The 288,358-nt window shown below is 35.9% G+C and overlaps 7 protein-coding genes across 16 annotated transcripts; 4 read left to right on the top strand and 3 right to left on the bottom strand.

The window, feature by feature from the left end:
* The first annotated feature begins 81,518 nt into the window (after positions 1-81,518).
* Positions 81,519-116,652, top strand: si:ch211-247n2.1 (calcium-activated potassium channel subunit beta-2). 9 transcript variants are annotated; one of them, XM_051122094.1, is made up of 6 exons: positions 81,519-81,585; positions 108,168-108,284; positions 110,042-110,212; positions 113,718-113,913; positions 115,435-115,715; positions 115,801-116,652. In XM_051122094.1, exons 1-6 carry the CDS (start codon positions 81,560-81,562, stop codon positions 115,883-115,885), a joined length of 876 nt encoding a protein of 291 aa, XP_050978051.1. In that variant the 5' UTR covers positions 81,519-81,559; the 3' UTR covers positions 115,886-116,652. The 9 variants fall into 9 exon arrangements, with proteins under 9 accessions (XP_050978051.1, XP_050978049.1, XP_050978053.1 ...); XM_051122092.1 differs by having other exon boundaries at positions 110,039-110,212; XM_051122099.1 differs by having other exon boundaries at positions 81,568-81,590; positions 110,039-110,212.
* Positions 116,653-129,920: 13,268 nt separating this feature from the next.
* Positions 129,921-133,549, bottom strand: arpc4l (actin related protein 2/3 complex, subunit 4, like). The gene is made up of 6 exons (XM_051123141.1): positions 133,453-133,549; positions 132,835-132,953; positions 132,638-132,749; positions 132,467-132,562; positions 130,588-130,758; positions 129,921-130,503 (listed from the first exon to the last, which is right to left on the bottom strand). The coding sequence occupies exons 1-6, from the start codon at positions 133,453-133,455 to the stop codon at positions 130,498-130,500; spliced, it is 507 nt and encodes a 168-aa protein (XP_050979098.1). The 5' UTR covers positions 133,456-133,549; the 3' UTR covers positions 129,921-130,497.
* Positions 133,550-134,155: 606 nt separating this feature from the next.
* tada3l (transcriptional adaptor 3 (NGG1 homolog, yeast)-like) lies at positions 134,156-139,920 on the top strand. Of its 2 annotated transcripts, none has more exons than XM_051123137.1 (9): positions 134,156-134,193; positions 134,665-134,898; positions 134,978-135,228; positions 136,686-136,791; positions 136,932-137,064; positions 137,143-137,246; positions 138,411-138,511; positions 138,727-138,918; positions 139,148-139,920. In XM_051123137.1, exons 2-9 carry the CDS (start codon positions 134,689-134,691, stop codon positions 139,338-139,340), a joined length of 1,290 nt encoding a protein of 429 aa, XP_050979094.1. In that variant the 5' UTR covers positions 134,156-134,193; positions 134,665-134,688; the 3' UTR covers positions 139,341-139,920. The 2 variants fall into 2 exon arrangements, with proteins under 2 accessions (XP_050979094.1, XP_050979092.1); XM_051123135.1 differs by lacking the exon at positions 134,156-134,193 and adding an exon at positions 134,210-134,424.
* A 1,819-nt stretch (positions 139,921-141,739) lies between these two features.
* hmces (5-hydroxymethylcytosine binding, ES cell specific) lies at positions 141,740-146,205 on the top strand. The gene is made up of 7 exons (XM_051123138.1): positions 141,740-141,838; positions 142,922-143,127; positions 143,197-143,340; positions 143,535-143,714; positions 143,801-143,955; positions 144,043-144,235; positions 145,114-146,205. Exons 2-7 carry the CDS (start codon positions 142,939-142,941, stop codon positions 145,312-145,314), a joined length of 1,062 nt encoding a protein of 353 aa, XP_050979095.1. The 5' UTR covers positions 141,740-141,838; positions 142,922-142,938; the 3' UTR covers positions 145,315-146,205.
* A 787-nt stretch (positions 146,206-146,992) lies between these two features.
* On the bottom strand, positions 146,993-161,866 carry rab7a (RAB7a, member RAS oncogene family). The gene is made up of 6 exons (XM_051123140.1): positions 161,551-161,866; positions 155,691-155,753; positions 152,187-152,313; positions 151,625-151,843; positions 148,838-148,966; positions 146,993-148,219 (listed from the first exon to the last, which is right to left on the bottom strand). Exons 2-6 carry the CDS (start codon positions 155,741-155,743, stop codon positions 148,124-148,126), a joined length of 624 nt encoding a protein of 207 aa, XP_050979097.1. The 5' UTR covers positions 155,744-155,753; positions 161,551-161,866; the 3' UTR covers positions 146,993-148,123.
* Positions 161,867-163,543: 1,677 nt separating this feature from the next.
* Positions 163,544-233,583, top strand: slc25a26 (solute carrier family 25 member 26). Its single transcript, XM_051123139.1, has 10 exons — positions 163,544-163,688; positions 165,074-165,230; positions 165,475-165,584; positions 176,260-176,364; positions 176,549-176,596; positions 208,563-208,607; positions 218,524-218,593; positions 222,256-222,320; positions 224,955-225,028; positions 233,097-233,583. The coding sequence occupies exons 1-10, from the start codon at positions 163,656-163,658 to the stop codon at positions 233,191-233,193; spliced, it is 804 nt and encodes a 267-aa protein (XP_050979096.1). The 5' UTR covers positions 163,544-163,655; the 3' UTR covers positions 233,194-233,583.
* A 3,686-nt stretch (positions 233,584-237,269) lies between these two features.
* Positions 237,270-288,005, bottom strand: lrig1 (leucine-rich repeats and immunoglobulin-like domains 1). The gene is made up of 18 exons (XM_051123133.1): positions 286,886-288,005; positions 272,609-272,680; positions 270,528-270,602; positions 262,091-262,228; positions 261,831-261,974; positions 259,643-259,786; positions 258,944-259,087; positions 257,296-257,439; positions 253,474-253,554; positions 249,170-249,241; positions 248,706-248,777; positions 246,582-246,745; positions 246,165-246,485; positions 244,686-244,967; positions 242,119-242,550; positions 241,883-242,014; positions 239,636-239,905; positions 237,270-239,553 (listed from the first exon to the last, which is right to left on the bottom strand). The coding sequence occupies exons 1-18, from the start codon at positions 287,074-287,076 to the stop codon at positions 239,366-239,368; spliced, it is 3,066 nt and encodes a 1,021-aa protein (XP_050979090.1). The 5' UTR covers positions 287,077-288,005; the 3' UTR covers positions 237,270-239,365.
* Positions 288,006-288,358: the final 353 nt, after the last annotated feature.

Raw genomic sequence — 288,358 nt, 5'->3', positions numbered from 1 at the left:
GGGAATGACCTCCCTGAACTGCCTCCGCTCAAAGCAGAATTCACAAGGAGAAGGAGGTCATGTTTTCCTAAAACAAAAACACAGAGTGAGTTTGTGACATTTAAAGATAAGAGAGAATTTCCATTCATCCGTAGTGTGTTACCACAAACACTGTATGGTAAATGATTTAAAGTGTACAAACTACAGATTTTACTCAAATGGTTTATAGAAACTGATTGCATAGACTTGTTTGACATTCTTAAGTTAAATGTGAAGTATGTAATTTACTACTTAACCCCATTTTAAAATAAATATTTTTATATGTAGTACTTATTTATATACAGTGCACTGCCGTTTTTTATAAACATGTTTTTTTCTTATGCTCACCAAGCCTGCACTTATTTAATTAAAAAGATAAGTAGAAAAAAAAAACAACAACATTATTACAATTTAAAATAAATGTTTTGTATATTAATATATTTTAAATTGTAATGGCTGTGATGGTTAAGCTGAATTTTCAGCAGTCATTACTCCAGTCTGCAGCTGATTTATCATTTCTTATCATCAATGTTGAAAACAGTTGTGTCGATCAGTTGTTAATATTTTGTTATACACTTGCTCAATATTTTTGTGTAAACTGATTGTTTCATGATGCTTTGATGATAATGTTGAAGAGCATTTATTTGAAATATTTATTTCAAAAGTTTGGGTTCAGTACGATTTTTAATGTTTTTTTTTTTCTTATGGTAAGTTTCTTATGCTCACCGTCTGCATTTATTTGTTCAAAAATCCAGAAAAACACATACATTGTGAAATATTATTTCAATGTAAAAACACTGTTTTCTGTGTGAATATATTTTAAAATGCAATTTATTCCTTTGATGCAAAGCTGAATTTTCAGCAGAAAAGATTTCTATTTTTAATAAATGCTGTTCTTTTTAACATTTTATTCATCTGAAAAAAGAATCACGTTCCAAAGAATATTAGGCAGCACAACTGTTTCCAGCATTGATAATAAAAGTAATAACAAATAATAATAATAATAAATCAGCATATTAAAATGATTATTGACGCTGAAGACTGGAGAAATGATGCTGCAAATTCAGCTTTGCATCACAGGAATAAATTCTATTTTAAAATATATTATTTTACAATATTACTGTTTTTTTCTGTATTTTTGATCAAGTAAATGCTATATGATATATAAAGAAATTACCTTTTAAATATACCTGATGTCTCGCCATTAGCATTAGCACATTTAGCTCCCTTTCTGCTACAAAGATGTCTGTAAACATTCAATATTGGAATTACTTTGAACTGCTTATTATTATTATTTGTATTATTATATATATTATATTGTTGTTGCTTTTTCATTTGGTTTATGTGACATAGAAATTACACACTTAAGTTATTAAAAACTAGTTCATATTGTGCCGTAAAGGATGATTCCACCAAGTAAACCATAAAAGACAGAAGCAAGACATTGATATCAGTCATCTAATCAGTGTACAGCAGTAGCTGATAAGCTCGGCAAATTTAGTTTAATAAGCAAATTAAAATCCCCCCATGTTCTAGCCGGATTCTTAATCCACCCTGATGTTTTTGTGCCAATAAAGCAGCTGGTTCGCACAACATCCATATCGCAGACTCCAAGGGCTTGACTCCATTTAGTTATCGTTTTTGTACCGTCTCATTTAGCCGTATATTACCGAGATGATCAGTGAATACACAGAGCTAAGCTTCAAAGCGCAGGGTTTTTTCCCGTCTCCCTTCCCCCATGCTAGCTCTAGTCTTGGCAGCCTCCGGGAGCTCGCAGCGGTAATACATCATCTATATTTTAAAGCTGCCGGTGGAGAGAAGGCGGGGGAACCTCCATCTTAAGGTACAGCAGGCTTCTCGCTGACCCAAATTCCTCTCATAGCTCCCAAAAGCTGTAAAGAAGGAAGATGAAACAGTGTGTCTGCTAGGAACCAACCCGGCAAAACACAGGTTTTTGATATGGTTGGCGTTTATGTTACCCTCCTTAGTGGGTTTTAGCCCCATCCGTCTCTGCAGAGAGAACAGGCTTCATCTTGGAAATAAATCAGTGTGAGTGACTGATCGCTAGCTCAGGCAATTTAATCTATTAGCGCCGAAACTTTGAGTTAGTAAACACTTACTGGAAATGGTACTTAGCCAAGTTCTTTGTGCTGGAAATACAAATAAAACAGTGTTTCCCTAGAGAAACCTATTAGGAAGCAGACACTTTTAGCTTTCATATACAAAATAAAATGTAAAAAGAAAGTGCCAGTTCCACTGGTTTGATTCAGTTGTGTGAACATTTTAATTCTGCACTACACCATATGTGACCAGTCTTAAGTAGCGCTGGTATATTTGTAGCAATAGCCAACAATACATGGTATGGGTCAACACTATTTTCTATTATGCCAAAAGTCATTAGGATATTAAGTAAAGATCATGTTGCATGAAGAACTTCATTTTTGATTAATATTATGCATTGCTAAGAACTTCATTTTGACAACTTTAAAGGCGATTTTCTCAATATTTTTATTCTTATTTATTTATTTATTTATTTATTTTGCACCCTCAGATTCCAGATTTTCAAATAATTGCAACTCAGCCAAATATTGTCCTATCCTAACAAACAATATGCCAATTGAAAGCTAATTTAGCTTTCAGATGATAAATATATTCAACAAATTTCTCAATTTTAAAAAACTGACTAGGGTCACATATATGAAAAAATGATTTGTATTTCATGTTCTGCCTTTACTAAAACTAAATTAATTTAAACAAAAAACGTGAATATACTGTCAGTGTACTTATATGCTCATCAGAATATATACTTAAAACTACACTTAAGTATACTTATAGTGCCAAGTATACAGAAAAGTCTTATATTTGGCTTATTTTTGTACGTAAAAATGCACGAGTAAGCATTCTTGATAATTAAAGTGCAAAAATAATAGTAAACTATAAGTCTGATGTTAAGTTCATTTGACATATGTGACTCTGGACCACAAAACCAGTCTTAAGTAGCACTTGTATATTTGTAGCAATAGCTAAAAACAAACTGTATGGGTCAAAAATAATAATTTTGCTTTCACGCCAAAAATCATTCGGATATTACGTAAAGATCATGTCCCATGAAGATATTTTGTAAATTTCCTACTGTAAATATATCAAAACTTAACTTAATTTTGATTAGTAATATGCATTGCTAAGAACTTCATCTGGACAACTTTAAAGGTGATTTTCTTAATATTCAGATTTTTTTGCAACCTCAGATTCCAGATTTTCAAATAGTTGTATCTCAGCCAAATATTGTCCTATTCTAACAATCCATACATCAACTGAGAATCTCAAGTTGGACCCTTATGACTGGTTTTGTGGTCCAGGGTCACATTTGTCAAGTGTACTTGCAGTATAAAAACAAGTAGTTGACAAAGTATTGGCCTACTTCATAATATTCTTATTCTTAATTTGCTGTTGCACATAAAGTACACTTAAAGGGATAGTTTAACGAAAAATGAAAATTACCCCATGATTTACTCACCATACGTGTGTATGACTTTCTTCTTTCAGACAAATACACTCAGAGTTATAATAAAAATGTCCTGGCTCTTCCAAGCTTTATAATGCCAGTGCATCCATCCATCATAAAAAGTACTCCACATGGCTCTGGGGGGTAAATAAAGGGCCTCTGACGTGAATTGATACGTTTGTGTATGAAAAATATCCATATTTAAAACTTTATAAACCATAATCTCGTGTGTGCACGAGAGTGGCGTTCTAGCAGATGATGTAGGTTGAGTAAATCATCAGGCAATTTTCATTTTGGGGTGAACTATCCCTTTAAATGTATACTTTTATAAACTTAAACATACCAATTTTGTCCCAAAAAGTATTGAAATAGTAAAAAAGTATAGTAATACTAAATACATACTTCTATATTAGCATGTACTATACTAATACAGTGCAGGAGTAGTATACCAGCATAATAAAATTAACTTTATTCGCCTTCTGTTTTGTTTTAGCACCTGATTTACAAAAGGACCACCATGATCCAGATTTGAATCGACTCCTAACCAACATCTATCCTGCCGAAAATTGGTACACCACACCTCACATCCAGACATACAGCCAACTATGATGTTTTTCCCCATCGTTTGATCATCATTACTGCTGCTATGATTGATAGAAAACATACATGTCTTGGATTGCAGGTGGTTTCCGAATAAGGCGCGGGTTTTTGCGCTCCCTAATGTTTTTACATCCACCGCACAAACCACCTCCACCTCTTCCCCAGCCATTTCCTTCAGCAATATTACGCTCTGTTTTCTGAGTAACCATGTACGATATGGATCTTCACTGGCAGGCTTCAATGGGAGTATTGTCTTGAAGGGGGGAAGAAAATAGACTTATCAGCACATTTTCCTGCAACAGAGCATAAAGTCTATCAAGTCAGTAACAGCAGCCCACATTCCCCAGTTACGCTGCTGGAAAAACAAGTCCACAATATCTTTCCGGACCGCTGGAAGGTGGGAACACAGAACCGTGGTTAATCAGATGAGGGCAGGCGCTCAAAATCAAAATATTTTGGGGGTGAAATCTAATGAAGATCAGTGAGCGCTGCTTATTTTTGGTCTCACAATGAGGCGTCTTGTGGAAATAGAGGACAAAATGTCTGGGTGTGAAGTGAGAGTGAAAGTGTAAATGAGATTCGAAGCAAAGGGAAGAGAAAATGTGATGGGAATGTTAAATTGGTAAAAAAAAAAAAATTTGTCAGATTTGTGGTGCTATGCTGAGACAGGCAGAATTGCCTCAGCGCACATCCTCTTGTGTTTTTCGGTGCACTTAGACACAAGCGTTTGGCCAGGCTCATCACACTAAGTGCTTTGGCAAAGCGACACACGTCGCTGTCACCCTGCTGGAAGCGCGTGTGTGTGTGTGTGTGTGTAATGGAGGCTGACTCACCAGTTGGGGGAGGAAACACACGCCTCTCATCCTTGACCTTGAGATTGTGAACAAGCCTGAGACTCACATACACACACTTTTAAAGGCAGCAGAAATCCGTAGGGAAGTCACCTTCTTTTAGCTCATGCTAAGGGTTGCCGGGCGGCCCGCTGACAGCCTCCGTCTGACGGCCCGGTGTGAGGAATTGATTCCTAGTGGGCCTTATCACTTTTGGTGAATTAGATTTGGAGATAAAACCATCAATAGATGCTGTGTTCTCTCTTTTCACTCTTCAGTCTTTACTTCGGAAAGTTTTCCTTTCGTTTAAATATCCGTCAGTGGCACGATAACCTAAAACATAACCATATTCATGTTGCTTAATATTGTTTATGATCTAGAGGGTACATTACATATTCAAATGTATCAGCTTCACCCATAAATATTAATTACAGGATAAAGGGCCACTGTGCATAGTAGGGTTACAGCTTTGTTCGTTTAGTCATTAATGCAAAATAAACTTTGACAGTTTACAACAATGATTTGCTGGCTTAACATTATCTCGCTTATTAAATGCTTATTTATCAGTTGGTTAAATAAATAAATGGACAAATTAAATAGAAGCCTATTTCTATGGAAGCCCATTTCTGCCACGATATAAAAAAATTAAAAAAGGTAATTGTGCCTTTTTTATCTCACAGTTCTGACTTTTTTCCTCAGAATGGCTTATAAGTCACAATTCTGACTATATTACAGGCAATTGCGAGTTTATATCTCACAATTCACAATTGTGAGTTTGTGTCTTGCAATTCTGACTTTATAACTCATACTTGCGAGACACAAACTCACAATTCCGAGAAATAACGTCAGAATTGTAAGATATACAGTAAACTTGCAACTGTAACTTTATTTCTCAGAATTGCTGATATCTCACGATTCTGACTTTATAAAACAATTGCGAGTTTATATCTCACAATTTTGAGAAAAAGAAAATCGGAAATTGCACGATATAAACACATTTGCAAAAAAGCAGTCAGAATTGAGTTTCAGAAGAGTTTTTATCTTGCAATTCTGAGTTTATAACTCGCAATCGTGAGCGTATATCATGCAATTCTGAGAAAAAAGTCAGATAACCTTTTTTTTTTTTTTTATTCATTGTACCATTCCCGGTTTAGTTTACAACTTTACATTATCTTACTTATCAAATGCTTATTTATTAGTGGGTAAAATAAATAAATGGACATATTAAATAGAAGCCCATTTCTATAGAAGCCCATTTCCGCAACAAAAAAAAAAAGATAATTGTGACTTTTTTCTCCCAATTGCGAGTTTACATCTCACAATTTTTTTTATTGCTTGTAAGTCGCAATTCTGACTATATTACATGCAACTGCGAATTTCTATCTCACAATTCGCAAATTGTGAGATATAAACTTGCAATTATGAGTCATAAAGTCAGAATTGTGAGACAAACTAATAATTCTGAGAAATAAAGTCAGAATTGTGAGATATAAACTTGCAATTGTGACATTTTTTATTTTCTCAGAACTGCTTATATCTCGCGATTCTAACTTTATAACACACAATTGCGAGTTTATATCTCACAATTCTGAGAAAAAGAAAATTGGAATTGCAAGATACAAACACATTTGCGAGAAATAAGTCAGAATTCAGTTTCAAAAGATTTTTTATCTTGGAATTCTGAGTTTATGTATCATGCAACTCTGAGAAAAAAGTCTGAATTGTGAGAAAAAGTCACAATAACCTTAATTTCTTTAATTCATTAGCAAAAATGGGCTATTTCAGAATATTTTGACTTTATTTTAATTTAGACTTAGACTTTTTACAGTGTGCTTTTATTTCTTACAATTGTGATTTTATTTATTATTTTAGTTAGTTACTTTCAGAATTGTATTTTTTACTCTGAGGCAGAAATGGCTTTCAGAAATGAAGTATTTCACTATACATCTGTATAATAAAACTTAATTATTGCTACTGACCTGGTATTCACCAATTTTTGAACATATTATTTGATTTTTGTTTATTTATTTTTTATTTATTCATACATAGCTGGGTGTCCATCTAAACTTGGTAAATTAACAAATTGGAATATTGCATAAAACATTTGCGAATAAGCCCCGTTTTGAGTCAAAGAGAACAAAATCGTCACTTCTTAATAAATGGCACTTAATATCACTAAAAAAAGTAGTAGAAGCCACTGAATATAATAAATTTTAATATATAATAAATTACTTGCGCCTCAGTGCGAGCAGACAAAACACAATAAATGGAGTCATTTCTTTTAGAGGTGGATGTATACTGTTTGAGAATGCAGTCGTGTAGGAGTTCTGGGAGGCAATTATACAGAAATGCTCTGACGACAGACTTTGCTCAAGCATTTAAGAATGACCGTAAGAACATTTCAGATGCTGTGCAACAAGATCAGCCCGCTGGTTAGTCATGTTATGTCGTCAAAAAACTCCTCAAGCGAGTGTTTCCATCACTCTGCATTTCTGATGCAGTACTTCAAAACACACAAAAAGGGTGATGGAAACATAGCTAGTATCTGTTCATAATCCAACATTCAACAACAGTCAATAACCCAACATTCTACAAAATATAATCTATTGTCTTCTGCGAAGAAAGAAATTCATACAGGTTTGGAACGATATGAGGGTGAGGTTTTTTTGGGGGGGTAAACACGCCTTCAGATGTGCAAATATTGAAATAATCCAAAGTACTGTATTCTATTTTATAACAAGACTGATGGCGTGGGCTACCATTCCACATTTGTATTCTTTCTCCCCCTCTCGTGACTCATGTTTCTTCTCAGGCATTACTGGAACATAAATATGCACGCAGACAGCCCACAGAAAGCGTGGGTGTGCTGCCAGACCTGGACGGAGAACAGGTTAGAACATCTCTGAAAAAACGCCTGAATCTCAGGCGAGACCTTGAGCAGAACATGAGGCAGCGCAGAGTGGGTGTACTGTTTCCTCTCCAACTTTACTCACTAACTCATATTCATTGAGACACAGCTGGACAAGGGGGGTTTCCTCGTTTAAAGCAACTCACGGGAATTAAAGAAATAGTCCAGCCAAAAATGACAATTCTGTCATCATTTACTGAACCTTTGTTTGTTCCAAACCTGCATGAGCTTCTACCTACGCTAAAAAAACAAGATGTTTTAAGAAAGCCACAGAAGAAACAAAGCCATACTGGTTGGTATTCCTGCATGTACAGACCCTACACAGGCTGTGTGAGGTGCTGTCCATATGTAGACGTTGACATGAGGCAATTTTTCAGTTCCTCTTAGCTCTTATGTCCATGAATCACAACGTTGCAGCCTTGAGCGAGGACTTGAGATCTTTCTGCAGAGCAAAAATAATATGTCAATGCTAGACTGCATGGATGCTCTGTTTGGACAGAGATATGAAAGCCTGGAGGTGTTGTGAGGTGAAGGCTGTCCTGAAATATCCCCTGATCTGTACCCTGAAAAGACCACAAATCCATATATTCTGTTCTTGGCTGTGCTGTAAATATAGATAAGGGATCATCTTTATCGAGAGGCGATTGTATACGCTGTATCAGTGGTTCTCAACTGGTGGGTCGTGACTTGTCTGTTATAGATAAATATATATCTCTATATTTTTCTTTCTCTAATAGAAAGTCATAGAAATGCTATTTTTCACCACTATATAAGTTTACCCAACTATGTTGACTTGTCCATCCGAGAAACCCAGAAAATGTGAAAATAGGGTCCATATAGGCCTTAAAGAAAAACCAGCTGAGAACCACTCTATTAAATTATTCTGACACACTCCACTCTCTCGCATCTGTGCCAAATATGATAAAAAGTTAGCAAACAACAGCAACAGCATCAAAACATTTTAATGAAAACATCAAAGGAGCTGGGCTCTCTGCACTCTGCTCATTGCGTGATGTTGTAAAGAGCAGCAATGATGAGAACTGTCTCACTGCCTAGATACAGCTCAGCCAATCAAAACCAGAGCCATGGTTTCCTTAGCAACAGTGTCAGAGCTCACTCTAAATGAAATGAGTCATTCTCATGAAAATCAGCCGCACAGCAAAGTTCTGCGAAAAGAGAAACCATTCATTGTTCATTTCCAAATGTCACTCAGATATGGAAAAACTAAAACCAAACACTCTAATTAGCTGCAGCCATACAACAATAACAATCAAAATGGGCAAGCGACTAAACAAAAGCGTTTTTTGTTACCTCATATCTGGTAGTGCGGACAAGACACCTATTAAATGAAAGGCTGTGAACTGGCCCAGTGTATTGAAGTAAATGACAAGCCAGGTATGTTTGGGCTTTCTCAAACTGATTCCTGTTGAAACATGCTGTCAGTGAAAAGCAATAATGAATGACTGAAGTGAAAGATGGAGCCAAACTGATTTTAGCTCTACTGAGCAAATGCTTCTGTAAAGTGTAAAGAAATGTGGGCCACTACATACATTTTGTCCTTGCAGCAGGAACTGCAAATGCTGTAAAGGTGAAATTTTGCAGGCAGGTCCGTTGTCTACTGTTAATAATGTAGCAATGTATCCACCTTATTCTTCAACGCAGTAGTAAGCGGTAAATAGGGAAATAACGAGAAGAATCACAAAGTGCGGTAAACAGTAAAACTGCATTACAAACCAGTGTGTTTATAATTAAGATGATACATTAAAATAATATGGCAAGACACATCAATTTGCAATATCAAGCAGAAAAATCATCTGTTTTGTACAGCTAAAAATAGCTGGACGCGGATGAGACCGGAAGCCAGACCCATACAATTTACAAATGGCCATGCTCACTTTTATGGAAAAAATAATGTGGATATAGGTCAGCCTGGTGAATTCATATGTCCAACTTGAAAATGAGTGCAATCTTTGTGGGGAGCTTTTCGCCTTTTTAAAGGTGACATGAGATGCAAAATTCACTTTTACATGGTGTTTGCATATAAATCTGTCTAAGCAGTGTGAGGACACAACCACCCTACAATGATAAAAACCCATTCAAACAGATTCCATTACCAAGCTGTTTTGGTTCAGGGTGAGCAGTAGCTTATTAACATTTAAAGAAACATGCACCGAAACGGGTCGCTGTGAACAGAACTGTTTCTGACCAGGTAAAAAGGGTGTGGTTTAACACGACCATTGAGGAATTTTATCCAAAGTATTTTGCACTTCATAAAGACCCTAAAGAATCATGCCAACTTACGGAAAACGGGCATCCGATGTCCCCTTTAAAAACGCAGACTCCCTCATCAGTGCCCTGACTACTAAATCAGGGAACTGACTGAGACACACCCTTCGAAAGCATCCATACGACTATGAACATTCAACTGCGCACGAGCCATAACGGCAAGCGTAAAAACAAAGCATACCTCAGAAACCTGGTGAAAGCTACCTAGGCTCATTAGAAATACATGCCTCTGTATACATTTCTGCAAAACTGAAAAAACATATGCACTGCAGTTTCTAGTTTAAATGAACACTAGAGGCAGTACATTTTTTTAAACAAAGTATGATTTACAGAGTTTTGATTAATAAAGCAGAATTTTCACACAGTTAGTTGCACAATATTATCTTATGACTTAAAAACAATTTTAACATCCTTTGTGATTTAAAAACTGAAACTTTTGAACATTGTCGTCACATATATATCTTCATATGGATTGTTTTTTATTCAGTGCACTGTAAGTTAATTTCATTAACTGATTAATGTAACAAACAACCCTTGTGTACAAAACTGATAAGAAAAAAAATGGGAAGAAACATAGTTATTTTTACCATCAAATTTGAAATTTAATGCAGGGAATTCAGGGAATGTCAATTTACAGTTTATCTTTTTCCACTTCCAAAAATGGTATATTACCGTAAAATTACATGTAATGTCCAACAGACCAATTATATGTTGGTAAACATTTGGGATGTGCGAGAATCATGGCTGCAGAAAACTCGGGAGAGATAGCCTTCAGAATAGTTAGATTTAAACAGATTATAGATTATATTGATTAGATGTTATTTTCAATATGTTCTCTGCATATTACAAGAGCTTGTCACCGAGCGATAAGCACTGTTATTCAATGAAATTGACGTAAAATAGCGGGATTGTCTTACTGATCCAAAACAGGGATGACATTTTTTTGTGGGCAGAGCCTATCTGGTGGCAGAAAATAACAGTTTTCATTCATAGTACGTCCGTTTAAACGTCTGTGTTTAGCTTCAAATGGCGTCTTTGATGACAATATTCTATAAAAATTATTTGCATTCTGATTTTGAAATCAAAAGGCATTTCTTTTTCTCTTATTCCATGGATTTTACCCAATTACCTCCACTTGTTAGCAATGTTTTTCTGCAACCACTATGCATGCGCAGCTGCAAGTGACATCTACTTCAAATTGGTCTATGCAGTTTTTTCACCATATGTAGTATGGAAATTTACCATTAACCATTTAACAGGTTTTTACTGTAGCATATTTACAGTCTTTTACAGTTAAATTCACAGTCATTTTTTACAGTGTAGGTTTGCTTGGTAGCTCACCCGATACGGCGTTGCACTTGAGGGGTGACGAACCCTGTGAATCTATAGTTCGACAGCTCAAGTTCACCTAAGGAAGTTAAAATAGCACAGCAGCATCAAGAAATGCGTTTTTATATCACTTTTGCATTTGTTTAACACTATCGGTTAGTTTAGGGTTGGGTTTGGTGTAGGGGATAATTCCAACATGATAGAGTATAAACCTTTAGCGACACTCCCTGGATATGTAAATTCTGAACAGCCGCAATACGTACCTCAAGCAGTGTAATAAAAACACAGCAATATGTGCCTGTAGCAACGTAATAAAAACGTGCTACGATCATGTATTAAACCTGTTTTAGCGTCACTCTCTGGACATAAAGTACATAATTACAGTACTGCAGAAATGTATTTAGAGGCACTTATTTCCAGTGAGCCTGGGTTGATGTTATGACGTTGTAAGGGAGGATTCAGCGTAAATTTTGATTCCTGCTGCTTTATCCGTCATGGAAATGTGTGAAAAAAGAAGTACAGCGCTTCAGGACATTGCAGACAGTCATAAATCATGAGGAGTGTTTGTTTTATGATCAACACAGATAAACATTCTTAAATTGTGGTGTCTCGATCTGTTACAGACAACACAAATGTTTGATCGATTGCATTGCTATCGAAGCCACAGGCAATCCAGGATTCGTTTTGTGGGTGAGTTTTAATCGGATGACGCAAAATCTCTGTCAGGGCTTGTTCCTTATATAAAAAGCAGTCTGACATTAACTGCGTGACATTTTTCTTCGCCGTTTCATGTGTGGGGATTCCTGGAAGAGTGATTTCCTTTGTTGGGAGCACATGCGGGCCGTGCGCCGGGACTCGCCTCGTGCAGACAAACCTGTCAAGTTGCCTTCAGTAAGAACTAAAATCGCCATGATCTTTCTTTCCCGCTTTTCCTTAGAATACCACGAGTTCCCCTCCCCCACTCCTCTTTCCGTCCTCTGCGGGGAGCTGCTTCGGGAAGCGAGAGAGAGAGAGAGGAAGCCCTTTCACCTACATTCAGCTAAGCCTGCTTAATGTGGCTGTGCAGGATGGGGCGGTGCAGGGCCGTGATCGCTGTGATGTTTGAGTGCTTTCTAAGACGCATACCGTTCGCCCATCTGTGCGGGCTGCTTATTCAAAACACGTACACATGCGTGCCTGTTCAATCGAACCGTGCCTCAAAATAACCGAAGTGCTTCGAAACACTGTAATTGCAATTGCTCTGCCCATAACAGTCTGATTGTTGTCTTATGTGTTAACTCTAGGATAAACCTATTTATACTTGGATGTTTGTTATGTCCTCAAATGTTTTAGTAGCATAGTAGCAGCACGTCCGAATGTTATGCATTAGCTTTATGGAGCAAAATAAATAGTTGCCATGGAAACCATAACCACTGTTCGTTATAAGAGAGATAAGTCGATGCAGTAGCAAGTTCTCTCCATTAACGTCTCACACATCACGATACAGCCGCTAACAGGATGGAATCAACACAAAACAAATTTACACCTTGTTTTGTTTGTTTGCTTCTGTGATTCTGTCATTTATTAAAGAACTGACAACTGGAAATGTTGTCTATTTGTACACAGTGTTGGGGATTTTAATTAACAAAATATGATTCAGTGATTTATTTCAGGCCTTGTGAAGAATGTAATTGTTTTCTGCAGCAAAATGCTATTTTAATAAATATTGAATTCCTTCTAAATTAGTTCTAAAAATATAAACACATAAATGTACATATAAATGTTGCTTTCTTGTTTTATTAGTTGTATTTAGCATAAATATATGATATATTTATATATTTTATATAATTTATATTTTCGAATGCCGTCACGTTATTCTCAATATATTTCTGTAAAATATAATAATACTAAAAATAACGAACTGTGTTATTTTAGTATCATTGAGATTCTATAATTTGTCTTAATATTTTGGTTTAGTTTTTATTTTGTATGTTTTTCATTTTTATTTTAAATGAAATGTTTTGGTATTTTTGGTATTTCTGTGTGTGTGTGTGTTTTTTTTTTTTTTTTTTATTTTTAAAAAAATATATATGTATACATTTGATTTAAATATACATTAAATATTAATGTTATTTTATTAATAAATATATCTGCTATTTTATAATTCTGTCACATATTATTCCCGGAATAATTGTAAATATAATAATAAAAATAAAAATAATAATAATAATAATAATAATAATAATAATAATAATAATGAACAGCATTATTTTAGTATCATTTAGATCCTATTATAATTTCTGATTAGTTTTTATTTAACATTTTTAATTTTAAATTCATTTAATGTTTTGGTAATTTTGTTGTGTATTTTGGTCATATTTGTTATTTTTAAATATATCTTTATACAGTTTTTATTTATTTTATTTCGGTTTTAGTTTTATCGTTTTAATACAAAGCGTTAAATAAACATGGATGTTTCCTTAATAACTTGATGAAATTTTTTTTTACAAAATAAAACAAATTAAATAAAAGGTTTCAGTTGAAGTTAATTTTGTTGTTGTTGTAGTTTACTATAATTACCATGATTAGAAAATTTAGTTTGATTGATTTCCATTTCTGCAACATCATGCTGGGTAAAGTGTAACAAAGTGTGATGATAATGATATTATCATATTTCAAAATATATGAGTATTGAATAAAACACTTAAAAATACAATGCTAATAGTTATTATTATTATATACACACACATACATACAGCATTACAGTTTGTTGATCTAAAACACTGATTTTATTAACAGCAAATGAGTGGTCTGAACTTATTTACACAGCGTATTTTTTTATTTTGGTCGCACTTATGTGCACCCCTGACTATAAACCTGTCAGCAATAACACCAACGGCCATTTACTTTCATCAACATCTATATCACATGCACCACCTTGACATCTAATGTCATTATTTTGAGATTGTGATGGCACATTGACATAAACAAGCAGCCAGTATTCTAAAAGGGGTTTCCCCAGTTAAAGCAATTGAAATACTGCAAGCATTAGGCAACCATTGACTGCAGATTTCATCATCAACCCTTAGTAGGTCCACAAGCACCATAATAACCTGTGAAAAATGGACTTCATGAGTGATTACGGCAAAGCATGTTATTTCTGGCCATCTGTGTGGAAGAACTGGCATGGAGAACGTGGCTCCACAGCCCTTACAGAGGCAGTAAAGCAGGTCATTATGGAATCACAGAGCGGGTGATGGATGGAGAGATTAGGGCACTGCCTGTGTCCCTTCACGCTAACAAGGATGGTGTGAGTCAGCATTTATTTCCCCTCGGGGGCCCATTCCATTGTCTAGACCCAAATAGCCGCAAAACAACCGGCAGCTAACCGGGTCCGCCGAGACCGCCGTGCATGCCATGGTGGTTCTGCTGCAGTGTGACTCAAAGTCATTTCCAACAAAACACATCTGAGACTCTCGCCTCTGTAATTTCCTGAGCTACATCAATATTAGGTCATTAAATGTCTTCATAATGAGGCATACTGTGATTCTAAACTCTTGATTTGTTTTCCTGGGAAGCTGTTGGTGAATTCTCACCTCTCTCTTTTGAATTCATATATATACAGTACTCGTTGCCAATTAACGCTGATGGTCAGCGACACATGGAAGTATAAACCATATCCAGAGCCTGTAAATGGTTTGTTTACTCCATTACTATTTGCAAACTGTTATTATGGCTGGAGAAGGCTATGACTTATCTAAAGGTATTATCTTGGGAGACAAACACATCTGGTGCAAATGAAAACATTCGGACAAATCACAGACTGTGCCTTTAAGACGGATTTTACTCCTTCTCCGTTGAGCTAGAACAGCTGCAGTGACAAAGTTGCGGCATGTGTCCAAACCACACTCCGCTTTTTCCTGGCAGACATTTTTTTTTCCGTACACCTGCAGAATCTCTCTCTCCCTCCACCGCTCCATTACGCTCCATGTGTCAGACTAAGATCAGATTTTCTTCACTTCGTATTGCTGATTTAAGAATTTTTCACACTGTTATTGTTTTGCTGTCGATTACCAATCTAGTTATGTGGGGGAAAAATGGTTATAATTAAAATAGTACCAAAAAATTACACATTGAAAGGCATTGATTGACAGAACTGAGATTTTATCAACAGGACTATTTTAAAAGGTCACATACTTGAAATAGTTGCAAATCTGATGATTAAATCATAAATTACACACATGAATCGTGATGAAAACAGTACGCATATAAAATACTACCTGAGAGAAAACTAGAGGAAAAAATAGATCAACGGAGAAAGCGTAGCTTGAAAAAAAGCCACGTCACAGAATACACTATACAGAAGAGGAGCAGAAACAAAACAAAGCGATCAGAATCAGTTACAGCCCTCTTCTATCTTTTCTTTAAATGTGACTCAGCAAAACCAGAGACGTTTAAACTGACCAATCAGATTGTTAGAATTAACCACTACCAGACCACATGTTGTAACAGCAGACTAACCTCCAATATATGAACATCTCAACAGACTTTGAAATTAACACCTTTATTTATTTATCTTACATTACATTTTATACAGCTGCATTGCACTCTCTAAAAAATCCTGTTTTTTTTTTTTTTTAACCCAAATGATGGATTGAGCCTTTTGGGTGTTTTTTTCTTTTTTTTTAGTGTTTGGGTAGTTTTTGTGTTACACAGATCTTGGGTCAGACATAACCCAGTGGTTGAGTTATGTATTGCGGGATTTTTGTGTCATCTTGTGTCATGGAATTGATGCGTTTCTTTAGCACAAGTTTGTACAGGTTTGTGTACATTTTATTTTATCTACAACATCATTACTTTGCTATGTATCATTCAGTTTTATACACAGCATCATACAGGGGAGCAGTGTGTGTCACCTACAGGGTTGCCAGGTTTTCACAACAAAACCCGCCGAATTCCTACCTACAAAGGGCTCTAAATGATCCCAGCCGAGGAATAAGGGTCTTACCTTGTGAAACGATCAGTCATTTTCTTTAAAAAAAAAAAAAAAAAAAAGTATATATTTTTTAACCTCATCTTGTCTAGCTCTGCGATGCATACTCTGTGCAGTCCTGTTCAAGACAATTAGGGTCGGTTAAAAAACTCCCATCTCATTTTCTCCTCCAACTTTAAAATCATCCTACATCACTGTTTTACCTTTTTGTGTAAAGGGCGTTTGCCCTTTTTTGCACGTTCATTTTAGCCCCGTTTCCACCGCAGGAACTTTCCCCAGGAACTAGGGACTTTGGGCCAGTACTTGGGGTGTTTCCACCGCAGGAGCCAGGATCTAAATAAAGTTCAGGGTAAAAATGTGCCTTTTTCAAAGGTCTGAAACTTTCGAGGGTGGGGCACTGAACATGCTGATTGGTTGAGTTCATTAGCACTGTATTTCAACCATATTTGCTTAATTTTTAAAAATATTACTGTTATTGTGTTGTGAAATGTAGTTTTAAAAGTATTTCAGGCGAGAATGTAGTTGTTTAAAACAGTTTTTTATAACGACAGCGCCTATTTGAAAAAATTGGAGACATGAGATCCATGCGATCATCGGGCACTCTGTGCTAGTCCTTCTGACATTTGCCGCTGGCTCTGATGTCTCTGTAGTGGTTAAATATAATTTGTTTTGGGTAAATCTAACAGGTAATCTTTGGTCTTTATTCTATTAATCTATTAATATGTTAAAATGAAAATGAAAAAAAGGCAATACGGTTTAATATAATATGTTGTTTTATTGTAATGTATGCATATTCCCTGAACTACATTTCTGCAGCTATTAATATGTTTAAATGAAAACGAAAAGAGGCAGTAGTGTTTGATATCATATTTTGTCTCACTGTAAATACAGTGAGGAAAATTGCAGTAGCCAAAGCGAGCTGACTGACGTTATCAAGTGCGTTGCTGTTTGCAAAATTACCGGACTTGTGTCGTCCCGCTTGCGGGAGTTCACACTCCCGAGTCGAACTTGCGAAATCCGAACTACCGAGGACTCAAGTCCGAAATTTGCTTAGGTATTGAGAAACGTGCACAGACCTACGTCACTAGACTATTTGACTAATCTTCTCGGTACTTTACATCGCAATGGAAACGCAGACACCGACACCGACAGGTCTGGGGGGAAAAAAATTTCTTTGGAAAAAAAATCCTTGAACAAATTGTTCCAGGTCATTTCGGTGGAAAAGTGGCTTTTGTAAACACTGGGTTGGTACTTTTGCAGTGATGTAGGATGATTTTAAAGTTGGAGGAAAAAATGAGATGGAAGTTTTTGACCTACCCGAAATGTATTGAACCAGAATGCACCGTGTACTGATCGTTTCACTGGATAAGACCCTTATTCTTTGGCTGGGGCCATTTAGAGCTCTTTGAAGCTGCATGTAAACTGCATTTTGGAAGTTCGAACTCGTGTGCACCATAGATGTCCACTATATGGAGAGAAATCCTGAAATGTTTTCCTCAATAAACAATTTCTTTACGACTGAAGGAAGAAAGACACAAACATCTTGGATGACAACAGGGGTGAATACAAATGAAGTACTTCTAAATGTTTAATTTTAACTTCTAATGTTAACTTCTATGAGTTTAAATGTAAATATAATAATAAAAATAGTTTTTTCATGCAAACCAGTGGTTTTGTGTATTTTTGAGTATTTTACAAAAGTTTTAGAAGATTTAAATTCAGCTGTAAACATTAACACATGTATTAAGTAAAAAATAAGCATTATGCTGGTTTTAATCAACACATTATGCCAGGATAAATAAACAACCAAACTTGCTGGGTAAAATTAACCCAGCACGTGTTCTGTCTTACATTTACCCAGTGCTTGGGTTAAAAATAACTCCAATCAGTTGCCACCAATAGCCTTGTGGGCAGGGCGTCAACATGCAGTGCTGTTGCGCTACGGGCGTCCCGAGTTCGAATCCCGGCTTGAGGATTTTTCTTGATCTTGCCCCCTTTCTTTCTCTCTCACTATGCTTCCTGTCCTGTATGATCTCTCCTATCACATTTAAAAAAAGGGCAAAAACAAATAAACAAAAATAACCCAAATTGGGTTGTTTCTAACTCAGTGTTTTTTAGAGTGTGATCACTACATATACATACAACATTATACAGTTTTCTGTATTCATTAGCTGTTGTCACCACTACAGAACAAAATGTCTGGCGAAAATAAAGTATATCTACACTAAACCTAACCCAGTGGTTCCCAAACTTTTTCTGCCGAGCCCCCCTTTTGCAGAATAACAAAAATTCAAGGCGAGTTATTTGAGCGGACTTCGTTTTTCCGTTGAGCATAAGTGGTACACGAGTGGAGCATTCATATGGGCCGTGAGCAACTCAATGGAATGCACATTTATAGAGCGGAATATTGAGCGGAGTGTCACACATTGAGCGGTGCGCTGTGAATACTGTCGGGCAGCGCGGCAGATATTTTCGGCCGTTTATCTGTTTCGAATCTCTATAAAAATCGTCTGACTGTACACTAGCCTTGCCGCGCCCCCCTTATCATAACTCCGCACCCCCCAGTTTGGGAACCACTGACCTAACCGATAGTGTTTTCATGCCATTTTTGCTTCTACACGTCTTTTACCGTGACTTGCAATTCACAGGAGTTGTACCGGAGTGTCTGCATCTGTATCAGGTGAGCTACTAAGCAAGTTTACTTTTTTATTTTCTCATAAAAGCTATTCTTATGGAGCTGGTTAAATAATGCAAACATAAATGTGTATTAGTTTACAAATCATGCACTATGATAAAAGTGTTTTGAGGTCATAACATAGTTTTGTGCAAGGAACAAATAAGAAAAAAAAGTCATTAATCATTGATAATCTAACATGTAAACAAAGTGTGAAAAGGAATAAAAGTTGTTGGTGTTTTACTGCCTCTAGTGGTGATTTCAACTGGAAACTGCAGTGAATTGTATGTATAGGCGTTTTTGGACAGAGATAGGCAGAGGCGTGTTTTCCAAGAACGTGACTAATGTAATTCCTCTGTGGACTGACTCGTCCTGTCATTTCAAATCAAATTCTAATTCAACTTCCCGTGAGGTGTGAAAAATGTAATTCTGATTCCAACTTATGAACTGAAAAGGAGCCAATTCGTACTTTCGACATTTTAGCACTGCTATATGGAGATTTACTGTAAGAAAACTCACTGTTGACATTTTGGCTTGATTCCTGTATTTTATGCAACACTAAAGTTTAAGCCCCTGGCGATGGATATTACTTGGCAGAGAAAGACCACTTAGAATGATTATGCCCAACACAGCAGGAAGAGACAGAGCTCACAAATACACAAGGTAGCAACTGTTACTAAGTGGGAGGAGGGATAAACAGCAAACAACAGAGTAAAGCAAGAGAAAGAGCACAACAGAAACAGAGAGAGAGTGAGCGAGGGGAGGGCAGAAAGAATGAGCTCTTTGTGCTCAGTGAGGGTGAATAATGAATTGTGACTATGTGGAGGTTATCTGAGGGCACTCTGTCTCTATAGGCTGGGACCTTGGCTTGCCAGTATTGTGCAAGCAGCATGACCGTCCACTGGATGCTTACATAAATAAGTCAGATAGTTCTGTAAGTCCTCTCTTGCTTTCTGAGTGCTGCTGATAGGCTTTTTGTGTGAAATGGCACAGGCAATGACTCAGTACGAAGCGCTTGTAATTCAGGTCACCGTGAGACGTGTGCTTTTTATACAAGATTCTTCTATGAGCCATTAAAGTGAGAGGCGGATTCAGGGAGGAAGAGGCTTTTTATTTGTTTTGGCTGCATGCTAGAGGAATGAACGAGAACTGTGGCATTTTCAATCCAAGGCTGTTTTTTTTCTTTTCAGGTTAAAAGGCAAGTTCCAGACTCAACACAAGCTCAGTCAGCAGCGACAATCATTCTAGAGCTGACGGTATATCATAAATTGCCCTCTCAGTATTAATATACTTGATTATTATTCATGCACTTTATTCATGTTGAGTCCTGTATTAAAATTTCCTGATAATTTACTCACCTGATGTCATCCAAGATGTTCATGTCTTTCTTTCCTCAGGCGGAAAGAAATTCAGGTTATTGAAGAAAACATTCCAGAATTTTTCTCCATATAGTGGACTTCGACAGGGATCAGCGAGTTGAAGGTCCAAATTGCAGTTTCAGTGCAGCTTCAAAGAGCTCTAAACAATCCCAGCCAAAGAATAAGGGTCTTATCTATTAAAACGATTGGTCATTTTCTAAATGACATTCATGTCATTTTCTGAAGTGAACTAATCCTTTAATTTTGCAACTACCTTGGAATTAAAACATAACACTGTAAACCCAAAAATGCCTGTAAAAATTTTTACTGAAACAGTCTTGCAGCTCAAATAAGGTGTTTCAAAAGAAGATGTTTTTACAAAATTATAAGCTTCAGATTTTTGCTTTTAAACCCTTCTGAAAATAGGCCCCATTGACTCCCACTGTAAGTGTCCCACTGCAACCTCTATTTTTTTTTTAAAGGGAATATAACATAAATGATGTCTTTTACTAAAATATGTAGTAGAAAACCCATGAAAGTTTTACGTTATTTAAAAAATCCACATTGTTATATACATATTTTGGAGGGCACCATTATTTTGATTACGTAGAACGGTTGTACTCAGCGAGCTGCTGACACTGAGAAACGCTATTTCTACCACAACTCGGAAAATAAAATACTGATACGATAACCACAGCTACTGAAAGAGCGTACTGGTGGCAATAGATAGAAGCCAAATACCGATTAAACCAAATACTATCGATTTTCCCCACAAAGTCTAAACGCACCCAGAAGTGAGATCTGCGCTGAGAAACGCCTTCATTGTTTGCGGCGTCATGACAGGAGTTGGCATGTTTACATCGTTTGTAAGCTCTTTCAGTTTAGTAGAGCTGTGCTCTACTAAAAGCCTCAAAGGCATCAGGGCTAACGTGGAGAGAACACAGATGTGGGTCTTTAGGAAGATTTATTCATCCACAGGCATCCTCCTATTCTTTTCCTCTTCTTATTGATAGGAAAGCAGTGAAGACTTAAAGGGGTGATATTATGCTTCTATGCTTTCTACAAAGTTACAAATCTCAAAGTCCACTCCAAAGGGAGATACTTCGTTTTTAAAAAAATCTCTTTGCAAGAACTACAACGAACAGCTCCTTTGGACTACAGCGTTTGTTTTCTGCATGCAATGATGTCACAACGCGGTCCATTAGAGTATCATTAATTTAAATCCCGCCTACGGAAATTAAAACTGTTGGGGGGTGGGTAGGGACAAGGTGGGGGATTAGCCAAACTTTAGCGATGCACGCGGAGAGCCGCTTCAATGAGCTGCAGTGTGCAGTACAGACATGTGCAGTACAGGGGGTCGAAACACATGCCGAAGTCACGATCTACTCCGGTTGCCGCGTCGGAGCCGTAACGCGCCGCAGACGTGTGCAGTGTGTGGTAAGAGATTTATTCATCATACAGTGTAGAACTTTTATTCACTTATAACGTGAGTGTTTTTTAAAATGCATGCACTTGCACTAGAATAGGCTAGGCTGATTAGTGATGATGGTTTTTGATAATGTTAGGCTGCTTTTAGCCTTATGCTGGAGCTGGTTTCGGGCAATGAAACTAAGCATGTAAAATAATTAAATAAATTAGCACAATAATATCATGTATCTGCGATCTTGCAGGCTGATGATGGGACTCAACACTCCTAGCGTATAGTTTACTCACCCTCCATGCATCCTAGGTGTATTTGACTTCCTTCTTTCAGACGAATGCAATCAGAGTCTAATAAAGTCTAATAAAGTGCATCCATCCATAATAAAATGTGCCTCACACAGCACCCTGGGGTCTCCTGTAGCGAATCAATGCATTTTTGTAAGAAAAATATCCATATTTAAAACATAAGATTCACTATTAATCTAGCTTGTGCTAACTGCTCTAAGCTAACTACTCTAAGCTGTTCGCCAGTCGCAATGCAGTGGGACAGCTAACCAATCATAACACATTTCATTTTTTCAGAAGGCTGGCCTTCATTAAACCCGGAACTAATTGAGATATTTGTGCCAGGCTGGGAGAAAGGTATTGTAATAATGTAAATTATGTGAAAAATAATGCGTTTTTCGAACCACCAAGCATGAGAGCACGTTCTAGTACACCCCCAAAACAAAATCAAGAATTTGAAAAAGAGCATAATAGGACCCCTTTAAATTGCTTCTCTTGTTGACGCTATCTGTTGCTAATTTTACTGCAAAACAAAGCGGAATACACAACTTGGAAAATAACATACAGATACGATTCCACGTTTTGCGGCATTTGGTTATAATTTTTAGTCAATAGGCAACAAGAGAAGCGATGTAAGTCTTCACTGCTTTCCTTTTAGTAGAGCACAGCTACTGAAAGAGCTTATAAATGATGTAAACATGTAGACTCCTGTCATGACACCGCAGTCGCTGAAGGAGTTTCTCAGCGCGGATTTCACTCGATATCCGGGTGTGTTTAGACTCTTTGTAAGAAAAATCAATGGTACAGCATTTGGTTTAAGCTTACACTTAAATCCATCGGCACCTGTAAGCTGTTTCAGTAGCTGTGTTCATTGCATCAGAATTTATATTCCGTGTTGTGTTGTGTTAGAAACAGCGCTGCTCAGTGCAAAGTCCCATTAAGGCAAGTCATTTCACTCTGCGGCCATCTTTGAAATGCCTCTCGGGCCTGCAAGTTCAGCTCCTATCTCTTTGAATAGAGAATCATCAAATTCTCTAAAACTGTTCACCAAGCTTACGATTACATTACATATTTGAAATCACCAATGAAATCTGACAAGAACTGCCTTATGAATATTGTTCCTTATGCTCCAGTAGCGTTACAAAAAGCTTATTTTTCAAGTTAGATCAGACAATGGCATGCGCAGTACTGAGCACCCGTCTCAGAACACTGATTGTTTCTAAAGTAACTGGGACTTCCAACGGCAGCTGCAGTGACGCGCTGACTGTACTAATCAACGATTGGCTCTTACATTAAGAAGGCGGGGCTTCACGGCCATAATGAGCGTTGCATTTTTCCCCATTCAAAACAATACGAGTGACCAGTTTTGGGTATTCTATAGTCTTTGGCTCAGTGTCAGCTAGCAGTACACTGAGTACAACCGTTCTATGTAACCAAAATAATGGCGCCCTCCATAGTCCAAAATATGTATATATCGATTTGGATTATTTTATATAACGTAAATCTTTAATGGGTTCTACATATTTCAGTAAGAGACATCATTTATGTTATATTAAGTCATATAAGGCTTAATACCCAGGGTTACCTTGAAAAATAATGAGGAACAAGTTGGAATTACTTTTTGTGCTAATCAACATTATTCCTCAAATGCTGTCAGATAAGTTTACTGTGTATTATATTTCTTTAATCTCCATTTTTTCTCTACCGTATTTGGCCTGTGTCAGCCTGCACCATGGTGGAGTGAAGAAAATGTGACTCCATTAAAAAGAAGATTGGATTGGGATTTTCTCCAAGCACTTGTTAAAATGAATACTGCAGCAAACACCATGTTGCCAGGGAGTTTGCCCTTCAGCTCAGCAGTGCTAGAGGACAGGGCCAAAACAGGGGGAAAACCCAAGATAGATTCAGTTTATTTGACCTCATTTGATACTTACTCACTTAGTACTCTAAGGACCTTTAATGACCACCGGGAGGAAGCAGTTAGATTAATGGCGCTAGTCATTGAAAAAACATTCTTCATTTAATCAATGGGTTAGTAAAGTCATTTAATCTGGTGATAAGACTACTGTATTTTTGGGTGAAAAAATAAGCATACAGTATATTTATTTTAAAAAAGTATTTTCCATTTATATTACTTACATAACATTTGCCTAGTGGTTAGTGATTTGATTAAAAAGCTCTACACGATCCCAGCCAAGTTAAGGGTCTTATCTAGTGAAACAATCAATAACTTGTTATAAAAAAAAATAAAAATGTATATAATATTTAAGCACAAATGCTCATCTTGTGTAGCTCAACTTCATGCATTACATACTCACGTTGGAAAGTCACACATGATATAGGCTAAAGTACTGATTTAGTGTTTAAAGGGGTCATCGGATGCAAAGTTCACTTTTACATGTTGTTTGAACATTAATGTGTTGGCAGTGTATGTACACATCTACCCTATAATGATAAAAAACCATGCAGTGGTTTTGAATTAATCTGTAAAAATAATATCCCCTTTTTCAAATTAAGCCATTCTCAGATCCCTGTCGGTGTGACGTCACACCAACAGAGGCCGCTCCCATGATAGCTGATTGACAGGAGTGAACTAATCCTTTAATGAGAAGATTATCAGGTTGCGGCGGCAAAAACATCATACACATGTAAGTATCTGTTGTCTATCCAGTTGCTGTGTGTGCTGAAATTCAGTTATTGAAACTACTGAGAGCTCTATTTTCATTTCATCAGTGCACTGAGGCGTTTTATTTGTTGTCTAAGGTATTGATTTAGGGTAGTATCAATATAGCTACCAGAGTCTGCAACTACATAAACAAAAATATTGTGATCAACGACACTGCCATTTGGAAAAGGCTTGTGCCTTGTCTAAACTCATTATGGGCATGGGCATTTGTACATTTTATGGGTGTGGCTTCTGGTCTCATCCACATCCAGCTATTTTTAGCTTTAAAAATCCTGAAATGTTTAACTCAAAAAACTATTTCTTTACGGCTGAAGAAAAAAAGACACGAACATCTTGGAGGGGGTGAGTACATTATCTGTAAATTTCTGTTCTGGAAGTGGACTTCTCCTTTAACTCCATAAAGCCTACTGTATTTTTTTACATGCAATTTTCTAAGGCCTTTAAGTTATCAACATGATCAAAACTTTGTTGAAAAATCTGCTACAGACTGATAGATTATACTTTTTTAGCAAGTAAAACGCCTTTTAGTATAATATAAAAACTGACCCTTTTAGATCATGATTCACATGTCTTTAAGCTGTGAAGTAATATTTCAAGATGAACACTTAGTAGACTGAAGCAATTTAGGTTTACCTAATTATCCATATCCATAATTTTCAGAAAAAAGGTTACAATACAGGTATCAAATATGATCATCAGGCTTTTAAGGAACTTTTATTTTTTCATCATTCAATCATTATTGAATTGCACTGCATTACAAATAACAGAGCTTTGATCATTAAACTAAGCATTTAAATATCATCTTACTAACACATATTATTGGGAGATATAGAGTGACAACTGATATTTATATGCATTTAATGCAATAGTCTGATTTACCATTACAAATGTCTCAGTGACTTTACTACAAGCTAACAGAATTTTATCATATCTTTTTAGCCATGTAAATATCAGAAACTGCATTGCATATCTTTGCTCACTTTGAGCCTTTGATTACTTTGGGCCTTTTTTTTACGGATATGTAAACTTTTATCCTATGGTTTAACAAACAGTTCCATTAAAAAAAACTGATAATTTACTCACCCCCATATCATCCAAGATATTCATGTCTTTCATTCTTCAGTCAAAGAGAACTTAAGGATTTTGAGGAAAACATTCCAGAATTTTTCTCCACTAGACTTCTGTGGTGGCTAACGGGTTGGAGCTCCAAATTGCAGTTGCAATACAGCTTCAAAGGGCTCCAAACGATCCGAGCTGAAGAATAAGGGTCTTATTTAATGAAACAATTCGGTCATTTTCTAAAGAGAAATGTACAGTTGATATTCTTAACCACAAATGCACATCTTGCACTAGCTCTGTGATGCGTGTCTACGACTTCATGCATTATGTAATCACGTTGGAAAAATCATGCATGGCTAGTTCTTGATCTGTGTACTTTGGTTTAAAAAAAGTAGGGGAAAATCTTATTTTCTACTCCAACTTCAAAATTGTCCGATATTGTTGTATTACCTTTTTTGCTTTTTTGGTTTGGCTTTCTTTACACGTTCGCTTTGTAAACACTTGGCCTGTACTTCCGCCTACGTCACGTGTGACCTTTCCAACGTGATTACATAATGCGTGAAAGTCAAGCTAATGCAAGATGAGCATTTGTGGTTAAAAAGTATATACACTGTAAAAAACAAAAAACAATTTGTTGAGTCAGCTTAATATAATTTGTTACCCTGCTGCCTTAAAATTTTAAGTTCAGTCAACTAAAATAAGTTTAGTCAACTTGAAATGTTAAGTTGTACTAAGTAACAACTTAGATATTTGTGTTTGCTAAACTTAACAGGTGGGTAAGTAACCCAGTTGATTCAACTCAAATATCTAAATTGTCACTTAGTACAATTTAACATTTCAAGTTGAGTAAACTTTTTTTTAAAGTTGACTGAACTTAAAATTTTAAGGCAGCTAGGTTACAAATTATTTTAAGTTGACTCAACAAATTGTTTTTTACAGTGTACGTTTTTATTCTTTTTAGAAAATGACCGATCATTTTGCTCAGCTGGGATTGTGTAGAGCCCTTTGAAGCTGCACTGCAATTGCAATTTGGACCTTCAATCCAATGATCCTCATTGAAGTCCACTATATAGAAAAATCCTGGAATGTTTTCCTTAAAAACCTTAATTTCTTTTCGACTGAAGAAACAAAAAGGAAATTATGCTAATAATATCAAGTCTGTGTATATCAACATATTTTATATCAAATCTTAGGTTAAGAATTTGAAGAAATGACTTCATTCTATGCTACGCTTCAGATCAACCCAAGAGTGAAACTCATGAATTTCGAGAGATTATTTTAATCACATTGATTTGTACCCGTGAGAGTGAGAGTCGCTGTGAAATAAGAGCAATTCAGACGTACAACACAGAGATGGATGAGAGAAGATATTGAACTGTCCACTGTCCACCGCAGGAGCGAAAGAGAACTGAATTAGAACAGTGCTGAGCATGAATACTTCATGAGCTCATCATGTGAAAAGAGAACAAAGGTTTGAGGAAGAGACACACACACACACACACACACACACACACACACACAGAGAGAGAGAGACAATGGCCGCACACACACACACAAACAAAACATTACTCACACACACTTTTAGCAGGGCAAAGGTTGATCATATTACCTGTAAGCTATTACCTGTAAGCAGATAATTGGCTTATGATGAAGAGTAAAGTGCTAGATGTTTGATTATGTGGTGGATGAGCGTTAGAGATGAGATGATTAACCTTTTGAAAGACAAATACAAAATTGTCCTTTCTTATTTTCAGGGGGCGAATAGTACAGAATCAAAACAGCTGCTTTGATTACAGTAGCCTTAATGTCTAAACCACTGTATAACAGCCCTGGTTTTATGCACCACCAAAATAAAACAACCCGTTTATAGATACTATTTATGGATTTGTTCATGGACTAAATTCAGGGCTCAAAATTACGACCAAAATGCTCCCGGAATTTAATCTGCACGACCTCAAAATATATTTGGGAGCATTTGTGCGAGTGCGAGTAATTGTTATGGTGCGACTTGTTTTTATTTCTTTAAAAAACTTTCGCTAAGTACTGCACAGTATATGACTGCTGTGAGCTGATACAGTGAGCCGTTTTATCCAACATTAGCTTACATAACCAATTAAACTTCATCTTTACATTCTTAGCTTAAATGCAGATTTTAGATATTACTCGTCAATCACTCACATTGCACTCTGTTGGAACTCAGAACCGGACGGTTTTTGCTCCAAACATTTTCTTTCAATCAGTCTCTGTTCCGGATTTGCACTGCATTGCAATTAGGGCTGTGCGATATGAACAGTTTTGATTGTTGACGATTAAAATATCCCTACAATCTGCTATTATTGAAGAAATAAAGTAGGCCTATCATGATACACACTGTAAAAAACAATTTGTTGAGTCAACTTAAAATAATTTGTAACCTGGCTGCCTTAAAATTTTAAGTTCGGTCAACTCAAAAAAAGTTTATTCAACTTGAAATGTTAAATTATACTAAGTGACAACTTAGATATTTGAGTTGAATCAACTTAAAATTTTAAGGCAGCTGGGTTACTTACCCATCTGTTAAGTTTAGCAAACACCAATACCTAAGTTGTTACTTACTACAACTTAACATTTCAAGTTGACTAAATTTATTTTAGCTGACTGAACTTAAAATTTTAAGGCAGCAGGGTAACAAATTATTTTAAGCTGACTCAACAAATTGTGTTTTTTATTTTTTATAGTGCAGCGCACATTCTATCAGTTGCAGTTCTGGCGCCTCCGTCTCACGCGACATACATTCACACCAAATGTTTACTCAGCAGCAGAATTCCACTCACTAAACACTGCACTTATTTGCAATCACACAAGTACATTATTTGCATGTGCTTTAAACTTTGCCATTTAAACATTTCATTTGCGTGCTGTTCTGACATGCACTTACATTTGAATAAATAAAAAGCCAGTCAAACAGCGTCTAATTACTTAAGTAAGTCATCTTTCATGTGTGGTTTGACCCAGGTGTTTTATGTAGCATAATTTCACAAAGCTAAAGTCTGTCAGACCATTCTGTTTTTGCTTCAGATATTGAAATTATAATCTAATTTTAATCAGAAACAGCTCATGCATGCAGCATCTTTGTGTGGATTAAGTTTAAAAATGCAGCCTCTAATTTAAATGGCTACAGAGAGTTTGACCTGTAATAGAGAAAATAAACATCTTGTTCATGTACTCATATTTTCATTCTTTCTTGTCCCTTAAGGCAATAATTAATAATTAAAATAGCCCATTTGTTTGTAAAGCATCAGCAATCAGAATCGGCCATGAAGAATCAAGATCAGTACATTACTAAAGTGTGCGTGGTAAAGAATTCAGGATCAGGTTCGACTGGTGAAGCTATTAATCATCAAGATGTTGCTGGCCGTTCCTCTCAATTGGCAATTGTGGTGCTCCTTAATATTCATTGAGTGCTCCTAAAATTTATTTGGTGCTCCTAACTTTTTGAACTTAGGAGCACTGGTGCTACCAAGTAAAAAATGTAATTTCGAGCCCTGACTAAATACACTACATAATGATCAGCATTGAAACCACAGATGAATTGAGCTGCTCTGAATTGAAAATGAAGCCCCGCTTCTCTGAAAAGCTACAAAAATGTGTCAGGTGTGGCCTTACATTTCAACACATCTTAAAGTAATTTGCTTGTTTCTATTTGCAGTGAGTAATGCAAAACAGGCAGACAAAGCAAGCAAAAAAATGTAAGCTCTTATTATCTATCATGCCAAAGCAGTCAAGCAGATTTTCATGTTTGGACTTGATTTAATAATAATAATAATAATAAAAAGGTCCTAAAGCAAAATATTAACAGATTTTCATGTTTGGAGTAGATTTATTAATAATAATAATAAAAAGGTCCTAAAGCAAAATATTAGCAGATTTTTTTTTTTTTTTTTTTTTTTTGGTGTTGTTTTTTTTGGAAAAATCCAATTATCAATCATTAATCAGTGGACCATTTTTTTTAAATCATAGACAAGCATTTGTATAGAGGTAAAATGGAATCAGTGATGGTGATAAACAATGTTTGAATGATAAAATGATGTTTGCAACCCATTTTTCTTCGCCAACGTGACATATTTCTGAGCGAATACACAGAAATGTTTCTGTATGTGCATTTAATATTTTACAGCTGTATGAAGACAAGTTATATGAAGACAGGAATAACATTATTTTGCAGACGCAAAGTATTTCCATTTTGGAGAAGACATGGTTGAAGACAAAGTGGATTTATCTTTGCCGGACCTATTCTTACCTTCCCCATTTACAGTCTTATACTAAAAGCTTTGCTCTGTACTTTGGGGCCGCGCTCCAAAAATATCCTAGAACATACATTTTGTGGTGATGTGGAAGTGGCTTGATATTTAGCCGTTGGAGGAGACCCTGCAATTTAGAAGCCAAAATGGCCTGTCATCGACCTAAAAAAGTGCACGTTGACAAATGTCTTCCTTTATAGACAAAATAATTGAGTCTCAAAATGGCTGGAATAAGCTGGCAGAGATTTTTCTTTCCGTGTCTTCTGTTTGTTAAAAGCTCAAATTAAAGATATACATTAAGGTCAATAAATCAATAGCATCAATCAACCTGACAAATGCCCTACTATTTTAATATCTTCAGTCAAAACAACAGTTAAATATATTGTAAAAAAAAAAAAAAAAAATATATATATATATATACATACACACACACACACGTATATATATATATACACACACACACACACACACGTATATATATATATATATATATATACACACACACACACACACACACACACACACGTATGTATGTATATATATGTATATATATATATATATGCATACATACATACACACACACACACATATATATATATATATAAAAACTACCAGCAGCTACATTATAATATAATATAATATAATATAATATAATATAATATAATATAATGTGTTTTTATTTTGTAAAAATGACAATAATTGTCCCATTATATATTATTTTATAATATTTTCTATTTAATAATAATTTTACATTTATATTTCACACTCTGAACATTTTTACAGTTTTGTGCTGAAGAATAAAGGTGCATATATTCCAAAATATTATGCATGTTGTCACAAACGATTATTTTGGTAATCAAGTAATCTGTCAGGTATACTGACAATTAATCAAGTAATTGGATAATTATAATTAGAGGTAATAAAATAGACCTATTATAGAAAATTACTTACCATACATATATAATAGCAATTAAACAATAATAATTAGTTCAAATAAAGTATCAAAAGCAAGTGCTCGCATGGTTTTATTAAACAAAACTGTTAAAATACATAACATATGATAAACAATAAAGCTATGTACATTATGCATTATAACAAATGCCTGCAGAGGGCACCAATGGCCTGACGATTGTTTTTACACTTTACTACACGATCTAATCCTTGTTTAATATTGACTAAACAACATTTAATTCAAATGTCCACTTAATCTTTAATATTATGGCCATTTCTTTAAGACAAAAATGCTACAGCACTGTAATTTCTTGAATTTGTGGACATCAAAATGTGTAAACTCAGAGTGAGGGTTTGAACTTTTACTTTGGTTTAATATATGCAGCCTTGGGTTGTCAAAACAGGTTGTTTTTCAAAAATAAGTAGTTTCATGGATTTTCGTGTGTGGGATGCGCCACTTCCAGTATTTTGCCAGTTTCCCGATGCAGGCAAAATGCAATCAAGGATTTAAAAAAAAAAAAAAAAAAAAAAAAAAAAAAAAAACTCAAATTGAATTGACTAATCATGACAGCCCTATGCACAACATTAAAATACCACAAGATAAAAATAGCAGTGTTCCTCTCTGCATGTATCTGAGGCAGCGATCAGAAGTGACCTTGCAATGGAGGTCACTGCAGCTTGAAGCTAACTGAACGCTGAGAGCAGAAAATCGATCGCAACGGCACGAGAGATCGATATTTGTAACACAACACTGAAATTCAGAGAGCAAAACCAGGAGAGAGGGAAACAGAGATGAGAAGAAGGGGGACACGCCATAAACGTCTGTAATACTTCTGTCATAGACCTTCAACATGCCACCATAAGCTGCTATAGGAGAGAGTGGAGAATCATATGACATATTGAGATTATAGACTTCAAAGAATAGATCAACCAAAAAATGGACCACAAATTTTGTAATGACTAAAAAACGTCAACCCCACTGAAATCAATTTGATTTGGGAGCTACAGCACATCCAAGACTGTCGATTTGGCTTGATGATGACAGAAATCATTTACATTCTGCTAAATTTCTCCCAGATGGCAAAATTGTGGCCAAAATCATCTAAGCACTATTTTCCTATCTGCGATGTCAGCTCCTCTTTTCCAGTATACTTTTAGTGAGTGAAAGAAGAGCTGTATAATGAAAGCATTCAAATGAGAGCTCTAGATTTACTCTAACTGTACACATTACTGGCAATGAATTTCAAATGGAGACAGATTGTGCTGATTTACCGCTCCGCAACTTGGAGTGGAGTCAGCATGAAATGTGGTCCTTCTCAGATGTCTGCTGAAATGACAACAGGAAGAGGCCCCTGTGAGCACAAACACACATCGTCTGGAGTCCACTAACGTCTCGAGTACATCAGAGGTCTGCACGAGCAACGCTTACTCAATAATAGGAATAAAGTTACACTTTTGCAATGCACATTCAAATTTGTGCATTTTTCAGATACTTTAATCCAAAGTGACCTCAAGTTCAAGATAATGCACTGCTTGGGAATGCACTACTCTACAGGAATGTGCATGTTTAGGCGTGTAGCACCTTTTGGAATTTACTGATTTCTAATTAATTCTAGATATTGTAATAATTTCATTTTATGGGAAATATGCCATCCCTGGCATCCCAATTATGAGCAGATTTTCAAGCGCTATGGGCAGCACACCAATAATGTTAGGGCACTAAATCCTGAACGCCTACTAGCAGCCAGCACTACAGCGACCTGGCAACCTCCAGCGATAAACTGAGCTTCACACTGATATAGTAGATGTATTAAAGTGCATGAATCTTTTATAAAGCCTTTGAGATTCAGTTTTGTACATATAAACCAGTAAATAAGTCTATAACAATGTAGGTTTGACCGTGAACCTTGCTGCCTTAAATACTTGATAAAGGTTGTCCATTGTGCCACAGTTGCCAAGGGATAGTTCACCCAAAAATTAAAATTACCCCATGATTTACTCACCCTCAAGCTATTCTAGGTGTATATGACTTTGTTCTTTCAAACTAACTCAGTCAGAGTTGTATTAGAAAATGTCCTGGCTCTTCTAAGCTTAATAATGGCAGTGAATGGGTGTTGAGACTTTTAAGTCCAATAAAGTGCATCCATCCATCATAAAAAGTACTCCACACTGCTCCAGAGGGTTAATAAAGGCCTCCTGAAGTGAATCGATGTGTTTGTGTAAGAAAATATCCATATTTAAAACTTTATAAAATAGTAAAAAGCTTCCGCTAACTTACGTACGCACTTTCACGAGAGAGTGACATTAAAGTAGGATGTAGGCAAACACGGTGATGAACACAAAAGAGCAGCAGAGAGAGCAAAACAAAAATTATAAATACAAAACGAGGATTTGTAAAGAAAAATGTTGGAGAATATCTATATAAGCCAAGAGGAGTTTTTTTTCTTTGCTGTAAACAAAAATTGGTTCTCACCAGAGCTTATGTTACACCTACGTCATCTGTTGGAATGCCACTCTCTCGTGAATGAGAGTACGACAGTTAGCAGAAGCTAGAGATTACAGTTTTAAAAAGTTTTAAATATGGATCTTTTTCTTACGCAAATGCGTTGATTCACTTCAGAAGGCCTTTATTAATCCTCTGGAGCTGTGTGGACTACTTGTTATGATGGATGGATGCACTTTATTGGACTTCAAAATCTCAACAGCCATTCACTGCTATTATAAAGCTTGTGAGACCCAGGACATTTTTAAATATATCTCCAACTGTATTTGTTTGAAAGAAGAAAGTCATGGCCAAAAATATCGGCACCCTTTCAATTCTGTCAGAAAAATGCAACACTTCTCTCAGAAAATTGTTAAATTGCAAATGTTTTGGTATTTACATGCTTATTGTTTTTGTTTGCACTGCAACAAGACAAAAAAACAGAGAAGAAAAGTCAAACTTGATCAAAATTCACTCAGAACTCAAAAATGGACTGGACAAAATTATTGGCATCTTGTCAAAATTGTAAGAAATAATTGCTTTTCAAGCATGTGATGCTCCTGTAATTTGTATTTAGACACACCTGTGGCAAGTAACAGAGAAAAGTTGACTCAACCTTTGTGTTGTGTTGTGTGAAAAGCAAGAAGTGTAAAGAGTTGTCTGTGGATTTGAGAGAAAAAAATTGTTGAACATGGACAATCTCATGGCTACAAGTCCATCTCCAGAGATCTTAATGTTCCTGTGTCCACTGTGCGCAAGAGGTTTACAGCCCATGGCACTGTAGCTAACCTCCCTGGATATAGACGGAAGAGAAAAATTAATGAAAAATTACAATGAAGGATTGTTTGAATGGTGGATAAAGAACCCCGATTAACTTCCAAATTCAAGCTGATCTGCAGACACAGGGTACAACAGAGTCAGCTCACACTATCCGTCGCCATCTGAATGAAAAGGGACGCTATGGTTGGAGACCCAGGAGGACACCACTGCATAAAAAAGCAAGTCTGGAGTTTGCCAAAACTTATGTGACAAAACCACAATCCTTCTGGGAGAATGTACTGTGGACAGATAAGACAAAAGTAGAGCTTTTTGGTAAAGGACAACATGGCACTGTTTACAGAAAAAGAAATGAGGCCTATAAAGAAAAGAACACAGTCCCTACAGTCAAACATGGTGGAGGTTCAAAGATGTTTTGGGGTTGCTTTGCTGCTTCTGGCACTGGATGCCTTGAACGGTATCATGAAATCTGATGATTACCAAAGAATTTTGGGGCACAACATAGTGGCCAGTGTCAGAAAACTGTGTCTCCACCAGAGCTCATGGATCCTTCAGCAGGACAATGACCCGAAACACACTTCAAAAAACACTCAGAAATGGTTACAAACAAAGGGCTGGAGAGTTCTGAAATGGCCAGCAATGAGCCCAGATATAAATCCCATAGAACACCTGTGGAGAGATCTCAAAACAGCAGTTGGGAGAAAACATCCTTCAAATCTATATGACCTGGAGCAGTTTGCAAAAGAAGAGTGGTCCAAAATTCCAGTAGAGAGGTGTAAGAAACTCATTCATGGTTACAGGAAGCGAATGATTTCAGTTATATGTTCCTCATTGGGAATAAGGTTGCGCTACCAAATATTAAGTTAAGGGTGCCAATAGTTTTGTCCAGTGCAATTTTTGTGTTCTGTGTGGAATTGTATCAGATTTGACTTTTCTGTTTTTTGTGTTGTTCCAATGCAAACAAAAAAATAAACATGTTTTTGAGAGAAGGGTTGCATATTCTGACAAAATTGCAAGGTTGCAATATATGTACCATTTAGCTATCAATATGCACCCTTTAGGGGTAAATAAGGTACAATGGTGACAGGAGACAACTTTTGATTTCTTAAAATCTTTTGTGAGGGTGAGGAAATGATGGCAGAATGTTCATACGCCTTTAAGAACATAATTTGCCAGTTAAAATCAATGCCTGTGAGAGCCTACAAAAAAAAAAAAAGTAAGCTAAAAAGCTTTTTTGTGGACCCAAAAAGGTTGAGAGCTTCTTCTGTATTTGGTTATGTCATGAGGGTGGGGGTTGGCCTGAAAGAGAAGGAAAAGAATGGAGGGAGAGAACGAGAGAGACCTCCAGCGTACTCACCGGCAGATCTGAAGTGTGTGCTCAGCAGGGCTATTTTTAGCAGAGGAAATGGGCAAAAGTCACGCAGGAACACTGCAGACAACAGAAAAAAAATTATACGCTCTAATCTACCATTACAATGTGGCTGATTGCCTTCTAAATGAAGATGACTCTATCTGTCCCTCCTTCTCTCTCTCCTTTCTGTCCGTGATGCATAGAAAGACAACTGCGTTTAATGCTACATTTGTTGCGCCAGTGTTCCTGGCTTAACGCTGCATTGCATACGCCTTGTGAGAGGCAATATATGAATATGAAAAACAGATGCTACAACATCTAGCAGCTGTGTGGACTGCAGCAATATGAGATCACCATTGCATAAGCATTTAATGAGAAAATGGATCCCAGAATTCTTTCTCTGAAATTGGATCGAGCCATGTGTTAAAATTCATATTCTTGCATAATAGCTATGGAATTTGTTTTATTGCTCTGCTCTTTCTAAAACCAAACACACCTCTGCCTGTGAAACTCAATCACATAAAAAAAGAGACCAGAAAAACGAAATGTCCAGTAAAAAATTATCCTTGTTCATCTAGCATAGATACAACACAAAACTTCAACTGCAACCATAAATCTATCTTCACTTAATCATGTGGTATTAAACGCTTGTGGAAGGCATTCAAAAGAATAAAACAGAAAGTGAGTAAGCATAAAAAGTCATTTTTTTCCCAATGCAATTTTTTAGACTCCATATTGTGAATCACACTCACTTTTTTTTTTTTTTTTTTTGTCCAGAAATGTTTCCAAATGATCGCGCTACAAGGGAAACCACACAGGAACCAGTATATTCATTATCTTTATTCCTTTTCCCTCAGTCTTTTCTTGTTAAAGGCAGAGGGAGCAAAGCCAGTTAATTTCCCACTGAATCTGAGTTCACTGACAACACAAGCGCTCATAATAGAACCAAACACTTAGCGGGTGTGAAAACCCTCTCTGCCTTCAATTTCTCGCCTTTTTTTCTCCCTCTTGACACCATAATGTCAGAAAGGTTTCCGAAGGTCCCACTAAAGAGCTGTTTCACATGCTGTCTGCTTTATTCTCAAACCCTTCCCGCAGCTGGGGAATACGGAGCGCGTGTTTGACTTGGCCAACAAAACTCCTCTATGGGGCCACTGAGTCAAAGGGGCTCTTCAATTCAGTTGCCACACAAGTGTATGTACTGTAATTCTAAGCACGCTGGGTCTCAAAACACCAGAAGTATAGTGCTTGGACCAAACATGGACATATTTCATCTTTATTTCATGCTGCAAAGAAGTTTAATTTTATTTTAAGAGGCCCAAGGAGGTCAATTGTTTAAATATCTCACAATATTACTGTTTTACTATATTTTCTGATCAAATAAATACGGCCTTGGTGAGCATAAAAGAATTCTTTACAAGGAGAAGTTCACTTCCAGAACAAAAATTTACAGATAATGTACTCACCTCGTTGACATCCAAGATGTTTATGCTTTTCTTTCTTCAGTCGTAAAGAACTTATGTTTTTTTGAGGAAAATATTTCAGGAATGTTCTCTATACCCTGGTGAAAAAAACAGCATATGCTGGTAGCTATGTTTTGATGCTGGGATGCTGGTTAGGTATGTTTTGATGCTGGTTTAAGCTGGTCCTTTGCTGGTCTATGCTGGTCCTTTGCTGGTTTATGCTGGTCATGTTGCTGGTCAAGGACCAGCATAAACCAGCAAAGGACCAGCATAAACCAGCTAAGGACCAGCATAGACCAGCTTAAACCAGCATCAAAACACACCTAACCAGCATCCCAGCATCAAAACATAGCTACCAGCATATGCTGGTTTTTTCACCAGGGTATAGTGGACTTCAATGGTGCCCACGAGTTTGAACGGCCAAAATGCAGCTTAAATGCAGCTTCAAAGGACTCTAAACGATCCCAGCCGAGAAAGAAAGATCTTGTCTAGCAAAACTATTGGTCATTTTTCTAAAAAATAAAAATACAGATTTTATATACTTGTTAACCTCAAACAGGCCCGTAGCCAGGTATGAGGTCCGGACCTCGGTAAATTTTTCATGTTCAAATATAAAATTTGTTCTCTGAATTACTAATATGCTGCGAAACTCCTCATATGGATGTCTGCATGACATGTATAATTCAGTGTAGACAGTTTGCAAGAATGTTTAGCGTATGTGATATTAAAACGATCGCTGCGAGACGCAGCCGGAGTGAACGAGATTTAAGAGCGAGTTGTGAGTTGAGGGCGCAGCCTCCGTGTTGCCAGATCCAGCTATTATAAGCATTTTTGGACTTGTCTTTTCCAACAAATTTGACACTTTAGAAAGTTAATAAAGCAGGAAGTTGCAGTTTAGAGTCAGAGATATCTTATTTGCAAAATATTTTAAATAATTTCGGTTCATATTTATTTAGTTTTTTGATTGTTTTAATAGCAATATCTGGCAACACTGCATCGCTGGCGCTTAAACTATCAGTAATCAAAAAACCCCACGAACAGGTTATTGCTGACAGGATACGACATTCGGTAAGAGAAATGCAAAAATACTATGATATCTGTCAGAAACGTTATCAACACTGTTAAAAACAGTAACATTTAACACCAGTACACAGATCTGTGAAATGAGTAATTACAGAATGAAATGAAATACGCAAACACTAGCCATGAAGAAGTCTATGCCCTTTTCCGCCACTGAATTAAAAAAAAAAAAAAAATTCTGTCACAACAGGGTGTGGCAAGGAGAAGGCAGGAAACAGAAATAAACAAAACAGTCTTTAATTAAAAAAAAAAAAAAACCCATGGGAATACACCATAGGAAAGCTACAAACACTTAGTAACATAGTAGACTATAGGAAACATAACTGAACAGGCAGGGATATAAATACAAAGGATGATTAACAGCACAGGTGTAGGGAATCTAATTAACTAAACAATAACAGGAACCAAACCAAATATGGAAAAATAGGAACTAAGGCTGTGGCAAAACTATGGAAAACAAAGTCCAAACCCTGACAGTTATCTCACAATTCTGACGTTTTTTCTCAGAACTGCGTGATGCAAACTCGCAATTCTGACTTTTTTCTCAGAATTATGAGATATAAACTCGCAATTCTGAGAAATGAAGTCAGAATTGTGTTATGTAAATTGGCAATTGCGAGTTATATCAGAATTCTGAGATAAAAACTCGCAATTCTGTGAACATGTCAGTCTTTTTTTTTCTCGTCAGAACTGGACTTTATAATTCGCAATTCTCTTAATTCTGAGAAAAAAAAGTCAAATTGCCAGAAGAAAAAACGTCAGAATTGTGAGTTTATATCTCACAATTCTGACTTTATTTCTCGCAATTGTGTTTATATCTCACAGTTCTGAGAAAAAAAGTCAGAATTGCGAGTTTATATGACTCAATTCTGAGAAAAAAGTCAGACTAGTGAGATGCAAACTCGAAAAAAAGTCAGAACTGTGAGATAAAAAGTAGCAATTACCTTTTTTATTTTTTATTCAGTGGCGGAAACAGGCTTCCATAGAAGTCTATGTCAGTATAGTCATTAAATTTTCACAAACCATGCTATAAACAATCATAAGAGCATTAGATAAAGTTATAAGCTATATAGCAATAGTTAATAATAAAAACTATAATATGTATTGTTGCATGAATAATAAACGAGTGATAAAATTATCCACCCCTAACTATAGTAAAGTATTAACAAATTTTGATGCAATAAATAGAGTATGATTTAAAAATAATTATCTCCCCCAAACACAAACATCTAGGCCTACATGTCTGTCTCTTTTAAAGTGTTTATAGTGTATATAATGTATTGTATACTGTATTTTTTAGGGGTTATTTTAGCACAAATCTTTAACAAAACCTCTTCCCACATCTTCCCCCCAAACGTTACCCCTGAAGGACTTCACTAATTTTTAAAACCTGGCTACACCCATGACCTCAAATGCTTGTCTTGTCTAGCTCTGTCAATGCAGGTATCTCGGAAAACTCTCATCTCATTTTCTTCTCCAACTTCAAAAATGAAATGGGAGTTTTCCGACTTACCTTCACTGTATTGACCCGGATTACACAGAATACGCATGCGCATCGCAGAGCTAGACAAGATGAACATTTGAGGTTAAAAAGTATATACATTTTTATTTTATTTTTTTAGAAAATGACTGATCGTTTCTCTAGATAAGATCCTGTAGAGCACTTTTAAGCTGCACTGAAACTTCATTTTGGACGTTCAAACTCATGGACACCATAGAAGTCCACTAAACGAAGATAATTCCTGAATTTTTTCATCAGAAAACATAATTTGGTTGTGTATAATGGATGCTTACTTGAAATCACTAATATTGCCAAGGAAAACGATCCAAAAAGTGTTCATGAACAGTACTCATATACCAACTGTGCGGTCATGCATTATTGTTAGCCTCATATAACCCTTCGAATGTGACAATGAATGACTCTGACAGATCCAAAGGTCAAAGTAAAAGTGTTATCCGAGAAGACGGTCACATCTGTGTTGATTGATGAGACTTTGTGGCAGTGAGATGACAGGCCACACATTGATTCTCACACCTCTGTTCTGAAATACATTTGTTCAGGAAGCTCAATAACATGTCATGTGCATGATAAACAGTGTGATTCAGTGGCTTTGTGAGGCGGGCATCTCAAGCAAGTATGAGGAAAAAGTAAAATTCAAATAAAATGATTATCACTTTGTTAAATGGGAAATTGGATGCCCATTTTCCAAGTTGGAATGATTCTTTAGGGTCTTCATGAAGTGTCTGCAACATACTTCCTCAATGTTCATGTAAAACAACACTCTTTTTACCTTGTCAAAAACAGCTCTGTTCACAGCGACCCGTTTCGATGCATGTCTTTTTAAATGATAATGAGCTACCCCGCCCCTCTCTTCCATTTTTTGTGTATTTGGTGGCACGTTACCATCAAAAACAAAGCTAATCCACTGTCAGGAGATGTTGGGTGAAAATGAAGACTCTTATGTTCACTTTTACATCCATCTACAGATGGGACAGTCTGTCAGCAGTTGTGGGCGGGGCCTGAGAAGTATGATGTCATACTGCTCAGAAAATCAAAACACTTTGATAACTGAGACTGTTTGGGATTTTTGGGGATTAAAAAAGTGAATGGATTTTTATCAGTGTTGGCTGGTTGTGTCCACATACCGCTAAGGCACATTTATATGCAAACATCATGTAAAAGTGAATTTGGCATATGATGTCTGATTTCAAGGGATAATTCACCCCCAAAATAATTTTTTTGTCATTATTTACTAACCCTTATGTTGTTCCAAACCTGCATGACTTTTAGTCCTCTGTGGAAGTCAAGGTAAGTCAATGGTGACCAAAATTATTTGGTTAACAACATTCTTCAAAATCTTGAATAGTGACCAAAACTATTTGGCTAACAACATTCTTTAAAAAACCTTGAATATCTTTCAAAATATTCTCTGCAGGAGCAAAAAGTGCTGTAAATGATGCTAGAATATGTTTATCACACTTAGCAATTCAGCTACAGGTTTTTATTATTATTAATGCTATTTTAAAAGCATATACTATAACAAAACTGTTGTTTTAATTGATAAAAAAAATAGTTATGCAAATTAGGTAGCTAAACAGTTGCTTGTAGCCACTAACTTTCATAGTAGGGGTCATGAGTCAATGGCTATTGAGAACAGTTTGGTTTTCAGCATTCTTCAAAATATCTTCTTTTGTGTTCAACAGATGAAAGAAACTCATACAGGTTTGGAACAACGTGAGGTTGAGTAAATGATGACACAAAGAACTGAACAACATGCAGACTTCTAAAGCCTATTCTGTGTCTATTCAGTGATTTATTAGTCTGCACCATAACGTAATGTCTTTCAGATATCTTAATTTGGGACTTTTTTCAACAACCATTAATATATTTTATTAACTTTAATTGATTGACAGCCCAAGGAGAAACGTGTTCAAACATTTAGGTGGACCAAAGGGAAATGCTCCTTACTGCCAAAGAATATGCAGACAGTGAACTAATTATTCTGACTTTGCATTCAATAGCTATCAGCTTTGAAACCCAAATAAGCAAGCTGGAAAATCTGAATAGACATGTTCTGGAAAGAGAGCCAAACCCTGTTCTTTCTGCTGACTGAAACACATGCACATTCTTGTATGTCACTTTGGTAAGGAAGCGTCTGGCAAAAGAATATGTGTAAACACAGAGCTCGTTGTTCAATCCAGATTTTTTTCCCTCTGGTTGGTTTATAGTGTTTGTGTTTATGGGGATTTAGTTAGTGATTGTGTGTCAGTAGGTGGGCGGGTACAGTGTTTATATAATGACAGTTTCAAAGACGGATCTCAAAACAAATAGAAGCATGAAAAACTCAGATAATGAATCTGCTCCAAATATGACATGGAAAAAAAGCAATGATGATGGGGGATTTATATTGTTTGTGAGGGAAAGCTTTGTAGCTGATGTGGCACCATTAATCTCGGAAAACAGACGGCTCAAACATGGCAAACACAGATTTATGTCTACAGTGCAAAAGTATTCACCCCCCTTTGAACTATGAACCACCAAATTTTTTAATTACAAAACTGTTGCTTTTTAGTCACGGTTTTAAAAAGTTTAATAAATTTTCAGTTGGTTGAGATATGAACTCTTTTGTGCTCATGCCAGAAAATTAACATTGTTCTTTCTAAAGTAACTTAAAGGGATAGTTCACCCAAAAATGAAAATTCTGTCATTACCCACCCACATGTCTTTGCAAACCCGTAAGACCTTCGTTCTACATCGGGAGACAAATTTAAGTTATTTTTGATGAAATCCAAGAGCTTTCTGACTGATGTCACATGGACTATTTCTATAGCTGCGTTGCTGTCTATGCAGATTCAGAAAGCTCTCGGATTTGATCAAAATATCTTAATTTGTGTTCCAAAGATGAAGGTCTTATTGGTTTGGAACGACATGAGGGCAAGTAATTAATGACGGAATTTTCATTTTTGAGTGAACCATCCCTTTAAGCTTTTGTTTGGGGTCATTGTCATGCTAGAAAACAAATCTTCTAAGCAACTGGTGTCTTGCAGATTTCATCAGGATTTCCCCCAGGATTTTGCTGAAATAATTTTGCCCTCTGCCCTCAAAAGCCTTCCGAGCCACTGCAGAGAAACCTCATGCTGTCGCCACCGTGCTTCACCATAGGGATGGCTTGTTTCTGATGATACACAGCCTTTGGTTTACACCAAACATGCTGTTTACTCTGATGGCAAAACGCTCAATTTTGGTCTCATCAGATCATAGAACTTTCTTCCAGCTGGCTTTAGAGTCTCCCGCATGCCTTCTAGCAGACTCTACTTTTCTTTCAGTAGCTGAGAGTGTTTTATTTTCTGACAGTGGCTATTCTTTGCCATTGTAGCATAAAGCTGTCACTGGTAAAGCAAACTGGGCAACAGATGTTGTACGCACAGTCTCTGCAGTCTCAGTCACTGAAGCTTGTATTGTAGCTCCCTCATAGTTGTCATTGCTTTTTGTGGACTCCCTAGCCAATCTTTTTGTGTATTTCAGTGCTAACTTTATGTTATATTACAATGAGCAATCATAGGCATTTGTGCACAAGTGTGGTTCTACCGCAGATACATTTTTGTGTGCTTGCGTAGAGAGATTATTAAAGTGCCGCTATTATGAATTATGAATGGTTCTTATTTTGGATTTGGGTGTCCACAACAACAGATTGACATGCATGCAAGGTCAAAAAACACTTTCATTGTATTATAGTATGCATTTATTTTTACCTTTTTTGCTTAACGACTCCCAAACGATTCGCTTAAAGGATTATTTGTCCAAACCACTCCTTGTGTGACGCTAATCTGCGGTGATTATTCAGATGAGCCAGTCTGTTGTGATTGGTCTGCTGCGTGCAGCGCATTTCAGAAACGGAACGCCCATTACCATTACTCTAGCCCACAGCTCGGTGGTAAACACCCAAACAGCCATATGCGTTAGCCCAATGCAGAAATGTATTGATAAAACACTGCAGTTTGTACACAAATGTATTGCTCTATTCTTAATCAGAACTCCAAGTAATAACAACGACAAACATTTACTATTCAACGACACATTTCTAGACAATTGCGAGCGAACAGATATTGCTGTTAGCTGGTTAGCCAGAGACCTACAAGCTGCACGGAGCGACCACAACACACACACACACACACACACACAACTAAATATGTATTTTGTGTGCTTAAGAGTACATGAGAGCAACAGCTTTTAAAGTATTATTCCACTTTCAGAATAAAAATCGCCAAGGATTTTTCAGTGTTGCTCAACAGATTAAAGGTTAAAAATGCAGCTTCAATGCAGCTTCAAAGGACTCTAAACGATCCCAGCTGAGGAATAAGGTTCTTATCTAGTGAAACAATTGGTCAAAAAAAGCGAAAAAAAAAAAAGATACACTTTTTAATCACAAATGCTCATCTTGTCTAGCTCTGCGGTGCGCATGCATACTCTGTGCACTCCAGTTCAAGACAGTTAGGGTATGTCGAAAAACTCCCATCTCATTTTCTCCTTCAACTTAAAAATCGTCCTATATCACTGTTTTACCTTTTTTAGTAAAGGGTGTTCGACCCTCCTTGCACGTTCCCCTTCTAAACACCGGATCAGTACTTCTGCAGCCATGTAGGATGATTTTGAAGTTTGAGAAGAAAATTGAGCCATTCTCAGATGCCTGTCGGTGTGGCGTCACACTGACAGAGGCTGCTCCCACAATAGTTGATTGACATGAACGTCTTACCTCAGATCGGCTGTAACAGTCCGACCTCCATTGTTTCGATGCCGGAGCAGGGATGTAAGTTAGACAAGAATATCTCTGATTGAGTGATTGAGGTGTTGTGTTGCTGGATGTAATAATGAACATAGTGGTCGTCGTGCAGTGGATTACATTTGTTTGTGAAGGGAATGCGCCTCCCGATCTACATAAATGTTCGCGCAAATCATTCGTGATCCAGCTTCACTTACAGCAGACGTGAGTATAAAGATTTTTTTATGAATCTCTGCAATCACCTATCCTAATAACATGCTTGTTAGCAAGTTTGGCGGGTAAATGCGGCTAAAGTAAACAATCTCTCAGAGCAGCAGAGAGAAGAAAGGGGCGGGGCGAGCAGAGCTCATTTGCATTTAAAGAAACAATCCCTCAGAATGGGATGAGTTTTTGCAGAGCTCATTTTGACAAGGTAAAAAGGATGTTGAATTTTTAACCAAAATATATATAGACTTTTCATTAAGACCCTAAAGAGTCATATCAACTTGTGGAAAATGGGAATCCGATGACCCCTTTAACATATTAATATGTACAGTAGGTAGTTTACAAATGTTTTTATCCTTATGCATTCATAGAATTGAAGGGATAGTTCACCCACAAATTAAAATTCTGACATTAATTACTCACTCATGTTGTTCCAAACCCGTAAGACCTTAAATTAAGAACACAAATTAAGTCATTTTTGATTAAATCCAAAAGCTTTCTGACCCTACATAGACAGCAATGCAACTGACACGTTCAAGGCCCAGAAAGGTAGTAAGGACATCATTAAAATAGTCCATGGTTCAATCTTTATGCTGTGAAGCTACAAGCATACTTTTTGTGTGCAAAGAAAGCAAAAATAATGACTTTATTCAACAATTTCTTCTTTAGTCTTTAGTTTAGTCCAGCTGAAAGAAAATCTTTGAGCATCAGCTTTTCCTAACTTACATTATCCCTTAGTCAAGAAATATTCTTTTTCACTGATGCAGTAATTTTGTTCTTAATATACGCAGTGCATTAAAATAAATCCAGGTAATTCCAGCCTGCACACGGCCTTTAGACATCAGCAGTCCCGATTAACGCTCTGAACAGGTCCTCTGTACCTGAGAGATGTCCAGTCGCTTTTATTCTGAGCCCCAGGCACCGACAATGATAAGCATCCACGGGAATCACTAAGAGCTTATGTGCTTTAAAATGGTAGGTGGCTAATGACTGTTTTAAGACATTGATGCACAGGGGGCTTTCAGCATCTGCAAGGTGAAGAAAGAGCATTACCATATTAAACATGTAAAATATGACTCCAGAGGAGTGGAGCCCAGATAACCGTCAGGGAAAATGAAAGGTGCAGTCAGTGGAATGAATAAGAAGTCTGCCCAAACCAGCCGTCGCTCCAATTATTTACTACCTCTTAAACTGTTCAGTGCAGTTGCCCTCCTTTTTATGGGCTAAATGTGTTTTCAGGAAAGAGATCTTACCGAAACATCTACGTATCATTACGCAAATCTACAGCAAAGCAGAGCAGAGATGCAGTATGTCATACACTCTTAAAAATAAGAACTATTATATAAACTAAAACGTTTAGCACTGAAACAGTTCATGAATTAAAAAAATATCATAAGAATAAGAGATATTTAAAATTCTGCACTATTTGAGATTATCCTATTATTTTACGATAAAAAAAAAAATGTTATACTAAATAATAACTGTAGTCTTGAAGTCACTAAAATACTTCTAGTCAGCGAGGACACATTAAATTGACCAAAAGTGACAGTAAAGACTTTAACAATGTTACAAATGTGTGTTTACTTAAAAAAGAATGCTTTCTATTGATTTATCTGATTGAATTTTATTCCATAACAATAATAAATTTTATTTTAAAATATATATAAAAAAGAACAGTTATTTTAAATTGTAAAAACATTCCACAATAATAATTTTAAATCAAATAAATGCAGCCTTGATAACCATTTAAAGGTAAAATAAAATAAAATAAAATAAATTATTTTGTATTAAATAATTATAATGATGACTGGGCAGACATTTGTATCTAATCCCATTTACATAAAATTACTTGAATTGATGGACCTGTAACTATGACAACAACTCCAAGATGTCCTTAGAAATTCTAAAATTATATAATGCAGTTATAACAGTTACATTTAGCTCACTCATTAGGTTGTATGCTGTATAATGACAAGAATATGTCTACATTGTAAAAAATAAAAAACACAATTTGTTGAGGCAGCTTAAAATAATTTGTTACCCTGCTGCCTTAAAATTTTAAGTTCAGTCAACTAAAATAAGTTTAGTTAACTTGAAATGTTAAGTTGTACTAAGTAACTACTTAGATATTTATGTTTGCTAAACTTAACAGATTGGGTAAGTAACCCAGCTGCCTTAAAATTTTAAGTTGATTCAACTCAAATATCTAGGTTGTCACTTAGTATAATTTAACATTTCAAGTTGAATAAACTTTTTTGGAGTCGACTGAACTTAAAATTTTAAGGCAGCCAGGTTACAAATTCTTTTAAGTTGACTCAACAAATTGTTTTTTTTTTTTTTTACAGTGTAGGGCACATAGAAAAGAGAAAGAATAAATAATTAAAAGTGTGGCATATAGATGACATAACTGGTGTTTACCAGATATATAAAGAGAATATTTGACCTAACATCTCATTTAAAATGGCCATTGATATGCATCATTCAATAAAGCCATCAAGGTTTCCCCAGTGTCAAGCTGAAGTATTCTGTCCCTGAAGAGCTTTCTGTGGACACCACGAGAATATTCAATATCCTCTCCCAATTAAAATCCAGCCCAAGGCTCTGCTAAAACAATCAAGCCAAGGATGAGGCCATTGCCAAACGTTGAGGAGAGCTACATTCCCACTGTTCTGCATTAATAGTGATTCAGTGAAAGCTGAATACCTCCTCCAGCCTGCATTACTGCAGCACATGCTTCATTGAAAACCACAATGGTTTGGCTGACTGTGGCCTTTTTCCATCCTTGTTAAATCTTTTATAAAAAACGGCCTGTTTGTTTTTGCCAAATATGAGGGATAATTCAGTGGAGCCAGAGTCTTAAAACTAAATCCTAAAACCCAGAACTGAGAAAGATCACTTCTTGGATGGTAATGTGTGCTGAGTGTCATTCCCATAAATATTAATGTTGTTAATACACTAATACAAAAAATGAGTTGTTGGATTTACTTAAAAAAAGACTGTCAAGTGGATCCATACAACTATATTGAGTAATTTGTACAAGTAACAATTTAGTTGTATAAACAAAAAAAATCAAGTAAAGCTGACAAAATTTCTTCAAGTAAATACAAATCATCTGAATTTGTCACCGTTACATATTGATTATATGTGCTGTTTACTTAATAATTTTATGTTCAATTTATAAAAGTTTATTACATACAGTGAAACTCATTTATTAATTTTATTTACCTTATTACTTTAACTATTTGCTCTGAGTGCAAGTGAAAAGCATATTTTTAAAAACAAAATACATTTATTTTCTTCTCAAGGTCTTACAATGAGCAGCTTCTTCAAGAAATTGTAATCATTCTTAGTTTAAGATAAGCAATAACATTCTTATCAACAGAAAAAGTTCTTCCCAAGGTCTTGCAATGTAGATTCATGCTGGATATGACACTCAAATGCAGAGCACAAGCCTGGGTGACATCTCCGTGCTTCTGCACTTTTAGTTGATTCCAAAATCTAATGGAGGGTCACAGACCAGGTTTGATGATGTAAATTCCAATGACTGTATTAGTCAGGTCTCTTTCAGCATTCACAAAATCCTAAAAGGCATGAAAACAGTAAAGCTGTTCAGTCATTTTCATTAATTCGTTTTACATCCATGTGTTGCCTAATCTGACACTGGATTTCAAGGTACAACAAAGCAATCAACATCACTAAAGCTACAACTGCTACTATGTCAACTATGTTTTTGACTTTGACTTTTAAAAGCCTTAAACAGAATATGATTATATTATTTCTGTGTGCGCCTCCAGGAAAGAGCTCATTGCCGATTATATAATATCACATTATAAATCCTCAGTGGTTGAAAATGTGAAGAGGGCCTAATGTGCTGTGTAATAACATATTTTGGCCCTTTCTGGTTGTTTTTGGAGCTTGAATAAGAGTTTGAATAAGAGTAACAGGCCCCAGCGGAGGCCCCTGTCCCTCACATTTCACACACACAAAAGGTGAGATTTTATTTTACAGAATCATTTTATGGAAGAACTGCATTATATAAACTCGCAATTGCGATTTACAAAGTCAGAATAGCAGGATATAAACTGCTATTGCTAAAGTCAGAAGTGTGAGATAAATTGCAATTGAGTTTATCTCACAATTCTGACTTTTTTTTCTCGCAGATGCGAGTTTATATCTTGCAATTCTGACTTTTTCTCACAATTGTGAGTTTATATCTCATAATTCTGAATTTTTTTCTCACAATTTTGAGAATTGTGAATTCTCAGGATTGTGAGTTTGAATCACGCAATTGCGAGATAGAAACGTGCAAATCTGACTTTTTTTTGCGAATGGGAGTTTATATCCGATATATATATATCGGATTTATATCTCGCAATTCTGACTTTTTTTCTCGCAATCGCAAGTTTATAGCTAGCAATTCAGACTTTTTTTCTTGCTTTTTTTTTTAAAAATTTTGTTCACATTTTCGTTTTTAATCAGGAACCTACACTGTAAAAAAATAAAAAACACAATTTGTTGATTCAGCTTAAAATAATTTGTTACTCTGCTGCCTTAAAATTTTAAGTTCAGTTAACCAAAATAAGTTTATTAAACTTGAAATGTTAAGTTGTACTAAGTAACAACTTAGATATTTGTGTTTGCTAAACTCAACAGATGGGTAAGTAACCCAGCTGCCTTAAAATTTTAAGTTGATTCAACTCAAATATCTAATTTGTCACTTAGTATGATTTAACATTTCAGTTTGAATAAACTTTTTTTTGAGTTGACTGAACTTAAAATTTTAAGGCAGCCAGGTTACAAATTATTTTAAGTTGACTCAACAAATTGTTTTTTACAGTGTACAGGACGACAGCGCAATGTTTAAAAACAACAAAATACGATAGGGCTGGGTAAAAAAAAAAAAAAATCTATTTTTCAATACTTATTTTAATGAACCTATATCGATTCTTAAATCACAATCAATCTTTTGGTCTATGCTGTTTTCAGTTGACGAATGGACAGTACATAGTGCGTCTTCCTTGCAATAAATAGCAATAGGCTAGACTTTGTGTTACTTTTGATATGAAACAAAGTTTCCGATTTTAAATTCTGTCAATTTCCTTAGGAAATTCAAGCAATAAATACAGGTTTTGGTGCTCTTTAATGTGGCATGATAGATCGTTGTAGCTTCTGGGTACTTCCCTGTGCGTAATCAAAGGCGTAGAAAAACATTCATGATAATTCCGTTTTTGTTCTGTATCCCCTGCTCTGCTGCCACACTGGAGTGCACTCGTCACCAACTGGACAGGGGTGGGAATTACAGTTACAATTTACAATAGATCACCCTTAGTGTAATCTGTCAAAATGACGGACGGCCTTCAGATTTTTCCATCACTGATAAAAAATTTCCGTTAAGAAAATTTTTCGGTTAAGGCGACCTCTGATATATATAAATAAATAAATAAATAAATAAATAAATAAATATATATATATATACACACACACACTTATAATTATGACACGAGTTGGATGAGTACAGAAAACATGGGTTCAGAGTATTTTTCTGTTAAATATGCTACTCTGGGTTTCAATCCATAAATGTTATGAACTGGATTGTGTGACCTGATCCTAGATATTGGAGAGGAAATGAATGCATGCTTTTGTGTCTGAGCATTTCAGATATGAACCACTGTTGGTCTTAGTGGGCAAAGCTGTTTGATAGCTTCAGGTTTTGTTGTACATTTTAAGTAAGAAGGATAAAAAATTCTAAGAAATTAATGTACAAATTTATAACATTTGTTTTCTCAGTAAAAAAAAAAAAAAAAAAAAAAAAACATTTTAATCATACTTTAACTTAAAGGCATGTAACCATGTAACGCATTGGACAAACTGTTATTTGTCCTGTTTGTTTAATTATGTGGTCACATATTGCTAGACAGAAATTTGAAATAGTCTGCAATGTTGAAATTCTTCAGTTTGACATTCAGAGCTGAAGTCCAGAACATCAAACTTCAATAAAAGCCTGCAAACTTTCTTGGCAGATTTTTTTCCTGTTTTTTTGTTTGTTTTGTTTTTGTTTTGTTTTGTTTTTGTTTTGTTTTGTTTTTGTTTTGTTTTTTTAATGCTTAAAACAGGTGAAAAAGGTGCAACAAAATAGCAATTGGATTACATTTTTATAAAAAAAAATATTTGTATAAAAAAAACATAAAAATAACTATACATAATCATTCCAAATTTTGGGGTCAATTATTATTATTTATTATTGTAAAATTAATGGTTCTATTTAGCAAGGTTGCATTTAAAAGACACAGTTAACACATTACATGTTACAAAACTGTTTATTTTAAATAAATCCTGTTGTTTTGATCTTTTTGTTCATTAAATAATCATGAAAAAAATGTTTTTAATGCTTAAAACTGGTGAAAAAGGTGCAACAAAATAGCAGTTGGATTACATTTTTATAAAAAAAATATTTGTATAAAAAAACACTATAAAAATAACTATACACAATCATTCCAAATTTTGGGGTCAATTATTATTATTTATTATTGTAAAAGTAATGGTTTTATTTAGCAAGGTTGCATTTAAAAGACACAGCTAACACATTACATGTTACAAAACTGTTTATTTTAAATAAATCCTGTTGTTTTGATCTTTCTGTTCATTAAATAATCATGAAAATGTTTTACGATTTCTACAGAAAAGCAGCCTCCATGAACACTCTTTCAAAAACACAGACCCAAAAATTTTGAACGATAATGTATAAATATAATTCAATAATGCATTTCTGTAAAACTAGCCTTATTGTGTTACTTTCAGCAGATTTTAAATTATTAATTCTCATTTAAAATGAAAATGTGCGTGTATGTCTGTTAGACAGTTTGGTAGTAAATAGCATGAAACAAACTAACAGTTCAAATACTGACTCTCCATATTCTCTTACCTCATTAAAAGTCAAATTCCTCAATAACCTTTGGCCAAAAAGGATGTTTCATTGAATTACATCAGCCACACCTTTTGATTTCCAGCCAAAAGGGTTATTGATAGTTCTGCAGGGGAGTGAGATGGATGCTTGAGAGGTGCAGAGAGCACAGGGTGAGTTCAGTTCAGTGTTTGAACGTCTCACACACACACACACACAATCTTAGAGATCATACTGCTGCACCTCTAGGGAACTACCTACAGAGAGCTGAGAGGAAATAACGTCTCCTGATAAAGGAGAGTACTGATACACTTTAATGCGCACACAGTCCACACACCTGTCTGCTGGTGGCCATTCGTTTCTCATTCCTCTTTCAAGTTCGACCCCTGACAGGTGGTAGGCGCTCACCTAACAATTAACCGATCCCAGGATGACTTTCCAACCTCAGACCTCGCCGTCCTGCTGTTGGAGTATTCACAAAACGCCAGCACAAGCTGAAGTCAAACACTCCCCCAGTAGGAGAGATAAATCACACAAGATCTCTCTAAATAGCTCAGATGTTTCTCATGGTGCTATTGAGATTTGCAGTGTAACACAGAAGGTGAAAATTTATTTTACAGAATCATTTTAGGATCATATTATGAAACCAAGTTTCTGCCACTGAATAAAAAATTTAAAAAGGTAATTGTGAGTTTGTATCTCAAAACTTTTTTTTCTCGCAATTTTTTGTCAGAATTGCATAATACAAAATCATAATTCAGATTTTTTTTCTAAGAATTGCAAGATGTAAACTGACTTTTTTCTCAGAATTACGTGATGTGAACTCACAGTTGCGTGATGTAAACTCCTGCAGTTCTGACTTCTTTTTTCTTGCAAATGCGAGTTTATATCTTGTAATTGTAACTTTCTTGTGAGATAAACTCGCAAATGCAAGTTACAAAGTCCAGTTCTGAGGAGAAAAAAGACTGATATGTTCTGACCTAATTAACTTGAAAAAAGTCACAATTATAAGATGAACTCGCAATTCTGAAAAAAAAAAAAAAAAATCAGAATTGTGAGTTTATATCTCGCAATTCTGACTTTTTTCGTCAGAACTGCAAGATATAAACTCGCAACTCTGACTTTTTTTTCTCCTAATTGCATAATAGGCCTATAAACTCAGAATTGCGAGTTATAAAGTCACAATTGTGAGTCATAAACTTGCAATTCTGGCTTTTTTTCTTAGAAGTGCATGATATAAACTGACATTTGAAAATTATTAAGTCAAAATAGCGGGATATCAACTCGCAGTTTTAACCTTTTTTCTTGCCAGTGCGACTTTATATCTTGCAATTGATTTTTTTCTCTGAATTTTGAGATATAAACTCACAATTGCAAATTATAAAGTCCGGTTTTGAGGGGGGGAAAAAAGACTGATATGTTCTCAGAATTGTGTATATCTCACAATTTTAACCTAATTACCTAACAAAAAAAAGTCACAATTGCAAGACATAAACTCGCAATTCTGGGGAAAAAAGTCAGAACAACACTAACAATTAATAAAAAGTAAATAATATTTTTAATAGTATATTTGGACTTTCTATTTTTCAAAGAATCCTGAAGAAAAGTATATAACGGTTAAAAAACAGTTATTTTAAATTGTAATATTATTTTACAACATTTTTTATGTTATCAAAATCTATCTCAAAATATAGATAGATAGATCTAGTTTTATATATATCTATATATAAATGTAGGAAGTATTTTAAGTATCCTTAGTGTATTTCAAACATTGCCTATTTTAACGTCTATTTTTATTTCCCCTAGCGTAATTTCATGAGAAACATCTGTGACAAAAGCAATGCTTAAATGAACCATCTGAAATCATTCTTAAGGATGAAGGATCAACCTTTGTGCAATGACATTTTCCTCTGGGTCCTGTCAGCTTTATTAAGACAGGAGTAACTTCATATTAGCTTTCAATTGACAGTGACATGTTTACTGATCTGAGCGCTGCATTTGCTACGATCACCAAATGAAAATGAATAAAGTATTTTTATCTCAGCTCTTCGCGGCATCAGGATATTACCTCAATGCCTGCCACCTCTCGTATTTCATTACATGTGAGAAAACGCCACAGCTTCAGATAAAATATGACACGTATAATGAGGCAAGAGAGAGATGAGGAAGATCTAAAATTAGCAGGAATCTGTTATCACTGAAGGGATAAGGAAACAAACGCAGAGCTCAATTCTTATAGCTCCTATTTTCGCAAGCTGTTAGAGGTGCAAACACGTCATTGAAGGGAAAGAGCATCCAAAAATTAAAAGTATCATATTTACTCATCCTCATGTTGTTCCAAACTTGCTACAGTCCTAAAAATAAAGCTGGTTTGATCCCAAAAGTAGGTTTTCGCAATAATGCCATTAGGACTGTCATGATTAATCGATTCACTTACAGTACTCCATTTTAAAAAAATCCTCGACTGCATTTTGCCGGCAAAATATCAGAAGTCCCTGGTGAAAAAAACAGCATATGCTGGTAGGTATGTTTTGATGCTAGGATGCTGGTTAGGTTTTTTTTTTTTCTGCTGGTTTAAGCTGGTCCTTTGCTGGTTTATGCTGGTCCTTTGCTGGTTGATGCTGGTCCTTGACCAGCAACATGACCAGCATAAACCAGCAAAGGACCAGCAAAAACCAGCAAAAAGACCAGCATAAACCAGCTAAGGACCAGCTTAAACCAGCGTCAAAACATACCTAACCAGCATCCCAGCATCAAAACATACCTACCAGCATATGCTGTTTTTTTCACAAGGGGTGGCGTATTCCACGGATGACAATCTATGAAACGTAGCCTAGTATTAGACCATTTTCCAAAGCTGCATGATATATTAATCCCATTTTAAAAATCATAAAGCGTAATGCTATTGTGAATTCACAAACACTACTATTCAATTATATAAATATATGCAATATAGGTTTAATATATGCTTTTTAATTATTTAGACTACATGTGTTACATCTCTGCATAGTATTATGTTCATCTGGGAATGCAACGTTCGCCATTTCATCAGATTTGTAAGAAAAATCGTTTATTTTTCTTATGTATATGGTATTTTCCTAACAAAATAAACAATTGTATAATATGTTGTTCCTTACAATTCAAATTTTCTTTTTCTGTATAAAACACTGCCTTTGAATTTACACATTTTGATGTCCACATATTCAAGAAATGACAGTGGCTGTAGTATTTTTATCGTAAAGAAATGGCCAAATGTTAAAGATTAAGTGGACTTTTCAATAAAATGTTGTTTAGTTAATATTAAACAAGAACTGGATCTCAGTAAAGTGTAAAAACTATCGTCAGGCCGTTGGCGCCCTCTGCAGGCATTTGTTATAATGCATACTTTAGCTCTATTGTATATACATTATGTATTTTAACAATTTTGTTCAATAAAACTCTATGATTACTTGCTTATGATACTGTATTTGAACCAATTATCATTGCCACATTGCTATTATATATGTATTTTAAGTCATAAAGACTATCGTTAGCTTAGGTCTATTTATCACCTCAAAAAAATTTATTATAATTATCTGATTACTCGAGTAATCATCAGAATAATCAACTGATTACTCGATTACTAAAATAATTGTTAGTGACAGCCCTAAATGCCATAGAAGAACCATCTTAGGTTCCCCAAAGAACCTTTCAGTGAACAGTTTTTAAAAGAACATTTAGTGAGAAGAACATTTTAATCATTTAAATTGCCTTTTGTGCAATGGAAAGATTCCATGGATGTTAAAGGTTCCTAATGGAACCATCAATATCAACAAAGAACCTTAATATACTGTATGACATTTTTCTTCCGTGAGGCAACTACAACAAGGACTGAAGATTTATTGCTTTTAAATAATGCAGAAACACTCACATAACAACAGGTTAAACAGATGACCTGAGGGTGAGTAAACAATGCCAGAATGGTAATTTTTTGGTGAACTATACCTATATACTATTAAGTGTGTTATTGCATTGTGTATGTTGAGATGTATTACCTGTAGACTGACATCCAAATGTGACGTGCACCTGTAGGATTATTAGATGTGAAAACAAGGCACATATTCAGATATTCATTGGTTGCTTTTATCCAGAAACAGCCCTTAGGGGTGGAGATGGGGGACAGGAGCATGTAGTCTCTGGGAGTCTGCATGCATGGTGGCAGATCTGATATAATTGCACATGGCAGATCCAGGGCATTTTCCTGCTATCATAAAAGAGCTCTGAGTGATATTGATCCTGCTGGGATCTTTTTATTCTGCTCTCTCTCTCTCTCTCTCTCTCTGTCTCTCTGTCAGTTACTGAGGCGTACCAAGCACTAGGCACCATGGGAACTGAAAAACAGAAACACATCTGACTGTCCTTTCTGGTATTTGGGCTGGCATTATCATTATTTCGGTCATAATGAGAGGCCATGACTCATGGAATATTTGTCCATTCTTTAAGTAAAGAGCAGTTATTTTGTTGCATAACCTTTGGCTAATAGCTCTCAGAGAACTAAACATCAGTTTGTGGTTAAAAACCCAAAATGATGTGTTCTTAAGATGAAGGATCTTGATTATTCGGGTAACTTTTCCATTGAAATGGTGCCAGAGCACACTGACTTGTGTGCCAAACTACAACATAAATTGTATGCTAATAAATAAACTGCTCACAAGCAAATGCGCAGTGTTAGGATTGTTTAGTCTTAAAAGGATAGTTTACCCAAAACAATTGAAAATTCAATGTCTCTTTAAGGGTGTTGAACATGGTACATGGTATCTGTGTTTTCCCGGATTATTACCATTAAGAGAATGCTTTATGTGAAAGTGAATTTAATGCAATGCAGGTATCTTTATCGAAAACGATTTACATTAAAGGGGTCATCGGATGCCCAAGTTAATATTTTAATGAAAAGTCTATAATATACTTTGGTTAAAAATTCTCAATGGTAGTGTAAAACAACACCCTTTTTACCTTGCCAAAATCAACTCTGAAAAAATCATCCCATTCGCCCCGCCCCTCTCTTCTCTCTGTGGAGTGACGAGCCTGTTTACTTTAGCTGCATTTAGCCACGTTTAGCCGCTAAACTTGCTAACTAGCACATTATTAGGAAAGACGATCGCAAAGATTCATAAAAAAACCCTTATACTCACTTCTGCTGTAGGTGAAGCTGGATCATGAATGATTTGCGCGAACATAGACGGATATATATAGATCGGGAGGCGCATTCCCTTCACAAACACTGCATCTTCAGCAGCTCAGATCCATTAGCACTACGACCATTATGTTCATTATTACATCCAGCAACACAACACCTCAATCGCTCAATCTGAGATATTCTTGTCTAACTTACATCCCTGCTTCGGCATCAAAACATGGAGGTTGGACTGTTGCAGCTGATCTGAGGTCAATCAACTATCATGGGAGCGGCCTCTGTGGGTGTGACGCCACAACGACAGGCATCTGAGAATGGCTCGATTTGAAAAAGGGAATATTATTTTTACAGATTAATTAAAAACCACTGGATTTTTATCATTATAGGGTAGATTTGTACATACACTGCCAAAACACATTAATGTTCAAACAACATGTAAAAGTGAACTTAGCATCCAATGACCCCTTTAAAGGCACACATTTTACTGGTTCATTCACTGAGAATCTAATTTATTTTGGCACTGCTAGTGCTATTCTCCACTGTTTTGAGCTACAGGAACACTTAATGTCATTGACCAATCAGAGGTGATTTTAATCACAAGCAATCAAACGGCATTTAGCTTTTATGTGGTAAGAACACATGGAGAATAATACCTGCTGTTGCCAGTCTTCTCTAGGAGAACTTTTTATGGAGAAATAAACATGTTATTTTGCTAATTTTGTTGACTAGCACTTATACGCAACACTGAATGCAATAATGTTTTGAGCTTAATCAGTAGTCGGCATTGCTACACTTGCATTTTTTTTAAATATATTTTACTGGAAATCAAACTAAATAAAATATTAAATAGTAAAAACAAAAAAAGCTGTACAACACACACAGAAAAGATATGACAGGCACACACACAGTTGGATTTGATCCTAAAATCTATTCCATTGTGTTCTACCGCAAAAGTAATATAGAGCCATATGGAGTACTTTTTATGATTGATGGATGAACTTTATTTGGACTTCAAAATCTCAACAGCCATTCACTGCCATTATAAAGCTTGAAAAAGCCAGGATATTTTTAATATAACTCTGATTGTATTTGTCTGAAAGAAGAAAGTCATATACACCTAGGATGGCTTGAGGGTGAGTCAAATAATTTTTGGCTGAACTATCTCTTTAATATCCGCATCTTTGACGTCAAAAAATATGTGCGTACAGTAACAGATCTGAACTCACATCACCTCGATCTTGTTTGCCAAACTGGTTTTTGCCAATATGCTATTATTAAAGCTTCAATTAAGCGTGCCCTTGCTTTCGTTTTAGCACTTCTTGGCACCCCAGTAGAACCGGGCCTGGAGGGAACATGCCCTATACTTAATGCATGCTCAAGTTCTCAATAGCTCCTGACAGCACCAACTAGTGTTTGAAGTAGTCAACTACTCAACTAAAACTCATACTCTGGCATTTCTCAGCCTCTAAAACCATCAAGTTTAAGTGGCTACATGTATTTTTTTCCCCCCAACCCAGAGGAGTCTTTTCTTTGGTGTAAACGCATGGAATGGTTTCAAAATATCTTTGCGTTGGTGGAAAAGGGGTATCTGTCTATTCTGAGGTCGGTGTGAGTCTTCTGTCACTGCCGCTTAAGTCTGTTTGCTAATTACTGTTACGCAATCAGCTCATTGCTGCTAGGACACAGAGCGTTATTAAAACTATAAATATCTCAGCAGAATTGTTCTTGGGCTTTAATATTCATAGCACTCAGGCTGCCGAGAATCTGCTGAGAGTTTGGTTTACATCAAAAATATTGATCCATCTGAGTCAGGACAGATCCTTGAAGACCTGTCAGGAATGTTTGAGACTTTACTACCCGTCCAACCCTCAGTATTTGTCCAATCGAACTGATGGCATCTGGGTGCAGTTCAGCATGAAGAGTTGTTCATCTCCGGGGACAGACAAAGGAGAGCTGTAGTAGGGGAAACCGAATGAGTTATTCTCTGCCTCTCTCTGTCTCACTCCCTCTCTCTCTAACTCTTCCCTCACTTCCTCCAGGGCTACTGTCAATTACTCAGACATTTAATCACCCCTCTGCTCCGTGGACGTGTCCTTACATTACACCCGGTGCTGGCTGGCAATGTCAGCTATAAATAACCCAGCACAGGGTGCTAAGGGCCATAACAGCACAGCTCACTGCCTCTGCGCTTTTAGAAAGGCCGAGCTACACTGGAAATTTAGAACACAAGGGTAACACACTATTGTTGTCATCACTTTTAATCCCGTCAGCCGGTTTAAATCACAGTAAAGTTGTTTTTGAGATATTTCAAATATGTTGATGTGGGCTTTGGGAGAAGTAAACAATGGCTGATCTTTTTACGTTGCAGTGACGTAAAGCCGTTTGAACTAAAGAGACAAAAACTATAACAGACCTGTTTGAACCATGGGTATGCTTTAGCTAACACTAAACACGCACACACACAAAAAAACACATTTGTCTTTGTAATTATTTTCAGTACATTTGCGCACCGGATTCGTATATTTCTATTACTAGGACACCAGCCAGTTGATTTGGTTCAACAGTCAGATTACAAATCAGATTTACATTCACTGAATAAAATGATTGACCATTTACCAGTTGATTCGGTTCACAAATTGTATTTAGCGATTCATTCATGAAACTGATTCGTTTAAGAATCAGAGTTCAATTCAATGACTGAATGATCTATTTGCAACAGACTAGGTGTGAATGGATAATTTATTCAGTGAGTTAAATTCACTGATTCGTATATTCTTTTTCTGAATCAGGTGCTAACATATTCAGTTTACATGTTAGACAAAAACAATCAGGTTCATTCATGAATCAGACTTTAACTCACTGAATAATGCGGTTGCAGCAGACTGGATCAACAGCTACAATCGTTGTCAGTAAGCTGAACTCCATTTCATGAATGTTTATAAAAATTTATTTCATGAGTGAATCTTTAAAGAAACAGATGTAATTTTCTCCACTAGAGGGTACATATTCAAAACAAACAAAGAAACGAAAGTTTCTTTGTTTGTTTTGAATATGTGTAAATTCATTTGAGTGTGTCCTTATAGAATGCTACTCTGTGCGTTCGTCACCTGATTAATAAAACGCATGATGGTTGTTCATAAGTCCCTTGTTTGTTCTGAACAGTTAAACTGAGCACTGCTCTTAAGAATAAATCCTCCAGGTCCTGCAGATTCTTCAGTTTTCCAGCATCTTTTGCATATTTTAACTTTCTCCAGTGGTGACTGTATGATTTTGAGATTCATCTTTTCTCACTGAGGACAACTGAGGGACTTAAACACAACTATTAGAAAAGGTTCAAACACTCAATGATGCTCCAGAAGGAAACATGATGCATTAAGAGCCGGGGGTGAAAACTTTTTGAATTTGAAGATCAAGGTAAATTGTACTTAATTTGTCTTCCGGGAAACATGCACATATATTCTGTTGCTTCCAAAGGGCAGTAACAAATGGGGGAGAAAAAGTATATTTCAACAAAATAGGAAAAATTTGGACATCTTCATCCTTTTCAAAAGTTTTCACCCCCTTGGCCCTTAATGCATAGTGTTTCCTTCGGGAGCATCAGTGAATGTTTGAACCTTTTTTAATAGTTGTGTTTGAGTCCCTCAATTTTCCTCAGTGTGAAAAGATTGGATCTCAAAATCATACAGTCACAAAGGGTTCAAATATGCAAAAGATGCTGGAAAACTGAAGAATCTGCAGGACCTGGAGGATTTATTCTGAAGAACAGTGCTCAGTTTAACTGGGGACTCATGAACAACCACCACAAAACAAAAAACAGTCATAAATGAGCCAGGTAACCACACACAGTGTTAAGAACCAAACTTTTGAAGGTGATTTCAATAATTTCTTAACATCTTTGGGTGTTTTCAGGTTTTCTACAAAATAAAACTGGAAATTGAGGGTGTATGACATCCCTGGCAGGCCATGCACTGACATGGTCTGTTACACTAGGTATATGCTTTATTTCTCTGGATTTAAACATTCTTGGAAACATCTGGGATAATGTAAGTACACCAAAATATAATCAACAAAATATATACCACTCTAGTGGTTTAGCATGTTTTTGCTGTTAGCGGATCAATCCTTCGGTGAGTTTAACTCCAAGTTGCTTATATACTGTAACAGTGTATCTGTTAATCTTCATAAAGTAGCAAATTGAGTTTAGCATAAATTTTGTGGATGCATTTCTGATGTTCTGTCTGTTGTTTTTATGAATCCCACATGAACAAGTTGATTCAGTTCACATATGAGACTTGATGATTCATTCATAAAATGCACTGATTCATTCCCTAATGCAGGGGTAGGCAAGTTTGATTCTAGAGAGCCGCTGTCCTGCAGAGTTTAGCTCCAACCAGGGCTCTAGAGATTTACGAGTTATCACAGAACCGGCATTACTGACGAGATGCGCGTGATAATTTTTTGCACAGCCCTACCGAGTCCAAACAGATTTAAATCCAAGTCCAAAGAGGTTTGAGTCAAGTCAAGACCCTCCAACCCTGATCAAACACACCTGAACAAGCTAATCACTATCTTCAGAAATACTAGTGCTATAGACAGGTGAGGGTTTTTTTTTTAGGGTTTAAACTAAACTCTGCCAGGACAGCGGCTCTCTAAGACCAAACTTGCATACCCCTACACTAATGCATCTAATATCAATGAGTTTCATGAATGAATCGTAAAGTGCAACGTTTAAATTGACTTCAGCACTGATGTTGTTAGTGCACTTTACCTGATTAGTTTAGTAAATCAGGCACAAACTTGCTAATCCAGTTTACACTGTAAATCAAACTTTATTTATTCATTCATGAATCCAACTGACAGATCCATAATCTCACTGATCTGTTTGCAGTGGTTCTTGTGCTGTCATCCGGAGGGAAAAATATCAGTGAATAATTCAGAGTTTTCAGATATTCATTTTTAGGTGTGCTATCCCTTTAAAGTAGGAAGGGAGCACATCTCTCGGTTGGCAGGATGTAACACGAATGGCTTTGGTCCAGAGTTCCTTCGACCCCGTCCTTCTCATTTACAGGAGAGCCGGTGAGGTGGAGAGCGCATTTTAATAAAGCATAACAACAGCACAGAGAGCACAGGCAAACAAAACTTATTATCCCTGAATTAAATATGAAAACATTAATAATAAGCTGATAGAGATACTACAGTGACTTGCTCATTAAATAATAAGAAACACCTTTATGTTTTCTTTAGATATTCATTAAAGCCAAAATATGTTTCAGTGCTAAAATTAGCATAAAGTAAAAAAAAAAAAAAAAAAAAAAAATGTCATGCAGTGCACTAGAGCATCTACTGCAAACATGCTTGTTTAAAGTCCTGCATGCTAAATATGATCTATAGCAGCATGACATCCACCATGTTTCCTAAATTAGAATGAATAAATTCCATTTTACCTTCTTTATATTTCATAGTAAGCAATACACGAGGACACCAGAGACCGCAGAGATTCCGCTGATGCCTGTACAAACACCAGCTGCTCACCAGAAAAGCATCTCAACATAGACAAAGAACTTTTATAATGCAAAAGTGCGTATAGTGGAGATGCAATCTAGGTCTAGGGCACAGCACTTTTTATATCTGAACATGTCAGTAAGTGCAATGGATTCTGGGAACCCGGCCAGATGACTTTCTGCGGCTAACCTAGCAGATCTTTTATACAACAGCCAAAATAACAAGCAGCTTTCACAATGCAGCTCCTGTGTTTGTGCAGAGCGGGGACAATTTCTTCCTCTCGCATAAGAAAGGCCATGATAAATCTACTACAAAACATCAAATTGGTGGGTGGAATACACACAATGTGTTGCTCGTAACAATGATGTCTGCTTTCAATGTGTGTGTGAGTGTTTTGTGGCTGAACATTTCTGAGGTTTTGGAAAAGGCTAAAGGAAGAGGTTGACCGCATTTTGTACTGCAAGGTTTCCCCGCCTATCCATTTGACTCCTGTAAAGGAAACACGCATGCTGCCCAAACCACTGCATGATATATAAGCCATTAGCCAGTGAAATCCAAAGGAAACATCAGCCAAGTGATTTACAGCTGCATTGAATAAACACCAGCACACCAGCTTCATCTTAGAGATATGTATTGTGTGTTTACACAGCTGACAGAGTCAAATGAGATTCATTCATTTTTAAACAGTTTGATTTCATGTGCAATGTCTAAAAAATCTCAAGCTAAGTGCATATGTAATCAAAAGCTGTTTTATTTTGATCAAATGTTATTGTGTTTCAGACTAGCAGCTCATAGTTCATTGGGAAAGTTCAAAAGCTAATCAAAAAGGATGAATGGTTTGACCACAAGGACATGAAAATGGCGCTCAGGTTTTAATCGCTTGCACAGCTCTCATTGGCTGTCGATGGCATTACACACCCTGTGTGTTGTGCTTTCATGACAAGTGTTTCTCCATTCATTAATGCTAATGAGGACCGACATGGAGATTAACACGACAGCCCCAGGGCTTTGGCTGAGAACCAAAGTCTTAACCCCAGAACCAACACCCTTAATCCAGGGGTCCGGAGAGATTCCCCAGCATGTACTGAAATACGGAATCTGTGTTTAATCAAAGTGCTTTTTAAAGAGTCTGTGTATGGCAGCCATTTTGGGATTACCCCAAGGCAACTATTTCCAGTTATAGTGCAGCTCCTGTCTGCTTGAATGAGGAAAGTCTAAACACCCCTAAATACCCTTGTTTTCCAGTACAAAGCTTGTTTTTTTATCCCATTGGTAGATACCACATTTTTTCATCAATTCAAGCATAAAATTCGTAAAGCAAGATGGAATATCTTAGGTCATTTTGCTTCTCAAGTAAATGTATCTTGATTTAAGAATGTTTAGATGTTTGTTTTCTAAGATTAGGACTGTTGTGAAGACCAGAAAATTCTTTTGTCAATATGGTCATTGGTTTTTTAATTGAATCGTCAGACTTTTTTCCTACAGCTGCCACGTTGAGCTGCTTTTTTAACAACCTTCTTCATTTTTCAAAGTTTGGCCTGTCTCCAGAAACCACAGAATGTAAGTCAAGCTTTATTCAGACGATAAACGTTTTACAGGAGGACGTAATGTCATTTCAAAAGGTGTCTGTGATTTTACTGCCTTTTGAACTGGAAAGGTTAGTGTTTTTCTTCCACCACCCAGATGAAAATTCCCAGTGAAATCATCTACTTTTTACCAAACACTGGGTTGTGGGGTAAACAAATTCTCAATATCTCAATATCTGATGAAAGAACTGGCACAAAATACATTTCTGACCACAAAGTATCGGAGGAAAAGAAAATTTCTGTATTTTGCACAATTTAACTTGTGTGCAATTATCAATTGTCTTTTTTATTTTATTTTTTTTTAGAAAATGACCAATCATTTCATTATATAAGACCCTTCTTCCTCGGCTGGGATCATTTAGAGCCCTTTGAAGATGCATTTAAACTGCATTTTGGATATTCAAATTCGGGAGCCCCATTGAAGTCCACTATATGGAGGAAAATCCTAAAATGTTTTCTTTACAACTGAAGAAAGAACAACATAAACATCTTCGATAACAAGAGGGTGAGTACGTTCTCTGTAAAATTTTGTTCTGGAAGTGAACTTATCCCTAAGTGAGCATAAAAACTTTTTTTGTGAATTAAAGGATTTTTTAATTTCGAAATTTGCCATTTCCATCACTTGTTCTGAATGTGATATTTCAAAATGCGTATTAAAACAAGGTGCTGGAAACATAGCTATTGTCATGCAAAGTCCTGTGCCCTCATGTCCCACCAGAGTCCTGTCTCTCCCCCCCAATGTTTCATTGACAATATAGCATGTTACCGCAATATCTTATTCTAGATAATAAAAAGAGCTTTTCCTGACCAGTTAGCACTATGCTAAGCTAACATAATAAGGCGTCAGCTTGAGAACTTCAAACACAAAGAGAAACGTTTCATTTGACCTTTTTTTTTTGACCATTTTAATGTAACATGTAAATTAAAAGACATTAATGAATATGTTTTCATGATTAGGAATACATTTAAAGAGATAGTTCACCCAAAAATGAGAATTCTGTCATTAATTACTCACCCTCATGTTGTTCCAAACCCGTAAGACCTTCATTCATCTTCAGAACACAAATTAAGATATTTTTGATGAAATCCAAGAGCTCTCTGATCCTACATAGACAGCAATGCAACTGACACGTTCAAGGCCCAGAAAGGTAGTAAGGACAAAGTTAAAATAGTTTATGTAAATTTGTAACACTGGATCACAAAACTAGTCATAAGTGTCAGTTTTTAAATTAAGATTTATACATCATCTGAAAGCTGAATAAATAAGCTTTCCATTGATGTGTGGATAGAACAATATTTGTCCGAGATCAAAATATTGAGAAAACCACCGATAAAGCTGTCCAAATGAAGTTCTTAGCAATGCATATTACTAATCAAAAATTAAGTTTTGATATATTTACAGTAGCAAATTTGTAAAATATATTTATGGAATATGATCTTTACTGAATATCCTAATGATTTTTGGCATAAAAGAAAAATTGATTATTTTGACCCATACAATGTATTTTTGGCTATCGCTACAAATATACCCGTGCTACTTAAGGCTGGTTTTGTGGTCCAGGGTCACATTTCTTACAGAGGAGCAATGCAAATGTTCCTTTACTGATGTGATCCTATGAAACCATTTCCATTTCAGTAATGCTTTTTATATAAACTTGATGAAACTCAGCAGTTTATTGCCTGTGGTTCATACAATTGTGACAAACAGTTAATAGCAATAAAAATTTTAATTAATTTGGTACAAGGTCTTTATGTGTTATCACAGCAGACAGCTATGGAAAGTTTGTACCTCTGTAGCTTTATTAAGAATACAACCACTTGCCAATACTGAGATCTCTTATCCTGTCTTAACATTTCAAGCCCTCCAGGTCGAGGTCACTTTTGTCTAATCCTTTGAATTGCAATCTTCAAATACAGTACCTTTTTATCCTTGCCTCAATGGTTGGACATACCACAACATGTTTGTATCTTTCCAACCTGGTACCCAGAATGACACTGTTTTGATTCAAGGTTTTTATTTCTTAGTATTCAGTGAAAGGCAGCATGTGCTAAACAGCATGCCCTCGAAACACAAAGCTCAGGATTCGTACTGCTTATGAGAGCAACCAGATTCAAGTCTCCCAAGGCCCCAGCTCAAAGAATGAGTTTCGTTCTAACACACACACATATACACACAAATGCACGGAAGTGAGTGGGAATGATTGGTTTGGCAGTATGTCATTATGGATGCTTGGCCGACCATATGTTCAGCATGGCTTTGCATGTTAACTCATTGATTATTTCTCAACACTAACACACTCACAGCAAGAAGCTCAGTCTGTGTGAGTAAACCTTCTGCTGCAAGAAATGCTTTAAAACCGAATAGGTGGCTTAAACAGAGAGAAGGGAGGAATTGTGTTATTTTAAAGTCAGGAAATACTATTCAATTAAGGGTGAAATAGATTCACCAAGAAAAACGTAATATGGGATTTGATTTTATTCACCCAAACATGAGAACTAACAATTTACTCACCCTCAGGCCATCCAAGATGGTTTCTTCATCAGAACAGACTTGAAGAAATGCAGAATTACATCACTTGCTCAGTAATGTTAAAATCTTAAAGGTACAGTTCGCCTAAAAATTAAACTTCTCAAACCTCACGTCGTTCCAAACCCATAAGACCTTTGACAGCTTTCTGACCCTGCATAGACAGCAACGCAACTGACACGTTCAAGGCCCAGAAAGGTAGTAAGGACATTGATAAAATAGTCCATGTGACATTAGTGGTTCAACTGTAATGTTATGAAGCTCTTGGATTTCATCAAAAATATCTTGATTTGTGTTCTGAAGACGAACAAAGGTCTTACAGGTTTGGAATGACATACTCTGGGTGAACTGTTTCTTTAGCTGTGCTTCTCAAGCTAATCTTAGCTTTCATATTCCCTGAATGAGAGGGGTTGCGAGTAGTGGTTTAGCAAACAATCCTGTGGTGATTCTGAATAGTGTACATTTGTGGTAGCAGGTCAGAACCATGGATGCCATCTAACCAACACCAGAGGTGCCCAATGTGACACTGTGAGCCGTAGCCCCCTGGAGCAGATACGGCTCTCATCGCTGCTGTTTGTCTCCTGCATGTTGATTTACTGCTCCCCCCCTTAATTTGTTTAGCCCCGCCACCAGTGTGCGTCATAAAATGGAGCTGCCTCTGAGAACATTATCAGTAATTATAGACTAAATGAGACAGCCAGGAAAAGTGTGCTCTCACTGGAACGCTGTGTTCTAGGGCTGCTAATAGAGGAGAACAGGCAACAACAGCGGTCTGTTAGAGCCGCTCCTGTGACAGACTCAGTTAGCTCAGAGATGAGAGCGTGTGTTTATGCACATTTGAATACTCTTCTAAACACTGTGAGTTACACATGGGATTTGTGATTGTGTGTGTGAAATACAGTAGCTCAGACTGAATGGTTTGTTGAGCTGCGGGTTTTCTGTTGTAGTTTGAATGGGTGCGATGCTTAAACTGCATCCAAGCCAGACGTGACTTGATAAAGCAGTGTGTTAAAAGCCTTGTCTTCCATGTGAATCAGCTTGTGCTAACCAACCACGACAGGACATAGTGTCCCGCTTGGGTTTATGCTAGGTAGGTACATGCACACACACATACAAAATAATTTTATTATGATAAAATATCTCTGTGTGTGCTGTCAAAAATAGCATGTTAACGCAGGCGAGCACTGTTCTTCAGAAAAATCTTCCAGGTCCTGCAGATTCTTCAGTTTTCCAGCATCTTTTGCATATTTGAACCCTGTTCAGCAGCGACTCTATGATTTTGAGATCTATCTTTTCACGCTGATGGCAACTGAACACACTCAAACACAAATATTAAAAAAAGACTCAAACATTTGCTGATGCTCCAGAAAGAAACACGATGCATTAAGAGCCAGGGGGTGAAAACTTTTGGACAGTATGAAGATTATTTTATTGTGTGAAAACCTTTTGAATTTGAATATCAGAGTAAATTGTACTTAATTTGTCTTTGGAAACATGCAAGTATCTTCTTTTGCTTCCAAAAGGCAGTACTAAATGGAAAAAAATCTATATTGTATATGACTCTTCATCCTGTTCAAAAGTTTTCACCCCCCTGGCTCTTAATGCATCATGTTTCCTTCTGGAGCATCAGTGAACGTTTGAAGGCCCTGAAGTGTTTGAGTCCCTCAGTTGCCCTCCGTGTGAAAAGATGGATCTCAAAATCATACAGTCACTGCTGGAAAGCGTTCAAATATGCAAAAGAGGCTGGAAAACTGAAGAATCTGCAGGACCTGGAGGATTTTTCAGTGCTCAGTTTAACTATTCAGAACAAACAAGGGACTCATGAACAAACTTTTGAAGCAGGGTATTTTAATACTTGTCTTGTGGACTATATGTAAAAATCTTTTATGTAAAATAATAAAAATAACATTGTATGATCTCTCTAATTTTTGTTAAAATTATTCACATTTTCACAGATTCTACAAGGAGTTCCCCAACTTTCGCATGCCACTGTATATATATATATATATATATATATATATAGATAGATAGATAGATAGATAAAAATAAATGTATTATATTGTATTTCATATTATATTATATTTCAATGCTAAAAGTAATCATTTAATTTTTAAAAGAAGAACAATGTAAATGTAACTATAAAATTACAACTGTCTGTAATAAATAGAATATTCTGCTGGACAGTTCATCTTAAGCCAAGCCAAGAGCATTTCTAGCTAGTCGAAGTTTGTTATTAATTTATGGTAGACCATTGTGGAAAAGAAACCAAAAACCAGCTGGTCATGCTAGTGTAATGTGGTCAAGATGGGCTTTGTAGCTACAGGCATGGCAGCTGGCTAACAACCATCTTAAACCTGACAGTAATCACCAGCTAGAACCCAGCTGAAGTTGTGAAAAATACAGCTTAGTATGTATCTACCTCATCCTGAAAACTAAAACTAAATCTAAATCACCTCACACTGCACGACTCTGCCCTCAAATCAGTTTTCTATGCACCGAGCTGTAGCCTGAGGGACAGCGAGCATTATACACCAACAGCTGCCACTAGAAAATAAAAGACAACAGATTCAGCATAGTTATGAGCATATGCATGCAAAAAGCAGAATGTGATACTGTTCGAATGCGCTTGATTGAACAGATAATGTTATCTGGCTCTGCTGTGCCAAATAGCACAACTTTGGACTCATAACTCATATTGCAAAACTTCATGTTACATAACCACTAGAAAACTCTGTTAGAGTTGGCCTTTCGCTAAAAAAGAAAATCTGTTCAACGCTCAAGAAATCATTGATGTCTAGACAGTCTGTCCCATTTCAAAGCTCTGCAGCTCTTGGCAGTGTTGTAGTCGACCTACTGGTCAATTCTCTGATAATTGCAGACATTGGTAGAATGGCCTGTTTTTGGTAGTTTTTTCAAATCTATTAGAACGGATTTCACTTTTCTTCCACAATTGTATAACCTCCAGCATTTCTCATCTTGATGGAAGCAGACCAGACATACTCTGCTGTTTTAGCCAGTGATGTTTTATATGTAATTAAGGAAACTGACACGATGGAAATGCACGTAAGAGTTTATTTGTATTTTCAAAAGTTTTAACACCCTAAATTATTAGTAAAGCCAATGAAGAGATAGTTCACCTAAAAAAGGAAAATTTATTGACCTTCATGTTGTTCCAAACCTGTGTGAATTTTTTTCTTTGCCCATTGACTTTTTATAGCATTAAAAAAAATGCTGGGTTATTTTTTTAACCCAAATGCTGGGTTCAACCTGTTGGGACATTTTATTGGGTTATTTTTAATATTTTTTATCCAGGTGCTGGGTAGTTTTTAACACTTGGTTATTTTTTCTACCCAACTGCTGAGTTAAGCCTGTCTCTGATTAAACAACCCAACTGCTGAGTTACAGTCAGAGCATTGGCTTTTTGGGTCTTCTGCAGGAGAGACAGGTTCTCAGTGCTGCCGATTTGCACTTTTTCAGCAAAATAAAGGTTTGTATACATTTTATTTAATTTATAAAGTCTTTACAGTTCTGTACATTGTATTATTTTATACAATGCAACATAAGGACGAGATGCCAGTCAGTTGCGTCAGCAGCGGTTGTTTCGCAGGATAGAAACGCCTTTTGTCTTGCATAATGAATAAATGGATTTTATTCATTATTGTACTGAGTTTAATCTTAAAATATGTTCTCTAATGTCAGTACTGTTTGTTTATAGGCAGGTTTTGGAGTCAGTCACGGCATCTTTCAGCTACGAGTGAAATGCGAGGCTACGGTATGAAGTCAGCCCTTCACTAGCTCAGATTTCGGTATGAGAATTTGTGCTATTTTGGTAAAAAGCAATTACAGAGAAAGGTTAAATACACTAAAATTAAAATTATACTTTTAAATGTTACATTTTCATGTCTAAAATGCTTGTTAAATTAGTTTAAATGTATGCAATATTGTAAACTATGCTGTATTCACCCAAGTAAATTCAATTTGTCTTCTATTTTGTCCATGTGTTCTTGCTTAATAATAAATGCTCATCTTTTGATTATTGCTGTTGCCTGTTGATTAATTCTGTTTGTGTTTTTACAAGCTCCAATTAATTTTAAACCAGCAATATAATCATTTTTAAACAACAGTTGACAAATAAAATAGCCCAGCGTGTTTGGTAAAAACATTTAACCCAACCAACTGGGTCGAGATAACCCAGCATGTGTTCTGTCCAATGTTTACCCAGCGCTGGGTTGGGTAAGTGTACCATCAATTTGGTTACCATCATTCTTCAAAATATCTGAAGAACATTTTAGCTGGATCTAACATTTTTTAAATGTAACTACTTGTTTTAGAATGTTCACAGAACATTCAAAAGTAACTTTTACCGTAATGTTTGCATAATGATCAAACTGAATGTTTCCTTAATATCTGCATAACTAAGAAAAATGTTTAAAAATCTGGACATTTCCGAGGACATCTGAACTGAATGTTTTGTAATATTTTATTCCCATCCTTCACATTTTTGTTTGCCATATCCACTATGTACCTGTCACCTTTATGCTTTGGCATAACTGTAATCCCTCATGGTCATGCCAATAAAGCTTAGCCAATTTTGTGTCTGATAAACAAAGAAAGAGCGAGAGACAGAGAGAGAAAACTGAACGATACACAAATGATAGTGAGAGAGGTTACTTAGCAACCACACGTTAAAACAAACCATAACACCATGGTGCGATGGTGTGATTGAATTCAGAGCTAATCCGCCACAACACATCTTCACCCAAAAGAACATGTTGTACGTGAACAGAAATACAATGTGATATTAAAGGTAAATACTCCAAGGTCTTTCAGTTAGATGTTTGCAGCACCAGGGGATAGAGTAAAAGCTGCATCTCCTTTCGGCTCCTTCGTAGGTGAGAAATTAATAATTCATTTGATGTTTGCACACCTGCAATCTGGAGCCAACAAAGAGTGTTGTGGTGTGAAATTCACAGACGAATAAAACTAATCTTACTAAAAACAAATCTAAACACAAATTAGAAAACAGGTTACCTCTGATTAATCTTCATAAACAAATCTTTATCCATTGTACTCATTGTGTTTACAATGATTAGTTACAACCATTTCTTCATTAAATGTAGGACTCATTGTAGGATTGCATCAAACAATCTAGGGGAAAAAAACATAACAACAAACAGCTGAAGAGTGAAGATCAGGGAGATTTCAGCAGTGATATTGCATTTATACAACAGTTCGACGACACGAGTGTGTAAATACATAAGAAACAACAACCGAGTGTCTTTAAAAACCCTCTTTTGTGCTAAGTACTTCCTTCCGCCACGCATTCAAATCTCAGTTTGACAGTTTAACAGCTGAGCCCATGCCTCTGTTACTAATTCTAAAACATCACTTTAGAACTAGTAACGAAGGAATGTTGAGTTGCTTCAATGAAAACCTATTATATTACTGTATTAAAAGCTCAATGTATTATGTAGAGTATTATGAGAGAGAGATGGACTGAGTGAGTGTGATTACCTGCATCTGATACAGCATTCATTCTTCAGCTCAATCTCATATTCACAATAAAACATTAGTTTGAACATCCACTGAGGAATATCTTTGTTGTATTATCCTTTCATCTGTTAAGGGTGATTTCCAATGAAAGTGTTGCTCAGGGCATTGTTAGCTGTTGTGTTGTTGAAAGTAAAAAATAACTTCCTTGTCTACAACCCTGTTTCAGTCTCTTTCAATATAAAAGTCTTCACTGCTGACTCACTCATAAAAAATCTCTTTTTGCCATTTAAAAGCGTAACTAAACTAATCACCATCACAAACACAAACCATTTCCCAATACTAAATACTGTTATTAAATACTACTATTATTCATATAAAATATTGTTTATTGAATAATAGTATTTAATAAACAACAATTGCCATCGTAAAAGTTGCTAGGCAATTTAGTCAAAAGTACAAAGGCAGCGCTCTGATACCAGCATTAAATTTACATAAAATATAACGTGATGAGATTTTGCCCTCAGCAAAAACGATTTGCTCTGGAACAAATAATAAATTAATGAGACTAAAGACTGCCCCTTAGATTTACCAAATACAAATTCTATCTAATGTTTAACCACTATACATACATCAGAGCCAGTGGCAAATTCCAGAAGATCTGACCGAGGTGAGGCTGCTCTCAGTGGGTTCATGAGCGCTAAACAGCCACTGACGCCCTGGAGCTCACATCTCCGAAAACATCAAAGCAAATTTTCAATTTGATGCTTTCTTTATAAACAAACCAAACATTTAAAGTCTAAAAAAGTACATTCTCACCTAGAAAACTCTTAAAACCACATTCCATGACACAAAAACAGTATTATTTATAAAATTACAGTGGATTTGAGTGTCCGCCATGACACTCGCTGTGAGAAATACTGCAAGCGGATTGATACAAACGGTGAAACAGATGGAGCTCTGTTATCACTAGAATATCGCATTCCTCTCAGCCAGTCAGGTTCGAGGATCAGAAAGAACTATATATTTATAAAACGAATAGTTCCGGTCCTTGATTCTGATTGGTTGAGCCGCGTTCAAAGTTGTAAATTACTCTACAAACATACACCACTGTTTACGTTTGTGTGTTGCTCAGCAACCAGTGTTGCCAAGTCCGTGGTTTTTCCCGCGGAATTAGGCTACTGTAACACTGTTGCCGCGGGTTGAAGCAACCCCAGTAACGTAACATTCAGCCCCTGGAATGCTAATTTTACGTTTTTATTTTATGGGGAACCCCTCAAAACGCAACTGGGCACCTTTTGGGCTAGTTTTGGTAGCAATTGGGTGGATTTTGTTGTGAACACCTGCCAACCCTGTCAGCAACCACTTTGTTGCAACCACAACTGTTTCTGAGGAACATCGTTTGGTAGAAGAATAATGTTTTTATTAATATCATCACACTTTTTTTGCTCTGTTGTATTTTGTGAAACCTTACTACGTATATGGAATAACCGTTTCATAAAAGCAATAAGCCCTGTGAAGCCATGGTTTACAGCGAATTTATAACAGCTATATTTATAACAGGGTTTTAGGCACTCCGCTTCACATTATGCCTAACAGCGCCCCTTAGCTGTTATAAATTCACTGTAAACTACGACTGAGACTGTTTCATATCAAAAAGAACAAAGGTCTCAGCATATTGTGATTTATTGGATGGGAGGCACACTATATACTGTCCATTCATCAACTGAAAACAGCGTAAGACCAAAAGATCGATTGGGATTTTAGAATCGGTATCAGTTCTTTAAAATGAGAATCTATCAAAATCGAGAAATTGATTTTATTTTTTTTTAACCCAGCCCTAGTTTAGCACAGTTGTCCTGTAGGTTCATGATTAAAAATGAAAATGTGAACAAAATAAAAGCAATTAAATGTGTTTATATATAATAAAGTCTAGCGCAACCTCTGAGATTTTTCAAAGGTGTATCTTTTAGGGCAAAACAATGGAAATTACAGGGATGTTTGCATCTGTGTGCAAACTCGATTGTAAAATGGATTTCTTTGGATTATTTATAGGCTTATATTCAATAAAATGGAAATAAAACAACATATTGATTTGTAAAGCCATTTATGTCTATGCAATGCTTTTATAAGCCACGCTAATGTAAAGCAAATTATAGTATATGCTATTAATTAGCAATAAATCAGCATATCGTAATTAAGTTGAGTAAAACTTTTTGACTGACAGACAGTCCTAAAATAAATGCAAGTGTACATAAGTAGCTACCGGTTGTTGCCATGTGGACCTGAGTGTGTGTGAGTGTGGTACATCAGGAGAAGTAGGTCACGCTACAGCCGGAAAATTATGCAATGCAGTAAGAATGTGCCTTTAGCTGAAAGGGAGCTGTGAGAGAAATAGTAGCTCTCACATTAATAACAGAGGGAAGGGTAACAACTGATCCGGCAAGCTAATAGATGACAAAGACAAGCAGGGCTGCTCCATTCATATATCACGCAATCGACCAAATCTGCCTGTGCCATTAAAATACCAGGAGTACAAATGTGAGAATTTGTGTCAATGGACATGCAGGTTTGAGTAGACTGAGGTTAGCTGTTGACATTAAATACGGGGCTGTGTTTTCTAGGTGACTCTGCTTCTCCAGCCAAGATTGTGCAAGCACAATGGCAGCTGAAGTGGGTCTCTGCACCATTCCCATGGCAACTGATCACATGGCTTCTGGGAAAAACCAACGGGGACTTTGTGTTGTTTCATTATGATATGAGCAGGCTGTTTTTCTTTCTCCCCTCCTCGTCTCATACATGCTCAGTGTGTACATACGAGAGACCCACATCCCTGCCCACCTGCAGTAATTGAGAATGTCATGGGCTTTTACTGGAATAGGGGAATAAAGATGGAGTATTGCTGATTAAAGTTATTTACGTGACATGAAAGCGGCATGTAATCATGAATAAGTGGATGGTTGGAACAGTGCTGACCGTTTCAAAGTAAAAACAACAGATTAGACTTTAATTGAGAGAGGACCCTCGAGAACAGGAAATAAACAGCTGTGTTGACGGCACACCAATTTACATCTCGTTACCCAGTCACTCTCTAACCTTGCGTTTGTGATAACAAACAGACAACAAGTTATTTGAGGGCAATTACGTAATATGTATTATTCAGACTTTGTAAAGAACACTTGTTCTGGCCACTGATGACGTTGTTTATTTGCACATAAAGGAGACGCTCACACAAAAATGAAAATACGGTTAATTTACTTAACCTCAGGCCATTTAAGATATGTAATATAAGTCTCAGGTGTTCCCACAATGTGTCTGAAGTTTCAGCTCAAAATACCCCACAGATCATTTTGAAAATGCCCATTTTGAGTGGAAGCGGAAGCACACTTTTTTTCGTGCATGTCTCTTTAAATGCAAATGAGCTGCTGGTCCCTGCCCCCTTTTCCAGAACAGCTTTTAGGGCAAATACTCAAAAAAAAAACATCTGTTTGGTTTTAATTATCATGTCTGTCAACACTGAAATCTTGCATATTATAGCCATATCAGTTAAAAACTTGTGATTTAGGGTTTTCTGAGCGCACACATCCAAAGCGAATGCACAAAAAGTGGCTTTCGAAAACATCTACTAAACTAAGTTCTTTCATGTCTTATTGCGCTTAAATGGTCAAATACACAAAAGTTTATGGTAAAAACACACATAAAAATACAGTTGGTTATGTTTGTGAAGGTAAACAGCTGGGAAAGAAATTGCCAAAACAAGTTATATTTATAGATATTGCTTTTGGCGAGTTGTAAATAACCTGAAGGTTTTTCACTAAAACACTGTTTATTCTTAGTCCTGAGTAAATTCAACCCATGATGTTGAATTATAGGGAATTTGTTGCTTTTCTGTTTTTGGATGTCCTTTAGATGAATCTCAGATACACCAATTGCATTACTGTCATTTTGAAATCATAACAATGAATCATGTGTCTGAAATGTAAGTTCACATACTTACATATTAGCTGTAATTTTGTCAAACTGAAAACATATGGCATTGATGATTCAGTTGTGCAGAAAATTGTGTAAAGGATGATAACATCTGCCTGCAACTGAGTGCTTGGCTTCACTTCTTGCCAGTTTGTTTTAGAAAAGACCACCAGGAAACTCAATAAAGGCACATTTATAACTTTTGACGCAAGATTACTGGAAAGAGACTAATCAGTGTGATTTTTTAATGCTCTACCACGTGCAATGTTTTGTAATTGATGAATAGTTGTTTTTATGAGACCTATATGGTTCATTTAAAATTCTGAGACAATGGAGTCACTTGAAAAATATTCAATAAGACGATTCCCGAACACTCCGCCTATCTGCTATTGGCTGACCAAATAGGCCCCGCCCCACATTCACTTCATTGGTTGAATAAATGTTGGCATGTCAAGCTGGTCAGGATGTTTAAACAAAACAATAGACACAGTCTATTACACAGGGTTTAACCTCTGGTTGGCTTACTAATAGTTTTGATATGAGAATATATTTTAACTTAAGAAAATACACACTTGAGCTAATGGATAATAGAGCCATTTTAGGTCTATGCTTGAGGCTTTACTCTCTTTATTCTTAGTTCTCCCTGTATGTGTGTCATGTAGTCTGACATGTAGTACAGCATACACATACACAAAGCAGCTTCATCTTTATGCCACACTCGCTCCAAACTGCAGTTTTCATTACCGCAGGATACTACACACACACATATACGCTGACACACTGTGCCCCAATAGGTTTGCTTTGATAACAGCGAGGGCTTGACTTAGTTGCCATGCCAACAGGACAGAACAAAGACAGTAGCCATAATGACAGCAGCAATAGAAGATATGAGAATCACAGCTTCATACATTTATATTCACTGCCGTGATACCATTTACACACATAAAGCCTAATTTTCTGGGTTATATAAAGCAGTATTTTTGGCATTAGTGATGATATTGAATAAATAACATGCATATGCAATCACGCATTGCATTTGAGATGCAGTGTGCATTTAATAAACGCATTTTTTGTGTTTTGTTCTTTAAGAATTAGGCCACCCATTTGCATCCCTCTCTGAGGTTTTGTTATTACTGGTGCGCTATTACTATTACTGAAGCCTTCAGTATTAAACATTAGTGAGGATGTGGATTGATTAGAAAGAGAGGTGTGCCATTACTTTTATAAACGATCATAATTATGAATGGTAAAGGGGGGGTGCACAGATGTACACTGAGGGAAAGCTATTTCAGGGTACCATAATGTAATAGAGATATGAATCGGGATGAATCAAGCCCCCTGTCCCTTTAATCGTAGATGCTAAAATGCCCTTTTGGTCCGATGTAGGCGTCCCCTGGAATGTGATTTTTGCAGAGGAGGAGCCCATTTCTGCCTTTTCCCACGCCTCTTTGATGGCAGATTACATATCTGTGCTACCAACTACCTACCATCTACCAACAGAATACTCTAGCAACTGCCTACTAACTAACCAGAGTGCCCTAGCAACATCCTAGCAACCATAATATCTAAACAATGGTCTAGCTACCACCCAAAAAGCCCTAACAAAGCACATAGCAACTAACCAGAGTGCCCTAGCAACACCCAAGTAACCATAAAATCTTAACAACGCCCTAGTTAACACTCACAATATTCTAGCAACACCCTAGTAACCATAATATCTTAACAACGCTCTAGTTAACACACAATACTCCAACAACACTCTAGTAACAATAATATCTTAACAATGCCCTAGTTACCACCCAAAAAGCCCTAACAGAGCACCTAGCAACTAACCAGAGTGCCCTAGCAACACCCTAATAACCATAAAATCTTAACAACGGCCTAGTTAACACTCACAATATTCTAGCAATACCCTAGTAACAATAATATCTTAACAATGCTCTAGTTACCACTCAGATCAACCAAAAAGCACTAACAAAGCACATAGCAACTAATCAAAGTGCCTTAGCAACACCCTAGTGACCATAATATCTTAACAATGCCCTACAGTAGTTACCACTCAGAATACCCTAGCAACACCTAAGTAACAAAAATATCTTAACAGTGCCCGAGTTACCACCCAAAAAGTGCTAACAAAGCACCTAGCAACTAACCAAAGTGCCTTAGCAACACCCTAGTGACCATAATATGTTAACAATGTCCTAGTTACCACCCAGAATACCCTAGCAACACCCTAGAGACCATAATATATTACCAATGTCCTAGTTACCACCCAGAATACCCTAGTAACACCCTAGAGACCATAAAATCTTACCAATGTCCTAGTTACCACTCAGAATACCCTAGCAACACCCTAGTAGCCATAATATCTTACCAATGCCCTAGTTACCACTCAAAATACTCTAGCAACACCCTAGAGACCATAATATTTTAACATTGCTGTAGCTACCACCTAAAAAAAACAAAGCACCAAGCAGCTAACCAGAGTGCCCTAGTAACACCCTAGTAACCATATCTTAATAATGTCCTAGTTACCACTCAGAATACCCTAGCAACACCCTAGTTACAAAATATCTTAACAATGCCCTAGTTACCACTCAGAATCCCCTAGCAACACCCTAGAAACTATAGTACCATAATACCATGCACAAAACCCTAACAAAGCACCTAGCAACTAACCAGACTGCCCTAGCAACACCCTAGTGAGCATAATATCTTAACAATGCCCCACTCAGAATACCCTAACAACTCCATCAAGACCATAATATCTTAACAATACCATAGTTGCCCCTCAAAATACCCTAGCAACACCCTAGTGACCATAATATCTTAACAAGAAATCACCTAAGCATCATATTAGCGACTGACCAAAAATACCCTAGATACCATATTAACTTAATGCCCAAGTTACCACCCAGAATATCCTAGCAACACCTTATAGAGGCCATAACATTATAACAATGCCCTAGTTACCATACAAAAACCCTAAGAAATCACAGAGAAACCTCCTAATTATCATATCAGCAACCATCACAACACCCTAGAAAGTATAATATCTTAATGCCCTACTTACCAAACAAAATACCCTAGCAACCACCTAGCATTTAACCAGGACACCCTAGTGATCATAATATCTTAACAGTGCCAGAATGCTTAACTACCCAAACATCTTATCAATGAATCTGCAGAGGCAAGCAGTCTGCATCTAGTTGTTGTTGTTATGCTGCAACTACGTATCTAGTGGTTTCTATTCTCTGGTTGGACAGTTGCCACTTTAATTCACTGCGTGGCAGCTCTCGCTGTCTCATTTCTCTCTCCTTTTTGATGACACATTAGCACAGTCCCATCCTCCTCCACAAGATCCAGTGTTATATTCACCTGCCTGATAGTTTATTACGCTAACATGTTCGGGCACACGGGTGCAGGACATGATCTGATCTCTCAGGTGTGACAGGATGAGATCATATCCATATCAGCTCATATGGACTGAGCTCAGATTGCGCTATAAAGCCTTTGCATGTGTCAAATCAGCGGGCTATTTTTAGCCGCTCTGTGCGGTTGGGAGTCTGGTGGGATTTGTAGATAGTGGCTCTCTCCCGCTCTAGGCTGGAAGACTGCAGGCAGGATGAGTAAAGACAGGACTAAACGGATTGATCCTATCTTCCCCACCCCCACTCCATCTCTCTTCCTACAACACACTCCCTGTTCCTTTCAGTCTGGAACGATTGATTAATCCCTTCGATTAAAGACCCCCATGGAGCTCCATTATCTGTAGCGGGTACGATTTCAGCACTTCACGAGAATTTCGTAGATTGCACCAATTAAACAACACACCCTTGAGATTTATTGCTCGTTCTCTTGGGTGCACGGCTGCTACGGTGTAATTTATTCTAAGTGAATGTGTAATATAAGTAGCAGGTTAGCAGGGCTCCCCCCTCCTGATGCAGCAGGGCAGACTACTGAACCTGATTGAGTCACTCATATAGATTGAGACAGACTCCTCCTGAGAAACACACTAAATATATACAATTTCCAGCTCCATTTTAGTGTTCTTCAATTCTCAACGCTAGAAAAAAAAATGACAGGTTACAAATGGTTTAAAGAAATGATTATATTAGTTTGCTGTTGGCATGCAAAAAGATTGTACTTGCATGTTGTTTTTGTTATTATCTTTTCTGAATGTATAACTTTTAAACGGCCCATTTTTCGGAAGCATTACTTCTTTTCAGTGTTAGACTTGCTGTATTAATCTAGCTCTTTAAAATTGGAAGGCCAATGCCAAGGGAACATGGAGATAAATAGAGACAGACAGATGGAGAAAGAGAATGTAAACATGAATTTCAATAGGTTTCTGTGTGAACAGAGCCACCTAGTGGCTGAACATATATGTACATCCTGTACACACACATTTAGGCACAAAAAGAGCTACAGTGTCTCTCTACTTGAGGAAGATCAGCCTACAATGGCTCATTAAAGGAATAGTTCTCACAAAAAAAAAAAAAAAAGAAAAAGAAAAAAACTTAACATTTACTTACCCACAGGCCATCCCAGATGGAGATGAGTTTCTGCATCAAAGAAGATTTGGAGAAATATAGCATTGCTCATCAATGTATTCTCTGCAGTGAATGGGTGCCGTCAGAATGAGAGTCCAAACAGCTGATAAAAACATCACAATAATCCACAAGTACTCCAAGCAAAAAGCTGCATGTTTATAATAAACAAATAATGTATTATAGACTATTTTTTTGTAAATAAGCAACCATTTAAAGGGATAGTTTACTCAAAAATGTAAATTCTGCCATTAATTACTCACCCTCAACGCAACTTTGTGGTACTCTTGTGAGCATGTGTCAAAGAAATTGTTGAATAAAGTTGTTATTTTTGTTTTCTTTGTGCACAGAAAATATTCTCAGTGCTTCATAACATTAACACTGTCCCACTGATGACACATGGACTATTTTAACGATGTCCTACCTTTCTGGGCCTTGAACGCGGTAGTTGCGTTGCTGTCTATGCAGGGTCAGAAAGCTTTCGGATTTCAGCAACATGAGGGTGAGTAATTAATGACAGAATTTTCATTTTTGGGTGAACTAACCCTTTAAAATGCCTTGATGGATATATATATGTTTACAAAAAGGCAGCTTTTCGCTTCAGACGGTGTTAATTGATGGACTGGAGTCATGTGGATTACTCATGGTGATGTTTTTATCAGCTGTCAGGTAGAATAACCAAAATGAGCCCTCTTCTTTTTATCTGAACTGCATTTGGATTTCATTGAAGTTCATATATGGATTAATTACATAAATAGGCTTCATCTGAATCATGTTGATTCATTCTTGTAAACATGTGACTGTCCTTGGAAATTGGGTGGAGAACCCCAAAACGCACCTCTCCAGACATCAAGGCTAGATATAAGGATTTGATGAAGTCCCTGTGCAGCGTGTATTTTTGTTGTTGTAGACTATTGTTCAGAAGTCTGTGGCTCCCAGAGCTGCCGCTCTCACTCTATCAGTACTGACGGAAGTGTTACATACTTCCTTCAATTCTTTCCTCCTGGGACCAACACAAAGTGCTCCGTCAGAGAACAACACAGCACAGCAAGAAAGATACATGAAAGGACCTATGAGAGAACAGGGGTAAGGTGATTTTTCCCATTCAGTTTTTTTTTCCCCTCTCTCTTTTACTCGCTGTCTCTCAAATCTTGAATCTGCTTTTGGACTGATTTTCAATATTTGATTTTTCACTTTTTTTTATCTAGTGATGATTTAGGGAGTGAGTTTCCGAGTCCATTCAGAGGATACTGCATGTTTTTTGCTAAATTGAGATATCGGTGTTATACGAATGAGTCAAAGACATAAATACACAAATGTTAGATTAAACAGTTTAAATCCATACAGCTCAAGGGTTTATGAGAGATATTTGTGATAGTATGTGCAACTTAAGGTCTCTAACACTAGATGGCAGCACACTTTAGCAGTGCTAAAGATATCTTTAGTGGTTAAAACGTTCTAATTTTACCATAGAGATCTCCATAAAAAATACTTACAAAATAAAAAAATAAAAACTTTGGCTTTCAGCATCAGCTTTGGCTCAAGATTTTAGAAAATAAATACTATAAATATATGAAAATTAATGTTTTTTTTTTCTTTGAGCATTTATCTTTTTCTCATGTGAGTCAAATGTCTAAAAATCTGTCATAACTTTGGTTTTATATAGTTACATTTTTATATATATTTTTACAACATACAAGGGAATATAACCGTTTTTTATTTTTTTATTTATTGTTAAGATTTAACATCACTGCTTAATCATCAGCAACCATAAATAGGATAGAAATTAACTTTTCCATAAAGGGGCAATGTTTGACCCCTGGAATTGATTTCATTTTTTTTTTTTTTTTTTTTACGTTGTATTTAATGTCAAATAATTTAATGTACCCAGTTACCTAAATCAATATTTTAACTGTTTAAAAGCTCAAAAAATATATATATTCTTCTATATATTAATATCGATATAGAAAACAATATACAAAGTTTTTGTTTCGTCTTTGTCACGCCACATTCTGGCTTCATAGACAAACCATGATGTTAGCCAAGTCTAGTACAAGTTATGCAAAAACTTCTATTATAATCACTTAAGCTTCGAAATTAATATTTTTTTTAACTGCCGTAATACCTTGTTTAATTGTGCAGGGAAACAGGGGCAGGGGCTTCTGTCTTTCTGTTGCATTTTTGTTCATTTTGGTGGCATTTTTGCCACAAGCCCTCGTTAATTTCTGAAGCAATGTAAGTGAACCTGCAGATTTGAGACTGACAATATAGTAAGAAAGCTGACAGAGAAGGCAACTAAATAATAGTTTAGATACTGCATATGTTAAAATAACGTAAAATGACTATTTTCTATGTAATTTATTTCTGTAATACAAATCTGAATTCAGCATCATTACTCCAGTTTTCAGTGTCACATGATCCTTTAGAAATCGTTTTAATTTGATGATTTAATGCTCAAGAAACATTTCTTCTTATTGTTTATTATTATTTTTGTGGAAACTGCGATACATTTTTTTTCTTTGAAGGATTCCTTGATAAACAGAAAGTTTAAAAGAACCGAGTTTATGTGAAATAGTAAGCTTTTGTAACATTATAAATGTTTTATCGTCACTTTTGATCAGTTTCATGCAAGCTTATTGAATAAAAGTATTAATTTCTTATCAAAAAAATTATTCTTTGATATACCTTGAAGTACCATGTCAATACTCATAGTATTTGAATATGGCAATTATTCAGTACCATGGTATACTAATATCAAATAGTAACATATATCAAAAATTAAATACCATGGTATCACCACAGTTCTTTTTTGCAAGGGATGTTATAATCTGCTTACAGAACTGTTCACTCACAAGAGTGTTTCTTTGTCATCAATGCGTGTATGTTCACATACAGACACTAGTCAACTCATTTTAAGCATGAGAGAGCAAGTGAGTCTATTGTGCCTGTCACTCTTGTTGCACCAGCAGCTATCTGAAACATTTTGAGCACACGGGCTTACACTCAGAGTTAGCACGTCTCTCTCTCTAATAGTGCTCCTCACAAACAGGCTTAACCAATAGAACATCTGCAGAAAAGTTTAAACTGCTACTGACAGACAAAATCGCCTGCTGGGAATGGGATTATCAGACAGGTAATCCAAAGGGAACAAAGACACCCGAAGGTAGGAACGATTTATGTCTGTCAAATGCATAAAGGAGTTTGATTCGAATCATGATACCCAAGCTTTTTTAGGAAAACTTGTTAGTTAGACTTTTGACTTTCTTTAAGCATTTAAAATGGATTTGCTTTAGTGGGCGACAGTTTGTGTGAGGGGCAATAACTGTGTGCCAGAAAAAAGAGAGAAAAATAAAGCGCTTGAGTAAATATCCACAGAAATTGAACTTCTAGCCTCAAGGCACTGAGGCGTTCTCCTTCATTTCATGTTTAAGTTGCGTCTCGTTTGTTGATCAAACTTTATCAAGTCTTTGAAAACAGCTGGGGTTGCTTGACTATTACAGAAGACCCTTCGAGGGCTGTGTTTGGTTACTTTTTCCCCTTGATTTAATAAAATAACCATCAAGGAGTCCAAAGATACTGATGTATCATGTAAAACATTTTTTTGCTGTTGCGTTGGGTGTATTTGTGTGCAGATGATCTGTCATCATCCAGCTGTAGCAGCAGGGCATGTGAATTCCTGCCCTGACCTCTTGACCTGTGTTTGGTGAAGGCCCACCAGCTGACCTTCAGCGAAAGCCTGCAGCCTCTCTGGTGCCGCTACCATATCAGATCCCAAGCCAGTGGGCAGCAAAGCCATGTCCCATTAGCACTTTGCACACATGGGAGACAGAGGCGCTTGCTCAGGGGTGTGTCACGGCTGCAAATCAATGTAATTTTAAAGTGAACAGATGCACCATGGGTGATGAGTATGACCCTGGCAAAGTAAAGAGACAACTGAATGATACCATTCTATAATATATACACTGCCCTCCAAAAGTTTGGAAATGCCCTAGAAAAGTGGGGTTTTGGACGATATTGGCTTTTTAATTTGTGATAATTTTGCACTGAGAAGGGACAACACAAACTACGAAAACATATATTATTACATAAACAGTTTATAGAAAAAACTTACATTTTTGATTCATCAAAATATCCAGCATTAGCAGCTATTACAGCTCTGCATAGTCTGGGCCTAAATTCATTGTGTTTTAAACTTAATTGGCAATCAACTGTTGAAGCTATTAAGGTGTGCTGACCCAAAAATCTTTTAAAAACCCGGGCCAAGTTTAAACCAGTAACCAGGCATCACAGCTGGCAAAGGGGCATGTCTGACTTTGACATGTATATATTGCCATTATTATGTAATCAAAATGAACATTATTATTGCTGGTCTTCAATGATAATGTCAAGTTACTTTAATGTATTTGCACCAAAAAATGTTAAGGATTTATGCTGATATTGTCCAAAACCACACTTTGTCCGGGGTGTTGGAAGAGCAAAATAATTTATAGTAAAAAAATAAATAAATAAAACTTTAATTAATTAATTTAAACTTTGGCTTTAATAAATAGAATATTGATTACATTGTTAATGTAAAAATATAAAATGTTCATATAACCAAGAAAACTGGGACATAAATTTACATTTGATTTAAAAATGTGTAACTTCATATATATTCAGTGGCATGTGAAAGTTTGGGAACCCCTTGCAAAATCTGTGAAAATGTGAATAATTTTAACAAAATAAGACAGATCATACAAAACGCATTTTATTTTTTATTTAGTGCTGTCCTCAGCAAGTTATTTTACATAAAAGATGTTTACATATAGTCCACAAGACAAAAAAATAGCTGAAATTATTAAAATAACCTGCTTCAAAAGTTTAGGATCCCTTGGTTTTTAATACTGTGTGTGGTTACCAGGATGATCTACGACTGTTTTTTTTTTTTTTTTTGTGATGGTTGTTCATGAGTCACTTGTTTGTTCTAAACAGTTAAACTTAGCACTGTTCTTCAGAAAAATCCTCCAGGTCCTGCAGATTTTTTGGTTTTCCAGCATCTTTTGCATATTTGAACCCTTTCCAGCAGTGACTGTATGATTTTGAGATCCATCTTTTCACACTGAGGACAATTGAGGGACTCAAACACAACTATTAAAAAAGGTTCAAACATTCACTGATGCCCCAGAAGGAAACATGATGCATTACGAGCCGCTCTTTGGAAGCAACAGAACATGCTTGAATGTTTCCCAGAAGACAAATTAAGTACAATTGACCTTAATCTTCAAATTTAACAAGTTTTCACCCCCCGGCTCTTAAAAAGGTTACTCCACCCCAAAATGAAAATTTTGTCATCAATACGCTGAGGAGACGAATTGTTAAATAAAATCTTTTTTTTTCTTTCTTTGCATATGAAATGTATTTCCGTTGCTTCATAAAATTCCGATTGAACCACTGATGGCAGATGGACTATTTTGACAATGTCTTTCATACTTTTCTGGGTCTTAACAGTGGTGTTTACCTGGCAGTCAATGGGACAGTCACAAACCTCTCGGTTTTCATCTAAAATATCTTAAATTGTGTTCCGAAGACGAATGAAGCTTTACGGGTTTGGAACGATATGGGGGTAAGTGATTAATGACAAAATTTTCATTTTGGGGTGTAGTAACCTTTTAAGAGCCGGGGGTTGAAAACTTTGGACATCTTCATCCTGTTCAAAAGTTTTCACCCCCAGCTCTTAATGCGTTGTGTTTCCTTCTGGAGCATCAGTGGATTTTTTTTTTTTTTTTTTTTGGAAAATGAAAATTAAAAATACCAGACAGACAGATAGATAGACAGAATGGTAAAATAGATTGATAGATAGATAGATAGATAGATAGATAGATAGATAGATAGATAGATAAAACAACAGACAGGCAGACACAACAGATAGAATGACAAATCAACTGATAGACAGCAAAACGAGAAACAGACAAACTGATAGAACATCATAAATTGACTGACTGACAAAAAAACCGACAGACAGACAGGAAGACAGACCAGATCAACAGATAGATAGAATGATAGAAAGAACAATAGATAGAATGACAGAACAACAGACAGACAGAACAATACGACACAGTAGACAGACACAGACAGACTGACAAAACAATCTATAGACAAGCAAATGACAGACAAAATGTCTCTCATTCCTTTGTGGCACAGGATCTCCTGACAGAAACACAGTGTGCTGCATCTTTAAGAGGTGCAAACCCCCAATATTGTGACCTTACCGTCCTCGTCATAATAAAAAGTCACGCTGTGATCAGCTAAGCAAATTTAAATTAGCAGAGCCTTTTATTACAGCCAATGCTTTCTCTGGATGGGCACAGGCAGCTTTGAAGTCCCAGCTGGTGCCAAGCAGCTCACAAAACACAGCAGCTCATTCCCACACTTTTTGGGAAACATTTTGGGACATAGTCCATCTGTAAACATCTGACCAAGTTATTTTCTACAGTCACAGCAATAACAAGAAACTTTGACAAACTACATTGTTTGACCATGCAACACGGGACTTTCGACAACACAAGCTCAACTGAAATTGTTTAGCTTGAAGCTGGCACTGTTATTGAGTTTTAAGCCGTGTAATTTTCCATACCCCAGTGCATTTGCGAGCTCAAACGGAGACCCATTGATCAACGGAATGCTATAATTATTTTGACCTTGGGCCAAAATGTTGGAACATAAAAAGCTAAGAGTGTACTCAGTCAGAAATTTCCACCTGACCCAGCCAGGATGTGTCAGTAGAGTCCCTCTAAACACTGACACGCTACTCTTCGCAGATATATTGGGAAAAGCATGTTTATGGCTAGATTCTGACAGCAGCAGAAAGCCCAGCATGGCACCTACCATACTATGACTTCCCAGAAATCCCCTGGCTTCTCATGAGACAGCAAGTGCACAGGCTCATTTAGTCATCTTAGGTTACATGATCTGCAGGGGACAGGCGTTTTTGGCCCCCTAGAGAAACACCCTACAACCTGCACAAAGCTGATGAGCATTCTTTGCAACATACGTACTTCTCGCCTGCCACTGTTTATCCAGACGCAAGGAGAATTTTTCAATAACGCGCAGATGGTTACAGCAGGGTTACCTTCAACCGATGCGATGAAGTGACCTTTACTGAGGTTCAAATGGTTTTGAATGAAGAGTGACTGCTGAAACAAACAGAAGAGTTACATAACATGAAACAACCTGGCTGGCTGATGTGGTACTGTTCATATGTTTGGCTTTGACAACGATTCAGAAAGGGTTATTAGACTCATGTGTGTTTGTCTTGTCAGCTGTAAGCTCATGTGTTTACACAAGGTTTTTAATCACATGGTAGGCTGTTAGGCAGACAGAGTGAACAGTGTACTGTAAGGGAGTAGCAGCAGGAACATTGCAAACATGTATAATGTTGATGTAAGTCTGCTAAACTCTTTGCAAAGACCCGCCTTCCTTGGCTACTGTTGCTGACACCACACATTCTCACGCAGTGAAAAATACATTGCAGAGGACACTGACAGTGTGCTGACAGACAAGACAGAGCAGGTTACTTTGGTATGAAACAAAGTCTCAGCTTTCAAATTGTATTTTTTTTTAAGAAACTCAAACAATAAATACTGTTTTGTGGCTCTTTAATGTGTCAAGACAGATCGCTGTGGCGCCTGAGTTTAAGTGGCACATGAACCGATCGTCTCTTCCTCTTTACTAGTTATAGCACAAAATAAACATGAATGAACATCGGAAGGTATCTATTTTCAAATCTACTCTCATGTCTGATTCGTTTGTCGGACAAAATGGCAGATTCTGCATTATGAATGGTCAGATTGCCTGTCAATAAAACTCATATTGACCTCATATTTTAGCCTAATTAATGATTATGTACGTTAAATATAATTATTATGAACAGGAATTGACATTATTCCAAATCTGTTGGAAAATGTTTTCTTTTCTATGCAATCAAAAATATCATAAAAGGAGTTTCATATGTTCCGTGAATTAATACATCTATTTACTGTACTTTAGATTAATCACTAAGAACCACATTATTTTATTTATTTATTTATTTTATGGTTAGAGTTAGTGACAGGCCTAAAAAGTGCAGTTTAGATATCCTACAAAATATCTTCTTTTGTTTTATAAAGAAGAATGAAAGAAGGGCCCTATGAAATCTGTTTTATTTTTCCCCCTTTTTCCAAATTCAGTTTTTTTAATTTTAATTTAAATTTTTCTGGAGTCTTTTTCTCATTTATATTTTTTCTTTTACATTTTTTTAAAGGTTAAATTAAATTTTATTAATCAAAAAGCATGTAATTGAAATCCCCACCAAATTCAGTTTTCCTTTAATTTTACATTTTAGTTTCATTAAATATTAATAATCAAAAGCGTCTCTAATTAATTTATTTATATATTTAAAAAAATATTATTATTTTATTTCTTTCTCTTTTTTTCCAGAAATACTGTGTTGTGTATTTACATTTTTCTACTAAATAAATTCTGTTAAATAATATTTCTGGTAAATATTCCTTAAAAAAAGTTTTAATAATAATTTTATTAGTAGTAGTAGTAGTACTAAAAATGGTACTAAGTACTAAATAATATTTCTGTCATCGTTTCTTCAAGTTAAACCGAACTTTATTTTGACGAGTTGCTGTAAAGTCCTTTAAGTTTCTGTTTGTATATGATATAACAATAATTTTCAAAAGAAACAGTAAAATGCTCATGAAGTGACTCTCAGAGCAGTTCCAGAGATTATGTTTATATGTTCATGTACTCATATATTGAGGCGGCAGATGCTAAAAACACTGCGAGCGTCACAGACGAAACCACGCGTCACACAGAGAAACGCAAAACATGCTTATTTAAATGTGTTTTTGCAGCTTAATATTCACAGACACTAGTCTACATCACATTTTGATTTAAGTGTATTGCTCTACTTTTGATATTCCATCTTCATCATAAATCATAAATTCTATCTTTATGACTGGATTCTGCGATTCCGTCCGCGTTTTCCGCATCGCAGAAATCATAGGGCCCTATGAAAGTCATTCAGGTTCGGAACATTATGAGGGTATGACAGAGTTTTCAGTTTTGGGGTGAACGCTCTCTTTTTCTGTTTTACACTGTCATTTAATAGCTGGTCTAAAGGATTGGTCTCGCTAAACCAGCTTTTACACTATAAAAACTCTCTGAAGTCCAAACAAGGCCAGAGGACAAACAGGGCATCCACTACAGCAGAGAAATGTTAGGACCATTTTAAGATAACATTGGGATTTTGGCTGCTAGTTCTGCACACAGTGCTGCTGTAACTAATGCAAGACTTTGAAAAGCTGGTGACAGTTAAACGCAATGATTCTATTTTAGATTTTAGCTTGATTGTTTAGAAAAAGAGGCACTAATGGAGGGAATATGTTTATTGACTGTAGGCGAACTCTGATTGCAGTAATCAGCATGTGTTCTGACACGTACCAAATCAGACAATCAAATCTACAAAACCTGTAAAATGCATATTGCATATTACTTTTAGATAAATGGAAGAAACGTTTAAAGCCTCTTATTTTACACAGCAAATACCACCTCAAAAAATATAATCATGACTGACTGAAAATAGCACATTTTTACAATGGTATTGTTAACTTAAAGGAGAAGTCCACTTCCAGAACAAAAAATTACAGATAATGTACTCACCTCCTTGTCATCCAAAATGTTTGTGTCTTTCTTTCTTCAGTCGTAAAGAAATTATGTTTTTTGAGGAAAACATTTCAGGATTTTTCTCCATATAATGGACTGATATGGTGCCTCGATATTGAACTTCCAAAATGCAGTTTAAATGCGGCTTCAAACGATCACAAATGCGGTTGTAAATTATCCCAGCCGAGGAAGAAGGGGCTTATCCAGCGAAACAATTGGTTATTTTCATTTAAAAATACAATTTAAATACTTTTTAATCTCAAATGCTCATCTTGTCTTGCTCTCCCTGAACTCTGTGTATTCTGACTCGAGACAGTTAGGGTATGTCGAAAAACTCCAATCATATTTTCTCCCTCAACTTCAAAAATCGTTTCAAAATCATCCTACATCGCTACAGAAGTACCGACCCAGTCTTTGCAAAGTGAACATGCAAAGAAGATCAAACACCCTTAACAAAAAAGGTAAAACAGCGATATAGGACGACTTTGAAGTTGAGGGAGAACATGAGATGGGAGTTTTTCGACATACCCAACTGTCATGAACCGGAACGAAAACAGAGTTCAGGCAGAGTAAGACAAGACGAGCATTTGACATTAAAAAGTATATAAATTGTATTATTTTTATGAAAATAACAGATTGTTTTGCTACATAAGACCCTTCTTCCTTGGCTGGGATTGTTTACAACCACATTTGGGATCATTTGAAGCATTTAAACTGTATTTTGGAAGCTCAAACTCGAGGTACAATAGAAGTTCACTATATGGAGAAAAATGCTGAAATGTTTCCCTCAAAAAAAGAGAAAAATTTCTTTACGACTGAAGAAAGAAAGACATGAACATCTCAGATGACAAGGGGGTGAGTACATCATCTGTAAATTCTTGTTCTGGAAGTGGACTTCTCCTTTAAACCTAAGTTAAATTTGGATATGCATAAATTTAGATTGTCAGTTTAACATGTTCATTTAGCAATTATAAATAAAAATCAGCACATGCAAAAATCAACAAAAAAAAAATAAATAAATACAATAAAATAATGCATTTGGATCAAATCAGCATATTAGAATGCTTTCTGGAGACTATTGTGATGTGAAAAATCAGCTTTGCCATCACAAGAATAAAATACATTTAAAAGTATATGAAAACAGAAAATAATTTGTTATAACATTGCATAATATTAATGTTTTCACTGTATTTTTGATCAAATAAATGCAGTCTTGGTGAGCATGAGAGACTTTTTTTAAAACATAAAATCTCACCAACCCCAACTTTTGAAGAGTGTACAACGAGTTCCAATGCAAAAGCTTCTAAAAGCCATCTTGGTCAAAAATGAGATAACGATACTCAGTGAATGTTCTCCACATAGTGTATGTTTATCAAGTACTTTCACTTCAAATGCACGAAATCCCAGCCTCATCCCATTCAGAAGTACCGGTACTTACATAGAAACCTATAAAAGTAGCCAGAAAGAAATGCTAATGTTAAAGAAAAATGTTAGACGTATTTAGAGGCTTTTGCATCTGAACTCTTCATACACACTAATACATGTAACATACACACCCAAACTTTTTGCCATGTCTACTCAACACATTACTCATCTGCCACAATGTTGTCCTGAATTGTTTACATTTAGAGGCATTTCTATATCAAAGATATGCCATTATATATGATTAAACTAGGACTGTCAAATCGATTAATCACGATAAATTGCGATTAATCACATCGAAAATAAAAAATGTTTATCTTTACATAACATAGGTGTGTTTACTGTATATATTTATATGTATATTCATAGTTATGTTAGCAGTTTTGTTAGTTAGCTTTTATTTTGAATGCGATTAATCGCGATTAATCGAGTTGACAGCCCTAGATTTTAACTGATTACTTAATCAGAATATCAGTTAATTCAGTTTTATTAAATGTCCTAGTGAAAATGTTTGCATGTACATTACAACAACCACATCTGTAATCGAGTGCAAAACAGCTAAACGGATGTCCTATCAGTTCCTGGTTTTGTTCAAATTTAGCAGCGTGACTTGTTTCCTGCGCTGGTGTCGCGGGCCCCGCTCTGTGATTTATCCCTGTTGTTTAGGTGTCATTACCCTGCGGCTACGGCTGTCTTCCTGGGTCTGAGTGAGTGTGATTAACAGTCTGCTGACTGGATCTCTGACCAGTGGCAGAGCTGGAGGAAAACAGCAAGTTTTACATTCACCAATTGATGGCTGCTGTCAAGAGCACTCCGCTTTCTCACTCGAAACCGTATTGACAAACGGACGGGCTACGCTCTCCCTAAGAGTGGCACGTCAATCTCTCACGGCCAGTCGGTCCGCACTGTTAAATAATCTGCTGGCCTCGTGTTACGGCTGATGCTGAATGCGACGGTTGTCGTACCTGCCGGGAAAGCTTTTGCGATTTCAAGTATTTCTGAATGGTGTTCAACAGACAAACAGCTTGAAATACAGACGAACGATTTATGGTCTTGATGTGGAAAAAGGAAATTAGCTTTGCTGCCCACTCTCTCAGTGTTGAGCAAATATTTGCAACCCAGCCTGAAGCTGATGTCTTTGGTGGTAGGTAGAGCGTGGTGTAATCAACTTTGATAAATTTTATTTGCTAAGTGATAAAGGAGATCAGAATAAAACACAATGTACAGTACAACAGGAAGAAATATGGGTCGTGATGCTCCACCGTTTTTACCAATTCTAGGTGAGGACCATTGATTCATGTACCAGCACACTAAAGGTGTTAGAGATGAAATGAGAATGCTGTGCACTTGAGAACAAGAAAGAAATTTCTTGACCTGACAGCATAATGACTCATAGGCAGGAGCTTTGCTGCTTCTCAGAAAAATGCTGAAGCCTTTCCAAGAAATGATGAAGATTTAAAATCTGTGACAATATTAAGCTGAACAGTTGAATAAAGACTCTGATCACTGCAAAGCTATTTGGGGAAATTTTCCAAGAGTGTTCAAATACTGTATGTTTGATTGCTCCTCAATCAATATTTAAATTTCTGAAGCTCGGGGTCAAGTCTCTTATGCTCACCATGTTGCATTTTACTTCATTTATTTAAAGGGGTCATCGGATGCTAAGTTCACTTTAGCATGTTGTTTGAACGTTAATGTGTGTTGGCAGTGTATGTACAAATAATGATATAATGATAAAAATCCATGCAGTGGTTTTTAATTAATCTGTAAAAATAATATCCCCTTTTTCAAATCGAGCCATTCTCAGATGCCTGTCGTTGTGGCGTCACACCCACAGAGGCCGCTCCCACAATAGTTGATTGACATGAGCGTCTTACCTCGGATCAGCTGTCACAGTCCGTCCTCTTTGTTTCGATGCCGGAGCAGGGATGTAAGTTAGTCAAGAATATCTCTGATTGAGCGACTGAGGTGTTGTGATGTTGGATGTAATAATGAACATAGAGGTTGTCATTTACTTCCAACATCTGAGCTGCTAAGGATGCAGTAGATTACGTTTGTTTGTGAAGGGAATGCACCTCCCGATCTACATATATCCGTCTATGTTCGCCGAATCATTCGTGATCCAGCTTCACTTACAGCAGAAGTGAGTATAAGGGGGGGTTTTTTTATGAATCTTTGCGATCGGCTTTCCTAATAATGTGCTAGTTAGCAAGTTTAGCGGCTAAATGCGCTAAATGCGGCTAAAGTAAACAATCTCTCCCAGCAGCTCGTCACATCACAGAGAGAAGAGAGGGGCGGGGCGAGCAGAGCTCATTTGCATTTAAAGGGGCCTCGACAAGAATGGGATGATTTTTGCAGAGCTGATTTTGGCAAGGTAAAAAGGGTGTTGTTTTACACAGCCATTGAGAATTTTTAATCAAAGTATATTATAGACTTTTCATTAAGACCATAAAGAATCGTATCAACTTGTGGAAAATGGGCATCCGATGACCCCTTTAAAGGGATGCCCTTATGCTCTTTTACAAAGTCTTGATTTTGTTTTGGGGGGTGTACTAGAACATGCTCTCTTGCTTGGTGGTTCAAAAAACGCATTATTTTTCACATAATTTACATTATCACAACATCTTTATCCCCAACCTGGCACAAACGGCTCGATTAGTTCTGGGTTTGATGAAGGCCCGCCTTCTGAAAAACTAAATGTGTTGTGATTGGTTAACTGTCCCAGTGCATTGTGATTGGCGAACAGCTTAGAGGGTGTTTCAGTACTGCCACGCCCCTGGCCAAAGCAGCAAGTTCTGTCTGCTCCATTATAGTTAAGGATATTAAGGTACAGTTGATGTACAGTAGTGTTGGGTCCTATCATCAGCCTGCGAGATCGCCGATACATGATATTATCGTGCTAATTTTTTTAATTATTTACATACTTAGTTTCATTGCCGGAAACCAGCTCCAGCATAATGCTAAAAGCAGCTGAATGTTTTTAATATGACTCAATTTGTATTTAACATGACAACAGTTGCATAAAAAACATTGTAAGGTACTAATTATAATGCTTACATGTCCTTAGTTATTCAAAAAGCAGCTACAGAAAACAAGCAAAGAACATTAACATTATCAAAGAACATCATCACTGATTGGCCTAGCCTAGTCTAGTGCAAGTTTATGTATTTTAAACACTCGCATTATAAGCTATCTAAACTGTATGATGAGTAAATCTCTTACCACACACAGCACACGTCTGTGGCGTGTTACGACTCTGACAGGGCCACCGGAGCAGATAGCAGCCACTTTAGTCAATACTTGTGTTTATACCATTCGTGCCGCGGCTCGTTGAAGCGACCCAGAAACGTGGAGAGGGCTCTCCACCCAGGGCGCTGGATCGATAAAGTTGAGCTAATCCCCCACCTCGTCCCTACCCACTCCCCAACCATTTGAATTTCTGTAGGCGGGATTTATTTTAAAGATATTCTAATGAGGTTTGTGACATCACAACACCCAGAAAACAATGCTGTAGTCCAATCGTTGTAGTTCTTGAAAAGAGATTTAAAAAAAAAAAAAAAAAAAAACTAAATATGTGCCTTTGGAGTGGACTTTGTAACTTTGCAGATGTTTTTTATACCCAAACATAAACACCACATACTGACTAAAATTCAAAAAGTGAAAAAGCATAATAGGGACTCCTTTAAAAACATATTAAAAATGTCAGTATTATAAAATATAAAATGTTTAATAGTTTGACTAAAATATTTCAATTTAAAAATTTGAATAGATTTTACTATATAATTTATTTTATGAATTTTCAGCAGCAGCCATTACTCCAGTCTTCAGCGTCACATGATCCTTCATATGCTGCTCAAGAAACATTTCTAACATTTTTATTATTATGATTTTTTTGTTGTTGTTGTTGTTGTTTTTTGTTTGTTTGTTTTTTAGGATTTGAAAAATAGGAAGATCAAAACAACAGCATTTTTTTTTACTTTTTGGAAAACAGTGTAAAAGTCTTTACTGACTATATAGCTCAGAAAAGCTCAGTAATTAGGATTCAGTAATTCAAAATACACTTTTTTTGTGCTGCTGGATTTTATGTTTTGGTTCCTTAGGTATTAATATTGTAAACGATACTGGTAAGCCTTACAAATGGCTGATATTAAAATTCTGTTTTGAAATTAAACAGATGTAGCCATCAAAACATTATACAAGTACTGTCTGAACACAGACGGCCATAAAAAACTCTAATATTGGTTAATAACTGAGCTAGAATAGTATCAGCCAACAATTTAGAAGATTTTATGGAAGACATGGTGATCTATGTTTAAATCTGGAGCCATGTTGGTACAATTACTTCAATATCTGTAATTATCTTTAAGGAGTTCCTTAAATAAATGTTCACCATAAGTGAAAGTTCTGTCATTAATTACTCACCCTCATGTTGTTCCAAACCCGTCGGATTTTCTTTCTTTTTCAGAACACAAATTAAGATATTTTTGATGAAATCTGAGAGATTTCTGATCCTGCATAAACAGCAACACAACTGACACGTTCAAGGCCCAGAAAGGTAGTAAGGACATTGTTAAAATAGTCCATGTGACATCAGTGGTTCAACTGTAATGTTATAAAGCTATGAGAACACTTTGTGTTTTTTAATGTCTTTATTCAACAATTTCTTCTTTTCCATTTCAGTCTTCGACACGCATTCACGAGAGTACCACAAAAAGTATTCTCATAGCTTGGACTATTTTATTGATGTCCTTACTACCTTTCTGGGCCTTGAATGTGTCAGTTGCATTGCCGTCAATGCAGGGTCAGAAAGCTGTCGGATTTCATCAAAAATATCTTAATTTGTGTTCTAAAGATGAACGATGGTCCTACAGGTTTGGAATGACATGAGGGTGAGTAATTAATGACAGAATTTTGTCCCTTTAATAAAAAGATACACATTCAAAATAATTACACTTATCACTGTGTTCATCTAAATTGTGCTCTTCTTGAATCAGGATCCTAAAATAGCATCCAGCTGGTGTCACATTTGAAATACCACGTTCCTAAAGTGAGTAAGGCAGTTACTTGGATGTGTTTACTGGGGTAATAAATGTTATCATCTAGACACCATCTTTTCAACACGCGGCTCTGCAAATGACCCGTTTGCCCTGTCGTGACACAATAACAATGACGCCAAGTGAAGACACAGTTTCTATTTTGTTCCTTCAACCTCAACCACACTTTTAAACCGATATTTACAACCCAACCCAGTTCAGCAGCACTCACTTGTCAAACACACCCACCGGCACAGGATTCCAGACCCCCTCCTTGTTCCCACTCATACTTTTAAAGCTAATCGTGGCGGCGATGGCTGTAAATTTCACATTGTACAATGTGAAGCATGTCTCTGTATTGCTGCGGTGATGTCAGACTCCAGCTGCCGTGGAGCCTTGAAAGAGACGCTGACCTTCCAACACCAAAGTCTTCAGGATACACACTTTGTTCACACGCAAGGCCCCGTAGATCGACACCATCTGCTTCACGGTAGACGCTTCTTAAAACAGGAATATCCTCAGTTGTTCAGACTTTAAAGTTCAGCTCTAATACACCTGTTACTGAAGAGTTCATTGAACTGACAAACATCTGTTTTCATTCAATCAGTTTTTTAATAATCAATGTTATAATCACAGCGTGCCAATATACAGCCATATCACACGTTTACATGACGGCACGAGTGTGTAAATACATAAGAAACAACAACGGAGTGTCTTTAAAACCCTGTTTTGTGCAAACTACTTTCTTCCACCACGGATTCAAATCTCGGTTTGACAGTTAAACAGATCCCAAGCCTCAGTTACTAATTCGAAAACGTTACTTTAGAACTAGTAACGAAGGAATGTTGAGTTGCATTGAAAGCTTATTGTATTACTGCATTAAAAGCTTATTGTATTATGTAAAGTATTATGAGAGACATGGACTTACAGTTTTATGCAAAAGTTTGGGAACCCCTTGCAGAATCTGTGAAAATGTGAATAATAATAAAAGAGATCATATAAAACGAATGTTATTTTTTATTTAGTACAGTCCTGAGTAAGATATTTTACATAAAGGGTGTTTACAAATAGTCCACAAGACAAAAAAAAATAGCTGAAATTATTAAAATAACCCTAATCAAAAGTTTGGGAACCCTTGGTTCTTAATAGTGTGTGTGGTTACCTGGATGATCTATGACTGTTTTTTTGTTTGTTTGTTTTGTGATGGTTGTTCATGTGTCCCTTGTTTGTTCTGAACAGTGAAACTGAGCACTGTTACAGATTCTTCAGTTTTGCAGCATCTTTTGCATATTTGAACCCTTTCCAGCAGTGACTGTATGATTTTGAAATCCATCTTTTCACACTGAGGGCAACTGAGGGACTCAAACACAACTATTAAAAAAGGTTCAAACATTCACTGATGCTCCAGAAGGAAACACAAAGCATTAAGAGCTGGGGGTGAAAACTTTTGAACAGGATGAAATTTTTCTTATTTTATTGAAATATCATTTTTTCGCATTTAGTACTGCCCTTCGGAAGCAACATAAGATACTTGCATGTTTCCCGGAAGACAAATTATGTTCAATTTACCTTGATCTTCAAATTCAAAAAGTTTTCACCCCCCCTGGCTCTTAATGCATCCTGTTTCTTTCTGGATCATCAGTGAATGTTTGAACCTTTTTTAATAGTTGAGTCCCTCAAATGTCCTCAGATGAATTTAAAACAGATGGATCTCAAAATCCATCTGGAAAAAATAACATGCATTTTGTATGATCTCTCTTATTTTGTTAAAATTGTTCACATTTTCACAAATTCTGCAAGGGGCTCCCAAACTTTTGCATAAAACTGTACCTGCATTCACTCATCATATTCACAATAAAACATTAGTTTGAATGTCCACTGAGGAAAGCGATATCTTTGTCGTACTATCCTTTCATTGTTAAAGGTGATTTCCAATGACAGCGCTGTTCACTGCATCTGTTGGCTGCGTCTTACAAGGTGTTGTTGAAAGTAAAAAAAAGTTCCTTGTTTACAACCCTCCTTCAGTATCTTTCAATATAAAAGTCTTTACTGCTGACTCATTCATAAAAACAGTCTCTTGTCGCCATCTAATGTTGAAATAATGTAACTAAAATCACCATCACGAACACACACACACATTGTTTCCCAAAATAATAATATTTAATAAACAACAACAGCAATCATAAAAGTTGCAAGGCAATTCAGTCAAAAGTACAAAGGCAGTGCTCTGATATACAGCATTAAATTTACATAAAATGTTATGTGATGAGATTTCGCCCTCAGCCAAAACTATTTGCTCTGGAACAAATAACAGATTAATGGCACCAAAACTGCCCGTCATGTTTAATCACTATAGAGACATTAAAGCCAGCGGCAAATTCCAGCAGATCTGGCCGAGGTGAGGCGGGTTCATGAGCGTTGCCTGGAGCTCACATCTCCGAAAACATTGAAGCAAAGATTCAAATAGATGTTATCTTTATTAACAAACTGCATATCTGAAGTCTAAACAAGTACATTACATTTATAACTCTCTTTATTGTGTAATAAATGTAATAATTTATATAATTAAAAATGTAAGTTAATTTAAAAATTGAAACATGAAAATCTTTGTCCCATGCATATTTCTGGCAAACCCATACATAAATTTGCTGTCAGAAAAAAAAAAAAAAAAAAAAAAAAAGTTGTATTCTTAACAGTCGTTCTAAGCAGTGTATTATGTTGTCCTTAAAGTTACCCACCAACTGGCTGATAATAGATTTATTTACTTGCTAAGCCATTTTTAACTTGCGTTTGGCATTGATGGGTGTTAATTCTGGATCCTCAATACAGCTATCAATTACACAGCAGAGACATCCAAATCATATTCGCTGTCTCCAAGGCAATCAGCACGAATATCCATGGCATCAATTTCTAGAAATCTTTATTGAACTTGAAGCGCTGAGATGTTATTTTCTCTGATGATCTATGATGAGTGTTGAATGTACAATTAAAACTACAACAACTGTGGCCGTTATCCAGTGATGTGATGTGTCATGCCAGGAGATCCAATACTAATTTCCGAGAAAGGCACTTTCCAAATAAACCTAATTTACCCCTGAGCAGTTTTATTGACCCCATATAAAACATCTTTATATCCCTGGTAGTTCTTAATGTAAATGGTAAGGGAATTTCCTCAGGATCCATTTATGTAGTAAATAATTCATTCAGCTTTATAAATAGACTTGGGTACTCTGGGTAGTCACCGAATTTGGATAGTTGCTTTAGCAAGCAACGCTTATTATCGTTAGGTTTATTATTGCAGCATTTTTAAATTCAAATCACATATTTGTCATAAACGTACACAGTTTGAGGAGTAATGTGTTGTTTTTCATTATTTAGTTAGCTTCATCAATCACTCTCGTTGCTAGGTGCGACTTTATCTAAAGTTCGTCTGCATATATTTGCATCTGCTGTGCAAAATAAGCCATATTTATTTATATTCCATATGCATGTGTTTAGATAATGTTCGGATTCTGGCCAGCAGCACTGAAAGATTTCAAAATAAAAATCTCATTAGAGTAATAGACCTGAAAATGCTCCATTAAAAGGTAATTATGCTTGCTTGATGAGAGCAGTAAATTAGCAGAAAATAAAACAGTTGTCAAGAACTGAAACAATAACTGAATACAGATATTGTGATCTATCCGACCCTGTAAATGGCCAGTGATTAACCAGCTCAGAGTTTTTTGCCATTTTTGGGAGACAGTCCTTTGACAGAATTAAGTTTCTAACCATCAGCACAAATGAGGCTGACACGGAAGAGAAGAAATTATTACATAAAGTTATTTTTATTTTCTTTGTGCACAAAAAGTATTCTCGTAGCTTCAAAAAATTACAGTTGAACCACTGATGTCACATGGACTATTTTAATGATGTCCTTACTACCTTTCTGGGCCTTGAACGTGTCAGTTGCGTTACTGTCTGTGTAGGGTCAGAAAGCTGTCGGATTTCATCAAAAATATTTGTGTTCGGAAGATGAACGACGGTCTTACGGGTTTGAAACGACATGACAGAATTTTCATTTTTAGATGAACTATGTCTTGAATATTTATGAATTGATTGCATATCTACAGTATTTACATAGTCTCGGTGACTGACACATTGTTTCAGTCAGCTCTGAACATTTTATTTAGCTCGTCTTTAACCTTATCAGTGACGTTGTCCTTTGGAGTTTACCTCTGTTTTTGTCATTAGAGCCATAATTTCATGCAACATTAGGTGTGTAATTGTGTGTTAAATAACAAGGGTGAACAGAGATCATATTGCTAATGAATGCAACATTGTTAATGAGACACAATGAATGCAAAAGCACAGTTACATGTGGCTACCTCGGACAGTAGCGCTCATTTTCTTGATGCCAATGCCCACATCATCTTCAAAATCATCTTCCACAAAAAATGTGTTTTGCATAACCTGTTTTTAGCCTAGATATAAACAAATGTTTGCTATAAATAGAGGAAAGCAACTAAATGCAGTGCATAAAACTCGTGTAGTTCTCAGGTGATTTTGCACTGAGACACCTGGGTTTTATCCAGACAGTTGTGATGTGAAAGAGCAATAATTATTTATCATTTTCATGTGTCAGGCCTCCAGAAGGCAACATTAGCATGTAATTTAGCTAAAGACAAAGGAGCAGCCCACCCTGGAACACCACATTCCCATGTTGCTCGACCATGCTAAATGGCTTGAAAAAGCATGACTAAAACAGAATCTATTCAGTGTTCAGAATATATCATTATCTCCTGACATACTAGTCTTCCTGCACTTTAGTATTTTTAGACAACGTTGAGTAAGCTACTGTGGATTGACAAACTGAATTATTTAGCCAACACACTATTAATGAAAACAATAATGCAACGTGTCATACATAATTCGTAACACTTTACAGGTTCCATTTGTTAACATTAGTTATTAGTTCACATGAACTAACAATGAAAAATACTTGTATAGCATTTATTAATCTCAGTTAGTTTGAAAAGTTTGCAAAGTTAAAAAAGTTAAACAAGTTTAAAAAGTTTAAGAAGTTTTAAAAAGTTTTAAGTTTGGATGGTTTTCAGTCTGAAATAGTTTGAAGTTTTAAAGTCTGAACTCAGTCTGTCAGATAGATAGATAGATAGATAGATAGATAATTAACATGTTGTTAGGATGATTCTAACATTTTTAGCAAGTTACTAGCATGTTGTTAGCATTTTTTTTACATTAACAAGTTACTAGCATGTTGCTTGTCTGTTTCTAGCATGGTTAACATGTTGCTAGCACAATTAGCAAGTTACTAGCATGTTACTAGCATGTTGCTAACATGTTTCTAGCATGATTAGCAAAGTTTTCTAGCATGATTAGCATGTTGCTAGCATGTTTTTAGCATGATTAGCAAGTTGCTAGCATGTTTTTAGCATGATTAGCAATTAGTTTGCTAGCATGTTTTTAGCATGATTAGCAAGTTTTTTAGCATGATTAGCATGTTTCTAGCATGTTTTTAACATGATTAACAAACTTGCTAGCATGTTTTTAGCATGATTAGCAAAGTTGCTAGCATGTTTTTACCATGATTAGCAAGTTGCTAGCATGTTTTTAGCATGATTAGCAAAGTTGCTAGCATGTTTTTAGCATGATTAGTAAGTCGCTAGCATGTTTCTAGCATGATTAGCAAGTCGCTAGCATGTTTTTAGCATGATTAGCAAGTCGCTAGCATGTTTCTAGCATGATTAGCAAAGTTGCTAGCATGTTTTTAGCATGATTAGCAAGTTGCTAGCATGTTTTTAGCATGATTAGCAAGTCGCTAGCATGTTTTTAGTTTTTGCATGATTAGCTAGCATGTTTCTAGCATGATTAGCAGCATGTTTTAGCATGTTTTTAGCATGATTAGCAAGTTGCTAGCATGTTTCTAGCATGATTAGCAAAGTTGCTAGCATGTTTCTAGCATGATCAGCAAGTTGCTAGCATGTTTCTAGCATGATCAGCAAGTTGCTAGTATGTTTTTAGCATAATTAGCAAAGTTGCTAGCATGTTTCTAGCATGATCAGCAAGTTGCTAGCATGTTTTTAGCATAATTAGCAAAGTTGCTAGCATGTTTCTAGCATGATTTCTAGCATGATCAGCAAGTTGCTAGCATGTTTTTAGCATGATTAGCAAAGTTGCTAGCATGTTTCTAGCATGATTAGCAAAGTTGCTAGCATGTTTTTAGCATGATCAGCAAGTGTTTCTAGCATGATTAGCAAGTTGTTTCATGTTTCTAGCATGATCAGCAAGTTGCTAGCATGTTTTTAGCATGATCAGCAAGTTGCTAGCATGTTTTTAGCATGATTAGCAAGTTGCTAGCATGTTTCATGATTAGCAAGTTGTTTCTTTCTAGCATGTTTCTAGCATGTTTCTAGCATGATCAGCAAGTTTCTAGCATGTTTCTAGCATGATCAGCAAGTTGCTAGCATGTTTTTAGCATAATTAGCAAAGTTGCTAACATGTTTCTAGCATGATCAGCAAGTTGCTAACATGTTTTTAGCATAATTAGCAAAGTTGCTAGCATGTTTCTAGCATGATCAGCAAGTTGCTAGCATGTTTTTAGCATAATTAGCAAAGTTGCTAGCATGTTTCTAGCATGATTAGCAAGTTTCATAGCGTGTAGCATAGCATAGCATAGATAGATAGATAGATAGATGAGTTTGAATGAGTTTAAATGGATTAGAAATACAGTACATAGAAGGGAAGTTTGATTGAGGCTCAAAGGATTCTGGGGATTTTGACAGTTGGAATTTGAAAAGTGTTGGCTCATTTGAACATTCCGTCAATGTAAGTCTATGGGATTTTTCCCAAATTTAATCGCCATTTTTAGGAAAACCGTAAGTCCGATCAGTTAGAAAAGATATAGCAACTAACTTTAGATCAGTTTGAAGATCTGGGCTGAGTTTGGAGTTTGTAGAGTTAAAGCTCTAGGAGGAGTTAGAGTTGATAATTTTAGTCTCAGAAGAAGAATAATAATAATATTTGCTAAGAAAAGACTAAAATGCTGAAGTTACCTGAATCAGTGATTCATATTTTGAACAATAATAGCAAACCCATTAATGAATGAGTACTAAAATAATAATAATTTATGTAAACTAAATATAACAGTTGAAAACTGTTTAAAAAAAAACACAGCAGCAGTGTTTTAGTTTTTAATTAATGTTTTGCCATAAAAAGACTAAAATGCTGCAAAGTTTCCTGAATCAGTGATTCATTTTCTGAACAGATTTATTAGCAAACCTATTAATAAATAAGTACTAAAATAATAATAATAATTATGTAAAATAAATGTAATAGATGAAAACAGTATAAATAATAGTTTAATATTTTAATAAAATATTTTGCTATAAATAGATTAAAATGCTAAAAGTTATTTAAATCAGTGATTCATTTTCGGAACACTGAACTGATTCATTAGCGAGACAAATAATAAATAACTACTAAAATTAGAACAGTCAATGCAAGAGAAAATTAACTGAGATGAAAACAGTGTGGGGGGAAATAGTAGCATTTAACTATTTTGCTATTTAAAAACACTGGAAAGTCTTAATCAGTGAATGATTTTCTGAACAAATGAATTAAGCATGCCAGTAAATACAACTTAAATACACTAAAAACAGTATCAGTAATTGGCAGTGACTATATATTATGTTACATAAATAAATAAATTAATAAATAAATAAATCTAAGATGCAGCACAGGGACTTCAGGAAATCAGTTCCAGCAAATAATTTTCTGAACTGATTCATTAGCATGAGTTTGGCTGTAAAAATTCACATCTACTACAATTTGCATCACTGCTTGTTACTAGGAAAAACTTCTGTTTTGAAAATGGCTAAACTATTGTTGCACTACTAATGAGGGAAAAAAAAACAACAACTTTTAGCTGCTTCCCAACACTGCTTGAGCCAACATGTTTTTCATGATTTTATTCCCACCAAGCTAATGTGAAGTATCAACAATGCCTCATAAATCACTGCAGTGACAATATGGGTTTAGTAAATCCCATCATGCACAGCCATATTGGATGAACATTCCAGCTGTTTTGGGTGAACGCCAGATGTCTGTGTTTTTTTCCAACAAAAAACGGCCCCTGTAAGGCATTATTTACCCAGCTAAGGTGACCAGAAGGGCAAATACCAACAACTGTCCAGGCCATACCAAGCTTTTTAAAGACAGCCGTTCTATATTAAAAACACTCGATGTGCTTCTTGGTGCCATTTCGCCCTGGCATTTTTGGCAGGTGTTTTATTGGGTGCGGTGGGGACAATGGGTTTCCTTGGGTCAGTGCTTCCTGTCTGCCTCTGCCTCATATCTAGTTCATCGCCCTGTGATCCGCCCCACTCAGCATAGGCAAGAGAGTCAACACACACAAATATGATATGTGGCATATTCCCATCGTTGACGTTTACAGCCCTCCACTGCGGGGCAGAGATTTGCTCACTGTTGCTTTTCAGACCTTCATTTTAGATAAAATGTTGCTGTGAACCTTTGTGGGGAGGTCAGACAGAGACTGGAAATTGCTCAGTTATTCAAGACGAGCAATAATGAAAACATACGAACTCTACCTAGTGTTTACATATATATATATATAATGTAAACTCATGTGCCAGTCATATTGTCTTGGTTAAATATATATATATATATATATATATATATATATATATATATATATACATATATTTACATTAACAATATAATCAATATTCTATTTATTAAAGCTATGAATCTCTTTAGGTTAGTGTTTTTTACCATTTTACATGTATTCCAAAATAATAAGATAGTATCATTTTTTATTTTATTATTTTATTTTAACAATTGATTTTATTTGTGAACTTATGTTCAGCTATTCTTTTTAATAGTTAAACTATTTTTTTAATTTTTCGGATCATTAGTCATCAAAGCTTGGTAAATATTGGTCACAGGCAGAGATTTACTTTAATTGGGTCATCAGATGCCCATTTTCCACAAGTTGATATGATTCTTTAGGGTCTTAATGAAAAGTCTATAATATACTTTGGTTAAAAATTCTCAATGGTTGTGTAAAACAACACCCTTTTTACCTTGCCAAAATCAGCTCTGCAAAAATCATCCAGTTCTGGTCGAAGCTGCTTTAAATGCAAATGAGCTCTGCTTGCCCCGCCCCTCTCTTCTCTCTGTGGAGTGACGAGCCTGTTTACTTTATCCGCATTTAGCCGCTAAACTTGCTAATTAGCACATTATCAGGAAAGGCGATCGCAAAGATTCATAGAAAAACGCTTATACACACTTCTGCTGTAAGTGAAGCTGGATCACGAATGATTCACGCGAACATAGACGCATTTATGTAGATCGGGAGGCGCATTCCCTTCACAAACAAACGTAATCCACTGCATCTTCAGCAGCTTAGATGTCAGGAGTAAATGACGACCACTATGTTCATTATTACATCCAGCAACACAACACCTCAATTGCTCAATTCTTTTCTAACTTACATCCCTGCTCTGGCATCAAAACATGGAGGTTCAAATATCGTGGGAGCGGCCTCTGTGGGTGTGACGCAACAACGACAGGCATCTGAGAATGGCTCGATTTGAAAAAGAGGATATTATTTTTACAGATTAATTAAAAACCACTGCATGGATTTTTATCATTATAGGGGAGATTTGTACATACACTGCCAACACACATTAATGTTCAAACAGCATGTAAAAGTGAACTTAGCATCCGATGACCCCTTTAAATTTCTCCAAGCTGATTACTCACTAGAAACTCACATAGAACATGTTTTCATGACATTTTAAGTATTTTGACATAACAAAGTGGTCATATGTAAGTATTAGTTTTTTACTTACATTACCTAATGATTATTGTTCATTCAGTCTGATTTGCGAACGCAGACCGCACACGAACACAAGGGGTGGGATTTATCGCATGAACCAATCACAGCCGATCATAACTAGTCATATCCAATCATATCGCGATGGAGGTGTTGCCTCCTCTCAAATAACTTTTCCCCTTTGTGTCACTGTTGGACAAATTTTCTTTAGAAAACAAGTGGCTTATATACTTTTTTTACTAATCCGATTAGTTTTAAGGAGGCACAGCCTCCCTTGTCTCATCGAAGGAAACGTGTATGTACTTGTTTTTGCTACATAGTGGGGACCAAATGTCCCCACAAGGATAGTAAAACCTGAAATTTTTGGCCTGCGGTCCCCACAATGTTAAAAAATGATTAAAAATAGTAAATGATGTTTATCTGAAAGTGTAACGATGCAAACATGTTTTCTGTGAGGGCTAGGTTTAGGGTTAGGGTTGGGACAATATTGTTTGGTCAGTATAAAATCTATAGAAGTCTATGGAAAGTCCCCACAATTCACAAAAACAAACATGTGTTTATGTGTGTGTGTATACACACAATTTCTTTTTTCTTTTATTAGCAAGGCTTTTTTAATCCAAAATAAAACCGTAATATTGTGAAATATTATTACAATTTTAAATAACTGTTTTCTATTGCAATATATTTTAAATGCAATTTATTTCTGTGATGCAAAGCTAATTTTCAGCATCATTACTCTTCAGTGTCACATGATCCTTCAGAAAAAATTATAATATGCTGATTCACTGCTCAAGTAACATTTCTTATTATCGGTGTTGAAAACAGCTGTGTTGTAAAAATAAATAAATAAATAGTAAATAAAGCTCACTAAGTGCCACATCATAGCATGAGTTTTTCCAAATGACACAAGCTCAGCTCTTCAATATCATATTTACATTCAAACGCATGATAGAGTCTGAAAAGAACATGTTGGGTGATTGGACTGGATCGCATCTGAGGGCAGGAGTGTGCAGTCAGTCATTCGCAAGCGTGTGGCCCAAAACACCTGTGTCACCTTGATGCTACAGGACTCTCCATCAACACCAATCAGCAACAGGGTGCAGGGGAGGAGGGGGCTTTGAACGGCTCTCCCTCTCTCACTCACTCTCTCTCTCTCTCTCTCTCTCTCTCTCTCTCTCTCTCTCTCTCTCTCTCTCTCTCTCTCTCTCTCTCTCTCTCTCTCTCCGGGGCTGGAGGAAGGGATCAATGCCGTGAATGGTCCTCCTCTCCTTGCTCACTACTCTCATTATTATTTTCCACCCTGCCACTTGCCAGCCCATGAATAGTCAATAACAAACCAACAGGCAGGAAATGAAGGAGCAGATGCTTAGTTCAGTGCCTGGTGTGAGTTGTATTTATGGAGAACTGATTCCAATCATGTGAGACGGACTTTGTTTGCTGCTGAGGATGATAGAAACTTTCTTTTTCTCTATTTGAAGACTGATGGATTCTCCTTTTGGACTTAGTGTGTTTGTCCACAACGATGGAGGCTTTTGTTTAAAACTGTGATTCTGAAGGCTGTTAGTTTCAGGTGAAAAATATATCAATTGTTTCATATTGGGAACAGTTTGCTTACGAACCTGTGTGGAGGGAAACACATGGTCGACTAAGTGTGTTTTTCCTGTCAGGTTGTCCCAGCAGTCTTTTGTGAGTGCTTCAGAGAGAGACGCACACACTGGAATAGCTGTGAGAATGTTTCTGTGGACTGGAAGTAAAGGAGCTCAAGGATCAGGAAGTGAGAGAAGGTAAAGTACATTGACTCTAATTACTCTAACTACCTGACTAACTAAACTGCCTGTGACAGCATTGTGCTAAACTTTAATTTTCTTTATAAGGAGGTTGCATGTTTGATTTTATGTTGATTTTAAGTGAAAAATATGGTCATAAAAAATGTAAATAAAAAATATATATAAATACATATTAGACTACCAGTCAAAAGTTTTTGAACAGTAAGATTTGTAATGTTTTTTAAACAAGTCTCTTCTGCTCACCAAGCCTGTATATATTTGATTTAAAGCACAGCAAAACTGTAAAATGTTGAAATATTTTTACTATTTAAAATGACTGTTTTCTATTTGGATATATTTTAAAATGTAATTTATTCCTGCGATTTCAAAGCTGAATTTTCAGCATCATTACTCCAGTCTTCAGTGTCACATCATCCTTTAGAAATAAATGTTCAAGAAACATTTATTATTATCATCTTCATCATCATCATCATCATCATCATTATTTAGCAGTTTATCAACAGCTGAGTAACATTATACACAATACCATTCAAAAGGGGAAAGAAATTATAGAAATTAATACTTTTATTTAGCAAGAACATTCTGTTCATCAAAGAAACCTGAAAATATTCTATTTAGCTGTTTTCAACATAATAATAATAACAAATGTTTTTGAGCAGCAAATGAGAATATTAGACTGATTTCTGAAGGATCTTATGACTGGAGTAATGATGCTAAAAATCTCCTTTGAAATCACAGGAGTAAATTACATTTTAAAATATATTCAAATAGCAAACAGTTATTTTAAATAGTAAAAATATTTCAAAATTGTACTGTTTTTGCTGTATTTTGGATCACATAAATGCAGACTTGGCGAGCAGAAGAGACTTCTTTAAAACACTAAAAAATCTTACAAAAACTTTTGACTGATAGTGTATATAAACAAAAAAATAAAAGAAAATACATTTTATCTATTTAACACAATAAAAACTAAAATCAATTGTTTAAAATACTACATCTGAAACAATACAATTTACAGAATAAGAATATTTACTAGTGTTAGATTTAACAGTGTTATTAAATTGTTAGTGTATTTAAAAATTAACTTTAAGTGATCTGATTTAAAAAAGTAATATAAAATGTAAAAATATAGAAAATGAACATGCACAAATAAATATAGTGACTGATACACTTACAGCAACAACAACAACAATAATAATTATATCAACCACAATTTGCATCATCATTCTAAAACTGATGCATCACGGTTGCTATTATTAGCATATTTATTAGCAGTATAACTGCTGATTTAGACTGATTTAGCCATATTAGAGATTGTAATTTTAATGATTAAACTAATCTTTGATTCTGACGTAGACTAATCACAGGAAGTGAGTTTGTAATGCTTTTGACCACTGTACTCACAGTAATTATGAAAAGGTCACTGATAAAGATAGACAGGTTAGACAGCTTGCCTTCACACCCATGCATAATCTTCAAAAGCAATATGACCTGCTGTCAAAACATGATTAAAGAATCATGAGCTAAATATTTGGAAAGGAACTAACTATGCATAGGTAATAGGACAGTAGCAGCTATCTGTGTGTCATTTGAGTTTCTGAACAAACCCAATTCATCCTGTGCCTCACATCTTTTTTTTATGTGATAAGGACTGTTGAAATGATTCTTGAAGCAATAGCTTGTTATATTAGGTTTGGCACAGACCTTGCCTTCATTTTTTTTTTCTCTTTGTGACTTTTATGTATCTCAAGCAGGACCATTTATCAGAAGATTCGCGAGTATGATATTTTGGAGAAGAGGAGGACGGTCACAGCGCTGAAGGCTGGAGAGGACAGAGCAATTCTCTTAGGTCTCAGCATGATCCTTTTCTCTGCCATGATGTACTTTGTGTTGGGCATCACAATGGTGCGCTCTTACTCAGACAGGTAAAGATGACCAGAAACCTTCTCAAGAACAGATCTGCACAAAAATACACAGAAACCACAGAATTAAAGGTGCATGCAGTAATTTCTGAAATACATTTAAAATTACCATACAATGTGGTCTGCATAGACAGCAATGCAACTGACACGTTCAAGGCCCAGAAAGGTACTAAGGACATTGTTATAAATAGTCCATGTGACATCAGTGGTTCAGCCATAATGTTATGAAGCTACGAGAAAATAACGACTTTATTTAACAATTTCTTCTCTTCCGTGACGGCCTTCGACATGCATTCACAAGAGCACCACAACACATACACTAAAACATAGGAGCTGAATTGAGTTCTTCCAAATAGCACTGACCCACCGCAGATTGCACACAGATAAGAGTTGGCATACGCTGCAGTCAAAGGCAATTAAAGAAGCAGCTGAGCCTTTGGAATAGCCAAAGAACACAAGGTCTGTTATTCATAGAGTAGGAGACAAGAGACCTGGCACGAAGACAAACACTAACATGTAATCGGCCGCCACAACAGAGGGCCAAATCTGTGCATATGGAGGGTGACCCTGATGTACAAATACAGTGCCCTCCACAAATATTGGCACCCTTGGTAAATGTGAGCAAAGGCAGCTATGGAAATAAATCTGCATGTTTTATCCTTTTGATCTTTCATTCAAAAAATTCACAAAATTCTAATCTTTCATTGAATTAAAAGGAAAAAGTGGGGGCAAAATTTCATTATGAAATAAATGGTTTTCTCTAGTTCATGTTGGCCACAATTATTTTCACCCAAGGCAAAGGCCTTTTCCTAAGAACAGCTCTGAATTTTCTCCTATAATCCCTGGTGAGTTTGGAGAACACCTAATAAGAGATCAGAGACCATTCCCTCTCCAGATCCTTCAGATTCCCAGCTCCATGTTGGTGCTTCTCCTCTTCAGTTCACCTCATTCATTTTCTAAAGGGTTCAGGTCAGGGAACTGGAACGGCCATGGCAGAAGCTTCATTTTGTCCTCAGTGGCACATTTTTGTGTTTAGTTTGGATCATTGTCCTGATGGATTATCTAAACATGGCCCATTATAAGATTTCTAACAGTGGCAGTCAGATTTAGATTATCAAAACAAAATATCCAGGATCTCTGGCAGAAAAATAGCCCCAGAACATAAGATCCAGCAATTTATTTAAATGTGGGCATGGGGTACTTTTTATCCCTGTTTGCACCAAACCCATCTTGAGTGTTTGCTGCCAAAAAGTTTTTAGTTTCATCTGACCATAGAAACCAGTCCTGTTTGAAGTTCTAGTCGTATCTGACAACTAAATATGCTGGAGGTTGTTTTTGTATGAGCGAGCAGGATTTCTCTTGAAACCCTCCTAAACAACATGTGGTGATGTAGGGGCTATCTGAATTCTTTTTTAGGCTTTCTGGCCCCAAGACTCGACTAATCTTTGCAATTCTCCAGCTGTGATCCTTGGTCACTGAGTGGAGATCATTGAGTCTTTGGTCACTCAAAGTCTCCTCCTCATCGTCCATTATGATGATATAGACACATGTCCTCTTCTAGGCAGATTTGTAAAATCTTTAGTTGATTGGAACTTATTAATTATTGCCCTGATGGTGGAAATGGGGATTTTCAATGCTTTAGCTTTTTTCTTACAGCCACCTTCTATTTTGTGAAGCTCAGCAATCTTGTTCTGCACATAAGAACTATATTCTTTGGTTTTACTCCTTGTGATGGGCAATTAAGGGAATTTGGCCTTTATGTTCCTTATATTTATAATCCTGTGCACCAGGAAGTCATGGCTTGACAATTTCATGTTCTTAGTCACCCTGGTGTGCTAAAACATGTAAATATGAATGGGAATATGCTTCAGAGATATTTTGCTTATTAGAATTTCTAAGGGTGCCAATAACTGTGGCCAACGTGAATTGAAGAAAAATGTTTATTTCATAATGAGATTTTCTCCTCACTTTCCATTGTTTTACTTCAATGAAAGGTTTGAATGTTGTGAATTTTCTGAATGAAAGATCTGAAGGATAAACAATGCAGATTTATTTCCACAGCTTCCTTTTCTTCATGTTTACCAAGGGTGCCAATATTTGTGGAGGGCGCCGTATTATACTTAGTTTGTCACGACAGCTAAAAATACAAGCAGCTTTGATTACATAACTTGATGCAACGGGATGCTTTTAATGGGGCTGTTATGTTCATAAGTATATTAGTAAAATATTTATGACTTTAAATCAATTTTTGTAGTCTTCTGTTTCCTGACATATTGGTTTCTGGTGTTTATCCATTATCTCAGCAGACTGACCTGTTTCTAACCAAAAAAAATTTGCAATAGAAATAATGGGGACAAAAAAATCCTTAAAGGGGACACATTATGTTGCAAAAAATGCAACTTAGTGTAATGCCATGCAGTTTGAGGTTCAAAAAACACATTTTCTGTACATTGTTGTTTCACCTCTCTGCCCAGCCTTTCTAAAATGCGTAGATTTTTACAAAGCTCATCGTTCTGAAAAGCACCATGTGCTCTAATTAGCCAGCTATCCAGTGCGTTTTGATTGGCCAAATACCTCAAGCGTGTGACGGAAATGTTACACCCTTACCATGTTGTGATGTTGTGTCTGTCGCGAGTAGACAAAAACAATAAAACCCATTATAAATGAGGCATTTGTTGGATCCAGTGAGGACATAATTACTGATTATAATGACTCATACTGTCTAAAGCCATCTTAGGTGTATATGACTTTCTTTTTTTCAGACAAATACAATCGGAGTTATATGGAAAAAATGTCCTGTCTCTCCCAAGCTTTATAATGGCAGTGAATGGCTGTTCAGAGTCCAATAAAATACATCCATCCAAAATAAAAAATACTCCACATAGCTCCGGGGGGTTAATAAAGTCCTTCTGAGGTGAATCGATGCATATGTCTAAGAAAAATATCCATTTTTAAAACTTCATAAACCGTAACCTCTAGCTTCCGTTAACTGTTGTACGTGCATTAACGAGAGAGTGGTTTATAAAGTTTTAAATATGGATATTTTTCTTACACAAAGGCATCGATTTGCTTCAGAATGCCTTTATTAACCTCCCGGAGCTGTGTGGAGTACTTTTTATGATGGATGGATGCACTTTACTGGACTTTAAAATCTCAACACCCATTCACCCCCATTATAAAGCTTGGAAGAGCCAGAACATTTTTTAATATAACTCCGATTGCATTTATCTGTAAGAAGAAAGTCATATACACCTAGGATTTGATTTTATGCTTGCTTCACCTGCAATATGCACTTTAACAACAAGCTCAAATGACCTCCCTGCAGAGTTTCATTTCAGCTTTAGTCAAACACATGTGAACCAGCTAATCAACTGGAGGTAACCTGAAAATCTGAAAATGTAGGAAGTTCTCCAGCAGCATTTTAACAAACGGCCAGCCATCTTGACTCATCCTGTATGTTAAATGCATTTTATGCAATAAATTATTTCTTAACTTTCTTTCCCCTCAGCGTTTGGACAGAGGAGTCGAACTGCACAGTGCTGAACTCCAGTGTAGTTGCTGAGATTAACTGTAGCTACAGTTGTGGCTCCGAGTGCAGGAAGAGTTCCAGGTTTCCCTGCCTTCAGGTGTATGTCAGTCTGAACTTCACCGGCAAAGTTCTGCGGCTGTCGTACAATGAGGAGGCCCATGAGGCCCACCCTGAGGTACACCACACCTAACCATATACATTAACTATAGGGATATATTACATTACCTGTGAATAGTGACGGATGGACTGTCCTTCTGTGACAAGGAAAAAAAAAATTAAATAATATATATATAAAAAAAACACAGACACACATTTCTTATTTAAAGGAAGCTGATTTGAATTAAATCATTTTTGTTGGCATAACCAAACTACTTGATATTTCTAAAATAATGAGCAAAAGATTTTTCAATACACAAAATAACATTATTTAGAGTCTTTTTTGCATTATAACAGACAATTGCATTACCCTGATGTCTTCCAAAAATATCGTAAAAATAGAATGAATTTTAATTGGGGGAAAACATTTAAATACAAGCTCATCATAGAAGAGGTGTATCCAAGTAATTATATGAATTTATTATGTAATTATTTTTGAATAATATATTTATTATTGAAAAAATTAAATAAAAAAAAATTAATAAAAATAAAAACTTCATTATAACAGACAATTGCATCACTCTTTTATGCCTTCAAAAATATAAAAATAGAATTCATTTTAATTAAAAAAAAAATACATTCTCATCATAGAAGAGGTGTATGTAAGTAATTGTATACATTTATGAATAGCATTTTAATGTATTTTTGAATAATATAGTTATTGGCAAAAATAAATAAATAAAAATAAAAACCCAAATTTTTTCCTACACTTTTTTTTCCCTAACAGATTACATTGCCAATTGCCAATTACATTGCCAAATACATTAGGTTGTGATCTTTAGAAACAAAGATTTACAGAAAAAAGCTAAATGAATTAATGAAATTTTTTAATTTTTAAAAAAAAAAAATGTAAATACATACTCATCAAAAAAGAGGTGTACCCAAGTAATTAGATGAATTTATGAGTAGCAGATTTTTTAATGGATTTTGAATATTATATTTACTGGCAAACAAATAAACAAACAAACAAATACAAAAATAAAATTACATAAACACAATATATATGGATAGCTATAGATAGATAAAAAATAAATAATAATAAATAAAATTAATTTTTCTTTTTTCATTATAACAGACAGTTGCATCACCCTGTATAATTAATTAATTTAAAAAAAGAAAAAAACACATGTTTGTCATAGAAGAGGTGTACCCAAGTAATTCTATGAATTTATAAATTTTAGGGTTTAAATGTTTTTTACATTATATTTTTATTGGCAAAAAATAAAAATGAAAATATAAATTAACATAATAATAAACACCCACATCCACTTTTTTCCTTGATAGATTGTAATTACCATGCCAAATTCATTAGCTTGTGATCTTTATAAACAAAGATTTACTGAAGAAAAAAAAGCTTTCGGACATTAATCTTGTCTTGTCTATTTCCGTATATACGGACAAACTAGTGACCCTCATCTGTTAATGTAATTTTAATTAATGTCATTATCTAAAATTACCAATTGACAATTTGTCCCCAAGATGACACAACAGTATGTTTCTAAGCATGATAAATGACTGAATGCATTTCCTTCCTTCACAGTGTTTTTACATCCCAAAGTGCCGCAAGGATCACACACTGATGCACAGCATTGTGATGAACATCTCGGAGCGACTGAAGACGCACCAACAGGTCTTGTGTTACTACGACCCCTCAGAGCAGCAAGACAGCGTCCTCCTGACACGTCTCTACGGCCGTGGGGCCATCATCAGCTCGCTCCTCTGGCCCACATGCACGCTGGTGGGGGGCACGCTCATCATCGCAATGGTGAAGCTCACTCAATACCTGTCCTTCTTGTGCGAGCAGATCAGCCGCATTAAAAGGTGAGACTGACGGTGTGCAGACGGATACCTCGGACCAGAGAGACAGATGCTTTTGAGACACAACTAATCGCTGTGTTCTTTGCAGGATGGGGCTCTATTCCCTAACGGGAGCTTCTCACACCAGAGTCTGCACTCGGAAGTTTAACGGCGGCATCCAGGATGGGGTTTGAATTGTCCACGGACCCATTTTCTGCTCTGTATATAGCGACAAATGGTTTCCGCTCTCATGTGGTCTTCCTCTGGCGCTCCATCAGCCTTGCTAATCTGCCGGGTTGTGTTGACAAGGCTGAAGCAATGTTGTAAATGAGAACTTCCTGTACCATTGAGATGAGACTCAACAGAGCTTCTAGTGGTCATAGTTGAAACTTCTTATGATAAGATTGGGTCAAGTCTAATCTTGAAACTCAAGGGTCAAAATATGTGGTCATGTTGTGGGGTGTCGATTACACTTTCTGGCCAGCAGATCAGAGACTCCATTCCAAGAAGACGCCACTGTGTAGACATATGGCTTGACCAGCTGACGCTTGCGTAATCGCAGAAATTAAAAGTAGTATGTATACGCTACTTCCATTCATGGCTTTATGACAAACACCTGTGGATCTCTTCAAAGCCAAAGGTCATATGTTGATTGTGACTGTACGGTGTCTCTTAAAGGGATAGTTCACCCGAAAATGATGTCTTAAAGGAGAAGTCCACTTCCAGAACGACAATTCACAAATAATTTACTCACCCCCTTGTCATCCAAGATGTTCATGTCTTTCTGTCTTCAGTCGTGAAGAAATTATGTTTTTTGAGGAAAACATTTTAGGATTTTTCTCCATATAATGGACTTCAGTGGTGCCCAGATTTTGAACTTCCAAAATTTTAAAAGTTTAAATGCAGCTTCAAAGGCTCTAAACGATCCCAGTTGAGGAAGAAGGGTCTTATCTAGTGAAATGATTAGTCTTTTTTTTTTCAGAAAATAAAAATTTGTATACTTTTTAAGCACAAAAGCTCATGTAGCACAGGCTCTGGGATGCGCGTTCACGACGCTACGTACTAGGTCATGCGGAACGTAGGCAGAACTATAGACCCAGTGTTTACATGGCGAATGCGCACAGACTAAGAAAGTGCAGGTAAGTCAAACGCTGTTTACAGTGAAGTTGTAGGAGAAAATAAGATGGGAGTTTTTCGGCATACTCAACCTTTTTGAGCCGGAGTACACAGACGATGAACTTAGACGTGATTCGTAGTAATGATGGGAAGTTCGGATCATTTTACCGACTCTGACCTGTGAGTCTCGTTCAGCAAAATGAACGAATCTGTTTTCGAGTCATTTCGTTCATTTTAGCAATATCAGCATCACATGACAGCCCCATAAGATGAACGAACAACTCGAAAAACCCGAAGACTTGAAACAGGTGAACTAATTCCAGTACAGAACCTAATAGGATGTTGCGCATCGTGGACGCGTATCCCAGAGCCTGTGCTACATGAGCTTTTGTGCTTAGAAAGTATACGCATTTTTATTTTTCGAAAAAATTACCAATCGTTTCACTAGATAAGACCCTTCATCCTTGGCTGGGATCAGTTAAAGCCTTTGAAGCTGCATTTAAACTGCATTTTGGAAGTTCAAATTCGGGGCACCAATGAAGTCCATTATATGGAGAAAAAACCTGAAATGTTTTCCTCAAAAACTATAATTTTTTTTACGACTGAAGACAAAAAGACATGAACATCGTGGATGACAAGTGGGTGAGTAATTTTTTTGTAAATTGTTGTTTTGGAAGTGGACTTCCCCTTTAATTTATTCACACTATTCACCTTATTCTTTAGCCGCTGTAGGAAAATAATAGTAAAACTGATTGCACTACAAACCAGTGTGCTCATAATTAAGATAATACATTAAAATAACATGGTAAGACACACCAATTTGCAATATCAAGCAGCAAAACAAACTGTTTTGTACAATTCAAAATAGCTTGACGCTGATGAGACTGGAAAAAATACGGGGAAAATAAGGTGGATATCTGTTTGACTCGATTTCTTCTGTGGAACACAAACATATTTTCCTAATACGGTACAATAAGGTTTTATTTGTTAACACTAGTTAACTAAATTAGTTCGCATGAACTGCTGTAACAATGGACAATATTTCTACATAATTTCATAGTTCGTTTCTACATTTACAAGTACATTTTGTAAATTAAAAGTATCTGTTAACATTAATTAATGCACTGTGAGCAAACATAAACAAGCAATGAACTATTCTATTTTAATTCATATTAAAGGGGTCATCGGATGCTCATTTTTCACAAGTTGATAAGATTCGTTAGGGTCTTAATGAGAAGTCTATAACATACTTTGGTTAAAATTTCTCGGTGGTAGTGTAAAAAACACCATTTTTACCTTGTCAAAATCAGCCCTTTTCACGGCATGCTGTTTTGTTGCATTTGCCTTTAAATGCTAATGAGCTCTGCTCACCCCGCCCCTCTCTTCTGTGGGCTGATGAGCCGTTCTGTTTACTTTAGCCACGAAAATTGCTAACTAGCGCATTATTAGGAAAGGCGATTTGCAAAGATACATAAAAAACCCTTATACTCAGTTCTACTGTAGGTGAAGCTGGATCACGAATGATTCGCACGAACATTGCCGCATTTATGTAGATCGCTGGGCACATTTCCTTCAAAAACTAAAGCAACGTTAATCCTCTGCGTCTTTAGCGGCTCAAACGACTGCGATGTTCGTTATTACATCCAACAACAAAACACCTCAATCGCTCAATCTGAGCTATTATTGTCTTCCCCTGCACTGGAGTCAAAACAATGGCGGTCAGACTGTTACAGCTCACTCAGGGCGGGTCTAAGGTAATATGGTGGTGTCAATCAAATATCGTGGGAGCCGCCTTGGTCTGTGTGACGTCACATAGACAGGATGCTGAGAATGGCTTGATTTGAAAAGGGGGATATTATGAAGATTAAAAAAATACCACTGGGTGGATTTTTATCATTATAGGGTGGTTGTGTACACACACTGGCAACACACATTTATGTTCAAACAACATGTAAAAGGGAGTTTTGCATCAGATGACCCTAACAAATGAGACCTTATTGTAAAGTCATAAAGGGGTCTTTGAAATCTGTTTTATTTTTTCCCAAATTCCATTCATTTTATTTCTCTGTTAATTTTTTCAAGTTTCCATTTTTTCCATTTTAATTTTTCTAGACTCTAGAATATTCATCAAAAATCATGAAACATACACAGTTTAACGAGAAATTTATTACAAGTTTAACAAAAATCACATCTTTAAGGCCCTATGAAATATGTTTTATTTTTTCTCAGTTTTATTTTGATCAAAATCTGTGTTTTCCATTCATTTTCTGGATTCCATTTCAATGGTTTCATTAAATTTGAGTACTATCATTACATTAAGTAATATATTTCTGTCATAGTTTCTTCAAGTTAAACCAAACTTTTATTTTGACAGGCTGCTGTGAAAACCTTTATGACAATAGTTTTTCTCAATGAAGTGCTCATTAAGTGACTCTCAGAGTAAATCTAGAGATTGTTTTTGTGTTAATGTACGGATATATTGAGGCAGTTGTAGCGTCAGTATGTGTGTAGTAAACAAAACCACGAGTCTGCACCATTTATTCACACAGAAAATGCAGGATTCATATTTGCTGTAAATAGCTTTTTTGTGGCTTAATATTCACAGACACTAGTCCATATCATGTTTTTATTTAATTGTACTGACCTACTTTTGATTTATTCATCGAAAATTCCAAATTCTGTGACATTCCGCGTTACACAGTAAATTCCATATCTATTTTCATTGTTCAGATAGACAACAGACATTTTTCAAAATATCTTTGTGTTCCACAGAAAAAAAAGAAAGTCATGCTGGTTTGGAATAACATGAGGTAAATGAAGTAAATGATGACAGAATTGTCATTTTTGGGTGAACTATCCCTTTAAATGTTTTTTTAATTCCTCAGATGAAATGTTGTCTAGTCCTAGAAGTACACCATTTTAGCACACCCAAAAGCTATGTAACAAACTCTAGTGTGTTGTCTAACTAGTCAGCATTTTAAGCATCATATATACAAAGCAAAGTCTGTTCTAAAAGGTTCTAATGAGTTGTTCACACAAGACGTCTTGCTAGACACAACAGCCTCAACAAGCATTCAAAAACGGAATTTTTTAAAACCACAATGCTAATGGTGTGAGGTGCTGAAAAAACAAGACAAGTCATCTATATTTTTACATTCACATAGACAAATCACTAACAAGTGACACTAGAGCAAAGGTATAAAGGTATAAAACAATATGCTGTGTGTGTAAGGCACCCAAGGCAGCAATTCAGGAACACTGTTATTCAATCATGTATGCTGTAATTTCAAGTTCTGCATTCTGTATTTGTGTACACAGTTTTTTTGCCGACCATTAACCAGAAATCTTGTATTGTCAGCTGTTGATATATGGATGTAATTTCTCACTCACAAAACAAAAACAGCAGGTGGACTGAATGATTTGTAAGGTTTTGCACAGAGAGAATCAAGAGTGCCTAACTTTTTTAGACGTAATCTACAGTGACTGAAATAAATTCAGTAGCAGTTCTCCAACATACGCGTCATCTGACATTATTCCTTGAATTGGGAATGCTGGGGCTAGTTGCCAAAAATACTATATTAAGTTAAACAAATGCTTGTATTCTGTAGCAGTGGATTTGTCATTTTCAACAAAATCATTTTCAAAACCACCAAAAATTTTAACCAAAAAGTTGAACAAAAAATGTCTGATTGGGGCAAGTGTAACACATGTGTTATATAATGTTTATATATTTATATATATATATATATATATATATATATAGACCATGCCCCAATGCATGCTAAAGAAATAGCATTTTTGTAGCCAAAATTTTAATTAAGTAAATATTTACTAGAGTAAAAAGTGTGACAACTAGCCCCAGCCTCTTACATTCAAAACATACTAACCATTTGTGCCATTAATAAACATTGTCGCTTTTAGAAGTGATATATACGTTCAAAGAAGACAGGTAACACATTTGTGACCCTGGATACGCTTTTTTCATGGTTTATTAGGATAGGACAATATTTAGCCGAGATACAATTTGAAAATCTGGAATCTGAGGGTGCAAAAAAATCCAAATATTGAGAAAATCGCCCTTAAAGTTGTCCAAATAAAGTTCTTAGCAATGCATATTACTAATCAAAAATTAAGTTTTGATATATTTACAGTAGGAAATTTACAAAATATCTTCATGGAACATGATCTTAATATCCTAATGATTTTTGGCATAAAAGAAAAATAGTAATTTTGACCCTTACGATGTATTGTTGGCTATTGCTACAAATATACCCATGCTACTTCACATTTGTCAAGACAAACAGACATTTTAACGAGATATTAAACGATTAGTTCACTTCCAGTATAAAAATTTCCTGATAATTTACTCACCATCATCCAAGATGTTCAGGTCTTTCTTCATTCAAAAAGAAAGGTTTTTGAGGAAAACATTCCAGGATTTTTTTCCATATAGTGGACTTCAATGGGGATCAATGGGTTGAAGGTCCAAATTGCAGCTTCAAAGGAATCTGCACGATCCCAGCCGAGGAATAAGAGTCTTATCTAGTAAAAACAATTGGTCATTTTCTAAAAAAAAGTAAAATGTAATATTTTTTAACCACAAATGCTTGTCTTGCACCAGCTCGAATTCACGCATTACATAATCAAATAGGAAAGGCTGTATGTGGTTAGTTCTTCATCTGTGTACTTTGGTTCAAAAAAGTAGGGTAGAGAAACTCATCTCATTTTCTCCTCCAACTTCAAAATCATTTGACATTGTTGCTTTTTTTGTAAAGGGGGTCTGACTTTTTTTGCATGTTCGCTTTGTAAACACTTGGTCAGTACTTCTGCCTATATCATGTGTGACCTTTGTGGTTAAAAAGTATATACATTTCTATTTATTTGAGAAAATAACAGATAATTTTGCTAGATAAGACCCTTATTCCTCAGTTGGGATTGTGTAGAGCTCTTTGAAGTTGCATTGCACTGCCTTCAACCCATTGATTCCCAATGAAGTCCACTATATAGAGAAAAATCCTGGAATGTTTTCCTCAAAAGCCTTAATTTCTTTTCGACTGAAGAACATTAACATCTTGAATGATCATTAAGTTTTAATTCTGGAAGTAAGCTAATCCTTTAATTTACAAACAGGCTGTTTTTATGACTTCAGCCTCAAAAGAGATTTGTTTTATGTACAACTCGTTCTGTTTGTCATGTCAAATGGTGAATAAAATATGTCTCAATGTCAAATGTTTCAAACCATATTAGGATTTGCAATGAAAAACGCACGACTGTCAATGCCCTTGACCTTGCTAGATTATTAACCTACAGTTTCCTGGTCATCTTGTGTGAGGTTATAAGCAGAACATAGTGCAGAGGAAGAACTGATTTGACTGTCCTTGGGAGATGGATTTGGACTGAATGGCATCAGAATGGCTTCTCGAGAGGGGCACCTTTTTAAAGCGCAATCAGGTGACTGGCTGTGATGAATCAGACTTGGTCTGAAATTAATCAGTCCACAGCCCTCTGCAACCCCCCCCTAAACACACACACACACACACACACGCATCTCCAACCCTTGCTGACGACATCCTCATAAATAGACCCTTCTAATGTTATTTACCCGCCAAAGAAGGGTTTTTCCTTTTAAACAGATTTAATTGTTATAGAAAGAGATCAAAGATGCGACTGAACACCATCATGACGTCTATTATTTGTGTCCTTGAAAACAGCATATAAGGGAACAAATGATCCTCTGGAGACAAACAAGCCAGTGTTGTTAGACCAAAAGGATGACCGAGTCCTTTTTTTCGTTTTGTCTAATTTGGTTTGCAGTGACACACTATTGGTTGCTGGCGCAGGCTGATGGGATCTGTCTGGTGGAGAATTTTATTGGCTTTGTGAAATGAGGTATTGCTCATAACTCCAGAGTAACTGCCGGTCAAAATGATGGGATATGGAGATGAAGTTCATTGGGTCATTGGCTGTTTTGAAGCCTCCTGTCAAACATTTCCGCATTATACACCATCAACTGACCATTAGCTGTTATTTAAAAAATACTTAATACTTAATAAAAGTATATTTTTTACCTACTTTGTAAATACAAGTTATTTGCATTATGCAGCCACGTACAACTGTCTATTTTTTGTATAACATTCTTTTGTTTTGTTTTTTTGTAAATTATATTTAGACTTTATCAAAATTATTTTTTAATTTATCATAATTACATATGCACCAACATTATAATTTTGGCTGAAGCAATATAAAAAGTGTCAAATTTGATATGATTTTGTAAAATAAATTACATATCAAACACCAGAAACTAAAATTATTTAAAAAAATAAGTAAATTTAAGCATCATAATATTATAATTTACAGTACAATTTATTATTGTATGTATTTATGTATGTATTGCTAAATATTACATTAAACAGTGTAAACATCTTTAAGTAATAATATTAGGTCAAAGGTCATCTAAATGTAAAAATTAGGTGAAATAGATTTATAATTAAATCATCAGATACTGATATATTAAAATTTATATAAAATATTTAAAATATTCAATATAATCATGCATCCCAGGAACTATGCAAAAATGAAACTCTCTCTCTCTCTCCTTCAGCTTGCTCCCTTTATCAGGGGTCGCCACAGCGGAGTGATCCGCAAAGCCGATTTGACACATTTTATGCCGGATATGCAAAAAATCAAAAGTAAAATGTAAAAAAAAAAAATAAATTGGTTGAAATAAAATAACTGAAATAAAAGTAAGAAAAAAAATCAGCTAAAATTAAAATTTTAATTTATTTTGACTTGCACTAAGTGACTAAAATTAAAATTGAAATAAAAGAGAATGAACCCTACATTGACATGACAAAAAAAGACAAAAAAACAACAAAATTACAAAAACTTTAAACTTAAAATGGAAAATATAAAAATAAAAATGTAAAAAAACTTTTTTGTAATAAAAAGACTGAGATTTACAGAAGGCATTCAAACAACGAAGAGCAAATTAGTTTGTTCTTAGTGTTTCAGCTGCCCTCTTCCACCTCAGAACACAACAAACTGGGTCTCTCTATCTTTCGCCCCTTTCTGGGAATAGAAATCCCCACTTCCTACTGTTCCCCTGGCAACAGAACATAGTCCTGACCTGATGGACACATCCTAACAAATATGGTCCTTCCTGTGCTCAGGCCAGACAGCTGTGCTGTTTGTTAGAAAGGGACATCTGTGGTCTTCTCATGAGGAGCTGAGGACAAAAAAAAAATAGGAAGCAAAAAGAAAAAGCTGGTGATTACTAATCACAATTACTCATACTTAGGGTTAGGGATCTGGAAAGAACACTAGCCCTCAATATTAAACTGTGGGGCACCTCAAATCATGTGTATTGAAGAGAGGAAGAAAAATGGGCCTTGAGCATGTCAGTTGCTATCTATGCAGGGTCAGAAAGCTCTCACATTTCATCAAAAATATCTTAATTTGTGTTCTGAAGACGAACAAAGATCTTATGGGTTTGTAACGACATGAGGGTGAGTAATTAATATCAAAAGTTTCATTTTATTTTCATTTTTGGGTGAGCTATCACTTTAAGGACTGGGAGGTGCATAATTTCTTTCCTTATAAACACACAGTGACCTCCTTAGAGTCTTCAGGCATGTAAATAGCGTCTTGCTCTTTAATATGTTGGCTTATTTGATGAGGCCACTTAGCCTGTGGTTTCTGCTCCTCAGTGACTGGGTCATTCAAGCTGTTAAACGGCAGCGCAAAAGTCAGGGAGCATGATGGTAATATCCGGTATGGTGGTGACAGCACACACGTGTCTGGGGTCCAAGATGTCACTGCTGGTAATGTGAGCTCATCATTAAACATCCTCATAGATGAGCTGAAGTAAAAAAAAAAAAATATATATATATATATATATATATATATATATATATACATATTACTTTTATATACACAAATATATATGAAGAGTTCAGATGCAAAACCCTCTAAAAGCCACCTCCGTCAAAAATTAGATAATAATACTGAGTGAAGGTTCTTGACACATAGTATACATCCATCAAATACTTTTACTTCAAACTTGCTAAATCCCAGCCTCAGCCCAATCAGAAGTACCAGTACTTAGGTAGAAACCTATACATAGGAGCCTGATATAAAATGCTTATTTTAAAGAAAAACATCAGATGGACTTTGTACACTACTGTTCAAAAGTTTGGGATCAGAAAGATTTTTAAATGTTTTTTCTCTCTTATGTCTCTTATGCTTGAAGTTGCAAAATACAGAAAAAAACAGTAATATTATGAAATATTATTGCAATTTAAAATAATGGTTTACTAATTTAATATACTTTAAAACATATTTATTCCTGTGATGCAAAGCTGAATTTTCAGCATCACTACTCCAGTTTTCAGTGTCACATTATCTAACATGCTGATTTATTGTCAATGTTGGAAACAGTTGTGTTGCTTAATATTTTTTGGAACCTGTGATACAAGATGTGAAAAAGATGTGTTAAATTAATAAAAAAAGTGATGGTAACAGCTTATATTGTTAGAAAAGATTTAGAAATGCTGCTTTTTTAGAACTTTTATTCATCAAATAATCCTAAAAAGTATCACAGGTTCCAAAAAATGAAGCAACTGTTTCCAACATTGATAATAAATCAGCATAGAATGATTTCTGAAGGATCATGTGAGACTGGAGTAATGATGCTGAAAATTCAGCTTTGTATCACATGAATAAATTATATTTTACAGTATATTAAAATAGAACATTGTTATTTTAAATTATAATAATATTTCACAATATTGCTGTTTTTTCTGTATTTTTGTTCAAATAAATGCAGCATTGATGAGCATAAGAAACGCCTTTAAAAACATTAAAAATCATACTGATCTCAAACTTTTGAAAGGCAGCGTACTTGTTTCAAAAGATTACACCCTAAAATTATACAGAAAGAAATGGAAAATAGTTTAGTGTTTAAAAGTCCCTGAGTAATTGACACACCAACAATTCATGAAAATTACTTATTATTAATTAATTATTAAATTATTTAATTTTTAAAAGGAATTTAAATCTTTTAGAAATGGTTCTTCTATGACATCTCTACAAAAACACCCTTTTGGAACCTTTATTTTTAAGTGTGTATTGTATATCTATCCAACAGTGCATCTGTGGTTATTTCGCGCCCTCTGTTGTCTAATGTTTGTATTTCAATTGAAGTATTGAGTTCCTATATGTTTTATATTCCTGTATATACACTTACTTTCTGTTTTCCTTTGCAGTCCGGTTCATGTCACCCAATACAATCAATCAATAAGATTCATATTTTGAGAAGAAATATACTATGTAAGCTTTTGACTGGGAGTGTAAATGGATACTTATGAAGTATGCACTTTACATATGTGTGTACTTAGCTATCCATATATGGCTATTGCATTATATTATTACTATGTATTATCATGTATAACTAGTTAGTTATAAGGACTATACCCTAACACCCTAACAGAAAACCTTTTGCATTTTCACAATTGTCCCAAAATATGTTAATAGGCACACACACTTAACAATACAGTAATACAGATTTGAGAGCAGGGAGTAGTCGGGGAATAAGAAAGAATCAGCCTTCTCTAAATCATAGCACTCATTATTTTGAATCTGCTGAGATAAATTTAGGTTTCAAAAGGGCAAGAATTATTATTTTGGCATAACACTGTCCAAAGACGCCTCCACAGTTGCTGGAGAAAAAGGCATTTAAATGGACTGCAAAAGCTAACTGTAAAGGACAGGATGTACGTGATGGCATCTGTAGTGAAGGCATGTGTGCAAGACGTGGGTGACTTTTAAAAGCCTGCAATGGCGTATTGACTTACAAACACCAAAGCCTTGGCCAGAGCCGTGCATTTAGAAAAAAACTAATCACAATGCTTTGCATTACTTTAAGCTCGCAGACCAACACACGCCAACCATTAAAAACACAAATAACCCTTTCACATGCTAATACCACATTAGATAACAGAGCCAGTAATCATAAGATGAAAGCCAGATGTTATTAATTTTAAAATTTGTTAAATGATTAATTATTTTTAAAGCCATTTATTTCAATAATTATTAAATCTCAAAATATTTATTTCATTTGTATAAATAAATAAATTTAACTCATTTAGGTGAAGTCAGCTTAGTCTTTTATTCTAGGGGTTGTTTTCATGGCCCCAGATCTACAGTGCCTTTTAACCCACTCAAAAGTACAAAAACAAGCTGCCCACCAAAACCACCTGCATGTGAAGTCTTTCACTAAGGCCTACATTAATCCTCCGTGTGAATTGCTGTGGGGTCAGTTGGATCTCTTTGCACTGATATGAAAGCAGTTTTACCTTGACCTTCATAAGTGCAGACATGATATTTGAACAGTGTAATAATAATGCATTGTCAACCAACATGGAATGCTATTATGTGTTTGTGCGTGACAGACTCACAAGGACGTGGCATCCTGCTGTGACTGTGCTGAATCTCTTGGCAGGATTCTTTGTGTAGTGAGTCTGTGCCACAGAATAGGAAAGAAGAAGTGTCACAAAACCCAAGGGCCTGTCACAACAAACGAGAATATTTGGCGCGAAGAATTTGAATAGCAACAATGGATTCCTGTGGGGCTACTCACGTCACGTTCGACCCGAACATTTCCCGCTTTTTCTTCTTTGAGGTTTAACGGCGGCTTGCTTCCAAAGGTAGGGGTGTGCAATAATAACAAAAATGATATCTCTATATTTTTTGGATTTTTTTTCTTTTCTTTTTTTTGCTTTTCTTTCTTTTTTTTTATATAGATAATTAGATGATATTAGATGATAATTATTGGACTGTAATGTCACGTTTTCAATTGTTCTGATATTTGGAGACAAAACTGCTTTACTACTACTTGTTATATATATATATATATATATATATATATATATATATAACGACTTAGTGTACAGCACCTTGACATTTGAATTACAAAAAAAATAAAAACTCACTGCCCATTTTTAAGGGTTCAAAAGCATAGCACTTTTTGGGTATTTTGAATTTTTTGAAAAACCTACTTTTGCAAACTAGTCCTAGGTTTCTCGCCTGATCGGAACCAAACCAATGCAGGAAGATTCTCTGAATATCAATAATTATCAAAAAAAAAGTTTAACTTTTGACTCACTATTGCAAAAGGGCGCCAAAACGTTCGAAAGGGGCAGGGCCACTTTTAGCAAAATGCCTATAACTCCTGAACAGAATAAGAGATCTTCACCAAACTCAGAACACTTATTAGCAGTCAGAGGGAAAAAAACATAAAAATGGCTATACTTATGCAACCATTTGTCCTATCAACATGAAAATCTCTTTGTACGGTTTTGGTCCAAAGTGCCAGTGTCTATAAGGACATTTGCATATCTCAAAAAAAAAAAAAAAAAAAACACTGAACATTGAGCTCCTATTAGACAAGCTTAATGGTGGTCGATCGGAACGAAACTCAGTGGGCCTGTTTGACACATGGCCCCAAAGGTCTGTGAGAAATTTAAAAGAAATCGGCCGCTGGGGGCGATATCACATTTTCAAAGCTGTAAATGTTTGTACATTGCACGTTTTTTTTCACAAACATGCGATATTCGCATTATATGATAGAACTCCTTTTTCTAGACAACTTTGCGTATAGAACCACTGCTGTCAATCAAATAATTTGTTAAAACTACTTGCAAACCTAGGTTTTCACTCAATCTGGAAAAAAACACAGCAGCTAAAGAACAATTCTATGGTAAATAACTCTCTAGGTCAATAATTATCAAAACAAAATTTGAAATTTACCCTTTGGGAAGCTATAACGGGGTCGTTTAGAAGCCTATAAAACCTTTAAAGCCTAAAGGAAAACTCAAAACTTCACAAAACCTGCTAAGCACATGCGACAGGTGATTCTAAACAAGCGTGCAGAGTTTTAAGGAGATCAGACCACAGCTGGCACTGTAATAGTCATAAACGTTAAAAAACGTAATATTCCTAAGGTAAATTACCTGGATTTGCCAAAAATGCTTTTTTAAATAATTGATTTAAGGTGGTTACAGGCTTGCTACATAATGTCTTTTTCCATATGTGCTTCAATGTCTGAAAGTGCTTGACTCTCGGTAATTGCTGCTTATGGCTGTGTTTTTTATTTTTCTAATTTTGTATACGTGTTTTTTTTTTTTTTTTTGGTTTTTGTTTTTTAAGGTGGACTTAAACACACCATGATTAATGCATAGTTTCTTTTTAGGAGTCCAAAAAAACACTGCACTACCTGTCTTCATGGATAGTAAATGGCTGATGGCTGGTGTAATAAATACACATACCCCTGATTACATCACACTGGCCTTACTGACTGCTGGTTTGCAAGGTGTTATCACACAATCTACATGCATTTATAGCCCTGGCTATTCCCCAGACTATCCATAAAAAATGTACTTTTGTTCAGAGCAGCAACAAAGGAACACAAAACGGTGGCGGATTGCTTGATTGCTTTATGCTTCACTGTAGTCTAACAGTTATCTATTAAAGTTTTCAGTAAACAACAGTGAATTCTCCTAACCATAAAATCAACAAATCATTCTGTCTAACTTTAACTCAATTCAACAAGCCCGACTGCTTTGTGGAGCAGCGCAGAAAGACATTTTCATATTTCTTGTAAATTTAAACCATCTTTTAACATTTTATTCATCTTGAGATGAATGATTGTGCAGTTCTGATGTACTCTCTAGTGCAATTAACACAACAACAAACCATGATCACAGTCCGATTACAGTTCATCGACAAAACTTTCCATTGTTACCCACCTCTTGAAGTCATAATGCTCAAAATGATGGATCACGAAAGCACTTTTCTATTGATTGCTAAGCATCTTGAGATCAATATCCACTTCTGTACTCAGTCTAGCTTTATGATTCTCATCAAATTTTATGCACAGAATGCATGAGTAACACAATTGACCTGGCAGTGTTCAATACATGTTTCAGATGGTAATGTATCAGAAAAAAAGCTGATAAATAAGAACTAAAACTGCATAAGGATCAATTTATATAAGTGGATAGAAAAGACAATCAAAAGAGTAAAAACTACATGACAAATAAATATAATTCCAGGAGGTAAAGAAAGCACAGTATATTTTTATTGAATTTATTGTTATGTTTTATGCATGTGTTTGTATAGCTATAATATTGGAGATTGACAGTGCCAAAATATAAACACCCATTTTCCTCAAGATCTCTTTAACATTTAATTGATTCTTTTTTTTTTTATTGTAACAAAAATGAAAGCATGTGAGTACATGTATATAAAAGACAACAGGAAAAAAAACTACAGTCCAACAACAAGATTCCTGTGCCCATCAATATTAATTACAGGTAATACTTTTAAGGACCTGCCTTGACTGTGTTTTTTTTTTTTTTCTAGCAACAGAAAACAAGAGTAATAAATTCTTGACTAAATGTACATTTGTTAATATCCATGGGCACAAGGAGCACCTTGAACAGAAGGCAAAGGGGAGTGCATATGGTTCTGCAGGACTGGCCAGTTGTTCCTGTAGATCTTCTTGCTTGGTTGCTAACTAATCAACTCTTTCCCCTTTGCTCTGTGGAGATTTAAAAAACTTTGAATGTTTTCGTCCGCAAGAACCGAAGCAACACCAATCTCTGATGGGTATTAGGAATGTAGACAAGGATCCTCAGAACTAAAAAAAAATATATATAAAAAGAGTCAAATTTAAAAAAACGACATTTTCCATTCAACTAAACATGTCTGTAAAAATACATACATTTTTGAGGAATTCCTCTGCGACAATTCGAGCCCGAGCGTTGACTGACAGCTTCATCTCGCTGATCTCCTTGTCGATCTCCTCCATGAAATGGATAACAAAGTCCACCAGCTTGTGTTTGTACATCTGTTCTGTGTGGAAGTTGGTAATGAGGAAGCTGATGTCATAGCCCTAAAAAGCACAAAAGAGGAAATGATAAAACATGTTAATCTTGTTAATAGTTTAGCTCAGGGGTGACAAACGTCGGTCCTGGAGAGCCACAGCCCTGCGTAGTTTTGCTTCAACCCTAATCAAACGCACCTGAACAAGCTATTCAAGGACTGAAGTGTTACTAGAAAGCAACAAGCAGGTGAGTTTTAATTAGGGTTGGAGCTGAACTGTGCAAGACTGCGGCTCTCCAGGACCGGCGTTCGTCACCCCTGGTTTAGCTGCTTTACATGCACAACATCATTCATATATGCATTTCAAATGCAAGATTTATCAGATATAAACATGCATTTTTTTCCCTGGAGTCCTACAAAAAATTGTTAGTGATGGCACCCATTTCAAAAGCCTTTTGTATTTTTTGTGAATCTTTTTCTTTAAACCAGTGATTCAGAACATGTACCAAACTGCCAAAGTCACATGATTTTATTTAACAAGGCTTTGTTACATCATAACTAGAGGCCGATGATCTCTGTGAACCCATGAAGCAGTATCTACTCTACCAGTCAAAAGTTTTTGAACAGTAAGATTTTTAATGTTTTTTAAAAAAGTGTCTTCTGCTCACCAAGCCTGCATTTATATGATCCAAAGTACAGCAAAAACAGTAAAACGTTAAAATATTTTTACTGTTTAAAATAACTATTTTCTATTTGAATATATTTCAAAATGTAATTTAATCCTTGTGATCAAAGCTAAATTTTCAGCATCATAACTCGAGTCTTCAGTGTCACATGATCCTTCTGAAATCATTCTAATATGCTGATTTGCTCTTCAAAAAAAACATTTGTTGTTATTATTATTATCATCATCAGTATTTAAAACAGTTGAGTACATTTTTTTCCAAGATTCTCTGATGAATAAAATGATTCAAAGATCAGCATTAATCTGAAATAAAAAGCTTTTGTAACAATATACACTATTCAAAAGCTTAGAGTCAGTATTTTTTTTTTTTTTTTTGGAGATTATAGAAATTAATACTTTTATTTAGCAAGGAGGCTTTAAATTCATCAAAAGTGATGATAAAGACATTTATGTTACAAAAGATTTCTATTTCAGATAAATACTATTCTTCTGAACTTTCTATTCAAAGAAACTTGATAAAAATTCTACTCAGCAGTTATAAAATATTAAAAAAAAAAATCAGTTTTGCTGTGCTTTGGATCAAATAAATGCAGGCTTGATGAGCAGAAAAGACTTTCTTAAAAAAAATATATATATATATATCATTAAAAAAAAAAAAAAAAAAAAAAAAAACTTTTGACAGGTAGTTTGTGTGTTTTTTTTTTTTTTTTGTTGTTTTTTTACCTAATCTTTGATCCATTTTATAAATTAGTAGACATTTTAATGACACATTTTTTTAAATAAAAGAGTTGTAGATATTAGTCACTTATTAGCCTGATTAAGCAAGCTCTCCATAAAACAAAACTGAATAAAATGAATAAAAATAATTAAAATAAAATTGTTATTTGCATTTAATCATTAACACATTCAACAAATATTTGAAATCGGTTTGTAAAATATGTTTTTATGTATGTTTGGGTTTGCATTTACACTATTTTTATTTTTACACAGATTTAGTTTCAAAAACCTTTGTTTTTCCCATAGCTAATGCACATTTCATTTAATGAACTACATACTTCTACATCCCTTGTTTGTTCTTCACAAAAGACTTTACCTCAACAGGTTTCCTCCGCAGGATGAAGAAGTTCTCTGCTCGCATCATCATGAACCTCATAAATTTATGGCACAGGATCTTCTCGATCTCATCAGCCTAAAAAAACATGTATATCAGACAACGACAGCAAGAAAAACATTGATCAAATGCGGTTCATCCTAAAATTCTTACCTGTTTGACAGCGATGCTGACTCTCACTGAGTTTATGGATCCCTCAATCAGGACCTTCTCCTTGTCATTGCGGCTTATGACCACAGGCTGCAACAGAAGCTCTTTGCTGCTCCTGTATTGAAAGACATACATTGCATGTTTATAAATTAAAATGCATCATATAAGAAGGATGTGGGCTTAAGGAGTGATTTCCTCACCTAACCTCCACCTCAGGCTTGTTGTGTCTCTCCACCACCTGTGAGGAGAAGTTCTCCAAACACAGGGCTGCTTGAAGAGTGGCGCGCACCGCATTCAGGTAGGGTCGCAATGTAGCAGTCTAAATAATAAAAAGGAGAATATTAAATTAAGCAACAGCTCATTCTATAACTTAAGCGCCCTTAAAGTTGTCTTACAGTAATCATAAACACACAGAAATGCGATTGTCACTCAGTGGAACAGCGGTTTTATGCTTAGCTATTCCATTGCGCTGGTGTCAGTCATTAGGGTACAGTGTCAATCGTTTGCCTGAATATCACTTATTAACAACTACTGGCTTTTCTAAACGAATTAAACATGTGTCGTTTATTAAACACTTCAGTGTAATGTGCATTTATTGCGTTTAATCTTTCAAAAATAGGTTTTGCCTGTAAAATCACTGACGTTAGCCAGCTAGCATGAATCTAGTCAGACTAACATCACTCGATCAAATAAACCAAAGAGCAATGCGCTGACCGCATGCAAATGGTTTACTCAAACGCGGTTAACTGTGTCATTTAATTGCTCGAACTATAATAAAAAAACAATCTTAGCAACTTTAAAAAATGTAAATCTCTTACCATTTTATATGAGGTCTGTGGAGGAAGACGGAAGTCCGCACGCCACGCCTGGAAATGAGAAAACACGCCTCCATTGCGTTCTCACTCTCCCGTAATATACCTATTAGAAGTGCAACTTTGTTTATCATGTGCTCATGATTTACAGGTGTACAAGTGAATGGTATATAAATAAATACATTATTATACAAAACCAAGTTCTTATGTTTTTATTACAAGCGATTAATTGTGAGAAAAAATATGGAAACATCAAAACGACGGTTAATATTTCACATCTATCCCTGTATTTACGGTCAAGCCCAGTGGCAATCTTACCTATATTCGCTTTTTCTTCCTTATATGGCAAATAACACGACGGTCAAATAGCTTGTATTCAAAAAGGTTATTATCTAAAAAAATCACTGTGTTGAAATAAACACTAACTTTTCAGTGGTATTAAACAGTGCATGAGTCTCTAAAAATAAATAATCTTTAATTATACTGTTTGGACGCGCTTCAGACTGGAATGTACTATTCCAAACGTTGCGGTGTTACGTTGTGGATGTTAACTACTAATATTTATCTGATACTAAAATGAGAGTTTGAAATAGTACATTGGTATTGGTTAAATTTGTTAATAAAGCATAGGTTGACCATATTGAAGCTCTTGTAATACACATTCTTGTTATTAAAACCTCGGCCAGCTGTTCACCCCCCATGCTGAGATAATGGTTTAGTCAGTAATGGATGCCCTCTCCACCGGAGGTAAACAATGATATTTTATGAATAAATGACTTGTGGAAATTCTGTTAATCGTTCTGTTCGTACACTTTATTTAATCTCGAGATACTTCTTTTCATTGCAAGTTATATATGCATGTAATGATAAAGTGTTACAACCGGTTTCCTGTGGTTTGAACAGCATGCAGCTGAATTAGCATGTAGCCGTTAGCTTACAGTGTCTGCTCATTATCTCACACTGGTATTTCATATAGAGGTCAGTATTACATAACAGAATGAATGAAATGACAGAGATGCAATGCATAAAATATTTACATTTTCAACTATTAACTTTATGAATAACATCTACAGCATTTCATCCATTCTGGGTTTGCTTGCATTATCTCTCTGTGGAACTGTTTACAATCATGCTTTTACCACCTGTCCAAAATCATTTACAGTTTGTGTTATCCATTAGTGGTAAAGATTTCAACCCTTTTTTATACCTTCTTTTCAGATATAAGTTTCTGTTAATGTGAAGATGAGTGAACTAAAGGACTGTCCACCTCTGAAGTACTATGACTTCAAACCTGTGGACCATGTGAAAGTGTGTCCACGCTACACAGCAGTGCTCAGCCGCTCAGAAGACGATGGCATTGGCATCGAAGAGCTCGACACGCTTCAGCTGGAGCTGGAAACACTCCTCTCCTCTGCGAGTCGACGTCTCAGAGCACTGGAAGAACAGAGACAGGCGAGTAGTGTTTTTATATTTGCCTTTCTGAGACTTATTCACCATGACCAAAGTGATTTACGTTTACTCTTTAAAACAGATCCTTACAGACTGGCAGGACAAAAAAGGGGACAAAAGGTTTCTGAAATTAGGGAAGGATCCAGATCTCGCAGCTTCTTCTCGCCATTCCAAGCCTAAAAAACCGAAGCTTGATGGAAAAGGAAGTCATGGTCCCGGACCTGGACCAGGTAGACCGAAGTCTAAGAACATACAGACCAAGGTCCAAGACTTTGAATTTGATGTGGACCCCCAAGATATACCCCGCAACCCTAAAAATGATGCTCCCAACAGGTTTGTTGAAACTGAATGTTTTGTCTGTGATTAATAATGTACTGTTGTGGTACAGTGTCTGCAAAATGTTAATTATTTTACCAAAATAAGAAGGGATCATATGGATCAAATGCGTGTTATTTTTTTATTTGATGCTGACCTAAATTAGATATTTCACATAAAAGACGTTTGTTTATATATATATATATATATATATATATGTATAGAGAGAGAGAGAGAGAGATAGATAGATAGATATAGATATAGTCCACAAGAGAAAATAATAGTTGAGCTTTTGTTTTTTGTTTTTGTGTAGTGATAGTTGTTCATGAGTCCCTTGTTTGTCCTGAACAGTTAAACTGCCTGCTGTTCTTCAGAAAAACCCTTCAGGTCCCACAAATTCTTTGGTTTTCCAGCATCATTTGCGTATTTTAACCCTTTCCAACAATGGCTGTATGATTATGAGATCCATCTTTTCACACTGAGGACAACTGAGGGACTCATACGCATCTAGTACAGAAGATTCAAATGCTCACTGATGCTCCAGACTAAAAAAAAAAATATCCATTAAGAACCGGGGGTGTAAACTTTTGAACAGATTGAAGATGTGTAAATTATTTTTATTTTGCCTGAATATATTTTTTTCAGAAGAATACTTACATGTTTCTCAAAAGACAAAATAAGTTCAGTTTACCCTGATCTTTAAATTAAAAAGTTTTCACTTCCACTTCTTATGTATTTATAAAAATAAAGACCAGATTTATTTTTTTTTATAAGAAACAAGTTAGATTTTTACCACCATATTTCATACTACTTTTCCCCTGCAGAACCCCTGGATATTAAATGAAATTGTTTAAATTAAATATCAATACTTTTTCATTTCATGCATCATTTAATGCATTATTCATTCCAGAGGAGGCATATTACATTATGAATATTCAGCCAAAGTTTTTGTATGTAATATATTTAAACACAGATCCAAACCTGAAATTTTGTTCAGCAATTAAATGCACTTAATTTATGCACTTAAAAATGTCAGTAAATAAATTTGTACAATAATTTACAAAAGATAAGATGCGTTATATTTATCAAATAATCCTGTAACAAGTATTAATAAGTAATATTACATATAAGTATAATTAATATTACTATTAAATACAAGCTACACAGCTGTTTTCAGCATTGATAATAAGAATAAAAAGGATTGACACTAAAAACTTATGTCATAACATAACATAAGAGTTATGGCTGCTACTATTCAGCTTTGTTGTCACATGAATAAATTACATTGTAAAATATATTCAAATAGAATTAGGTTTTTGACATACTATAAAATGTTAATATTTTTTACTGTACTTTTGATCACTTAAATAGAGTTATGTTGAGCATAAGAGACTTAAAAACATTTAAAAAAATGTTACAGATCACAAACTTTGAATGATAGTGTCGTTTTATGGTTATATATGTGTGTAAAACAGATTCTGGGCCTCGGTGGAGCCTTACTGTGCAGACATCACAAATGAAGAGATCAGAGTTCTGGAAGAGCTGCTCAAACCCCCTGAAGATGAAGCTGAATACTACAAGGTGAAGATCTTTTAGAACCCAGTTCATTATCTCAGCTTTCTATTTGCTTTCTTCAACTGATTTTGTATTCAGAGAAATCACGTTAAATGCCTTTTTGTTGGTTTTTCACTTCTAAGCACTCACTGTTGTTTTCTTGGCAGATCCCAGCTCTCGGAAAGCACTATTCTCAACGCTGGGCTCAGGAGGATCTGTTAGAGGAGCAAAGAGAGGGGGCAAGAGCTAACGACAAGAAAAAAAGCATGATGGGTCCTCTTTCTGAACTGGATGCTAAAGGTAACGATGTCATTTAAAATGCATCTTGATTCCATGGTCTTGTTTTGTTGTGTCTATTCTTAATTCTGGTTTGTGTAGATGTAGATGCTCTACTGAAGAAATCAGAGTCTCAGCATGAACCTCCAGAGGACGGCTGTCCTTTTGGACCTCTTACTCAGCGGCTTCTACAAGCACTCGTTGAGGTCAGTAACTAATGATTTGGTAAACTAAGAAGTTTGGGAACCCCCTGCAGAATCTGTGAAAATGTGAATAATTTTAACAAAATGAGAAAGATCATACAAAATGCATGCTATTTTTAACTTAGTACTGTCCTGAGTAAGATATTTTACATAAAATATGTACATATAGTCCACTAGACCAAAAAATAGCTGAAATTATTAAAATAACCCCCTTCAAAATTTGGGAACCCTTGGTTCTTAATACTGTGTGCGGTTACCTGGATGATCTACGACTGTTTTTTTTTTTTGTTTGTTTTTGTGATGGTTGTTCATGAGTCCCTTGTTTGTTCTTAACAGTTAAACTGAGCACTGTTCTTCAGAAAAATCCTCCAGGTCCTACAGATTCTTCAGTTTTCCAACATCTTTTGTATATTTGAGCCCTTTCCAGCAGTGACTATGATTTTGAGTTTCTTCTTTTCACACTGTGGTCAGTTGAGGAATTCAAACACAAAAGGTTCGAATTTAAAGATCAAGGCAAATTGTACTTAATTTGTCTTCCCAGAATCATGCAAGTATCTTCTGTTGCTTCTGAAGGGAACAGTATTAAATGGAAAAAAAAAATATGTCAACAAAATAAGAAAAATTTAGACATCCTGTTCAAAAGTTTTCACCCCCTGGCTCGTTATGCATCGTGTTTCCTTCTGAAGCATCAGTGAGTGTTTGAACCTTTTTAATAGTTGTGTTGTGTCCCTCAAATGTCAGTATAAAAAGATGCATCTCAAAATGCGAAAGACACTGGAAAATTGAAGAATCTACAGGACCTGGAGGATTTTTTTTGAAGAACAAACAAGAGACTCATGAACAACCATCACAAAAACATAGTTGTCATAGATCATCCAGGTAACCACACACGGTATTAAGAACCAAGGGTCCCCAAACTTTTGTATGAGGTTATTTCAATAATTTCAGCTATTGTTTTGTCTTTTGGACTATATGAAAAACATCTTTATGTAAAATATCTTACTCAGGACAGTACTAAATAAAAAAACAACATGCGTTTTGTATGCTCTCTCTTATTTTGTTAAAATTATTCACATTTTCACAGATTCTGCAAGGGGTTCCCAAACTTTTGCATGAAACTGTATATTGTGCATTATGTTTTAATCATGTCCTTTTTCATGCATGTAGGAAAACATCATATCCCCTATGGAGGATTCCCCTATTCCAGATATTCCAGGCAAGGATGATGGGGCTGGTACATCACCTCGTAGCCAGGGTAAAGCTTTCAGGTAAATATTTAGTTTTTTCAAGAAACATTTCTTAATGTTATGAATGTTAAAAAACTAAATATGTAGCTGTTGGTTAAAGTAGACTCCATGGCCTGGGTGACATCATCCATAAAGGAAAGTTGTTTCGGAGGCAGAGAAAACAAAATAGATAAAAACTCGGTTTAGTTTTTTATTTTATATATTTTTTTTATGTTCTCTTGTTTTGTTGCTCCCAGTGTGCCTCACACACGCTCTCTGGAGGCTCGTATAAGAGAGGAGCTGGTATCTCAGGGGCTGCTGGACTCTGATGAAAGGCAAGGTGTCGGAGGAGAGTCTGAAGACGAGGTACTGGCTGAGCTGCAGAAAAGACAGGCTGAACTCAAAGCGCTGACCGCCCACAACCGCTCACGCAAACAGGAACTGCTCAAGTGAGTCTCACCGAAAGAGCCTCAGATCCCGATCAAAACTGCCGTCAGCACAAGACGAAGTCTAGCTCGGGAAAATAAGCCTGTAATCTTTCAAAGAGTTAGAGAGAGCAGTCTGATGTTATGATTTTAGTTAGATGACATCTTTGAGAACTGTAAACCAGGTGATGAAATACCAGGTTTGATGTTAGTTTGGGAAAGTCACCTTTTACTTTTCACCCTGTTCATGTAGGCTGGCACGGGAAGAGATGCGAAAACAGGAACTTCGACAGCGGGTTCGAGTTGCTGATAACGAGGTCATGGAGGCCTTCCGTCGCATCATGGCAGCCAGGCAAAAGAAACGCACTCCAACCAAAAAAGAGAAAGATCAGGCTTGGAAAGCCTTGAAAGAGAGAGAAAGCATTCTCAAACTCTTAGATGGATAAATATGACCGGCAGCTATTATGTGGTGTTTTCTTTTATATGTATGTTGGCTATGGACACTTCATAAAGACAACTTCAACTTCAACTTCAAAGACAACTTGAGCTACATGAAAATGTTGTGTAATGTTCATATGTTTTGGTTACTCTCTAGCCAGAGTAAGACCTGACGTGACTAGTTGTAATAAATAGGTGTTTGACACAATGGGTTTCAAGTGCCACTGACTTAATATTGTTGATGCCAGAAGTGCGGCACCTTAAGTTTACCTTTTTGTTGTTGCCTTTCTGTATAGTTCCCACATGCAGCTGATTAACATAATAAACTATTTCTTTAAAGCTATTGTCATAGTGTTGATAGTGTTTGTTACTTAATGGGATAGAGCAATAACACAGTATTTTGCGTTTTTATATGATGGAAAGAAAGCTTTTATAAAGGTATTGTACATGGAAACATCACGTTTGTAAAATTATATATGTTGTTGTCATTTCAGTCCATGTTGAATTTAGTTTGTATGTATCTGACATTTTGTAAACACCTTCTAAGCCATCACAGTGTGGTTGCATGTATGTGTGTGTTTGAAAATAAAAATAAAATTTTGATAAATGAATAATTTAGACAAATTTAGATCTAATGGCATGAAACTCTAGATGGTGCAATCGTGATAGGTCTAACTTAATCTGACCTAATGACATCATCACATGGCACAGCTGATTGGTTCTCTCCTGTATCAGTAGCCAATGAGCTCATTGCTCAACATTCAAATGTATGACTAGTGCTAGATGTAGCAGTTTTTGCTGCATGCTTCAAAAACCCTCCACCTTCCCCAGCTCCACCTGTATAGATCTGCTACGAGGTGATTCATGTATGCTATGGGGGTTATTCTGCAGCAGCCCTCAGAGAGTAGTCATGACAGAAATATCATTTATTATTTTAAATTAAAGCTCTTTTGGGAAAACTGGAAAAGAGGTAGCTCATTCTTATCTCTTTTCTATGAATCTAAATCTTTAAAAATATGGTGACTTCTGGGTGTAGTATCCACCTTATTTTTCCTGTAAGAGCAAACAAAACCATTTGTAAATTTTAGGGGTCTAGCTTCCGGTCTCATTCACGTCCAGCTATATTTAGCTGTGCAAAACATAAATATATTGAGTTATTTTTCAAAGTGTGAAGACAAAATGGATGCATTTCTTGAAATACTGTACAGGTTCCACCTAAAATATATTGTATAGTAATGTTGCATTTTTCTCGTTTCCCCCTTTTTAATGACATTTGAGGCTGAGAATGGTCGAAACAAAGACTGGTGCTTAGAAATGAAATTCTGAAATTCTTCGGTGGCAAAATTGTCCCTGGTAGTGTGCAAGATCTGCATGGAAAAAAAAATAAATTAAAAATTAAATCAAATAAAAAATTAAATAAAAAATATTAAATTATATTAAAATTATATTAAATATTTAATTAAAATAAATTAAATTAAATTAAATTAAATTAATAAATTAAACCGAACAAATCAAATATGTGTTGGATGGCATTTTGAACTAGCCAGATAAGAGATATGGGCAAAATTGTCCCCGGGAGTGTGCAAGATCTGCATTAAAAATAAATAAATAAATAAATAAATAAAAATAATAATAAATAAAATAAAATAAAAAAAATTAATTAAATAAATTAAATTAACAAATTAAACTGAACAAATCTAATTTGTGTTGGTAAATATGGGCAAAATTGTCCCCGGGAGTGTGCACAATCTGCATTAAAAAATAATAAATGAAATTAAATAAATAAATAAAAATAAAATTTAAAATAATTAAAATAAACGCAAAGCATTAATTTGTTTAAAGATTTATTTTATTTGTATAATTTATACACTGGATTTGGAATTTGTTTTAAAATTTAAATTCAGTTGACTTATTTCACATATTTCAATTTCACAAAAGACATATGGCATTTTGTCTAAGAAATAATAAAAGGTATATAATAAAAATATGGTTAGTTAAGCAGATTTGTGTGTGTCTGTGTGTGATTGTGGATTTAGATGTCCAGGTCAGCTCAAACTTGTGTGTTTGGTTTTGGGTTTTTTTAAGATTGGGTAATTTCACAGTAGGACTGCATGCTTAGCTTGTTGATGGAACAAACAGTAATTCTGTAGGAAATTCTTGATTGTCTTAACAATTTAAGACAATACAAAGACAATATCCACCATAACATTTCACAGCAACTTTACAATTACAAGCAGCTTTATCTATTTGTTATTATTTGTAAAAAAAAAAAAAAAAAAAAAAAAAAAGAAGGATCCATGGATCTAGTCTATGCATCTGTTTGTTTGATGTTTGAATCCGGTCTTTTCTAGATGGCGCTGTCACGAAAAAGAGGGTCCTAGAAATACTGTCGCTGGCTGCCAGAGGGCGTTATTTTGTGTTTATGCACTCGTTTGGTGAGGGTCTCATTCGTTGCTCTCTCTGCTCTTACATCCTTTACCTCAGAGCAAGGACTTGTTCTTCACTGGTGAGAATGTACTTTACAACTTTATGTACTTAGACTGTATTATCTTTTAGTGCATCTATATCGTGTTCGCAAGTTATGAAGACGCAAACTGGGTGTGCAGAAACCGTTGCATGCAACTAACTGTAACAGTCTCTGTTGCCGCTTTACCTGTAGAAATAAGATTTGAGGTAAGATTTTTTGCGTGCAACCTCTTAAGAAGTTAAAGCTTGAAAACGGTGATGTTGCTCAAGTTTTTACGTGCTGACAGCTGCTGCTTCGCGAAAGAATCATTCATGCGAGTCGAATCGATTCACGAGACGGAGTGAAATGAATCGTTTGTCAAGTCAATAAATCATTGAACAGAGAACCGTCTTGTAACCGATTTTTTTTTAGAAAAACTGAGAACCGTTCGATGAGCTAACAGTAACGGATGATTAGAGGAAAAATGATAGAAACTCTCAAAGTCAAGAAAAGAGACAATTTCCTGGAACGCCAGAAACCGCGCGAAGACGTTTTACGTAATGACGCAAAAGAATCACTGAATCGTTCGAAAGAGCGATTGAAGGAACCGATTGGCAGAAATGCAGCACCGGTGCATTTAGAAAGTGTTTTGATAACTTAAATAATTTTGCGATAAGCAAATGTTTTGCTTGTTTTGTTTTTGAACAACAAACACAGCTAAAGCTAACCATAAAAAACACCAATTCAAATATTAAGCTAAACATGAGAATATTAATAAAAAGAACAACAAAAAGGAAAATATACAAATATGCAACGTTATATCAGCATCTTGATAATCAAATAGCATAAATGTTGCTCATTCTAAATGAACCATTCAAAAGAAATTGAAGATATAAGTATTTTCTGTAATGTACAGTAATGAACTAATTCATTTTAAAATAACCAAAAGTAGTTTTTTTGTGAAACCTATTTACATTTGTGGATAAAAATTATTAAAATGTGAGTAAATGTATAATATAATTTTTATAGAAAAAAATTCCAGCGTTTGTATTGTTGTTTTTTTTTAAACAAAAACGCAAAATCACAGCATGATAAAAATTTAAAGCATTAAGTAAATATATTGCCTAATTTGATGTCACGCAGGTTTGGCATGTGCCAGAATGTGCGGGAGAACAGCTTGCACTCTTGCGCCGAATGAGCTGAGTCGTGCGGCTCGCTATCGAGACCGGACGGGACAACGGCGCAGGCCCCAATGGAAGGACGGAGACACTGACAAATACCGGCCCTCATACAACAAGAGTCCTCAGTCCTTCAGCCCCGTACTGCTGTCCAACAAGCACTTCAACAAGGTATGTCAACAAATATATGCACAACTTTTGTCTCTGAAGAACAGCTGTTTAATGAATCACTTCCTGTAGGATTCCCCAGTAGATGAGTGTGTGTTGGCAGCGATGCGCTGGGGTCTCGTCCCGGCGTGGTTCAGAGAGAATGACCCTAGTAAGATGCAGTACAGCACCTCTAACTGTCGCAGTGAGAGCCTGCTACAAAAGAAATCTTACAAGGTACATAAGACATCCTCATTCATTCTACACGAGCAGTTAAATAGACAGAATATGCTGGATAGTTTGGTTAATAGCTTATGAAAAAAAAGTGGGCAGGCAGGGTGGCGCTCTGTTATGTATTTAACATCAAATGTCTCTAATAAATAGTTTCTGTGGACAGACGTTTGACTTGTTGCTGGAAACTTCTTGTACAGGATCCTTTTCTGAAAGGACAGCGCTGTGTCATCCTAGCTGACGGCTTCTATGAATGGAGGCGAATGGAGAAAGAGAAACAGCCTTTCTTCATTTACTTTCCTCAGAGCCAAGGAGGTCAAGTGCCTAGTCAACAAAATACACTGAAAACAGAAAGTGACCAAAAATTGGACCAAGGAGAGGTAACCCTTTTCTGACAGTCTTAAGTAGTAAATTTGTTAACTTAGGTTGGTCTTACTCATCTGTTTATTCCTCCACTTGTCGACAGAGTGATCAGGACGACATTGACTGGACAGGGTGGCGTCTGCTGACAATAGCAGGGCTCTTTGACTCCTGGACTCCACCTAGCGGTGGAGAGACGCTGTACACTTACACTGTTATTACCGTAGACGCCTCTCCAGATATACAAAGCATCCATAACAGGTTGAGCACATAATTATGATGATTCATGGAGTTTTAATGTTGAAACGGTGTCTGAAATTAACTTTAAGTTAATGTGTTGTGTGACAGGATGCCAGCTGTGCTGGACGGTGAGGACGAAGTCAGACGGTGGTTGGACTTTGGAGAAGTGAAGTCACTAGAAGCCATGAAATTACTGCAGCCAAAGTCTTCCTTGACCTTTCACCCCGTCTCCTCATTCGTCAACAATTCCCGCAACAACTCCCCAGAGTGTCTGCAGCCTGTAGACCCCACAGTTAAGAAGGTGAAACTTTGGCGATTTTTAGAAAAGAAATGCACTTAAAACACAATTTTTATGTTATATATGGGCCATTCTGCAAAATTGGTTAAAGTCAGAAACATTTTTCCCCACAATTTTTGTATGTGTGCAAATTGTATAATTTCCAAGGTACACATTTCAAGTAATTGTGCAGTTAATATTGTATTTTCATAAATATTTTGGAATACCTATTAAAGGTTTGTTTACAACTTCCTTATAAATATATATTTTTTCTATTTTATTAAAATATTTTCAGAGGTACATCAATGACAATACAATTTTAAAAATATTTTAAGTGTGATTTATGAGATTTGTTGAATTTTGAATCCAGTCCAAAGGCAAAAAGTTGATCACACTGATTTCTAAGTTAAGGATTCATTAGTTTGAATACACATTGAACCAAAAACTATCATAACATCTTAGTTGATAATTCAGTATACTTTATTTTTAACAAAACATCCAATGTTTCAGTAGTGACAGTAATATTTTGGTCGAGACCACATTACAGAATTTTACCCCACATACTGAAATACGACTAAAACATACTAAAATACAAAAAAATTGCATAACTGTACTAACATTTAGTTTATTTCCTCCAAATAAAGGATTTTGTGTTCCCTTTTGTCGCTACGGACAAAAAGGCCTTTGAAGCTGCATTGAAACTGTAGTTTGGACCTTTAACCCATTCTAAAGTCCACTATATGGAGAAAAATCCTGGAATGTTTTCCTCAAAAACCTTATTTTCTTTTTCACTTAAGAAAGAAAGACATGAACATCTTGGATGAGACTTAGTAGTGAACTAATCCTTTAATAGATATTTTTCTTGATTCAAATACTGACCCGCCGCCTTTTGTCCTGTCCAGACCGTTCAACCTACAGCCAGCAGTAAAATGATGATAAGCTGGCTGAAAACTGCCTCGCCAGTTAAGAGGAAGAATCCTGATGAAGATACTTCGGCTAAAGCACCTGAAGAAAATCTTGCCGCTGAGAAGAAAACCAAGCCAGCTGGGCCTCTCCAGCAGTGGCTGCTGGGAACGGGTTCCCCCAAGAAACCAAGGACTTAAACACAATTACAGTGTTTTTCAGCATGTTCAAAGCTGCCTAAAGATTCAAAATGCACCTTGACATGCTTAAAAATGTTTGATAAAGTAGTAGTTCACTCAAAAATGAAAACTGCTGAAAATGTACCCACCCTCAGGCCATCCAAGATGTAAATGATGTTTCTTAATTAAAATCTTGCTTAAAAATGGATCCTAAGCAAGTGAATGGGTCACAATAATCCAAACGACTCCAGTCTATCAATTAACGTCTTCTGAAGTGAAAAACTGTGTAAGAAACAAATCCATTAAGGTATTTTAACTACAAAATACAAGACTATAATCCATAATAAGGCTCCTTTCACATCAAAATACACCAACGTGGTTGTTTAAAACAGTTTTCGCTTGCAACCGGTGTTTAATCTGTGCATATTTCTCTCCTGATTCAGACTAGATGACTTTAACCAGAGAAAGCAATATTTTTGAAAGAGGACTTTTATTCAGCACCAATGGTTTTAAGTTAAAATCTTTTTAATGATGGATTTGTTAATTACAAACATGCAGCTTTTCACTTCGGAAGACGGTAATTGTTTTACTGGAGTTGTGCGGATTGTTGTGATGTTTTTATCAGCTGTTTGGAGTCTCATTCTGACGGCACCCATTCATTGCAGTTAGCAGAGGATCTGTTAGTAATGTTAAGTTTCTCCAAATCTATTCTTTCAATCTTGGATGGCCTGAAAGTGGGTATATTTTCAGCAAATTTTCATTTTTGGGTAAACAACTACTCCTTCAAGACAGTTAAGCACTCATTTGCCAAGTATTCAGTGTGTAGTAGTAGTAGTTTTATTTTTATATGATGAAAATAAAATTTTATGTCATTTATAATAGTTAAAGGGTTACTCCACCCCAAAATGAAAATTGACACTAATCACCTACCCCCATGTCGTTCCAAACCCATAAAAGCTTTGTTCGTCTTCGGAAGACAAGTTAAGATATTTTGGATGAAAACCGGGAGGCTTGTCACTGTCCCATTGGCTGCCAGGTAAACACCACTGTCAAGACCCAGAAAAGTATGAAAGACGTCGTCAAAATAGTCCATCTGCCATCAGTGGTTCAATTTGAATTTTATGAAACGACGAGAATACTTTTTTGTACGCAAAGAAAAAAAATAACGATTTTATTCAACAATTCGTCTCCACCGCATCAACGGAGTGCCGTTTTGGAGACTATCCGCTGGACGCAAACTGATACGGATACGTTTTCTACATACATTTACACTTTGATTTGAACGAAAACAGCGTATCCGGCGTACTCTTCAAAATGGCGCTATACTGACGTGGAGAAGACGAATTGTTGAATAAAATAGTTATTTATTTTTTTCCGTACAAAAAAGTATTCTCGTCGTTTCATAAAATTCAGATTGAACCACTAATGGCAGATGGATTATTTTGATTATTATGTCTTTTCTGGGTCTTGACAGTGGTATTTACCTGGCAGTCAATGGGACGGTTAACGTACAAGCCTCCCGGTTTTCATCCAAAACATCTTAAATTAAGACGAATGGAGCTTTTACGGATTTGGAACGACATGGGGGTAAGTGATTAGTGTCAAAATTTTCATTTTGGTGTGGAGTAACCCTTTAATAGTAGTTGATTTGTAGACATTTCATTCGTTCATTTCAAATGTACAGCAAACACACAATGTGTCAGAGTTTTATTCAACAACTTAATTTTATTTCCATTACTTTGAAATACATTTATTTTGAACAATGTATATGCTGTGCATTTTGTTTCATTAAATGTCATGAACAATTCCCCCAATGTTGTCTAGTTGAGTTTATTTGTATATAATGCAACACAGATAATAATAATTACAATAATAATGAACAAACCGACAGGAAAAGATCCGAGTGATACCGAGCACTTAAATTCTCTACCACCCTGAGCTACTGGTAGAGTCCGGGCAAGATATGAAAAAAAAGAGAAAAACGACAAGAGATGGCCTACGCCACTACTTGTTCATGGCAGACTCGCGGTGATTCGGTCATGCTGACATGAGGATTGACGATAAAAAGAACAAAAAAAAAAACATAGAAATACTAATTGTCATAATAGTATGAATTGTAGATAACTTAGATGTAATATCTAAATTTCCCATCGCATGGTTTGCTATTCATGTTTTCGTGTTCCACTTTGAGGACAGCGATCGGGCGTACACTGGATTAACTGACTGCAGTTCTCAGATATAACAGCGGGGGCAGTGTTAGACCTCCAGGGCTTCGTTTTCGGGTTCACGACTTTAAGATGCAAATGTAGCATGCTTTACGCCAGGTCGCCATTTTATTTCAAGCACAATGGTGAAGCAGTTGAACACGGCGGTTGTTCTGGTACCGACGTGCGGCTCTGATACACCCCCCATCTTTCAGCGTTCACGTCACTTCCAATTGCACTGCGGGACTGGATCGTATAAAAAGTCTCAAGAGCCATTCAAGTGTTGTGAAGAGATTCAGTAGGACTTTTTACGTGGGTGAGGCGACGATTCTGCAGAACCGGTGCGAGGTGTCAGGATTCGTGTACGAAAACGGGTGTCAGATTGAGCCTCTTGAGCATATGTGGCTGTGGGTGTTGTGTCTAAGGCTGTGAATGTGAACTGTGTAGGATACTGAATGAGAGGAAGTCTGCTCGTCTACAAAGGCCAGTGATTATATGGAGTAAAAGGGAGGGAAGGAGATAAAGAAGAACGGGGGTGAAAGAAAGAACGTGAGAGAGAGAGAGGGAGTGAGGCAGAGACAAGGCCAGAGAGGCTGAGGGTGAAACGCGGCGCCCCCTGGAGGTCCTCAGCAGCTACAAGTCTCTGCTGATGGCTTGGCTCTATCGTTCCGGTCTAGTTTAATTGGCTCGGGGAACTCGTTGTATAACTCCACTTCGGTTTCCTACGGAATAAAAAAGGGCACAGTTGAGTGCAAATATTTCTTAGTTTTGAAGTGTATATATATACAGCCTTTCAAAGTACACTCCATTTGATAATGTGCGCAAACACAGGCACTTGACGTGTGAACTAGAAAGTTTCATCCTTGTCTCTGACTCCGTTTCTCAGAATGAACTTACCAATGCAAGTTATAAACTCAGAATTGTGAGATATAAATTTAAAGGAAGAAAGTCAAAATTGCAAGATATAAACTCTGAATTCTCACAATTATGAGAAAAACTATCAGATAAATGAATTTACTTCTTATTCCATGGCAGACACAAAAACAACAACTTAAACAAAAAAATCTGAATCATGAAACTCAGAATTCTGTTAAAAAAGAAAAACTATTGGATAGTTGGAATTATGACAATAAAAGAAAAAAAAAAACAGAATTACGAGACGGGAAAAGTCTTAAAAAATAATTTAGATGAACAAAATAGAATTACGAGGTGCAAACAAAATTCTTGTAATTATTTATTATATATATATATATATAAAAAGATACAAAAAAAAGAGATAAAAGGAAAAAAAAAAAATCTACGAAAATTTAGAATATAGAAAAAAGTCAGAACGAACATACCTGTTTGAGTGCATTGCGTGCAATGGTCTGGAAAGCCTGCTCTACATTGATGGCCTCCTTTGCACTGGTCTCAAAGTAGGGGATGTTGTTCTTACTCTGACACCAAGCCTGTGCCCGCTTGGTTGTTACCTGAGGGTGAAACCATGAAAGAAGCAAAATGTGAAATTCACAAGAAACTGTGAATATGGTCACAGGTACAAGTCTTCACCATGATCTAGGGCTGGGCGATAATTTTTTTTCATATCAGTCGATATCGATAATTATCACTATAAATGTCAAATCTTTATTTTTTTCACGTTTAAAGTCAGATTTTTGCTCCAAAGTGAACAATGTAGAAACGTTGCTAGATGAAAAATCATAAGTCTTCAACACAAGTCATTTGAGGTGTCATTCACTGGAAGTTCAAGGACTTCTCCAAAGCACTTATACATGTATATGGAGAGGGTGCAGCTGGTCCTAAATTAGCACTTTTGGCCTCTTAGAATGTGACATGATCTTGAAATATATTACTTGCACACTTCTACATGTAGATGGGCCAATTACATGGTAATTGTTTTGTGCAGATATATTAATTTATTTCAAAATGCATTAAAAATGCAATTCATACTCACAATGACTTAAACACACCTCTTATATGATGAGAATATTTTAAGGGGGATATCAAATGCAAAATGTAGTTTTACAGGGTGTTTGCATATAAACGTGTCTTAGCAGTGTGTGGTCACTAGGGCAGCCCTCGACTAAAGATTTCTCTGGTCGACTAGTTCATTTTAAGCATTAGTTGACTATTAGTCGCACGTTTATCAATAAACATAAAAAAAAGCTTGCCACAGCTCACCAGCAGATATAATAATTATGAATGTGTCTGGGAAAAACAGCAAGGAGACTGCATTAACATTTTAATATTTATTGATAGTGCTTTCTTTGTTTTTAGCTTAAGAGATGAAGTCGGCGACACTGACTCGTTGCAGTAGTATGCATGTATGCATGTTTCATACAAATTATATAATCTGAGAATATGTTTTCTATTAGAACGGGTTAATTTGAAAGTAGACATTTCACTCTCTTTAAATATACGCTTCACGTCTGTAAGGCAAGTATACATAGAGTTTTGAAGTTTTGCACTCAAGTTCACAGAGACTGAGATGGCACAAACCACATCCTGTTTGCTTTAATTATTTTACAAAAGTGCAATGTTTCGTTGTTATTGTGAGTGCACACAAATAAATGTAAAGTCTTTGCTGATAAAGATGTATTACTTTTATCTGTATGACCAAAACTGACGGAGCAAGTAAGCGCACAGGCGCCTCCATCTGTCACGTAGTAAGCGTGCTACTATTCATCTTCCAAACTCTGCACAGACACTTGAATAGCACACATTTTTCTAGGTTAACATTAGATTGAGCGGCCATGTAAAAGCTATATTTGAGGTTGATAAATGATAGGTGACCACATAGACCAGCCGTTATCGATCTGTCTGTCACAGACTGTGTGACTTCGCCACTTCCTGTGGACTAAGTGACTAATAAAATTGATTGACCAAGCCTCTTCTCATCAACTAATGGTTAGTCGACTGTTAGGGGGCAGCCCTAGTGGACACAACCGCCCTACAATGATAAAAACTCATTCACTTTTTTTTTTTTTTTTAATCCCCCAAAAACCCAAACAGTCTCAATATTCAAGCTGTTGTTATTTTCTGAACAGTATGACATCATACTGCTCAGGCCCCACCCACAACCACTGATGGACTGACTTGTAGTAACATATTTCCGCCCTCAGCCAGTTGTATGCTGTCTCCGCACTCGAGCAGCTATAGCGACAAAAATGTAAAGCAATGCAGGTGTTTTGTAGTTAGATGTAAAAGTGAGTGTAAGAGTCTTCATTTACTCCTGAAATCAGAGCCACTGAGGACACAGTGGATTAGTTTTGTTTGTCATGGTAATGCACCACCGAATACAGAAGAATACAAAAAAAAAAAAAAAAAAACACAAGAGGGGTGGGGTGAGCAGTAGCTCATTATCATTTAAAGAGACATACACCGAAACAGAACGTTGTGAACAGAGCCGTTTTTGACAAGGTAAAAAGGTGTTGTTTTACACAATTATTGTGAAATTTCATCCAAATTTTAGCCTAAAGACTCTAAAGAAAGGCATCTGATGTCCCCATTTTCAAAATTGTAAAGGTGAGCGTTATGCGCGCTGGTTATGCGCCGCGGCCGCCTCGAGTTTTAACCGCCTGCTGCGCCTTGCATTTTTGACGGAACGCTCTGAGCGCCTGAAGTTGAAAAAAAAGCAACTCTGAGCAGAAAAGCGGCCGACGTCATCGCGGTTTTTTCCATTATCCAATCGAATGAATGGAGAGGCGGGCCTTCTGTTGTGGTGACGAAAGTTTTACCGACGCTTAAAAAGTCCGGAGACTGCAGTGATGGAGGAGAAACTTTTGGTGTCTATCACGGGTTACCTGGAGCTGTATGTTTTAAGTTTTTTTGCTGATATGACAGTTTACTTAACAGCTAAAAACTAAAGATTTTAGAGCGCTTGCGCTATAATCCTTTGATTAGATTGACAGTACGGCTTATTTGATGGTTGCCTAGCAACATATAAAACCGCAACGCACTGCTCTTTTTTTTAAAAGTCACCAGAAAAAGGCAGTGCAGTGCGCCTCGCATTTTTAGAACTAAAAAACGCGTTCGGTGTGATCGGGGCCTTAGCTTGTCATAATAAAAATAATTAATTAAAGTCACATGGTTTAGAATTAGACCATCATGACAAGAATGACTGTACCCACCTGCCTATTCTCCAGATCAATTTTGTTGCCCAGCACCACAAAAGGAAAATTCTCTGGGTCACGTGGGCTGGCCTGGATCAGAAACTCGTCCCTCCAGCTATCCAGTGTCTTGAAGGTGTTTGGGGCAGTGACGTCGAACACCAGCACACAGCAGTCAGCACCGCGGTAGAAAGCCACACCCAGAGACTGGAACCGCTCTTGACCTGCTGTGTCCCATATCTGAATGAAACGACACAGAACACTGACATTAACCTTCTCTCATATAGGAACATTCTGTCAGGCTGCATTATGAAACATTAAGAGACATACTAAAAAGATTTATATAGCATGCCAGTGACATCTGTTATTTTTTTTGTGCTCCTCAGGAGAAATAAAATATCATCCATGCTTGAAACAACATGAGGTGACTGGATGATGACAGAAATTATATTTTTGTACTTTAAAACCTTCTCTCAGTTTATAAAATAGGTAGTTGGAGTAATGAGATGACACACATTGGTATGAGGAAAAGAAAAATGCTTCAGATGCTTTCTTTTTGATTTCAAAGCATCACATGATTTACCTGCATTGTGACAAGTCGGTCATCAACCATCACTTCTTTTGTCAGGAAATCTGCTCCTATAGTAGCTTTGTACTGATTACTGAACTTCTTATTCACATACTGGTTCATCAGAGATGTCTTCCCAACCCTTTTGAGACAAAACAACCGTTAATCAGCACCTGGCAGAATAAAAGGAGAACTAACATGTCTATTTGTGACTGCACAGAACTATGAGTCATGCAAAATGAAACACTATAAATGTAGGCCATAACAAAATTTACATTCTCTTTTTGAAACTGAAACTATTTTCTTGAGAATTTATATCCCGCCCACAAACTTTCCAGCCTGGAAAGCTCGTAAGACATCAGGAGGAAATGAAAGGCTTTTTGTAGGTTTTGTTTTTGGGTGGTTGACACAACACAGCATTTAAATGGCCAGTGGGTCATGCACATCTAAACATATGTTTATAATGTTAGTCAAACACTTCACTGGTAGGGCGTAATAGGGTGTGTCTATACACAATTTTAAGCTAAAAATCTAAATGCACGTGGCATGACTATGCGGGACAGAGTTATTTTGCACACTCCTGCCTAAATTAAAAGTGCAATTAGTGCAGTTTGATTCATTGTACAATGAACTGGTTTGATTAAAAAATCCAAAATCATTCAGAGTGTCCTCAGAAGTCTGAGCATGGGAGGTAATTTACTTTAATTTATCATTTATTTAAGAAGCGACAACTGTATAATTAAGCTGTCTGATTTAGGGAGTTTATTTGGATTTTGTGTGTGTTTTTGGTAGGTTGTATTTATTTTTGTAGATTACTGTTTCCGAAGAAAATGTTTTCTGAAGGATCGTCTGACATGAGGTCTGGAGTAATGGCTGCTGAAGTACTGTGAACTCTTTTCCATCACAAGAATAAATTGTATTTTAAAGTATATTAAAATGGAAAACAGTAATGTTAAATTGTGCATATGCTTTAAATTACTTTTTACTGCATTTTCGATCAAATAAAACCATTTAAAATTTCTTACAGACCTTTTATGTTTTTGTATAATTGTTGTCATTTAAACATCCAAAAAGTGTGAGTCAGATATTTGTTCTGATTTAGCAAGCAATTAGACTGATTCAAACGAAATAAAAAAAACAGAACTTCATCATACTGTACGATCATACTGTATGTTTGTCACCAACAAAATCAATGCAGCAAAACATTGTCACAAAACTTCACACAATTTACAAGATATGGCACTTTATATTTAGTAGCTTCACCGCTTAATATCGCTGTAAGAAACACTGCCAACTGCCAAGACACACCCAAAACTGAAGATTACCCCATGATTTACTCACCCTCAAGCCATCCTCGATGTATATGACTTTTATCCCTCAGATGAATAGAATAGGAGTTATATTATAAAATGCTCTGGCTCATCCAAGCTTTATAATAGCAAGTGAATGGGTGCTGAGATTTTGAAGTCCAATAAAGTGCATCCATTCATCATAAAAAGTGCTCTGGGTGGTTAATAAAGGCCTTCTGAAGCGAATCGATGTGCTTGTATATTTTTCATACACAAATGCATTGATACGCTTCAGGAGGCGTGTGGAGTGTGTTTTATGATGGGTGGATGCACTTTTTTTGTGCTTCAAAATCTCGACACAGGGCATTCACAGCTGAAAACTACTGCATGCGACTATGAAAAAAATATTCAGGAGCACCAGTGCGAGTGACCGATATTTGTGTTTGCGCTGAGGGGAGCTTTAAATGTTTCTATGTGTTTTTGCAACGTTGAGTAATGTATCACAGACATATCTCACAAATCCTTTCACAAACAATAGAGAGAGTGTAAATAAGAAATTCATTGTTCAGTGTAGTCTGAAACAAGTCACAACTGAGCCGCTGCACATCTCCATTCAAACACAGCGAATCTAGTGAGTCAATGATTCAATTTCCCATTCATATAAACAGTCGCTTGCTTTATTCCTGAATGAATCGGCCGTTCGAACGAATCAAATGAATGAATGATTCTGTAATTAAATCAGTGTCTTGCCGCCACCTAATGGCAGTTTTACTTTCTTTTTTAGAGTATCTTTTCAGTTATTTAAATCATTTAAAATTTCTATATTTAAAATGGTATATTTCAAACTTTAATTTCAACATGAATTTATGAATTTGATTGCACTCATGCCACCTCTGAGCCTCATTAAACATAAAAATTCACCTACAAGCCACTTTTGTGTTCTTCTGTGCCACCTCTGTAGTACAAATTAATTTTGTTAATACTGACTTCTTCTGATTGGTAACATACTCTTATTTTACTTGTTCTTCTTCTGTTGTTTTAATTAGAAATTTTAAAAAGCTTATGAAATATAATTTTTTACAAATCTGCCAAAGAAGATGACATAATTTTAATAAAGTTAGAAAAATGCCATTATAAAGGTAAAAACACTTTAAGAAGTCAAATATCACCTTGTAATGGGAAGGCTAATTTTTGATCATATTTTTGGATTATTGATTAGAAGGTGCTCATGAAATTTTCACTGTGCTCCTACATTTTTTAAGTCAAACAACACCCATTCACTGCCATTATAAAGCTTGGAAGAGCCAGGACATTTTTGTAACATAACTCCAATTGTATTTTTCTGAAAGAAGAAAGTCATATATAACTTTTCCTGCAGCTATATCTGATCAAATGTTCATTATTAATCTTTTAGCTCTGGTTTAACAAACCTTCCTTTTCTTAGTTTGAACAGCAGCTAAGTTCCTATTTGTTCTCTGTTTTTGCCATGGGATTGACATCCCATGGTAACTATAAAGCTCCAGTGTGGATCCAGAACACTTAAGAAGAGATGATGCCAACCCCACAGAGGACTTCAGATGATGCCAACCCTGAAAACATACAGCACTACCGAATTCTGCTACTAATTTATAGTGTTCTTTGTCTGTTTGATTACGTCATTAATTGATCTTTACCACACATCTCTGCCATATGTGCATCAAGCTACTACTACATATATTGTAAAAATGTCAATTTGGTGTAAAGCTGCTTTGCAACGATATGTATCGTGAAAAGCGCTATACAAATAAATTTGAATTGAATTGAATTGAATATACACCCAAGATGGCTTGAGTGTGAATAAATCATGGAGTAATTTTCATTTTTGGGTGAACCGTCTCTTTAACACTACCACTATTAACAGAACTACTATTTAACAGAATGCTCTAAAAATTAAGCCAAAAATGAAAATTCTGTCATCATTTACATCTGACATCATTGAGAAAAAAAAGGTACCATGGAAGTCAATGCCTGCCGTCAACTGTTTGGTTACCCACATTCTTCAAAATATCTTCTTCTGTGTTCAACAGAATAAAAGAAACTCATGCAAGTTTGGAACAACTTTAAGGCGAGTAAATAATGACAGGATTTTCATTTTTGGGTGAACTATCCCTTTAAAAACTAAACAAAAACAGCATTAGCCTCAACTTTACTACAAGGTCACCATGTTGAATGTGCTTGTGTTGAAACTCACCCGGAGTCTCCAAGGATGATCACCTTCAGAAGAACTTTCTTCCTTGATGTCATAGTGTCACAGCTGGGGGAGGAGAAAGCACAGAGCATGAAGTCAAGATTTCAACAGCACGGCTCATATAAATAAAAAGGAAGTGAAAGTCAAACCTGGTTGTACTCAAACAGGCCTAATTAAAATACATGCAGACAGGACAGCAGCCTTGTAGTATGTAGTAAACTAACTACTATAGCTAAAACCACAATCACCCATTTGATTGAACTTCCACACTCATAAGTGTGCTATAAAAGCCTTTTTTGTTTCAATGACAAAACCCATGATTCTGCTTGCACTCTCAAAATGGTCATGTGCACTCTAACTAGCAAAGTCACGAGAAACACACTCTCACAGGCGAACCGTACTGTTGCCCGCCTACCGTTAAACGCACACTATCCTTTTTAAGAGGAGGGCTTGAACATGCCATTCACTAATCACTTCTCCATCTTTCAGTCAATACAGATCTGCTGAGGTACTGCTGTTTATCCAGGACATGATAGTGAGAGCAATAATCATTGCTAAACACTTTAGGAAGTAAATCAAAATGACAGTGTTACATGGAACAGTACATCCTGTTACAACAACAACAACTACTACTACTACTAAAAACTACTTGGCATTAACAGAGGGTCTTCGGTCACATGGTATATTCTTGTACCAATACACAACATTATAAATATGTAATATGTATAAATATGTAAACACAGACTTTGATTTTGGATGCGATTAATCGCGATTAATCGATTTGACAGCACTATTAAATACTAAGGATTAAAGATTAAAATGCTACAAGTGAATTTAGGCATCACATTATTCAAATGTACAGTACCAAAAAAAAAAAAAAAAAAAAAAAAAAACATCAAAAAACAGCACAGCGATACTAAACTACTAATGACAACAGTTCATTTGACTTTTGATCTAAATCAGTCTCCGGACTTATACACGAGCAAACAATAGTTTCAAACTGGCGACAGAATCCGGATGCAAACATTCAGATGGAAAAAATATCTCCGTTTATGAGTAAACAGTAACATATTACGTCCACACAATGTAAACCCGCCTATCCTGCTGCTATATTGGGAGTCAGACAGAGAGAATATAGTGTTTAAAAATCAGCTTTTAACAATAAACTCGTTGCAAAACCACTGACATGAAATTATCATAGGTTCAAGAGGTTTTAAATTAGGCCACTTGAAACCTTTTAGTACCTTTTAACTGCTCATTTTCATATTACGTAACTACTGGGCTAAAATCAGGCAGATAATATCAAATGTGGAGTGGATTATGTAATTAGGACTTAATTTAGTAGTGAAAACAGCATCCCACTGCAGAGTTGGGCATGTGAGCGAACATCTATCAGGATATATTTTGAAACTCAAAACATCAGAGAAACAGTGGAGGAGTTTTAGCATGTCTTGGTGAAATAAAGAGGTCATCGGATGCCCATTTTCCACAAGATGATATGATTCTTTAGGGTCTTATTGAAAAGTCTATAACATGCTTTGATTAAAATTACTCAATGGTAGTGTAAAAAACACCCTGTTTACCTTGCCAAAATCAGCTCTGCAAAAATCAACCTGTTCAGGTCGATGTTGCTTTAAATGTTAATGAGCTCTGCTCGCCCCGCCCCTCTCTTCTCTCTGTGGAGTGACGAGCCTGTTTACTTTAGCCACATTTAGCCACGAAACTTGCTAACAGGCACGTTATTAGAAAGGCAATAGCAAAGATTCATTAAAAAAAAAAAAAACAAAAAAAAAAAACAACACTTCTACTCACTTTTGCTGTAGGTGAAGCTGGATCACGAATGATTTGCGCAAACATAGACGCATTTGTTTAGATCAGTAGCGCATTCCCTTCACAAACAAAAGTCATCCACTGCATCTTCAGCAGCTCAGATGTCGGGAGTAAATGACGAACGCTATGTTCATTATTACATCCAGCAACACAACACCTCAATCGCTTAGGAGCCATTCTTGTCTACATCCCTGTTCCAGCATCGAAACAATGGCGATCGGACTGTTACTGCTCATTCAGGGCGGGTCTAAAGTAAGACGGCCGTGTCAATCAACTATCATGGCCTCTGTCAGTGTGTCGTCACACAGACGATGCGGAGAATGTCTTGATTTGAAAAAGAGGAAATTATTTTTACAGATTAAATAAAAACCACTTGTTGGATTTTTATCATTGTAGGGTGGCTGTGTACACACATTTATGTTCAAACAACATGTTAAAGTGAACTTTGCATCCGATGACCCCTTTAAGGCTTTCAATGTCATGTCAATTTTGTCAGATGAACAATCAGTACACACTCAGAAAAAAAAAAGAAAAGTACAAAAGCTGTCACTGCCAAAGTACCTTTTTCAAAATGTACATTTTGTACCTTTTAGCTACTAATATGTGCATTTAAAGTACTAATACCAGCCCTTTTAGTACAAATGTGTACCTTTTGATAAGGTATTGCCCCAGGTACAGCTTTTGTACTTTTCGTTCTGACAATGAATGCACAATACACTGAATCCAACATACTAATATTTTTCACAGCCTCGGTTTCCTTCCTGTCAAAAATGAAATATAGTGCTACCCTGACTTATTGTACATCTCTAAAAAAAGCAGCATATTTTGTAAGATTTACTCAATGTCAAGCATAATTTTTTCCAGTTAAAACTTAAAGGACAAGTCCACTTCCAGAACAAAAATTTACAGATAATGTACTCACCCCCTTGTCGTCCAAGATGTCATGTCTTTCTTTCTTCAGTCGTAAAGAAATTGCATCTTTTGAGGAAAACATTTCAGGATTTTACTCCATATACTGGACTTTAGTGGTGCCACCGATTTTGAACGTCCAAATGCAGTTTAAATGCAGGCTCTAAATGATCCCAGCCAAGGAAGAAGAGTCTTATCTAGCAAAACTACTGGTTATTTTCTTAAAAAACAAAAAACAAAAATACAATTTATATACTTTTTAACCTCAAATGCTCGTCTTGTCTGTCTCAGGTTCATGACAGTTAGAGTATGTCGAAAAACTCCCATCTCATTTTCTCCTCCAACTTCACAATCGTCCTACATCACCGTTTTACCTTTTTTTGTAAAGGGTGTTTGATCTTCTTTGCATGTTCACTTTGTAAACACTGGGTCAGTACTTCTGATGTTGGATTTTCGACATACCCTAACTGTCATAAACCAGTTCAGGCAGACGAAACAAGGTGAGCGTTTGAGGTTAAAAAGTATGTAAATTGCAATTGTGTTTTAGAAAATAACAGATCGGTTTGTTGAGTAAGACCCTTCTTTCTCGGCTGGGATCATTTAGAGCCCTTTGAGGCTGCATTTAAACTGCATTTTGGACATTCAAATTCAGGGGTACCATTAAAGTCCACTATATGGAGAACATTCCGGAAATGTTTTTCTTAAAAAACACAATTTATTTATGACTGAAGAAAGAAAGACATCGTGGATGACAAGGGGGTAAGTACATTATCTGTAAATTTTTGTTCTGGAAGTGAACGTCTCCTTTAAAATGCAGCACAACTGAGAAAAAAAAAAAAAAGAATACCCAACACCAAAATTTGCATGAATATCAAAAACCACCAGAAATTACTTATTACTATGCATATCCTATATGAAAGCTTAGTCTTTGTTCATTGGGGCTCCTAAGCAGGATTCAGGGAATTAAACAATCGCTTGATGTTCTTTTAAAATTATTTGTATTATATTAAAGTTACTGAAATATACTGTCTCAACACCAGCAAAGCTTTTAACAATAATGTGATGCTGGACTACATGGAGTAGCAAATACTAAAAACCCTTCATCATGGTTCAGTAGGATCCACAAGTGGACTGAAGAGCTCCTGCACACAAACATCATAACTTCAAGTCATCAACCCAGAACACTTACTGCCTCTAAAAAGACTGTAATATATCACACTGTTTCAATAACACTACACAATCATGAATGAGAGAAGCAAGACTTGGAAAGATAGGAAAACCCCTAAAAAAACAACCAGGATGTTTAGAAATTGCTCATGTCTTTCCTCTTATCGTCTTGTGTTTGAATTCTAAGGTTGAAACACAACTGGTATGAAATGAAGTAATCTCACGTGTGCCCTGGCCAGCCCGTATGACACGTAAAATCACTATAAAGTCTTTAAGCTTCTTTATGGTTCATCTTCATGACAGCATGACTCATCTAAACCTAACAAGAGACCTACATACCTAGAATGTATTTTTGGGCATCAAAGGTGCGTGCAGTATTTTTTTTATTTTACCTCACAGAATGTTGTACTGCCTACTATTTTAAAAACATAATTTTGTGTGGCACATTTAATATACTATGCAACACATCACATAGACCTAGACCTAGCGCCATACTTAATTTTTTACAGGAATGTGTTCAGTGGATTGGACTTGTTTGTCAACATACTTACAGTTAAGCTGACTTTCTGAGGAAAAACAAATCAGTGGACAGAAAGTCAATTCATTGCATGTTTAAATCAGCAATCAGAAATTAAAACAGACGTAAACCAAGCATCTTTTCGTTGGTCAACCCGTTGCAAAATCTGAGTGGGAAAATCTTTCAGCCTCAGGTGAAATTCCTGGATTCCTACTGAAAATTGAAAAGCTGGAACAGCTTTATCTTTTTTAGAATAAAAACACTTTTGGTCAGCATGACCCTAATGTTCCTAAGCATTAAAAGCAACTGCAAAAATAAGTGATCCAAAAAACAAAAATCAACAACTTTCATGTTAGAGCATTTACAGTGAAGTCTGGTTACATTTTCACTGGTGAAATCCAGTAATTTAAATAAAAATACACGCAGCTGGGAAGTTTCCCATGCAGATTTCCCATAGGTTCAACTGGTTGTGCAAACTTGCCATAATGACCAACAGAAGCTTCTTGGTTTGAAAGTGACTGTATTACGCTATACTTATGCATAAGTATGCACGCATATTATACTACATGCTATGTACTGCATATATAATATGAGTAGTATACTATCCTGAACTGCCTAGATAGGCAGCTCGCTAGATTTTGAGACACAGCCCAGGACTGCCAACTGTTTTACGACTCCATATTTAATCTGGAACCCATGACACTCGGTAAAGTAGGATCACATGGTAGAGCATTTTCCCTTAACATGCATGAGAACAGCAGAATGCTATCCATTTCAACAAATAATCAAGTGCGTACTCATACTGACATATTTTGACGCTACTTCTGAACTACAAAGACGCTTGCGTTATAGTATAATGGAGGCTTTAGCATTATAGTAAATGTTTCTTTATTTAAAATGCCTTGTTTCGCAATACTCCACACCTGTTTTACTGCTGTAAACATACAGGCAGAAAGTGAACGTGTTTGATGCGGCTGCTGGTTGTGCAATCATCTGATTTCACATAAAAGCAAGACAGCGCTGTGAAATCCCTATTTGATCGATTGTTATCATATTAGCTTACTTGAATAAAATATCTTCCCTAGCTCAAGACAACGATCTGAGAAAAGTGATGTGTTTTAAATTAGGTGCAAATGTAAAACGACACAATCCAGCGCGACTGTCAGGCCTGTCGGGGTAACTAGAAACACCTGATTTTTCAGCGTCTGAATAGGTATTGATCAACATCACAGCGTATAAATGACTTATTTGAATCAGAAAGGAAGCTTATGCACAGATAAACAATGATTAAATCATCTGTGTTCTTTAACTGCATAACAAATGAGCTCGTTTGCTAACGTCAATTAGCTTACATGTCAATCCAACCATCTCTCTTAACAACTCCACGACCTTTCTCTGGATTGAACATGCACAAACATACATATCGATTTTATAACTCACCTGGTTTATAATGCAGGGGATCTAGCGAATATCAGACTGTCTTAGTGCTGTGGTGTAGCCTGTGAGCTAAATTGCTACCGTGCCCTTACACAAGCCTGATGTTTATGAAGAAAACAAACAATAACTTCAGTCCCCGTCGCCAGCGGAACACTGGATCGCTTTGGCTAGTGTATGAGTGAACTAATCCGGAATCGGGAATACCGATACGGGTGCCGTAACCGTTATTGCCCCCTGTTAAATGACGGGTCTTTTTTCTCTTTCTGTTTCGGGATCTGCTTTAACTTCCTCCAAAACAACCCTGTGATAGCCAGCGATGTCATCACGCCGGTGACGTCATCGCGCAGGCACCAGAAGACACGCCCTAAAACACGCCTTTTTCTAAAGACTCTCCAGTCTCAGGATGTTTTTCACTTTATTGTGTAGACACATACTTTTTTACTGACCAAAAAAGTATTGACTATTTAGTATGTTATAATATATAACATTCTGAATAGGCTACATGTCACAATATAAAAACAAAATATACAATATAAAAATAAAATGTGAGAATTTTATTTGCCTCCACCACACATGTACACTAACAGTCAAAAGTTTTTGAACAGGAAGTTCATGTTTTTTTTTAAGAAGTCTCTTCTGCTCACCAAGCCTGCAACAGCAAAAAACTGTAAAATTCAGAAATATTTTTAACTATTTAAAATAACAGTTTTTAATTTAATATATTTTAAAATGTAATTTATTCCTGGGATTTCAAAGCTGAATTTTTAGCATCATCACTCCATACACATGATTCTTGAGAAATTTGTGCTAATATTCTAATTTGCTGCTCAAAAAACATTTATTATTATTATTATGCTGAAAACAGATGAGTAGAATTTTTTTCAGGTTTCTTTGATGAATAGAAAGTTCAGAAGAACAGCATTTATCTGAAAAAGAAAGATAAATGGTATTGTGTAGGCTATAATGTTACAAAAGCTTTTAATTTAAGATAAATGCTGATTTTTTTCTATTAATCAAAGAATCCTGAAAAAGTTTTGTTTTAAACTGTTTTAAATATTGATAATAATAAATGTTTCTTAAACAGCAAATCAGCATATTATAATGATTTCTGAAGGGTCATGTGACTCTGAAGACTGGAGTAATGATGCTGAAAATAAGAATTTATTATAGAATATTTCAAAGTTTTACTGTTTTTGCTGTACTTTGGATCAAATAAATGCAGGCTTGGTGAGCAGAAGAGACTTTAAAACTTTAAAAAACTTTAAAAACTTTAAAAAACATTCAAAATCTTACTGTTCAAAAACTTTTGACTGATAGTGTACATATAATGTAAATATGTGCATTTATTTAATATGTGTATTATTTAACTTATTTCTGCTATTCACCTATTTCCATTCATTGTGCACAGATAATCTAAAATATATTTTGGTAAAAATATAATTTATAATTGGAAAAATAAATAAATAAATAAATAATCTTAGAATGTGAGACTTATTTATTTGAAATGACAGTAATTGCACTTAAACACAAAATGCAAATTTATTTCACATTTTCACATTTAAGATCTGTGTACTGTATAAAACATTTTATTTTTTAATCTGATAAATTTTGTATAAACTTTTGTATTCCTTGTTTTTTCTTTGTGTATTTGGAACCTTTAGATGGAATAATGGTTCCCTCTGCTGGACCTATTATGACGCCATTTTTTTTTTTTTTTTTAGCATTTAATACAAAATTAAGCCATTCTAAATCCAGTTCCCAGAACAGGGAGGTAAAAATTCTAATAGCAACCAACCTAAAATGTAATTTGCCTTCAAAAATGTATATAATTGTACACTAAAAAGAGATATAAGATGATTGTTTTATTTAGAAAATAGTTTAAATAAATAATAATAATAATAAAAACGTTGGTAATATATAAATATTCCTCTGCTGTTCTGCTGGAAATGAAGAGCGCTGTTGTTGTCATCACGTGACGTCAGTGAAAACGCCCGCCTTAAACATGGCAGCGCCCGTGAGGAGCGTGCAATAGTTGTTGTTGCATAGAATGTCAAAGACCAACCACTTCACAAAGTCACCTGCTTAATGCCGAAGTCCGCACGCACAATATGGACAGACGAGAGTTCACAGCCTCCCTTGTGGTAATGCACATTTTATGTCTATTACACGTGCTAAAACAGCAGCGTGTGCATCCTTTCTTATGACATTAACTCTGCATATGAAATAAATACAGTACAGTGTCATAGAGTGACAGTGTCTTTATGCTTATGTGTTAGTCTACGCTTTATCTGGAGTCTTTCTTGTTACAGTCATCTCATCTCTTTTGAAAATAATTTTTGATCATGGTTATGATGACAGTGATTGTGATAACGAAAGTAATGAAGATAGTGACAGTCCTTTAAAATAAATAAATAAATAAAATAAAAATTGTCTGCTTGAATCAGTAAATAAACAATACCCACACCTAGATTATTAATATTATTGTTTTGCTTTATTTGTTATTTTAAACCTTCATAGTTTTTAGAGAAATAAAAAATATACTCTTCTTTCCGCTTGTTTCTACAGTCTAATTATTAATTAGTTTGACTATAGTGCTTCAAAATAATAATGATAACAATAATACTATTATTATTGTTGCTGTTGTTGTCAATTTGCAGTATTTTTTTTTAACCTTCATAGTTTTTAGAGAAATAAAAATATACTATTTCCCCCACTGTTTACAGCCCAATTATGAACTAGTTTGACTATAGTGCTTCAAAATAATAATAATAATAGTTTTGCATTATTTGTTATATTTAACCTTTGTAGTTTTTATAGAAATTAAAAAAAACAAAAAAAAAAAAAAAAAAAACTCTTTTCCCCCTTGTTTCAGCCTATTATGAATTAGTTTGACTATGGTGCTTCAAAATAATAATTATAATAATAATAATTATTATTATTATTATTGTTGTTGTTCTTGTTGTTTGTGATTTCTTAGTTTCTACAGTTGTTGCTTTACTTATTTATCCACTAATTAAAAAAAAAAAAAAAACTTTGTCGTTTTTAAAGATATAAAAAGATACTTTTTTTGGCCTTTGTTTCTGCAGCGTAATTATAAATTCTAAACTATATCACTTTATAATAATAATAATAATACTGTCAGTAGAGCTTCATGTAATTGACAGGTTTAGCTTGATCTGAACCAAAACAGGACTAATGTTCAAACACTTTTTAATTAATAATAAATCAGTCATAGAGTTTGCACTTTCTCATTCATAAGTCAGAAATGATTTAAACACAGAAACATAGTTTATGAAAAATGGGGTCAATTGTAATGAGTAATGAATTAACTGAAAAGTAGTATATTATGTCATAGTAACCATGTTAAGCATAACAACAAACTTGACTCTTTGAGTCATTTGTGGTAAATTATTGTATGGAAAAATTATGTATGATACTACAATCACTAAGTGCATTTCACCAGATTTAAAAGAAAAAAATATGTACATGATGAATTAAAACAGTGTCGTTGCTCACTATCTTTTAGGCAGGTGGCTGTGCGGGAATGTGTGTAGATCTCACTCTCTTCCCTTTGGACACCATAAAGACAAGGTTACAGAGCCAGCAGGGCTTCTACAAGGCGGGAGGTTTCCGAGGGATCTATGCAGGGGTCCCGTCAGCTGCTATAGGCTCCTTTCCCAATGGTAAGTTTATATATCTTATAATAAACATGAAAAATGGCTGTATGCTTAAAAGTTTACTTTAAACTCTTTAGAAACTGCATGCTGAGAAGACTTCTGATTATGATAAATAGCATATTTAAACCAGAATTACTGGAATCGCCAGCTCTCAGAATACGCCTACTAAATAAATACATAAACACATGTTAGAAAATGGATGCAGTTTGAATAGTTTTGCCTCAAACAAAATGTTTCTTCTTGGTTCCAGCTGCTGCATTCTTCGTTACCTATGAAAGCACCAAGTCGTTATTCACCGGCTACAGTGCTACAAACTTGGCCCCCATCACTCACATGCTGGCCGCTTCACTAGGAGAAATCGTAGGTTTCCTGTCATTCTTCTTCTTCTTTTCCTGTTGTTTTGTCCTTGTGTTTATCATCATTTATTTACTCATTGGAGTCCAAATGAACAGAGTGTCTGTTTCAGAGACAAACATGCGGAAGGTTTTAAATGTGGTTTCTGTTGGATGTTTTTTGCTCTGGGTTAGGAGCCTGGCCACAGATGACCCTGTATTTTCCCAGCAGCTGGCCAAATAGGATCTTATTGTTGTCAATAACCATAGCCGTTTTTATAGAGAGGAGTCTTGCAGGTTTGTCAAGGGAGATTTAGATTTTGGAGCTGTCCTTTTCTAGTGAAACTCAAAAGCTCAAAGCAATGCAGTCCAGCTCATGTCACAAAAATGACACAGAAGCAAAAAAGTTAGCCTTTTAATTTTCCCTTAGTGGATACTCCATCTTTAAAATGTTATGTAATTTAATACATACACTAACTTTCAAAAGTTTGGAAGCACTTAAAAGAACTTAATGGAGACATTCACTTCCAGAACAAATATTTACAGATAATGTACTCACCCCCCTTGTCATCCAAGATGTTCATGTCTTTCTTCAGTTGTAAAAAAATATGTTTTTTGAGAAAAACATTTCAGGAATGTTCTCCATATAGTGGACTTTTATGGTGCCCGCAAAGTTGAAGCAGTTTAAATGCAGCTTCAAAGGGCTCTAAACGATCCCAGCCAAGGAAGAAGGGTCTTATCTAATAAAACAATTGGTTAATTTCTAAAAGAATGTACAATTTATATACTTTTTAACCTCAAATGCTTGTCTTGTCTAGCTCTGCGTGAACTCTGTGTATTCCGGTTCAAGACAGTTAGGGTACGTCTCCCATCTCATTTTCTCCCCTCCAACCTCAAAATCATCCTACATCACTTCACCCAGTGTTTACAAAGGGAACTCGCAAGGAGGGTCAAACACCCTTTACAAAAAAAGGTAAAACAGCGATGTAGGATGAATTGGAAGTTGGAGGAGAAGATGAGATGGGAGTTCACGCAAAGCTAGACAAGACGAGTGTTTGGGGTTAAAAAGTGTATACATTTTTTTTCTTCTTCTTTTTTTTTTTTTTTTTTTTTTTTTTTTAGAAATTAACCAATTTTCTTGCTAGATAAGACCCTTCTTCCTTGGCTGGGATCATTTAGAGCCCTTTGAAGCTGCATTTAAACTGCATTTTGGAAGTTAAAACTCACGGGCACCATAGAAGTCCACTATATGGAGAAAAATCCTGAAATGTTTGCCTCAAAAACCATAATTTCTTTACGACTGAAGAAAGAAAGACATGAACATCTTGGATGACAGAGGGGTGAGTAAATTATAAATTGTTGTTCTGGAAGTGAACTTCTCCTTTAATACTTTTATTCCTCAAGATTAGATTTAATTGATTAAAAATTGCAGTAAGGACATTTATTTGTTCAGTCTCAAAGCAGCCCACTTTTCTCCCTCTACTGTTTAAATCCAATTTGCTTTATTTTTTCAAGACAGTAGTGTTTGGAATAACCTTCATCGCTTAAAAGAACATGAGACTTATATAAGAGGGTTGTTTATTCGTTTAAAAATGCATAGATGCATAGACAGCAACGCAGCTATAGCATTCAAGGCCCAGAAAGGTAGTAAAGACATGAAATAGTCCATGTGACATCAGTGGTTCAATATCAAATGAGAAGTAGCATACGTTTTTTTTTTAAAAAAAAAACATTAAATAGAAGAAAAGGTAAGAAGTGTGCCGAGTTTTTTTTCTGAAACACCACAGAGATTTTTTTTGTCAGAGAATTTGCATGATTATAAAAACAAAAACATCTTTTGGAACCAGCATGGAATATGAACTCAGCTCTCACCTCTCAGCTCTGTTTAACATATTTTATCATATTTAAATCTGTTCAGCAGCAATTTTCCTCAACCTTATTAGAGTAGAAATTCCACATGGGCCTACTAATAATACATCACCATCCCATTCATCTCAATACACAATTGTAGTTTCCAATTTCAAGTGACAGTATATAACTATAAATGTTGTAATTGGGTTGATCATTTCAGTTTATTACCAGTAGATTGACTGTTATTCCATCTACTTCTCCAGTGAAAAAGACACTCTGGGTGAAAAGTGTCTTTTGTTGAAAATTTAAAGAGCGCCTATCATTACATACTAATCATTAAACATAGCTCAGAAAATAAGTGAAAAGGTCAGCCTTCACCAGTCCCCAAGATATCTGAATATGAGGTGAAGTTGAAGTCAGGTCTGTTGATAACACTTTGCCTGGTGCAGCAGGATTTGCACACTTCAAAAGGGGGATTTTAACAGCAGAGCCCCAGTGTGTTGTGGGTACACGTTGCCCCGTTCAAAGCCCGTAATCCCGGAGCTTAGCCATGAAAGTCTTCCCCTCCGGCTGTCTGGAGCAGAAGACAAAGTCATCTTACTTATGTAACTCCTGCCATTATACAACTTCGCACTAATAGGTTTCCCAACTGGAGATGATTAATGAGTCATTAGTTTATAATTTGTTAGTTTGGGAGTTTTCTGGTCCCAGTTTTGCATCAGTCCATTTTGTTTCTTGTTAATCGCTTTTTACTTTGTTCTTTTAGCTATTACTTCTGCAGCTGCTGTACTGTCATAGTTATCTGGTTGACCCTGTAAGGTTAGTACTAGCACACTAATCAAACGAAATGTGGATCCAGGACTTTAAGCTTAGGGTTTCAGACTATGCCTTTGTAGCATCACATATGCCTTGTAACAGCCTCTCATCTGCAACCAGTGAGATTTATATTGTCTGGAAACTTTATCCTCACTTTATACAGCTTCACCAGTCTCCCTTAAGTCCAGCTTGTCTCTTCACACAACTTTATGAAAAGTTGCTGCATGTAAGGAATATGGCCAATGAATTATTAAAAGTGTTCCACTGCATCGTCTTTACAAATAGCTTCAAAAACAGAAATGCTACCTCCTCGCTAATGAAATATGTCATGTAGCTTTTGTTTTGCAAATTATTTTAGCTAAAAAGTTAATTTCTGTGCAGGTGAATTGTAATTTTTGACATATTTGCTATTGTAGGATATAGCTATATATAATAGTATAATAAACAGTTGAGGTCAAAAGTTTACATACACCTTCCAGAATCTGTAGAATTTTAAATACCAAAATAAGGGTTTATACAAAATGCATGTTATTTTTTATTTAGTACTGACCTGTATAATATATTTCACTTAAAAGACATTTACATATAGTCCACAAGAGAAAATAAGTTGAATTTATAAAAATGACCCAGTTCAAAAGTTTACATACGCTTGATTCTTAATACTATGTTGTTACCTGAATGATCCAGAGCTGTTTTTGTTTTGTTTAGTGATAGTTGTTTGTGAATCCCTGTTTGCCCTGAACAGTTAAACTGCCCGCTGTTCTTCAAAAAAATCCTTCTGGTCTCACAAATTCTGTTTTTTTTTTGTTTGTTTTTTAGTATTTTTTTAGTATTTTTGTCTATTTGAACACTTTCCAGCAGTGACTGTATGATTTTGAGATCCATCTTTTCACACTGAGGACAGCTGAGGGACTCATATGCAATTATTACAGAAGGTTCAAATGCTAACTGATGCTCCAGAAGGAAAAACAATGCATTAAGAGCTGGGGGTGAAAACTTTTGAACAGAATGAAGATGTGTACATTTTTCTGATTTTGCCTAAATATCATATTTTGTTCATTTAGTACTGCCCTTCAGAAATTGCATGATTCCTAGAAGACAAAATAAGTTTAATTTACCCTGAACTTCAATTTCAAAAGTTTTCACCCCCTGGCTCTTAATGCTTGTTTTTTCCTGCTGGAGCATCAGTGAATGTTTGAACCATCTGTAATAGTTGCAATGAGTCAGGGACTCATGAACAACTATCACTAAACAAACAAACAAAAAACACAGCTGTGGATCATTCAGGTAACAGAACAGAACAGAACAGAACTATTATTTATTCTTGTGAGCTATATGCAAGCATCTTTTATACGAAATATCTTTTTCAGGTCAGTACTAAATAAACAGTAACATGCATTTTGTATGATCCCTTTTATTTTGGTCATGATTAACATTTTGCAGATTCTTAAAGGGGTGTAAACTTTTGACCTCAACTGTAGTTTCTGTGCAGGTGTGAGGGAAAAACAGGGGAACTTTTTTATCCTGTGGTTTGGTCAGTGTCTTTGTGGGTTTTGGTTTATTTGCTGTTGTAGGATATGATGTGAGGACCTTTGATATAACTGAAATCATTTGTTCGAAATGTTTTGAAAATGTAATGTGGTCAAAGTACTGTTTTATGGAACATAATTGCTTAGTTTGCCAACTAATCAAAATCAAGCATTCAACACCCATGTGGTATAATATTGTGTAATAAAAGCAATGGTGATCTCTGTCTCTTCCTTCTCAGTGTTGTTGTTTTTGTATGTGCTATAAAGAATGCACTTGCTCATGTTGTCTGTCAGAGCCAGAGTAAGCTGTTATCTAGCCATTATATCAGATTTATCTTCATTCCCATTTGCCCAACGCACTCTCCAAAAGCTCATTTGTCAAGCTGAAGGAGCACTTTTCCTACATTTATAAACCTAGTCTCTCCCTATGGCTGTGGGGTGAAAACAGCATGTAGCATGACTAGAAGAGGCAGACTGGCATCCTGCTAAGCTTGGCACAGCAAATAATCCATGCGACGCCCACGAGAATACGGTTGCCTGTGATTTATTGTACAAATCAAGTCTGAGCGTTGTGCTGTGGCTCATTTTCAACCCTCTTCTGGTTCTCACCTGGCAGGCCTCTGAAATATCAAAAAATAGGCAATTGAAGTGTTAGGTTAAAAATGTTATCTCTCCACATGCATTGGTATTATTAAAGGACTAGATGGGAAACGTGTCAGGCAGATATTGGACTGTGCAGATAGGTTTTGGGAAGGCAGCGCTCCATAAGGGCTCGAGGGGCCGCTGTTGTTGTTGTTTTTTAAAGCACCTGTAGGATGATCTGTGGAAGATTGTTCCAGATGCCTGTTGTAATTCCAACTTCCTGAGACTCTGCTGGGAGGCGTGTGTTCCGAGTTCACCGAGGGTTCGGAATGTTCCAGCTGTGTCCATTGATGTCTGGAGTCACAGCTGTGAGAGTGGCCTTACCAAGTGGTTTATTTTATGCTAATAGAAATGAGTTGGGATTCAAAAAGTGTCTTCAGGTTTGGGGGTAAAAAGGCAAAAATGTTGAGAAAAACTATAAAAATATTATGTTATAAATATCTTTTTATCTCACACTTGCATGCAAAAGATTTGGGACTTTTTTTTTGCATTAAAAACATTAAAATTCACCAAAGCTGCATTTATTTGATCTAAAATATGGTACAAACAGTACTGTGAAATATTATTACAAATTAAACATCTTTTTTCTATTTTAAGTCTATTTTATTTTTTAAAATGTTATTTATTCCTCTGATGGCAAAGATGAATGTCCAGTCTTCAGTGTCACATGATTCTTCAGAAATCATTTTAACATGCAGATTCGATGCTTAAAAAACAGATTATTCTTAATATTAAAAACAGTTTTATATACCTTAGGATACAGAGTTTAAAAGAACAGCATTTATTTGAAATAAAGAATATTTTCTAATATTATAAATATTTTTACAGTCACTTTTTAACAAGTTAATGTACTCTTCCTGTATACTAATTAAAGAAAAAAACATTTACACTACCAGTCAAAAGTTTTTGAACAGTAAGATTTTTAATGTTTTTTTTAAAGAGTCTCTTCTGCTCACCAAGCCTGCATTTATTTGCTCCAAAGTACAGCAAAAACAGGAAAATTTTGAAATATTTTTATTATTTATTCCTGTGATTTCAAAGCTGAATTTTAACAGCGATACTCTAGTCACATGATCCTTCAGAAATCATTCTAACATTTTGAATTGTTGCTCAAAAAACATTTATTGTTGTTATTATTATTATATTATATGTCTTTATCATTACTTTTGATAATTCAAAACATCAATTTATTTCCCTCTCCAAAAACATTATACTGACTCCAGGCTTTTGAATGGTATAGTGTATGACGTTACAAAAGCTGTATATTTCAGATAAATGCTTGATCTTTCTATTCATCAAAGAATCCTAAAAAAATGCACTCAACTGTTTTAAATATTGATAATAATAATTATCAATAATTATCAAAACAGCAAATTAGCATATCAGAATGATTTCTGAAGGATCATGTGACACTGAAGACTGGAGTAATAATGCTGAAAATTTAGCTTTGATAAATTACATTTTAAAATATATTCAAATAAAAAGCTATTTTAAATAGTGAAAATATGGCACAAATATTACTGCTTCTGCTGTATTTTGGATCAAATAAATGCAGGCTTGGTGAGCTGACGAGAAAAAAAAAAAAAAAAAAAACTTAAAAACCATACTGTTCATTCAAAAGCTAGGAGTTAGTACATTTTTGTAAAATAAAATGACAGAAATTAATACTTTTATTTAGCAAAGATGCTTTAAATTGCTCAAAAGTAATGCTAAAATATTACAAAAGATTTCTATTTCAGATACATGCTGTTCTTCGAACTTTCTAGTCATCAAAGAAACCTGAAAAAAGCTGTTTTCAACATAATAATAACAAATGTTTTTTGAGCAGCAAATCAGATTAGAATGATTTCTGAAGGATCATGTGACTGGAGTAATGATGCTAAAAATTCAGTTTTAAAATCACAGGAATAAATTAAATTTTAAGAAACAGTTATTTTAAATAGTAAAAATATTTCAGAATTGTACTGATTTTGCTGTACTTTAGATCAAATAAACGCAGGTTGGGTGAGCAGAAGAGTTCTTTAAAAAAACATTACACATTTTACTGTTCAAAAACTTTTGACTGGTAGCGTATAATATATAATATTATTTATATATATACATATATATATACATATATATATATATATATATATATATATATATATATATATATATATATATATAGTAATAATAATAATAATAATAATAATAATAATAATAATAATAATAAGTATAATAAGTGCATTGTATCAAATGATTAATTAAAATGTAAGTATATAATGCCACCTGAATAAATGTAAGTAAATAATAGCAATCAAACTAAATTTTAGCCTGTTTAAAGTGTCGAGGCAAATCAAAACAACTGAATGGACCTTTCTCACATTTCCGGGTTTCTCATAGCGGAAGTCGTCATAGTTGGGTAAAATCCGATAGCAGAAATATATTTTTTGCATTCCCATTTGCTCAAATAACAAAAGAAAAACTACACGATAGTGTTTTCACGGCTTTTATTCAAAGGAAAAAAATATGATATGACTGATATCGGCAGTCAGAAGAGAGAACAATGTCAAATTTAACGTCCCTCCTATAGACGCGGCTTTAGAAACACCCTCGCATAGCGTTAACTAGTTTTTTGGTAACTTGATGAAAAGGCGGTATATTACAAAATATAGTGTTATAAATGCACATACATATTTTTAAAAATCAAAATCAAAAAGTTGAAAGGATTTATGATGACGATGACCGTTAAAACGCGTCATCACAGGCTTGTGAAAAGGGTCCATTGTGTTCAGGTCTTGATCAGTGCGCAGCGTTCATTCGTCACCTTTGCAGTGCGCGTGTGTTGTAAACAGCAAGGTAAGACAAACGGCTCTGAACTGATTCACCTAGTGCTAAAATAAGCAGCGTGCCTCGCTTTAATTGCCCTCTTCTCCACCGACCTTCCTGTCGCGATGAGTGCTGGCCTCTGGTCGTCGTGGAAATGAGAGTTTCGTCCTCAGGGTTCCTGCGCTTCAGTAGCACAGCGCGGGGATCCAGTGTTGCCAACCTTTTTCAATGGAAAGTAGCTAAACTTCCTGTCGCGACGTCATGATATTAGTGCTGGCCTCTGTGCTCACATACTGCTATTTAATGCAGCCAAATTCAATAAAACTGTTTTCATTTATATATTTCATAGATATATTGATATATTTTACGAAATGACTACATAACCAGAGTTTACGATTAAGACAATGGCTGTGCTGTGATTTCGGCTATACTTGCATGTAAAATAGAGTTAGAAGCAACAGAATATCTTCTTTTATCTGAGGGTTCCTGCGCTTGAACAGTAGCACAGCACAACTTTGCGCTCGCGCGGCAGTACCAGAGTGTCTCATAAACTAAATAAGGTTTGTCCAAGAAGTCGCTAGATTTGTCGGGGATCACAGCCAGCGGCTAATTAACCGCCTCCAAATGACTAGCAAATAAAGATAAATGTATCTCACGTTGAACCGTATAACCATTACTCCTTAATAAGTAAACTAATTAGTAAAACCGCCTTTAAGTCATTGCCTCGATAATTGCGTGACTGGTCACACACAGGTACGTCCATAAACACGCAAGGCTTCGACTTCCACTTATTTTAAAATGTCCTCAGCGTAGTTTTCCTCCTCACTGCTCGCTGTAAATTACCCTGAAATACACAATGCCGGTAATTGATCTGATATAATCTCTCGCCAGTCCTCCATCAACTCCCCAGCGAAATGATACGAAATTGCTGCAGCGCGCACTCGCGCACGCCAATTCAATTACCGCAAGAATTACTTGTCATATCCACTTCCCTCTCTATTTAGCGCCGTAATTTTGATCCTTTTGAGAATTACACGAGGAGACGTGATGTTTAGTGTTTCATAAATGTTAACCCAGCAAAAGAGAATGTAATGAGCTTAGTAAAATAGGCCCTGTCAGTTTCCCTCACAGACGGATGGTCGCAGTTCCCGCGTTTCACCGCTTGATGGCACTCTTGCTTCACGCGTTCGCCATAAACAAAACAAACCTTCTCCAATGACCTTACTTTTCTCAATGGAAATGTCAATTACAGATTCCCTCAGTTGGATCTTCCACATTTGTGTCACGCTAAGTCTTGCACGCTGTTCAAGCCAAGTGGCCGTTCATTCCGCAACTGCGGTGTGCAAGAAGATGCACGGAGTCATACAGAGTGCAAACTACCGTAGCTTGTTCACACACACCGTGCATGTAGGTTGTCAGCTGGGCTCACAGCAGACCCGACCTCTCTCATAGTAGCACCCCACGCCCGCTCTGTCATTCAGAAGAGATTACTTCTAGCACCACAGATCCAGTGTGAGCCCGGGGGTCTGGTGGGGGGCCCGGTAAACTCCCTGTGGTTGCGGAGATTGCTTTCCATCCTCGGTTCGCCCTGGTATTTCCGCCCCCAGCACGGAGAGGATCAGAAGTAATGCACCACAAGTGTAGTTTTAAAGGGGGATGCGGCCGTGAGGAATGAGCTTGAATAATGCCTCACTTCAGCTGTCGGACAAAGCATGTATTGTGACTTCCTGTATGAGTTGTGGGCATTTTGTTAATCTTTTAAAATGATTTTTTATTCATTCTGTTTGCATTAACATATTAATGACTGCGGTTATGTAACATTATTTTTTTTCAGTATTTTTTCCTTCTTTAGTTCTTTCACTAAAAAAACGTATATTTATTTATACTACATTTTTATGTGCTTTTTATTGATTTTAAGAAACATTTGATATTCACACATCCATATTTCAGTGTATTATATATAAATGCACACTACCAGTCAAAGGTTTTTGAACAGTAAGATTTTTCATGTTTTTAAAGTTGCTTCTGCTCACCAAGCCTGCATTTATTTGATTCAAAGTACAGCAAAACAATAAAATTGTTAAATAATTTTACTATTTAAAATAACAGTTTTCTATTTTAATATATTTTCAAATGTAATTTATTCCTGTGATTTCAAAACTGAATTTGTAGCATCCTTACATCATTCTAATATTCTGATTTGCTGCTCAAAAAAACATTTATTATTATTATGAGATAAATGATGATGTTTGAATCTTTCTATTCATTAAAGAATCCTGAAAAAAAACTAAACTGTTTTAAATATTAATGACTTTTCACAAAGTTTCATCAAGATTTTTGAAGGATCCGGTGACACTGAAGACTGTAGTAATGATGCTGAAAAGTTAGCTTTGATCACAGGAATAAATTGCATTTTAAAATACATTCAAGTAGAAAGCATTAATTTTAAATAGTAAAAATATTTCAAAATATTTCTGCTTTTGCTGTATTTTGGATCAAATAAATGCAGGCGTGGTGAGCAGAAGAGAATTCGTTAAAAACATTAAATATATATATATATATATATATATATTTATGTGTGTGTGTGTGTGTGTGTATATATATATATATATATATATATTTGTATAGTGTATTTATAGAAAAAGAGAGACATATATCTACAATTACATTAAATAACATTAAAATATAATTTAATTATTTACAGTATGTATGTACATTTTACCACATTTTAAAAATGTCAAATGGCAAATTTTCAGTTTTCTAATGCATTTTTAAACTAATTTTACAATTATTTTATATATTATATATATTTAATTATTATTTTTAAATGAATAAATCCAAGTTTTTGCATTTTGAAATCTTACCCTATGTATTTTGTCTTTGTCCCCTTTTTTCCATTTGTGGTATAAATCTGCTGTTGCAGACTATGAATTTATTATATTTTTCTGTTTTTCTGTTATTTTCAAACATTTTGTACTGTGTACCCAAGTACCTCTCTTTGTTTGTGTGAACAGCACTATTTGACATATTGATGAGTGTTCTCTTCCTCTTACACAGGTCGCCTGTCTGATCCGTGTGCCGACTGAAGTAGTGAAGCAGAGGACACAGGCCAGTCCCTCGCTCAATACATACCGGGTGCTGCTCAATACGCTACAAGAAGAGGTATACATATACCATCAGCTTGACTTACAGTCAACAATGCACTTGAGTTCACTTCAGCTGTCGTGTTACAGACTGATGCATGGGTGGTTTGATTGATAAATAAGTCATTTTGTAAAACAACCAGTTAATGCCATGTCTTTTTGTTTGCACAGAGATTACAATTCTTTTTGGTTTCTCACTGCAGGGTTTCAGAGGGCTGTACAGAGGTTATGGCAGTACAGTACTTAGAGAGGTAGGCTGGCTTTTTTGTATACACATCGAATTCTGGTACTCCATTATTTCACATAATTATACAAAAGCTTTGATATTGACATTTGATGTCAGTATCTTTTTTTTTAAGGTTAGTTTACTTCCAGATTAAAAATTTCCTGATTAATTTACTCACTCCCATGTCATCCAAGATGTTCATGTCTTTCTTTCTTCAGTTGACGCGTGACATAGTACCAATCCAGTATTTACAAAGCGAAATGCAAAGAAAGTCAAACGCCTTTTACAAAAAAAGGTAAAACAACAATGTTGGACGATGTCGTAGTCGTGAATCACAGAGCTAGTGCAAGATGAGCATTTTTGGTTAAAAAGTATATAAATGTTTATTTTTTTTTTAGAAAATTATCAGGAATTGTTATTCTGGAAGCGAACTAATCCTTTAATTTCAAAAATTCAATATACTGTTGAAAATTCAACATGAGCATATATTGAATGTTTTAATTTTATTGAGTGTGTCTATGTAACTTCAGACCAAACGCTCAGTGAGAGCAACATTACACATGAGCAGAATGAAAGGGTCTTTAGACATGTTTTAAATGGTAAAAAGCAACAAAATAGTCAAAAACATCAACCTAGCATGGGTCACATAGGAAAACAACTGAAAAACAGCAGTGGGAACAAAACACTTTTGGTGTGAATGATCAAATCGACAGTTTACAAACCTGTTTGGCCAGTCCACTGAAAAGAATCTAAAATTTCTAAAAATTATATATTAAAAACGTTGCTAAAAGTTCTGTCATCATTCACCCTCATTCATTTCTAACCTCTCAGTCTCAGTGTTTTTTTTTTTTTGTTCATACAGTGAAATTCAAATGGGTTCAGTATTATTTTGAACCTCAGTGACTTTCATTAAATGGTTTTAAACAGTTTAAACTCTTCAAAATGTCTTTTTTGTGTGAGTGTGTTCTGCAGAAGAAAGTACAGTGGCATATGAAAGTTTTGGAACACCTTTGCAAAATATGTGAAAATGTGAATAATTTTGACAAAATAAGAGAGATCATACAAAATGCATGTTATTTTTTATTTATTACTGTCCTGAGTAAGATATTTTACATAAAAGTTGTTTACATATAGTCCACAAAACCAAAAAATAGCTGAATTTATTAAAGTAACCCCCTGCAAAAGTTTGGGAACCCTTGGTTCTTAATACTGTGTGTGATTACCTGGATGATTTAAGACTGTTTTTTTGTTTCGTGATGGTTGTTCATGAGTCCCTTGTTTGTTCTGAACAGTTAAACTGCAGGTTCTTCAGTTTTCCAGCATCTTTTGCATATTTGAACCCTTTCCAACAGTGACTGTATGATTTTGAGATTCATCTTTTCACACTGAGGACAATTGAGGGACTCAAACACAACTATTAAAAAAAAGTTCAAACATTCACTGATGCTCTGGAAAGAAACATGATGCATTAAGAGCCGGGGGGTGAAAACTTTTGAACAGGATGAAGATGTCCACATTTTTTTTAATTTGTAAAAAAATATATATTTTTTCCATTTAGTACTAACCTTTTGAAAGCAACAGAAGATACTTGCATGTTTCCTGGAAAACAAATTAAGTACAATTTACCATGATCTTAAAATTCAAAAAGTTTTCACCCCCCAGCTCTTAATGCATTGTGTTTCCTTCTGGAGCGTCAGCGAATGTTTGAACCTTTTTTGTGTTTGAGTCCCTCAGTTGTCTTCAGAGTGAAAAGATGAATCTCAAAATCATGCAGTCACTGCTGGAAAGGGTTTGAATATGCAAAAGATGCTAGAAAACTTAAGAATCTGCAGGACCTGGAGGATTTTTCTGAAGAACTATGCTCAGTTTAACTGTTCAGAACGAACAAGGGACTCATGAACAACATCACAAAACAAAAAACAGTCATAGATCATCCAGGTAACCACACACAATATTAAGAACCAAGGGTTCACAAACTTTGAAGGTGGTTATTTTAATAATTTCAGCTTTTTTTTGTTCTGTGAACTATATGTAAACATCTTTTATGAAAAATAACTTACTCAGGACAGTACTAAATAAAAAATAACATGCATTTTGTAAAAATTATTCACGTTTTCACAGATTCTGCAAGGCGTTCCCAAGTCATACAGGTTTGGAATGACATGACAGTGAGTAGATAATGGCAGAATTTTAAACTTTTCTGTCGCTTGATTTTGACCCCTTTCTTTTCTATTCTGAAGTTCACTTCGCTCATTCAAGCATATTTTTTTGTATAACAATTCATCTAGCTATTTAAACTAATTATCAGTGGAACAAGCAGCAGGCAGATCAACCACAAGGTGAAAGACACGATAGCCCTCCCACCCAAGAGAAGCTGCTTTTTTAAATGGATCTCTCTTTTTCACCCTTTGATTAATCGTCTGCTTCCTTGCACACCTGCATCGCATGATAATGCTTATTAAGTTATAGGCAAATCTTATATTTTTTCATCTGTTTTACGGATTTATGTTCTCCTTGTTCATGTCACGTACTGACAGAAGACGAAGATAAAGGGAGTGAAATATTCGAAATCAAAGAAAACTTGTTGTCTGCGTGAAGGTGACACTCATTTTTTTGTGAGGTGATATCGTCTCTCACTGCGGGGTGATCCTGTACTTATTTTCCGCCTCACTTAACACACGTTATTCACGCAAACTCCATCTGGACATAAAGAAAAAAGAACAACAAGCTTTTTCTGATTTCTCCAAGGGCTTCTGAATAAATGAATACATTTTGGATGCGAGCGGGCGGCTCAGGCTGAATACTAAGGGCCAGATAAAATAGAGGTGCCGAGAGGTGCCCCGCTTCTTCCTTGGGATTGGCTTTGACGTGTGTCAGGAAGCTAATTCATTTTCTCGGCCCACTATCTTATCCAGCACCGCAACCCTGTCAGGGTAAGTTTGTTTACCCTGAATGCCGAGTCCTCCTCGCACAAGGATTTAATTGGGGTCTTCTCCATTATGCAGATTCATTAAAGAGCCCCGGACAAGAGGTTGTGATGAGATACAGTGCACCGATATGCACTAGTAGAGACAGGATGGCAGGCAGTTAAATGACAAACAAAAAGACTGGTGTGAAATAGAATTCTGTCATTTTTTTTTTTAAAGAAGTCTCATATGCTCACCAAGCCTCTATTTATTTGGTCAAAAATATAGTAAAAACGACAATATTATTATTACAATTTAAAATAACTTTTTTGTTTTAAACACGTTTTTAGTTAGTAAGTTATTCCTGTGATGACGAAGCTGAATTTTCGGCATTACTCCAGTCTTCAGTGTCACATGATCCTTCAGAAATCATTCTAATATGCTGATTTGCTGCTCAAGAAACATTTATTATCAGTGTTTCAAACAGATGGACTGCTTAATTTCCTTGTGAAATTGTTAAACAACATTTAAAATATGCTTTTAATGATGTAAATAATGATAAAAATCCATGCAGTGGTTTTTAATTAATCTGTAAAAATAATGTCTTCTTTTTCAAATCGAGCTGTAATAGTCCGACCTCGATTGTTTCGATGCCGGAGCAGGGATGTAAGTTAGACAAGAATATCTCAGATTGAACGATTGAGGTGTTGTGTTGCTGGATGTAATAATGAACATAGTGGTCGCCATTTACTCCCGACATCTGAGCTGCTGAAGATGCAGTGGATTATGTTTGTTTGTGAAGGGAATGCACCCACCGATCTACATAAATGTGTCTGTGTTCACGTGAATCATTCGTGATCCAGTTTCACTTACAGCAGAAGTGAGTATAAGGTTTTTTTTTTTTTTAATATAAATCTTTGCGATCGCCTTTCCTAATAATGTGCTAGTTAGCAAGTTTAGCGGCTAAAGTAAACTGGCTCGTCAGTCCACAAAGAAAAGAGAGGGGGGCGGGGTGAGCAGAACTCATTAACATTTAAAGCAACCTCAACCAGAACAGGATGATTTTTGCAGAGCTGATTTTGGCACGGTAAAATGAAAAGTCTATAATATACTTAGGTTAAAAATTCTCAATGGTTGTGTAAAACGACACTCTTTTTACCTTGTTAAAATGAGCTCTGCAAAAATCTTCCTGTTCTGAGGGATTGTTCCTTTAAATGCAAATGAGCTCTGCTCGCCCCGCCCCTCTCTACACTCTGTGGAGTGATGAGCTGCTCTGAGAGATTGTTTACTTTAGCCGCATTTAGCGCGTTTAGCCACGAAACTCGCTAACCAGCACGTTATTAGGAAAGTTGATTGCAGAGGTTCATAAAAAAAAAAAAACCCTTATACTCACTTCTGCTATAGGTGAAGATGGATCACGAACAATTTGCGTGAACATAGACGCATTTATGTAGATCGGGAGGTGCATTCCCTTCACAAACAAACCTAATTCATGGCATCTTCAGAGGCTCAGATGTCGGGAGTAAATGACGACCACTATGTTTATTATTACATCCAGCAACACAACACCTCAGTCGCTCAATTGAAGATATTCTTGTCTCGCTTGCATCTTGAACTCCGCATCCAATGACCACTTTAACTAAATATCTGACCTGTTGTTGCTCTCTTAAAGAGACAGTTCACCCAAAAGTGAACATTCTGTCATTAATTACTGCGTCGTGGTACATGTGTCGGAGAGTGACATGAAAGAAAAGAAATTGTTGAATAAAGTGGGGGTTTTTGTTTTCTTTGTACACAAAAACTATTCTTGCAGCTTAAAATTATGGTTGAACCACTATATATGTGCTTACTACCTTTCTGGGTCTTGAACGTGGTAGTTGCATTGCTGTCTATGCAGGGTCAGAAAGCTCTCAGATTTGATCAAAACTACCTTAATTTGAATGAAGGTCTTCTGCTTTACAACACGTAAGTTCAATGTTCAATTCATGAATGAATCATTCTTTTGTGGAAAGCCTTTTTTTGTTTACAAATCAGATTTTTGAGTTCTTCCTCAGTGATCCATTTCCAACAGTTAACAGGAAAAGATTTTCAGTAAAGAATGACTATAGGTTGTTTGTGTTCCTCCCTTAAAGCTACCAACTGACTCCAAAAGACTTAATATAAACACTAAATGGACTAAATAGCCGCCTTGTCACAATTCTGTATTGTTAAAGGCGGTATATAAATAAAGGTGACTTGACTTGACTAAATGGGTTATGGACTAAATTGTGCACAAATACATATTGTAAGGTTCTTTCTTATCGGGTATATCCTGGTTTCGGCCACTAGAGGGCATACCAGGATTAGGGCAAATCTGATAACCATCTGCATGGAAGCTGAAAAGATCACAGTACTCAGATTTTGAGAAACATCACAACTTTAATCAAATTTATGGAAGCTGAATGGAAGATAAAACTATTTCCTTTGGCTTTCTCTTTTGAAACATGCGCTTATATCTCTTGGCCTTTTTGCTTCAGTGAAACTGCAGAATTAAACAAGAATGATATTGATTTTTAAAGGAATGTTTCTGTTATGTTGATGGAGAGATCTGATCATATCACTTTCTCAGGATGCTTACCTGAGAGAAAGCATGAGATTGAGAGAGACAGGCAGACAGATGAAGAGTTCTGTTGAGATAGAGCTCACAGAACTGTTGGTTACCATCTGACAAAGCTCATTGTATATCAGCACAGATGTGAGAGTGGAGGGAAGGGGAGGAGAGGAGAACTGGCAATGCTTTAAGAATGTAGTTATGAAACACCTACGCCTTGAGCTGCGCTCCTGTCAACTTCTGCATTCGTTGTCGAGATGTCCAAAAAATTTACACCAGCATTCAAGTTCTTGAACAGTAAGATTTTTTTTTATTTTTTTTAAGAAGTTTCTTCTGCTTACCAAGCCTGCATTTATTTGATCCCAAGTACAGCAAAAACAGTAACATTTTAAATTTTTTTTACTATTTAAAATAACTGTTTCTTAAAATGTAATTTATGCCTGTGATTTCAAAGCTAATTTTTTAGTATCATTACTCCAGTCACATGATCCTTCAGAAATCATTCTAATATTCTGATTTGCTGTTCAAAAAACATTTATTATTATTGTTATTATGTTGAAAACAGCTGGTTTTCAGGTTTCTTTGATGAGTAGAAAGTTCAGAAGAACAGCATTAGAATGATTTCTGAAGGATCATGTGACACCGAAGACTAGCGTTATGGTGCTGAAAATTTAGCTTTGATCACAGGAATAAATTACATTTTAAAATATATTCAATTAGAAAGCAGTTATTTTAAACAGTAGAAACATTTTACAATATTACTGTTTTTTTCTGTACTTAAGATCAAATAATTGTAGGCTTGGTGAGCAGAAGAGACTTCTTTAAAAACATTAAAAATCTTACTGTTCAACAACTTTTGTCTGGTAGTGTATTTCCCTCAGCATTTCATCAGATTCAAACGCTGATACGCTTAGAAAATTCTGGCATCATTTACTCTCATGTTGTTCCATTTTAAAACACTGTAAAGTATTGTATATTCCAAAATGATGAGAGACGTGAAGGAAAACTTTTAAGATCGTTGAGAAAATAAAATGTATAAAAAAATATATAAAAAAGTGTTTATCATATTAATTTAGACTCCTCTTGTCTCGCTCCACCCTTCCTCTGATCTCTAGTTGACACTGAAGGCAAAGAGCCCCAGAGGTCTTGGACCTGCAGGAGATCAATTTGTCTGACTTATCCCTGTGTTTATGTTGCTGTTGTTCATTGGTCACAGTGGACTGTGTGGCTAACAGGTGGAAGTGTGTGTGTGGATTTGCTTCCCTCTTCTAACACAGGCACAGAGAGGATAAGAGGCAGGGGTATGCGGGTTCCTTTATGCTTGTCGGGTGGATTCAGTCTACAATCAATTTCCTGTCAATTTTCCACAGTACTTTGTTCTCTCCGTTTAACTTCTTTCAACTGTCTTTTCCAATCATTTACAGTCCTTTTAAACAAGGGCTGTAAAATATTCAACCCACAGAGATCCAGCATTGATATTGCAGGTCACTAAGAGAGTATACTTTGAGTATTTCAGATGATTTGTTGTGTTTCAGATGGAAAAACAGATCGTGAAAAGTGTTCAGAATGATTTCTGCAAGGTCATGTGACACTGAAGACTGGAGTAAATTCGTCTTTGCCATCACAGGAATAAATAAGATTCATTTAAATATTTAAGTATTTCATTTAAATAAAAAAAACATTTCAAACAGTTCTTGGTTATTGTTGCTTAAAGTGATAAAATGAAAATTCTGTCATTAATTACTCACCCTCATGTTGTTCCAAACCCATAAGACTTTCGTTCATCTTCCAAACACAAATTAAGATATTTTTGATGAAATCCGAGAGCTTTCTGGCCCTGCATAGACAGCAACGCAGCTGACACATTTAAGACCCAGAAAGGTAGTAAGGACATTGTAAAAAATAGTCCATGTGACATCAGTGGTTTAACTGTAACTTTATGAAGCTACGAGAATACTTTTTGTGCGCAAAGAAAACAAAAAACCCCCACTTAATGCAACCATTTCTTTTCTTTCACATCAATTTTCTGACACACGTACCACAATGCCGTAATTAATGGTAGAATGTTCATTTTTTAGGTGAACTGTCCCTTTTAGAGAGCAACAACAGGCCAGATATTTAGTTAAAAGTGAAAAAAATAATAATAATAAAAAAAAAAACTTTATTCTAAAATTTCCTCATCTCCTATATCTATGACGCATACATGTCGTTCTACTAACGCAGGAGCTGGCTTGGTTTTAACTCGAAGATTTGTTGTTTAATTGCTTTAGACAAATCTAGCAATTCTGCAGTGGGTTTCTGAGGGTTAAACTTTATTTGTCAGAGCTGGATTTAATATAACTTCAATCAGATGTTTTCAGAACTTAGCCATCCAGTTCTTTAGTTCTGCCTCATTACTCTGTGATCTTTTTTATTGCCTTTATTTTATCTGCTTAGAAGACATTAAACATGCTCGCCATGCGCATTCCTCAGCATATTTCACAATGATTTGTGACATACAGTATGTATATATGGATATTAGCATTGATCCATATCAGTTTGTATTTATTGTCTCGCAGCTGGTTGGCTGGCTGGCAGAGTTTGTGTTTATTTGAACTGTGACATATGAGTGATTTACGGCACACGTGTGAAGGCACGGAGACTTCATTTCTATCCTCCACCTGAGCACATCGTGCCTCCAGCTGAAATGTGAGAGTTTTGAAGAATGTGGTGTGGTGTCAGGATAAAGGTGCTGTTCCCATACTGGCTGTGTATTAAAGAGGGCTGGTGCTGGCTGGGAGGCTTGCATGTCAACCGTGACGCGGCAGACCAGCTGTTGCCGAGGCTGTTGGTGAGAAAAAAAGATTCAGCTCTTTCCAAACCTCAAACTAAACTGCTAATCCAGCTCCCACTGGGGCAATGAGCCTCGTATTCCATATCTGCACCACTCATGGCACTCGCACTCATTCAACTGACTGGTGGTTGCCAGTTTGCGCACCATTTCAGAACTGAAGTGAAAATGCTTTTTAAAATTCACTTCAGTTCCGGAATTTGAATTGAGGCAGTGTGTGGAATTAGAATTTGAGTTGAAATGTAAGAAAGTAGATTTACAACGAAAAACACTTTTTAAATTATTTGTTTACCCTCTACACTCTAAAAAATGTTGGGTTGAAAACAATCCAGCGTTGGATTGTTGGATCAATTTGTTCGTATTTTACAAGGTGTCTAATTCGTCTAATTTGTCTAGACCCCAGTGACGAGTAAGTTTAGGGAAGGGGTTAGGGGTAGTTAATTCATACAAATGCATATGAATTGGGGAACTCAAAAAATAGATACGATTTAGTAAAAATCGTACGAGTAAGGTCGTACAAATTCGTATGAATCGGGCACCTCTTAAATGTGTATGAATTGCCATGAGATCGGGTTGGTTTCTTTCACTGTATTTAATTATTTTCCATCAATATTTAATGCTATTAATAGTATGCTCAATATGCTTTTGCAAGTTTGCAAAATTCCAAACATCTGTACATAATGTTTAAAAATCATTAAATTTTTTATAGTTAACTGAAAATAATTGTGGATATGTTGCTGACTGTCAAACTTTTATTTCTTTTATTACTATATTCAGTATTTAGACATTTTGAATTTATATTGAAATATATATAATATAAATAATAAAAGACAAAATTAGTGGCATAATTAATTTTGTTTGGTAAATGGGTAAAATTTTACAGTAACACTTTACAGTACGGTTTCATTAGTTAACATGAACTAAGAATGAACAATACTTCTATAGCATTTATTAATCTTATTTAATTTTAATTTCATAATTTACTAATGCATTATTAAAATCAAACGTGTTTATTAACATTAGTTAACGCACTGTGAACTGACATGAACTAGCAATGAACAACTGTATTTTTAACTAACGAAGATTAATAAAAAACTGAATAAATGTATTGTTCACTGTTTCATGTTAGTTAATTAATGTTAACAAATGACACATTTTACAATAAGGTTCCACTAGTTGCATTAACTGACATTAATTAACCATGAACAGTACATTTATTACAGTATTTATTAATCTTTGTTCACGTTAGTTAAGAATATAAATGTTCATTCTTAGTTTTTGTTGGCTCAGGTCCATGAAAGGAGAAGTCCACTTCCAAAACAAAAATGTACAGATAATTTACTCACCCCCTTGTCATCCAAGATGTTCACGTCTTTCTTTCTTTAGTCGTAAAGAAATTATGTTGTTTGAGGAAAACATTTCAGGATTTTTCTCCATATAGTAGACTTCCATGGTGCTTGGAGTTTGAACTTCCAAAATGCAGATTTAGTGCGGCTTCAAACGATCCCAAATGCGGTTGTAAACGATCCCAGCCGAGGAAGAATGGTCTTATCTAGTAAAACGATCGGTTATTTTCATAAAAATAATACAATTTATATACTTTTTAATGTCAAATGCTTGTCTTGTCTTACTCTGCCTGAACTGTTTTTTTTTTTTCAGTCTGTGACAGTTAAGGTATGTCGAAAAATTCCCGTCTCATGTTCTCTTCAAAATCATCCTATATCGTTGTTTTACCTTTTTTGTTAAGGGTGTTTGATCTTTGCATGTTCACTTTGCAAAGACTGGATTGGTACTTCTGCAGTGATGTTGGATGATTTTTAAATGATTTTTGAAGTTGAGGGAGAAAATACGATTTAAGTTTTTCGACATACCCTAACTGTCTTGAGCCAGAATACACAGAGTTCAGGGAGAGCAAGACAAGACAAGCATTTGAGATTAAAAATTTAAAGTATTTAAATTGTATTTTTTTTAAATGAAAATAACCAATCGTTTCGCTAGATAAGACCCTTCTTCCTCGGCTGGGATCGTTTACAACCGCATTTGGGATCGTTTGAAGCCGCATTTAAACTGCATTTTGGAAGTTCAAAATCGTGGCACCATATCAGTCCATTATATGGACTTTTTATTAAAGAAAGACGTGAACATCTTGGATGACAAGGGAGTGAGTACATTATTTGTAAATCTTTGATCTGGAAGTGGGCATCTCCTTTAAATAATATTAACAGACACACCTTTTGATTTTTATAATTTAAATCTTGAAATAAACACTGAGATTAATATGTGACCCTGGACCACAAAACCAGTCATAAGGGTCAATTTTTTTTTAAATTGAGATGTATACATCAGCTGAAAGCTGAATAAATAAGCTTTCCATTGATGTATGCTTTGGATAAGACAATATTTGGCTGAGATACAACTATTTGAAAATCTGTAATCTGAAGGTGCAAGAAAATCTAAATGCCTTTGAAGTTGTCCAAATGAAGTTCTTAGCAATGCATATTACTAATCAAAAAATTAAGTTTTGATATATTTATGGTAGGAAATTTACAACATATCTTCATGGAACATGATCTTTACTTAATATCCTAATGAATTTTGGCACAAAAGAAAAATAGATAATTTTGACCCACACAATAAATTGTTGGCTATTGCCACAAATGTATCCATGCAACTTGTGACTGCTTTTGTGGTCCAGGGTTACATTTATGCTTTACAAATGTTTTTTATTGATAATTTATGTCAACTAATGTTAACAGATGAAACCTTTTGTAAATACTGGTGAATGTTTGCTACTATGGTGCTGTGTTTTGTTGCTATTGTTTGTTTTCTTTTAGAAAATTGCCCTTCCTGTTATTCAAGTTCAAATTGCAGCGCTACATGTATTGGGACACGATCCAAAATGGCAAGCTCCAATCTGACTGGTTGACTTCAATGCAAGTTGACACAAACAGGTTTTCTCAGAAGAGCTAGTCATGAAATGGAAGTTTTGTGGCATTTGTTTGGTACACTTAGTATTATTTATGCCCTGAAACATTTTACATCTTGGTCAGACAGAAATGTCCTAAGTTTGCAGGATAAATTGGGCAATGGACCAGACTTTATGTTGACGGTCAGAAGTCTGGCTACGTGAGACTATTTGCGGCTTGAACAAAATGACCCAAGGAGAATTGTGTCTGGTTTGCAGACGGAGCTGATGTACTGTAGGGATGTTCGGGCCAAGGTGTAGAGAGGTTTCGCTGTGTGCGTGATGAGTAGAGTCTGTATGCGCCTCGTCCACTCTTTCCACTCTCCGAGGGACTGGTTTTGGCGGGTCTTCTTACAAGACTGTTGATCAGCATTAGAGGAATCCTCTTATGTGATAGCGCCGAACAAGACACTTCATTTGTCTGGGTTTTCCTGAGGAGTCGAATTGGATACAGACGTTTTTATGTGTAGAAAAGAGCCGTTTCACACGCACACACTCTCGTATGATCACTTGAGGTAGCGGCGGAATATACAGAGATTGATGTATAGTTCATGTTGTTGGTGTGCACTTCAGAATCCCATTCCTGTTCGACTCCAATCTGTCATCCTTTTGATTCATACCTCATGCTGGGACTCCTGTCTAGCACTGTTGTTAATTTATCCCTTTACCCACAATCCACCGCAGCACACGTTAGTCTCTGATAGCGTAACAATCACAAGACTAGCTCCTCTCGCCAAGCTTTCTGGAATGGGACCCTCAGAACGGCTTGAAATGTTGATATTTCTGTCCAGCGTCGTAACGATCAACTAAATCACCTCAAGCACATAATGGTTTTGTCGATAGATATTTAGTGTACTTTACACAAACGACTCTCCACCTGATCCTAAACAAGATCTCCACATGTGCAGTATTTCATAAGTTATGGACAACTGTGATGCATCATTCAGAAATATTCACTCAATCTTAGTTGTTTATATTACATAGATACAGTCATCTGATTATTGATTTTGAGTGTGCTTGTAGGGCTAAGTATAACTTGCAGCCTCATGATACGATTTGATTGGATTACAGTTGAAATGGTAGCGAATGCACGAGTGAATCTGAGGGATGTGTTTTGAAATGCATAAATGCTATACAAATATATATAGTAAAGACACATTTATGTTGGGTGAGAAAACCCAGAAAACACCTTTAATCATGATATTATAAAGATTATTATAAACGCCTTTTTACATTTTTTCTTTTTTTTTTTTTTTTTTTTAATATTTTAAAAAAGTCATTGGTATGGAATCCCGTTTCCACCACTGAATAAAATATAAAAAATTGCTAATTATGACTTTTATCTAAAAAAAAGACTTTTTTTCTTACAATTGCGAATTTATATCTCGCAATTTTGACTTTATAACATGCAGTAGTGAGTTATTAAATCAGAATTGTCAGCAATTCTGAGAAAATATCAGTCATTTATTCCCCTCAGAATTGGACTTTATAACTCCCAGTTGCGAGTTTATATCTCACAATTCTGAGAAAAAAAGAATTGTGAGATACAAACTCGCAACTGCAAGTTATAAGTCAGAATTGCGAGATATTAACTCGCAACCTCAAGAAAAAAAAATCAGAATTGCGAGATACAAACTCGCGTTTGCGGAAAAAAAAGTCAGAATTGCAAGATATAAACTCGCAACTGCAAGAAAAAACTCAGAATTACGAGGTACATTCTCACATTTGCAAAAAATGTCAGAATTGCAAGATATAAACTGGCAACTGCAAGGAAAAAAAGTTAGAATTACGAGGTACAAACTCGCATTTGCAAGAAAAAAAGTCAGAATTGCAAGTCAGAATTGCGAGATATGAACTCAACTGCGAGAAAAAAAGTTAGAACTGTGAGGTGTAAACTTTCAAATGTGTGGAAGAAAGCCAGAATTGCGATATATATACTAACGTTTGTGAAAAAAAAGTCAGAATTGCAAGATATAAACTTACATTTGTGAGGAAAAAAGTCAGAATTGCAAGATAGAAACTTACAACTGTGAGAAGAAAAAAAAAGTTAGAATTGCGAGATATAAACTCGCATTTGCGAAAAAGTCAGAATTTCCAGATATAAATTTGTGTTTGTGAGAAAAAGCCAGTATTACCAGATACAAACTCTCAACTGAAAAAAAAGTCAGAATTGCAAGATATAAACTTGCATTTGCAAGAAAAAAAGTTAGAATTGTGAGATACAAACTTGCATTTGTGAGGAAAAAAGTCAGAAATGTGAGATATAAACCTGCAACTGTGAGGGGAAAAGTCAGAATTGCAAGATATAAATTGCAACTGCGAGGAAAAAAAAGTTAGAATTGCGAAGTACAAATTCGAATTTGTGAAAAAATCAGAATTTCCAGATATAAATTTTGTGTTTGCGATTTTAAAAAGTCAGAATTACCAGATACAAACTCTCAACTGAGAAAAAAGTCAGAATTGCGAGATATAAACTTGCTACTGCAAGAAAAAAAGTTAGAATTGTGAGATACAAACTTAAATTTCCAAAAAAAATGAGAATTAAGATATAAACCCGCAACTGTGAGAAAAAAAAAAAGTCAGAATTGCAAGTTTATATCCCACTATTCTGACTTTGTGTCGCAATTGCGAGTTAGTTTTAAAATTAAAATTTAACTGTTATAAAATAGTCAGAATTGTGAGTTTATATTACACAGTTTTGAGAAAAAAAAAGTGTTAAAATTGCCATTAAAAGGATCAATTTATCAATAAAGGCAAAAAGATGCAGTTACCTTTTTTTTTTTTTTTTTTTTTTTTTTTTTTTTTTTTAGGTAAAATCACTTTAGGTAGAATCACTTCATATGGATTTTTTTTTTCAGTGTTATGTTTTATCAGCCTGTTATTAGCTACTGAACCTGAAGAGAAAGAGAATTTTTAATTCAGTTCAAATATATCATTTAAAATACATTCTTTTCAAAACATTAAAGTGCGGAAGGTTTTGTCTTCACTTTCATATCTCCAATAATAATAATAATAATTATTATTATTATTATTATTATTAGTATTATTATTGTACAAGGATGCATTAAACAGATCAAAAGTAATAGTAAAAACATTGCCACTTTAAATTATATTCGTATTTCAGTACTGTTTTCTCTCTCTCTCTCTCTCTCTCTCTCTCTCTTTCTCTCAGATTTTTCTCTTGACCCTCTTGCATCCCCTGGGAACTTGAAAACCCTTGATATATGATTGTATCTGCATAGCCATAGTTTGATAGCATAGCAAGTAAAACAAGTTTTTTTTGATGTTGGTACTTTTGATGTTCAGAGAAGCAAGACTGTTGATTTTGCATGTTCTAGTTTGGACTGTATTTATTTATTTTAACAGCAAACTCAGTCAAGTTTTTGTCGCTGTGGGTTTGTGTGCACGTTCTGTTTGCTGGTTAGGTTGTTTTAATTAGCGTATCTCGCTAGGTCCTGGGGTTATGTTTGCTTCCCACAATTTTCTGCATGTTTGCCTCAATCCGAGCAGAAAACCATCTCAGCCCCTCACATATGGTTTCAATAAGGGCCGCCGGTCTGGCTGGGGACCCAGAGAGAAAGAGGGGTTGGGGTGTGAGGGGGGGGTTCTTGTCCCTCTGCTGGCCCACAGACCTGTGACCTGAGCTTGAATATGCCTCTGAGCAACAGCGAACTAACATGCTCACACTCACCCAAACATACATAAAATTGTGTCTGTAGGGGCTCCACACTAACCGGCAGGAGGGGACGCATGTGTAAAAACAAATTTGATGCTTATATATCAAGTAAAAATCATAACATTAAAACTAGGCAGCACATGATCCTGCTTAACATATACTACACACTTACTAAATCATGTTCTTATTTCCATTAAAATGTGTGCCCAGTTGGGCTGGATGCATATTTTTCTTTTCTGATACAGAACAACAAGGGTTCAGGTCCCATGTGGGCATATTTTACATACATTGCTTCACTTTAATTACAGTCCTGTGCCAATAAGTGTGTATTTTATTTCATTTTATTCCATTTTATTTGATTAATTGAATTAAGCTTTTTTTTTGTGCCCGTCACACTTAAACCTGTTTATTAAAGCTGCATTTATTTAATTAAAAATAGAGTAAAAACTTCAATATTATGTAATATTATTGCACTTTAGAGTAACTGTTTACTGTCTATTGCAATGTATGTTAAAATAGAGTCTATTCCTGTGATGCAAAGCAGAATTTTCAGCAGTCGTTACTCCTGTCTTCAGTGTCACATTCTGATATACGGATTTGTTGTTTAAGGAACACTTATTATTTTTAATGTCGAAAATAGTTGTCTCTCATAATACTTTTGTTGAAACCGTGATACAGCTTTTTAGGAATTAATGATTTGAGCTTTAATGAATAGAAAGCTTATTTGAAATAATGTGCATTATGTTAATTTACAAAGCACGTTTTTTAGTTCGCAATTGTTTTTATAAAATACTACATAAAATCTGTACTTTTTATTTTAATTATTGATTTTATTGCAATATGAATTTTTAGATCTGATATTTTAAAATGTATTTAATTATTTAATACTTTATCATTAGAAAATACACATCATTTTCCCCAATTTGTGTGCTTTGATCCTCTATAATGGAAGCCTGTTTCTGCCACTTTTTTCATCAGAATTGTGTGGTATAAACTTGCATTTCTAATTTTTGTTTTTCTCAGACTTGTGAGACTTGCAATTCGAACTTTTTTTCTTAGAATATTTCAATATAAACTCGCAATTCAGACTTTTTTTCTTAGAATTGTGTGGCATAATTTCGCAATTCTTTCTTTTTCTTCAAAATTTTGATACAAACTTGCAATTCTGACTTTTTTCTCTGAATCATGAAATATAAACTCGCAATTTTGACTTTTTTCTCAGAATTCTGAAATATAAACTTGCAGTTTTTGCTTTTTTCTCAGAATTTTATTCACAACTACGTGACAAACTTGCAATTCTGACTTTTTTTTCAAAAAATAATTCTAAACTATAAAATTGCAATTCTGACTTTTTTTTTTTGCCTCAGAATTGTGAAATATAAACACACAATTGACTTTTTTCTCAAATTTGCTAGATATAAACTCACAATTCTTACTTTTTTTTTTCTCAAATTTGCTAGATATAAACTCGCAATTCTTACTTTTTTCTTAAATTTGCTAGATATAAACTCGCAATACTGCCTTTTTTTCTCAGAATTGCATGATACAAACTCAATTCTTACTTTTTTCTCAGAATTGTGATTCAAACTCGCAATACTGACTTTTTCCTCACAACTGCGTGACAAACTTGCAATTCTGACTTTTTCCAAAAATTGCGAGATGTAATAAAGATGTAGAATTATGAAATATAAACTCGCAATTCTGATTTTTTTTCTCAGAATTATGAAATATCAACTCGCGATTCTAACTTTTTTTGTAGAATTGCGTGACTCGCAGTTCTTACTTTTTTTTCAATTTCATGACAAACTTGCAATTCTGACTTTTTTTCAAATAATTGTAAAACAAACTAGCAATTCTTACTTTTTCTTCTCAAAATTGTAACACAAACTCTCAATTCTGACTTTTTTCTTCGAACTGTGAAATATAAACCCGAAATTTTGACTTTTTCCTCACAATTGCGTAACAAACTTGCAATTCTGACTTCTTTTCTCAGAATTATGAAATATAAACTCGCAATTCTGACTTTTTTCCTCACAATTGTGTGACAAACTTGCAATTCTGACTTTTTTTTTCCTCATAATTGTAAAACAAACTTGCAATTCTTACTTTTTCTTCTCAAAATTATGATACAAACTCACAATTCTGACTTTTTTTTTCCTCATAATTGTAAAACAAACTTGCAATTCTTACTTTTTCTTCTCAAAATTATGATACAAACTCACAATTCTGACTTTTTCATCAGAATTGTATGACACAAATGTGCAATTCTGACTTTTTTCTCAGAACTGCGTGATAACTCACAATTGTGAGAAAATAATCAGAATTGCATGTTTGTATCACGCAAATTCTGAGAAAAAAAGTCAGAACTGCAAGATGTAAACTCGCAGTTGCAAGAAAAAAGTCGCAATTACCTTTTTTATACTTTATTCAGTGGCAGAAACGGGCTTCTGTTTCTATATGGGTTGCTTAATTGCGTTGTATGTCAAAATATTTCCAAACAAATATAATTCTAATCTAATAATGCTTGCATCATAAGGCAATAAGCAAAGGGAGGAAGTCATCCCTCCAAGAGGGTGATATGCATTGCCCTTTTCATGAAAGAGCGGTGCCCTTGTAAAACAAGCTTGAGGTTAACCTCTAATTGCAGGGTGAGTTTGGCTGTCTCACACTGTGATTTATTTCCCTCGCGCCTTCTCTTGCTCTGTCCTTCCACAAACTCGTTTTCATCTAATTTCTCCCTCAATATTCTTTTCAAAACACTCTCTGCCTTTCATTTCGAAGACATCTTTTTCTTTTTCTGGCTCTCCCCCGCTCCCAGTAGTTTATCTCGGGGCAGCGATGCTTATGTGTCCTGGAGTTGTGTACTTAACCCCAGTTGTCTCTGGAGAAAAATGGAGTCTGAGCACCGAGCTGCATGATAATGGGAGGTTGAAGGTGAACGGCTTTACGGGACAGTTAATGTTATTATTACAGCTTGAGCTCGGCAGCTCATTCCGATCGATAATCGTTCCGGATTTGGTTGTAGCGTTGCATTTGAGGTTTTTTAACCAATTATCATGTCTCAGATGTGGAACGTGAAATAGCTTGCTGATTTTCTTCCACATGTTTGACCCAGCTATCAGCATTGACTTCACATTTCGGCATTTCCTGTGTCCAAATGTGTAAGGTCAACAGATGTTGAAGTATTCAACATTTTATCTAACATTCAAGATTTTATCTGGCAGGACAATGTGAATGAACTCCCATTGTTTTAACACATAATATAAATCACAGAACGCACATTGTCGTCTATTAGCAAGCAAGTAATCATGGCCAATTCGACTACACTATTGCTCTCCTGAGGGATAGTATTGGACTAAATTGAATGAAATCATGGTGATGTCATTCCAGATTGCATGCTGGGAAGGCCATAAATGCGGCTGCGATTAGTCTGTGAGGTAAAAATTGTGTTTTTCCTTGGGTAAGGGTAAGCTTCCTCATGATTTCTTAGCAGAAATAGGAAAAAATGATATCTGCACAATGCAAAAAAGGCTTGCGTAGATGATTGGTGAATTGGGAGGACGCACCTGCTGAAGCACTGACTGCTGAAAGCTGAAGACTGACTGTAATGTTTAGTTTAGCTCGCATAACAGCGGCCCACGGCTGGAAACATCTGTAGGGAGCCGTCAGGTTTGGGGGTGAGAGGATGATGTCACTGCTTCATGTCAAAAAACTGCACTTATTTAACCCTCAGAGTGGAGGAAAAGTCTTTCTGGAACGCCTCAACGTCTGCTCTTTCCATTGTCCAACATTTGATTCTTTGCTTAGAACAGGGTATAAATGACATCTCAATTTTTGTGTTTCCTGTTGTAAGTATTCAGACACCCATCATAAGCACAAAAAAGCATTGTTAGCACTACTTCTGTGAAATCACTCTCAATAAAATAGTGTTTTTTGTTCTTCAGGAGGAAATGTTTGGTTTTGTATAGTTCTGGTTCTTATCTTGCCATAATTATTATTAGCCTAATATCAAATATGCTTTAAGTCTTCGTCTGTCTCTTTTCTCCAGATGAGCTCCAGAAGGCTTTGTAGAACAAGAGCACTTTTACCAAAATGGGACAAGGGTTTCATACACACCTTCTGCACAGTGTCTTCCAGATAAGGTTCCAAACATCTTTATCAGACTGAGGTTACTGAGTTTATACACAATATTAATGCGGGTTGGTTCACGTCAGTGCGGTTTAACGTGCGAATGCCTACCTCAAGCCCTAGAGGGCTTGATCACAGTCTAGATTCTGTTGCCTGAAGACACCCAACCCTGGTAGTGTTATTATATAAATTATTATTGTGTAAAATATTATATGATTTTATAGTTTATTATAAGTTAGTTTTTATTAAAGCAAATAACAGGGCTCTAGAGTGCGACCTAATTTCTCAATGGTGCGATCTGAGGTCGCACCGGTGCGACCAGCCGTTCGAGGGCAAAAAAAAAAAATTTCCACGACTGTGGTCCAACAGACACACATTAGCCCCATATCGTGGTCTAAACCAATCAGAGATAGTGAAGGGAGTGTGGGAAGACCATGGCCGGCAATTAGTGATGCGCGGATGGCGGTTATATCCGCGGGTCGGGTAATAAAATGCATTCTGATTATTTGCGGGTGGGTCGCGGGTGGATGAGATAAATCAATAATGACGCAAATATTAACTACATTTTCTAAAATGTGAACCCGTTTTAAATACTTTTTCATCAGGCAAACTTTCATTTGTGTGTGTGTGTCTGTTCACCTGTTCGAAAAGTTGTGACAGAAACATTCCAGATAAAGTTTGAAGGGAGTTACGCCTGTGTTAATGCTGTTGAGTAGGGTAATATGCAGTGGTGTAGTGCAGAACCTGCGTATACCAATTTCTTTATCAGTCGGCTTTGCGTATGCCCACTTCTAAATCCCCTCTGATGCACATCTTTCAGTAGTGTCCTGCATTAGGCAAAATCATTGACAGGCCACCATTTCTAATTAAATTGTATGTGAATAAATGCAAATATTCACTCTAATCACCCAGTAAAGACGGTAAGGACCTTGGCGCCGGCTTTCTTTGAAATATGTCTGATGGTTGCACCTGATGCGCCCGTGCCCGCTCCATCCGCGGGCAGCACCAGATTTGCTGCCTGTTCATACGTGAGAGCATGTCAAGGGAGGCACGCAGAGTATTAAAGTAAGAATTATTATTGATTACTAATTTGAATCAGTACATTATAACGAAAACAATACATTAAAAATGTAAATAATTCGATTTTTACGATCAGAAATTTCTTAAACTGGGTGAACCCCTGTAAACTTTTGTCCTAGACGTTCAAACACCCAACCGATTTTACCAGAGATTGTGGAGAGTCATGTCCAGTTGTCAGTTAACATTATTCTTTTTAGCGTGGATTTGGCTTAAAAGCACGAGTGATTATAAGCTTATATAAGTGTGCAAAGATGTGCAGATCAGCTGAATCTGCTGTTAAAAATGAACTATCCATTCATCATATTATCATGAAATAAAAAATAAGAATTAGAATAATTGTAAATGGTGATTAAATGTGATGCGGTCGAACATTTGGGTGCACCTAACTTAGGCGCACCAGTGCAACCAATGCAAAAAGTTAGTCTAGAGCCCTGAATAGTTAAAAATAGTTAAAAAAGACTGTAAATACAATAAAATTTAAATAATCACAATAATTAATCTTTTGATTTTTTTTAAACTTTTTGGAGCTTTAGAAAGCAGAATGAAGTACTAGTCACAAGTACTAGATTTGGTGAATAAAAACAATGTCTTATTATTACAAATGATTATTCATACTAATGCAAATTGTTAATGTTAAAGAGGTCATCGGATTGTTCACTTTTTCATGTTGTTTGAACATTAAAATGTGTTGGCAGTGTATGAACAAATCTACCATATAATGATGTGGTTTTTAATTAATCTGTAAAAATAATACTTTCTTTTTCAAATCGAGCCATTCTCAGATGCCTGTCAGTGTGGCGTCACACCCACATGATAGTTGATTGACATGAGCGTCTTACCTCAGATCAGCTGTAACAGTCCGACCTCCATTGTTTCGATGCCGGAGCAGGGATGTAAGTTAGACAAGAATATCTCTGATTAAGCGATTGAGGTGTTCTGTTGTTGGATGTAATAATGAACATAGTGGTCGTCATTTACTCCCGACATCTGAGCCACTGAAGATGCCATGAATTAGGTTTGTTTGTGAAGGGAATGCGCCTCCCGATCTACATAAATGCATTTATGTTCACGCAAATCATTCATGATCCAGCTTCACTTACAGCAGAAGTGAGTATAAGGGGTTTTTTATGAATCTGTGCAATCACCTTTCCTAATAACGTGCTAGTTAGCAAGTTTAGCGGGTAAACACAGCTAAATGCGGCTAAAGTAAACATTCTCGTCACTCCACAGAGAGAAGAGAGGGCGGGACGAGCAGAGCAGAGCTCATTAACATTTAAAGCAGCCTCGACCAGATCAGGATGATTTTTGCAGAGCTGATTTTGGCAAGGTAAAAAGGGTGTTGTTTTACACAATCATTGAGAATTTTTAACCAAAGTATACTATAGATTTTTCATTTAGACCCTAAAGAATCATATCAACTTGTGGAAAATGGGCATCCCATGACCTCTTTAAATGTATAATATTTCACATTTATCATTTTTCTCTTAAAAACTATATACAGATTTGTTATTTTTTTTCGTACTGTAAAAAAGGCTGTAAATACAATGATTTAATGATTATTTATGATATATATATTATTTATTAATGATTATTTATACTAATGCAAATTAATAATGTTAAATGGATAATATTTATAATTTTTCTCTCACAAACCTATATGCAGATTTGTTGTTTTTTATATTGTAAAAAAGGTGGTAAAATAGAATAGTAAAATAGTGGTACAATAAAATAATGACTAATTTAAATCAAAATAATTAATCTCTTGATTTTTGCAACTTTTTGGATCTTTAAAAAGCTGAATGTAGTAGTAATACTATAAGATTTAAAAAAAAAAAAAGTTACTGTACTGTTATTACAAATGATTTATACTGATTCAAATTGTAAATGATAAATGGATAATGTTTCACTTTTATTGCAGATTTGTTCTTTTTTTTACTGTGCTGTAAAAAAAGGCTGTACATACAATCAAATAATCACTAATTTAAATAATCACATTAATTAATCTCTTGATTTTTGAGTCTTTAGACAGCAGAATCAAGTAGTTATACTATCAGATTTGGTGAATTAAAAAAAAAGTTAATTATTATTACAAATGATTATTTATACTAATGCAAATTAATAATGTTAAATGGATAATATTTATCATTTTTCTCTCACAAACCTATAGGCAGATTTGTTCTTTTTTATACTGTAAAAAAGGTGGTAAATGCAATAAAATAATCACTTATTTAAATCATCGCAACAATTAACGTCTTAAATTTGCAACCTTTTGGATTTTTAGAAAGCAAAATGGAGTAGTAATACTATTACAATTTACTTTGGTAATTAAAAAAAAAAAAATCATGAATATATTAAGTGCCATAAAAATGCATTTTGTGCAGTTTTTTTATTTTGCTCACAGAACTTCCTTGTGGCCCTTTGGAAACTTCTGGAAACCAGTGAATTCTGTATTTGAAAACCTTCTGTATCTCTCTCTGTCTCTCTCTCTCCCGGCCCATCTTTTATGTTCCCTCATACGCTTTCTGTCTTTCTCAGACTTTGTCTTGCGCCCCCAAGGACCGCCATCCATCTCGCCGGCACTGTCAGCACCTAATTGGGCCGGCCAGGGGGCATCAGATGTCACATACACACAGATTATAAATTGGCTCACTAAAAGATTTCCTCTGACATCATGCCCTGCGTGCGAGGCCCCACTCCACGCTTTGGTGCCTCACGTGAACGGGCCTCCATGCCAGCGGGACGGGTTTCTGTGTTTGTTTGTGTGAACGCATGCACCTGTATCTTACGCTGGTCACTGTCGGACTTGAATTTCCTACTTTTTGGCGGGGCATTCACCTGTTCAAATGCGAACAAAGGAAACAAACGGTTCGGGCCGTGGACCCGGTAGCTTGTTGATAGGGGTGCGGTCTGTGTTTTCACTGTTCTTTTGTTCACTTGTTGCATCAGCCTGGCACACTTGCTGCGACGGCACAAAGCAACCCCAGCCAGAAAATCCCCCCACAATGTAAATATTATGTGACGGTTCTGGGAAGCGTTTGCGCTCATGTCAATGGAATTGCACTCTTGAATATTTGCCAGTTCACTGATTCCAAACAGTCCTTAACCACATAACCCCTCCCTCGCTTCTTCATTTCTTCTCTTTCTTTCCCCCTCCAGTCTTGAACAAGTCTTAATTTGTTTTGAATATTATTACCCAGAACTTTAACTTGCTTGTCACAGGCGCTGATGGAAACCAGGGATTCGCTGAGATCTGATTGGCTGGCTGCATCATTCCGCACCTCCTGATTGGCCCGATCGGAGCATTCTAGTGCTCCAGGCTTGTCCAAGCACAGTCAGAGAAAGTGTTCATGTGAGACATTTAGCCTGTCAGAATTCCTCAGCAAGTGGATTCACATATCCAAACACAAAAGAGTATTGAACTCTTTAGTGCTGCTGATTCATGTGTTCTTATGAGCCAGACATGCACTTTTTTTACATACAGACTTCAAATCTTCCTCTCTCAACAGGTTTGAATGTGCGCTGTGAAGAGTGTGTTTCAGTCGTGGGAGCTGCGTGTGTGTTTTCTGTACGAGGGAGCAGGCCTCTCTCTTCTCAGCCAAGATTATATGACCATAGGGAAGCGTGAAACACAACACAGCCTCTCTCCTCTGATAAAGCGTTTGGGGCATCCCACTGGCTTGCTTTCAGCTCATTGATTTTTCCATTATTTATGTGTTTATTTATTTTCTAAACCGCCTCCCAGAGGAGTTTTTATAGCACTGGGGTTTAAATCACATTTTCAAGGCTCACAAAAGATCAGTGTTACAGATCCTGCTCCATTAATATCAGCCTCTGGTAAAAAGTCATGTAGTGGCCCCAGAATACTCTCGCACCCACTGAACTCTGGGTTCAAACAAGGTTTTTAGAATTTTTTTTTTTTTTTTGCTTTCAAGACTGTATATAGATTTAAATTATTCATTTATAATAGAATTTAAAATACTCTAAAAGTTTGTATCTCTTATGATCACCAAGGCTGCATTCATTTGAGCAAGTAAAACAGTAAAAACTGTAATATTGTGAAATATTATTACAATTAAAAATTCTATTTTAATATGTTTGTAAATGCAATTTATTCCTGTGGTGCCAAAGATTAATTTTCAGCTTCATTACTCCAGTCTTCAGTGTCACATGATCCACAAGAAATCAATCTAAGCTCCAAATCTGCTGCTCCAAAAACATGTATTATTATTAGTAGTAGTAGTAGTAGCAGTAGTAGTATCAGTGCTGAAAGAGTTGTGTTGTCTAATATGTTTCAGGATTTTTTTTTGATGAATAAAAAGGTCAAAAATTACAGAATTTATTTGAAATGTAATTTTTTTGTAACAGTTTAAATGTCTTTACTGTCACTTTTGATCAAGTTAATGCGTCCTAACTGAAGAAAAGTTCAAAGAATTATATAAAAATTAAAATTAAAAATGTATTTAAAAATAATTGTGTGTGTTAAAAGTTCAAAAGAACAGATTTATTCAGAATATAAATCTTTCCTAAAAATATAAGGCTTTACTACTTAGTTTCTACTTACCAAATAGATACATAAATTGATTAAATAAAATAGTTTGTTTAGCATAATTTCACAAAAACATTTGACCACAGACCTGTTTCTGTGATGTTTTTTTGTGTCACTGCTGTCCTTCTTTTAAAGCCACTTAGTCTGGTGTTATTTGCATAAATAATACGTAAATAAATAATAAATGAATAAATAAATGTGTGTGAATTGTTCAAACACTTTGTTTAAATATACTATTATTATTATTATTATTATTATTATCATTATTATTATTTTGAAGTAATAATAGTATACCAAAAGGCAATTGGCTTGATATTAATTTAATGCAAAGATAGTTATACATTAAGTGTGGCCCAAATGTCCAAACGCTTTCTGTTTTAACATTTACTGCTATTTATTATTAATTATTATTAATTGTTTTTAATAAATATTTAGAAATATTTTAAATACTGAAAAAAAATGTGCCTCTCCTGTCTTTCTTTTAAAATAAATAAATAAATAAATAATCAAGTTAACACACCCTTGCTGAATAAAAGTATTAATTTATTTCAAGAAAGATAGAAAGAAAGTAAAATGTATTGACCCCAAACTTTCACGGTAGTGTATATTGTTACAAAAGATTTCTATTTTGAATAAATGATGTTCTTTTTAATGTTTTATTCATCAAGAAATCCTGGAAAAAAAGCAGTGCAACTGTTTTCAACATTGATGTTTTTTGAGCAGCATATCAGCATGTTATAATGATTTCTGAAGGATCATGTGACACTGAAGACTGATGTAATGATCCTGAAAATTCAGCTTTTCATCACAGGAATAAATTCTATTTTGAAATATATAAATACAGAAAGCCACTATTTTAAATTGCAATAATATTTTACAATATTACCATTTTTATCTGTATTTTTAATCAAATAAACACAGCCTTGGTCGGCACCAATAGCCTCGTGGTTAGTGTGTCGTCATATAGCGCAACTGCGCTCACGGCGACCTGAGTTCGAATCCGGTCTCGAGGTCCTTTGCTGATCGTGCTCCCCTCTTTCCTCCCAGCTCTTTCTTGTCATCTCTTCTGCTGTCCTATCACAATAAAAGGCATAAAAAGCCCCAAAAAATAAGTTAAAAAATAAATAAACACAGCCTTGATTTTTATATTAGGTATTTTATACATTTATATTTATTTATATTTAAAATTATTTGCAATGAGAAAACAGTGTATTAAATTATTACCCAGTCTGTGTGTTTATTTTTAAGTTTGAGTTACATGTTTCAAACTCAAGAGATTTTTCTGGATCCGTTCCATAATTAGAAAAGTAAAGATAATAGATCTCATGCGGGAGCTCTGCACTCCGTCAGGTGTTGAATGCTTATTCACACACACACGTGCACACACACACACAGTATTGTGACAGCGTTGAGCAAACATGCCTGTACAAACACAAATGTGACACCCTAGCGTGCACGCACACACACACACCTGTGATGAGACTCATTAATCACTCAGGACATAAACAGGTTTAGCGACATGTTTGACTTTGGCAGATGGCTTTGCATAATAAAACACTCTTTCTCTCAAGTTTTCACCCCTCCTGCTCTTCAGCCCAAATTTGTTCCTGTTTGTTTCTCATCACACTTCAACAAGCTGTCAATTAAAAGCTTTGGTTGATAAATATGCTCATGTTTTATGTTGCTGCGTCAATGTTTGATGTTTGACATTTCTGTTTATACTTGCAGATACTGTCAGTATGCTGTGCTATGTATTAGCTGTGTGTGTTAGGAAAGGCCTGTAAAAGTGACCGTTTTCCACAGCTCTTAGTAATAAATAAGCGTTAGTCTGTGGGTTCCTCCAGTCTGTCTGCTTTTTTCATACCCAGCGCTGCTGAATCATGGCTCAGCTGATGACATATCCATCTGGCCCTCATCTACTTCCTGTCACTCTACTTCACTCGCTTTTCTTCTTTCGTTGAGTGTCTCTGGAGTGGTCAGTATGTTGTCCCTCTAGGGTTGGGAAATATCCTTTTTCCACTGTGCTTTAATAATTCTTCTTTTATTTCAGTACTGTACACATGTCTTCCCTCACACTGTAGACAACTTCAGAAATCAAGACTGTTCTTCTGTTTTTCTAATACAGCTTCTCTTTCCGTTGAGCAATATTTTAATTTCAGCTTTCATTTCTTTGTGGATTTATCGGTTTCATTTCACATTGGCTGTTTCGACTTTTACAATGACTGTCTCCTTTTTATCATTTATTCAGTCTAGCTGTATCTCACTCTTTTACTTACTTTTAATATTTATGATTCTTTTGCTATTTATGATTTTTTTATGTTAGACTACTGCCTTAAGTTTCTACTTACCAAATAGATACATAAATTGATGAAGTAAAATACAGTTTAGCATCAATTCACAAAAGCATTTGACCACAGACCTGTTTTAATTATTATTTTTTTTAAAGCCACTTTGTTTGATGTTATTTTAATGCAAAAATAAATAAATCAATAAATAAATAAAAGTGTTTTTGAATTGTTAAAATACTTTGTTTACTATTATTATTATTATTATTATTATTATTATTTGGAAATAATTTTAAACCCAAAGGCAGTTGGTTTAAGTTTTTTAAGATTAGATTTTTTTTATTAACTTTTAAACTTGTTGCTTGTGAAATATATTTTGTTTTTTTAGAAAAAAAAAAGTTTGCCTCAGCTGTTTCTTTTAAAAGCCACATTTCAATGCAAAATAAAATAAATCTGAATTGTTCAAACCCTTTGTTTAAATGTATTGTTATTATTATTATTATTATTATTATTATTAGTTGTTTTGGTATTAATTTAATGCAAAAATATTCATACATTAAGTGTGGCTCAAATGGCAAATGCTTTCTGTTTTAACATTTATTGCTGTTTATTTAATAATATTGTATTTATTATTATTTATTATGTTTAAGATTAGATTGTTTTTAAAACAAACTTGTTGCCTGTGAAATATTTGTTTTCAGAAAAAAAGTCTCTGCTGTCTTTATTTTAACTGTATTTTGTCAAATTTGTATGTTTTTTTTTTTTTTTTTTTTAATGCTCCTTAAAAGGTTTTTTTTTTTTTTTTTATAAGTTGACAATATTGGTCTTTTGTGCAACTGATAAATAAAGTCCACTATTAGCATATTTTTATTCAGGTTTAAATAAAGCAAAACACATTAGATTACATTTTAATCAAGGCAAACTGAAAATGAATGAGATTTAAATGAATCCAATCGAACTGAATCAGATCTTAGACTGATCTCCATTCCATTCTCCTCTCATTAGTATTCATGCATTACCGTCTGACCTATTAAAGCCATTTGTCAAATAGCATGCAAAGTGGACCCCTGTCCATTCGAGCTTCATTTAAATGCATTTTGACATCTGTTTTCCTAGATATCACACTGGTGGCCAGGAGGCTGACAGTGAAGAGCACTGCAGCATACTAATATTCCCACAAGTAGCCTGTCACAAGTACGCGGCCAGCCCTATTTCTCAACGATAGCGTACCTGACAGTTATACGTGGTGATATTGACACCGACAGCAGACAGAGTGTTTGATACACATCAGCGTGTTGTTGTTTGTCTATCATTTCCCAATTGCCAATACCACACAATCTAAGCAGTTACGGCACAGAAAACCTTGACTAACATTATAAATGCACTTCAGGGATTAAGTGAGACTAATGTGCTAAAACTGATATCGGTACAGCTGGTCAGCAGTCAGACCACACATGTTAAATGTGCTGTCATCCAATGGACTGACTCGTTCTTGTGAAGAAGCCTTCTGGCCTTTGGTCAAAAACCTGCTTTCCATCCTTCTGTCTTTCCATATCCGTCATCCCCTCTCTCTTGTCAACCATTACGGCCTTATCAATATAAATCTGACCATCTGTGTTGCTCAGGCGCCCCGTCTCTGCCAGAAGTGTTAAACTTCTGCATAAATCAGCTGTGCCTCGTTTCTGTTTGCAGATTCCTCTAAGCGTTCCTCCTGAGCGCGGAGACGCTGCATTTATCACGTTGGTAATAAAAGACAGGTGGCTGGTTTCATTTTTGGAAAAAATGCACAAAGACACACGCACTCCCCAGCGGTGGGTCACATTGCACCAATCTTGTCTTTGTTTTGAAACCGGGAGATGCAATGTTTTGGCAGTGTGCATGATGCCCACGGAGCGTTTACAGTGCTGCTTCATTGTGTTCATTATGTTAATTTTTGTCAAAATCTTTTGAAAGTTTTTCCAACTCAGGGCAATAAGGGCTTTGTTTTCACAGTCAGCCTTTTTTACTGTATTAGATTACGCTTAGTGTGTCCAAAGAGTTGTTTCCAATAAAGAATTTTGGATGGAGCTTAAACTGACCTCAGGTTCTGATGGAATTTATCTTTTTTTTTCTTTCTTTTTAGTGAAAGGGCCATGCTATGTTAAGCATTAGTATTGCTCATACTTCATTTTTTTTAATCCAGAACGTCAGCACATAATTTATCCATCACCTTTTGTGTTATGAAACATGGATTAAATTGATTTGGCAACTGTTTTTCAAAACACTTAGTTGTTCCGTGTCTAACCAACACGCTAACTGCATTCAGAACACTCTAGTAACATCATAGAAACCACTCTGAACATCTTAGCAACAGCATAGCAATACCCTAGACTCTATTGGGAACACCTTAGCTACTGTCTGGCAACACTCTAGCAAATGCTTAGCAACTACCTAGAAACATACTAGCACTGTACTGTATTCCTTAATGATTGGCTAGTAACGCCCTAACAGTCAAAAAAAAAAGAGCTGAAAATCCCCCTAACAGTCCGTTTTAACACTTTAATAACTGCTTAGAAACATGCCAGCCCCCTCACATTTCCCTAACAAAATCTTATTAACCCCTCGAACCACCTCAGTAACTGCCTGGCAACACCATAACAACCAATTTGAACAGCTTGTTTAAGAAACCCCTTAAAAGTCATCCTTACCACTTTAAAAACTGCCTAGAAACATGCCAGCTCCACCCACAATTCAATAACAACCCCTTATCAACCCCTATCAACACCCCAGGGACTGCCTGGCAACACCCTAACAACCACTCTGAACAACTTGTTTGAATAACACCCAAACAGTCATTCTTAACACTTTAGCAACTGCCCAGAAACACACCAGCACCACCCACAATTCCCTAACAACACCTTATTAAGCCCTCACACAACCTCAGCGACTGCATGGCAACACCCTAACAACCACTCTGAACACCTTGTTTGAACTGGCTAGAAACACACCAGCACCACCCACAATTCCCTAGCAACACCTTATCAACCCTTCACACCACCTTAGCGACTGCCTGGCAACATCCTTGAACACCCGGCAACACCCTAACAACCACTCTGAACACCTTCTTTATAAAACCCCCTAACAGTCATTCTTAACACTTCAGCAGCTGCCTAGAAATACGCCAACCCCACCCACAATTCCCTATCAACCCCTCACACCACCTCAACGAGTGCTTGGAAACACCCTAACAATCACTCTGAACACCTTGTTTAAAAAACACCCCTAACAGTCATTCTGAACAGTTTTGCAACTGCCTAGAAACACTCCAGCCCCACCCATAATTCCCTAACAACACCTTATCAACCCTTCACACCACCTCAGCGATTGCCTGGCAACATCCTAACAACCACTCTGAACACCTTGTTTGAAAAAAACCCTAACAGTCACTCTTAACACATTAGCAACTGCCTAGAAACACACCAGCTCCACCCACAATTCTCTAGAAACGCCTTATCAACCCTTCACACCACCTCAGGGACTGCCTGGCAACACCCTAACAACCACTCTGAACACCTTGCTTGAAAAAAACCCTAATGGTCATTCTTAACACTTTAGCAACTGCCTTGAAACACACCAGGAACACCCACAATTCCCTAGCAACACTTTATCAACCCCTCACACCACCTTAGCGACAGCCTAGCAACACCCTAACAACCACTCTGAACAACTTAAAAAAAAAAAAATCATCCTAATAGTCATTCTCAACACTTTTGCAACTGCCTAGAAACACTCCAGCCCCACTTACAATTCCCTAACAACCCTTACACCACCTCAGAGACTACCTGGCAACACCATAACAACCATTCTGAACACCTTGTTTGAAAAAGAAAAAAAAAAAAAAAAAACTAACAGTTATTCTTAACACTTTAACAGCTGCCTAGCACCACACCAGCACTACCCACAATTCCCATACAACATCTTAGCGGCTACGTGGCAACACCCTAGCAACCACTTTAAACACTTTAGAAAATGCCTGGCAACCATAAAGCAGTTGTTGTATCACAAAACAGCAACTCTCATTGAAAATGAATGACTTCCGGTCACTTTGTCACTGCAAATGGCTCTGTTTGAATAAGCTTTCTGGCTGTAGCATGACCTTCATATGGATCAGGTCTCTATTCTCCCTCTCAGTCTCTCTCTCTCTCTCTCTCTCTCTGACAGCCAGCCACAGGATTTTGGGACTTTGTCAGCTCACTGTTCAGCAGGGCCATCGATTTCCTCTCTTTTAGCTTGGCTGTGCCTGATTGGATGAAGAGGAAGATATTTGCCACCCCTTTCACTCTTTTGTGCTCTTTCTATCTTTTTCTCTCTCTCTGACCACAGACTCTTCATTTATTCATCATCTCTGTCTCTCTGTCTTTCACACACTCTCTCTCACTCGTATACCTCACACTTCCAGACGTGCAGACATCAGTATTAAAACAGTTTGACACAAGAGATAAATGGCCAGTGCTTGTGGTTGAACATGTTGCCACAAGTGATCCATTTTCTTTTACAGAAGACGAAAGCACTAAGAGACTTTTTTTTTTTCCGTTTTCCCCAGTGAACATCATCATGGCATTATTTTGGTTGTTTTAAAGGCAGTTTTTCATTAATGTCTTTTTTTTTTTTTTTTTTTTTTTTTTTCAAAAACTGAGCGTAATCTGTCACTGTACAGCAGACGGTGTTTCCCGTCTTAAGAGTTTTATTAGTTAGCCCAAAAAAAATGTCATTTATTAATTTTCCCCTATTTGATTCCAAGCTGTATGGCTTTTTTTTATAGTGGAATACAAAATGAAAATCTGATGAATGATGATACTTTTATAGTGCATTTTTAAAGCTTGACAGTCTGGGTCTCCATTCACTTTCATTATAAAAGAGCAGCTAGTATGTTCTTCAACATTTCTCCTTTTGCATTCTTTTTTAGTGAGAAATGTACCTAATAACTCTTTCTTTTTTAATTCCAGATCCCCTTCTCACTGGTGCAGTTTCCACTCTGGGAATACCTAAAGGTATGAATCCAATTTTTTTCTCCCACTTGCTCTCATTTCAATCTAATTTGGCCTCTTAATTTCACTCTAAAAAAGGAATAATGGCCTGGTAATGGTCTGACACATTTACAACTCAAACTACACACACTTTGCCTCGATATCTGTTAATAACTCTCTTTTTAGGTGCTCTCAAAATGACGCTGCATTTTATTGGTCGCCCTCACCGGTGGTTAAGCGGAATCGTAATTTCTCACAAGCCTTGAGTCTTAGCCAACTGTCCATTTCCTTCTTCATTGTCTGGTCCGGGCCACATAAAAGTCGTTTTTCTTCCGAAAAAAGGGCCAGTTTGTGAGGGTGACATCATGTCTCCAGGGTAAGAGCAGAAAATTCCATTAGCGCTCTTGGCCTAGCGACCGGAGCGGAGTGGAGAAGGAGAGACATTGGAGGACAATAGCACGTGCAGCTGTGGGCGAGCGTTAACCGCGATTCTCGGCCGTAATAAGGAGTGTCATTCATGGCCGCCTCTTTGTGACACGTTCAAAGGCATTCTCTCACTCCTTCATTCTTCCATGTTTTCAGCCTCTCCGGCCATCTGTGTGGAGCCGTTGGAATGTGAGAGTCTTTGCTAAACTCTCTTTCAAAAGTGCACGGCTTTCAAAAGCAAGAAAGCGTAGATGAGACAATGGTATAAGATGCCAGTGTTGGTTTTAAACGGCTGCTTTCGCTTGATTGACTATTTTCCAGAATTCCACATTCTTTCAGATATGCATTCAGTTTTGAGTGACCCTGGTAACACATTTTTGACAAATAGTGCTGCCTTCACAGTAGGGTTAATTCAAAAAGTGTTTTTTATTCTGGACACAGATTTGGGCAGAGGCGGCCCAGTACACTATCAATGGATTAGAATTGAAATACAGTTTCATATTCTTGGCTGTGAAGGAGTAGGAGTGCCATAAAAATCTAATATCAGGGTATTAAAGTGATACTCACCCTCATGTCTTTTTAAACCTGCATGACTTACTTTTGTTCTGTGGAACAAAGATGTGATATTTTTAGAATTTTTTTTTTTTGTTTTTGTTTTTCTTCCCCCCCCACTGAATGGTTACCAACATTTTTTTATGGAACACAGACATGAGGGTGAGTAAATGGTGGCAGATTTTACATTTTTAGATTAACTGTTCTTTTAAAACAAAACAAAACAAAAAACAAAGTAAAATGTTATTTCAGTTGCCAGTCAAGTTAAAAAGTGCAGTTCACAGGTGGGACTGACCAGTGGGGTTACATTTAACATTTAAGCACTACAACGAGTAATCAGATAGTTTCAAATATGTCCATTTATTTATTTATTTATTTATTTATTTATTTATTTATTTATTTTCATACGAATAAGGGTATATGCATGTGTGTGTATTTAAATTAAAATTGTGTATGCAAATTGTATAATATCAAAGGTATGCCTTTAATTGTGCAGATAATTTTCATATTGTATTTTCAGAAAGTTTTGAAATGTTTTGTCCTCTCCCCAAATTTATCACTACTGAAATGTACTTATGTATAATTTAATACGTTTTTTTGCTTGCATCTTCTTCGTAATTATATAATTTTTTTTTTATATTTTATTCAAAAGTTTTCAGAGGTAAATCAATAACAATTACAATTTTAACAATTTTTCAAGTGTGATTTATGAGATTTGTTGTATTTTGAATCCAGTTTTTCTTTGTAAAAGACAAAAAGTTGATAACTGATTTCAAAGTTAAGGATTCATTAGTTTGAATATACATTGAACCAAGAACTTTCATAACATCATAGTTGATAATCCAGTATACTTTATTTTTGACAAAACATCCCATTTCGGTAGTGACAGTAATGTTTTGGTAGCGACCACATCTCATTACAGAATTTTAACCCACATGCTAACACACTGCTAAAACATACTAAAAAATGCATAACTGTACAAAAATTTTGTAAACCCTATTGTGACTACCAAAACAATGATGACATGTTTCGGTCATGACTGTTACGGTAGTGTCAATTTTATGTGATAACACCCAAAACCTCTCCCCCCAAAGATGTCACTACCAAAACTTCAAAAACAGATGTTTTGGTTGTGACTGTTTCGGTAGTGACAATTTTAGATACTTTTGAAGCTAGCTCAGAGATGCTAATCAGCACATGGTTAGGTAGCACAGTTCTGAACAGTTGTACACGTATAAAAACTAAACGAAATGGAATAACTCCCAAAAAAAGTGTTTAATTATAGAAAAATGGTGTTCGGTAGTGACGTTCATTAAAGTTACAAACAGATTTTTTTAGACTTTTGAACACATCTATCTATGATGGGGCCTATCTGCTCTTTATGTAGCTAAGTAACAGATATATCCTGATTATAAATGTAGGGGTGTAGTTAAAATCAGTCTCACCAAATGGACAATGTTTCAGTAGTGACATGAAAATGCAGGACACATTACATAAAGTTTCATAATTTACAAAGAAAATATAAAATAAATATATATGTATTTTTAAATTAAAAAAAAAAAAAAATATTGTTTTGTTTTTTTTTGTTTTTTTAAATGTAGGGGTTAGGGTTCAGGACAGCCACCTCCCAACTGCAAGTACCCAATAAATTATGATTTTTATATATACTGAGCTTTCTAATATTTTAAATATTATAGTGGGTTTCAATAGATAATAAGAATTTTATTTTGGATGCATTAAAGTCCACTTCCAGAACATCAAGTTGTCATCCAAGATGTTCATGTCTTTTTTCTTCAGACGTAAAAAAAAATGTTTTTGGAGTTAAACATTTCATGATTTTTCTCCATATAATGGACGGATATGGAAGTTTGAACTTCCAAAATGCAGTTTAAATGCAGCTTCAAATGATCCCAAATGCAGTTGTAAACAATCCCAGCCAAGGAAGAAGGGTCTTTTCTAGCGAAACGATTGGTTATTTTCATTTAAAAAAAAAAAAATTTAAATACCTTTTAATTTCAAATGCTCGTCTTGTCTTGCTTTGCCTGAACTCCCTTTATTCTGGCTCAAGACAGTTAGGGTATGTTGGAAAAACTCCAATCGTATTTTCTCCCTCAACTTCAAAAATCATTTCAAAATCATCCTACATCTCTGCAGAAGTACCGACCCAGTCTTTGCAAAGTGAACATGCATGAACTGGGAAAAAAACAGCTTAGGCAGAGTTAGACAAGACAAGCATTTGACATTAAAAAGTATATAAATTGTATTATTTTTATGAAAATAACCGATCGTTTCACTAGATAAGACCCTTCTTCCTCGGCTGGGATCATTTACAACTGCATTTGGGATCATTTGAAGCTGCGTTTAAACTGCATTTTGGAAGTTCAAAATCATGACACCATAGAAGTTCACTATATGGAGAAAAATCCTGAAATGTTTCCTTCAAAAAACATAATTTCTTTACGGCTGAAGAAAGAAAGACATGAACATCTTGGATGACAAGGGGGTGAGTACATTATCTGTCAAATTTTGTTCTGGAAGTGGACTTCTCATTTAATCGACAGTGCAGTTGAGTCCACGACAGCCCTTTTTTTCATTACAGATGCAGTGTGGACTTTCTTATTCTCATAGAATTTGAAAGATTATCAAAACTCTGTATGTTGTTTTTATAGTTATCATCATTGGTGTGAGCAGGCCTCGAGTCTACCAAAAACATAGAAGCACAGAGTATTTTTCTAACTGTGAGAAATTTTAACCATTCCACCCTTATATTATACCGTCATCCTTGCAAATACATGTGTGTATAATTTCTGCTTGTCATATTCAGAGATCTGTGAGCAGCTGAATCATTGTAATAATAGAGTGTAAAGCAGTGGTAGAGATACAGGATTAAGTGTCCTACATGCTTTATTCCTACACATAAAGCCCCTCAAAAGAAAGAATCCATATCAGGATTTCCTTTGCTTCCTTTTTTGAATTAAAAGATTTTGATGTACTTTTTTAAGCACGTTGAATGCAGCAAATGCTGCTGCATTGGGCCACACACAGTCCACAAAAAATGACAATCAACAAGCCTGGCAAGCATTTCATGTTGGGAAATCAAACCCCAAGTATCACCAAACTAGTTCTCAAGTCATTCGCACCAAAAACAACTTAAGCCCCGGCATCTGAGCGGCAGGCCGCAGTAAACCATCTGTTCTCTCCAGCGTATCCCACAATTCCCAAAGTTTATCTACCAACAATCCCCTAAACTCAGCGCTGCTGTGTTACAAAACCACCAAGCAGCTGTGTCATTACATCAGCCGGCCATTTATTTCCCACCGTGCCCACTCAACTTGACGTTTGTGTGTCAGTGGATCAAACTTATTCCCATGATTAAGTGCAAGTGTTTCACGTACGAGTCTTAGTTTGGTTTGAGTAATTGAAGCTGAAGTGTACATTTGGAGTAATGTCTGGTCAGGGTGGTGTGTTTCAATCTTATATTTAGAGTGCAGTATGGTTATAAAAAGGTTCATTTGTCCACATAAATGTTTTTAAATTGATCTCAGGTCTGTCCTTGATTAAACCAAGAAGTTAGACAAGTCCGATATTATTATACTTATAATCAAATGAAAAGTTCAAGCTATGTTGACCTAGCGGTTGTAAGTTTAATATGCCGTTTGGAATAATCAGGCCCTTTCTTTACCCCTCATTTCCCATTTAGGCCCAAAATATTTCACAAGTAACTGCAACTTGCTTCTCATCCAGTGCCTGCTTCTCCTCTAAGCATGTTTAACCTCTAGAAATCCTCTCACACTGCATCTTTACTCGCATATCATCAGTGGCTTCCAGTAGCTGCCAGAATCATATTAAACACACTGTTCCTGTCACACAAGGCTGCCAGTGGCCTGGCTCGCTGCTTCTCACAGTCCTTTATTAAACCTTACTGCCGACCCTGACCATGTCAGTTTATCAGGATCCCCATCTTTCCGCATGAATGGAGCCCACCTGCTCGGGTCTATAAATGTCTCCATCCTTGACCTTTCAATGGTGAAACAAACTAAAAAAACACAAATTAAAAGATGAAAGTCATTATCTAAACAAGCATTTCAGTTTTTGTTTTTAATGTGACCAAAAGTGGTGTTCGCAGCGAGGACAGATTTTACAGTTTTTGTTAAAGGTGACATATCATGAAAGTCTGACTATATTTGAGTCCCTGGTGCATCTGTCAACCCAGAAAATGTAAAAAGAACAACCCAATATTTTTTTTACACGGCTGCCACACAGATCTAATATAAACATGCAATTTCTGTCCCAACTGTTTACCTTCACAGACATAACTGACTGTTTATGTAACTTGTGTGTTTTTAACATAAACTTTTGTGTATTTGACAGTTTAAGCTCAATAAGACATGAAAGAGAAGTTTAGTTGAGTACTCACATGCCATGTGACAGCCGCTTTCTGTGTGCATGCTATATCAGAAGTTTAACCTAATATGGTATAAAACGCATAATTTCAGCGTGATAGAATAAAGCAATAAGCCCCAAGAAGCCGTGGTTTACAGTGAATTTATAACAGCTAAGGTGCGTTGTAAAACCCCCTTAGCTGTTATAAATTTACTGTAAACCACGGTTTCACTGGGCTTATTGCTTTTATAAAATGGTTATTTCATATACATAGTAAGGTTTCACAAAATAAAACAGAGCAAATAAAGTGTAATGATATAAATAAAAACCGTATTCTTCCACCATGTCTTTAAAACACATGATTTCAGCATAAAAGATATGATAATCTGCTAATGTTTTTTTAATGTTTTTAGCAGAGTATCTGATGTATGAACTGTAAATGCGCAGCTCTAATCTGGAAAAGGGGGCGGGAAGCAGCAGCTCATTTGCATTTAAAGAGACATGCACAAATACATTGTTTTTGCTTTCAACTCAAAATAGGCATTTTCGAAATGATCTTCACAGACACATTCTGGGGACACAGGTTTCCTTTAAATAATATGCATTTTTGCAACAAATTTACATTAATATAGAATCTTATCAAGTTGTTTCAGTTTAATGACAGTAATTGACATTAAAGAGGCATTCTGGCGTATTTGGAACATAACAACATGTTTTTCCCATTATAAGTCAATGTCATTTTAATGATAAAATATAATTGCAGTAACACCTGTCTTGGCGTTATGTAATGTAGTTCATGTCAAGTACATCCTGGCCTGTAGAGCTGTGGTCAGTCAGTTTGTTTTGAGGTGAACTTGCTTCCAGTTTGTTTTCAGTAAGTGTGACGGGGATAAATGGATGTTCTCCAGCACAAGCTCTTTGAACTTGAAAACAAAGACTCTTCCTTAATCTGACAGCTAATGAAACACACATGATGTACTGACGAAGAGAACGTTCTTGTATGTGTGTGTGTGTGTGTGTGTGTGTGTGTGTGTGTGTGTGTGTTCTTGTGTGCAGAGTTGGAGGGGATCATTCATAATTACTTCATGCTGTGCTTCAATTGTTTTCCTTTCTTAGCCATCAGATGCTCCTGGTCTGAGGCCGATGGAAAAGTCCAGCAATTATCTGCAGCCTGGCTGCATAATAACTCCCACCAAATACAACACAAAACCAATAAACATGTGAAGTCGCTGAAACTCCCTCCTTCTTTGTGCAACAGTCTTCACACACACACACACACATTTCTCTTTAATTTAGCACATTCCTCCCCTCCTACTTCACCTCTTTAAATACTCAAGTTCAAACAACAATTAGCCATCCTAAAATTAGTACAAATTGTGCAATTGACTGAGATCCTGTCAGACCTGTCTTACCTGAGGCTACAGATCGCACCTGTAGCTGCATATAAACGAATCATCAACACTAAAGCTCTGTTCCAAAAACTAGTGAGGGAAACATTAAAGCAGCATCACACATATAGTTGTCAGAGAAAACAATCCCAAAATGCATTGCAGCTCCGTAAAATGTATTATCCAAAATGGCAGATACATCTTTGAGCAGATAGGAGGCTTATTTCGTAGACGAAATAGCAGCTCGCTAGGTTTTGAAACAGATCTAATGTCTTAGCCAGCACTGGTATCTTCCCTTCGCACAATGTAGAAATGTTGTGCTCATCGTAATCTTCCATCTGTGACTTTCATCAAAGCACAATATCGTTTTCCCCTTGTTTCTTGGAAAATCCTGAACCAGCATGAAAGGCAATGTGTTTTCCAGGGATTAATAGAGTTAGCATGTGTGTACAATACTGTAGCGCCGAGCTGTATTAGTCAAGTCACATTTATTTATATTGTGTTTTATAAAATGCAGATTGTTTCAAAGCAGCTTCCCATTAATAAAGCAGGAAAATAACAGTGTTAATGTTATAAAAGTAATCAATTATGATTCAAATTAAAGTTCAGCTGTAAAGCAGCTCTACGTAGAGCTGAAAAAAATTCTGTCATTAATTACTCACCCTCATGTTGTTCCAAACACGTAAGATCCGTGTTTATCTTCGTAACACAAATTAAGACATTTTTGATGAAATCCAAGAGCTTTCTGACCCTGCATAGACAGCAACGAAACTGATACGTTCAAGGCTCAGAAAGGTTGTATTCTTGTTGCTTCATAACATTACGGTTAAACCACTGATGTCACATGGACTATTTTAATGATGTTCTTACTGCCTTTCTGGGCCTTGAATGTGTCAGTGGTGTTGCTGTCTATGCAGGGTCAGAAAGCTCTTGGATTTCATCAAAAATATCTCAATTTGTGTTATAAAGAGGAACAAAACTCTCTCAGTTCAATGTTGTTTCAATTCAGTTGATGACTACAGTTGCAATCAAAATTATTCAGCCTGCAGTACTTTACATATACAAGCTCTTCTGAGAATCCAGGACTTTGTAAAAAATTGCACCTACAACACTTTACTGCCATATTAAAAGTGATAATGTCTATATGTAAGAGGGGTCACCAGACTTGGTCCTGGAGGGCCGGTGTCCTGAAAAGTTTAGCTCCAAATTGCCTCAACACACCTACCTGGAAGTTTCAAGTATAGAGGGTATGCATTGATGTCACTTTCCCGCTGCACTACGCCCCCTCAGATGGACTGAGTGGCAAAAGCAGCAGCTGCGTAAATGGATTTAATAGGGAAGAAGCAAAACCGCGATTAAAACAAAACGATAATCATTTTGCTGGACTCAGTTTAATGTTCCTTACAATTTACCAAATGTCCAGTGGTCCAAGGATATTGATATGCAGCCAGGAATTGTGTTTCCTGACATTTATATGTGCCTGATTTCAACGCCAGGGAAATAAACAGAGCAGATTTGCCTGTGAACACATTTTGTAAATACAAAATAGACTGGTCTAAACCCCGGTGATCACTTCAATGGTACATATATGGTCAAATGGTCAAGCCCAAAATCTTATATAGTTTTTTTCAGTGTTTATTTAAAAACATCCAGTTATGCAGAATTTAAGATGGTAAATATTTAATTGATGAGTTGTCAATATGATATATGACAATAAAATATATAGGGTCTGATTTTACCGCAATATTCAACATATTAACATGAAATGATAACTGCAAATCTGTGTTTCGCCTCCTGGAGTTTGTTTCATTTGTTTCTTTGAATTGCAGCGATCCATTTGCTTTTTTTTTCTGTATCTTTTGGCAGCCTGTAAAAATATACCTCAGGTTTCTTGTCAGATGTCTTTGTACAGTCAATTGCAAAGCTTGTTCTGGTTTAAGAGGTGTTTTGTGTGTTCTTTCGCAGCATTCACGCTAAAATCAATGCTGCAACTCTCTCACTCCAGCTGACGGTGACGTCACATGCATACCCTCTATGCTAAGACCTTGATTAGCTGGTTCAGGTGTGTTTGATTAGGAAGTTGAGTAGCAAATATGGCAAAGTCAACAGAGCTCTCACAAAAGCTATAGAGAATAAATAGTTTTATTATATTAGAAAGTCGAAGACTAAATAAAGATTTCCAAGACATTAAAAGTTGCTTTGCAGCTGGCAGCCTTATTCCTTATTTTAAAGTGTGTTGTACCAGAAAAGCAATTCTGGAAAGCACGTCCAAGCAGGGTTGATTGGTGGTTTTAAAGAATTAAACATTTTGCACCAAATTTGACTTTTGGGGGTTGAATAATTTTGAACATGAACGTTTAGAGATTTAAAAAAAAATTATTATTGTTCATCAACTTGCATTTTCAGAATTACTCAAATGTGTATTAATAAACCTTCTACAGTAGTATACTGATGCCTTTGTTGAATTGTTTTTATAAAATGTCTTGCAGGTCAAGGGGGTTGAATAATTTTGATTGCAAATGTATGTCGATTTTGCAAAGTTAGTGTCATTATTTAGCTCAATTCGACAGTGCCCTTATGAAAATTAACCATGGTTTTATCACAAATAAAACCAAAAAACCATGGTTACAACAGTCAAACCATATTAACTACAAATTAACCATGGTTTTGGTATTCTAACCATAGTTTAACTATGGTATTTGTAGTAAAACTGTGGTTTTAGAAATGGTAATCAATATGCCAAAAAACATGGTTACTACACTTGTACTATATTAAAATCAATTTTCGTAAGGGTGTTAACAATTCATCTGTGCATATGTTTTTACCTCGTAATCTTCTTTATGGTGACAAATGCTGGACTTCTCATTTCTCGTCAAAGCTCAGTATAATTTTCCTCTTGTTTGTTGGAAAACCCTGAACCACCATGAACGACAATGTGTTTTCCAGGCACTGATAGAGTTAGCATGTGTAGCAATGAGTTTTGGAAGTTAGGGTTGTTCAAGATTTCTTTCTTTCAGATTGTGTCACCATTCCTTGTGGGGGAAATGAGACTCTGACATCATTCTGGAGATGTGGAAATTAGGATAGCTGTTCTGTTGCGTTCCCATACATGTAAACCCATGGGCTTTGGGTGTTTTTAAGTGACTGATAAATGTAATAATCCTAAATTCTCTCTCTCTCTCGTTCTGTAGGCCGTGTGGTGGAGGAGGCAGGGGGGACGGCTGGACTCTTGGCAGGCTGCGGTGTGCGGAGCTCTTGCAGGTGTGTGGGATTAGCCTCGGCGCAGAGGTCTGGGAAAGAGAGCGAAGGAGAACGAGAGATAGGGAGTTGGGATGGGGTCCAACGCCAGGAATATCCAAACTTTACCCAGCCGCATTCCTGTTTAATTCCACACGGGTCAAGATGGTCACATCAGGTTGTTCACCAGCTGGTGTGCACCGACAGAAAGGGACAGAATCAGCCAATTAGATGTGGAGAGTCAGTGTACGACATTGACCTTTTGTTGCCCCTGCGTCAGACTTGCGGTAACTTTCGTAGCTCTTGTCAGCAGTCGCTGAGTTTACAAACTAGATCCAGCGTCCAGGTTTATCCTTAGGGAGCTCAAGTCTGGCCCAGGGGTCCTTGCAGCTGTGTAACTCCCGAGTCACCATTCTGGAAAACATCTCCGTCAGAGTGATCACTCATCAGGTACTGGGACACAATGAAGGGACGCTGATGTTTCACCCAGAAGGGAAAAGAACATGGCTGCCAGCCACGCCACCTGGAGAATGATCTTGGATGCGATTTGTCTGTACACATGTGCTGCTTTGGCACAGATGTATCGCTTTAGGTGAATTGCGGTTGTTAGCGTCATTGTGAAATCGCACAAACAAATGTGAATTGTGACGCACTGTACGATCGCGGTTGTTTGCCATCACTGCCACAGCTGCGAGCCTCGAGAGAACAAATGAGAAACACTTTATTTTCCCGATTTTTCTCCTTTTCCACTATTGTGTCCTTCGTGTTCTGGGTTCAGTACAAGTACAAGTCACATCTGTGACTTGTTCTTGATCACCACTGAAAATAAATCAATCTTGTCCCACAGGAAACAAGCAAAAAAGCTGAATGTGCAATAATTTAGTTACAATGGAAGGGATACATATTAAAATACACTATTTTGAAAGTATAGCCGTGAGTAACTATTATATGGGTTAGCATGAATGTAATGCAGTAGAATCGCTTGCTTAATTTGTCTGTCCACACTTGTAGACTATTATAAATCCTTCTGCCATTACCATAATCATGCAAAGCTGGTAAATCTGGTATCTCCTGGCTTATATGCACAAGAAAATATTTACATTTATTTATTTAGGAGATTTTTTAAATTAATTTGTTTAAGGGAAAATGGGGTAGAATAGGCACAAAAGACAGAAATAGATTTATTATTATTATTATTATTATTATTATTATTAAAATATTTTTTCATTATGAATTTGTTGTTTAAATTGTATGTTTTTAAATTGATTTACTGATGTATATATCATATGTGACCCTGGACCACAAAACCAGTCTTAAGTAGCATAAGTATATTTGTAGCAATAGCCCAAAAATACATTGTATGGGTCAAAATTATAGATTTTCTTTGATGCCAAAAATCATTAGGATATTAAGTAAAGATCATGGTCCATTAAGATATCTTGTAAATTTCCTATCGTAAATATATCAAAGTGTAATTTTTGATAAGTCAAATGTGTCGCTAAGAACATCATTTGGACAACTTCAAAGGTGATTTTCTCAATATTTTATAACAATATGAATTTTTTTGTTTGTTTGTTTGTTTGTTTTTTTGTTTTTTTGCACTCTTAAGATTCCAGATTTTCAAATAGTCATATCTTGGCCAAATATTGTCCTAACAAACCGTACATCAATGGAAAGCTTATTTATTCAACTTTTAGATGATGTATGAATCTCAGTTTCCAAAAATTGACCCTTATGACTTGTTTTGTGGTCCAGGGTCACATATTTATTTATTTAATCATATAGAGTGCATCAGCCGTACTGTATGGAAGCCAGTTTCCACCACTGCATTAAAAAAAAAAAAAAAAAAAACAGAAAAACAAGTTTCTTTTTTCTTAGGATTTTGTGATACAAAATTGGCAATTCTGATTTTTTTCTCAGATTTCAGATATAAACTCAGTTATAAAGTCAGAATTACGAGATATAAACTTGCAATTCTAACTTTTTCACATATTAGAGTTTGTATCTTGCAATTCAGACTTTTGTTCTCAGAATTGTGATTTTCTGTTCTCAGAATTGTGATATAAAACTTGCAATTCAATTTTCTTCCCACTTTTTGTATCTCACAATTTTGACAGAGTTTATATAAACTCGCTGTTCTGAGAAATGAAGTCAGAATTGCAAGATATAAACTCAGGCTTCTGACTTTTTCTTTTTTTTTTTTTTTTTTTTTTTACATAATTGAGATATGAACTCGCAATTCTGGCTTTTTTCTCAGAATTGTGAGATATAAACTTGCAACTGCTAATTATAAAGTCAGAATTACAAGATATAAACTCACAATTATAACTTTTTTTATTTTTAGCAATTCTGACTTTTGTGCTCAGAGTTGATATAAACCTGCGATTTGGACCCCTTTTTTTCTCTGAATTTATATAAACCTGCAATTCTTACTTTTTTTCCTCAGAATTTAGACATGAACTCGCAATTCTGCCTTTTTTGTCGCAAATGCGAGTTTGTATCTCGCAATTCTGACTTTTTTTCCTCTCAACCTCCCAACTGTGACTTATAAAGTCAGAATTACAAGATATTAACTCAGAATTCTAACATTTTTTCTCAAATACGAGTTTGTATCTTGCAATTCTGACTTTTTTTCTTGCAATCCTGACTTTTGTTTTCAGAGTTGAAGAAATGAAGTCAGAATTGCAAGATATAAACTCGCAATTCTGACTTTCTACTCAGAAGTGCGTGATATAAAGTCAGAATTGCGTAAAATAAACTCGCATTTGCAAGTTTGAATTTGTTAGAATTGTGAGTTTATATCTTTCAATTCTGACTTTATAACTTGCAATTGCAAGTTTATATCATGCAATCCTGAGGAAAAAAAGTCAGAATTGTGAGATAAGTCTCAGTTACCAGTTTTTTATTCAGTGGCGGAAATGGGTTTTCATAGGATTCAGTGCACAAAAGATTGCAAAAGAAAAGGTGTTTGGGTAGGATTGAGAAGATCATTCAGCCAGCAAGGAACAAAAAGAATACCAGGATGAACTGTTTATATGAAGAGAAAGTATGTTGGTGACACATAACCAGAGCTTATGCCAAGAAAATTAGTCCAGCCGCTTCTAAAGACGATTTAGACAACTTTTACCACTCAGATATCACATTTTTTGTATGGATTAATTGACTTTGATTGAAAATGTATGTCTGATCATGCGATTCTTTGCTTGTTTTCCCAACCTGAGGTACAAGTCGAAATTCTGTTCAGTGATAATCGACAGCCTGAACCTAGAACATTTCTCTAAAGACACATCACTTGTGTTTGGGAAGTGTTTAATCAAGTGAAATCAGGCAATATGGGAGAACTTGTTTATTCCAGGATTGGGAAGAGCATGTTTAAAGCTTGATGCTGTTGTTTGTCCGACCGCTGTTAGAGAGGAGAGAGAACCTCTTTCTGTTCTCATTCACGCCAAAACAAGTTTATGAATGTGCATGAGTGTTTACGAGTGCTTGACATTGCCAGGCTAGTTTGAAAAATTCATCCTCGTTCGCTCTTTTTCCCCAGAGCGTTTCCATCAGGCGATCAGGGCTGATGTCATGCCACATATTTACATTTATGCTCGGGTGGTAATTATAACACAATTATCACTGTAATTAGTGCTTGTTTGTGTTTGTGTGCTGATACACATGCGCAATACATCTCTTTCCAGGTGGAGTAGCGGCCTTCGTCACCACTCCGCTAGATGTTGCGAAGACTTGGATAATGTTGGCAAAGGTGAGACTTCGAAACTCTTGTTTAAATCTGTCTCCTGATGCCTCCCAGATGGAGTGCAAGGTGAACAAACAAAAGGCCCTAATGTAGACAAAACCAACAGTAGAGAGAGAGAGAGAGCGAGTGAAGAAAAAGTGTCAGTAGACACACAGCTTGATCCAATAGCAGGGTCATTCAGGGACGCTACTGACGCACAAATGCACTTCTAATACTGTCCGCTGTCCAGTCGAGACTCAAAACAGACAGAGCTGTGTATGCGCATGTTAGATGTCAGAAGACGTTTGTATATTCAAGAGTAATTTCCAGTTGTCTATGGATTGGAACGGAACTGCACTTTAGAGCTGCGCACTGCAGACTTGATATCTGGTGAAGATGTTCAACTCAGCTGTTCTAAAACTATAAGCGACTTCAAATTCCAAGAATGCATTGCAACAAGTTTTTATTGTGGTATATGTATTAGACAAAAATATTTTAATTTGTATTCTGAAAATGAATGAAACTCCTACAGGTTTAGAACGACATGAGAGTGAGTAATTAATTAAAGAATTTTGATATTTTGAGTAAACTATCACTTTAAAAAACAGTTTAAACTACACCAGCATTCAGTCATATTTACGTATTGAAACAGTAACAATTAAATATTAATTAAATTGTTCATGCCATGAAAGTCATTGGCAACCAAAACAGCTTTGTTACCAACAGTCTTCAAAATATCTTCTTTATGTTCCACAAAAAAAAAAAAAAAATTGAAATGACATGAGGGTGAGTAAGTGATGACAGAATTTACAGTTGTTGGGTGAACTGTCCCTTCAATGTTTAATTATTTATATATTTTTTTAATGAAATGATACTCTAAATAAGAAACGAAATCTGCCAGCAGGTGGCGGTAAGTGTCTTTATGAGTCATTGACTCATTCGATTTGATTCGTTCAAACGTCTGATTCATTTAGGAATTAAATAAATGGTTCTCTTTATAAATGGGCCTTTGAATCATTGATTCACATGATTCGTTTAAAACGCGGATTCATTCAGAAAGGTTTTCATAGGATTCAGCGCACAAAAGAAAAGCTCTTTGGGTAGGATAGAGAAGATCATTCAGCCAGCAAGGAACAAAAATAATACCTGGATGAACTGTTTATATGAAGAGAAAGTATGTTGGTAACACATAAACAGAGCTTATGCCAAGAAAATTAGTCCAGCTGCTAAATAAAAAATAAATCTGCCAGCAGCTGGCAGTAAATGTCTATATGATATGTCTATATGTCTATGTGAAAGAAATAAAGATTTGGTATTTATCGTGATAATTATCGATATCGACTGATATGAAAAAAAAAATATTGTGATAATTTTTTTGCCCATATCGCCCAGCCCTAATATGAGTCATTCATTCGATTCGTTCAAATGGCTGATTCATTCGGGAATGTAATAAATGGCTCTCTTTGTAAATGGGAATTTGAATCGTTGATTCACACAATTCGTTCAAAACGTGGATTCATTCAGAAACTAAACACTGCTGAGACACGCAGCAATTCTGCTGTGGCTTCAAAGGATAATATGTTCTCTGCAAAATTGAGCAAAAACACGTAATATTGTGTTTAAAATATAACACAATATCAAACTTCTTAATTACTGAACTGTTGTATAAAATCACATTTAAACTTGTGATAGATCAGGACAAATTTATGAAGTTGTTTCCCTGCATCATATTTGTCAACAGTCAACTGTATGAAAGAGTTGAGATGATCTACAGCTCTGGGGGCGGGGTCAGCGCGTTAACTGCGTTATATTTTAATCACGATATTTTTTCATAACTAATTAATTAAGTTAATGCGTTAAACTGGCAGCACTATTAAATAAAAGATCTTAAAGTACAGTGTCACAAACAGCTTTATTCTAATGGCTAGAGAGTGGATGGAAATGTCAAGAAAAACTAAATTAAACCTTAACTAACACATGAAGTTGATTTTGCATTTGAATAAAATGTTGCCTCTTTAAGAAATAGTAGAGTGAGTGGCAGGGTCATTTTTACACCTGTCTCCTCACGCCTTTGGCTGACAGAGTGATGTGTTTTACTGGATGTGTCATGCTTCAGGTCATCACTTCAGGTTACCTTGAGTATCTTTTTTTTTTTTTTTTTTTTTTTTCCATGTGACCAATCAAAGAAATAGAGACCTCATGTTCAGGCAGGTCTGCTGTACTGTGTTTGTTTTGGCCTACAGACACTCCAGGCTGTTATCCAAGCCCTGTGGGGAACTGCAGTGTACTGTGCTGCTCAATGTACAGTCAACTCATCAACTGAAACTTTGAAAAATGAAAAACGAACCCGGTCTAAATATAGAGCCATCGAAATTAGCCTCAGAATGTGGTGTTTGCCCATGCAAAACACACAGTTGTTACGTTAACTCCCCTTCACAGTTCCCTGATATAGATGGCTGTTTTGAAGATGGTGCTGTGGGTTTGTAGAAGAGGGACTATAAATATAGAAAGGGGAGCTGTCGAACAGGTGGGGACGGGTAGAGTGTACCAGGGACAGAGCAGAATTGAAAGGAAGACAAAACACAGTGAGTGTTTACATGTTTGACAGGAAGCTTAAAGACAGATGATCCATCATTACTGTGTTTTGTCTCTGTTTGTCAGGCTGGGACGAGCACAGCCAGTGGAAACATCCCAACGGTTTTGTATGAGGTGTGGAAGAGCCGAGGAATACCTGGGTGAGTGTAAATGACCGTGTATGAGTCCCCATACTGCATTCTACAATCATTTTTCCCCCATTTATTATAAGCGCCATTTGAATCCCCTTTAACTTTAATTCTTAAAGGGATAGTTCACCCAAAAATGACAGTTACCCGATGATTTTCTCATCCTAGGTGTATATGACTTTCTTCTTTCAGACTAATAAAATCTTGAGTTATATAAACAAAAATGTCCTGGGTCTCACGTTATAATGGCAGTGAATGGGTGTTGAGATTTTGAAGTCAAATAAAGTGCATCCATCCATCATAAAAAGTGCTCCACATGGCTCCAGGGGAATTCATGTGTTTGTGTAAGAAAAATATCCTTATTTAAAACTTCTGGAATGACACTCTCTGGTAAACATGCATACGACAGTTAGCAGATGCTGGAGATTTCAGTTTATAAAATTCTAGATATGGATATTTTTCTTACACAAACGCATTGATTCACTTCAAAAGACCTTTATTAACCCCCCAAAGCTGTGTTTTTATGATGGATGGGTGCACTTTATTGGACTCAAAATCTCAACAGCCATTCACTACCATTATAAAGCTTGGAAGAGCCAGAACATTTTTTAATATAACTCATCTCAGTTACTTAATATAAGTATAAGGGTAAGTCATTAAGTAATTTTCATTTTTGGGTGAACTATACCTTTAAGATATTTTTTAGTTTATGAACTGAATTAGAAGGGATATATATATTTTGGGGTATACGTCCATTTGGGGTCAGTATATGAGTTTGTCTACATATACATATTTGCTGTTCTTTCTTAACTTTATATTGATCCAAAAAAAAAAATCATGGTTTCCACAAGAATATTTAGTAGCACAACTGTATTTAACATTGATAATGATGAAATAAGAAATAGTACTTAAAAAGCAAATCAGCACATTAGAATGATTTCTGAAGGATCATGTGACGCTAAAGACTGGAGTAATGATGCTGAAAATTCAGCTTTGCCAGGAATAAATGACAAAAAAACAAAATAAAATACAATAAAAAATACAGTTATATTAAATTGTTCTATTGTACAATGAATGAGATATTTCACGTAAAAGCCATTTGCATATAGTCTACAAGAGAAAATAATAGTCAAAAGTTTACATGCACTTGATTCTTAATACTGTGTTGTTACCTGAATGATCCACAGCTGTGTTTTTTTTTTTGTTTGTTTGTTTTTTCTTTTGTTTAGTGATAGTTGTTTATGACTCCCTTGTTTGTCCTGAATAGTTAAACTTCCCACTGTTCTTCTGAAAAATCCTTCAGGTCCCTCAAATTCTTTGGTTTTTAAGCATTTTTGTGTATTTGAACCCTTTTAAACAATGACTGTATGATTTTGAGATCCATCTTTTCAAACTGAGGACAACTGAGGGACTCATGCAACTATTACAGAAGGTTCAAATGCTCACAGAAGCTTCAGAAGGAAAAGTGATGCATTAAGAGCATGTATCTTCTGTAGCTTCTGAAGGACAGTACTAAATGAATTAATATTTAGACAAAATAAGAAAATTCATTATGTTTCCAAGAACTCGGTTGAAGTTTTTGTTTTGTTTAAGTTTTTCTTTTGTTTGTTTTTTTGAATGGCAAAAACTAAGGCCAACAGTTACTATTGTTCTCTGCACAGAGATGCCCATCTCTCTCCTTCACAATAAACTTTCTCTCTCCAACTAAAACTTCTGAGATGATAGTCAGATTTTTGTAGGCAGAACTCACGAACTCTATGACTTCAAGGAATTCCTAAAATCTCTTCCCAGATTGCAATATTTAAAACTCTGAGAAGCTGGGGCTAAAAAAAACCCAGAGTAGGCAAAGAGGCTCAGCCACGCTTGCATAAGGGCAACAACCCTGGCAGTTTCACTACTGCATGCCTTGTACAAATTGCCTGGCTTTAAAGCTGTAATTACTGTAATGGCTCCAATTGCAGACTAGTGAAGCCAGAAAGTGCTTCCATGTGTGTCAAAGCTCTGCTGAGAGCTTCTAACCACACCAACCAAAACATCGGCAATCAAGGCAGTCGTGTGCTTGTGACTTAACCTTCCTCGAAGCTTTGAAGTGCTGCTACCCCAACCCAGACGACCCATACGGCTCCTATGTCCGCAAGCAAGTACGCTTTGCTAAGTAGACCAGGATGATGCAGCAGAGAGAGTAACGCTAGCACTGTTTACAACAAGCATGTTGCAATAACCTCATAATGTCCTCCAGTTGCAGTGAAATCAGTTGGAGCTTTGATTAAATATAGTGTAAGTTGCTTGCTTTGGAGTATTGCAGTGGTGTATGACCTGCCTCAGAAATCTACTTTAGTAAGCTTCTGGTAAGCATGCCGCATTTATAGAGCTATTAATAGTGGTGTTATTAGACCTGTCCACTGTTGACTAATTGGCGATCATGACTGGGCAGGGTGATGATGTCACAATGAGCTCATCTTACTGTGACATAACTGTTTTGTCTTAAAATATGTGTAATTTCCTGTTGTAGCAGATCAGGTTGGTTTGTGGTTTGCTAGTAAGGTCATATATAATAAAATGAATGCTTGGTTAATTATAATGCCGTCAGGCTTATTAAACAGTTTAATAAAATCTTCCGACTGCACTTGAGCCATATGTGTAGAAACTTGTAAGTGGAATTTTTTTTAATTGGACCAGTTAGAAACACTGTAGTGTCTAGGGCTGGGTATTTATGCATCTTGACTGGTTTTGATTCTAATTCACAAGCTCTTGATTTAATTCTGTTTAAATTTCTTTTCAATTTGATTCGCTTGCTATTAATTTTGGTATATATATATATATATATATATTAGCCATAATGTTATTTATAATGTTTTATTTGTGATGTAGGTAAGTTTTCCAGACTGATTCAACGGGAACTCATTGTGAACTGTTCATTAAAAGAACCGACTCATAAGAGTCATTTGTTAGTGAATCAGACTACACTGGTCATGTCGGCACGACTCTGCTTGGCTCGTTTTGGCTCGGTTTGGTTTTCAATCGCAGTTTAATAATTCAAAGTGGGTGGGATAATAGACTGATCATTGTAGTTGCACCACCACCTCGTCTGCTGAGCACGATACTGTCATTTCTTTTTTCAAGTTGCGTGTGACAGCCGTTTAAAGGTGACATATCATGAAAATCTGTTTAAGTGCTATAATTGGGTCCCCAGTGCATCTACCAACCCAGAAAATGTGAAAAGGACAAACCAGTAACTTTGTTCTGGTAAGCTTTTTTCTGCAAGCATGTGAAAAAACGAGCATTTCCCTGCCCCCGTGATGTAGACAGGGGATCTTATTATAATATTACTGCCTCCCTTTATTTACTGTATATTACGCTGCTGCCGCACAGATCTAATATAAACAAGTTTTCTTTCCCAACTATTTACCTTCAAGGACATAACCAACTGTTTTTAACATAAACTTGTGTGTATTTGACATTTTAAGTGCAATAAGACATGAAAGAAAACTTACTTAGTACTCAGATGTCATATGACAGCCACTTTCTGTGTGCGTACTTTGGATGTGTGCGCTCAGAAAACCCTGTGTCAGAAGTTTAAATTAATATTGTTTAAAACATAATTTCAGCATGATAGACATGATAATAAAAACCAAACAGATTTTTAGCAGAGTATCGTAGGTACTAGCTGTAAAGGCACAGCTCTATACTGGAAAAGGGGGCGGGAGCAGAGCTCATTAGCATTTAAAGAGACATGTATGAAAACTGCGTGTTTCTGCTTCTACTCAAAATAGGCATCTTTAAAATGATATAATAAATAATCTGTGGGGTATTTTGAGCTGAAACTTCACAGACACACACAGTCTTAATGAGAACTATAACATACTTTGGTTAAAATATATCAGTGGTAGTGTAAAAAACATCCTTTTACCTTGTCAAAATCAGCCCTTTTTAGATTGAGCCATTCTGTTGCATGTTCCTTTAAATGCTAATGAGCTCTGCTCCCCGCTCCCTTTTCCAGAACAGAGCTGTGCCTTTACAGCTAATACCTACAATACTCTGCTAAAAATCTGTTTGGTTTTTATTATCATGTCTATCATGCTAAAATTATGCGTTTTAAACAATATTAATTTAAACTTCTGATACAGGGCTTTCTGAGCGCACACATCCAAAGTATGCGCACAGAAAGCGTCTGTCATATGACATGCAAACAGGCACATTATTAAGAAAGGTGATTTGTAAAGATGCATAAAAAATCCCTTATACTCACTTCTGCTGTGGGTAAAGCTGGATCACAATTCACGCGAACATAGACACATTTATGTAGATCGCCGGGCGCGTTTACTTCTAAATTAAAAGTAACGTTAATCCTCTGTATCTTTAGCGACTCAGATGTCGGGAGTAAATGACGACTGCTATGTTCATTATTACATCCAACAACAGACACCTCAGTCGCTTAATCAGAGACATTCTTGTCTTCCCCTGCAAAGCAATGGCGGTTGGACTGTTACAGCTTAGTCAGGGCGGGTCTAAGGAAAGACAGCCTTGTCAAACAGCTGTCGTGGGAGTGGCCTTGGTCAACAAGAAGCTAAGAATTGCTCGATTTGAAAAAAGAGAAATTACTTAAGATTAAAAAAATACCACTTGGTGGATTTTTATCATTATAGGGTGGTTGTGTACACACAACTGCCAACACACATTTATGTTCAAACAACATGTAAAAGTGAGAATCCAATGACGCTGGTAGTGACGATTCTCTCTGACCAATCAGTGATCTGCAGTGTTCAAATTTTAGTGTTGGTATGGCTTGCTTGGAACCTCAACAGAGGTAGTACTAAAAAAGTTACAGGTACTAGGTACCATACACAGTGGAGAACTCCCCAAAAGTAAGCAGCATCATACAGTGAAAAAACACCATAAGTTTCAGTAGATCAACAGTGAACTGCGGTCAGATGAGATGTTGTCAGGCCATATGTCAAGAACGAATCTTTCTGTCCTGTCAGCCGTTATACTGTGCTTGTAGCATGTGTGCTTCAATTGCACGCAAAAATGCGGTGGTGCACGCTGTAGCCTGTATCATTTCATATTAAAGTGCGAATGAAACTACGAGCGTGCGTGTCAGATCTGTGTCACACTCAGCAGTGGCAGCTCTTAAACTAATAGCAGCCAAATATCCTAATAACCCAGCTGCTGTGATGTCTGTTAATCAAAGTACAAAAAGAGGAAATCAGTAACCTTTGTAGCTTTAAGGATTCATCTGTATTGAAACTAATTATGATTAATTGTGACTTTTAGAAAAATGTATAGTTAATTAGTTGTTTTTAATCGATTAACAGCAGCGGGTGCTTTTTTTATACTGTTAGTCATAAAATCAAAATTCAACCTTAATTGTCCAAGCAACACTCAACATTTTCATTAACAAGTTTATGTGTTTCATATTTGTGGTTTCCATTGCAGAAGAGCACGCATGAAAGGTTTCGCGTTTCTCTTTTAGTGCGTGCTCTGAAATCCCAACCCCACGCAGCACAGACAAACTGTCAGAATGCGTCCTTGCTAATTCGTTCCAGGATGAGTGTGTTTGCTCACAGGTCCACACACACAAGCTCTCTCTGACATGGCATCTCTCTGTAAAACATATGATCCCAGCAGAAGCATGCTGAAACATTGAGTTCTGCGAATCACTGGAATAGTCAAGAGATCCCTGACATGCTTGGCACCTTGTACAGCTTTGCAGTTGACAAAATTGATGTATTAGCGGTTACACCACTCCTGACCTTATTTCCAATTTTAGATCCAACCCACCCCCACTTTCCAACCACCATTATCCCCCACAGGTGTCACACTTAAAGACTTGAGGAGGTTGATGCCAAATCAGTGGGTTTTGATGGTATGACAGGGCATTAACTCAGCAAAGTTTGAGAAAGTTTGAAAATGGGAAGAATGGGAAAAGTTGAGCAAGATGAAACAAAACGAGTGCAGGTGGACGAGAAAGGAAGCGAAAGGAGCCAAAGCCAGAGAGTGTTGGGGGGGTGTGCTGGGAGCTTGAGGGACGTGTGTGGATGTCATCTGGCCATCAGTCATGCGGAGAGGCCCCCGGGGGCCAGTGCTTATACCAAAAGCAGCTGCGTGGAAAAGAGCCTTAGGAGACTACAGTACTTTCATGGCCTGTCGCATCCTCTAACCTCTCCAACATCAACAACCCCTACACTGCACATTCCTGCTCAAACGCTCTATAATCTGTCAAACAACACACTGTCAGCTGAGAAATACTGAATACTTGTGTTATCGAGCATGCCTAATGTTTTATTCTGTGCTGCTCTGTAAATTTCATCTAACAAAGTTACATCCAAGCTGATGTTGCAACTGTGCGTATCTAGTTTCTGTAGTTAGAGCTGTCAATAATTTGATTTTGATTTGATTTAATAATGATTCAGGTTCCTTGCCTACTCAATTAATGATTCTTTTAGTAAATTTGAGGTAGAAATATATGGAACTTAACTATACTTTGCTAAAAAAAAAAAAAAAAAAATCATTTTGTGAATCTTTTGACATTGTCAAATGAACAGCCAGTCATTCACATCATTAAACAACGGTTTAAGTATCATAAACCTTAAAAAGAGTTGTCTCTTAAGAGTCATTCATTTGGGAATCGGATTATACTGGTTGCACTGTATGTTTTGACTCACTACAAAGAATCAGTTTGTAAAAGTCATATGTTCTGAAATTAGACTACACTGCTTGCGTTGTATGTTTTGACTCACTAAAAAGAACCAGTTCATAAAAAACAGTTTATAAGAGTCATATGTTTGGAAAATGGACTATACTGCTCGTGTTGTATGTTTTGACTCACTAAAAAGAACCAGTTCATAAGAGTCATATGTTCTGGAATTAGACTATACTTGTTCTGGAATCAGACTATACTGCTTGTGTTGTATGTTTTGACTCACTAAAAAGAAACAGTTCGTAAGAGTCATTTGTTTGGGAACTGGACTATACTGGTTGTGTTGTATGTACTACAAAGAACCAGTTTGCAAAAGTCATATGTTTGGAAATTGGACTGTACTGCTTGTGTTGTATGTTTTAACTCACTTAATAGAACCAGTTCATAAGAGTCATATGTTCTGGAATCAGACTATACTGGTTGTGCTGTATGTTTTGACTCACTAAATAGAACCAGTTCGTAAGAGTCATATGTTCGGGAATTGGACTACACTGGTTGTGGTGTATGTTTGACTCACTACAAAGAACCAGTTCATAAAAAACAGTTCATAAGAGTCATATGTTTGGAAATTGGACTGTACTGCTTGTGTGGTATGTTTTGACTCACTAAAAAGAACCAGTTCATAAGAGTCATATGTTTGGGAATTGGACTATACTGGTTGTGCTGCATGTTTTGACTCGCAAAAGAAAAGGAAAAAAAAAAAAAAACATTCGTAAGAGTCATATGTTTGTGAATTGAACTGCTATTTATGTTTTGACTCTCCAAAAAGAACTTTCTCATAAAAGTCAGTTTGGAAATCAGACTATACTGTTTGCGCTGTATATTTTGATTTGCTAAAGAGAAATGATTCATAAGAGTCATATGCTTAAGAATTGGACTGTACTTGTTGCTCTATATGTTTAAATTTGCTATAAAGATCCAGTTTGTAAGAGTCGTGGATTTGGGAATCAGACCATAACAGGTTGTGCTGTATGTTTTGATTCACTAAAAAGAACCATTTGTAAGAGTCATTCATTCAGGAATTGAACTAATACTAATTACACAATGTTTTAATTCAGTGAAAAGAACTGTAAGTCATTCATTTAGGAATCAGACTATTTTTTTGTGCTTCAAATACATGTATGAGAACTATTAACATCATTGGGTTCTACTATTTTTTTAATAATGGCACCTGTTCTGAAGAAAAGTTTTTATAAGTTTACAAAAAACAACAATTAAAAATAGCTCAAAAGGAATATAAAAACGTCCTGTGTGAAAGGCCCCTAAATCCACCTCAGACTGACAAACTTGTTGCAAAGACCAATGATGTCTGAAAATATGTATAGAAATAAATTAACTTTATTTCTAACTCTTTCTATTATATGTTTTCTCATCATGAAGGCTGTTCGCCGGCAGCATCCCCAGAGTGACGTTCATCAGCATGGGAGGCTTCATTTTCCTCGGAGCATATGAGAAAGTGCGCCGTACGCTTTTATAAACACCATCATCATGGAACGTTGTGAGTCAGTTTGTACTGGACTGCTTTCCTCTACCCAAACTCTGACTGTCCAGCCAAAACTGCAAAGCAAGGTCAGAGACCAGGGGCAAACGGCACACTGCAGATGAGTGGAGGTTGGTCAAGTCTGACTGAGAAATGCACCCTCTGTCCCAGTTTGAACCAGTGGTCTTGAGGGCCACGGCGAGGACACCTGGTGCCTGGATAAAAAGATCACATAACACAGTGGTTTGCATTCCTGCTCATCAGTGCACAACAGATTGAGTTTAACTGCCTGAATTCCACTTATGTTGCACCACAGATCAAGTTCAAACTCAGATATCATTTTTGCAAGGCTACATGGATTGATTAAAAAAAGTATTTTTACAAAAATGAATCGGCTATTTGTATTAAATCATGACAGTGCTGGTATTTATACGTTGAACTCACTAATCGGTAAGAAATTAAAATGCATTATCAATATTATTCTAGTGGATTATGATTTTGTGTTGAGTTTAGACTTTGATCCCCAAGCTTAAGCTAGTTGCTCTACCTGCTTTATTATTATTAGGTGAAAAAAAAAAGAGAAAAAGACAAGATTAGTCCACAGGTGTGAATGTTTGTCAGACCTGTCATGAAGCTCGGGGCACAAAAACAATACGAAATGACGTTTGACTGGAGCAGCAGTGGGTCGTTCCAGTCCTTTGGCCCTCAGTCAACAACCACCTTTCACTGGTATGTGCTTTCCGTCCAAACACACAGCTCAAATAATACTGATGAACGAGTGAAGGTCAACGCATCACGAGTGATTTTTGTCATTTAGGTGTTTTATAAGTATAAAATGACAAAAGTACACTGGAATGAGTAACAGGGTTGCAAATTTAGCTAAACATAAAAATTACATTTTCAGCAGCCATTACTTCAGTCTTTAGTGTCACATGATCCTTGATGCTCAAGAAACATTTCTTATTATTATCAGTGTTGAAAAACAGTTGTGCTGCTTATTGTGTTTATCTTGGAAACTGAGAAATGCTACCATTCAGCAAGGATGCATCCAAATGGTTAAAAGTGACTGTAAAAACATTTGTTGCAAAATATTTGTTTCAAATATATGCTTATAAAATAAACCTGTAAACATATATCAGTGCTTCCTCAAATATATTAAATAGCAAAACCATTTTTAACATTGATAATAAGAAGAAATGTTTTTTGAGCAGCAAATCAGCAATTAGGATGATTCTGAATGATCATGTGACACTGAAAACGGGAATAATGATGATGAAAATTTTTGCCATCACAGGAATAAACTACGTTAAAAAAAAAAAAAAAAAAATTAAATGGATTTCACAATACTACAATTTTAACCATATTTTTAAAGTTTGTCTTTAAAAATCATAATTATTCCAAACTTTTGACTGGTAATGTACAGAAACTAGCAAGTGTGAGACCAAATTCTTGTTTGTAGTTATTGACGCACACAGATTTGATAACAGGGTTGAATGGTTGAGCTTGGCTAATTTAGTCAACACTGTAATTTCTGTCGAATTTTAAAAATAGAATGGAACGTTTTTCTTTCTTCTGTGCTGTAAGTAAAAAATGTCTTCCTTAGTCACAACTTTTTTTTAAAACAAAAAAGGGTTGCACACAATATAAGGGCTGTATCTATGAAAGCCCATTTCCGCCACTGAATAAAAAAGGTTGTTGTGACTTTTTATCTCACTTAATTGCATAATACAAACTCAGTTGCTATGGTCCATTTCAACAGTTTTTGGGGTTAAACTGGCATGTGTTGTAATCCAACTTTAGTTTAGTAGTACAGATGTTTTTCACTATTTCAGATCGTACGAATTTGTACGGATTAGCCACCTCGTAAAATACATGCAAGTTGGTCATGAGATAGCGTTGGATATAAACTTGCAATTCTGAGAAATTCAGAATTGTGTGATATAAACTCACAATTGCGAGTTCTAAAGTCAGAACTGCAAAATATTAACTCGCAAATCAAATTTTTTTCTCTTAATTGCATGACATAAATTCGCAATTGTGAGTTCTAAAGTCAGAATTGAGTTTGTGTCTCATAATTCTGACATAACTTAAAATTGCGAATAAAGTTTTTTTTTCCTTCCTTTCAATTGTGTGTTTATATCTCACAATTATGATTTTATTAGGGGTAGGTCATTCCTAAAAATTCATACGAATTGGGGAGCTTGTAAAATGTGTACAAATTGCAATGAGATTGGGCTGAAATATCTCAATTCTGACTTTACAACTCAGTTCTGAGAAAAAAGTCAGAACTGCGAGATGTAAACTCGCAGTTGCATGAAATAAAGTCAGAATTGTGAGATAAAAAGTCGCAATTACCCTTTTTTTATTCAGTGGCGGAAATGAGCTTCCTTATAAATCAATATTTTAGTTTGAAGAAAAGATGAAAATTATGTTTTTTTAATTATTAACTACAGTTGAAAAGGAATAGATCAGTTAGGTCAGACTAGCTAAAATCGAAAGAATAAAATACATGTTATTTTTTTATTTTGTTTAAAGGGGTCATCGAATGCCCATTTTCCACAAGTTGATATGATTCTTTAGGGTCTTAGTGAAAAGTCTATAATATACTTTGGTTAAAAATTCTCAATGGTAGTGTAAAACAACACCCTTTTTACCATGTCAAAATCAGCTCTGCAAATATTATCCCATTCTGGTCAAGGCTGCTTTAAATGCAAATGAGCTCTGCTCGCCCCGCCCCTCTCTTGACAAGCCTGTTTACTTGCCACTAAACTTGCTAACTAGCACATTATTAGGAAAGGCGATCACAAAGATTCATAAAAAACCCTTATACTCACTTCTGCTGTAAGTGAAGCTGGATCACAAATGATTCGTGTGAACACAGACGGATATATGTAGATCGGGAGGCGAATTCCCTTCACAAACAAACTTAATCCACTGCATCTTCAGCAGCTCAGATGTCGGGAGTAAATGACGACCACTATGTTCATGATTACATCCAGCAACACAACACCTCAATCGCTCAATTCTTACGTCCCTGCTCCGGCATCAAAACATGGAGGTCGGACTGTTACAGCTGATCTGAGGTAAGACGCTCATGTCAATCAACTATCATGGGAGTGGCCTCTGTCGGTGTGACGCAACAACGACAGGCATCTGAGAATGGCTTGATTTGAAAAAGGGGATATTATTTGTACAGATTAATTAAAAACCACTGCATGGATTTTTACCATTACAGGGTAGATGTGTACATACACTGCCAACACACATTAATGTTCAAACAACATGAAAAAGTGAACAACATCCGATGACCCCTTTAAAGCTACTTCTGTTATATTATTAATATTTATTTTTGGAAGTTTATCTAACATAATAGATCTTAACTCCAAAGAACCTCTTCCACACTAATACGTTTTCGTTTGAAAACACATCTTTTCCTCTCTGTTTTAGCCTAGTATTTTTGTCAAGGAAAACTGAGCTTTTTAAAAATGCTCTCCAAAGTAGATACATTTGAAGATGGCATTTTCGCATTGCTGTATGGCTTTTGAAAACGATGATGCATGTTTAGTCATGTGACGTATGTTGTACCAATAAATTTGTTTATACCTGTATTTTGCCTGTTATGTGCCATTCACTTTCACACTGTTGCTACAGATGTTACTTTGCACACTCTTCATATTACAGTCCTGCAAAGATGACAGGAAATTGTCCTGTGGCAAAACATGAGGCCAGTTGCATTTTAAATCAAACATATAATGGTGAGTGAGCATAAAATGATCCTGCCAAAAGAAAACTTAAAACTTATGTCGGTTCCGTCTGTATTATCTCAGTGAGCTTTCATGAGGTTTTACATTGTGCAGTAATGCACAATGTAAAAAAGTTTTGACGTTTCAGTGAGGATGAGAAACTTTTGCAAAAAGCTAGTGTGGACAGAGAGCGTTTTAAAACGAAAATGTATCTGGATCAAAGTAGGTGTAAGTATTTGTGCTTCTAGTGCATAGAACGAGGCATTAACTTGACCTTTTCATGCAGTCATTTCAGCTATGCATCAAAATAAAAACACAAACCAGAGGGTGTAAAAGAGCAAAATGTGACTTTAATAAACACCTGCCATTTTGACACTTCAACAGTTTTAGCCGTGTGGGTGAACAGCTGTGATTAGAGTTCAGTTCAATAAATTAATCTGGTATGAAACAGGGTGACCCACACATCCGTAGAGTTAACCTAGTTGAATTAGTGGGGTAATTCACAGATCTGGATTACACAATTAACCAGCTAACCACAGTACTGCTATGGTGCATTTCAATAGTTTTTGGGGATAAACTGGCACGTGTTGTAATCCAACTTTAGTTTAGTAGTACTGATGTTTTTCACTATTTGGCCTATTTGGCTGTCGACATGAACCGGTTTGGCTCAGGCTAACTAATAAATGTAGCTTAAACATTAGCTGCTTTAGTCTTTACCAAAGACTCTGAGAGATCGTCTGACAAGGTGTTCACTTATTCCCTTTACGTGAAGACATTCTGTGTGGTTTTTAGCTTGAGTTTCCTAGAGAGACAGTCTTTCCCTTTCTTGATTTGGCAGCATTCAGTTTAGCCGTTAGCTAGAAGTCACTGTTAGAACGAATCTCTCTAAATATTATTTTTGGATAATTTGTTATTTCCCCAAATATGTTAAAAAAGACTGTCAACAAATACATCATTTCAAATACCACAGGTATGTAGGTGAGCGAAGCAGCTTTTGGTGGCATGTACCTTTGTTAACGGAAGAGACTCGATTGTATCAGAATCTCAAGATGTAAAAATGATTTATCAAAGTGCTTATATTTTCCCTTATGCCAATGTTGTTTTTGTACAATATCAGACCTGAAAATTCAATGCAGAGCTCTTCCTTCATCACAGACCAGTACATATATATTCTGACAAAGGAATATTCCAGATTAAACACCAGTTATTGATGACAAATACAGTAGTTTGTTATCTATTGTATTGTAAATGCCTTTCTGCACACAGTTTTTTGTTTGTTTTTACAAACTAAAGTATGAATTGAAATAATTTTTGTGGGAAAATGAAAAAGCCACAGACTTTAGAGTTTCCACACATTGCATTTACAACAACAAAAAAAATATTCTAGCCAATTAAACTCTTCAGAAATATAAATATACATTTACAAATATGTATTTTTTGCTGTAAATATAAATTCACAAGAAATTACTTTTTTTTAAATTATTAAACTCACCAAGGCTGTATTAATTTGATCAAAACAATACACTAAAAACAGTAATATTGTGAATTATTTAAATGTAACGTTTTAAATATAACTGAATGTAACATTTTGAAATAGTGCTACATTTTTAGAATTCTTTTATGAGTTGAAAGTTCAAAAGTTTAAAACATTGTAAATGTCTTAACTGTCACTTTTGCTCAATGTAATGCATTCTTGCTAAATAAAAGTATTAATTTTTAAAAAATTAATTCTTACTGACCCCCAACTTTTCAATGGTATTGTGGCATTTTCTGTTTTGAGAAAAGAAAAAAAAAGGTAAATTCCCTGATATTTCCAGAACCCTTTATCTTGTATTTAACCTGGAATATTCCTTTAAGGCGATCGATTATGATTGAGTTGTCTTCCAAGTGCATGACAAAATTCCCATTTATGAGCGGGAAAGTATACAGACATCTCCCAACAAAAAACTGAATTGTGGATTCTTTGATCTTGCAATAAGGCACTGCTCATAAAACCGGGAAAAGCAGGAGAGATCTGTTCAAAAAAAGAAATAAAAATAAAATATAACCACTCTGATCTCACCATGCACCGAATAGAGTTAAACACTCTTCTGTAAAAGTTATAGAATACATACATTCATATATTTATATATACGAAAACTCTTATGTACAGCTCAAAGCCCAACGTTATAGCACTCTGTCATACATTTTTGCATGCGTCAAATGCAAGTCACATTTCTGAAGTGTGAACGAAGCCTCCCTGAGGAGGATTATATCTATATACATCATTAACGCTCGCCATGGGACGTCATCGCCCCACTCAAGCTTCGCCTTCAAACTCCGGACGCCCCTATTCTGCATTCAGATAGATGGGGGCAGCTTTGTCTGTGCCCCTCAGTGTGAGGTAGCAGTTCTCAGTGCAAAAGGATAAAGAAGAGGGTTGGTGGTTAGTCGCTGGGCCGCCTGAAGGATTCGCTCTCGCTCAGGGTGGCGTCGGGCGTATGTGCGTGTCCGTTGGGTAATAGAGTCTGTTTAAGCTCGGACCCAATGTCACAGTCCCCAGACAGGAGCTTTACTGGCCGATGGTAGCTCTCTTCAAGTGATGGAGGGGTGTCTGACCTATTCACCAACAATCCTGAGAGAGATCAGAAAGGAAGTGAGGTCAAACACTGTATCAACCTGATACAAATCATGAAAGAATGAATCCTCGTTCTCACCTTTTCGGTCGTCGTACTGGTGCGACGAGGGTGACATTGTCACCCTGTCGTGGTTGGTGGGAAAGATGGGAGTTTGGCTGTCTTTCCTGACCCCGTTGGGTGTGCCATTGCAGTGTGGTTCATTGTGGCTGTTGAAAGTTGATGTTTGGTGCGTCTGCTGATACTCCAGGCCTGAAGGGGGCGCTATCCCGTGAGGGAGGTAGTTACAGTGTTTAGAGTAGCTGGTACCGTTTTCCAAGCAGTCTGTGCACACGACTGGCCCATCGTAGCCTGAAATGAGAGAAGCTTGTTAATCTATAATTAGGGACCTATGAATCGCGGAATCCGGTCATAAAAACGGAACTTACTGTATAACACGGAATTGCCAAATCAGTACAGTCAGTACACTTAAATCAAAACGCGATACGAGCTACTGTCTGTAAATATTAAGCTGCAAAAATACTATTTAAATATGAACATGGTGTTTTCAGCTTCTGCCGCCCCAATATATGAATACGTGATCACGTAATCTCTAGAATATCTCAGAGTCACTGGACATTTATTTTTTTATGAGCTGTTACTTTTCTTTATTCTTTTATATACAAACAGAAACTTAAAAGTCTTCACAACAACTCGTCAAAATAAAAGTTTGGTTTAATTTGAAGACACTTTGACAGAAATATATTACTTAAATATAATGATAGTACCACTACTAATAAATAAAATTAAGTAAATCAAGAAATATTTATCAGAAAAAAAATTCACCAGACAAAATTAAATATACAATGCAGTATTATATATATATATATATATATAATTAATTAGTTAGAGGTGCTTTTGATTATTAAAATTTAATGAAACATTAACATTTAATGAAACATTAAAATTTAATGTAACATTAAAATGGAATCCAGAAAATCAATAGAAAATAGAATGTGCTAAAAATAAAACTGAATTTGAAAAAGTATTTCATAGGGCCTTAAAAATAAATAAATAAATAAAATAAATTGCTGTTTAATTGTGTGACTTTCGTGATTTCAATTAATTAGCCATGCTTTTTGATTAATCGTTTTTTTTATTTGACCATTAAAAGACAGTTTAACTAAATTAAAAAAAAAAAACGGAATTTGAGAAAAAATAAAACGGATTTCATAGGGATGTCATCATTTATGATGTTGTGCTAAGATTGTTTAAACAGTCAACATTTTTTAAAGCTGGCATGAAATGAAAATTCACCTATTCATCTTCATTTGTAAATGCATGTACAGATCTTATTGTGAATGATTCATACATGTAAACACTACCACTCAAAAGTAACAGTAACATTTTTAATGTTTTTTTTTTTATTCAAAGTACAGCAAAAGCAGTAAAATTGTGAAATATTTTTACTATTTAAAGTAAAAGTTTTCTATTTGAATATATTTTAAAATTACATTTTAAAATTCCTGTGATTTCAAAGCTGAATTTTTAGCATTATTACTCCAGTCTTCAGTGTCACATGATCCTTCAGAAATCATTCTAATATTCTGATTTGCTGCTCAAAAACATTTATTATTATTATTATTATGTTAAAAACAGCTGAGTAGAATTTTTTCAGTTTTTTTGATGAATAGGAAGTTCAGAACAACAGCATTTATCTGAAATACAAATCTTTTGTAACATAAATGTCTTTATCATCAGTTTTGATCTTTTAAAGCATCCTTGCTAAATAAGCTTTTTATTTCAGATAAATGCTGATCTTTAGATCTTTCTATTCAAGAAAAATGCACTCGACTGTTTTAAATATTGATAATAATAATAATTTTTTGTTGAACAGCAAATCAGCACATTAGAATGATTTTTGAAAGATTATGTGACACTGAAGATTGAAGTAATGATGCTAAAAATGTTGCTTTGATCACAGGAATAAATTCAATTTTTAAGTATATTCAAATAGAAAGCAATTATTTTAAACAGCAAAAATATTTCACAATATTACTGCTTTTGCTGTAATTTGGATCAAATAAATGCAGACTTGGTAAGTGCAAGAGAAAATTAAAAATCTTACCGTTCAAAAACTTTTGACTGGTAGTGTACATGTAAAAAACATGTAAAAAATGTTTTGACCTTGTAATGTTTGATCTGATCTGCCAAGTAGAGCTTATTTTTCCTGCTATTACTTTCAATTTAACACATTTTGAAGTTTCTTTAAGTAGTATCTTTCAAAATTTGTTCGGAAAAAGTCAGTAGATTTCATCTGCGTCTACAAGAAAAGTGTGGATACTGTACCATTGTTTTCTATGCGTCCATTGGGTTGAGATCCACCATTGGACTCCACTCGTATACACACATCTTGTCTCTCTGATAAGGTGCCCTGAGAGGACAGGTAACTGGGGACATCAGGAGGGACAATTGTCTCGTCTGTAAAAGGCAAGTGCAAAGGTTAAAGATTAAGGTCTTATGTAAAAAATACATGTTGACCCCTAAATTAATACAAAATACCAAATCTGTTTGAATATACGTACCCGTATTTACACTGCACTCTTCACTCTTCTTCCTCGTCTGGTAGATGATACACACCCAAACTAGTGACGTCACCACTATACTGGTGACCACAGCGATGACGATGATTCCCACAGTAACCGTGCTGGGGCTTGAAAAAGGCGCGCAGTCCTCAAAGCGCTGGTAAACATTGAGCTGGCAGTGAGCGCGCTCCGTGCCGAGCGTGTTGGACATGACGCAGGTGTAGCGTCCAGCGTCCTCTAAGGTGGTGCTGCCGATCACCAAGAGCTGATTCCCTGGGGTGAAGTAGTGGCGGTCGCTGGGTCGGAGAGGCTCCTCCCCCTTTAGCCAGGTGATGCGAGGAGGTGGGCTGCCTAGAGCCTTGCACTGCAACGCAACTGTCTCGCCCACCACCACATTTCGGTCCTCCATTTCCTGTGCCAGATGTGGGGTCTCTGCAGGAAAATCACAGGGAATAGTTATTGAATTACATACGGACATGTGTAGATGAAAATCCCTTTAATGGCTTGACATTGGTGTGTACTTTATTTCACAGCTGTGAATTATAATTTGCTACTTGCTTTTGCTAGCTTGGCAAGCGGTCTTTCTTATTTATGAGGAGGGACATTCTCATTTTAGGAAATTGTTCTGGACAAAAAAAAATTCTCCTGAGCACAAGATGAGCCGGTCAGATTTTTAAATAAAGAATATTCATTTTAAATGTTTAAATCTTGAGTCTAAATTGTATTTTGTCAATTTTTAGGATTACATTAGCATTATGATAGCATAGTCCAATTCCTGAATGCAATTAATATTTTTTGTGACTCAGAAATATACAGCAGGGTGAAGTCCTGTCTAATTTCTAAACAAATGACTTATGAACTGGTACTTTTCAGTGAATCAAAAACCATACAGAACAACCAGAATTGTTCAGTTTCTGAACAAATGACTCTTTTGAGCCAGTTCATTTTTAGTGAATCAAAAACATACAGCAGAACCAGTGCAGTCTTATTTTGAAAAGAATGACTCTTATAAAAAACAGAACAAACAGAACAGAACAACCAGCACAGTCCTGCTCTGGAACAAATTACTCTTATGGCCAATTTGTTTTTAGTGAATCAAAAACATACAGGTAGACCAGTGTAGTTTTATTTCCAATAAATGACTCTTATGAACTGATTATTTTTAGTGAATCAAAAACACAGAACAACCAGCATAGTCCAGTGCCTGAAAAAAATGACTCTTATTAGCCAATTCGTTTTTGGTGAATCAAAAACTGACAGCGGAACCAGTGTAGTCTTATTTGCAAAAGAATGACTCTTATGAACTGGTTCTTTTTAGTGAATCAAAAACACAGAACAACCAGCATAGTCCAGTGCCTGAAAAAAATGACTCTTATTAGCCAATTCCTTTTTAGTGAATCCAAAACATACAGCAGAACCAGTGTAGTCTTATTTCCAAAAGGTTGACTCTTATGAACTGGTTCTTTTTAGTGAATCAAAAACATACAGGAGGACCAGTGTAGTTTTATTTCCAGATAAATGACTCTTATGAACCGATTATTTTTAGTGAATCAAAAACCCAGAACAACCAGCAGTCCAGTTTCTTTTGAGCTAGTTCATTTTTAGTGAATCAAAAACATACAGCAGAAGCAGTGTAGTCAGAACAACCAGCACAGTCCTGCTCTGGAACAAATAACTCTAATGAGCCAATTTGTTTTTAGTGACTCCAAAACATACAGCAGGACCAGTGTAGTCTTATTTCCAAAAGGTTGACTCTTACAAACTGGTTCTTTTTAGTGAATCAAAAACACACAGGAGGACCAGTGTAGTTTTATGACTCTTATGATCTGGTTATTTTTAGTGAATCAAAAACCCAGAACAACCAGCACAGTCCAGTTCCTGAAAAAATGACTATAATGAGCCAATTCATTTTTAGTGAATCAAAAACATACAAAACAACCAGCAGTCCAGTTCCTTAAAAATGACTCTTATGAGCCAATTTTTAGTGAATCAAAAGCATACAGAACAACTAGCACAGTCCAGTTCCTGAACAAATGACTTTTATGAGCCAATTCATTTTTATTGAATCAAAATCAGCGGAACCATAGTAGTCTTATTTCCAAATGAAGGACTCTTACGAACTGTTTTTTTTTTTTTTTTTTTACAATGCCACCAGTATGTAGTCTGATTCAGTATAGAGTCTGACCCTAGAGCCATTTCTTTTTAATAAATCAAATCAAAGCCTAATTTAGGCCGACTATATAAGCTCACATCCACATTAAAATAATGAGTATTTGACTATTTCTGCCTAGCAATTACTCAGTCAAGAATTCAGAAACACTCAAAAATACCACTATGTGAGCCTTCAGCACTTCCTCTAACCCTAAGACCTCTTTCCTGACCTTTAACCTTCAAGCCCGCACATAAAGCCCAGCTGCATCAGATGGTGAAAGAAAAAAAACATTCTTGCGTAGAACTAAGCAGGGGTTAGCAAAACTCCAAACAGCTTAATAAACAAATCTAAAGGGACAAAAATAGCCTTTATATAACATATTTACATAGTGAAAATATTGCAAAAATGTCCGTACCTAGCACTGTTAGAGTGACGTTTGCAGAGATCATCCCCGCCGTGTTCTTTGCCGTGCAGCTGTACACACCCATATCCTCAGGCTTCACGTCCATAATAAAGAAAACGTCGTCATCAGGCATCACACGCATGCGGCGCTCTCGAGCGGCAGGAAAATCTGTACCGCCATCTTTCTGCCACGCCACTTGGGGAGTGGGATGGCCTTCAGCCGCACACTCCAACCGTGCCTTAGTGCCCGTGCGGATCGTGATGTCGCGTGGAGTCTTGACAAATGAAGGGAGCACTGTGCGCACAGGGAGGCAAAAGGGAAATTAGCCCTAGTGAGGATTATTCCCATAATGTTGCTACATCAGCACCCAAACAAGCCCAGCATTCATAGCTGTGACTAACTCAATTGGCGATGGGAAATGGCTTGATTTGGATGGGCATTAAACCAAAAAGCCTCAGGACAATCAATTTGCATCTGTTGCTCGAACTGACAAGGCATGTAATCCAAATGTATTGCTAACAGCAGAGAAGATTAAAAAAAATAATAATAAAATAAAAAAAAAACACCCTAGTGGCGCAGTTCAGTCTAAAGTTTGCTGGTACAGTTTACTGAAAGCAAATGTTGCATGATGGGAATGCATGATTTGTGCAACTAGTGTGACTTGTATGTGGGTATAAAAGTTTTATGTGTATGTGGGTTGTATGTCTGAAAAATTACAGATTGGACGGCCTTAAAATTACCTTTAAAAGTGAATAATTAGATTTTATATACATATAAATTCAGAATGTATATACATATAAAATAATACTTAAATATTATACAAACATATTACATATTAATACATATTGTAAATGTGGATTTACAACAAATATAATTAATAATATATTATTAAATATAATATTCAGGTAGCTAGGTTAAAAAAAAATCTATTTGTAATAATGAAAAGTGTAGTAAAGTTGAAATAAAAGTATTTCTATTTTTTTATTATTTATTTTTTTGCCAACTTATGTATTTTAAACATCTTAATATTTAAAAAAAGGTATTTAAAATATGTATTAAACATTATTTCAAGCCTTTAAGGAAATTGTATATTTTATTGTTTGTTTATAAGTTATAAATGTTGAACATATGACAACTATTGTGAATATAGGAACAGCTCACCAGTTTTAAATATGAATATTTTTGTTACACAAATGCATCGATTCACTTCAGAAGGTTTTTATTAACCCCCTGAGCCGTGTGGAGTACTTTTTATGATGGATGGATGCGCTTTTTTGGACTTTTAAAATCTCACCACCCATTCACTGGCATTATAAAGCTTGGAAGAGCCAGGACATTTTTAAATATAACTCTGATTCATCTGAAAGAAGAAAGTCATACACACCTAGGATGACTTGAGTGTAAGCAAATTTAAATTTTTGGGTAAACTATTCCTTTAAGCACACAAATTTGGAATTTGCAATTTTTTGAATGGCAATTAAATAAATGTACCGTTTACAGTGACGCGGGCCTTGTTAGAGTAGGAGGAGCCAAAGTGATTGCTGATGATGCACTGGTAGCGGCCCTCATGGTTGAAGGTTACATGTCGAAGGTGGAGGATAGTGGTGTACTCCATCACTCCCCCGTCACTGGCCCGCACGTGGGCGAAATTCTCCACCTCGGCTTGACGTAGCGTCTCCTGGTCCTTGAGCCAGGTGAAGGTCATGGGTGAGCTGCTGCTGCTGGCGGCCGTGCAGGTCAGACGCACATCTTTGCCCAATACTGCGGCCGTGGTGACCGGGTGAACGGTGATCTGTGGTTTGGGAAGGTCATCTGGAGGGAAGTACAAGGGTAACACACTTTAAGATTAAGTTCTTCCTCCTTGTGATTGATTGGTTTGTTTGTTACAGACAATATAGCACTGTTTACCACAAACAAAGCTCTGTGGTGGGGCCTGATAGATGCTGGTGCCCTTTAGACTCTCTGGGTGGGCACATGTGGCCTGAACACCAGGTTTCAGCCCTCGTGTTACCAGCCACTCCGGAAACCAGTGCAGCTGGCAGTCGCACAGAAAACTATCACTCTGAATATGACTGCAGAGAGAGGGATCGAAAGAAAGATTAGTAAAAGCCAGCTAGCATGCATCTGAACTGTAAACGCTGATGTACATGATTTAATAGAATTGAATTATTGTGCACATTTGTGACCCTTGACCACAAAACAAGTCATAAGTCACACAGGTATGTGTGGGTATATATCAGCAATAGACAACAATATGGGTCAATATTATACATTTTTCTTTTATGCTAAAAATCATTAAGATATTAAGTAAAGATCATGTTCCATGAAGATATTTTGTAAATCTCCTACCGTAAATATATCAAAATGTAATTTTTGATTAGTAATATGCATTGCTAAGAACTTCGTTTGGACAACTTTAAAAGCGATTTTCTCAATATTTTGATTTTTTTGCACCCTCAGGTTCCATATTTTCAAATAGTATCTCAGCCAAATATTGTTCTATCCCAACAAAACATACATCAATGGAAACATACATGGAAACTTTTTGGAACATTTATTCAGCTGTATAAATCTCAATTTCAAAACATTGACTCTTATGACTGGTCTGGTGGATAAGGGTCACATTTCTGTCCAGTTTACATAAAAAACATCTGGACTTTAACATACATAACGCTTTGGTTTCAACTTAATATTTAATATTAGCATATTCCTTAAAAATATTAATAAAAATGAATAGTAAAATGAGCAGACTAAAATATTCCGAAATTTAAAGCGATAGTTCAAGAATTAAAATTACCCTATGATTTACTCACCCTCAAGACATTCTAGATGTATATGACTTTCTTCTTTTAGACTTTTTCTTCTTTTTTTTTTTTATTAAAAAAATGTCCTGGCTCCTCCAAGCTTTATAATGGCAGTGAATGGGTGTTGAGATTTTGAAATTCAGTAAAGTGCATCCATCCATCATAAAAAGTACTCCACACAGCTCCGGGTGTTAATAAAGGCCTTCTGAAGTGAATCAATGCATTTTTGTAAGAAAAATATCCATATTTAACACACGTAATCTTTAGTTTCCGCTAACTGTCGTACGTGCGTTCAAGAGTGATTGGCGTTCCAGCAGATGACGTAGGATGTAGATGAACACGGAAGCACAGTAGAGAGTAAAACAAAACGCATCAAATCGAGGATTTGTAAGAAAAATGCTGGAGGATTTCAATATAAGCCAATAGGAGATTAGTTAGTTCCTTTTGCTGTAAATAAAACTTGGTTCTCACGAGACTGGCACATTCTCACTACACGTGAACGTGTGTATGAGCTTGTGGAAGCTAGAGATTATGGTTTATAAAGACTGATGGTGGATGGATGCACTTTGTCAGACTTCAAAATCTCAGCACCCATTCACTGCCATTATAAAGCCTGGAAGAGCCAGGACATAACTCTAATAGTATTATACTAGTATTCATCTGAAAGAAGAAAGTCATATACATTTAGGATGGCTTGAGTATGAATAAATATTAGTATAAATAGTATAATTTTTATTTTTGGGTGAACTATCCCTTTAAGAATATACTATTTTGACAAGTTCTCATGTTTTTAAAAGAAGTGTCTTATGTTTACCAAGGCTGCATTTATTTATTCAAAATACAGTACAAACAGTAAACAGATGTGCAGATTAATATTTCTGTCGAAATGTGATACTTTTTCTGTACTTTGATTAATTTAATGTATTTTTGCTGAATATGAATATTAATTTCTCTTTAAAAAATAAAATGTTTTGTGACTTACGAATTTTAATAATATTATTAAGAAAAAAATTCCCAGGTACACAGATTTTTAAAATGTGCACTTCAAATATTTTAATATTTAAACTGCCATTAGTCATGGCATTATTTCTTTTAAGCCTCAGGAAACTATGCATTTTAATTAGTATGACAATTAACTGTCAGCCAAACATTTATGATGTTGTGAAACATTATAAGCTGATGAGCAGCTATGCGTGTGAAAAGGAACGTGTGTACAAATGGGACTCACAGGTAACGCAGGTTCTTCATCTTGCCAAACGCCTCGGGTTGGATGGAGCGGATGGCATTTTCCCCCAAGTTCCTGTTGAGAGATTAAACAGGGCCCTCAGGCGTGACAGAAAGAGGACATGGGAACGTTCACATACAGCTGCTGCGCTCGCAAGCAAATCTTTAGCCTATTTTTACACGGGACAACTCCGAACAAGGTGGAAAGACCCCAATATCAGACGTGGTCTTACAGCGTCTGCAGAAGTGCTTAAAAATTCCAATTCTTCTACGAAACGGACCATATGCTCCATAACTGTGTTCCTGTGCAAGTTAAAGCTGGCTCTAACGAGACAAGAGCAGCTGGCCTTGCAAACCACCCCGTCCTCTCCTTTTACAAAGACACTATTAAATTGCTAGCAGCCCTCTTAAGCATTTACTTTTGGCAGCCGCTGCTGTAGGGGCCGAACGGCATTGTGGGATACTCACAGGTGCTCCAGAGCCTCCAGGCCCGAGAAGGCTTTCTTGGCCACCGACTTGATCTTGTTTCCAAACAGAGTTCTGCCGTTTCCAGACACGCAGGGCGAGAGGGAAGAGAGAGAGAGAAAGAGAGTGCACAATTAGTCGGGCTGAATCTGATAAGAGAGGGGGATTGTGGGATTGGAAATCCGAACTGTGTAGAGATTAGGAGGAGGGTGAGGAATCGGGGCCTGCCGCAGCTCTTCAAAGCTTACTTTTATCTTTATTAGAATTTAATAGCGATGACAGGGTGGAGCCCGGAGCTCGAGGTCACATGAAAAGGAGCTTCAGTGGCTGGAGGACAACACGGCTTGTAAAGTAATAAACGTGGCCTTGTCAAGGCTGTGGTTCAAACCCCTTGTAGGGGCTAATCCTGCTCGCTCTTCAAAAGCGGCCGTACGTGTGCGCACACACACACACACACCAGGACGGGCTCCTTCTGGGACGTAACCTTCCCACCCCCTCAGATGACACGATTTCCATTCTTAAGCATGTTGGACCAAAACAAGACCCTGACAATGCACTTCCTGTCCAGGAGGGCTCAAGACTCAGTCAGCACTGTGAAAGCCAGCACCTCCTCATATAATCCAAATTTGACACCTGACAATGTTGGCGTTTCAATCAGAGGATGATCTTTTGGCTTGGAGACAGCAGATATTGGCTCACAATCCTGAAGCTTGTCAGGAGCTGCTGCATGCTGGGATAAACAAGACCTTCACAACAGCAGGAAAAAAGCAGGGATGCACCATTATTAAAAATCCAGGTGATATAGATATCTGATGATATCCAGGTGATATCTGATAATTAATATTCTAGAAAAATCTTTAAAAAGTCTAAATTGATAATCTAATAATTATAAATGTACAAAAATCCTTTTTTTTAATATCTTGTTTCAATAAATTAAAAACTAAAATGTTTTAAAGGTTTAGGCATCACAATATTGTACAATATTGAAAAATTCTTTTTTAATCATTGTTACGTTTTTTACAGTGATATTACAATTCCAACTAATATCGATAATCAGATAATTATTTTTTATGACATCCAATAAGTTATGATATCTGATAAATGGCCGATGTTAAAACTCTATAATTTTTTTTTTCCTAAATGAATAAAATAAACTACAGTTATTTTTTAATTATATTTATTTAAATTATCATTATTTTTAGGAAGCACCAACACTGCAATGTAAACTACAATTTTTTTTTACTATTTAATTATTTATTTAAATTATTATTATTTATAATAATTATTTAAATTATTTTTTAGGAACCACAACATTGCAATGTATAGTATGACAAAAAAACCTTTCAAATTTACAATTTTCAAGTAGATTTTTAAAAATTTGCTAAAGATTACACTTATCAGTATTATCTTTATTATTAAATAATTATTATTAATTATTAAAAATTATCTATATAAATCTATTTAAAAAAATATTTTAATTATTACATAATTATTTATTTTAATTATTATTATTTTTAGGAACCACAACATGGCAATGTACAGTACGAAAAAAAATATTTTTCACATTTTCAAGTAGATTTTTCAAATTTGCTAAAGATTACATTTAACAGTATTACCTTTATTAAATTATTATTAATGATTAAAAAATGTCTATATAAATCTATAAAAACGTTTTTATTTTTTTTTTCTAAATAAATAAACAATTTTACAGTAAGGTTGGTTAACATTAATGCATTAACTAACATCACCTAACAATAAGCAATACATTTGTTACCATATTTATTCCTTTTTGTTAATATTAGTTCAAAATGCAACTGCCGATTGCTATTTCACGTTAGCTCCGGTCTATTAACCCTTTAACTGTCATTGTCCCCCCAGTGGGACACCTAAGTTTACTTCACCATTTCACAAATAAATCCTAATCTAATCATGACAAACTATACATTGTTGAAAGGTCTACAACTCCAAAATAGATATTTTACCATATTTTTGTGAAATGATGTAGTAAAAATAATAGATTGATATATATCAAGAGTGCAACTTAAAAAATCTACATCATAACATGAGTTCTGACCTTCGTCACAAAAGACTTTCAACATTGCCATTTTCCCTATCACGCTTTAGATATCATAAGAAATTATATATCGGTTAAAAACTTAAAATCTCAAAATTCATCCTTTAAAAGGCATTTTAAAATCAGACATTGCATTACCACAGAAAATGTACATCAAAATAATATTACAAAATGTTTTCATTCATGAATTATAAAAATTTAAGTCTGGATAGTGCATTTTTATGTCTGTGTTCAAAAATGGGAGTGACAGTTAAAGGGTTAAAAGCTGTGAGCAGATAAAATTTTTAATTTTAATAATGTATTAGTAAACATAAAAAAATAAGCATTAACTAAAGATGCTTTAGAAGTAGTTAGTTCATGTTAACTAATGAAGTTACCTAATGTGAACAAATGGAAACTTTGCAAAGTGTTATTAAAAAAATCATTGCTATTGGCTGATATGGTATCAAAACACAAAAAGAATTATACAATTTTTTTTACAGTTTTATGAAGTAGAAAAATGAAGTTCTCTTAAAAAACAAGAAAAAAAAAGATCATGCCATTATGAATATACAAATAAAAAGTATCTTAAAGAGCCATTTAAGGCATTTTTTTTAATAGTCAAAAATTACAAAATTAAAAAAACTAAAGAATCTCACTGCTAGAGTTTAAAGTTTATTCACTATGTGTTTACAGCAATCACCCAAGAAAGCCCAACCCCTGCCGTTCCTGTCAGCGGACTGACGGTCTGTGTGTGTGCGACAGCATCTGTCATCTCCTAAAAGACGAAGACATCACCTCCACTCATCTCCTCCGGCCCCCCCACCATTTCTGAAGCAACCACCCATCTGCAGGTCACCCTCTGGGCAGTCTTGAGCCCCGGGCTTCCATACCAGCCCCATAACTCAAAAAGCTCAAACGGTTCACTCCGACCAAACTGTGGTTCCAAATAGAAACCATTGATATAGATGCTAACTGGATCCGCTGACATCAAGAGCAGGTGCACATGGAATATGTGCATGAAGATTTAGGGCGTACAAATGATCCACAAGCAAATCAAAACAAAAAGACAAGTTTTATCTATAACTTTCTAAAACTAGAGCCGACTGCTGTCCCCGCAAAAAAAAAAAAAAAAAAAAAAAAAAAGACTTTGATGTTGTGCACATCGCACCCTAATTCTCCCTCGCATATTCCCAGGATGGGTGAATAGGATTTCTGGCAGGGATGTGCATAGCGGCTTCCGCAGATTTGCGAACCTCTGCTCCCATAACAAAAGGCACAGAGCGGGGCATTTGATGTGTCTGAATGCACCCCCTCCTCCAGCAGCCTCCCATTTTACGCCCTCACTGATTCCATCACAAGAGCAAAGCCAAGAGCTCATCTCCTATCGGTCAATGATGAAAAGTGTTCGCCCCAGTACTCAAATTCAATTGACCTCTGGCACAAAGGCTGCCCTGCTTGTACACTGTGGATTGAGGTTACCTGCTCTTTTTAAATTGTCATGCATAAGCATGGCATGCTTTTGTACAATGTAATATGGATTTTAAGGATGCCACTTATCCAAAATTAAAGAATTAGTTCACTTCTAGAATAAAAATTCCTGATAATTCACTTCACTCAAAATGTTTCTGTCTTTCTTTCTTCAGTCAAAAAGAAATGGTTTTTGAGAAAAACATTCAAGGATTTTTCCCAAATAGTGAACTATAGTGGAGATCAAGGAGTTCAAGGTCAAAATTGAAGTTTCAATGCAGCTTCAAAGGGCTCTACACAATCCAAACCTAGGAATAATGTCTTACGTAGCAAAACGATTGGTCATTTTCTAAAAAAAAATACATTTTATATACTTTTTAGCCACAAAAGTCCAGCCTTTTTTTGTAAATGTTACTGACTTCTTAGCACGTTCGCTTTGTAAACACTGGGTCGGCTAGTGCAAGATGAACATTTGTGGTTAAAAAGTATATAAATTTAATTTATTTTTAGAAAATGACCAATCGTTTCACTAGACAAGACCCTTATCCCTCAGCTGGGATCGTGTAGAGCCCTTTAAAACTGCATTGAAACTGCAATCAGTCCCCATTGAAGTCCACTATATGGAGAAAAATTCTGGAATGTTTTCCTCAAAAACCTATCTTTTTCGACCGAAGACAGGCAGACATGAACATCTTGTATGACATGGGGGTGAGTAAAAAAAAAAAAGTTTTATTTTGAAAGTGAACTAATACTGGTAGAGATAAAGAAGACGTGTGACACTCACAGCTTGTTGAGGTTTTCCAGGCCAGTAAAGGCCCCATTGGTGTCCTCTATAGTGCCCGAGATGTCATTGTGGTCCAACTCCCTGCAGAGAGAAAAAGAAAGAGATTAGGTAATAAAGATAGAGAGAATGGAAAAACTGACCCGTTGCTAGGCTCCACCCACATCCCAAATATACCGGAATCTTCCATGAACAATGAATTTTAGTAGGATATTTATTATTTTTTAGGAAGTGTCTCTTTAAGAAAGTGTAAAGCACTTTTACCTGCCATTTTTCTTTACTATATTAATTTAAGTTTTAAATTAAAGAGATAGTTCACCCAAAACATTCACCCAAATATTTCAATTAAGGGATAGTTCACCCAAAAATGAAAATGAGCCTATTATTTACTCACCCTCCAGGCATCCTAGGTGTATATGACTTCCTTCTTTCAGACGAATCCAATCAGAGTTATATTAAAAAATGTCCTGGCTCTTTTAAGCTTTATCATAGCAACAGGCAGGTGTTTCTCTTCAACAGGCAAGCCCAATAAAGTGCATCCATCCATAATAAAAAAAGCTCCAAGTGGCAAGTTGCGTGAAAAAACCAACGATTGTTTACAGGAGCAAAGTGAGCACAAAAAGTGAGCGCAAGCTAGATTAAAGTGATTATTACATTTTAGATATGGATATGTTTCTTACAAAAAAAGCATCGATTCACTACAGGAGGCTTCTATTCACTCCTCAGAGCCTTTATTGGACTTGTTTTGACCTGCTGAAGAGAAACACTTGCCTATTGCTATGATAAAGCTTGAAAGAGCCAGGACATTTTTTAATGTAACTCCGACTGGATTCGTCTGAAAGGAGGAAGTCATATACATCTAGGATGCCTGGAGGGTGAATAAATAATGGGCTAAATGTAATTTTTGGGTGAACTAACCCTTTAAATTAATTTTATTTTAAATGTGGAGAGCTGACAGGAAAATACTTGGAGGAGAGAGGGGAGCAAGATCAGCAAAGGACCCCGAAGCGGGATTCGAACTCGGGTCACCGTGAGCACAGTTGCACTATATGTCGACGCACTAACCACAAGGCTATGGGTGCCAACTTATATGTCAATTTTAAATGCATTTTAATTTTAAATATGTTTTAGCATCTTTTTTTAGCATATCTGTTTAAAAAAAAAAAAAAGTCTAAAAGGCGGAGCTTAGTAAAAGGTCAACTCGTCGTCCATAAACCGCTGACAGGCGTTCAGCAGTGGCACAAGCTGGCCTGAACACCTGGTTGAAAACAAGAAAGTTCAACAACACTCTCTTTCTTGCTCTCTCTCACTCTTGCCCTCTGCCAACCAAGCACATTCTTTTCTTTGTGAATTGTGACATTAAGGAGCACAGCAACGCACAGGCCAATGCATGAATAATGTATGACAGCTGAAAGCGCCTTGCACAAACAAAACTCGTTCACACAGTTGCACACATATACTCAACTCTGACAGCCGTTTGCATCCGTCAACACACCAACCGTGTTGGCAGGTAAAGGCATATGGGCACATCACATAATACAACTCCAGACGAATCGCGAACAAGCCCGGGCGGTGCCAGCGGCCTGCCTACAGGGCATTAACTTTGACGCAAATCTCTTAAAGGAGAACTCCACTTCCAGAACAACATTTTACAGATAATGTACTCACCCCCTTGTCATCCAAGATGTTAATGTCTTTCTTTTTTCAGTCGTAAAGAAATTGTGTTTTTTGAGGAAAACATTTCAGTCTGATAGTGGACTGCTATGGTGCCCCGAGTTTGAACTTTCAAAATGCAGTTTAAATGCGGCTTCAAACGATCCCAAATGTGGGTGTAAACGATCCCAGCCAAGGAAGAAGGGTCTTATCTAGCGAAACTATTGGTTATTTTCATTAAAAAAATACAATTTAAATACTTTTTAATCTCAAACAAGGCTCAGGACAGTTAGGGTATGTCGAAAAACTCTGATCGTATTTTCTCCCTCAACTTCAAAAATCATTTCAAAATCATCCAACGTCGCTGAAGAAGTACCAACCCAATATTTGCAAAGTGAACATGCAAAGAAGATCAAACACCCTTAACAAAAAAGGTAAAACAGCGATATAAGAAGATCTTGAAGTTGAGGGAGAACATGAGATGGGAGTTTTGTGACACCCTAACTGTCATGAACCGGAAAAAAACAGAGGTTGGGAAGAGCAAGACAAGACGATATGGATAACAAAGGTGGTGAGTACATTATCTGTTAACTGTTGTTCTGGAAGTGGACTTCTCCTTTAACATGGCCGGTTTGAACACATTTCGGTGAAATTTGTTACTTAAAGTCTAACGTAATTTCCGCCAGGATATGTGTACAGTGCACATGGCAGATTTGAACAAAAATGAAAATTAAAACAAAATAACTACAATAGTAACTAAAAATAGCAACGGGTATTTCCATCCAACGTCATTTAATAGGGCCCTTTGTTTCAACGCCGCTGTTGCTGAAAAAGAATAAACGTCTTTTGGAGGTGAAAGGGTGGAGGGGATTGTGCCCGTTCCCTCCAGGCCGACAACCGCCCCCTTGGCTCTTTCTGTTACTTTCCCTCCATGCCTGGCTTCGGCTGCCAATTTCCTATTCTTTCTGGCTGGCTGCTTGTGAATGGACCCTGGCTTGTTAATGACAGTAGGGCCGGAGGCCCCCAGGCCTGACACCCACCCCCTCGGCTCAAAGACGGTCCGGTTCTGGTCTTTCACACCCGACCAGGGCTCCTCTCGCCCGGCCAGAAGCGCGTACCAATTAAAACCTCCCCTGCTTCTTTTCAACAGGAGCCCCAGTAAGGCACTAAGGCAATGATTAGATTAGAACTGGCTCGGATGAGAGCGAGTGAGAAAGAGAGAGAGAGAGAATGATATAAAGGAAATCAAGCAAGTAAGACATAAAGGAAGGACGGAACAAAAGAAAACAGAAGCCCTCACAATTGCACTTCACAAGCCCCTTCCCCCCACACTCTGCCCACTGCCAGCAACGCTGAGGGCTGTGTTGTGCCTTGGCTTGTCACCCTACTGTGAAAAAGCCTTCATCTAAGAAAGTAAAGGCAGAATTCTTCTCTCTTTTCTCTTTTGAGACACTCAAAGAGAGGGGGGCACGAAGTGGCGGTTGAGACTTTGTGTGTCTATAGAAGTCAGGCTGGAGAGTTGGTCTCCCATAATGCCTTTCACTGTGCGCAAAAAAAAGACGTTGATGCTTCTAGGAGGCCTTGAGCAGGGTGCACATGTGCATCCAACTTTGGTGGGAACCAGCAAGGAAACAATGAGGATAAGCAACCAGAAAGCTTTCTCACCAGACTTAATAGCTTAAGGCTACTTTAGAAAATGACACTAAATCAATCAAGACGTTTTTATGTGACAGTGTTAATTAAATTAAAAACTATAACAGTTTTGTTTACTCAATTTAAGAAAGGAAATGCCTTTGCATTTGTGTTGCAACACATTCTGACATGGGCAATCATTTTTTTTTTTTTTAGATGTTTTTTTCATTGCTGGGTAGATTGCTTGCAACTTTTCGTCCGTTACTGACTACAGATTACATGATAAAAACTGTAGTTAGCAGTGTTGGGGAAAGTAACTTTTAAAGTAATGCATGACAATATTGTGTTACTCCCTAAAAAAAGTAACTAATTACGTTACTTAGTTACTTTTTATGGAAAGTAATGTGTTGCGTTACTTTTGCATTACGTTTTAAATCTGGGCAGCGCTTGCCTAGCTTTAACACCATAAAGTGTTTTTCACACGCAGGCTTAGTTCTATTCTAAATCCTAGAGGATTTCTCACAAGGTATAGACACTTACAGCGTCCGTAGGGAACTAAGGCCTCTAAACGCTCCCTCCGTGATGTGACTGATGGAATTGTGTCCCAAACGCAGCGACATCAGATTCACCAACTTAGCAAATCCACCCTCGGACAACTTCGTCAGGTTATTATAGGACAAGTTCCTGTCAAAAAAATACAAATAAAAACAAACAAAAATTGCATTTAGGTTCAACTTCTTTTAGAATCCAGAATTAAGTTTATCACAGCAGGTCGACGTCTTGTCCAGAATGCAATAACAGCCGTGTCATAAACCTATCTGCAAAATAACGGCTGACCGCTCAGCTGATACAGCAGTCAACATGTCCTACCAATAAAGCCTTGTTACCCCCACAACGGACAAGAGTGTTAGCTACAGGAAGATATCTCGTACAGAGGACACGACACGGTTGACAGGACTGCCCCGTGTATACACACATCCACCTAGATAAGATCACTTTCACTCAGGTACAGAACTGTGTGTAACACTTGGCAGACATATACGTGGAGGATTACGCCGTTTTCTTTAACTTGCATCAGGAGAGATGAGTGAAAATGGGGCTGAGCTCCTAAGCGCTGGCAATCCAGTGCATCATTAGGGGATAAACAGAGCTTATCTACAGCAAGACGACGAGCACTGTGTGTTTAGTGCAGTAGGTGATACTGCGGACAAATGCTTCCTTGTAATGTAAAGACTGGGTGCAATTAATTCCTTACCAGGTGTCAAATTTGAACAATAACTGAGATTATATCCTCTTGTTTTTTCTCCACTGAACTCTGAAATTTTATGTTATATACACAACCGTTTAAAAGTTTAGGGTTCAAGAAATTAATACTACTATTATCTATCTATATATTATTTTTATCTCACAATTCTGACTTTTTTTTCCATCGCAATTTCGAGTTTACATCTCGCAATTCTGAAATTTTTTCTCAGAACTGTGAAATATAAACACACAATCGAGAGTTATAAAGTCACATTTGCAAGATATAAACTCAAAATTGCAAGAAATAAAGTCAGAATTGCGAGATATAAACAATTATAAAAATATAAACAAGTTTTTTCTCAGAACTGTGAGATATAAACAATTCTGACTTTTTCCTCACAATTGCGACTTTGTATCTTGCAATTCTTCTGTTTTTTCTCACAATTGTGACTTTGTATCTCGCAATTCGGACTTTTTTCCTCGCAATTGCGACTTTGTATCTCGCAATTCTGACTTTTTCCTCACAATTGCAACTTTGTATCTCGCAATTCTGACTTTTTCCCCTCACAATTGCAACTTTGTATCTTGCAATTCTGACTTTTTTTCTCACAATTGAGAGATATAAAGTCCAGATCTGAGGAGAAAAAAAAGACTGATATGTTTACATAATTGCAAGTTTATATCTCGGAATTCTGACTTTATAACTTGCAATTGCGAGTTTATATCATGCAACTGCGCCTTTATTTGTCAGAATTGCGAGTTTACATCACGCAATTCTGAGAAAAAAAATTTGCAATAACCTTTTTTTTTTTTTTATTCAGTGGCGGAAACGGGCTTCTGTAGAGACTTAGCAGTTAGGCTAAGTAAAATTATATTATCTTTTAAAAACTAAATACATGTAAATATTTATTTATTCAGAAGAAGAAGGAGAGTGATGTCTCACAGTTCTCGAAGTCTCTCACAGAAGCCCCAGCCTTCAGGGTTGAAGTTAGAGATGGAGTTGTTGGAGAGATAGAGCTGCAGGAGCGACTCCAGTCCGTACAGAGAGCCGCTGTTCACCTCCCGTAGGCTGTTATAGTCCAGGTGTCTACAAATGACAAAAAGTGTTCAAGGGTCAAAATTATTGATTGCCAAAAATCAATAGAATATTAAGTAAAGATCATGTTCCATGAAGAAATTTTGTACATTTCCTACAGTAAATATATCAAAACTTCATTTTTGATTAGTAATATGCATTGCTAAGAACTTCATTTGGACATTTTTAAAGGCGATTTTCTCAATATTTTGATTTCCAAGTACTTGTATCTCAGGCAAATATTGTCCTATCCTAACAAACCATACATCAAATGAAAGCTTATGTATCTCAGTCTTCAATACAAGAATTTCAATTACCTTGATTTTTGAGTTTTTTCCTTATAGTATTTCTGAACATATAATAGTTATAATAGTTAATACAGTCATATAATAGTTTGTACAAGATGTAGTTGTAGTTGTAGATCAACAAGAAAGTTTTGAGTTCTGAAACTTACAGTGTGTCTTTAAAGTACAATGACCTCTTATATTTCAAAAGATAAAGGAAATTTTGAATTTTGAGTATATCATTTCATAGCAATTTTCTAGGTTGTGTTACTGAAGAACTCACAGAACTCTCATCCGGGCCAGACCCCAGAAGGCCCCATCCGTCAGCTTGCTGATGTTGTTTCTCTGAAGCTTGAGAACTTCTAAACTGCTCAAACCCTGGAAGGTGAGTCCCTCTATCAACCGCAACTTGTTCCTGCTCAGCTCCCTACAAAACACACAATTAAAATGTGAATTAAAAACATTACCATAAAGATTAAAGTAACTGAGGAAATAATGCAACGGTTCTTTATTGGCATCTGTGGTAAAAACCTTTAACATCCATAGAACCTGGCCACTTTTTCAGAAAATTAAAATGTTCTTCACACTGAGAACAATGGTTCTTTCAAGAACTGTTTACTGATTCTTTGTGATACTTAAAATGACATTGCTGCAAAACCTCCTTTCATTCTTTTTTTTTTTAAAGAGCACAGCATTGTAAACAGACAGCACGTCCAGCTGACCATCAGCTCAAATGAAACGGCTCTGATCCCTCTTTGATGTCATAACTAACTAACCCATCCATCTCGCTCACCAGCATAGCTGTGGCTTTGTGGTTGCTGAAATGCGCTCCAGGTGTGTGTGCACATGTGTGCGAGGTTTAATATGAGCTTATGTTGCCTCATGCATTCAGAGATTCAGTATCACTCTGTCCACCTGAAGAACAAAGCACATTTTTGATGGAAGTCTGATATGAGCAGAAACAAAGAGCTTAGGTACAGATGGTTACGCTCGGGGCGCAGATAGATCCATAGATCTGCTACGGAGAGAAAGAATTGTCCTGCTCTGATGTTTACCAATGGTTCTCTGATCCTGAATGCTGATACCTTTAATATAACATGTGGAAGCCAGTGTCGGAGAAGGTACTTTAAACTGTGGTTTCCAAAGCTGCTGAATAATAAAACATAGTTTAAACTACTCAGCTACGCTTAAAGGGATAGCTACCCAAAAATGAAAATTCTGTTATTAATTACTGTCCTTCATAGCGTTCCAAACCTGTAAGACCTTCGTTTATCTTCAGAAAACAAATTGCGATATTATTGATGAAATCCAAGAACTTTCTGACCCAGCATAGACAGCAATGCAACTGGCTCGTTCAAGGCCCAGAAAGGAAGTAAGAACATTGTTAAAATAGTCCATGTGACATCACTGGTTCAACCGCAATGTTATGAAGCTACAAGAATACTTTGTGCGCACAGACGTGCTAGTCTTCGATGTGTGTCTTGAACATGGTAGTCGCGTTGCTGTCTATGCAGAGTCAGAAAGCTCTCAGATTTCATTAAAAATATCTTAATTTGTGTTCTGAAGATAAACAAAAGTCTTACAGGTTTGGACAGAAGTTTCATTTTTGGGTCAAATATCCCTTTAAGTTAAAAATATGTCATCTACCCTTTAATAAAAAGTTACACAATATCAAAACCAAAATAAATAAATAAAATTGATGTACTCTACCATTCAAAAGTTTGTGGTCAGTAATTTTTTTTTCAATAACATTTCAATAACACTTTAATTTTCTATAAATTAAATAATTCATATATAATAAATAATTTAGAAATTATATATAATTTATAGCATTTAAAACCATGTATTTATTTATTAAAATATATTAAATTATATTATAATATTATAATATGGAAAAAAAAGTAGTTTAAATAAATTGTAAAAATGTAATTTTCAATCTTTAGCATCACATGATTCTTCAGAAATTATAATATACCATTTGTTTTGGTGCTTAAGTAACATTTCCACACACCCACACAATTTTTAAATTTCAACAGTTTCCAAAAATAATGTTTTTTCATTTAGCATCCCAATTAATCTCAATCAAACTGCAGCTGGGTTCTTTTGAAAAAAAATAAATAAATAAATAATAATAATAATAATAATAATAATAATAATATATATATTATATATATATATACACACACACACACACACACGTATATATATATATATATATATATATATAAATATAAATATATATACACACACACACACACACACACACACACACACACACATATATATATATATATATATATATATACAGCTAACTAACACAATAAAACAATAAAAGCATGATAACATTAAAAAAAAACATTATTTTTGAAAATGTTTTTTTTTTTTAAAAATACACCCTTGTTAAAAAACAAAAAAATGACTGGATCTAAACTTTTACATAGTAGTGTACATATACAGTGTCGTGCACTCACAGTTGAGTGAGCTTAGGCAGCTCCAGGCCTTTAACAGGAAGTTGGGTCAGTCGGTTCCGGCTCAGTCTGAGGATCTGCAGACTCCCGGCGAGGTTCTTAAATGCCCCGAACTCCAGATGAACAATCTTATTACTGCTCAGGTGCCTACAGAAAAAAAAAAATATCACACTTCAGATTTTGAAAAACTAGAGTGTCATGTGAAAACACAGATGTTGAGAGTCATATCTATTTGATAGAGAGAGAATGAGTGTGTTTCTTACAGGTCCTTGATTTGTAACCCCGGAGGGAAGCAGTGCTCTCTCAGCTCCGTGATGTCATTATTACTCAGATCTAGAGTCTCCAGAGCAGTGAAGTTCTGCAGCAGGCTCCCCTCCAGTCTGCGGATTTTATTATGGTGCCTAGCAGGAAAAAAAGAGCAGATCTATTATAACTCTATACACAGCTGTACAAACCTTCAAGAAGTATTTAATACAGTTTCACGTGACTTTCTGGACAGATTACTGACTAATCTATTGTTTAATGCCTACAAGACCAGGCAAACAAATTGAACATCCAAGACTGTAGATCTGATCTCTCAGTTCCTCTAGACTTGCAAGTCACATTATCGTAGGGTTTTTCAGTTTATTAGTCTATAGGCAACTATGCGAAACCATATGTTGACCCACATATCTGCACTGATAGGCGGCTGGCTGCTCTAACCATATGAGGCTCTTTCGGGGAGAATGTGTCAATAGGGCTTTGAAGCCCAATGGAGGCTTGTTTCCACACACGTCTTCAGAAGTGCCAAGTGACTGTGGCTAGATACGGTAACTTGATTTGTCAACACACACATGCAGACGCACAAACACATACAGGCCAGGAATCCCAAACAAAAACCCAGCTATGGTGACAAATATCAGTCAGATGAAAGATTCATCTAAACCTGTGTATGTCTGTTTCTGTACATATAGCTTTCGATGCAGCAGAAGAGATTAACAACGGACTAAATATATTAGGACTCAAATAACTTTTGGACGTTAAAATGCTTTCATCCTATTCCAGTTTACAGTAAAAAGTTAGTTACAATACCAGTCAAAAAGATTTTTTTTTAATGTTTTTAAAGAAGTCTCTTCTGCTCACCAATCCTGCATTTACTTGATTCAAAATACAGCAAAAATTATGAAATATTTTTACAATTTAAAATAAATGCTTTCTATTTGAATATATTTTAAAATGTAATTTATTAATGTGATCAAAGCTACATTTTCAGCATCATTACTCCAGTCTTCAGTGTCACATGATCCTTCAGAAACCATTCTAATAGGCTGATTTACTGTTTAAGAAACATTTTATTATTTTCATCATCATCAATATTGAAAACCGTTGAGTATATTTTATTTCAAGATTCTGTGAAAAATAGAAAGACCCAAAGATCAGCATTTATCTGAAATAAAAAGCTTTTCTAACATTATACACTATACCATTCAAAACCTTGGAGTCAATATAATGTCAGTTTATTTATTTATTTTTTTTAGGGAAAGAAATTATAGAAATTAATACTTTTATTTAGCAAGGATGCTTCAAATTGATCAAAGGTGATGATAAAGGCATTTATAATAATACAAAAGATTTCTATTTCAGATAAATGCTGTTCTTCTGAACTTTCTGTTCAAAGAAACCTGAAAAAAATCTATTCAGCTGTTTTCAACATAATAATACTAAATGTTTTTTAGCAGCAAACTGGCATATTAGAATGATTTCTGAAGGATTGTGTGACTGAAGTAATGATGCTAAAAATTCAGCTTTGAAATCACAGGAATAAATTACATTTTTAAATGTATTCAAATAAAAAACAGTTATTTTAAATAGTAAAAATATTTCAAAATTGTACTGTTTTTGCAGTCGTTTGGATCAAATAAATACAGGCTTTGTGAGCAGAAGAGACTTCAAAAAAAAAAAAAAAAAAAAAAAAAAAAAAAAAAACATTAAAATTCTCACTGTTCAAAAACATTTGACCGGTAGTGTATATGCCACTTCATTAAAAAAAAAAAAAAAAAAAAAAAAAAAAAAAAAAAACATTAAATTAAATTTAAATTAAAAAAATTACACAGAATTAAGCAAAATTTAAACCAAAACAATGTGTTTATGTCAATCACATCTAGTTTTTAGTGCAAAAAAAATGTTTGTGAATATTTTATACTTTAGTTTCATCACACAAAAGTGTAAAAAATCAGGTATTTAAATTTATTCAAATGTTACAAATTCTGTATTTGACTTGGATTCAGTTAGAACACTTTTTAAATATTTAAAAGTAGAACCTCTTTCAAAACAGTTCAAAACTCTGCATTTGATTTAGATTGGATTTGAATTGATGGACACTTTTGTTTCGTTTGTGAACATTTGATACTTTTATATTAATTCAGTCACCCAACCTTTTCCAAAAACTAAAATAAAATGAATGTAATTTCCACACAGGACTTGATTTGAGAGTGAACATCTAGTTTTGTTCACAAACATTTTGTTTTCTTGTCATTTAGTCATATCAAGCTTGGTGTGAACAGTTCTTAACTGAGTAAAGACAAATCAAATAACAGTTTTCTCTCATGGGGGCTTTGGATTTCTGTCCTTTCCCTTTTTTTCTTCTTCTATTTCTCTTCAGAGTTGAGGCATGAGAAAGCAGCTGACTTAAGAATCACACTTGTTTTCGCCGGCCGCGGAAGGAATGGCGAGGTCAAGGCTCTCCACATCTGGAATTTGTTTTGGGGTAGTTTCAGAGTAAGCCATCCCCGCACTGGAGAACGGGACAGTACTAAAGAACAAAATCCACAAATCTCCCTCTAATAAACTTGCTATTAAATAAGAAATAGAGGAATGGCATTGCACTGATGTGCAAGCTTTGGGGTAAATACCGTGGGATTAGAATATGGTTCTTTCAATACAATATCACATACCTAAATACACTGGTATTACTATATGGCACCATTTCTTCATCATGGCAGCACCGCTTTTTTTTTTTTTTTAAGGATACAGTGGGCCAACTGAACTTCCAATATTCTCCATAAAAGGTACTCGTAGAGAGTTCTTCAATGATAGATCTTTAGAAACATCCTCCATTGAGGCTGACCAGTCTTAACAGTCCAGCACCTGCACTATGATCAATGCTATCAGAAACCCTACAAATCCGACAGGCCTATACAGCAAAGACAAGTCCGTGCTGGAACAACAAAGCCTCCTTATTCGGTTCTCAATTCTGCGTAAATCTCACAGCAAACACATGGTCCGTTGAGACCAAGAGGGGATTTCTGCTCTGGTTGTCTGCTGGCAGGTGTTCTGTGGGAGCCTGAGAGACCAGCGAGGACTTTCCCAGTGAAGACGGGACCCGGCCGACACGCAGATGCTCCCTGGGTTGACCGTTTAACTGGAATTCTGGGTGGGAATTGTAAGAAGAGGGGGAAAAGGACGAGGAATGGACGGACAGACGAAAGAGCGAGCGAGAACGACGGAAGGAAAGAGAAAAGGAGGGAGTACCCCCACTGTCCCACCTGAATAAACAGACAGAGGGTATGGATAAGGACGAGCGCTGTGCTCACCGCCCTACAGGATGTTCCTGTGACTAACAGAGCACTGAGACTCCACTGAGTAGCAGGTCAGCAGCTGGTGACCTTCACCAGGCAAAAAAAACATGCTGACGTTAACAAGAGAAGCGGCCCACACTCGTGCACTGGCCGTTTCGGGCTTGAATCCACAAAACGTTTTAAACGATCTGTATCTGCTCAGATCTAGGATCGGACTTGCTCCATCTGGGTTACAGCAGGATCCTAAAACAGACCCAATGCCAGAATGATACTTAACAAATAGTATACAAAGACTTTGCTTGTGGTTTAGCTGTTATTCTTACACTTGTTTGGGTTAAGCTGAGATGCTGTAGCTGGGTTCCAGACCAGTGTCAGAATCAGTTGTTGTTGCGGTGAGAGAGCGTGGGAGCCAAATATCTTAGCCGGTTAATCCGACCAAAGCAGCACCGCACTGAGGATTAGCAGTTTAGGTTCTTTAGGCAGCATTGATTGGCTTATCTGCTTGATGAACTCTAAAAGTAAGGAGATCAAATGGTGGAACTGGTTTAGGAAAGGTGCTCAGAGTGCTCAAAGTTCAGGTAGTGGTAGTATGGTTTGGGATGGTCAAAGAGACTAGTTAGTCCAACAACCGACAACAACAACAACAAAAAAAAAAAAAAAAAAAAAAAAAGAAAAATTAAAGTTCCGTCATCATTTACTTAACCAAATCTGTATGACTGACTTTGTTCTGTTGAACATGTAACAAGTTATTTTGAATGCTGGTAACCAAATAGTTTTGTTTACAATTTACTTCTATTGTATGAACAAAGAAACAGTATTATTCAAAATATCTTCTTATATGTTCCACAAAAGAATTAAAGTCAAACCGGTTTGGAACAATGTGAAGCTGAGTAAATTATACTAGAATTTTCATAATGAGTTTAAATACTCTTACTAGTACCACTGCCAAAGCCAACAAAACACAGCTTTTGCAACAAATTCACCGATTCAACAATCAATTTGAACAGAATTTCCTCTTCTTCAAATGACCAACCAGTTAGTCAGATTTTTTTAATATGCAGGTTTGCACAACCATAACATTAGAGGAGAGAGCCAAACAACTGGAAGCAGCAATAGTCCTTTTGATTTTAATTGTGATTTTAATTGATTTTAATTAAAAGTGATTTAAATTTTTTGCCAATTTGATATTTCAGAATATTACTTTTGGCAACAAAGTAACCAACATAATTTCTGTAATAATTAATACATCAGTTATTTTATTGTGATTTTAGTTTGCTAATACATTTTGGTAAAAAGATATAAAATATTATCCAACTACTTGTCTTAAATATTGAATTAAGAAGCAACAATGGCTATTTTAGTAAAACACTGGTTTCTTTAACTCTTTCACCACTATTCAGGGACTTTTCCAGCTTTTTGGTGTACGGTAGGAGGCACTATTATGCATCTTCTGAAAGAGTATTACGATAATCAAAAATTAATAATTATAATTTAAACTTTAATAATTAAACTTTACCAAAATGTAATGTCAATCCAGGAAGTGGAATAGGACTGTGCAAACTTTGGGGGTGTTGATGGAAGCCATCTATTCCATCTATGTTTTGATGATCGATCTGAATCTGATCCAAACGTAACATGACTTTCTCAGCTTTTTGTTCAAAATGTTGCTTTTTTTTATGAAGCTTACCCATTTTCAAGTGTTGATAAAAAGAATGCGTGAAGCTAGAATAAAGCGTTTTTTTGTTTGTTTGTTTAAAACCAGAGGCTCTGTTCTTTCTTTTGAAATATTGCATATTCAGATATTCATTAGGGATGTAACGATATCAAAATCTCATGATACGATAATATATGAAGTCAACGATACAATACTACTGCAATATTTTAAAAAAATTGCACATTTCAATGTTAAATTACTCTATCTAATGCACTTTAAGAGTTTAAAATTAAGAGTTCAAACCCATGTTCTTAACTATGAAACTTAAGTCAGAAAACAGTGAATGGAGTTGTATCTGAAATTTAAAAGGGACACAACCCTCTTTTTATTTGTGGTATACTGTCTCAGTCAAAATTACATTCACACTGGTGTTTTAGGAAGCCAAACAATTTAGAATATAGTAATAATAATAACAACAATTTTATATTTTTGTTTTTCCTATGACAGTAATAGCAATATATTGTAAAACAACTGCACTGTAAAATAAATGAAAATAAATATTTCATAGGTACACATTGTTTTTGCCTTATTCTACAGTAGGGAAATTATAATACCTCTTTCCTAATTTCTACACTTTTAATTTGGACTGCAGTAATGTTACCCATTTAAATCGCTAGCTGTCAGCAATTCATACTGCACTTTTAAGCTTTTATTTTGACGGAAATGTCAGTAGAGCTTTTATTTTGACAGCAAACTCCAGCATTCGTGAAAACAGGCTTACAAAAACACATCTCACTACAAATCTGGTGAAAAGCTGTTATCATTTGCCACGAAAATAAAGCATAACTGGTGGCTGTTGCATTCTCACGACACATGAAATAAACAAATTCACTGCAGTCAAACACAAAAACACAGAATCACGAGCTGATCGCCTAAAGGAAGTGCGTGCTTCGTTTTGCAACATGCAGTGAAAGAACTGATGAAGGGATGAAGCCATATTGTGCTTTTGGTTTTAGTTCACTTGACAAATACTGTGCCAAAACATAATAGCCCGAAACAGAACTTTAAAGACCTTTTATGTTAGAATAAGAAGTTTAAATGGTCATGTGACCACAGTAATATCAAGACAGTTTTGTTCTTGTGACACCATGATATTGATAATACCGTTACATCCCTAACATTCATACAACAGAATATTCTGGGGTCCATAGTGATAGTTTTGTGAAAATGATCAAAAATGCAGGCGGCACCTGGTAACTGGCAAAAAAAAAAAAAACCCTGACAGGGAAAGAGTTATATAAATAAAACTGTTTAGCCATTTTGATATGCCATATTGAACAAATGTCAAACAGATGAAAATATTAAGACATAATACCAAGATATATTTGTCAATCAAATGGTTTAACATAAATAAATAGATGTGGTGTGGTCTCCAAATAAACCCCTCAGCCCTAGCATACAACTCGCACAACTAGCAGTGTAACATTTGTCAAACACTCCCCAACAGCTGACAATCATAACGCACTAGAACTATATTTCAATGTGCATTTGTATTATATGACTGGCATAGCAATAAAGAGCGAGACCATATGTCCCACAGCACACTGTGAGAATATGACTGTCAACAGGCAAAGGAAATGATTAAAATCAGTAGAATGGTGACTCTGCTGTTTAAACACTTCACCAGAGAGAGAGGGAAAGAGAGAGCGATTGTTTAAATGTCGTCCTCAGTTCAGATGAAACGGGGCATTGAGGAGTTGGTGTTGGTGACAGACGTGGCAGTATTTTAGTGCTGGCTCTGTGGCCGTATCACAGGGAGCTGCTGTCCGACAGCATTCCAGCCGGTGAACTCAGAGGGGAGGAATTCTGTGAGCGAAGCGGCGTTCCGAACAAGAGCCACGAGCAGGAGCGAGGTCAGGTGTTCCTCACAGGTGGAAACCGAGAACTCTCGCTCTTTCTGTTCCTACCCCTTCCTCCGCCCGTATCGGTAACCCACCCTTCCGATTGACCCCTCCCCCCCGTTTTTTACAGTACACCGCTTGATTGACAGCTACAGCTGGGCGTTCTACTGCATTCAGCTGTGCGGCTCAAAAAAGATGAGCCCTTCCTGATATGCGGCGACCCTCCATAGCGACAGGCCTCGAACCAAGGCCAAAAAAAGAAGCACTCTTCTATTTGGACCTAAATTCCCCGATCATCACCCCCCCCATTCCAACCTTTCCCGATATCCTCCGAGCACAGCTCAGCGTGGTAATATCAAATGTTCGAATCCTGTGAAGTGAACTGAGCAGTCATCAGGGTTTTCATCATTTCTGGGAGACGGTGATTAACTGTAAATCAATGAGGTCACACCATGACAGCACAACTGCCCGCTATAAAGACACAGATCGCTTTACCGCTCAGATGAACGACACATTTGGTAGTGGAGAGATATATTACAGATGGGAACATGATCCATGCAGAAGAAAGATTACTGCTGGGCTATCAGTCAGGCAAACTGGTGCTCTACAGATTGAACATGAACAAGTCTGTAGCCAAGCATTATTTAAAGTAATAATAACATAAAGGTGAAGCTGTACTTTTTTGATATTTTGATACTTTGGTGTATAAATATAAATCACTGCTTCTTTTTTTTGTACAAATCCTCGTTTTGTACTTCTAAATTCGTGACCAGTGTTTTGTTTTGCTCTCTCCTCTGCGCTTTCACGTTGGCCTACGTCATCTGCTGAAACGCCACTCTCTTGTGAATGCACGTATGATAGTTAGCGGAAGCTAGAGATTACAATTTATAGTTTTAATATGGATATTTTTCTTACACAACCACATCAATTCACTTCAGAAGGCCTTTATTAACCTCCCAGAGTCATGTGGAGTACTTTTTATGATGGAGGGATGCACTTTATTGGTCTTCAAAATCTCAACAGCTATTCACTCCTATTATAAAGCTTGAAAGAACCAGGACTTTTTTTTTTAATACAACTCTGATTGTTTTTGTCTGAAAGAAGAAAGTCATATATGCCTAGGATAGATTGTGACTGGCTAAATCATGTGGTAATTTTCATTTTTGGGTGAATTATCACTTTAAGTACTGATATTTGCAGCTTGTGCAAATCTGGCCATTATGAACTCACATTCATAAATTATAACTGTGTACCTGGATGCAACAGAAGGAATGGCTTAACCATCAAAAATCTCCAGGGTAAGGCGAGTAAAGGCAGTCCCACCTGTCTGAGTTTTACTACCACAACTAACAACTCTAAACACTGTCTACTAGAAATATGAATTTATAGGAGTGTACAGATTTGCGTCAATAACCACAAAAGGATTGAACTAGCAGCAAATGGAAATGCACTAAAACTGATATGCTAAAACTGAAATGCTCTCTAAAGAAAAACAAACAATTGCCCACACTATGCAAACAATAATTTTTATTATGTACATAAAGTGCTGCCTTGGTATCAAAGCACACACACTGAATGTTTCACTTACAAGAGCAGGGTAACGACTGTCGCTGCTGCGTCTCCAAATAAAGGGATGGATGTCAGCTCATTGTGGTCAAGCCTCCTGTCAATTAATAAACAGAACGAAAATCAGGTTAAACATAGCTTAATATAATTTATTTATAACGTTTATAATAACATTTCTTATAATTTATTGTAATACAGTGTTATGCAAATATTTGGGAACCGCTTGCAGAATCTGTGAAAATGTGAATAATTTTAACAAAATAAGAGAGAGCATACAAAATGAATCTTATTTTTTATTTAGTACCATCCTGAGTAAGATATTTTACATAAAAGATGTTTACATATAGTCCACAAGACAAAAAAATAGCTGAAATTATTCAAATAACCCTATACAAAAGTATGGGAACCCTTGATTATTAATACAGTGTGTGGTTACCTGGATGATCTAAGACTGTTTTTTTTTTTTTTTGTGATGGTTGTTCATGAGTCCCGTGTTTGTTTTGAACAGTTAAACTTAGCACTGCTCTTCAGAAAAATCCTCCAGGTCCTGCAGATTCTTCAGTTTTCCAGCATCTTTTGCATATTTGAACCCTTTCCAGCAGTGACTGTATGATTTTGAGATGCATCTTTTCACACTGAGGACAACTGAGGGACTCAAACACAGCTATTAAAAAAGGTTCAAACATTCACTGATGCTCCAGAAGGAAACATGATGCATTAAGAGCCGAGGGGGGGGGTGGAGAAAACTTCTGAAAAGGATGAAGATGTCCACATTTTTCTTATTTTGGTAAAAAAAAATTTTTTTTTTTTTTTCATTTAGTACTGCCCTTCGGAAGCAACAGAAGATACTCACATGTTTCCTGGAAGACAAATTAAGTTCAGTTTACCTTCAAATTCAAAAAGTTTTCACCCCCTTAATGCGTCGCGTTTCCTACTGAAGCATCAGTGAATGTTTGAACCTTTTTAAATAGTTTGAGTCCCTCAATTGTCCTCAGTGTGAAAAGATGGATCTCAAAATCATACAGTCACTGCTGGAAAGGGTTCAAATATGCAAAAGATCCTGGAAAACTGAAAAATCTGTAGGACCTGGAGGATTTTTCTGAAGAACAATGCTCGATTTAACTGTTCAGAACAAACAAGAGACTCATGAACAACATCACAAAACAAAAAAAGTCATAGATCATCACACAGTGTTAAGAACCAAGGGTTCCCAAACTTTTGCAGGGGGATTATTTTAATAATTTCAGCTACTTTTTGGTCTTGTGAACTATATGTAAACATCTTTTATGTAAAATCTCTTACACAGGACAGTAATAAATTAAAAAAACATGCATTTTGTATGATCTCTCTTGTTAAAATGATTCACATTTTCTTTTTTTTGTGAAACATTTTACAATTTATATGTATTTAATTATGTTTTTAAGCAAGATTCTTACTGACAGTGACCATCAAAACATCAAGAGCAAGCAAAAGAGAGAGAGAAAGGGAAAGTAGGCCCATCTGGCTGAGGGCCAGACACAGTCCCTCGATGTATTAAATATTTACAGCGCAGGTTAGTGGCTGGTGTCGGGTGATGATGGAAGGCGCTTATAATAGCAAACCTCTTTATTCCCAATCTCCGCCACTTTCAGGACAATAGCCACCAGCAAAAGTACTTAAATATCCAATAGCACTGACAGCACGCTTTAAAATGATTTATGACCGATTGTGGCTAACGGCTGTAATTAACGTTATTACACCATTTAATGTACTTCATTCAATTGCCTCTCTCTATGGGGCTTTAGCTGTGGGAATGTTTTGTAACCAAATATAAAAGTGGTTTTCACGTAATATTAACCAGCACTTGCTGCTCTCAGATAAAATATACGCTGAAAGTTTGAAATGAAGCTTAATTAAGATCAATATAAAAAGACATCATTGATCTGAAAACAAGCGCTGGCCATAAAGTTTGTGTAGGCCAACAACACCCTAGAACATTCTGTTACAGCCCTGGAAAAGTTGCTAGCATGCTAATTGATTTCATTAAGCAGGGACAGATTTACAGCTGACGCTGGGCAGATCTACAGGAGGTTTGGACGGGGGGCATGGGACTGTTCTACTCACACTTCTCTCAGGTTGGGCAGATTGGAGAGGATGTCCATATCGACTGCCGCCAGCTTGTTGTGGCTCAGATTTCTGAGTGAACAGAAAGAGGGAGGGGGAAGAGAGAGAGAAATTTATTAAAACACTTCAGTCAGGCACTCATAACAGTCGACAAACTCTACCCCTTCAGTAAAAAGCAGCGATGATCGCATTTCTCTCACAAGTAGACCCATTCGAGCACCCTAAATCTCTCGCCTCACTATATCTCCAGTGCCAGCAGCAGCTTTCAACAACACACCGGACAATCTATCAGTCCGGTTCATCCTGAAACGTGTCGTATCGACACTTATGGCCCATAAATCAGGAACATCAACAGCCTCCTTAACCAGGACGTCATCTTCATTTCAGCGCGGTTCAGGCGAGCACTCGTCCAAGGGCTTCAGACTGGGCTTGGCAGAGCGCTGGCCTCCTGCTCTCCTTGCTGAAATGTCGGAGATTGATGGCGCTGTGATCTATAAAGCTCCTGTCAGCTCTGTGGTTTCTTCCGTCGCTCCTCAGCTACTGCATGCTCAGATTTTCCTTATGGATGAGCCGGACTATTCCGCATTGTTTATAGTAAGAGTAATTCGTTTAAAAGGGGATTTACTGACTGATTTGATCATTTAGAGGCAGTACTTTTTTAATTTTGAATTGGAGCGCATAAACTAACCACTAGGCCACAACTCTAACTTCAACTTTTTTAAAACGTTTGCATGTACACTACCATTTAAATGTTTTGGGTTTGGTGAGAATTTTTCATGTTTTGAGTCTTTTTTTACTGCTCACAGGCGGTTGATCAAAAATACAAATATAAAATATTATTACTAATTAATTTTTTTTTTTTTCTACAGTAATATATTTTAAAATAGAATTTATTCATGTGATGCAACGCTGAATTTTCAGCAGCCATTACTCCAGTCTTCAGTGTCACATGATCCTTCAGAAATCATTCTAAGTAAAAATACAGTAAAATGTGAAATATTATTACAAATTAAAGTAAATTTTTTCTATTGTAATATATTTTAAAATAGAATTTATTATTGTGAGACAAAGCTGAATTTTTAGCATCATTACTCCAGTCTTCAGTGTCACATGATCCTTCAGAAATCATTATAATCAAAAACACAGTAAAACTCTGAAATATTATTACAAATTAAAATAACTCTTTTCAATAGCAATATATTTAAAAATAGAATTTATTCCTGTGATGCAAAGTTGATTTTTCAGCATCATTACGCCAGTATTCAGTCACATGATTCAGAAATCATTCAAATAAAAAATACAGTAAAATGTGAAATCTTATTACATATTAAAATACTTTGTTCTACTGTAATATATTTTAAAATAGAATTTATTTTCGTGACACAATGCTGAATTTTCAACAGCCATTACTCTAGTCTTCCGAGTCACATGATCCTTTAGAAATCCATCTAATATGCTAATAATGCTGCTCAAGAAATGTTTCTTACTATTATCAGTGCTGAAAAGTTACACTGCTTCATATTTTTGTGAAAACCGTGAAACATTTCTTTTTCTCAGGATTTTTTTTTTATAAATAGAAAACATTTTTTGTAACATTACAAATGTCTTTGCCATCATTTTGATCAATTTATTGCATTCTTGCTGAATAAAAGTATTATTTTCTTTAAGAAAAAAATAAAAAGTCTTACTGTATTAAGCGTATTAAGGGGTAAATACATATATTTTTAAATGAATACACCTACGGGCAAGAATACTTCAGGTAAAATTCACGTCAAACGGCTGGCAGCTACGCACTTCCAACAGAACTCTATGGATCAACTATTACAGTGTAACAGAAAGTGTCCACCTGTAAAATCCACTTAGCTGTTCGTTCCTGCAAACACACAGTATTGACTTTCGGATTATCTTCAACTCCCTGACTAACAGATTCAAAGACACACCCATCAAGATCCATTTAGCAGTGTTAAATGTTTTAATCGGCAGCTCATCTGCGCTTGTAAAGAAACAACTGGATGGCTGTCCTTCCGTCTGCTGAGGTGATTTTGACAGGTTTGTGGCTCTACAGCTGGTTGTAAAGAAGCGGAATTACCTAACACACTATATAATGTGTCTGTTTCTCACTTCGAGCTGTCAGCTGCAGACTGTGAAGTCGTACGTACGCAAACATGACAAAGAACAGACATGGACTATATTTACGATGGCTGTATACCTTCTCAAACTAGGATTGTGTACCTAAAAAAGACATAAACAAAAGAAAGAAGTTTACTAATCACACTCCCAGTAGCTCAATTTGTCCGGTGAAGTTACATAAACTAAAAAAGCAATTTACTCTAGTACCTTATTTGGACAGCCAAAACTGTCACAAAGCTTCCGCGGCTCGGGCCGTGTGTGTGTTTACGCGGAGATAATAACACAGAGCGAGCTGCCCTTGAGGCAATCGTCTGACAGGGGTGAACACAGCAAAATTGCAGTCCTGTACCATGAGGCAATTACCTAATTATACCAAAGCAAAGTGAAAAATTGCAGGCTTTCTTAAAAGAGCCTCGCCAGGGGGCACAAATACTGCCGAGAAAATCACGTACGTCATGTAAAAGGCTAGCCGCTAATCTGCTTTAGCCGCTTCCTACCTGCAAATTGTTGAGAGGGAGAGTAATGAAACCGACAATCTCGTCTTTCACACACCCATTACTGACTAATGTTCATATTAGTTTCCACTACAGAATTTTAAGGCCTGAAAAGAAGACCAAATACCAGGTTAAGCAACTTTACAATTATCTTGACTAAGATAAAATGCGTTTGCCAACAGCTCTGTCAGTCATTCGTGGGTGGAGCTAATAAAGAGGCGGGAAGTACTGGAGAATGTTATACAAGACTAGATCACCTCAGTCCTCATGGGGACTTCTTGATGTTTGGAGACCTGACCTATGCCTTACCAGCCAAAGGAAATGAGAGTGTTTATATAATCACAGTGTTTAATTCTCAGTCACTTCACTTTGTTTAAGCCTTTTTATCTTATCAGATAAGACTAACTTTCACACCTTCAGGTTGACCTTTGGGGCATAAATCACATGGCCGTTACAGCAGACTTGGGCCTAACTAACACTCTAGTTTTTTAGCGAGGACATCTTTTGTGGCTTCGGGAGTCCAAAATTGGAGTTCTGTGGCTTTTAATCCATGTCTGGTGACTTTGAGGGAATCTATACAAAGGTTTTTTTCTTTTTCATGATTTTGAAAGAAATCTCTCATGAGTAACAAGGCTGGATTACTTTCATAAAAAATACACTAAAAAAAGTGATTGGGGCCCTATGAAATTGGTTTTATTTTTTTCACAAATTCTTTTTTTTCCCATTTTATTTTTTCTGGATTCTGTTTTTTTTTTTCTATTGTTGTTTTTCATTTACATTTTTCTAGACTCTGTTTTTATGGTTAACTTAAAAAATATGAATCAAAAAGCATGTCTAATTAATGTAATTTAACAGCAATTTATCAAAGGTTTACCAAAAAGTACATTTTTAAAGCCCTCTAAAATACATTTTATATTTTTTCTCAAATTCAGTTTTATTATTAGCAAATTCTGTGTTTTACATTAATTTTATTGATTCCATTTCAATGGTTTCATTAAATTTGAATAATCAAAAGCATTACTATTTAATTGATTTTATTTATAAAACAAATATTTATTGATATTTTATTTATTTTTCCAGAAATAATGTGTTATGCATTTAAATTGTTCTGGTAAATATTTTTTATGGTATATATTCCTTTAAAAAATAATATTTTTATAATAATTTCATTAGTAGCAGTAACTACATTAAGTAATTTATTTCTGTCACAGTTTCTTCACGTTTTTTTCTGCCTTTTTTATTTGATAGGACAGTAGAGAGCAGACAGGAAAGCACTATTGTGGGTGTATTGGGGGGCAGGATCGGCACGGGAATCGAACTTGGCCTTATTTTGATTTATTAATCTGAAATTTGGTAAATTTCAGCATTTCAACATTCCGCATTACACAGTAAATTATGACTGAATTCGTCCTGCGTTTTCCGTATTGCAGAAATCATAGGTAATACTAATGTATGTATAAATGTAATTTCTTCCCATGATGGCCATTACTCCAGTCTTCAGTGTCACATGATCCTTCAGAAATTATTCTAATATACTGATTTTGTCCTCAAGAAAAATGTTAACAGCTGTTAAAATTTTCATGCAAACCATTTTTTCAGTTTAAGAAAACATGATAATATTGACACTCAGGCAGGAAGATGAGGGAAATAGAAATATGTCAAAACAGCCCAAACATCAGGCTGTATCATTTACTGATTACTTTTACTTACTTCTCTTGATTTGTCTTACTAGGTTTAAATGTTTCGGCCTATTGCATCAAATATTTGGCCGTTTATTTTTAAAAAAGCTTAAATTCACATAGAAATATAGTTTAATACAATACTGAAGTCTGACAAAGAGAATTAAAATCAGCAGATGATGATAAAGGTATACGTATTATGCTATAAATTTACATTATATAAAAATCTCTTTAGATTTTATATTATTAAATTCTAATATTATTGTAAATCAAGTCAGAAAAGGCTAGAAACATTAGCAGAAATTGAAAGAAACGAGTGAAAAAAGCAGCATATGGAAATCAACTACGTAAACATGACTGTATGCGTAAATATAGTTGCAAACTCAGACGATATGATCATGCTTCTAGTCTTAAATGATTTGTTTCATGCCTATTATGATTCAAACTGTTAACAAACCCATAAGTCTTTACTCTGAACTAAACAAACAAAAACGAAACATCTCCTCTTCCTTAGAGAGTCCGACTGGACCCTTAAAGGAAACCAGAACCACTTTTTTGGATGGCTAAGACACTAGTCAGCGCAGCTGAAATTCCCTTTAAGGAAAGGCAAGTGCAATATGCTTTTCCAGCTATCCTCTATAAATTAATAATGCTATATTCAAGAATCATCTCCATCTGCTCTCAGATCAGCTGAGATACCCACTTCAGTTTCTGTGAGAACAGAGAGCGTACACACTTCTACATGCTATTCAACCATTTTATAGGCACACAGACAATAATGACTTCCAACCTAACTGCGCTAGTACAGGCTAGTAAATACAACTTCAACTCTAACAGCCATTGATGTCTATTTTTTCTCGTTTCCATTAAACTTGAAGGCGAACGGCCAACAGCTTCCTATGCCAGGAAACCAGGATACGAGAATATTCACACCTAACAAAGGTCAAAGTCATTTAGGAAATGACTAGAGGGAAAAAAACACAGCAAGTAGTACAAACAAACTGCCAATAACACTGAATAGTGCAGCTTTTTTTATTTTAGTCCAGAATGATAATACTTTCTTAAATATTATGTTTCATTGCTTTGAGTGTAAACAACATGGACCTGTTGATATTTCGACACCAAACGTAGCTCTGACATGCTGGCTCAATAAGGTATGAAAATAATATCTACTTTATAGTTATTGCCTGTTGTATTAAGAATAAAAACGACTCTTATGTCAGTTTTTCCCTCAAGGGCCATATCGTGAGTAGAACGGCAAAGAGACGACCTTTATCTATCTATATTTATCGCTGATAAGCGGAGTGTGAACTTCGGTCTTTGGAAGTGTGAAATGATGTCAATGATGGAGCTTTATGATGCAGCTGGAAGACAGAAGCGTCTTTAATGCACCCTGTTTCAGAGGGCCATAAACTAGTCAAAGAATAACTCTTCTGTCACAGCACTGAGCGAAAGAGAGCGAGAGACCAGACGGACAGACACTTGCTTCTACGAAAGCCGCACAGCTTGGGCTCCTTTCTCTCCGTTTCCTGCCATAAAGACCATTTACAGCCCAGCAACACCACTGATAGTGAAGCCAGGAGCTTTTGCAGACAGTCCAAACAAAGCACAGAAAAGGGAGCGAGAGTATCGAATCTAGAATGGAGATCATGAGATAAAGATCATCAGGAAGTGAACGTTACACGGTGGGAGAGAAAGAAATTAAATATGAGAGAAAAAGTCAACAAACAAAAGAAATCAGAGCAACACAAAGCTTAAATCCAAGACAAACCAGACGCATTTTAAACTAAAGTTGATGACTCTCTTCTTGCCCTGGGCTGAGCCAGAACCACAGATGCCAGGAAGTCCAACACGCTCGCACTTGATTATATACACATTTGTTTCAACTGATAATTTTTAATCTTGTCATGAAAAGCCTGAGTTTAGACAAGGAGTGAAAATACGTCCTGCATTGTTAAAGAGCAGAGAGTTCCAGAAAATTTCAAAGTTAACAGAACAAGTGATTGTTAGATTACAGAGTTACCCTGCATACGGTTTATTATCTTAACAGAAAGGAAAATTCTGGAGTAATTGCACCACTAGTTTAGCCGGAAACATCAGAGTGGTCAACTTCAGCAGAATATTTATCATGTAACGTATAAAGTATATATCAAATTTAATTTTGTGGTACTGTATGAACGTACCAGGGAACATACACTCCTAAAAAACAAAGGATCCAAAAGAGTTTTAAAAGTGATGCCATGGAAGAACCATTTTGGCGCCCTAAAGAGCCTTTCAGTGAACAGCCAACAAACCATTTTTTCAGTCAAAAGTCAAAAGTTTTTGAACAGTAAGATTTTTAATGTTTTAGTTTTAAGAAGTCACTTCTGCTCACCAAGCCTGCATTTATTTGATCCAGAGTACAGCAAAAACAGTAATATTTTGAAATATTTTTTTCTATTTAAAATAACTGTTTTCTATTTGAATGTATTTTAAAATGTAATTTATTCCTGTGATTTCAAAGCTGAATTTTTAGCATCGTTACTCCAGTCACATGATCCTTCAGAAATCATTCTAATATTCTGATTTGCAAAAACAAACAAAAAAAAAAGAACTCAACTGTTTTAAATATTTAGAATAATACATCATGTGACACTAAAGACTGGAGTAATGATAATGAAGATTTAGCTTTGAACACAGGAATAAATTACATTTTAAAATATATTCATTTAGAAAGCAGTTATTTTTAAATAGTAAATATATTTCACAATATTACAATATTGCTTATTATATTTTCATCTTAATAAAAAAAGAAAGAAAAAAAAAACATTTATTAATTAACATTCACCGAATTGTGACAAACTATATCAGCCTGTAATATTACTCTTACAGTCTATATACAGTCAATATACAATATAAAAATTATTATTATTGTATAATTATTATTATTATTATTGATACAGACAAGGGTTATTATAGTTAACTAACAATAAAAAACAAATAACGTTTGTTACTTAAAAATAAATAATAAAAATAATAAAATTAGTCAAATTAAACTACAAATAATTAAATATAATAAAAATTAATAAAATGATAAAAAAGAAAATAATAAAATAATAAAAATAATAATAATATTTTCAGGCAACAACAGCAGAGTTAAATGTGAGAAAGATGTGTTGAAAAATGTGATTTACGGATACCGGTTAGCTAAAAGAAAAATAAAAAAAGAAAAGATAACAAAAATAGAATCCGAAAAATACAGATATAAGAAAACCTGACTTTTTAATGTTCCTGCTAAATGCTTGATCAACATAATATACATATTGACCTATGCGCCTGCACATTTTGGCGCAATGCCATAAAACTTCTGGAAACTACACGCAGTATGGGGTTAAGGGGTAGTTTGTCAGTAACGCTTTCACAGAATGTTAAATGGTGATTTTGCTCTCCAGACCAAATGTGCTGGGGGTGCTCTATAAGGCCTGTTACTCTCCAATTCTCTCACCCCTCCCCTTTCTTTCACTCTTTTTTATGTCTTTTCCAGATCTCCAAACTCTTACCAGATGTACAGAATTCACAGATGAGTCATCCATCACTTCGTAGACACTTAAACAAAGGAGGGGAGAGAAGGAGGTGCTCAAATGTGTCTCAACAGAAAGAGAATCTGGAATATTTGTTTGATCCTGTTGGAATTTCGATTCTGGTACTAGTGTGGCTGCCATTCCCCCAACCGAGACATAACAACACTCGTCTACATCTAAACTAGTCCAAATTGCCATAAGCAGCATTTTGGAAGACATTCGCCCTGTCGGCTTTCTTTTTTTGTGCGCATTAACAGACACAAACGCAAGCTAATGCTTGCATTTTAGCTGACTGGAAAAGGCCTAGGCGTAAATCAATGGATAAAAAATCCTTGGATGCATGGAAACTCCTTATGAGCTGTGCTAACGGAAGGTGCCGTTAACCTCTGTGCCATGCAGGCCAAGCTAAACACGGCAAGGCACTCCTTTAACTCACAATCCGATAACGCAAGCAAACTCCGCTCCAGGCTACCGCACACACCTGGAGCAAACCAGTTCAGCTTTTACATGTGTTATGCGTTACGCTGTCAAAAATCTAGAATGCAAGTTGCTGTTTTTGAACGCGACCCAAGTCTACAGCAACGGGATTAATAAAGCATACTGCTCAGAAAATGAAATGAACAAGCATCAAAACGAGTTCGACTGCTGATGACATACTGCTGACTGGTTTCCACACGTTGAAAGAATAAACAATTGGTCGGAGAAGCAGATCAACATCTTGAAATTTCGTCAATGGAAAGCAATGGACCGTGACATTGAACTAACTCTTGTAGTCAGGCCAAAGAAACACCGCACCCTGAACTTTCAGGTATGCGCAGCGGCTCCGCAACAGGTGACAGGGACCGTAAAGAAAAGGCCATCCCCCACAATGCATAAAAAACACATCATGGTGAGAAAAATCTGGCGGGCTGTTTACCAAGTGACCAAACTACTCTCACACATGTGGCAACCCAGGTTGCACATACAAACCAACCACCACCCCCTCTGCTTTCAAAACAATCAGGAGGGCCACCAAAGGGTCGCTGTAGTTTACTTTGAGAAGTAAGACTCATACAGCTCGTTATATCAAGGCAAACTGTTTTCATCACCTCGGTCTTCACAGCACGCTGCATAAACAGACAAAGTCAAATAGCTGTTTAATCAAAAACGGATCTCATTTATCCAGGGTCAGTCGTGATGAATGTAAGACAGGCATAAATTTCCATAATCAAAACCAAAATTGCTTAATTTTTGCCATTTCTATACTTCAGAAAGATCAAATGCAGGAAATGTTAAAAAAAAAATAATAATTCACAAGGAATTCAGACAACTTTTTCACAGATGTCAAATTCACAGATGGAGAGTCTGGAGGACTGTGTCATGCAACGATGAAGCCAATATGATTACTCATAACATTCATCAGTTAATTCGACCGTCTCCTCCGCACTCAGGTTAAAGGGACAGTTCAGCAAAAAATTAAAATTGTCATCATTTATTCACCCTCATATATTTCCAAAGATGCATGACTTACTTTTTTCTGTGGAACATGCACTCTGAAAAATGCTGGGTTAAAAACAACCCAGCGATGGGTGAAATATGAACAAACTCAGCAACTGGGTTGTACTACCTTAAACTACCTTCTGGGTAGTTTATTTAACTCAACTATTTTTTTAAAAATTCCATATGGCTGTCTTAAAATGAACCTAGAATAGGTTATAAATAAAAACATATAGACACATAATTACTAGAGGCATCAGCGATAATCAAAAGGTGAACATTGACCTTTTTAATAAATGTTCTTTATTGAACATATTAATAAATGTTAATTTCCAACCTATTTTAGGTTCATTTTAAACATGAAATATAATCATTTTTAAGCAATAGTTGGGTTAAGTACACTGTTAGACATTTCTGTAATTTCAACAGTTATTAACTGTATATTACCCAGTACAATACCGCAAATTCCCTTTACAGTAAATAACTGTAATAACCATTGCAACATGGGAATTTTCTGTGACGTCAGACCCTACATACAGAGACTTACTGTATTTTTACAAATTGCTGTATACTACTGTATTTGCTGTAATGCCCTCTTTGGCGACATTCTATTGAGGTTGTTTTATTTTTCTTATTTCTTACATTTGGATTGACACGATTTGCCCTACACCGTGTCTACAATGCCACAACAGCTTAGGACTGACAACTGGATGTGTTGCATTGATTGTAATGATTGGAAAATCCGTTTGTCCTTCATTTCAGACACAGCACGAGCACTTGGAGTAAGTCTGTACGTCAGAAATATACAGAGGCGCCACTTTACTGTCCGCATCTACTGTAGATAGTATATATATAATGGGTTCTATATTGTCTTTTGTCGAGTCGCACCGCACTGCGCCACTCGCTTCCGAGGAAGATGCATAAGCAGTGGGCCACCGCAGCGGGGTTTGCCCGGGGATGAACCCACGAGATGTTCCGGAGAACATCTACGCGGTGTGTCGATACACCTTAAGAGAGACTAAGACTAGCAAGTAAGGTAAAAATATATGTACATTTGTGAGTGTTTGTCAGATTTTTGCACACCAGTAAACCGCACTGTCATTTCAAACGGCTTTTGTCAGCTTATTGAATTAAGTTACCAAATTAAAATTATTTTTAACAAGCAACGCTTATCTTATATGAACAATTTTGTTCAGGTGTTAGTAGTTAATGTTGGCCAGTAGCCTGTGTGTTAACTAGGTTAAACAAGTTTTATGGCTAGCTGCCTTTCTAGTTTTAGAATTAGTTTATCATCATTTTTAAAGGAATTTAAGATGTACTGCATTTTTTTTTTTTTTTTGTATTTGTTATTTTAAAGGCAACTGCAATGAAGCATCAAGAAAGACATGAGGATGCCAACCACCCTGAGACTGATAGTTCAGGGTAAATGAAAAACTACAGTTTTGAGAAGTTTGTGTATTCTATGTGGGGTTTTCCTTTTAAAAGTGTGCCAATTCTACTTCTTGTATTTCAGAGAAGACATTTCTGTCACTAACAAAGTGGATGGTGAGTAAAGGTGGTGGCCACGTTTTGGACCAGCACCTGGGTTTTGCAGATGGCTATGTTTTCTTTGGCTGCTTGTCTTTTTTCCCCGTTATGTTTCTGTTGCCTAAATATTCTTTGTGAGGATAAATCCAGAGCATACAAAATGCACTGCAAAGACAACAGAAATAGTGAAGATGCACTGTTCCAGCATTGGAAGACTGTATTTTTAAGTGTTAGACATGCAATGTTTTAAATAAAGAATTTGATACTTTGTAATTATTGTGTCTATTTTAATTGAATGCCAGTAGTACCTATGTCGAGTAAAAATGCATACAAAAATGATCAAATCTAACGAAATCTAGATTAAATGAATTACAGTAGTATACTGATGAATTGGATTTTTTTATAGCAATTTACTGTAAAACAGTACAGTTTGCAACTGTAAATTAAATACAGTTTGCTACTGCAAATCTTAATTAGAGCGACTTACTTGCAACAGTGTTACTGGCTAACAGTGTACAATTACCTAGAAGATTGGGTTAAACACTTAACCCAATCGCTGGGTCAAAACAAACCAATCACTGGGTTTTTCCATATTTCTCCCAGTGCTGGGTTGTTTTAACCAAGCATTTTTTAGAATCTAAAAGATGATATTTTGTGAAATGTCTTAGCGTCCATACAATGAAAGTCAACGTCCATTGTTGCCAGCATTCTCCAAAATTATCTTCTTTGCAAAAGAACGAATGACAGGTTTGCACAACCTGAGGCTAAGTAAATGATAACAGACTTTTCATTTTTGACTGAACTATTCCTTTAACCCTCACCATGGGTAACGCCATCAGTCTTGATCTTAATAGAGTTTTAAGGCCCATATCGTGAATCCACAAAGGGCTGTGTGCGAGTTGGCGATGCCAACACCTCCATGCTTCCTACTCGCCATCAAGGTCTCTGCGAGCCACGGGGGAACCATTAAACGAAAGAAAGAAAAAATGGGCAGTATGGAGAAACTATTTGGACAACTGGAAGGTATTAAGGCTTGATTTTATACTCAGGCCATGTCCACAGGGTTTTTCCAACCAAAGCTTTTTCTACTTTTGATTGATGTATTGCAGACGGACAACCCAAGAAATATCTCTGGCCTATAACTTTAAAATCCAGCTTCTGTTAGATCTGTCAACATGAAAGCAGACGATAAAGGGACATTAAGATGCTGGAACGTGCCTTTTAAGTTCATGGAAATGCTAAAACTCAGTTACGCAAGCAACAGGTTTGAATGTCACAAACACAAGCACCTTGGCTGCATGTGAACTGCCAGAGAGGCGTACAAAAGCGCTGAACATGAATAGCGACATGTGAATAGGGATAGTTGTAGGGATTAATGAGAATAAATATTCAGCATTTATGACAGACCACAGTTGCCTCAAGCTTTTGAGAGACAAAGAGCCACTGGTTCACAACAACACATATCAGTTAATGCTGGTGTTATCAATGGGTTTTGAATATTAAAAACGGTTACGCTTTAATGACCATATATAAGGAAAGTTAAGAGGAAATGCATATCCTCTGTTGGATGGTTGCAGCCTTCCAATGAAAGCACTATTGTTCAATGTTTTCTTTTAACTGCTTTTAATGCTAGTTTGAAACAAGGCACTTTAAATTGTTTAATATACTGATTTAACAGTGTAATATAAACAACATTAATTATTTATTGCTACTTTGTGCTTAATCTATGACAAAAGATGGCTCAGAACTTTCTGCATTTGGACAACCTGTAGCTGAAATTACAATAAAGTTAACATAAAACAGAATTTGTCCCTATTAACTTATACACATCTCCAACCACCTGTCATATAAAGACCACTTTTCACCATCCAATCCAATAACGCCAAATCAAGTCTAACTTTTTTGTAAGAATACATTTTTCTAGTTAAATATTCTGGTTTGCTCTAAAATACGCTTACCACCAAAATCACTATATGCATTTATATTCAAAGGCCACGGACTAAAGCACTCAGGCAGACCAGGTCAAATTACTCAGCAGTAGGTTAGACAGTCCTTGAGGCAGAACATCAACAGAGCTACCTAGCCAATCATTCCCATCTAAAGCCTGATATCATGTGTAATGAATGTTTCACGGTCCTATCAGACAAAGAATGATTATGTCAACCACCCTCGGTTACAACTAATAAGCTTCTCTGGTTGTGTTTGTCTTCATAGATTTCAAATAAAGCCTAACAAAGTTCCCTCAAGTACTAAAATTTGACAAATGGGATAATATATAATGCAAAATAGATAACTCATGACCTCCGTTGATGCTTCCGTGTTGAAACTTGTGTGCGATAACCATCATTTAAACCTGACAAGAACAGTAAGGGAGCTGTGAAATCAACAGACAAAACAGGTATCTTTGCACTGATGAAACAAGCAGTAAAGGTGTTAAAGATAATAGTGGGCAGTAAAATCGTTCCCTTTGAAAATGATATGATTGTGATCTTGAACACACAGGCAGATAACACCTTAGAAACTTTGTCTAGGCCACAGAGATACATTTACATCAAAACCTAACGCTCCAAAAAAGACGTCTTTAAAAAGCGACGTCAGGGTTGAGGAAAAATGTTAAGAAAGTAGGATTATTCAAATGGCTTTTTACATTTTGTGTGATGTTTTCAATAAAAATAATCTTATGAGTATATCTGGAAGTTCATACAATGTCGGACGACCATAAAAACAACAACAGCCACTGTTTTCAGTTTTATATTCTGAAGAAAATAACACATTTTAAGTCATAATCTATAAAACAGATCAAACATAAATGTCAAACGTCACTAAACTACATTATTATTACTAAATGGCAAAAGCTCCTGTGAAAAAAGTATAACTGAAAAATGCATGTGACAGAGTTGTAAAATGCTTAATAAAATAGGTTTTAACATAAACTAAACTCTTAACACAACTATGAAGACATTTGTGAATTGTTATAAGCTTTATACTTTGTTCCTTAGTAGTCTAAGTCCACAAATATGGAATTTTAAAGACCTAAATTACTTTCCAGCAAATGCAGGAGTGATTGTGATCCTTGTTTCCTTTGACTCATATCAGCAGGCCTCCCAAAACTGTCTGTCAGAGTTTCCAAACTTATGACAGTAACTAGCATGTCATAACCTGGCAGGTCACAACCATTCTCGAGACTGCGTACAACCAATACCCTTTATGATTTTAATGGAAATAAAACTTTTAAGTAAGTGCACAGGACATGACACTTCGTGTCATTTGTTATTCTGTGACTTTTGAGTCATTTTCTTCCCTGGACAACTTTTAAGTGTTAAAGAACTTAAAGCTTAAAGTGTTGTTTTGAAGTAATTGGTGTTTTAAATGGATATCTTTCATTTGGACTGGGCAGTTTTGTGTACTTACAGATGCACAGTGCTCTTAGGCAAGTCTTGAGGGACATCAGTAATGTCTAAACGGCTGCAGTCGGTCGTATCAAGCGTACACGTACAGTTTTGAGGACACGGTGCGCCATAATTGATTAACAGTTCCAGCGTCAAAAGCCAATAAAACACATGATATGAAAGTGATCCCATCTGTCCCAGCCACGCCGCCATTTTGTATCCAGTTGTCTCAGCGCTTAACGACTGATCTCTCTCATCCACAAACGGACAGCTCGAACCTATTGAGTTTCTCAGAGTCCGAGTAATTCGCCTTCATTAAGTTGTTTGTTTACCCAACGGTAATATCAAATTATACTGCGTTGTTTTTGGGCAATGCATCAGTCCTGGACTTGAAAACGGTCCACAGTAAAATTTTATCTCCCCTGCCGCTGCACCACGTAAGTAAATCAAAGGTGAATCACGACGAGGCAATACAAGAAACTTGTCCAGAAGCCAAAACTAAATGCAGTTGTCCTTAAAAGGTTGAAAAGGGGGTCTGGATGGGAGTTCGACAGGCGCTTTGTTTTGGCAAGAGAGATCCACTGGATCAAATGTAGTTTGACGAGTTTAAATCGTCAACGGTGTTTCTGAAGTTCTTAAAATGTTTTGATCCCAAGCGATTCGTTATTAGGAGACGTGAAAACATAGTAGCTCGCGTCCGTTAACTCCATACGAGCGTGTGGAAGAAAATCTGGGATCGTCGGCGCTTTAAAGAAACTTTTCCTGAGGAAAACCCGCACTTTTAAAAAAGTTTGCGGCTCTCGCTTCTTCACGGATTTGATGGAAAGTTTCCAAACTGCGAATGCAGAAGTTTGTATCACTCAAGCGAATAAAAATAAACCACTTTTGAAGCGAAACGGTTCCCGTGAATCCGTCCGACTGTTGTGAACTTTGCGGCTCGCGTTGGTTCACTTTCTCTCTCTCTCTCTCTCTCTCCAGCAACACTGCGCGCGGTTTTAAAGGAACGGTCCGAAAACTCCGATAACTCACAAATTCACCTCGCGCTTCTGACCGTTTCCACCGCTTGTTTTTCCCCCTCCCGGACTTTACTTTCTTTTTATCCCGACGTTCTTTCGTCCCACGTTGGATACATCTGAAGTGATAAAGATTCCCTCATTTTGCTTTCCGATTGGTGCTCGGAGAATGATTGACGGCCAATCTCTGGCTCTCATTGGCTGCTTTGGAGCGCTAAGGCCCCACGATTTTGGACGTGCCAGGGCCCAGCTGTCAGTCACCTCGCGTTAGCCCCGCCTATCTTTCCCACCCAGAGTGCGAAACTGCTCCGCCTCCTTTCACTCTCACCGCGTCTTAAAGGGACAACGCTCAAGGCGAAATGTCTGTTTTTATAATCTAATATAATATTGTATAATATAATATATTGTAATAATTAACTGTAATATAGGCTAATAAATACACACAGAATGTAAAAATGGAAGAAGGAAGGTGAAATAAACAA

This window comes from Labeo rohita, chromosome 11, assembly GCF_022985175.1.
Source record: "Labeo rohita strain BAU-BD-2019 chromosome 11, IGBB_LRoh.1.0, whole genome shotgun sequence".
Taxonomy (NCBI): Eukaryota; Metazoa; Chordata; class Actinopteri; order Cypriniformes; family Cyprinidae; genus Labeo; species Labeo rohita.
Note: the sequence above shows the minus strand (reverse complement) of the source record. Positions and strands in the feature narration are given on the sequence as shown.

Bases quoted from the DNA above. Each gene is read 5' to 3' on its own strand.
- hmces (XM_051123138.1), top strand. From the start codon at position 142,939: ATGTGCGGGAGAACAGCTTGCACTCTTGCGCCGAATGAGCTGAGTCGT. The intron at 143,128-143,196 runs GTATGTCAACAA...CACTTCCTGTAG, and splicing joins CCAACAAGCACTTCAACAAG to GATTCCCCAGTAGATGAGTG. The intron at 143,341-143,534 runs GTACATAAGACA...CTTCTTGTACAG, and splicing joins TACAAAAGAAATCTTACAAG to GATCCTTTTCTGAAAGGACA.
- rab7a (XM_051123140.1), bottom strand. From the start codon at position 155,743: ATGACATCAAGGAAGAAAGTTCTTCTGAAGGTGATCATCCTTGGAGAC. The intron at 151,844-152,186 runs GTAAATCATGTG...CGTTTCATTCAG, and splicing joins ACCGACTTGTCACAATGCAG to ATATGGGACACAGCAGGTCA. The intron at 148,220-148,837 runs GTATGTTCGTTC...TTTATTCCGTAG, and splicing joins CACGCAATGCACTCAAACAG to GAAACCGAAGTGGAGTTATA.
- slc25a26 (XM_051123139.1), top strand. From the start codon at position 163,656: ATGGACAGACGAGAGTTCACAGCCTCCCTTGTG. The intron at 176,365-176,548 runs GTATACATATAC...TTCTCACTGCAG, and splicing joins TCAATACGCTACAAGAAGAG to GGTTTCAGAGGGCTGTACAG. The intron at 222,321-224,954 runs GTGAGACTTCGA...TCTGTTTGTCAG, and splicing joins CTTGGATAATGTTGGCAAAG to GCTGGGACGAGCACAGCCAG.
- arpc4l (XM_051123141.1), bottom strand. The intron at 132,563-132,637 runs GTAAGAATTTTA...ATGTTTTTTTAG, and splicing joins TCAGCATCGCTGTCAAACAG to GCTGATGAGATCGAGAAGAT. The intron at 130,759-132,466 runs GTAAAGTCTTTT...TGTGCTTTTTAG, and splicing joins TGCGGAGGAAACCTGTTGAG to GGCTATGACATCAGCTTCCT.
- lrig1 (XM_051123133.1), bottom strand. From the start codon at position 287,076: ATGGCGGCGTGGCTGGGACAGATGGGATCACTTTCATATCATGTGTTT. The intron at 249,242-253,473 runs GTGAGTGTCACA...TGGAAACGGCAG, and splicing joins CTGGAAAACCTCAACAAGCT to AACTCTGTTTGGAAACAAGA. The intron at 239,554-239,635 runs GTGAGAACGAGG...GATCTCTCTCAG, and splicing joins CCAGTACGACGACCGAAAAG to GATTGTTGGTGAATAGGTCA.
- si:ch211-247n2.1 (XM_051122092.1), top strand. From the start codon at position 81,560: ATGAAAGGACCTATGAGAGAACAGGG. The intron at 108,285-110,038 runs GTAAAGTACATT...ATGTATCTCAAG, and splicing joins GGATCAGGAAGTGAGAGAAG to CAGGACCATTTATCAGAAGA. The intron at 110,213-113,717 runs GTAAAGATGACC...CTTTCCCCTCAG, and splicing joins GTGCGCTCTTACTCAGACAG to CGTTTGGACAGAGGAGTCGA.
- tada3l (XM_051123137.1), top strand. From the start codon at position 134,689: ATGAGTGAACTAAAGGACTGTCCACCTCTGAAGTACTATGACTTCAAA. The intron at 134,899-134,977 runs GCGAGTAGTGTT...TCTTTAAAACAG, and splicing joins CACTGGAAGAACAGAGACAG to ATCCTTACAGACTGGCAGGA. The intron at 136,792-136,931 runs GTGAAGATCTTT...TTTTCTTGGCAG, and splicing joins ATGAAGCTGAATACTACAAG to ATCCCAGCTCTCGGAAAGCA.